Source organism: Ranitomeya imitator, chromosome 4 (genome assembly GCF_032444005.1).
Source record: "Ranitomeya imitator isolate aRanImi1 chromosome 4, aRanImi1.pri, whole genome shotgun sequence".
Taxonomy (NCBI): Eukaryota; Metazoa; Chordata; class Amphibia; order Anura; family Dendrobatidae; genus Ranitomeya; species Ranitomeya imitator.
The window spans coordinates 445,274,454-445,542,558 of NC_091285.1; the positions used below are offsets into that span (position 1 = coordinate 445,274,454).

At 45.1% G+C, this 268,105-nt stretch overlaps 4 protein-coding genes across 22 annotated transcripts; all 4 read left to right on the forward strand.

Annotated features, from left to right (window-relative positions):
* The first annotated feature begins 328 nt into the window (after positions 1-328).
* On the forward strand, positions 329-41,618 carry SNUPN (snurportin 1). 8 transcript variants are annotated; one of them, XM_069765671.1, is made up of 9 exons: positions 329-455; positions 21,528-21,704; positions 24,761-24,929; positions 25,654-25,758; positions 29,568-29,664; positions 30,909-31,006; positions 31,303-31,380; positions 39,050-39,130; positions 41,168-41,618. In XM_069765671.1, exons 2-9 carry the CDS (start codon positions 21,544-21,546, stop codon positions 41,417-41,419), a joined length of 1,041 nt encoding a protein of 346 aa, XP_069621772.1. In that variant the 5' UTR covers positions 329-455; positions 21,528-21,543; the 3' UTR covers positions 41,420-41,618. The 8 variants fall into 8 exon arrangements, 6 of the variants coding, with proteins under 6 accessions (XP_069621772.1, XP_069621773.1, XP_069621770.1 ...); XM_069765672.1 differs by having other exon boundaries at positions 344-455; positions 21,525-21,704; XM_069765669.1 differs by lacking the exon at positions 329-455 and adding an exon at positions 591-1,564 and having other exon boundaries at positions 21,525-21,704.
* Positions 41,619-54,648: 13,030 nt separating this feature from the next.
* Positions 54,649-82,709, forward strand: PTPN9 (protein tyrosine phosphatase non-receptor type 9). Its single transcript, XM_069765675.1, has 13 exons — positions 54,649-54,986; positions 57,537-57,680; positions 65,804-65,893; positions 65,991-66,127; positions 72,353-72,458; positions 73,325-73,435; positions 73,699-74,021; positions 74,413-74,503; positions 74,917-74,986; positions 75,709-75,787; positions 75,874-76,024; positions 77,019-77,226; positions 77,394-82,709. Exons 1-13 carry the CDS (start codon positions 54,954-54,956, stop codon positions 77,558-77,560), a joined length of 1,710 nt encoding a protein of 569 aa, XP_069621776.1. The 5' UTR covers positions 54,649-54,953; the 3' UTR covers positions 77,561-82,709.
* Positions 82,710-107,739: 25,030 nt separating this feature from the next.
* On the forward strand, positions 107,740-226,849 carry SIN3A (SIN3 transcription regulator family member A). Of its 11 annotated transcripts, none has more exons than XM_069765680.1 (21): positions 107,740-107,967; positions 143,778-143,992; positions 146,658-146,834; positions 146,977-147,083; positions 148,167-148,446; positions 149,241-149,510; positions 151,457-151,609; positions 151,817-151,975; positions 152,104-152,193; positions 152,477-152,595; positions 152,749-152,959; positions 161,324-161,440; positions 170,334-170,572; positions 170,706-170,889; positions 172,579-173,161; positions 173,557-173,726; positions 200,309-200,482; positions 204,511-204,603; positions 223,817-223,911; positions 224,220-224,418; positions 225,999-226,849. In XM_069765680.1, exons 2-21 carry the CDS (start codon positions 143,810-143,812, stop codon positions 226,227-226,229), a joined length of 3,834 nt encoding a protein of 1,277 aa, XP_069621781.1. In that variant the 5' UTR covers positions 107,740-107,967; positions 143,778-143,809; the 3' UTR covers positions 226,230-226,849. The 11 variants fall into 11 exon arrangements, with proteins under 11 accessions (XP_069621781.1, XP_069621783.1, XP_069621788.1 ...); XM_069765682.1 differs by having other exon boundaries at positions 107,810-107,967; positions 224,220-224,355; XM_069765681.1 differs by lacking the exon at positions 107,740-107,967 and adding an exon at positions 108,945-109,003.
* Positions 185,709-190,452, forward strand: LOC138676413 (uncharacterized). 2 transcript variants are annotated; one of them, XM_069765676.1, is made up of 4 exons: positions 185,709-185,902; positions 187,670-187,790; positions 187,914-188,024; positions 188,472-190,452. In XM_069765676.1, the coding sequence occupies exons 1-4, from the start codon at positions 185,744-185,746 to the stop codon at positions 190,118-190,120; spliced, it is 2,040 nt and encodes a 679-aa protein (XP_069621777.1). In that variant the 5' UTR covers positions 185,709-185,743; the 3' UTR covers positions 190,121-190,452. The 2 variants fall into 2 exon arrangements, with proteins under 2 accessions (XP_069621777.1, XP_069621778.1); XM_069765677.1 differs by having other exon boundaries at positions 185,809-187,172.
* Positions 226,850-268,105: the final 41,256 nt, after the last annotated feature.

The following is a 268,105-nucleotide window of genomic DNA, read 5'->3' on the forward strand; positions in this document are numbered from 1 at the left end:
ATGATCAAAACATATTATATTCCCCAAATTAAAAACCAATAAAACCCACAGGTCACAGCGCAAAAAAAACACAGAACTTCACAATCGACTGAAAAATAACAAAAAGTTATCAGTCTCGGAAGATGGAGACACAAACACGACACATTTATTGTTTTTACAAAGTTCACAGGAACACACACTCCTCCCTGTAAGTGGCCGGCGACATCCCCGCTGGGAGCGTCACCTCTGGCTGCACCTAGCGCTGCGGCCGCCCAGCACTCAGTACTACACAGCGCCCCCAGTGGTGCCTGCTATAAAACACACCACGTACATCTCCTCCGCTCGTGACCTGTCACATGGCGCAATCATGTGACCGTGACGTCATGAAGGTCCTTCTGAAGAAAGGTCCTGAATAGTTGGTGCAGCTGTGACTGGTCACCGGCGGACACTGTGCAGCCTCCTATCAGGCACCAGAGGTGAGTGCGCTGCTGGGCATCTTGTTACTATGTGAATGGCATGTCAGGGGCACCTGTGGGAGTGACTGCTGACGGGCGCTGTAGGGTGGGCACCTGTGGTAGGGACTGCTGATTGGCGCTGTAGCGTGGTCACCTGTGGGAGTGATTGCTGACGAGCGCTGTAGCGTGGGCACCGGGCGTGAATGCTGTAGGGTGGGCACCTGTGGTAGGGACTGCTGATTGGCGCTGTAGCGTGGTCACCTGTGGGAGTGATTGCTGACGTGCGCTGTAGCGTGGGCACCGGGCGTGAATGCTGACGGGCGCTGTAGGGTGGGCACCTGTGGTAGGGACTGCTGATGGGTGCTGTAGGGGGAGCATCTGTGATAGGGACTGCTGATGGGCGTTGTAGGATGGGCACCTGTGGTAGTGACTGCTGATGGGCGTTGTAGGATGGGCACCTGTGGTAGTGACTGCTGATGGGCGCTGTAGGATGGGCACCTGTGGTAGTGACTGCTGATGGGCGTTGTAGGATGGGCACCTGTGGTAGTGACTGCTGATGGGCGCTGTAGGATGGGCACCTGTGGTAGTGACTGCTGATGGGCGCTGTAGGATGGGCACCTGTGGTAGTGACTGCTGATGGGTGCTGTAGGGGGAGCATCTGTGATAGGGACTGCTGATGGGCGCTGTAGGATGGGCACCTGTGGTAGCGACTGCTGATGGGCGCTGTAGGGGGGGCATCTGTGTTAGGGACTGCTGATGGGTGTTGTCGGGTGGGCACCTGTGGGAGTGACTGCTGATGGGTGCTGTCTGGGGGTTCCTGTGGTAGTGACTGCTGATGGGCGCTGTAGGGTGGGCACCTGTGGGAGTGATTGCTGACGGACGCTGTTGGGTGGGCACCTGTGGTAGTGACTGCTGGTGGGCACCTGTGGTAGTGACTGCTGACGGGCGCTGTATGGGGGTTCCTGTGGGAGTGACTACTGATGGAAGCTGTAGGATGCGCACCTGTGATAGGGACTGCTGATGGATGTTGTAGGGTGGGCACCTGTGAGAGTGATTGCTGACGGCGCTGTAGCGTGCAGCTGTGACTGGTCACCGGCGGCCACTGTGCAGCCTCCTATCAGGCACCAGAGGTGAGTGTGCTGCTGGGCACCTTGTTACTATGTGAATGGCATGTCAGGCGCACCTGTGGGAGTGACTGCTGACGGGCGCTGTAGGGTGGGCACCTGTGGTAGGGACTGCTGACGGGCGCTGTAGGGTGGGCACCTGTGCCACCTTCGTCTTGGCAACATGGAAGCTAAACTTTCTATTACAATTCTAAATGCAGTTTTCATTGCAGTTTCCTATAATACAGCTCATGCTGTTCCATATTCTGTGCAAAGTGCATATATACACTGCGTGCAGAATTAGGCAAGCTGTATTTTGATCACATGATACTTTTTATACATGTTGTCCTACTCCAAGCTGTTCAGGCTTGAGAGCCAACTACCAATTAAGTAAATCAGGTGATGTGCATCTCTGTAATGAGGAGGGGTGCTGTCTAATGACATCAAAACTCTATATAAGGTGTCCTTAAAGGGCCACTGTTACCCCCTCCAGCCGTTATAAACTAAAAGAGCCACCTTGTGCAGCAGTAATGCTGCATTCTAATAAGGTGGCTCTTTTAGTTTTAGGTTCAAGTATACCCCAAATAAAGCGTTTTTATACTTAGCCACAATTCCTGTCTCTAGCCAGGGAGGCAGGTCCTCACTCCCCAGCTCTAACCGCTCCTCTGCCGTCACTCCAATCTTCCTGCGCTTTCGGTGCCGCCCCTCAGCGCTGTGTACATTTCAAAACCGGCGCCTGCGCAGTGTACTGCTGTGCTGTGCAGACACAGTAAGCTCTGGCCGTCTGACGGCCCAGCCAGGCTTGCAGACTGCGCCTGTGCGAGCATTGCGGCCAGCCACCTTTGGAATCCCCACCCCGCACTGTGTTATGCATTATTAATTATTAATTTTGCAATTTTCCAACTTTGAATTTTTATGCCCTTAAATCACAGAGATATGTCATGTAAAATAATTAAGTAACATTTCCCACATGTCTACTTTACATCAGCACAATTTTGGAACCAAAACATGAAACACGAAAATTGAACTGCATTACTGCACTAGAAATATGAAAAAATGAGAGCATTTAGCACATAAAAATGGCCAATTTTATGTGTACCTGGTAGCCACTTTACGGCATCTCTCTTATACCAGGTCCTAAACTTTCCTTTCCTCGCTGAGAATAAATGTCTCCATCTGAATGGGTACCTGTGAAACCTCTTCTTAGACTAAAATTCTCTCTCTCTGTGGAGGGGTAATGGACTTACTGCGATTAAAACACCTGTGGCTAGGAGGCGGAGTACGCTAAACTCTCTCATTTTTCATATTTCTAGTGCAGTAATGCAGTTCAATTTTCGTGTTTCATGTTTGCATGTTTCAGCGCTGCAGTGTGCTGCCTTATTTACTTGACCCATCACATTTGAAGTCATTTTGAGGGGTCTATATAATAGAAAATAACCAAGTGTGACACCATTCTAAAAACTGCACCCCTCAAGGTGCTCAAAACCACATTCAAGAAGTTTATTAACCCTTCAGGTGTTTTACAGGGATTTTTGGAATGTTTAAAAAAATAAATAACTTTTTTTCACAAAAAATTTACTTCAGCTCCAATTTGTTTTATTTTCCCAAGGGTAAGAGAAGAAATTGGACCCCATAAGTTTTGTGCCATTTGTTCTGAGTGCGCCGATACCCCACCTGTGGGGGTAAACCACTGTTTGGGCGCATGGCAGAGCTCGGAAGGGAAGGGGCACCGTCTGACTTTTCAATGCAAAATTGACTGTAATTGAGATGGGACACCATGTTGCGTTTGGAGAGCCACTGATGTGCCTAAACATTGAACCCCCCCCCTCCACAAGTGACACCATTTTGGAAAGTAGACCCCCTAAGGAACTTATCTAGCTGTGTTTTGACAGCTTTGAACCCCCTAGTGTTCACTACAGTTTATAATGCAGTCGTGAAAATAAAAATTAATTTTTTTTCCCCACAAAAATGTTTTTTTTGACCCCCAAATTTTTATTTTTCGAAGAGAAATTGGACCCCAATAGTTGTTGTCTAATTTGTCCTGAGTACGCTGATACCCCATATGTTGGGGTAAACTCCTGTTTGGGCGCACGGGAGAGCTCGGAAGGGAAGGAGCACTGTTTTACTTTTTTCAACGCAGAATTGGCTGAAATTGAGATCAGACGCCATGTCGCGTTTGGAGAGCCCCTGATGTGTCTAAACAGTGGAAACCCCCAATTCTAACTGAAACCCTAATCCAAACACACCCCTAACCCTAATCCCAACCATAACCCTAATCTCAACCGTAAATGTAACCCTAACCCTAACTTTGGCCCTAATGGGAAAATGGAAATAAATACATTTTTTAAATTTTTTTTGTTTCCCTAACTAAGGGGGTGATGAAGGGGGGTTTGATATACTTTTATAGTGGGTTTTCTAGTGGATTTTTATGATTGGCAGCCGTCGCACACTAAAAGACGTTTTTTTTTATTGCAAAAAAATATTTTTTTGCGTTACACATTTTGAGATCTATAATTTTTTCATATTTTGGTCCAGAGTCATGTGAGGTCTTGTTTTTTGCGGGACGAGTTGACGTTTTTATTGGTAACCTTTTCGGGCACATGACATTTTTTGATCGCTTTTTATTTCGGTTTTTGTGAGGCAGAATGACCAAAAACCAGCTATTCATGAATTTCTTTGGGGGGGGGGGGGGGGGAGTTTATACCGTTATGCGTTTGGTAAAATTGATAAAGCAGTTTTTTTCTTGGGGTCAGTACAATTACAGCGACACCTCATTTATATCATTTTTTTATGTTTTGCCGCTTTTTATACGATAAAAACTATTGCATCGCTTTATTCTGAGGACTGTAACTTTTTAATTTTTTCACTGATGATGCTGTATGGCGGCTCATACATATTTTTACACATCTAAAAATTTTTTTTTTTACTTTGTCACAGGGGGACATCACTGTTTAGTGACAGATCGCTGATCTAACACTTTGCAGAGCACTGTCAGATCAGCGATCTGGCGTGACCTGCTGCTTAGTTACCAGAGCTTGCTCTGGACCCGGAAGTACTCCCTGCAGGACCCGGAAGTAGCCCCGCAATGGGGGAGTATATTAAGGAGAGGCCTCGCCTTAATATACTCCCCCATTGTGGGAACATGATGCACTAATCATACGCATGAGACCTTTCACCCAGATCACACTATAGGTGTGTGCCCTTCTTGTCAGTGTACTGGTTGATTCCCTCTTTTCCCCACATGTTGGGATTATTTTATACCATTATTTATTGTATTTTTTTGGGTTATCTTTGTTTGGTATTGTCTGTATTTATATGTTAATAAAATTTCTATACTTTTTATAAAAATCTGCAGTGTCTAGACTCCCTTTTCCGCTAGTATGATATGATCATGTTTGATCGCAGTGTGCTGGAGGTTAACGTGCCAGGAGCGGTCCATGACCGCTCCTGGCACATAGTGCCGGATGTCAGCTGCGATAGTCAGCTGACACTCGGCCGCGCTCCCCCCGTGAGCGCGGCCGATCGCGCTGGACGTACTATTCCATCCTTGGGAATTAGGGCCCACCCCACATGGACGGAATAGTATGTCCAATGTCAGAAAGGGGTTAAGGAGGCCACTGTGCTCTTAGGAACCTTGAATACTACAAAAATTCTGCTGTAACTTTGACCAGATCTGTGCCTTGCCATAGTTCTGTCTCTCACCTCCTTGGCCAGATCCTTTGACCTCATGATTCTCCTTTGGTCTGACATGCACTGTGAGCTGTGAGGTCTTATACAGGGGGTCCAAAAGTAGGTGGACAGTATGTGTAATAGGGTTATGAAGGGGGAGATTTATCAAACATGGTGTAAAGTGAAACTGACTCCGTTGCCCTTAGCAACCAATTAGATTCCACCTTTCATTTTCCAAAGAGTCTGAAGAATGAAAAGTGGAATCTGATTGGTTGCTAAGGGCAACTGAGTCAGTTTCACTTTACACCATGTTTAATAAATGTCCGCCACCTTAACCCTATTACACGTACTGTCCACCTAGTTTTGGACCACCCTGTATAGACAGGTGTGTGTGCCTTTCCAAATCCAGTCCTATCAGTCTAATTAACCCTTAACTCCCGGAGCGCTTTTCGGTTTTTCGTTTTCTGCTCCCCTTCTTCCCAGAGCCATAACTTTTTTTTTAATTTTTCCATCAATATGGTCATGTGAGGGCTTGTTTTTTGTGGGACGAGTTGTACTTTTGAATTACACCATTGGTTTTACCATGTCGTACTAGAAAACAGGAAAAAAAATTCCAAGTGAGGTGAAATTACAAAAGTGCAATCCCACACTTGTTTTTTTGTTTGGCTTTTTGCTAGGTTTATTAAATGCTAAAACTGACCGGCCATTATGATTCTCCAGGTTATTGCAAGTTTAACCCCTTCCCGACCCATGACGCCACGTAGGCATCATGAAAGTCGGTGCCAATCCGACCCATGACGCCTATGTGGCGTCATGGAAAGATCGCGTCCCTGCAGATCGGGTGAAAGGGTTAACTCCCATTTCACCCGATCTGCAGGGACAGGGGGAGTGGTAGTTTAGCCCAGGGGGGGTGGCTTCACCCCCCACCGTGGCTACGATCGCTCTGATTGGCAGTTTCACTTTCAACAGCCAATCAGAGCGACTTGTAATATTTCACCTATTATAACTGGTGAAATATTACAATCCAGCCACGGCCGATGCTGCAATATCATCGGCCATGGCTGGAAACACTTATGTGCCCCCACCCCACCCCACCGATCGCCCCCCCCCCCCCCAAGCCACCGATCTGTCAGGTACACTGCTTCGGCTCCCCTCCGTCCTGTGCTCCGCTCCCCCCGTGCTCTTGTCCGCTCACCCCCGTGCTCCAATCACCCCCCCCCCCCGTGCTCCAATCACCCCCCCCGTGCTCCGTTCCACCCCCCCGTGCTCCGTTCCACCCCCCCCGTGCTCCGTTCCACCCCCCCATGCTCCGTTCCACCCCCCCCCCCGCGCTCCGATCCACCCCCCCCATGCTCCGATTTCCCCCCCCCCCCCCACCCCTTCATCATACTTACATAGATCGTGTGAGCTTTCTAGGAAAGTTCCCACGATCTAGGAACAGCCAGCAGAGGGCGCCTCACCGCAAATGAAGCTAAATATAGATCATTGATCTATATTTAGCCTCATTCCCCGGGGTTTTGCAGTGAGGAGCAGCCTGCATTAGCGGAACTCCTTGCTGCAAAATGTTTTAACCCCTTCAGAAGGATTTACATCGTTGGACGTTACAGATCTGCGGAGGGTAAGGGTATTGTTGGTTTATTATGTTTTTTTACTTACAGAACGAGGGTCTTCAGTGACTGGATTGGGCGTAGAATAAAATACTCCAACAACCATTGTTTTTATTTCATTAAAATAATTTTAAATGTGTGTGTTTTATTTAACCCTTTACTACAATTGGATTAATAATGGATAGGTGTCATAATTGACGCCTCTCCATTAATAATTAGGCTTAATGTCACCTTACAATAGCAAGGTGGCATTAACCCTTCATTACCCCATATCTCACCGCTACACGGGAATGGGAAGAGAGTGGCCAAGTGCCAGAATAGGCGCATCTTCCAGATGTGCCTTTTCTGGGGTGGCTGGGGGCAGGTGTTTTTAGCCAGGGGGGGGCCCAATAACCGTGGACCCTCTCCAGGCTATTAATATCTGCCCTCAGTCACTGGCTTTACTACTCTGGCGGAGAAAATTGCGCGGGAGCCCACGCCAATTTTTTCCGCCATTTAACCCTTTATTTTAAGAGCTAGAACGGCCAAATTTTGCATAGACACGCTACTGACATTAGTAGTGTGGAATCTGCAAAAAAAATGGAGAGAAGACATGGTTTACTGTATGTAAATCATGTCTCAAATCATGTCGGGTTTTAAGAAGGAGAAAGAAAAAGCCGGTAATTCAATTACCGGCTTTCAAGCTGTATAGCGCTGGAAAAAAAAAAAAAAAATATATATATATATATATATATATATATATATATATATATATATATATATATATATATATATATATATATATATATATTTTTATTTATTTATTTTTTTTCTTTTTGGGACACATGGATCACTTCTATAGCGGTATGTTGGTTTTACAAGCCTGCGAGAAAACCACGCAGTACGGATGCCATACGGAGGGTGCCATGCGCAAAAAACGCTGACACACCCTGCCTACGGAGGAGCTACGGCCCACTATTTTCGGGACTTTTCAGCGTATTACGGCCGTAATATACGGACCGTATTTTTCTATTCGCCACGACAGCACCCACTAGAGAGAGGGGATCCGCCCCTAGGAACAGGAAACCTACAGAGAGATAAAAGGGGCGGCCCCCCCCTCGCTCCTCAGTTGGTTTCCTGTTCCTAGATGGAGACCCACAGAGAAGACTCTATGGATAGGAAGAGGAAGACCTGCCTGGACTACCGCCTGTACGACTCTGCTGAGCGGCAGGGGTTCCAGAAGCATGTAGACAGTCGGGGGAATGATCCTGCGGGCTCCCCCCTCATCTGGTGCGGCTGACAGGCAGCCTGAAGTTATCCAACGGTCTCCCTGCTGGGACACCGTTGTGGAGACGCCGACAGTGCGGGTACCTGGTGTGACGTCCTCCGGTGTGCGTCTGAGCAGCGGTGAGACGGTTCCACGATACGAGGCCCTCCTGTCCCTCCAAGGTAAGAGGTGACATGGTGGGATGCAGCAGGCAGCAGCGTCTCCCGGCATACAGGACGCGGGCGCATGCGCAGTAGCGTCGGCGTCCCGGAAATGGAGAGGAACTTCCGGGGCACGGTGTTGGAGGTCATTTCCAGGGGAACCGCCATATTGGATTCCCCCATGCGGTGCCATTACTCTAAACGCCGGATCTGTAAGTAAAAAAAAAAAAAAGTGGAGACAAAGCAAGGGGTGTGTACATTACTACACTATAAAGTGTAGTCAGTTAAGGCAGTCAGTGTGCCATTATGTCGTCCCAAGAGGAGGTCAGGGTGCACCCTATGGAAGAGCCATTAGTCCCTAGTGGTGAAGCCAGGAAAAGGAATAGTGGACACTCTAAAATAAGTGACTCCACTGATAAATCAGGAAGAAAATCCTCCCGTTCCACACCCCAAGCTAAGGCATCTCCGCAGCCGGTATAAATATTACGCTGGGTGAGTGCGTATATAGCTTCACTGAAGCTTATATTGATTCCTTTGCTTATATTATTTCTAGGCAAAGAGGACGGGGAAGAGTAAGCACAAACAATGTGCCATATGTACCGAACCCCTGCCTGACTCCTATCTTAAAAGTCTGTGTCAGGCATGTATAGACAACACCTTACGGCAGGAGGAATCGGTTAAAATGAATGAGATACGTCTCATAATTCGGGAAGAACTCCAGTCGTTGGGAGGTGGTTCTACTTCTTCAATAAATATGGAGAAACGAAGGAGGAAAACATCCTCTCCTAGAGCTGACACATCAGCAGAGAGTGGGGAGGTCGACTCTGATATTTCTCAGCAATCTAATTCCTCAGAGGAAGAGGACTTCGTCTGTTTTCCAACTGAGGGCATAAACAACCTAGTAAAATCAGTGAGAAATACGATGGGGGTGTCTGAATCAAAAGAACCCCAGACGCCACAAGAAGTTATGTTCGCTGGTCTTTCTCAGAAGAAAGGCCACGTATTTCCAATAAATCAGGCCATAAAAGATCTCGTTAAAAAAGAATGGAGTAGAGGTCAAAAGGGGTTGGTCCCAATATCCTGTAAGAGGCGCTACCCCTTTGATGATGAGGATTTGAATACCTGGGCCAAGATACCAAAAGTCGATGCGGCAGTTGCGTCTACATCTCGCCGTTTCTCCTTACCAGTAGAGGATGCAGGTTCCTTATCAGATCCTATGGACCGGAAATCAGACGCACTCCTTAAAAAATCGTGGGAGGCCTGTGTCACGGCATTCAAGCCGGCTATTTCAGCCACATGTACTGGCAGATCAATGCTAGTCTGGCTGGATCAGCTGGATCAGAAGATTAAAAGTGGCGTATCTAGAGAAAAATTAAGGGCATCTATCCCTTTGATTAAAGGTGCTGCGGCTTTTATTTCAGATGCCTCAATTGATTCCCTCCGCCTGGCGGCCAGAACAGCTAATCTCGCTAATACGGCTCGACGGGCTTTATGGTTAAAAAACTGGAAGGGGGATGCCCAGTCAAGATCCAAATTATGTTCCATACCCTGTCAGGGTGAGTACCTGTTTGGCACAGTCCTTGATGATATTCTCACTAAGGCGGGCGAGAGGAAGAAAGGATTCCCTAATCCCTTTATTCCGTCTTACAGAAGGGCGTTCAGGAAGCCACCATTCGGAAGAAAGGGAGGCTTCAGAGACAGGTGGAATAATAAGGATTTCAAACAAAAAAGGAAATCTGTTTAATAAACGCCCCTTCAAGCCAACCGATAAATTCCATCAGTGATATTTCTCCGGTGGGGGGAAGACTAAAACAATTCAGTCATCAATGGAAAGAAATAACAACTAATCAATGGGCTATTAAATTAACATCCTCAGGCCTCACACTAGACTTTATTAAAACTCCTCCGGATTCTTTCCTTCTTACCACCTTAAGATCCAAGCCTCAGCAAGAGGCACTTGAAACCGAGGTTAAAACCCTCCTACGCAAACATGTCCTAGTAGAGGTTCCATCTTCCCAGATAGGGAGAGGTTTTTACTCTCCCTTGTTCCTGATTAGTAAGCCGGATGGCTCTTTCAGAACTATAATCAATTTGAGGAAGCTGAATTCCTTTATAAAACCTAAAACATTCAAAATGAAATCCATTCGTTCAGCTATAAAAAATCTATTTCCAAATTGTTACATGGTAGTATTGGATCTAAAAGATGCTTACTACCATATTCCCATTCATAATTCACACCAACAATTTCTTCGGGTAGCAGTTTGTATAGAGGGGCAAATTCGTCATTTACAATATAGAGCAATGCCCTTCGGGTTATCTATGGCCCCAAGGATTTTTACTAAGTTACTATCAGAAGTAATGTCCTTTTTACGGGTAAAGGATACTTTGGTCATTCCATTTCTAGATGACCTGTTGATTGTAGGAAAGAGCCCCCTACAGTGTGAGCAGAGATTACGGGAAGTAGTCATATCCTTACAATCCCTGGGTTGGCTAGTTAATTGGGAAAAATCTAGACTTCAGCCTGTAACGTGTCAAAGATTCCTTGGGCTCCTTCTGGATTCCGTTGACCAGATTTGTAAACTGCCTGAGGATAAGAAATTCTCCATAGTTGATAAGGTGTCCTCAGCTATAAAAAGACGTAGTATGTCACTAAGACAGGTCATGTCATTGCTAGGCTCTCTAACATCGTGCATTCCTGCGGTACAGTGGGCACAGTTCCATACTAGGTAGCTACAAAAATTTGTATTGGAGGAGGACATTAAGAATAGGGGATGTCTGGATAGAACAGTTTTTCTAACATCGGAAGTATTACACTCCCTTAGGTGGTGGTTGGATCAGAATAATCTTTCAAAGGGGGTTCTATGGGTAATCACTCCTTCTAGTGTTGTGACCACAGATGCTAGTCCTGAAGGCTGGGGGGCACATTTTCAGGATCAATGGGTTCAGGATCTTTGGTCCAGCTCAGATCTTAATAATTCCTCGAATGTCAAGGAGTTGAGGGCGGTATATTACTCCCTTCTCCACTTTCTTCCCCAGCTCAGCGGCTCTCATACAAGAGTATTCTCCGACAACACCACTGCGGTGGCGTATCTGAACCATCAGGGAGGTACAAGGTCGGACAAACTCAGGGAGGTGGCATCAGACATCATGGAATTAGCCGAAGGTCATCTACTATCACTATCGGCAGTACACATCAGAGGCACAGACAACTTTCGTGCCGATTTCCTGAGCCGTCATACTCTTCATCAAGGGGAATGGATGCTGAGCAGGAAGATTTTCAAGGCAATAACAGCTCGATGGGGTGTTCCTCAAATAGACTTGTTTGCCACAAGAGCCAACCGTCAAGTCAAGATGTTTGCCTCTCTAAACAGGGAGGACAAGCCAGACATACTCGATGCCCTCCAGACGCCATGGACATTCGATCTGGCCTATGCTTTCCCTCCATGGAATCTATTACCTATAGTAATAAGAAAAATAAGGGAGGAGGGCGCAAAAGTTCTGTTGATAGCCCCATTTTGGCCCAAGAGGCCATGGTTCTCATGGCTGAGGGCGATGTCGGTGTCAGATCCATGGATTCTGCCTCAGTCCAAGGACCTGCTCTCTCAGGGTCCATTCCTCCATCCTCAGGCAAAGGGCATGAACTTAACTGCCTGGAGTTTGAGAGGCGGTTACTAAATCTCAGGGGGTTTTCTAATGGGTTAATCGATACTCTTATGAAGAGCAGAAAACCTTCAACTACCAGGATTTATGTTAGAATTTGGTGGAAATTCCTTCAATTTCATACTACACAATTTTCCTCTGAGATTCCTATATTTCAAATATTAGAATTGCTACAAAAAGGGCTGGAATTGGGGCTCTCCGTGAGCACTCTGAAGGTGCAGTTTTCAGCATTAGGAGCTCTTTTTAATCATGACATTGCAGGAAATAAATGGATATCCCGGTTTATATCCGCTTGTGAAAGATCAAAACCAATTAACATTCCTCGGGTTCCTCAGTGGGATCTTTCGATAGTTTTGAATGCATTAACACAACCACCTTTTGAGCCTCTCCATACAGCCTCACTAAAGAACATTTCTTTGAAGACTGTTTTGCTATTGGCATTAGTCTCTGCCAGAAGAGTGAGCGATCTCCATGCATTATCTATAGATCCTCCCTTTTTAACGGTAACATCAGATAGGATACTTTTAAAAACAGATCCTTGTTATCTCCCTAAGGTGGCTTCTACCTTTCATAGATCCCAGGAGATCTTGTTACCCACCTTTTATGAGAACCACTCAACTCCAGAAGAAGAAAGACTTCACACCCTAGTTGTAAAAAGGTCTGTCCTAGCCTATTTAGAGAGAACTAGGGACTGGAGGAAGAGTAGGGCTCTCTTTGTGTCTTTCCAGGGTAAAACCAAGGGTGCCGGAGTCACAAAGAACACATTATCTCGCTGGATCAGAGAGGCCATAATCTTGGCGTATAAAGCTGGAGGGAAAGATCCTCCAATGCATGTGGGAGCGCACTCTACAAGAGCCTTGTCGACTTCCTGGGCAGAAAGGGCGAATGTGCCAATAGACCTTATATGTAAGGCTGCAACTTGGTCTTCACCAAATACCTTCTATAAGCATTATAGATTAGATCTATCCTCTGCTTCTGATCTAACTTTTGGTGTATCGGTCCTTGACTCAGTAAACCCACCCAGTCTATAGTCTCTGCAATTCTCTCTAGTGGGTGCTGTCGTGGCGAATAGAAAATACCGGATTACGTACCGGTAATGCTCTTTTATAGAGCCCACGACAGCACCCGTTCACATCCCTCCCTTTTCTGTATATAGTTGCACATGGTGCTTGTTTGGTGAGGTGTAAATATTAGAAAGATATAATATGAGGTTGTAAATATGTGTATATATGTATATACCTGAACCTGTTAACTAAAACTTGGCGGCGGTTCCTCCTATTCTCTGTAAAACAACTGAGGAGCGAGGGGGGGCCGCCCCTTTTATCTCTCTGTAGGTTTCCTGTTCCTAGGGGCGGATCCCCTCTCTCTAGTGGGTGCTGTCGTGGGCTCTATAAAAGAGCATTACCGGTACGTAATCCGGTATTTCATACACTGAGTGTGAAGCCGGCCTTAGGGTTAGGGTTGGAATTAGGGTTAGGGGTGTGTTGGGGTTAGGGTTGGAATTAGGGTTGTGGCTACAGTTGGGATTAGGGTTAGGGGTGTGTTGGGGTTAGTGTTGGAGGTAGAATTGAGGGGTTACCACTGTTTAGGCACATCAGGGGTCTCCAAACGCAACATGGCGCCACCATTGATTCCAGCCAATCTTGTATTCAAAAAGTCAAATGGTGCTCCCTCAATTCCGAGCCCCGACGTGTGCCCAAACAGTAGTTTACCCCCACATATGGGGTATCACCGTACTCAGGAGAAACTGGACAACAAATATTGGGGTCAAATTTCTCCTGTTACCCTTGGGAAAATTAAAAAATTCTGGGCTAAATAATTATTTTTGAGGAAAGAAAACGTATTTATTATTTTCACGGCTCTGCATTATAAACTTCTGTGAAGCACTTGGGGGTTCAAAGTGCTCACCTTACATCTAGATAAGTTCCTTTCGGGGTCTAGTTTCCAAAATGGGGTCACTTGTGGGGGGTTTCTACTGTTTAGCCACATCAGGGGCTCTGCAAACGCAACGTGATGCCCACAGAGCACTCCATCAAAGTCTGCATTTCAAAACGTCACTACTTCACTTCCGAGCCCCGGCATGTGCCCAAACAGTGGTTTACCCCCACATATGGGGTATCAGCGTACTCAGGAGAAACTCGACAACAACTTTTGGGGTGAAATTTCTCCTGTTACCCTTGGGAAAATAAAAAATTGCAGGCTAAAAGATAATTTTTGAGAAAATAATTTTTTTTTTTTAATTTTCATGGCTCTGCGTTATAAACTTCTGTGAAGCACTTGGGGGTTCAAAGTCCTCACCACACATCTAGATTAGTTCCTTTGGGGGTCTAGTTTCCAAAATGGGGTCATTTGTGGGGGATCTCCAATGTTTAGGCACACAGGGGCTCTCCAAACGTGACATGGTGTCCGCTAATGATTGGAGCTAATTTTCCATTTAAAAAGCCAAATGGCGTGCCTTCCCTTCCGAGCCCTGCCGTGCGCCCAAACAGTGGTTTACCCCCACATATGGGGTATCAGCGTACTCAGGACAAACAGGACAACAGTATTTGGGGTCCAATTTCTCCTATTATCCTTGGCAAAATAGGAAATTCCAGGCTAAAAAATCATTTTTGAGGAAAGAAAAATTATTTTTTATTTTCATGGCTCTGCGTTATAAACTTCTGTGAAGCACCTGGGGGTTTAAAGTGCTCAATATGCATCTAGATAAGTTCCTTGGGGGGGGTCTAGTTTCCAAAATGGGTTCACTTGTGGGGGAGCTCCAAAGTTTAGGCACACAGGGGCTCTCCAAACGCGACATGGTGTCCGCTAACGATGGAGATAATTTTTCATTCAAAAAGTCAAATGGTGCTCCTTCCCTTTCGAGCTTTACCATGTGCCCAAACAGTGGTTTACCCCCACATGTGAGGTATTAGTGTACTCAGGAGAAATTGCCCAACAAATTTTACGATCCATTTTATCCTGTTGCCCATGTGAAAATGAAAAAATTGAGGCTAAAAGAATTTTTTTGTGAAAAAAAAAAAAAGTACTTTTTCATTTTTACAGATCAATTTGTGAAGCACCTGGGGGTTTAAAGGGCTCACTATGCATCTAGATAAGTTCCTTGGGGCGTCTAGTTTCCAAAATGGGGTCACTTGTGGGGGAGCTCCAATTTTTAGGCACGCGGGGGCTCTCCAAACGTGACATGGTGTCCGCTAAAGAGTGGAGCCAATTTTTCATTCAAAAAGTCAAAAGGCGCTCCTTCCCTTCCAAGCCCTGCCGTGCGCCCAAACAGTGGTTTACCCCCACATATGAGGTGTCAGCGTACTCAGGACAAATTGGACAACAACTTTCGTGGTTCAGTTTCTCCTTTTACCATTGGGAAAATAAAAAAATTGTTGCTAAAAGATAATTTTTGTGACTAAAAAGTTAAATGTTCATTTTTTCCTTCCATGTTGCTTCTGCTGCTGTGAAGTACCTGAAGGGTTAATAAACTTCTTGAATGTGGTTTTGTGCACCTTGAGGGGTGCATTTTTTTAGAATGGTGTCACTTTTAGGTATTTTCAGCCATATAGACCCCTCAAACTGACTTCAAATGTGAGGTGGTCCCTAAAAAAACAAATGGTTTTGTAAATTTCGTTGTAAAAATGAGAAATCGCTGGTGAAATTTTAACCCTTATAACTTCCTAGCAAAAAAAATTTTGTTTCCAAAATTGTGCTGATGTAAAGTATACATGTGGGAAATGTTATTTATTAACTATTTTGTGTCACATAACTCTCTGGTTTAACAGAATAAAAATTCCAAATGTGAAATTTTCAAAATTTTTGCCAAATTTCCGTTTTTATCACAAATAAACGCAGAATTTATTGACCTAAATTTACCACCAACATGAAGCCCAATATGTCACGAAAAAACAGTCTCAGAACCGCTAGGATCCGTTGTAGCGTTCCTGAGTTATTACCTCATAAAGGGACACTGGTCAGAATTGCAAAAAAACGGCAAGGTCTTTAAGGTCAAAATAGGCTGGGTCATGAAGGGGTTAAAGACACTAAACATGTCTAGGTTCTTTTTTATCTAAGGCCTCTTTCACATTTTCGTCGGTACGGGCCCGTCGCAATGCGTCGGGCCGACAGACGTTGTGAAATAACTGCACGACGTGGTCAGCGGATGCAGTTTTTCAACGCATCCGCTGCCCATTCTGCAGTCCGAGGAGGAGGGGGCGGAGTTTCAACATGACGCACAAAAAAACGTTACATTGAACTTTTTTTGTGCGTCGCATCCGCCAAAACACGATGGATCCGTCGCACGACGGATGCGACGTGTGCCCATCCGTCGCTAATACAAGTCTATGGGCAAAAAACACATCCTGCAAGCACATTTGCAGGATCCATTTTTTGCCTATAATGACGAATTGCGACGGAGGACAAAAGATGGATGAGTGAAAGAGGCCTAAGTGGTGAAAAAAAATTCCAAACTTTAATTTAAAAAAAATTGCGCAATTTTACGATACCTTTTAAAAAGAAAACATATGCATCAAAAAGAAGGGGATCACCAAAATATCAAGTGTTATACAAGAATGCTTTTAATGAAAACCACCACATACAAAACCATTAAACACTTAAAAAGTCACAATTTGGATTACAATCCAAAGAGTATGGGTCATACAATAATGTGTACAATACACCAGAACCCTTCATGCCATAATACTTCATAATAAATGTCCCTATAGACAATAATAGCCAAATGCAAAGAGTTACAAGTATGAATAAATAAATGCAGGCTAATGAAAAATATAAGATGTATACCTGCTGCTATCATAAAAGTAACATGGTAACCATACAAAACATCCTCATGTGAGGGGATTATACAATACTAGCTATTGAACCCGTTCTACACCCGGGTGGCGAGCATTTATATTGGTATATGGTCTCCATCCTGTCATGTGCTGCTCCATCCTGCGTCCCCATCCTGTCATGTGCTGCTCCCATCCTGCGCCCCCGTTCTGTCATGTGCTGCTCCCATCCTGCGCCACTGTTCTTTAATTTGCTGCTCCCATCCATACGCTGCTCCATAAAGGTTTCTGGCCCCCATAAAATGCTCCATAGTATATGCCCCCGTACACTGCTCCATTATGTTTTATGGCCCCATAAGATGCTCCATTGTATATTCCCCGTATGCTGCTGCAATATATAAAAAAAAAAAAAAAAATACCATACTCGCCTATGGTCGCTGGGCCCCGAGTGCTGGGGGGGCCTGAGCAGGCGGGGACACCGGCGCGCTGTGGGGGTCAGGTGCCTGTATCACCGCCAGCTCAGGCCCCCCAGCACTTACTATATTCACCTGGCCCCGTTCCACCGCTGCGCGCCGCCATCTTCCCGGTCCTCTGGCTGTGACTGTTCAGTCAGAGGGCGGCGCTGGCGCGCATTAAGCGCGTCATCGCGCCCTCTGAGCTGAAGATCACAGGCCGAGGACCGGGAAGATGGCAGCGCGCAGCGGTGGAACGGGGTCAGGTGAATATAGCTCATACTTACCCTCCTGGCGGTCCCTGCTTCTCTGTTGGAGATCGCGGTGTGCGTTCAGTGTTTACGCATACCGCGATCTTCTGGGAGCATCACTCTGTGAGGCCCAGACTGCGCCGGCGCTTGCGCAGTCTATAAAGGCTTCGGACAGAGTGACTCTTCCAGCGTTGTATTATAGATTGACCAACCGCAAGAACACAATATGATACAAATTAATAAAGATTAGAAATTCTGTGCATGCATATTTTCCAATACCCGTAGCGTCTCCATTTTTTTCGTGATCTCTGGAGGGGTCAGGGCTTATTTTTTGCGTACCGAGCTGACGTTTTTAATTATACCATTTTGGTGCAAATACAACCTTTAGATCACCTGTTATTGCATTTTAATGCAATGTCGCAGCCACCAAAAAAATTAATTTTGACTTTTTTCTCATTACGCCGTTTAGCGATCAGGTTAAATTATTTTTTTCTATTGATTGGGCGACTCTGAACTCGGAGATACCAAATATGTGTAGTTTGATTTTATTTTTGTTTTATTTTGAATGGGGCGAAAGGGGGGTGATTTGAAAATATATATATATTTTATTTTTTTATATTTTTAAAAACTTTTTTTTACTTTGGCATGCTTTAATAGTCTCCATGGGAGACTAGAAGCTGCCATAACCCAATCGTCTCTGCTACACACAGATGATGATGATCAGCTTGCCTGTATGTAGCAGAATTCATGACTTGCTATGAGCACCGACCACCGACTGATTGTGGATGCTTCACACTATATCTTAGAAATCAATGTCCCAGAGTCTGGAGGAAGAGTGGAGAGGCCACAATCCAAGCTGCTTGAGGTCTAGTGTCAGGGCCGGCTCCAGGTTTTTGAGGGCCCCGGGGCGAAAGAGTCTCAGTGGGCCCCCCCCCCTTTAACACATACCCCGATTTATGATGCACAGATACGGCAGAGAAATGTATAGTACAATGCCAGATTTCACTTCTTACATGAGTGACAGCTATTGTAAATTCTGCAGTGTATATATACAGGACAGGAGGAGTGGTACTGTGCAGTGTATATATACAGGAGGAAAGGTGCTGTGCAGTGTATATATACAGGAGAGGTGCTGTGCAATGTATACATACAGGAGGAAAGGTGCTGTGCAGTGTATATATACAGGGGGAAAGGTGCTGTGCAGTGTATATATACAGGAGAGGTGCTGTGCAGTGTCGTGAGCAGGGCGTTGTTGTATCAGAAAATCTTTTCTGTTTTGAGTTTTTCTATGAAACAAAGACTTTTCTACATAAACAACGTTGTTTGGTTTTGCGGCCCTAACAGATCTGTGCTACAAAGTAACATCGCTCGGGCATTAATGAGGGACCTGATGCTGAATCCTTTCCACAAACCCTAATGACCCAATTAGTGCCCCGTCATTAGAAGCTCATTAAACGCCTCCCTGTCCCGAGCAATCATGTACAGTATGGGGGGATCCTGCAGCCCACCCCCTGACTGCTCCATACCATACACTGCCCTCTGTCACGCTCACTATTATCCTGTGCATTTCTCCTTCATCGTTACCCCATGTTACACTTGTCACCCCCCACTACAGAGTAGCAGGGCAGCCAATGTCACCCCCTCCCGGACCCTAATGGCAGCAGGAAATGTCTGCTCCTCTATTGGGTTGGAACCTGATTTAATCAAGGAATAATGTGGATTTGTTGCCGGTGGCTGCAGGGGAAGGGTTAAGTGATGCCATGTTCTTGGTGGGAGCAGTGGCAGCTGCTGGGACCTGGACAGAGACAGCCAATGTTGCTGTGACTGCACAGTGTGACCTGGAGGAGAGAAGCTGAGACTCCGGAGCAGAAATCACCCACATGCCAGCACTGGGCAGAGTCCCTCCAGTCACCAGCCTGGGGCCACGGGGCCCCAACGTACAGCCCACATGGCAGCAGCTCCCCTTCCTCCTGGCATCTGGTTAACCCCATTTATACGGGTCAGATTGTTATCTTTAAGGTTTAGCAATAACCTTCATACAGATGGGAAGGGGTTAAGCTTCTTCCTACCCACTGGTGCAGGTTTGGTGCAGCATGCATGTATTCTGGGGTTCTGGGAGAGCTGGGTGGCTGCAGGCTGCACCCCACCAGCTGCTCCTCCAGACATCACCCACATTTTTAGGCAGCAGAGACAGACAGCAGCAGACTGAGCCACAGGACCAACTGCAATTATTGCTGGATACCTTTGCACTCTGGTAGGAGCTCCTCCAGAATCTTCCTGATAAGTTCAGCTCAGCAGCACTGTCTGCAGCCAGCCAGGGGCCAGAGCAGAGAACGTGCTCTCTCCGCCCACAAACAGTCACACTGGCTGCCTTCTCTTAACCCCTATGTGTGCCTGCCTGGATGCACTGACTGAGTGAGAAGATGCTTGAGTCAGAGCTGGCACATAGGGGTTAAGAGAACGCAGCCAGCAGTGACTTTGTGGGCGGAGAGAGCACCTGCTCTGCTCTCCCAGCTGCTAGTGGGCCCCCCTTTCTTCCCAAGGCCCCGGCATTTGCCCGCTGTGCCGGGTGCTGACGCCGGCCCTGTCTAGTGTGAAGGTTCCACAATCAGTGATGGTTTGGGGAGCCATGTCATCTGCTAGTGTAGGTCCACTGTGTTTTATCAAGACCAAAGTCAGCTCAGCCGTATACCAGGAAATTTTAGGGCACTTCATGCTTCCCTCTGCCAACAAGCTTTATGGAGATGGACATTTAATTCTCCCACAGGACTTGGCACCTTTCCACACTGCCAAAAGTACCAAGACCTGGTTTAAAAACAACAGTATCAGGGTATGTGTCGACGGTCCATAATCACGGCGCTTGGACGGAGCTGTAAACCCGCTCTGCTCAAAGCGCCACCCCCTTCTGTCCGCGCGGACACATACATAGGACCCTGTGATTTACCTTGCAGCAACGGAGCGTCGCAACTTGCTATAGCCCAATTGGCTCTGGTACATTGAGGCGATGTTCAGATCACCTCTATATGGCCGCGGTCACACTAGCGTAGAATATGGATGAGTGCTATGTGAGGAAAACCTTGCATTGCACTCGGACAATTGTTAATCTATGGGGCAGCTCCCATCACGGAAGGTTGTTTTTGCGGTGCGCCGTGACTTCTGGTTGTGCGGACCACCGGTTGTTTATTTTTTTTTTTTCCCCCTAATACATTTGCTATAGTATTGGGAACCTGAAAAACGGCAATCCGCAAGTCGTTGAAAATTGCGGCAATACGGCCCGCAATAACGGGCCGCAAATAATACTGTGTAAAAGTAGCCTTAGTGTGACCCCGACCTGTAGTAGATTACGGACTTGCTATGAGTGTTGACCACTGGGTGGCGCTCACAGCAAGCTGGCACTGATAACCATAGAGGTCTCTAGGAGACCTCAGGTTGTCATGCCAACACACCAGTGAACCGCGATCACGTTATGGGGGTCACCTGTGTGCGTATTTCCGACCGATGGCCGGAAGCGTGATTTTAAATGCCACTGTCAGTTTAAGTGCCACAGTCATTTAACTGGTTAATATCCGCGGGTGGATCGCAATAGCTGCAGGTGGAATCGCGAGCACCTGTCAGCTGTTCAAAACAGCCGATAACCCTCTGCCAGACATGAGTTTCTCATAGAGCTCACAGGAGCACAAAGCCAAGTGTGCCCTTCTGTGTATGAGGGAGATGGCTGCTGGTCTGTCACCCTCCATCTGTGTGTACGGCCGGCTGTAGTCTCTGCTTTGTGGTGGGCACGTATTGCAGTCTTGCAGCCAGGACAACTGTTGTTTCAGGCCGTTTGGCTGTGGCAGATTGTTTGTGAAGACTTATCCTACCAAGATGCTATTTACACATAATGTCTGTCGGGCAATCCACCAACTATGTGAAGTTTCCAGATATGAAAAATGCCTCAGTCTGTGGATCCTTCCTGCAGTATGACTTGGTGAATGGGTATTTCAGTACATGCAGTGAAATCTGGGGACGTGGATTATGTGAAAGAAAAAGCTTCTCTTAACATGCGTTCTACTCTGCACATGTTGTTCGCCTTCTGTGAATGGGTTTTGTGTATATATACCTGTGTATCTGCAGGTTCATTGGTATGTCTCCATACATGTGTTTTTTAATTCGTCATTGTATTTTCTGTCCAGCAGAGTACATGAACAGCAGATGATGGACGCCCTCACAGAGGCCCTTGCAGGGAGCTTCGCTGTTTCTTCCCACCTCAACAGTACTTCAGCTCCTCATCCAAGATTAGCGCAGTATAAAGGCAAATACAGCTCTCTGGAGCAGAGCGAGCGCAGGAGGAAACTGCTGGAACTACAGAAACTGTATGTGATGGGCACTGCTGATTATTACTTTCCATTACTTGTCTGACTGCTGATTTCATCAGGTCACATTAGAGCATTAGTATGAGGCCACTCACACACTCAGTATTTTACCTCAGTATTTGTAAGCCAAAATCAGGAGTGGAACAATCAGAGGAAAAGTATAATAAAAACATATGCACCACTTCTGTATTTATCACCCACTCCTGGTTTTGGCTTACAAATACTGATGTAAAATACTGAGCGTGTGAATGTGGCCCACAATACAGTGCATTGTTTTTTCTTCATGGGCAGCACGGTGACAGAGGGATTAGCGCAGGGGTCTTGGGTTCAAATACCACCAAGGACAACATCTGCAAGGCGTTTGTATGTTATCTCCTTAGTGACCAAACATGCCATCTTTTTACTGACTTGAGGTATAAGTGAATAGCATCCCCATACAGATGAAAACTGCCACAGCTGTCCACTATAGCTCACACCCTGCTGCATCAGCCACTATCGGTGTTGGCACCGACCATGACCATTTTACCCCATAGATGCTGCTGTCAATAGTGACGACGGCATCTAGATGATTAAGGCTAAGTTCACACTTGCGTGTGGCTGGTCTGCGGATGGCTGCGTACATCCTCCCTTAAGCTTCGCCTACTTCCGCATGCGTCCTGCGTACCTATCTTTAACATTGGGTACACATTGACATGCGTTGTATGCGGATAAGCTGTTTTGACGTGCCCGCCAACCGCACAGGAACGCAACTTTTTGCAGGACCCCCAGAGTCACCTCAAAACTGAATTGGTGCTTTAAAAAAAAAAAAAAAAAAAAGTTTTGCAAATTGCTTTAAAAAAATGAAAAATGACTGCTACATTTTAAAACCTTATAGCATAAAAAAAAAAAAATAGAAGAACATTTTATAAATGATGCCGCTGTAAAGCATACATGAGGGAAATGTTATTCATTGACCATTTTGTGAGGTGTGATTCTGGATTAAAGGGATAATCATTCAGAGTTTGAACATTGCTAAGTTTTTAAAATATTTGTCAAATTTCTGATATGTTTTAGCTTTATTTCTAAAGAAAAGAAAAATATCATCCTAAATTTACCATTGGCATAAAATATAGTGCATCACGAAGAAACATTCTCAAAATCAATGGGATATGTTCAAACATTCCAGAGTTATTGCCACATAAAGTGACACATGGCAGATTAGAAAAAATTGGCCCGGTCACTAAGGGGTTATGTTGAGGACCTAAAATTATATATGACCGTATCCTATGCATAACTTTTCATTCATCCTGTTAGGTGTAATGTAAAATGAAATGCTAATGTTCGTTTACATGTTATGGGACTGTTTAGCTCCAGTTTTGTTAGATATAGGCTCTAACCGCAGACATTTGTGGGTTATTTAGCAATCCCAAGAGCAGGGGCCCTTCCTGAGCCTTCCATTCCTCCACACTTCACGGTCTCGGTAAGGAGTGGTATCTGAGTATGTGTCCTGCCGCTTCATTCATTTTCAATGGAGACTGGCTGTCTTGTCAGTCTATAGAATTTGATTAGAGCAGCACCGTGCATATAAAGGGATTCTGATATATGTTACGTGAGAATGCTGGTGCGCTGTCCGATCAAGGAAGGTGATAACTGAGCAGCTATAAGAAGATACCTTTATTCGAGATCTTCAAAAGCATAAACCTGTTTTCAGCATCGGTTGCTCATCTGATTGAGACTCTGTTCTGGAGCTGAATACCGGTGCTTTGGAATATATTGAATAAAGGTATCTTTAATCTTAGAATGTTAGAGATGGAAGCGACCTCCTGGGTCATCATGTCCAACCCCCTGCACTAAACCATCTCAGACAGATGTCTGTCCAGCCTCTGTTTGAAGACTTCCATTGAAGGAGACCTCACCACCTCTTGTGGCAGCCTGTTCCACTCATTGATCACCCTAACCTTCCTTGATCAGATGGTGCACCAGCATTCTCTTGCAACAAATATCACTTGTAATTTGCTCAGCTCTAGAATGGGTAAGAACTTGGTGCTGCTTCCCTCTCCATAGGTGATAGGCTATATTCCCTCACACCACCATAGTGCCACCATAACCACCTCAGCGTTTTTTTTGCAGTCATGTGTAAGCTGATGTGGATAACAAACGCTGGGTAAACATGCCTTTTGGCATGTGTTTGCGTATGCAGATAATACGCTACGCAAATGTGAACTTAGCCTTACTGGGCTGCTTGCTGTAGTTTTAATAAAATCAGAGTTTTATCAGCAGATTATTCCTAGAGGACTACCTGTTGCCAAGTAGTCCTCAGTAGTTTTGAGATCTGTGTAATGCCGCCCCCATCACTGATTGGCAGCTTTCTGCTTTTGCGCAGTGAGCACAGAAAGCTGCCAATCGGTGCTGTGGGTGGGATTGTACAGAGCTCAGCATTCAGAGAACTGGACAATCTACAGCAGATAAAGCACTGATTTTATCACAACTGCTGTAAGCAGCCCAGTAAGTGGTACATCGCTGGAATCGGTGTTTTTGCCCCTACTTCATGCTACTCTCGGATGGGGTAGCAAAAACCTGGTAACAGATTCATTTAACGTTCTCCCCAATATAGTCTGGCAGTGAGAAGGAAAAGGGAATTGGGGACTGGAGTTGGCGGGCTGTCAGCAATCAGATGCTTATCCTGTGGATAGGTGATAAATATCTAAATAGAAAACCACTTAAGTGTTGGTGGTATGGTAAAACTAAAAGTTGCAAATGACCTTGCAAATATGATATACCGGTAATTAAATCCCGACTATCGCTCTCATAGATGGCAAATGAAAGTGATTTTTATACCAATTCACCCTGCCATGGTTTATTAGCCTTAATAATTAGTAATTTTGGTCCAAGGCAGATCACAAATCTGTACATTAAGTGCGTCTGTGCATGAATAATATTAAGCATCCCTCTTGTGCGGACATGTTTTGTGTAGATATACATGAGCGCTTGTACCCATGTTCTGTACGATGTGCTCATACAATAGGCACTCATGTAAGAATTCTACAATTTCAGCTCTTATAACTATTCATTGACAGAAAGCGCTTGGACTATATCAACCATGCTCGCCGACTCGCATCTGGGGATTGGTCAGACCAAGATGAAGAGAAGGATGAGGATGGAAAGCAAACAGAAGAGGTAGATGAAGACGCAGAGGACATGGATGTGGAGCCTTGCAAAAAGTTACCCAGACATTATGCTAACCAGGTACTAACTTTTTACATTAAGGTTTTACCTTCTCCTTTACATTGACTTTCTATGTTGACTGGTTAAAAAAAAACATCCGCCTAAGCAGCATTCCACAATAGCAGGATGGAGTAGGCAGGCAAACGCCGGTGATGTCACTAACTATTCGCACCAATTCCAGTCGCTAAATGTGCGTGTATATCTCTTCTTTCTTAGCCCCCTTTGAGGGATTGAACTTGTGATTATTTGACCATTCATACTATCTATGCCACAGTGTTGCAGTATAAAACAATAAAAAATGGTTTCCTATGAATGCCAGCCACTAACATGACAGACAGGAGGGTCTTTAGCAGACCTCTAGCTTTCATGGCAACCCGTCGGCACCTTGCGATTATGAAGCTGATGGACGTTTGGGAGAGCTCGCTGTAAATACCACTGTGAGAGAATGACAGCAGCATCTACGTTGTTAACCACAGGGGGCAGAGCTCGGCTCCATCTGCTGCTGTTAGAGGCAGATGATGGCTCAATAACACAGCCATCATCTGCAGGGAATGGTGCAGGCTTATCTTGTAAGCCTGATCGAAAGACCTGGTCGAGACAAATATCAGGAAAGGGATACAGTGACTGTCTCAGTGGACCATTTCTATAAATTGTCATCACTAATATTTTAATTAATCTATTTCTCTTTTTAATGGCTATGTCATTTTTATATTGTCTTGTTTGTGTTTTGTGTTTATCTCTCCAGATTATGCTTTCTGAGTGGCTAATAGAAATTCCTCCAGATCTGGCTGCTCTTTGGATTCTTGTCGTCTGCCCCACTGGAAAGCGTTCTTTAGTTGTGGCTTCACGGGTGAGATATATTTTGTTCTCTGTAATTATAACTTTGTCTTTTATGAATTGTATATTGGATATGTTTTCAAATATTCCTTTGCTGGTTGCGAGCTAGCAGTTCTTCTGTACAGATGCATGTAGTCCATATGGCTCACACGTGATTGCATATTGTTTAGTTATTGCACCAGACCTGCCAGTGTTCAGTGACTTCTCTTTCGATTTTTGTATTGCCATTGTGTGTTTTATGTGCAGTTATCTGGTTTTTATTTTGCTGTTTTCATCTATTCAATCAATCCTTTTTTTTTCCACTAGTAGTAATATAAGATGCAAAACGAAGTAAAGAAAAGAAAATGTGCAAAGCCTTTTTCATTCTGTAACTTTTTACATCTGGACTGCATTTGTAACAAATGATAAAAATTGTGAACGGAGCCAAGAAGGCTTTTTACATGACAATTTGGCACAGTTTTTGACACAAACAGGAGTGGAGTACTAGGATGTGCCACCAATGTTAACACTTGTGAAGAGACTGAAGCCGCAATAAACATTAAGGCTGGGTTCACATTGCGTTAATGGCATCCGTTAGACTGACTACGTTACACCGCGTTATGCCGCGGTGTAACGTAGTCCCTAACGCCTCCATTAACTCCAATGTCGGACGCAACGCTAGCGCACAGCCACAATGGGCGTGCATTAGCGATGTGCCGTCATTGAGTGACGGACCCCGAGACGTGGGCTGCAGCGTTTCCGGGTCCGTCACTGCTGGCGGAGATAGAGCTAGCAGATGCTCTGTCTGCGCTAGTGCGGTGCCAATACCGGCACTTACGTTAATAGCAGCCCGTTAACGTATGTGTTGAACGGGCTGCTATTAACGCAATGTGAACCCAGCCTTAAGGTGCAAAGGGCCCATACTACCAATGGCTGAGGCCTCCTCATTGACAGATTTAGGGTCCCTGTTACATTTTATAGAGAAAACACATATGTTCAACTTGATTGGACCTTTCTCCACTAGTTATACATAATAATAATTACTATATAATTGTCTAAACGTCACTTCCGTCTATCCATCTGTCTGTCACGGATATTCATTGGTCGTGGCCTCTGTCTGTCAAGGAAATCAAAGCCACTGATTTGGCCGCAGAAAAAAAGCCACGGCCAATCAGCGCCGGGCACCGTTTGGAAGAAAATGGCCGCTCCTTACTCCCCGCAGTCACTGCCCGGCGCCCGCATACTCCCCTCCAGCCACCGCTAACACAGGGTTAATGCCGGCGGTAACGGACCGCGTTATGCCACGGGTAACGCACTCCGTTACCGCCGCTATTAACCCTGTGTGTCCTCAACTTTTTACTATTGATGCTGCCTATGCGGCATCAATAGTAAAAAAATCTAATGTTAAAAATAATAAAAAAACAAAAAACCTGGTATACTCACCCTCCGTTGTCCGCCGAGCCGCTCGCGACGGCCGCCATCTTCCGTTCCCGGCGATGCATTGCGAAATTACCCAAAAGACTTAGCGGCATCGCGGGACTGCTAAGTCATCTGGGTAATTTCGCAGTGCATCCTTGGAACGGAAGATGGCGGCAGCCGCGCGCTCATTGCCTGCGCCAGATCCGAAGGTAAGTATGTTACAACTACAATGGGCCCTCGGATCCGAAGGTGAGTATGTTTATTTTTTAACCTGTGACATACGTGGCTGGGCTATATACTACGTGACTGGGCAATATACTACGTGACTGGGCAATATACTAAATCACTGTGCAATATACTACGTGGCTCTGTGCTGTATACTACGTCGCTGTGAAATATACTACGTGGCTCTGTGCTGTATACTATGTCGCTGTGAAATATACTACGTGGCTCTGTGCTGTATACTACGTGGCTCTGTGCAGTATACTACGTGGCCTGGGCAATATACTACGTGGCTCTGTGCTGTATACTATGTCGCTGTGAAATATACTACGTGGCTCTGTGCTGTATACTACGTGGCTGTGTGCAGTATACTACGTGGCTGGGCAATATACTACGTGGCCTGGGCAATATACTACGTAACTGGGCAATATCTAATATATAATTGCCTAGAATACTACTTCCTGCAATTTGTGCCAACTTCCTGTCCGGAGATAATGTCCGGAGATAATGTCCGGAGATAATGTCCGGAGATAAGTGACGTCAACAGTGTCCAGTGTCTGATTGGTCGCTCGCAGCAGGCGGCAACCAATCAGAAACGTGCCGTACTGTGACACACTCCGCCCGCCATTTTGGTGTGATTTTTGAATTTTTTACCTCACAGCAAGTTTCTACTGCGTGGATGCGGGCCCAGTGACGTTGCACTTCAAGCTCCTGCCGAATTTCGTCAAAAAAATGATAATACCATTTACCAAAACTATATATATTTAGTTGTGAAGTGGTTCAGTGACCTTTTCACACCAATTTTGAACTTTTGTTTGGTGTTTTCTCCATATACTGCCTATTATTCACTGACTGTTATACTGAGAGACTGCCGTTTATTAACCTCTTCTTTGCCACATTGGGTATATTGCTCTATTATTTGCCACATAAGGACATTGTCCATTATTGCCCAGCAATTTCTCTGCAATATAAACTGCCTATTTATTAATATCTGCATTCCTGCAAAGAACTATTGCCTATTATTAACTGGCTATTTTCCTACTACCTGACATTGTTCTTAAGCAAAGAACCGTTGTTGTGGCATTTGCCACAACACGCAAAGTTGTCGTCTGATGTCTTTCATCCCTCCCCTCATAAGCATGTTCATGGATCCTGTGTAACTGTACCTTAAATAACAAGAATTGTCAAGAGCTGGTGAGTGCAGCCATTTTTTGTTCTTTCTTACTATTATTTATTAATTGTATTATTTTTACATTTGAATAAATAAAGTATATATGGATTCTAGACTCCCGATTCTTTAGAATCGGGCTGCCATCTAGTACTACATAACTGGGCAATATAAAACATAACTGCAATATACTACGTGGCTCTGTGCTGTATACTACGTGGCTCTGTGCAGTATACTACGTCGCTGGGCAATATACTACGTGGCTGGGCAATATACTACGTGGACATGCATATTCTAGAATACCTGATGCGTTAGAATCGGGCCACCATCTAGTCTTTTTATATAGCACTAACATATTCCGCAGCGCTTTACAGTTTTGCACACGTTATCATCGCTGTCCTCATTGAGGCTCACAATCTAAATTCCCTATCAGTATGTCTTTGGAATGTGGGAGGAAACCGGAGAACCTGAACGAAACCCACGCAAACACGGGGAGAACATACAAACCCCTTGCAGATGTTGTCCAAGGTGGGATTTGAACACAGGACTACAGTGCTGCAAGGCTACTGTGCTAACCACTGAGCCATTCTCTTTTAACCTCTCATTACAGGAGAGACCTTCCATCCCATGTATTCATCTAGCTGCCGCCTTCTGAAATAGCTGTAATTTTCATATATACATTTTTTTTAAATACGGGGTCAAAACTGCATCCTATATTCTAGCTGTTGCCTTACAAGTGACAGTTTATGTATAAAATAAGTCATAAATGACATGAAGTCAAGAAATGACATTTCTTTGAATGTTTGGGTTCTCAGTCAGACTATGACTGATCACACACTAATGGTATATAAGCTAGGGGTGCACTATAATTAAGGCCTATAAACTCTCTTTAGGATATATATATATATATATATATATATATATATATATATATATATATATAATAAAAAAAATTATATATATATATACACTTCTATTTTTCCTGGTTGGATGCCTCCATATTAATTTATTTTTCTTTTATCCACCCTACATAGGGTTCTACTGCAGCTTACACTAAAAGTGGGTACTGCGTGAACAGGTTTCCATCATTACTACCAGGTGGAAATCGGAATAACAGTGCTACTGGTAAAGGTAAGTCTGGTTGTTAGTTTAGAAAATGTGCCCGGAAAGGTGCAGGCTCAGCGCCGGAGCCCGCACCAAACGGGGGGAGTCCAACATTTGCGTACAATTATCCCCGATGTCGGAAAGGGGTTAAAACCTCTTTTTTTTTTTTTTAACACTTTTTACTTGCTTTAATGACCTTCATGGGAGACTACGAGCTACGATCATCCGATCGCTTGTGCTACACTGAGCAGGGTTACAACCCTGCTCTATGTAGCAGAAATGCTCACTAGCTATGAGTGCTGGGCAGTGCTCATAGCGATCCTGCAATGACCACAGGGGTCTCCTGCAGACCCCAAGTTGTCATGCCAACCCGTCGGTGATCCGCAGTCATATGACATGGGAGCCAATGGGTGGGGTTTGCAACTTTCTTCTGGCGCATGCATGTTAAATGCCGCTGTCAGAGAACACCGTGCATGTTAAACAGCCATCTAATAATTTTTATTGAAAAACTCCCAATACAAATTTTCCATCTTTCAAATAACATAACTTGCATAATTCCATAGTATAAAATGTAGACAAGATATCTCCACTTCAGTTCCCTAACAAAACCCAAATCCCGACATTCCAGAGACAATCATTTTCAGAGGAGTTCTGGAATAACAGAGTATAAAGTGTGAAGAAGGAAGAGAAAAAGGAAAAAAGAGGACTAACAATTAAAGGATAGCATCGTAAATATTCTATCTCTAATTAGAAGATTTGTGGGCAGCCCTGGCGTATCCACCCGAGGTCTCCATATCTTTTCTGATTTGCGAATAGAATTACATTTAAGACAGACTTCTCTTTCCAACCAGATTATATTGATCTTGTGTTGTAGGTCTTCCATGAATGGAAGGTTTGTGTCTAACCAATGAAATGCAAGAAGTTTCCATGCTTGAAATAAGATCCGATAGAGGCCTATGAATAGGGGCAAGTCGGCATCCACTCCATCTTCGAATAATCCCAATATACCAAAACTGTGATTTGTTGACCAAAGCTTTTTCCCAGGTTTTAGCAATGATTTGCTTGAAGGGTAAAGATACATAGGAAAGAGGTTTGAATTGGTAAGGTATAATTTTAGCTGTTTCCACATTTTTGGGAGTGGGGGGCTTCCTTAAGAAGATCAATATAGAAGAGAGAAAAAATTAGACTAGACCCGGCTCAGTATTGGACATGACTATATCTCTTTTTTTTTTCTGGCAGATGATGACCATGTTGCATGTTATCTGTTACAGACTACACTATTCTAGACTGCATATATAACGAGGAGTCTCGCACATATTACGTGTTAGATGTCATGTGTTGGAGGGGCCACCCGGTGTACGACTGCCAGGTAAGTCATGAATATGATCCAGATATGAACAAGGCTTCTGTGATTCTTGTTAGTCCAGAAGAGTTTGTGTGCCTGTTTTTCCCATAATGACGGTCACTCAATAGGTGAAATATTTGTTTTCTAAAACTGACTTTCTAGCTTTGGGACATAAATGGTTTAATGAGTGACCCGGACAATTTTTCTTGTGTGTCGTCTTTGCAGCAGTTGTATAGATATTGTACAGCAATTGACGTACAGACAATGTAATCCTCCTCCATTCCATTTGCTCAGTCATATTGGCCCGTTTTCTTTCACAGACTGACTTTCGCTTTTACTGGCTCCAATCAAAGCTGCAGGAAGAAGATGGCTTGTGTAATATTTCCAAGATCAACCCTGTAAGTCAAGCATTAGATGGAATTAGAGATACCAGTAAGTAGAGCAGTAGTCACCAGCCAAGGGCTAGTAGCCACACAGGCTTCGCATTGGAGGCGCTGACTGGCAGCATGCTATAAGATTCTTTCCTTCTACAATAATTGCAGGAGAGATGACGATCTGCCATTGTGTGCTGTCATTGTGCACCGTGTCTTCATGTCCATTCCTGTATGATTGTAGAAACACAGGGTTGCAGATGTTAACGCATCCTGATTGCATGTCCCAGCCATACTACACAGCAGCATAATATGGCATGACACAATATCCTAGAAATAGGCATTCGTGCCACATCTACAGCAAAAATATGTATACTTGATCCATGTAATGTTACAGCACTGACTGGCCTAAAAAAACCTTTGTATGTAAAAGTGAAGTTAGATGCTGGAAATAGGACTTTTCGTTTTTTTTTTTTTTTTTTTTTTTTTCAGTAAGTGGGTGAGATGCTAAAATGAGAGTGTAGTGTCTGTTTAACCCCTTAGTGACGGAGCCAATTTTTTTTTAAATCTGACCAGTGTCCCTTTATGTGGTAATAACTCTGCAACACTTCAACAAATCCCAGTGATTTTGAGATTATTTTTTTCGTGACACATTATACTTTATGATAATGGTAAATTTAGGTCAATATGTTTTGTGTTTATTTATAAAAAAATATCAAACATTTAGGAAAAATGTTAAATTAGCAATTTTCAAAGTTTGAATGATTATCCCTTTAATCCAGATGGTCATACCACAGCAAACCATTAATAAATAACATGTCGGCTTTACATCAGAACCATTTGTAAAATGTTCTTTTATTTTGTTAGCATTTGAGGAGGTTTAAAAATGTAGCAGCAATTTTCCGTTTTTTTTTTTTTTTTTCAAGGAAATTTACAACATTTATTATTTTAGGGAACTATCGATGTTTGAATTGACTTTAGGGGTCTCACATATTGGGAAACCCCCAAACGTGATATCATTTTAAAAACCGCACCCCCTGACATACTGAAAACTGCTGTCAGGTAGTTTATTAACCCTTCAGGTGCTTTACAGGAATTAATGCAAAGTGGTATGACAGAAATGAAAATGTGTATTTTTACCACCTAAATGTCTCTAACTTCTGAACAGATTACTACAGCCGCCAGACTCTAAGGCCGCTATTTGGTCGTGAATTGCCATCGCAAACCTCAGGACCACACAATCATGATCTGAGGGCACCAATTGGGATAAAGAGGGAGCCTTCACAGTCTGTTAACCATTTATAGTGATGTAGTCACTATTGACAGCAGCATCTATGGGGTTAAACAGATATGTACGGTGCCAACACTGATCGTGGCTGATACAGCAAGTTGTCAGTTATAGTGTACAGCCGACAGCTGCTGGACTGTCACCTGTGTGGGGAGGCTATTCTCCTATATCTCAGGTCAGTTAAAAGACGTATTGGCTGTCATTAAGGGGTTAAAATGACGTGTGTGTCTCATATATGTGGAGTGATTGGTCATGAATACATGGCTATGATACATGCACTCCTTGTATCACTAGTTCTCAAATCTGGAGTTCAAAGTACAAAAGTACAGGATTTCTCTTTTTTCTGGGTTGGGGGTAATTTTATTAAAATTCTGTCCCATTCCTTCACTTGTCCAGTGTTGAGATGTCCTCTTTAACCACCGGCTTTTACGCCAACTATGTCCATTTTCGATACCTAGCCTATTGCCCAAAAAAGCCAATGTGCAATGTAGCATTAACAAAAACATATCCTACCCCTCTATTTTTTTTTTTTTTTTTAATGTAGAAAAATGCTCCTCATATGTCATAGTTGTATATGACTCAAGCCAGTTCCACACAACCATATAGAATATCGCCTATATTATCCAGACAACTTAAACGATTTTTTTTTTTTGTTCTCGCCTTCTATTTGTGTATAGTCTGTATACAATCCGTTTTGTACAACAGCAACAATTAACCATTTACAAGACCATTTTCAGTTTCCCATATAACAGAATTGCAGTGTTTCCATTAAAAAATGGAAAAAGCAAGTCTGCACTGCCTTACTGAATAACATTGATCTGAGGGTGATCTGTTTTTTTTGTTTTTTGTTTTTTTCTATTGGTACTTAACCCCTTAGCGACCGCCGATACGCCTTTTAACGGCGGCCGCTAAGGGTACTTAAACCACAGCGCCATTAATTAACGGCGCTGTGGAAAAAGTAAATAGCGCCCCCCAGAGTCGGATTTTCTCCGGGGTCTCGGCTGCCGGGGGTAGCCGAGACCCCAGAGAACATGATTCGTGGTTTTTTTTGTTTTTTTTACCCACCCCGCATTTGCGATCGCCGGTAATTAACCGTTTACCGGCGATCGCAAAAAAAAAACGCAATCTCTTTTTAATTTCTCTGTCCTCCGATGTGATCGCACATCGGAGGACAGAGAAAAGGGGTCCAAGGTAGCCCCCCGGTGCTCCTCGTGGCTTCCGGTGGGCGCCGCCATCTTCAAAATGGCAGGCGCATGCGCAGTGCGCCCGCCGGCCGGCCCCGCGAGAATCTTTGGGGTCTCGGCTGCCGGGGGTAGCCGAGACCCCCAAAGAGCATGATCGAGGTCGGTTTTACTGACCCCTGTTTTGCGATCGCCGGTAATTAACTGTTTACCGGCGACCGCAAAAAAAAAAAAAGTAAAGTGTAATTCTCTGTCCTCTGATGTGATCGCACATCAGAGGACAGAGAAATAGGGCGATTCGGGGACCCTATCATACTTACCGGTGTCCCTGGATCCTCCTGCTGCTCCTCCTGGCCGCCGGCAAAAGAAAATGGCGGGCGCATGCGCAGTGCGCCCGCCATCTGTCTCCATCTGCTGACCGGCAGGAGAACATCAGTTGGGGCTAAAATTAGGGTTAGGGCTAGGGTTGGGGCTAAATTTAGGGTTAGGCTTCTTTCACACTTACATCGGTACGGGGCCGTCGCAATGCGTCGGCCCGACATACCGACGCACGTTGTGAAAATTGTGCACAACGTGGGCAGCGGCTGTAGTTTTTTAACGCATCCGCTGCCCAATCTATGTCCTGGGGAGGAGGGGGCGGAGTTACGGCCACGCATGCGCGTTCAGAAATGGCGGATGCGACGTACAAAAAAAAGTTTCATTGAATGTTTTTTTTTTTTTTTTTGCCGACGGTCCGCCAAAACACAACTGATCCAGTGCACGACGGATGCGACGTGTGGCCATCCGTCACGATCCGTCGGCAATACAAGTCTATGGGCAAAAAACGCATCCTGCGGGCACATTTGCAGGATCCGTTTCTTGTCCAAAACGACGGATTGCGACGGAATGCCAAACGACGCAAGTGTGAAAGTAGCCTTAGGGCTAGGGTTGGGGCTAAAGTTAGGGTTAGAGTTGGGATTAGGGTTAGGGTTTGGATTAGGGTTGGTATTAGGGTTAGGGTTGGCATTAGGGTTAGGTTTGGGATTAGGGTTAAGGTTAGGGTTGTGATTAGGGGTGTATTGGGATTAGAGTTAGGTTTGAGGTTAGGGTTGAGATTAGGATTAGGGGTGTGTTGGATTTAGGGTTTTGATTAGGGTTATGGTTAGGGTTGACATTAGGGTTGTTTTGGGGTAAGGGTTGTGATTATGGTTAGGGTTAGTAATTAGGATTATGGATCAGGTTGGGATTAGGGTTAGGGGTGTGTTAGGGTTGGAGCTAGAATTGGGGGGGGGTTTCCACTGTTTAGGTACATCAGGGGGTCTCCAAACACGACAGCCAATTTTGCGCTCAAAAAGTCAAATGGTGCTCCCTCCCTTCTGAGCTCTGCCGTGCGCCCAAACAGTGGGTTACCCCCACATATGGGGCATCAGCGTACTCGGGATAAATTGGACAACAACTTCTGGGGTCCAATTTCTCTTGTTACCCTTGTGAAAATAAAAACTTGGGGGCTACAAAATCCTCTTTGTGGAAATATATATATATATATATATATATATATATATATTTATGACTCTGCATTCTAAACTTCTGTGAAGCACTTGGGCATTCAAAGTTCTCACCACACATCTAGATAAGTTCCTTGGGGGGTCTAGTTTCCAAAACGGGGTCACTTGTGGGGGGTTACTACTGTTTAGGTGCATCAGGGGCTCTGCAAACACAACATAACGCCCACAGACCATTCTATCGAAGTCTGCATTCCAAAACGGCGCTCCTTCCCTTCCGAGCTCTGCCGTGCGCCCAAACAGTGGTTTACCCCCACATATGGGGGATCAGCATACTCAGGATAAATTGGACAACAACTTTAGTGGTCCAATTTCTCCTGTTACCCTTGTGAAAATAAAAACTTGGGGGCTAAAATATCTTTTTAGTGAAAATTTTTTATTTTTATTTTCACGACTCTGCATTCTAAACTTCTGTGAAGCACTTGGGCATTCAAAGTTCTCACCACACATCTAGATAAGTTCCTTAAGGGGTCTAGTTTCCAAAATGGTCACTTGTGGGGGGTTTCCACTGTTTAGGCACATCAGGGGCTCTCCAAACGCGACATGGCATTCAATCTCAATTCCAGCCAATTCTACATTGAAAAAGTAAAACGGCACTCCTTTTCTTCCAAGCTCTGCGGTGCGCCCTAACAGTGGTTTACCCCCACATATGGGGTATCGACGTATTCAGGATAAATCGCACAACAACTTTTGTGGTCTAATTTCTCCTGTTACCCTTGTGAAAATAAGAATTTGTGGGCGAAAAGATCATTTTTGTGTAAACAAATGCGATTTTTTTTTTTTTTTTTTCCCCACCGCTCTACGTTATAAACTTCTGTGAAGCACTTGGGGGTTCAAAGTGCTCACCACACATCTAGATAAGTTCCTTAAGGGGTCTAGTTTCCAAAATGGTGTCACTTGTGGGGAGTTTCCACTGTTTAGGTACATCAGGGGCTCTCTAAACGTGACATGGCGTCCGATCTCAATTCCAGCCAATTCTGCATTGAAAAAGTCAAACGGCGCTCCTTCACTTCTAAGTTCTGCGGTGCGCCCAAAAAGTGGTTTACCCCCACATATGGGGTATTGGCGTATTCAGGAGAAATTGTATAACAAAATTTATGGTTACATTTCTGTTTTTACACTTGTGAAAATAAAAAAAATGGTTCTGAATTAAGATGTTTGCAAAAAAAGTTAAATGTTCATTTTTTCCTTCCACATTGTTTCAGTTCCTGTGAAGCACGTAAAGGGTTAATAAACTTCTTGAATGTGGTTTTGAGAACCTTGAGGGGTGTAGTTTTTAGAATGGTGTCACACTTCATTATTTTCTATCATATAGACCCCTCAAAATGACTTCAAATGAGATGTGGTCCCTAAAAAAATAAAATAAATGGTTTTGTAAGGCCGGCTTCACACTTGCGAGTTTTACGGACGTAAGAGCGCAGAAACTACGTCCGTAAAACTCACAAAAAATACGGCACAATTATTCTCTATGCCCCTGCTCCTATCTGCCGTATTTTACTGATCAGTATTATACGGCTTTCTACGGCCGTACAAAATCGCAGCATGCTGCGTTTGTCACCGTACTGCGCAAGAAATACGCCAATGAAAGTCTATGGAAGCGTGAAAAATACGGATTACACACGGACAAGCAGTGTGACTTGCGAGAAATACGCAGCGCTGTTAGAGAGAAAAGCCGGTAATTCCGTGCGGTGTACAATAAAATCACACTGACAGCTTACAGTAGAATAGGTAGAATAAATGTGTACACATAGAATAGGGAGATATATATATATATTTTAATATTTTTTCCAGCGCTATACAGCTTGAAAGCCGGTAATTCAATTACCGGCTTTTTCTTTCTCCTTCCTAAGCCCGACATGATTTGAGACATGGTTTACATACAGTAAACCATGTCTTCTCTCCATTTTTTTTTTTTTTGCAGATTCCACACTACTAATGTCAGTAGTGTGTATCTGCAAAATTTGGCCGTTCTAGCTCTTAAAATAAAGGGTTAAATGGCGGAAAAAATTGGCGTGGGCTCCCGCGCAATTTTCTCCGCCAGAGTAGTAAAGCCAGTGACTGAGGGCAGATATTAATAGCCTGGAGAGGGTCCACGGTTATTGGCCCCCCCCTGGCTAAAAATATCTGCCCCCAGCCACCCCAGAAAAGGCACATCTGGAAGATGCGCCTATTCTGGCACTTGGCCACTCTCTTCCCATTCCCGTGTAGCGGTGGGATATGGGGTAATGAAGGGTTAATGCCACCTTGCTATTGTAAGGTGATATTAAGCCTAATTAATAATGGAGAGGCGTCAATTATGACACCTATCCATTATTAATCCAATTGTAGTAAAGGGTTAAATAAAACACAAACACATTATTTGTTTTTATTTCATTAAAATAATTTTAAATGTGTCACTGGCTTTACTACTCTGGCGGAGAAAATTGCGCGGGAGCCCACGCCAATTTTTTCCGCCATTTAACCCTTTATTTTAAGAGCTAGAACGGCCAAATTTTGCAGATACACTCTACTGACATTAGTAGTGTGGAATCTGCAAAAAAAAAGGAGAGAAGACATGGTTTACTGTATGTAAACCATGTCTCAAATCATGTCTGGTTTTAGGAAGGAGAAAGGAAAAAGCCGGAGATAGATATATATATATATATATATATATATATATATTTTGCAAGCCTGCGAGAAAACCACGCAGTACGGATGCCATACGGATTACATACGGAGGATGCCATGCGCAAAAAACGCTGACACACCCTGCCTACGGAGGAGCTACGGACCACTATTTTCGGGACTTTTCAGCGTATTACGGCCGTAATATACGGACCGTATTTTCATACGCTGAGTGTGAAGCCGGCCTAAAAATGAGAAATTGCTGATCAACTTTTAACCCTTATAACTCCCTAACAAAAAAAATTTTGTTTCCAAAATTGTGCTGATGTAAAGTAGACATGTGGGAAATGTTATTTATTAACTATTTTTCATGACATATCTCTCTGATTTAAGGGCATACAAATACAAAGTTTGAAAATTGCAAAATGTTAAAAATTTTCGCCATATTTCCGTTTTTTTCATAAATAATCGCAAGTAATATCGAAGAAATGTTACCACTAACATGAAGTACAATATGTGACGAAAAAACAATCTCAGAATCAGCGGGATCCGTTGAAGCGTTCCAGAGTTATAACCTCATAAAGTGACAGTGGTCAGAATTGCAAAAATTGGCTCGGTCATTAAGTACCAAATTGGCTCTGTCACTAAGGGGTTAAATATTTTTAGAGGGGAAGAGATAATCAATGGGGGAAGATCAAAATAATGGGGAAGAAGGGGCGTACAGGTAATCTGGGATGGGAAGGGGAAACCCAAGAAAAAACGGATAGGTCAACTAAGCATATTGCACAAACAGTATTTTAAGTAAAATTACTGATGGAAAAACTAACTGTGACATGGATAATAATCGTATAAATTGAGAAATTATTTTCTGGCATTTTAAGTTTGTGTACTTAAAAAGTAGAGCCAGTAGCATTGGAAGGAAATTCCTTATTCCACAAAAGCCAGCGATCACTTTTTTTTTTTTTTTTACGAACAGCACTTGGATTGAAAGTACAATTGTGTGAACGTGCCCTTACACAGGAATTCCAGAGCATAGAAAATATCCATTCCTGTTTATATTTTATATTCTTTTTTTCATGAAGTTCAAGTTCATTGGTCTGCCGAATTTCCCCTGTTCGTTGGATTCCATTCAGAGTGTCCTCACACAGTCCTATCCCTACAAGGTATAGTATTGATTATACATTCGTCTATATATTAAATTACTTTCACAGTTCCCTTTTAACCAGTATCTGTTAGTATGCCATAATACACCTGAACATTGCAGAGCTAATTGGCCTCCTATTTTAATAAATGGGCACTTGTGTTACTAGCATTATATATTTGGAATAAAGAGCACTAAAATAAGAGCTAGAAAAAAGAAAGAAAGAAAGAAAGTAGAGGTGATGTCTTCTTATTAGTGACTAGCTGAAGAGCCCGGCGTTGCCTGGGCATAGTAAATATCTGTGGTTAGTTATAGCACCTCACTTCTCTTATTTTCCCATCATGCCTCTCATTTTCCAAATCACATCTTTCATTTTCTCCCTCACTCCTCTCATTCCCCCTAACACTTGTCATTTCGACCTCACATCTGTCATTTTCCGATCGCTCCACTATTTTCCCTCACTCCTCTCATTTTGCACTCACACCTTTTCATTTTCACCTCACACCCCTCATTTTCACCTCACTATATACATGTGTGTCATCTCCCTTATATATAGTATACACCTGTATGTCATATCCTGTATATAGTATATACCTGTATGCCATCTCCCCTGTATATAGTATATACCTGTGTGTCATCTCCTCCTGTATTAGACCTCGTTCACACGTTATTTGCTCAGTATTTTTACCTCAGTATTTGACAGCTAAATTGGCAGCCTGATAAATCCCCAGCCAACAGGAAGCCCTCCCCCTGGCAGTATATATTAGCTCACACATTTGTTGCTCTTGTAGTTTGTCTGCTTATTAATCAGATTTTTATTTTTGAAGGATAATACCAGACTTGTGTGTGTTTTAGGGCGGGTTTCGTTTGTCAAGTTGTGTGTGTTGACTTGCGTGTGGCAACATGCATGTAGCAACTTTTTGTGTGTCGAGTTGCATGTGACAGGTTAGTGTAGCAAGTTGTGTGCAGCAAAGTTTTGCGCATGGCGAGTTTTGCGTGTGGTGAGTTTTGTGTGGTGCCTTTTGAGTATGTGCAAGTTTTGTGTGAGGCAACTTTTGCATGTGTTGCAACTTATGTGCATGTGGCAATTTTTCCGCGTGTGCAAGTTTTGCGTGTGGCGAGTTTTCCATGAGGTGAGTTTTGCACTTGTGGCGAGTTTTGCATGAGCCTAGTTCTTGCATGTGGCGAGTTTTGAGCAGTGACTTTTGTGTTTCGACTTATGTGGCGAGGTCGGTGTATGTGTGGTGAAATGTGTGCTGAGGGTGGTATATGTGTTCAAGCACGTGGTAGTGTGTGGCGCATTTTGTGTGTGTGTTCATATCCCCGTGTGTGGTGAGTATCCCATGTCGGGGCCCCACCTTAGCAACTGTATGGTATATACTCTTTGGCGCCATCTCTCTCATTCTTTAAGTCCCCCTTGTTCACATCTGGCAGTTGTCAATTTGCCTCCAACACTTTTCCTTTCACTTTTTCCCATTATGTAGATAGGGGCAAAATTGTGTGGTGAATTGGAATGCGCGGGGTTAAAATTTTGCCTCACAACATAGCCTATGACGCTCTCGGGGTCCAGACATGTGACTGTGCAAAATTTTGTGGCTGTAGCTGCGACGGTGCAGGTGCCAATCCCAGACACACACACACACACACACACACACACACACACACACACACACACACACACACACACACACACACACACACACACACACACACCACACCCCCCCCATCCATCCATCCATCCATCCATCCATCCATCTTTATATATTAGATAAGGGACCGTGGTTGGATAAGGTGTTATTGGTGCATGCTCGGGTGCTAACTGAGTGACTTCAGCGTGCTCAAATAGTATGTTCTGGTCCTTGCGCTGGATTTCTTGCGGATGTCGAACAGCCTCGAGACATGCAGGTGCGGTGACTCGAACATACTTTTCTAGCACACTCGGATAACACCATATCCGAGCACGTTCGCTCATCACTACTGCTGATCATTTATAAAGCTGCACTCTGCTCTCCGCAGGAGGATGGACACTTATTGGTTTGTGTTCTTGCTTCTTTACTAGGTGGACGGCCTGTTATTCTACCACATGCAAACACACTATACTCCAGGTAGTACTCCGCTGGTTGGGTGGCTCCGTCCATACATGGCACCTGAAATTCTAGGATTTCCTACCCCACCAGGACCCCTTTCAGAAAAGCCAGCATATGCTCAAGAGCAAATGCGACAGATTCTTGAACACAAGAAGGATGGGAAAGGAGCAGCGGAGGGTGGACATTATGAACTGGAACATCTGTCAACAATCCCTGCATCCTAAGAAAAGACTGCTGGCACATGCTCTCCAGGATGGTGCGCACATTCATTGCTGCCGTTCAGATAACACCACCTGTGCTTTGACCCTACTATTGTTCTGGACCTGATATGGAGTTAATGTACAGCGGTGCACTAGTTATAAACCTTCAGAATACATTTTATAGCTTTTTTTTTTTTTTTTAATAAAAATACATTTTCAGAAATGTTCGTGTGAATTTTGCTGATCAGTAACTGCACTTTGCTTTGTAGTAAAGATGCCTGGATATTTCTAGCTTTATCATCTTCATCACAACAGAGACCTAAAATATCTTGTAACCGTCTCGTATTGAATTATTGTTAGGGTAGGACCATGCATTGCAGATAGTTTGCACAGCGGACTGTAGGTTATTGTGACGTACCCATCACGCATACCTGTCAAATTATGAGGCTGTTGCAGGTCACGAGTACAAGGTGGATCTTACCCTATGCAGTGCAAAGGGTGAAAATCTGTTTCAGGATTGATGAGCTGTGGATTTAAAAATTAATTTCACTTAGTGTACGTTATAGACATCTGTGCAAAAGTGACATTGATGAAGTGTGTGATATTTTAAAAGCTTATTCAGAAATGATAGAAGCTGAAATATCTGATCTGTGCCAATTATATATTCAGCTCTTCTTTTTTTTTTTTTTTTTTTAAATTCTGGAATTCTGTTTATCATATGAAGTCACAGATCTATGATTATTTTGGTATTTATAGTGATGATTAATTAGTGATGCGCGAACATGGTTGGATAAGGCCGCCCCACAGCACGAGCATATCATCAACTCAAAACTGAAAATAAAGATTAAACAAGAACCACAATACGGATTTCATCAACCAAGGTATCATTTTAATCAGTATAACGGTGCCAACCTGACACTGTCTATAGGTTACTGTGCACAATCCTGCTGACAGGTTCCCTTTAAGAAAATCTCTGAGGCTGCATTCATTTATCCATGTCATTGTCTGTGATTCACAGACCAGCCGTGGGTCTCCCGATCTGAACTCAACAACTTCTTCATAGGATTGCATGAGGCTGCCAACTTCAGGTCAGAAGACTCACATCTGATCCTTCCACGTACTAGGACTGCGACACCTAGATGCGCGAATCTGGCTTTGGGCAAAATTCATATGCCCGTAAAACACTGGCTGTGGTCAGATCGCACAGCCTGGCCCAACTGGCAGGTTTCCTGACCTGAGATAATTGACTCCATTAGCATATATGATGCAGTGAGCTCTGGTTAGAAGACCTACCAGTCAGGAGTATTTCCAACCAAGCAGTATCCATGGTTCATGGACGTGAATCCAGTCAAAGACAAGAAAGTGCAGAAAAGTACCAAGAAAGCCCCAGTGAATCAGGCCTGTTGTGATGTATGTGTAAATGACCTCTTCGGGCAACCACATCAGTATTTGTAAGCCAAAACCAGGAGTGGAACAATCAGAGGAAAAGTGTAATAGAAACATGTCACCACTAGAGTTGAGCGACCTTGACCTTTTTAGAGTCGAGCCGGGTTTCGCGAAACCCGACTATCTCAAAAGTCGGGTCGAGTGAAATCGGCCGATTATGGCGAAAAGTCGGAATCGACCGAAACACGAAACCCAATGCAAGTCAATGGGGCAGCATAGTCGGCAGTGAGTGGGGGCCAGGAAAACACCTAGAGTGCCCATTTTAATGTCAAAACCATCCATTCTTCTTAATGAAGCTTGTCAAGCGTAATTTACCTTATAATAATTGGAAGGCATTTGAAATTGGGGGTCATTTGGCTAAAGTTGTGTGGGGTAGGGCTGGTTCAAGTAATTAGTGGGCCCAGGAAATCTGGACCACGTCACGGCAGTGGAGCAGGGAGAGGTAAGTATTTCAACTTTGCAAGTGCTGTGATCCTGAGCAAGCAGGGGGGGCCCGCTTGTTGGCACTGGCACAGGGCCCCTCAAAGTACAGCAGTGTGTTTGCACGGCGGGGGCGCCTCCCACCGGCAGCAACACTTTTGCGTACTATGAGAGGCCCTGTGCCAGTGACGTCGCCAACTAGTATTCCTCCCCCCACCTGATGAAGGAACCTGCACTTTCATCTGCACCTTCCTCTTTGTCCCCGTGTAAGGTGGTATGGTATGCGGGAAGAGCAACCTGACTTTCAGCAGGGTCACAATGTTGTTGTGTAGCATGCACAGGGAATGTTGCGTTATGGGTCAATGTACCAGCAGACTCATCTATCACTGGCTGGGCAATGGGCACGATGAAGTGGAAACACAGATATAGGCCCAAAGAATAAAGTGGGCTAAATGCAGTTCAAAATTGGTAACACAGGAATAACCAGGGGGCATTGCAGTGGAGGACAACTGGAATGAGAGGCTGACACAGAGAGTAGGGCCAAATCAGTAAGTAGTCGAAATGCAGTTCAAAATTGGCAACCGTAGTAAACAGGCGGCACAGCTTTGTTCAGTGGAGGAGAACAGCAAGGAGTGGCAGACACCGATAGTAGGCCCCAACCCAACTAGTAGGCCAAATGCAGTCTAACATTAACAACTACTTAACGAGAGCCTGAAAATGGAATTTCAGGACAGGAAACCAGGAGAACAGCAAGGAGTGGCAGAAACCGATAGTAGGCCCCAAACCAACTAGTACGCCAAATGCAGTTGTTCCATTTAACCACAATTTAATGAGAGCCTGAAGATAGAAGCTCAGGAAAGGCAACCTGGGGAACACCTTGGAGTGTAACACACCATCTCTCTCCACCCCATACCCATTTTGTAGGCCTAATGCAGTGTACTTTTCTACAACTACTAAACGAGAGTCGGAAGACCGAAGCAATGGCAAGGAAACCTGGGGAACACCTTGGAGTGTAACACACTCTCTCTCCACCCCATACCCAATTTGTAGGCCTAATGCAGTGTAGTTTCCAAGAACTACTAAACGAGAGCCGGAAGATCGAAGCTCAGGAAAGGCAACCTGGGGAACACCTTGGAGTGTAACACACCCTCTCTCTACACCCCATACCCAATTTGAAGGCCTAATGCAGTGTAGTTTCCAAGAACTACTAAACGAGAGCCGGAAGATCGAAGCTCAGGAAAGGCAACCTGGGGAACACCTTGGAGTGTAACACACCCTCTCTCTACACCCCATACCCAATTTGAAGGCCTAATGCAGCGTAGTTTCCAACAACTACTAAACGAGAGCCAGAAGATCGAAGCTCAGGAAAGGCAACCTGGGGAACACCTTGAAGTGTAACACAACGTCTCTCTACACCACGGAAGGGCTGATTCTTAGGAAGGAAGGCTGTTGGAAATAAGCATTGCGCGTCCGAGGGTGATTATATTCTTATTAGGTATATACTCACCCTCGGACGCGCCCTGCTTCTTTATTTGGAATGAATGTTTATTTGCAATGTGGTGTTGACTTTCTCTATTATTTTGGTAATTAATGATTTTATTATTTTCATTGTTTTGCATCTTCTCGGCAATAATATAAAGAAGACGCGACAGGACAACACTCGGTGGATGCCATATCTGTGTTTAAAATTGAAAAAACCTTTCAGTTAAATACTTGCAGGATAAAGTAATTGTAGCTGGTGGCCATTTTTAGTACTGTACCAGATTTTAGTTGTGTGTTTTTAATGTTAAAATGTCTGCATTTGATATCTCACCAGTATTTTCTTTTTTATAAGCAAAATACTTTTTTTTTTATTTTATGATGTTGGTTCAAGGGGTACACGGGCAGCAGTAGACAGGTCAGTGGAGGCCTAGTGGAAGGAGGGACCGCAGACAGGCTTCGAAGCCCTAACATAATAAATTGGGCTGCCTGTAGGCAATTTAAAATTGGTTCCAGGGGAACACGGGCAGCAGTAGACAGGTAAGTGGAGGCCTAGTGGAAGGAGGGACCGCAGACAGGCTTCGAAGGCCTAACATAATAAAATGGGCTGGCTGTAGGCAATTTAAAATTGGTTCCAGGGGAACACAGGCAGCAGTAGACGGGTCAGTGGAGGCCTAGTGGAAGGAGGGACCGCAGACAGGCTTCGAAGGCCTAACATAATAAAATGGGCTGGCTGTAGGCAATTTAAAATTGGTTCCAGGGGAACACGGGCAGCAGTAGACAGGTCAGTGGAGGCCTAGTGGAAGGAGGGACCGCAGACAGGCTTCGAAGGCCTAACATAATAAAATGGGCTGGCTGTAGGCAATTTAAAATTGGTTCCAGGGGAACACGGGCAGCAGTAGACAGGTAAGTGGAGGCCTAGTGGAAGGAGGGACCGCAGACAGGCTTCGAAGGCCTAACATAATAAATTGGGCTGCCTGTAGGCAGTTTAAAATTAGTTCCAGGGGAACACGGGCAGCAGTAGACAGGTCAGTGGAGGCCTAGTGGAAGGAGGGACCGCAGACAGGCTTCGAAGCCCTAACATAATAAATTGGGCTGCCTGTAGGCAATTTAAAATTGGTTCCAGGGGAACACGGGCAGCAGTAGACAGGTAAGTGGAGGCCTAGTGGAAGGAGGGACCGCAGACAGGCTTCGAAGGCCTAACATAATAAATTGGGCTGCCTGTAGGCAATTTAAAATTGGTTCCAGGGGAACACGGGCAGCAGTAGACAGGTAAGTGGAGGCCTAGTGGAAGGAGGGACCGCAGACAGGCTTTGAAGGCCTAACGTAATAAAATGGGCTGGCTGTAGGCAATTTACAATTGGTTCCATGGGAACACGGGCAGCAGTAGACAGGTCAGTGGAGGCCTAGTGGAAGGAGTGACGGCAGACAGGCATCAAAGGCCTAACATCATAACATTGGGCTGTTGGCAATTTAAAATTGGTTCCAGCGGTACACTGGCAACAGTGGTCTGGTCAGTGGAAGTCTAGTGGAAGGAGTGACGGCAGACAGGCATCAAAGGCCTAACATAATAACATTTGGCTGTTGGCAATTTAAAATTGGTTCCAGGGGTACACGGGCAACAGTGGTCTGGTCAGTGGAAGTCTAGTGGAAGGAGTGACGGCAGACAGGCTAAGAAGGCCTAACATAACAAAATTGGGCTGGCTCTAGGCAAGTTTAAATTGGTTCCAGGGGAACACGGCCAGCAGTGGCCTGGTCAGTGTAGTAGTTGTAGAAAGAACGGACCGCAGACAGGCTTCGAAGGCCTAACATAACAAAAATGTCAAAACAATGGTATTGTCAGTGCCAGGCATTGAAGGATGTCAGCGCATAGACTAAACATTGGTGAAGCTGTGAGAGATAATTTTGCTAGTGGTAGAGCACTGTTTGAGCTGGGGGGGGGGAACTGTCTTGTGGCCGGCGGTACAGGCCCAGGGCCCCTCATATTACAATGGTGTGTCTGACGTTGGGTGCGCACCACCACCGCCAGAGACACTTTATTGTACTATGAGGGACCCAGTGGCAGTGCCGTCGACCAAAAGCGGGCACACCCACCTCTTCAGACAAACAGCACTCTCACGGGTGCTGGCGCAAAGTGGCGATACCACGGCCCCGTGTGGGGAGTTTGGCCATTTTGTTAGGAGTAAACATGTCGTATGCTGGACAATCAGGTGCAGAAAATTACGAGATTGGAAAAGTCATTCAGAAGAGTCCACAGGCAAGACCTTTTCATAGGAAAGTTAGGTGTCAGCCGGGCAAGGTGGGGCAAAAGATTTCGAAATCCAGTTGTGGTTCATTTTAATGAAGGTTAGATCATCTACATTTTGGGTAGCCAGACGAGTCCTTTTTTCAGTTAGTATTGAACCTGCAGCACTGAATACTCTTTCTGATAGGACACTAGCTGCCGGGCAAGCAAGCTCCTGCAATGCATATTCTGCCAATTCTGGCCAGGTGTCTAATTTGGATGCCCAGTAATCAAATGGGAATGACGGTTGAGGGAGAACGTCGATAAGGGATGAAAAATAGTTTGTAACCATACTGGACAAATGTTGTCTCCTGTCACTTTGAATTGATGCTGCAGTACCTGTCCTGTCTGCGGTCATAGCAAAATCACTCCACAACCTGGTCAGAAAACCCCTCTGGCCAACGCCACTTCTGATTTCTGCCCCTCTAACACCTCTGGTCTGCTGGTCCCTGGAGCTCGTGTGAGAACGATCACGGGCGCTGTGTGCAGGGAATTCCAGAAGCAAACGGTCAACAAGAGTTGATTGTTTTGTTGCTAATATTAGTTCCCAGTTCTCATGTGGCATAATATTTTGCAATTTGCCTTTATAGCGAGGATCAAGGAGGCAGGCCAACCAGTAATCGTCATCGTTCATCATTTTTGTAATGCGTGTGTCCCTTTTGAGGATAGGCAAGGCATAATCCGCCATGTGGCCCAAAGTTCCAGTTGTCAAATCTGCGGTTGTGCTTGGTTGAGGGGCAGTTGCAGGCAAATCTACGTCACTTGTGTCCCTCAAAAAACCAGAACCCGCCCTTGCCACGCCACCAATTTCCAATGACCCCGGGAAAGCTTCCTCATTAAAAATATACTCATCCCCATCATCCTCCTCATCCTCCACCTCCTCTTCACCCGCTACCTCGTCCTGTACACTGCCCTGACCAGACAATGGCTGACTGTCATCAAGGCTTTCCTCTTCCTCTGGTGCAGACGCCTGATCCTTTATGTGCGTCAAACTTTGCATCAGCAGACACATTAGGGGGATGCTCATGCTTATTATGGCGTTGTCTGCACTAACCAGCCGTGTGCATTCCTCAAAACACTGAAGGACTTGACACATGTCTTGAATCTTCGACCACTGCACACCTGACAACTCCATGTCTGCCATCCTACTGCCTGCCCGTGTATGTGTATCCTCCCACAAAAACATAACAGCCCGCCTCTGTTCGCACAGTCTCTGAAGCATGTGCAGTGTTGAGTTCCACCTTGTAACAACGTCTATGATTAGGCGATGCTGGGGAAGGTTCAAAGAACGCTGATAGGTCTGCATACGGCTGGAGTGTACAGGCGAACGGCGGATATGTGCGCAAAGTCCACGCACTTTGAGGAGCAGGTCGGATAACCCCGGATAACTTTTCAGGAAGCACTGCACCACCAGGTTTAAGGTGTGAGCCAGGCAAGGAATGTGTTTCAGTTGGGAAAGGGAGATGGCAGCCATGAAATTCCTTCCGTTATCACTCACTACCTTGCCTGCCTCAAGATCTACAGTGCCCAGCCACGACTGCGTTTCTTGCTGCAAGAACTCGGACAGAACTTCCGCGGTGTGTCTGTTGTCGCCCAAACACTTCATAGCCAATACAGCCTGCTGACGTTTGCCAGTAGCTGCCCCATAATGGGAGACCTGGTGTGCAACAGTGGCAGCTGCGGATGGAGTGGTTGTGCGACTGCGGTCTGTGGACGAGCTCTCGCTTCTGCAGGAGGACGAAGAGGAGGAGGAGGAGGGGGTGCGAACGGCTACAGCCAACTGTTTCCTAGACCGTGGGCTAGGCAGAACTGTCCCAAACTTGCTGTCCCCTGTGGACCCTGAATCCACCACATTTACCCAGTGTGCCGTGATGGACACGTAACGTCCCTGGCCATGCCTACTGGTCCATGCATCTGTTGTCAGGTGCACCTTTGTGCTCACAGATTGCCTGAGTGCATGGACGATGCGCTCTTTAACATGCTGGTGGAGGGCTGGGATGGCTTTTCTGGAAAAAAAGTGTCGACTGGGTAGCTCGTAGCGTGGTACAGCGTAGTCCATCAGGTCTTTGAAAGCTTCGCTTTCAACTAACCGGTAGGGCATCATCTCTAACGAGATTAGTCTAGCTATGTGGGCGTTCAAACCCTGTGTACGCGGATGCGAGGCTAAGTACTTCCTTTTTCTAACCATAGTCTCATGTAGGGTGAGCTGGACTGGAGAGCTGGAGATCGTGGAACTAGCGGGGGTGCCGGTGGACATGGCAGACTGAGAGACGGTGGGAGATGGTATTGTTGCCGCCGGTGCCCTAGATGCAGTGTTTCCTACTACGAAACTGGAGATTCCCTGACCCTGACTGCTTTGGCCTGGCAAAGAAACCTGCACAGATACTGCAGGTGGTGCAGAAAATGGTGGCCCTACACTGCCGGAAGGGATGTTGCGTTGATGAGTAGCTTCATTGGCCGAGGGTGCTACAACCTTAAGGGACGTTTGGTAGTTAGTCCAAGCTTGCAAATGCATGGTGGTTAAATGTCTATGCATGCAACTTGTATTGAGACTTTTCAGATTCTGCCCTCTGCTTAAGGTAGTTGAACATTTTTGACAGATTACTTTGTGCTGATCAATTGGATGTTGTTTAAAAAAATGCCAGACTGCACTCTTTCTAGCATCGGATACCTTTTCAGGCATTGCAGACTGAGCTTTAACCGGATGGCCACGCTGTCCTCCAACAGGTTTTGACTTTGCCACGCGTTTTGGCCAAGATACGGGCCCGGCAGATGGAACCTGTTGCGATGTTGATGCCTGCTGCGGCCCCTCCTCCTCCGCTTCAGAACTGCTGCCGCCTGCACCCTGTTCCCCCAATGGCTGCCAATCGGGGTCAAGAACTGGGTCATCTATTACCTCTTCTTGTAGCTCGTGTGCAACTTCGTCTGTGTCACCGTGTCGGTCGGTGGTATAGCGTTCGTGATGGGGCAACATAGTCTCATCAGGGTCTGATTCTTGATCAGCACCCTGCGAGGGCAATGTTGTGGTCTGAGTCAAAGGACCAGCATAGTAGTGTGGCTGTGCATCAGTGCACTCCATGTCAGATTCAACTTGTAATGGGCATGGACTGTTAACTGCTTCACTTTCTAAGCCAGGGACGGTATGTGTAAAGAGCTCCATGGAGTAACCCGTTGTGTCGCCTGCTGCATTCTTCTCTGTTGTTGTTTTTGCTGAAGAGGACAAGGAAGCGACTTGTCCCTGACCGTGAACATCCACTAACGACGCGCTGCTTTTACTTTTACCAGTTTCACGAGAGGAGGCAAAAGAGCTAGAGGCTGAGTCAGCAAGATAAGCCAAAACTTGCTCTTGCTGCTCCGGCTTTAAAAGCGGTTTTCCTACTCCCAGAAAAGGGAGGGTTCGAGGCCTTGTGTAGCCAGACGACGAACCTGGCTCCACAGCTCCAGACTTAGGTGCAATATTTTTTTTCCCACGACCACCTGATGCTCCACCACTACCACTACCCTCATTACCAGCTGACAATGAACGCCCCCGGCCACGACCTCTTCCACCAGACTTCCTCATTGTTTTAAAAACGTTACCAAACGAACGGTATTTGTTGCTGTCACACAACTTACACGGTGAGCTATAACTTCAGTATGATTTAGCTACCCCTTTACAGGTGGGTGAGACCACAACGAAAATCAGCCACAATGTTACACACGCTGTTGTTGTTGGCAACAAATGAGATGGCACACACACAGGACTGTCACTGAAGCGCAAATGTAAATATTTATCTCCCACTGATTTGTGTTTGTTTTTTTTAAAAGGGAGACTTCAGAAAAAAAAAAAATTAAAAAAAAATTATTTTTTACAGAAGAATTTATAAAACAAATAAAATGAAATGATTGTTTCAGGGAGAATTTAGGAAAAAAAAAAAAAGGCTTTGTAGGGCCCACTGAGTGAGAGAGGACGCACACAGGAGTCAGGAGTGGCACACAAGCCCAGAGGCCAATATTAATCTCCCACCGATTGATTTAGTTATTTTTTTTGGTAGATTTTGGAACCCAAATCAAGCAAAAAAATTAATAGGCTTTCTATGGCCCACAATTGGGGAGAGAGAGAGAGATGGCACACCCAGGAGTCAAGACTGGCACACAAGCAGAAGGGGCAATATGAATCTCCCACAGATTTTTTTTTTTTTTTTTTCAGGGAGACTTTAGAGAAAAAAAAATACAAAAAAAATGATTTTTTTCAGGAATAATTTAGAAACCAAAGAAAATAAAATGATTTTTTCAGGGAGAATTTAGAAAACAAATAAAACAAAAAATAGGCTTTCTAGGGCCCACTGAGTGACAGATGACGCTCACAGGAGTCAGGAGTGGCACACAAGCCCAGAGGCCAATATTAATCTCCCACTGATTGATTTAGTGATTTTTTTTGGTAGATTTTGGAACCCAAATCAAGCAAAAAAATTAATAGGCTTTCTATGGCCCACTATTTGTGAGAGAGATGGCATGCTCAGGACTGACACACAAGCCCAGAGGCCAATATTAATCTCCCATTTTTTTTTTTTCCAGGGAAAATTTATAAACCCAATAAAAAAAATAATAATAAATAGGCTTTCTATGGCCCACTATCTGAGAGAGAGAGATGGCACGCTTAGGACTGGCACACAAGCCCAAAGGCCAATATTAATCTCCCACTGATTGATTGATTGATTTTTTCAGGTAGAATTATGAACCCAAATCAACCGAAAAAATAAATAGGCTTTCTATGGCCCACTATTTGTGAGAGAGATGGCACGCTCAGGACTGGCACACAAGCCCAGAGGCCAATATTAATCTCCCACTTTTTTTTTTTTCCAGGGAAAATATATAAACCCAATAAAATAATAAAAAAATAGGCTTTCTATGGCCCACTATCTGAGAGAGAGAGAGATGGCACGCTTAGGACTGGCACACAAGCCCAAAGGCCAATATTAATCTCCCACTGATTGATTTATTGATTTTTTCAGGTAGAATTTAGAACCCAAATCAAGCAAAAAAATTAATAGGCTTTCTATGGCCCACTGAGTGAGAGATGGCACACACAGGAGTAAGGAGTGGCACACAAGCCCTGAGGCCAATATTTTTCTCCCACTGATTGATGTTGTGATTTTTTCTGGTAGATTTTGGAACCCAAATCAAGCAAAAAAATAAATAGGCTTTCTATGGCCCACTGAGTGAGAGATGACACAGACAGAGATGGCACTCTAGCAGAAATGTCAATCTTAATCTCCCACTAAAAAAAAAAAAAAAGGAACTGTCCTTCAATTACTATCTCCCTGCAGTAATCTCAGCCAGGTATGGCAGGCAGCAATAAGGAGTGGACTGATGCACAAATTAAATAAAAAGTGTGGACAAACAAACAAGATAGCTGTGCAGAAAGGAAGGAACAAGAGGATTTGTGCTTTGAAAAAAGCAGTTGGTTTGCACAGCGGCGTACACACAGCAATGCAGCTATCAGGGAGCCTTCTAGGGCAGCCCAATGAGCTACAGCGCTGAGGAAAAAAAAAAAAAAAAGGAGCTTCCACTGTCCCTGCACACCGAAGGTGGTGTTGGGCAGTGGAAATCGCTACAGCACAAGCGGTTTTGTGGTTAATGGACCCTGCCTAACGCTATCCCTGCTTCTGACGAAGCGGCAGCAACCTCTCCCTAAGCTCAGATCAGCAGCAGTAACATGGCGGTCGGCGGGAACTCCCCTTTATAGCCCCTGTGACGCCGCAGACAGCAAGCCAATCACTGCAATGCCCTTCTCTAAGATGGTGGGGACCAGGACCTATGTCATCACGCTGCCCACACTCTGCGTTTACCTTCATTGGCTGAGAAATGGCGCTTTTCGCGTCATTGAAACGTGACTTTGGCGCGAAAGTCGCGTACCGCATGGCCGACCACGCACAGGGGTCGGATCGGGTTTCATGAAACTCGACTTCGCCAAAAGTCGGCGACTTTTGAAAATGTTCGACCCGTTTCGCTCAACCCTAGTCACCACTTCTGTATTTATCACCCACTCCTGGTTTTGGCTTACAAATACTGATGGAAAATACTGAACGTGTGACCGTGGCCTAATTGGGATAATCGCAACATATTGCATTTTCTTGCGTTCAGGCACGTCAAAACGACGCACAAGGACACATCCGCATACAACGCATGTCCCTGCGTACCCAATGTTAAAGATAGGAATGCAGGACGCATGCGAAAGTAGGCGGAGCTTAAGGAAAGAAGTCCGCAGCACCATGCTGCAGGCTTAAACGCTAATGTGAACTTAGCCTAAGGGCAGAATAGTTGCAAGAATAGTTACTTTTGGTGCAGATTTCCCTTTGTGTGATAGGATTAGGCTCCTTTTATATGTTCAGTCTGATCTCCATGATCATAAAGTGGGCGATTTGGAATATACTCTTTACATGTCCATGGTGTATATTATGAGAATATGGTAATAAGCAGTATCCTACTGGCCAAGACTAGAAATCTGCTGACACCAATGTTGATGTGTAGCCCTAGTCTTGTGGGATAAGCAGTAGTCATGTGTTTGTTTTTATTTTTGTTTTTTTTATGACAAGCATTTGGCAATTTTAACCATAGAACCCCTTCAGACCACCCTTTGAAGGAGTCTTTTCAGAAAGGCCCACGGCCACGATTCATTAAGGTGTTTTTTCCTGAATTCTGGCATTTAAACAACATAAGTGGCAATATTTTTGCATGATGTGAAAGTTGCACAGAAATATTGCAACATTTGGCATTTACACACCAGTCTTGGCCAGCTATGGCTATATGGGTGTAACATGGAACGGATGTGGTTGCAACCGAACGTCAGATTCTTGAAAAATGATGCCCCTTTTAGTGTCATATACGCCGTAAATGTAGTGACTGGAGTACCGTTCTGGCAGTGACGCGTGACGGTTAATAGCTACTTTGTACTCCAACACCCCCTTCATTAAGGCTATGCCGAGCCATAATGTTCATACCAAGCGTGGTTAACCAGTTCAGTACATCGTCACACCTACTTGTTTTGCGTCTATCTCCGTTCCTTTCTTCATTGATTTACAGCTCTGGCTATAGATTACAGTCCTCAATTTTATTTGTGTAGGTGTGTACTTGTGCTCTGGTGTCTGCCAGCACTATATGTGCTGGCATTTTCTTTTCCTGGCTTGTCTTCAAGATAGTGAGCATCATGTTACACAGCCTTTAGGTTATGGAGATGGAGGTAGAAAGATTTCACAGAACCGAATAATGTAATAAACTGTTATCATCCCATAGATTGCAGTTTACTAGATATTTCAGTTATTCTGCATGTAGCTCATTCACATGGTCAATATTTGGTCAGTATTTTCCCTCAATATTACCTCAAATATTTACCTCAGTATTTTTAAGCCAAAACCAGGATAAATAAATGCAGAAGTGGTGCATATGTTTCTATTATTCTTTTCCTCTGATTGTTCCACTCCTGGTTTTGGTTTACAAATACTGAGGTAAAAAACTCACCAAATACTGAATGTGTGAACATGGCCTAAAAGAGATCCCATTACTGTACACATATGAAGAGGAGGCTATTTGTTTTGGGGCGGTGGTGATGAAGGGGTTACGCATGGAGCTCTTCCTTTCTTGCAGAGTTAATGGGTGCCACTAGAGGGTGCCTGTGGATCTTTTCTGGATGTCTCACTGTTTTTTATGACTGCTTCCTTTTCTCCCCTCACCCTGTAAAAAAATGTCCCGTCCATATGAAATCTTGGGCAGGAGCCTTCCTGTAGTGGTTTGTGAAGCAGGGGGGCAGCCATAGCCCACCCATAGATCCTCTGCTTCGTCTCTGGGCCTCCAGCGTGAAGCTTTGTAGGAGAGGCCTGGCCATTACATAGGCCTCTCAGAAGCCCCAGCCTGTAGTAGGAATTGGGAAGTGGAGGGAAGATTGCAGGCATGGCCCAAGCCCTGACACCAGAGGAGGAACAGGTAATTTTCACTGTGTATAGTCTATGTTATTGGCTTATTAGCGGAGCTGAGTTTGTCAGTAAACTGGGTTAAAAAAGGGCAGTTGTGTGCAAAACACATCTGTATTGACCGTAAGTATCTGCAAAGCATGTGCAAATGTGTGTTCTGGAGCAGCCGGTGGAAGAAGGCAAGATATTCTGCGCTTTAGTAATGTTATATATATATATATATATATATATATATATATATATATATACTGGGATTTCAGAGCCATTTTAAGAAGTAAAATATGCTTTTCTATTTACAAAAAAAATAGCTTGTCAATTGTATAGTATATCCAGTCCTCAGCAGACCACATGCACAGGAAGGTTTGCAGAAACTTCCATCCACCATACTGCTACAGCAAGAAGCAAGCTGCAGGCACAAACTAGATATCCTGCAACAGAAACAAGGGGATGTCTAATTGTGTGGACTACTAGAACCAGAACTGCATGTTCCTTCCCCCACTGCACTGAGGAGGAGTATGAATGGAGAGGTTGTCAAATGTGTCGCCTCCATTGCAAGAACATGGGACTGACAGTGACAGCTGGGTTGTCACTTTCAGCTGTCCGCGCCAGCTACACAGCTCTACTGCCAATCCAAGCAGCGAGACAGCTCAGTACACCCATTGTAGTGACTGGTGGGGATCACTGAGGGCCCCCCGTAGTGAGCAGACTATATCCTTTGGATAGGTGATAAATGCCACTTGTTGGAAAACCCATTTAATATACAGAATTTTTTTTTCGGCATTAAAATACTTGCTACGGGCAGCACAATGGTTGGCACTCGGGTCATAAATCTGAATCTATCTGGTAGTAAAATCATCCTGCGCTCAAGTGGGCTTTATCCCAAATTCCGTAAATGTCTTCTGAAATGTGCCCTAAAAAAAAGAGTATTGCAAGATGGAAAAAATGAAATGTGCGCTCAACTGGGGGCACGCAGAGATGAGAATGATTACAGTCCCTGTACAGCACTCCAGAATATGTAAGCAACCGTAAGTAGTTCTTTATGTTGTAAGCAGAAGTGAAATAATTGTTTTGCCTGATTTTCCACATATTTTAGCCAGTCCATATAATAATAAATTGACTTTTACCCTGTTTCATTAGGCACATATGTAGCATTAAAAGGGTATTCCATTATCCTATCCCAATATGTAGTAGGTATAATAGTCATAATATCAGAAAATGATAACATTTGATAAAAATCAGACTTTTTTGTCACACAGTCAGTAGTAATGAGCGAGCGTGCTCAGATAAGGTTTTATGGGAGTACGCTCGTGTGCTAATAGAGGATCTTCGGGGTGCTTGAATACTATGTTCCAGTCCCCGCCGCTGCATGTCTCGTGGCTGTTCAACAGCCGCAACACTTGCAGGGATTAGATTGCTTGTTAGACCTTCCCTGCGTGTGTTACGGCTGTCGATCATCCGCAAGACATGCAGCCGCAGGGACTGGAACATAGTATTCGAGCACAGCTCCATAGACTATAACAGGTACCCGATCTATCGGTCAAAACCATTTGTATGAGGTCTTAAAATAAGTGAAAAAATACAAAACCTACACACTGCAAGTCGTTTTATCATTGCTCTGCACATGTACATTATATTTTAAAGTTTATTGTGCACTTTTTCCAGCGGCTCCAGGCAAAATCCACCTGTAAAAGATGTTGTGTGGACATAACATGAAGCGTTGTCCCATGCAGTATAGTTGTAATGTCATCGCTGCAGCCTTGTCATCAAAGACCAGGGACAGCAGCGGGTGAATAAAGAGCTCTTTTTTTTCTTTTCCTTTTTTTAAACGTGGCAAGTCTATGAATAAATATAAAAAAGGCATGGCAAACCGCTGTTAGTTTTCTGACTTATTTTTGAAAATATTAACCAAACTTCAGCTTTTATATTAAGTTGCAAATGATTTTTTGGAATAAATTTGCCACTTTTCTCAATCAAGTTTGAAAAGTGGTCTCCAATGAGATGTAGTTTGTCATATTTATTAAGAAAAAAGATGAAAATGGCTCCAGTTTTAAAATCTACGTCTACAGATAGCAGATACAGCATTGATGCTGCAGGCTTAGCATATCGGGGCCTTATATTCGTAGTAAAGTTACAGCAGATTCCTATTACTTTTTCTAACTTATCTGCCTGTACATAACAATATCTTATCTGGTTGACATACTGTATATTAGCACGTTCCTGGTAAAACGACTGTGTAAATATTGTTTTTCTCATTTATGGGTTAATACTGCCTCTTCCGTACCTCTGCCATCTGTTGTCTGTCAATCTTCAACCATAAAACGTAACGTATCCTACTCCGCTAACATTACTTGGCTCGTCTGGACAAAACATCTTTGTTCCAGTCCATGCTGTCTAAAATGCCCGCTGAAGTGCCACATGCCATCAACCAGTTGTTGTATAAGCGCCACACTGTGTTTCTCACTATTTCTGCGCCATGATTTCCCAGCATTGTGTACTTTGCGCTGTGTCACTCCCTGGCATTCCCAGTCTGGGATATTTTTACATACCCATGCTTTTTTCCCAGGCCACGCAGCGGTTCCTGCAGGAGATGAATTCCTGGACTTCCTTTCACTCAGTGCCCCCTCTCTCCTGGGATGTCGCCGTAAAGTTTCTAATGGCGAGAAAATTTGACGTTTTCCGAGCAATTGAACTGTTCCACTCATACAGGGTAAGGGATGAGCTGCACAGAATCTATCGGTTATATACACTTAAGTATAGTCATCCCATATGTACATTTCAAGAGGAATGGTAGGATAATCCTTTCATATAGAAAAGTAGTTGTGCCCAATGCATATTCCGTGTATCTATAAGCTATATAGAAAATAAACCGAATGAAAACATTGCACCACTCATCTCCAGCTCCATTATAGGAGGTGGATGTGCAGTATCCTGCGGCGGCCACTATCAGAAGATGGAGCACCTCCCCAAGTGAGAACTTTGTGGCTGGCGGCGGCCACCGGTAAGGCTACATTCACATTAGCGTTGTGCGGCGCAGCGTCGGGCACAGCCGTGGCGATGCATGCGTCATGCGCCCCTATATTTAACATGGGGGGCGCATGGACATGCGTTGTCTTGCGTTTTGTGATGCATGCGTCATTTTGGCGCAAATGTCGGCGCAGAGGACGCTGCATGATGCAGTTTTTTCTGCGCCAAAAATCATGCAAAAAATGAACGCATGCGTCACAAAACGCTGCGTTGTGCATGCGTTTTACATGCGTTGTGCGTTGCGTCGCCGACGCTGCGCTGCACAACGCAAATGTGAACGTAGCCTAACAGCTGATCAGCGGAGGTGTTGGACACTGACTGATCAGACATTAGTAACCTATCCTAAGGATAGGAACATAAAAAAGAAAAAGTAAACTGTTAGGTGTATAAAGGGCATCAGAACCCATAGGGAATGAAATAACACGTGAGGGTTAGGTCATCAATGTAAAAGTAGTGGGCAATTTCTTTAAGGTCTCACGATGAGTACTTGGTTAATTTTTGACGTTGCATATTTTTTGTCCAGAGTGGATGGGATTTACAGAAATCTCCTGCTCACTGTGCTTTTTTTTTTTTTTTTAATGCAATGTAAACTAACCTGCAATTCATTTTTTAAATCTGCAACATGTCAACTCCTGGAGCAAATATGCATTTTTTGTGGATTTTCCCCATAGACTTGAATTAGATGAGGAAAATCTGCATGTGAAAAAATGCATATGCTTTTTGAATGCATTTCCGTAGCAAAAAACACTGAAAAAATGCTTGTTACTCGCACATGACTATCAATACAGTTTCATCAAAGCTAAGTACCAGGATGTATCCAAAACAAACGATTTATTGAAAATATGACATCCTAAAAGGAGACAAACACCACAGCTTATAGCAACATGTGTTTCAGCTCATTTCTTTGGTTTTGTTTTAGTTTTTTGTACTTTGTTCGTGCAGGGGTGTGGTTCACACTTTTTGGGCTATGCATCTTGTCTGTACAGGTGCAAAACAGTCAGGTGTTGGGCAGGGCTGCCACTAGAAATTTCGGGGCCCCATACTGGCAAAATTTTCGGGGCCCCCTTGAGACTCCGCCCAGGCTCCACCCCAGCCCCGCCTCCAGGCTCCACCCCTCGAACTGTCCACAGTCCCACCGCTCTCTCTTGGAAAAACTCCACTTCTCACCAATCACACATTAACAGTTCCCATCACCAGATCACATACATAGCAGGCAGCTTTTGTTTTGGCCAAAAGATTTTTTAAGCCGCCACCATAACACGGTAGACACTTTTGGCCAGGCCCTACTCTACTGTAACCTATTAAATATTTGTTAAAATATGCAATACAATTTAGGTATATTTTTATTTATTTTTCAATTTTTAAAATGACCAATAATATCACATAGAAGGAACAAATACCACAACACCATGACCAGATTACATATTACCACCACAGTGATCGAACAATATCACATACAAGGAACAAATACCACAACATCATGTCCAGACCACATATTACCACCACATAGTGACTGAATACTACAATTCTGATCAGTAATTTAAAAAAAAGCACCATACTATCACCATAAGTGCCATTATACACAGGAGATCTGTATTTAGTATGCAGTGTCTGTGTACAGATAATATAGTGATCACTAGTGAAATTATACACAGGAGCTCTGTATACAGTGTATAGTGTCAGTGTATAGGTAACACACTGACTCACCAGTGACGTCTCTAGGTGAAGTCCTTCATCTTTCATCCAGCAGAGACCGCCATCATTTCATCCAGCCAGGACTTCTCTCTGCAGGAAATAACAGTTATCTCGAGCTCCGCTTGCAGAACACATTACTTAATTTTTCACAACTTCTACATTACACCACATGAAGAAGGCGACATAGTATCACTCTATACAGTAACAGGACCGCCCCCCATTTAAAACAGTATACTCAAAAAATAAAATAAATACATCACTGCAGTAATAATATCCCTAAATTAGCCCCTATGGTATTAATAATATCCCCCAGCCTGGCCCCGTGTGTCTCATTCCTGGCGTCAGCCAGATGTTCTCCCATCCTGCCCTCATGGGTATCCATTCTGCCCCATATGATCTCCCCATCCTGCCCCATATGATCGCCCCATGTGATCTCTCCATCCTGCCCCATCTGTCTCCATCGTATCCATCCTGCCCCATGATCCTGCACGATCTGTCTCCAATTCTGCCCCCAGTGTCTCCAATCATGCCCCATGTCTCCATTCTGCCCCCTATGTCTCCAACCATGCCCCCATGTCTGCAATCCTGACACTTGTCTCCAATCATGCCCCCTGTGTCTCCATTCTGCCCCATCTGTCTCCAATCCTGCCCCATCTGTCTCCAGTCATGCCCCCATGTCTTTCATCCTGCGCCGTGTCTCCAATCATGCCCCGTATCTCCATTCTGCCCCGTGTCTCGCATTCTGCCCCAATGTCCAGCATTCTGCCCCTGGGTCTCACAGTCTGCCCCTGTCTCCAGCATTCTGCCCCTGTCTCCAGCATTCTGCCCCTGTCACTGTGTCCAGCATTCTGCCCCTGTCACTGTGTCCAGCATTCTGCCCCTGTCACTGTGTCCAGCATTCTGCCCCTGTCACTGTGTCCAGCATTCTGCCCCTGTCGCTGTGTGTCCAGCATTCTGCCCCTGTCGCTGTGTGTCCAGCATTCTGCCCCTGTCGCTGTGTGTCCAGCATTCTGCCCCTGTCGCTGTGTGTCCAGCATTCTGCCCCTGTCGCTGTGTGTCCAGCATTCTGCCCCTGTCGCTGTGTGTCCAGCATTCTGCCCCTGTCGCTGTGTGTCCAGCATTCTGCCCCTGTCGCTGTGTGTCCAGCATTCTGCCCCTGTCGCTGTGTGTCCAGCATTCTGCCCCTGTCGCTGTGTGTCCAGCATTCTGCCCCTGTCGCTGTGTGTCCAGCATTCTGCCCCTGTCGCTGTGTGTCCAGCATTCTGCCCCTGTCGCTGTGTGTCCAGCATTCTGCCCCTGTCGCTGTGTGTCCAGCATTCTGCCCCTGTCGCTGTGTGTCCAGCATTCTGCCCCTGTCGCTGTGTGTCCAGCATTCTGCCCCTGTCGCTGTGTGTCCAGCATTCTGCCCCTGTCGCTGTGTGTCCAGCATTCTGCCCCTGTCGCTGTGTGTCCAGCATTCTGCCCCTGTCGCTGTGTGTCCAGCATTCTGCCCCTGTCGCTGTGTGTCCAGCATTCTGCCCCTGTCGCTGTGTGTCCAGCATTCTGCCCCTGTCGCTGTGTGTCCAGCATTCTGCCCCTGTCGCTGTGTGTCCAGCATTCTGCCCCTGTCGCTGTGTGTCCAGCATTCTGCCCCTGTCGCTGTGTGTCCAGCATTCTGCCCCTGTCGCTGTGTGTCCAGCATTCTGCCCCTGTCGCTGTGTGTCCAGCATTCTGCCCCTGTCGCTGTGTGTCCAGCATTCTGCCCCTGTCGCTGTGTGTCCAGCATTCTGCCCCTGTCGCTGTGTGTCCAGCATTCTGCCCCTGTCGCTGTGTGTCCAGCATTCTGCCCCTGTCGCTGTGTGTCCAGCATTCTGCCCCTGTCGCTGTGTGTCCAGCATTCTGCCCCTGTCGCTGTGTGTCCAGCATTCTGCCCCTGTCGCTGTGTGTCCAGCATTCTGCCCCTGTCGCTGTGTGTCCAGCATTCTGCCCCTGTCGCTGTGTGTCCAGCATTCTGCCCCTGTCGCTGTGTGTCCAGCATTCTGCCCCTGTCGCTGTGTGTCCAGCATTCTGCCCCTGTCGCTGTGTGTCCAGCATTCTGCCCCTGTCGCTGTGTGTCCAGCATTCTGCCCCTGTCGCTGTGTGTCCAGCATTCTGCCCCTGTCGCTGTGTGTCCAGCATTCTGCCCCTGTCGCTGTGTGTCCAGCATTCTGCCCCTGTCGCTGTGTGTCCAGCATTCTGCCCCTGTCGCTGTGTGTCCAGCATTCTGCCCCTGTCGCTGTGTGTCCAGCATTCTGCCCCTGTCGCTGTGTGTCCAGCATTCTGCCCCTGTCGCTGTGTGTCCAGCATTCTGCCCCTGTCGCTGTGTGTCCAGCATTCTGCCCCTGTCGCTGTGTGTCCAGCATTCTGCCCCTGTCGCTGTGTGTCCAGCATTCTGCCCCTGTCGCTGTGTGTCCAGCATTCTGCCCCTGTCGCTGTGTGTCCAGCATTCTGCCCCTGTCGCTGTGTGTCCAGCATTCTGCCCCTGTCGCTGTGTGTCCAGCATTCTGCCCCTGTCGCTGTGTGTCCAGCATTCTGCCCCTGTCGCTGTGTGTCCAGCATTCTGCCCCTGTCGCTGTGTGTCCAGCATTCTGCCCCTGTCGCTGTGTGTCCAGCATTCTGCCCCTGTCGCTGTGTGTCCAGCATTCTGCCCCTGTCGCTGTGTGTCCAGCATTCTGCCCCTGTCGCTGTGTGTCCAGCATTCTGCCCCTGTCGCTGTGTGTCCAGCATTCTGCCCCTGTCGCTGTGTGTCCAGCATTCTGCCCCTGTCGCTGTGTGTCCAGCATTCTGCCCCTGTCGCTGTGTGTCCAGCATTCTGCCCCTGTCGCTGTGTGTCCAGCATTCTGCCCCTGTCGCTGTGTGTCCAGCATTCTGCCCCTGTCGCTGTGTGTCCAGCATTCTGCCCCTGTCGCTGTGTGTCCAGCATTCTGCCCCTGTCGCTGTGTGTCCAGCATTCTGCCCCTGTCGCTGTGTGTCCAGCATTCTGCCCCTGTCGCTGTGTGTCCAGCATTCTGCCCCTGTCGCTGTGTGTCCAGCATTCTGCCCCTGTCGCTGTGTGTCCAGCATTCTGCCCCTGTCGCTGTGTGTCCAGCATTCTGCCCCTGTCGCTGTGTGTCCAGCATTCTGCCCCTGTCGCTGTGTGTCCAGCATTCTGCCCCTGTCGCTGTGTGTCCAGCATTCTGCCCCTGTCGCTGTGTGTCCAGCATTCTGCCCCTGTCGCTGTGTGTCCAGCATTCTGCCCCTGTCGCTGTGTGTCCAGCATTCTGCCCCTGTCGCTGTGTGTCCAGCATTCTGCCCCTGTCGCTGTGTGTCCAGCATTCTGCCCCTGTCGCTGTGTGTCCAGCATTCTGCCCCTGTCGCTGTGTGTCCAGCATTCTGCCCCTGTCGCTGTGTGTCCAGCATTCTGCCCCTGTCGCTGTGTGTCCAGCATTCTGCCCCTGTCGCTGTGTGTCCAGCATTCTGCCCCTGTCGCTGTGTGTCCAGCATTCTGCCCCTGTCGCTGTGTGTCCAGCATTCTGCCCCTGTCGCTGTGTGTCCAGCATTCTGCCCCTGTCGCTGTGTGTCCAGCATTCTGCCCCTGTCGCTGTGTGTCCAGCATTCTGCCCCTGTCGCTGTGTGTCCAGCATTCTGCCCCTGTCGCTGTGTGTCCAGCATTCTGCCCCTGTCGCTGTGTGTCCAGCATTCTGCCCCTGTCGCTGTGTGTCCAGCATTCTGCCCCTGTCGCTGTGTGTCCAGCATTCTGCCCCTGTCGCTGTGTGTCCAGCATTCTGCCCCTGTCGCTGTGTGTCCAGCATTCTGCCCCTGTCGCTGTGTGTCCAGCATTCTGCCCCTGTCGCTGTGTGTCCAGCATTCTGCCCCTGTCGCTGTGTGTCCAGCATTCTGCCCCTGTCACTGTGTGTCCAGCATTCTGCCCCTGTCACTGTGTGTCCAGCATTTCTGCCCCACTGTGTCCACCATTTCTGCCCCTGTCACTGTGTGTCCAGCATTTCTGCCCCTGTGTGTCCATCATCCTGCCCCCCGGGCCCCCCTGGATCGCAGCTCTCAAAGAAAAAAAAAAAAAACACGACTTCTTACCTGGCCATGCTCCTGCGCCGGGCGAAGATCCCCCCCAGGCTCCACACAGACGCACTCGCCGGGCCCGGCGGCTGACAATGACGTCAGACGCCGGCGAGTGCGCACTGCGGCCCTATTCAGCTGCCAGCCTCAGACTGGCTGGCGGCTGTTAACTATTGACGTGCGGGCGCGGGCCCGCACGTCAATAGTGTGCAGCTGCCGCAGCGCCTGCAGGGGGGGCCCGGTGACCAGATGAGACGGGGCCCGATGCGGGCCACCTCTGCTCACCGGGCCCCATACGCCAGTCACGGCTGTCATGCCCTGATGGCGGCCCTGGTGTTGGGTACTGCTCTGCCCTGTCTATTTTGAGGTTTGCTGGCATGTACGGAGATGAACTACAAGAGTTGGGGTCCATCCTGATCGGGTACACCTTGTCGCGTGGGATGACTTTTGCGCTCTTTTGATCAAAATAGTGTTAACGAAGTACTGATTTATTGACACACACTATTTATTTATTCATTTACTTGCTGCAGGGTATTTGCTCATTTTGTTTTTATCCTTGGTTTTGCTAATTTAAGACATGGCATACCAAAATGAGACACAAACTGCAGGTGGAAAATGCAAAAAGTGCAAGCAACCTAATATAGCTAATTGGTGTAGAGATGCTTCGGAAATCCTGCAACATCAAAAACGCACCAAATACTTATTGTGTAAACTCAGCCGTTAGGGTATGTTTCCACATTCAGGAAACGCTGCATGTTTGACGCTGCATAGAGACGCAGCGTCAAACACGCAGCGTCCAGATGTTACCACATAGTGGAGGGGATTTAATGAAATCCCGTCTCCACTATGCGTGGTAACACGCATCCGGCGGCCCTGCGATTCCGGACACGCGGCACGTCTTTTTAGATCGCAGCATGTCCGTTTACCTTGCGGCGCTGCTGCAAGGTATAACACAGGGCCCTATGTGTGGGGTATGATGATTCCGGATGTGTGCAATGAACACATCTGGCATCATCGCGTCTCCAGAAGGGGGCGGAGCTTTGGGCGGAGCTAGTTTGCCGCTCCGTCAAAACTGCCGGCCATCCTGAAGTGGACACGTACCCTAAGAGTCAGAGGCAAAGTACCAGACACAAAGACTGGTTAATCAAGATGGACGTTTTATATGCCAGTCATAATGAAAAATGCACTGCTGTGTGGGGTGCCCAATTCATGCACCCCTAAAGAACTTGGTGCATCGTTCAGCTGAATTTGTCGACTTCAACCCTCCCTGCTAAACTCCGCTCGCTTTTCAAAAAGTGGACAGATCTGGCCTAAAAATGGCAAGTCACAAAAAGTTTTAGACATTTCACGGAGTGTTATTTAAGGACATTGGCCAAAACTGCTTGATAAGCTTCAGCGTGGTGATGTTCCTAGAAGAAAGCAGCCATGTATTGTGTTTTTTTTTTTTTTTTTAACATCTCGACTGTCCCTTTAAAAGTCACCTAGTTGTTCGCTCTGTTTCCATTTCTTGACAGCAAGCAATGATCAAGATATATCAGGACTGAATAGCATTATTATCATTGGACAGTGTTTCTCATCTCCGGTTCTCAAGCCCCCCAACAGGACATGATTTGAGGCTATCCTATAGAGAGAACCTGTGGCCATTTCTATGCCTTGTTAATAATTCCATTACATGTGCAACACTAAGGAAATCCTGAAAATATGACCATGTTTAGGGGCTGCGAGGACTGGAGTGGAGAAACGCTGGCGTAGAAGGAATGACATGAGTATTTTGATTGTTCCTTGAACATTGGCATCAGTGGAGATCGCGGCCTCCTATTATTGGCTCACAGCACCATGGTTGCTGGTTTTCACATTTACTTTGCTGCTAAAATCTAGTCCTATTTTGTTGTCTTAAAAATAAAAATCCCACAAATGACGTTAAATCACTACTCTGTGTATGGGTATCTGTATATCTCACCGAGCAGACAGACACATAGCCACAGCATTATTCATATCAGTGGTTGTAAAGTGCATTTTTTTTCTATATTTCTATACCAGGAAACACGTCAGAGAGAAGGGATCGTCAGACTAAACCCTTTGCAGGAACCATTGCTGTCTGAATTGCTGAGTGGCAAGTTTACTGTGCTGGTGAGAATTTATTTTCAGAAGTTGTGATATATATGTGTTAAAAAGTATTACAAAATGTTAAGGTCTGTATTATCATGACATTTTTATCTCCTAATAGAGTGTACGAGCACCTACTGGAGCCTCCATAGCCATCTTTACTGCTAAACTTCACCACCCTGCAAGAAAGAACAGTAGAGAGATGCAGCACACGGTGCTCCAGGCCCTCTTCTACCTGCTGGACCGTACAGTGGAGAGGTGAGAGAAGTACGGGAACTAATGATGTCAGCAGCTAGTACATTGGTTCTACTCCAGACACATCAAAAACTGCAGACGTGTGGAAGGTGTAAAATACAACTTTAGAGTATATGTTTTATGATAGGAGTGTATGTAGTCAGAGGCAGGAGACCTTCAGTGCTGGGGTTCTGCAGTCTGGCTAAAGGAGGTGACCCACTCCAGAAGGTCACTGTGCCTTCTTAACATGGAATATGGATGGAGGTATATTAGGTTAATGAATTAGAATGCCATGGCCACGGTCACATAAGATACAGTTCAAGAGAAGAGGAATTTTCAAAACCCAATTCACATGCTGGGATAAAAAATTCTGTACTTATTTCAGGTCATGCTATGGAAAGTCAAGTCAGTATTTTCCTGTATTCTGCTGCAAATTGCCCACAGAAATGCCATGGATCTCAACCACTGTGTTGCAATGTGCGTGTAAATCTGTTAACACCCAAGGGCTCTTTTCCAGGTTATTTTGCCTAAAAAGCTTCATACAATTTCCATACAATTTAATGTTACAGAAGATGCATGAATTTACTAAAGCAAAAGCTATGTAGACCATGCATTTCTTTCTCCTGTACTACAATGTCTACAGTGTCAAAAAAAAAAAAAAACACATGGGCTACTTGCACAGTGAACAAGTCTGTAGAAACCTGTTCACACCACCAAGAAACTTGAAGACACAAAAAGAGCACAGCGCGGTCAAAAAATACTCTGTTGTAAAGAAGTCACAGTAAATGAGCAAGTGCTAGTCAAAAAATGAAAAAAATACAGGGTATTTAGTTAATACGTTTTTTTGCAAAAAAATGTATATTAAGCTGCTCCACCAATCGTCAAGGTATACCCATAATGGAGCAGTCCTATCTAATGTATATAATCCCTATCTGATGTATTAAAAACCTGATCATCTGTATAGTACCTGTATAAGCAGGGTTCAGAGAGAAAATATCCATGTAGACATGCAGGATGGAACAGCTTTAGTGCAAATGGCCCACAGGGGAGTGGTGGACTCCCCAGTCTTGTAGAAACAAGAGAACAATTATAGAACCAAAAAACACAATGTCTACAGTGTGTAGGACAGTAAAAATTATATTATGTGAACATTACAGATATAAAGAGCTTTTCTCCTTCGCCTCATAGGCACTTTTTATTTTTTAATTAACGGAGTGAAGGGGGCGATGGATCCTTTCAAGGTTCTGAAGGCATTGGCACTGTGTTATGCATTATGCACAGTGCGGGGCTGGGATTCCTGGGCATGCGCACTGCGCTTGTCAGACGCTCCCCCAGGTTACCCGCCTTCCAGCGTCGGTCTGTGCAAGAATCTGCCCAGGAATCCCAGCCCCACACTGTGCATAATGCATAACACAGTGCGGGGCGGGGATTCGGTAACAGGGTGGCCGCACTGCCCGCACAGGCGCAGTCAGGAACCCGGCATCTGAGCTATGACTGCCAATTCTCAATGCGCCTGCCCCAGGCAGGCACGCACAGCGCAGGCGCCGGATTTAAGAAGAACAGCGCGCAGGGGGCGGCGACAATCGCCCCAGAAGAGATGAGTGACGGCAGTTGGGCGCTTCACAGAGGAGGCTTCAGACCCGCCTCTGTGGACAAAGATAGGTATTTTTGAAAAGTTTCAATGCGCTTTATTTTAATAATACATGAACACAAAACTAAAAGAGCCACCTTATTAGAATGCAGCATTACTGCTGCACAAGGTGGGTCTTTTAATTTATAACGGCTGCAGTGGCCCTTTAAATAAGGAAGTGCTGGGATATATATTAATTTATTCGTGCATTATTTAGTGTTCATTTAATATATTATTAATATTTTAATGACAATATTCTGTCTGTCATGAAATTACCTTTAACAGGTCTAAATGTGTAATTCTAATAAAAAAAAAAACACTAAGTATGCACATACACACGTGGTCAAAATTGTTGGTACCCCTCATTTAATGACAGAAAAACCCACAATGATCACAGAAATAACTTGAATCTGACAAAAGTAATAATAAATAAAAGGTCTATGAAAATGAACACATAAAAGTCAGACATTGCTTTTCAATCATGCTTCCACAGAATTTTAAAAAATAAAACTCATGAAATAGGCCTGGAGAGAAATAATGGTACCCTTAACTTAATATTTTGTTGCACAACTTTTGAGGCAGTCACTGCAATCAAAGGATTTCTGTAACTGTCAATGAGACTTCTGCACCTCTCGACAGGTATTTTGTCCCACTCCTCAAGAGCAAACGGCTCCAGTTGTCTCGTGTTTGAAGGTTGCCTTTTCCAGACGGCATGCTTCAGCTCTTTCCAAAGATGCTCAATAGGATTTAGGATAGGGCTCATAGAAGGAAACTTCAGAATAGTCCAGTGTTTTCCTCTTAGCCATTATTGGGTGTTTTAGCTGTGTGTTTTGGGTCATTATCCTGTTGCAAGACCCATGACCTGCAACTGAGACCAAGCTTTCTGACACTGGGCAGCACATTTCGATCTAGAATCCCTTGACACTCTTGAGATTTCCTTGTACCCTGCACAGATTCTATACACCCTGTGCCAGATGCAGCAAAGTTGCCCTAGAACATATCGGAGCCTCCTCCATGTTTCACAGTAGGGACGGTGTTCTTTTCTTGATATGCTTCATTTTTCCATCTGTGAACATAGAGCTGATGTGCCTTGCCAAAAAGTTCCATTGTTCTCTCGTCTGTCCATAGGACATTCTCCCAGAAGCGTGGTGGCTTGTCAACATATAGTTTGGCAAATTCCAGTCTGGCTTTATGATTTTTTTTCAACAATGGTGTCCTCCTTGGTCGTCTCCCATGAAGTCCACTTTGGCTCATACAAAGACAGATGCACCGTGCGATTTGACACTGATGTTCCTTGAGCTTGAAGTTCACCTTTAAACTGTTTAGAAGTTTTTCTGGGCTCTTTTGTTACCATTCGTATTATCTGTCTCTTTGATTTGTCATCAATTTTCTTCCTGTAGCCACATCCAGGGAGGTTGGCTACAGTCCCATCGATCTTAAATTTATGAATAATATGTGCAACTGTAGTCACAGGAACATCAAGCTGCTTGGAGATGGTCTTATAACTTTTACCTTTAACATGTTTGTCTATAATTTTTCTTTCTAATCTCCTGAGACAACTCTTGATTTAACATGTCCCTTTTGTCACATTATTTTCAGGGGTACCATCATTTTTCTCCAGGTCTATTTCATGAGTTTTATTTAAAAAACAATTCTGTGGAAGCATGGTTGAAAAGCAATGTCTGACTCATTTTTTAATTTTCTTAGATTTTTTATTTATTATTACTTTTAAAGTAATCATATAAAACCCAAAATATATTTATTATAAGTATCTTTAAAATGCCACCAACCTCTGGCTGCACCATAAACTAAACAACAAAACACACCGTGAAAAAAGCTAGTGTTGGGGGAAAGAATAATCCCTAGATAGTATCTATACTGATGGCTGCCTATCAGCGGGGGTTGGCGCCCTAGGGGGAACGTTGTGGCGCCCCCGCTCAACGATGGCTTGCCCTGGGGTCCCTAAGAAGCCCTAGTATTGCCAATGGGTCCCTCTACCCACACAGTAATGATAAACTAAAGGTACCCCTCATTTGCTAGACATATATCACACCCATGTATAGGGAATCCTAATCCCCAACACCGTGAATATAAAAACAAAATGAGAACATGTGATAGGCTTATGACGGACAAAGATGATGTAAATTGAATGCCTAGTCAATCTAACTTAGACCAGGAGTTTTTTAGCATTTGATAGCTACAATTCAAAAGCACCTACACAGTGGGTCACAGACAGCATCATGTCCTATGGACTAATTGATAAATCTCAAAATGGGCACTCTGCCCGATAGATAATGACTTTCAGTACACATATAAATGCCAATGCTGTAAGTAAAAAGACCCCTGTCCCAATCAAACCATCAGATGCAAATCTGCACGATTGGTACTCATCGTAAGGTGCTGCGCCATCAGCCTACTGAGGCGATTCATGACAGTAGGCTGACGGCGAGGCACTTTACGATGAGTACCAATCGTGCAGATTTGCATATGATGGTTTGATTGGGACAGGGGTCTTTTTGCTTACAGCATTGGCATTTATATGTGTACTGAAAGTCATTATAGGGGCAGATTGCCCATTTTGAGATTTATCAATTAGTCCATAGGACATGATGTTGTCTGTGACCCACTGTGTAGGTGCTTTTGATTTTTAGCTATCAAATGCTAAAAAACTCCTGGTCTAAGTTAGATTGACTAGGCGTTCAATTTACATTATCTTTGTCCGTCATAAGCCTATCACATGTTCTCATTTTGTTTTTATATTCTCGGTGTTGGGGGTTTAGGATTCCCTATACATAGGTGTGATCTATGTCTAGCAAATGAGGAGTACCTTTAGTTTATCATTACTGTGTGGTTAGAGGGCCCCATTGGCAATACTAAGGCTTCTTAGGGACCCCAGGGCAAGCCATCGTTGAGCGAGGGCGCCACAACGTTGCCCCTAGGGCGCCAACTCCCGCTGATAGGCAGCCATCAGTATAGATACTATCTAGGGATTATTCTTTCCCCCCAACACTAGCTTTTTTCATGGTGTGTTTTGTTGTTTAGTTTATGGTGCAGCCACAGGTTGGTGGCATTTTAAAGATACTTATAATAAATATATTTGGGGTTTTATATGATTACTTTATTCAGTTATCCCAATCTAGATTGATATACGTAAGAATTATTATTACTTTTGTCAGATTCAAGTTGTTTCTGTGGCCATTGTGGGTTTTTAAGTCATTAAACGAAGGGTACCAACAATTTTGACCACGTGTGTAGGTGTATGTCTACTACTATTTCTTTTGTCAAGACTAAATGTATTTTTCTTGAAGCCTTGGAATTCAAGTGAACCTGATAGCGAGTGCATGTTGCCCGATCCATAGCCTCTGAGGACTGAACAACGCTGGAGACTAGATGGATAGGCGGCACCCTAGCGGCTTCTCCCTGCCCTGGATAGACAGTTCTCTGCCTTTTATGCGTTTTATAGGGAGAGACCTGTCAATCTAGGGCAGTGGAGCATGGAGAAGACACCGGGGACACTGATGTCCAACCAGTCTCCAGCGTGGCTTGGTCCCTGGCAGCTAGTAAAGTATGTTTTTCTCTAAAAGTAGTCAAACATACCTGGCTGAGATAATAGGGCCAGTGCCTGGTACATGCTGCCCATGGATCGGGCAACACATATCAGCCGTCAAGCTCACTTTAAGTTCAAGTGTATGTTGTACATAATAAAAGTAGAAAATAGCCTGTTATGTAACTACCAAACTAAAGGAAACACTAATGTAAACTAATAAACATAGGGCTTTCCACAACTTTCCTCTGTAAGGCTATGTACCCACAGAGGTATTTGACCAGTTTTTCAAGTGGAAAACACTTGGGGGAAATGCTCAATTTTTGGAGGAGTTTGTCCCTGAAGCATTCTTTGCAGCCTTTTCATTGAACAGTGACTAGTTTGAAGAAGTTTATTTCAGTATTTCTTCCAGACAGTGCCATGCATTTATTTTTTCAAACCACCTGTTTTTCAAAACATCTCCAGGAAACTAAAAAAAAGCATCCAAAAGCTCCTCGTATGAGCAGCAAAGTGGATTGCCCATAGAAATAAATAGGAAGAGTTCTTTTTTTACGTAATGGTCAAGGAGTAAATTGGTGAGGATTTGCTCGAAAAAGAACTCTGTGTGAACATAGCCCAACAATATGGTGGCTTGCGTAGATTCCATACATGCATTTTATTAGGGAACATTCTATCCTACATCATTCTGACAAGGTGATTTGTTCCTGAACTCAGAAAGATCTCTGAAGTTGAATTCCACCATTCTTTAGGCGTATCACGTTTTGATATTTTACGTCTGTTAACCCCTTTATCAAATCTTGAGATATATATAGTGCAGACCAACAGACGTAAAAAAACGTAAAAAGCATTTTCTACATGATCGTGAGATGGTAACTGCCAAGGATACACCAATTTTACTTACGGTAAGTGTTTCCTTCATTTTGATGGTTAAAAGAGCAACATTGTCTTGCCAGCATTCAGCTCGCTCTCTCCCCATTAGCACTTACAGTTTGGGGATCAGAGCGATTAGTATTACATTATCCGAGTGCTACATGTTTGTTCAGTTGTAGACTAGCATAGTGCACTCTCTCTGCAGTGTCGACACACAGAGAAATGGCCTGGTGTTTATCTATGATATGGGGGGCAGTCAGTACAGCAACTTTGAGCTGGAATTAAGCAAGAAGATCTTGAGCCTGCTGAGGGTGAGTGTATTTTCCATTCATCCATTTGCCCTGCTATACTTAACCATTATTCCAATCTTTGCTAGGGCTTTCATTCATCCAAGTTTTCCATAAACATTCATAGCTTTTACCAGTTTGGGCATCTGGTCCATCTGTAATATTAGAAATGTTTCCTTTGGGTTACATTGTCTATGAAAACCCCATATAGTAAACCCCTGAACTGGAAAAGTTGCAGTCATCACTAGCACAGCTCACCTATACTAAAGGGAAATTTTATTTTTTATTAAATGTATTACAAAAATTGCTATAAAAAAACTTGCAATTCTCACACTGATCACTTTTGAATTTTTTAACTCTAACTTCCTGTTGTTTCAGGAAACAACACATGTACAAAGCCACAGTGGTTAAATCCCAATCCTGTCTTTTTTATTGAAGTGACTAATGAACCTATGCAAAGGCGAAGGAGCAGGGTCAACTATGATCTGACCTATTGTGATTGGTGGATCCTGTGTTATCACCCAGGTATAGAGGTTTTACCTGTTATTATAATCCTGCCTCTGATGATAAGGAGCCTGGTAAAAACTCTTCTTTTAAAGACAGGAAGGATGAGTCTAAAAAAGTCGCAGTGGCCAATGTGAGAATTGTAAGATTACGAATTTCGTTTCTTAATTTTTAAATAAATTGTAATAAGAAAAAAAACTGGCAATTTATTTTAAGAACAATGTCATTTTCTGATAGCTTCCCTTTAAACATTTTTCTCCACTGACAAAAATCCTAAGTCTACTTACAAAGTTCTTAATATAATCCCATTGTACTCCCCCTGCCAAAGCACAATGAAGAAGCAAACCGTTACCTGTATGTGAGCAGTATCTGTGTTCTTATGTCAGGGTGCATTTCCCGCTCGTCTAAAGAAAGTCCTGATCGTTTCACCTCCAGTCTGGTTCAGAGTTCCATACTCTATCATCAGTCTACTTCTTAAGGAAAAGTTGAGAGAGAGGGTAAGTCCGGATTACTACTACATTGTCCTATACGGTACTCCCGTACGTTATAAAAGGGAACCTGTCAGGTGATTCACGCTGCCCAAACCATGAGGAAACCCTAATTTACCAATATTTCACAGTATAAATCTATAATTTAGTAACTTCTCAAATATTTTTCTTTATGGTCTTGGTTCCAATTTTTAGATATTTTTGGAAATAAGTGCTTGAACTAAAAGCAGTGTGTTCCATATGTTTAATTGGCAATTTTATCCATCCTTTAGGTGCACATGGTGAGCATGAGTGAACTTCTTGAGCACTTGCCTGCACAGTGTCTTCCTGAATCTCTAGGTGGTTTACTACCATGGGATCCTGGTTCATGGAACTGCCTTCTCCTCCCTGCCCGTGCCGGTAAACCAGATCCTCTAGATGAGGTGGTACTGGTACTGGCAGACGGGCAAAGAGGGAGTGTACATAAACCAATGGTGGGAAGCATGACCTTGTCTCAGCTGAAGGAGCATACCAACTCATTGGGAAGGCGAGGAATCTATGACGAATATGAAGCGATAAGGAATGAACAACCGGAGGGCACTTTCTTAGCTTCACTGTAAGTGTTAATTGGGTCCAAAATGTACAGGAACAATCAAAATTACTCAACCACCATTGCAAATTAGGTTTATTAGCAACATTTACAAACTTTCTGCGATTTTCAATAAATCAGTGAAACAAGAACAATGAAAATAGCGTAACACAACTAATATAAGTGATTTCTCCAATTTATTCCCAAAACGCCACAGTTAATGACTACTTCTATCTCAGAATGATTCAACAATCGTCTTTAGTCATTTTGATTGCAACTGTATATATAGTATACAAACTAGTCAAATATTTTAATTAAAATTATTCTATGTAAGTGAAAATAGTTATTACATTTCTCAGGAGTGATAGGTTTGCATTTCATTTAACAACTCTCACTGTTCTGTTTTTTTTATTTTTAGGGCTGTCGTGAACCGTGATCGGAATCGTTACGGGGACGTTCCATGTTTAGACCAAACAAGAGTCAAATTAAAACGTGTCAACTGGCATGATGTAATTATCATTTTATTATTATTATTATTAGGCTACTGATGATTGGGACTAAATATACAATAAAGAACATTGCACCAAATAGTCCATGTTCTTTTATATATTTTGTAATAGTGTAGTATTTGCTGCTGATAGATCATTTTAATTATAAAAATTGAAATTAGTGATGAAAGGTAAATTATACATTTTATATAAAGGCATGTAATAAACAGCATTAATAACTATTGCTTATAGTGGGTGCCCAATAAAAGGGTTGTATAAGTATTGTCTAAAATTAACACTATAGTTAATTGCTAATATATATAGTGTGTCTATAGAGTAAGGAGAATAACCATACACTGAAGCTAAACCAAAACTTATATGAGCAATACTAAAATACAGAATTATGCTGCTCACCTGTTTACTTTATCTTTTAGCGCTCGGACTACATAAATGCCAGTTTTATGGATGGATACTTACAGAAGAATATGTTCATTGGAACCCAAGGTACTGAATAAAGTTTCTATGTTTGTGGATGGTAGTAGGAGATGGTTGCAGTGATGTGACACTGTTTCAGTAATATTATGTTTATATCCCCAATCTCAAAGTCGTCATCTCCATGTGATAAAAATGGTGCCCACTAACGTAAATGCCTTCATATTTGGAGCTGCTCTTTACTCTGGCTATTAGAGAGGGTCAGATAAAAATGCATTGGTATACCCTATTTGGTAATTAAATGGTAACTTGTTGTACAGTGATGGGATGTCGGATGACTGTTCTTTGGTATTAAAGTAAAATAATGGGAGTTGTAGTATTTACATTAGTTTACTTAATCTGTAGCATACGTAGAAAGGTTGCAATTATGGTATGTGATAAGTGACATATGGAATATAGAATAAAGCCAATCACTGACTGCAGTGGTGACCAGCATATCACCGCCATAGCCAGTGATTGGCTGCAGCGGTCATATGTCTGTCCAGACGGAACAGGACGTAAAGAGACCAGCAGTGGACCTGGGATACCTCAGAATGAGAGCAGCAGGGGAATGGTGAGGTATTAATGCTTTCATTATATCACGCAACTATTAGTTTTTTTTTTTTAAATCTAAGTGGTCAGACAACCCCCGTAAGGACTCCAGCATATAGAAAATATTGTGAATATGTGTCTGGACTGGTAAATTAGTTAGAATTATATGTATCAGTGCTACATAAATGTAAGTGTTCCTTCAGGACCTATGGAAAATACATTCCAGGATTTTTGGCAAATGATCTGGGAGCAGAATGTGCTGGTGATTGTCATGACTACACGGTGAGTTAATTCAGATGATGTTTGGGAACATTGTGAATATTTGTACCTTCATTTTTTTTTTTCCTACTCCTTCTTTTACGGAATAGCGTTGAGGAGGGTGGTCATCGCAAGTGTGGTCAGTATTGGCCGCTTTCCCAAGGATCTATAGCCTCATATGGAGCGATGATGGTCACAAACAAAGCTGCTGAGAACCACCAACATTACCGAAGGACTACTCTGGACATTGGCACTCGCCAGGTATTGCTGTCCTCATCTGAGGTTATTGGAGGCACTGTGGTTTGGTTCATGGTCTTATTCTGTTGTTACAGATCTGATGTCACACAAATTAGATTGTTTTTTTTATACAATTGTTAGTCCAAAAATGTAAGAGAAGTGGAGCACGTTCCCTGATACATGATGAGGACCTACGAGAATAGATTATCCTACAAATTATTGTAAAGCAAAAAATACTGTAACTGTTGGTCACTATAGCTATATACTTGTTCAAAATTACAAACTTTATTGATACAGAAAAAAAATAGTTGCTAAAAAAGGCTATTAAAACGTCCCATTGAAAACCCATTAAGGCAATATGGTCATATTTAGAGATCCAACAATAGCATGATTTATCATCAATCGCAATAAATGCAGAAATATATCTGTGTATCCAAAATAGGAACTACAAAAAATATTACACATTAGTATTCACAATGTAGAAATACTTGAGTATACTCCCACAAAGGATCATGAGATCGTTAGAAATAACAGCAAAAAAATAATTGCACAAAACTATAAAAAAAAAGTACGTAATTGTTCTACCATACAAAAGTGTATGTGTAATGGCTCACTATAATAGAAGGACCAAGTGACACACACTACCAGTACCCTACAAAAACAAGTGTTTTAATCAGCAGCCCCAAACATTCCCATATATTGTGCTTTGATTGGAGTGGCATCCCATATTTTTCACAACTGTTCAATTCTGCTGGGGGATTCAGGACCCCGCATTGTAGTGATTGGTGGAGGTTTCAGCCACTAGAAACCCAGGAATTTCTCACTTATTCAGGGGATAGGTTTACATGTCTTTGGTAGGAAATCCCTTTTAGTTATTTTAGATTTGTAGTATTTTTTCATTACTAATTAATTGATTAACCTTAGTGTTCCATCATTAAAACAAAATGATATCAACGCCATTGATACATCTTCATTCTTTGTCTTTCACTTGGTAACATCAATATGTCTCATGCTTTAGGGTCGAGAAAGGAGGCAGATCAGTCACCTGCAGTTCCTAAGCTGGCCAGACTTTGGGGTTCCCAGCTCTGCTGCCGCTCTTATTAATTTTAGAGACGCTGTAAAGAAGGAACAGAGAAGACTGGTCAATGAGCTCGGAAACCAGTGGAAAAGTCCAGCAGGCGGCCCTCCAATTGTGGTACATTGCAGTGCAGGAATCGGAAGGACAGGTACTGGGCCAGACACCAGTACCACTCGATGGTGGCACCATTGGAAATAAATGTTAAAAGGATGTATTGTTTAGAATTAGTAAAGCTTCCGACCCAGATACATGGCAAAAACCACAACAATTATGACAAAATAAAACCTAATGTTAAATCTTTTCTCCTTCCCCCAGGCACATTCTGTACATTGGATATCTGCTTGTCCCAAATAGAAGACGTGGGCACCTTGAACATTCAGCAGACGGTGAGAAGAATGCGGAAACAAAGAGCACTGAGTATACAGACTCCAGAGCAGTACTTCTTCTGTCACATGGCCATTTTAGAACATTTTGGGAGCTGACACAAGAACCTTGCCATACCCACCGGTGCCGCTTCCAATGTCAAAGAATGGGGGACCAACGTTAGGGGCTGAAGGCCTTAATTACCTATAGGTGCTGCGAAGGCAGATAAGGAATCCAAGTTGATGGCTCCTTTGTAAAGCAATAACGCTATGCTATTTGTAACCGAGAATCACACAGTATAAAACTCCAGGCACATTTCCTTGTTACATGTGCACCATACAAGTATCTAAAACTGATTCCAAATAGCGCCATTACATAATCGTTACTGTAATCAGTTCAAGAATAGACAGTTTATTAAAATATATGCATGTAGACACCTGAACTTTCCTACAAATACTGTACACAAATCCACACCGACACGGGTTTTAATGTAATGTTGAACCACCCATGTACACATTATTATTACTCCAGTTATTATATTTTAGTCATATACATAAGAAAGCCAGTTGCATTCCAAAAAATATAAAGCATACTGTAAAAGTCTGGATCTGTGTTCTCCACAATGGAATCCTGCTTGTTTTCCTTACTCCCTCTTTTGCATAGATTTCGGTATATCTGGGATTTTTCGATTATAAGCTATGACTTCGATCTCCATTCCTTCTGCAGAACAATGCAATAATGTAGAGAGAGAGAGAGAAAGAATATATATCATTCAAGGCATTCAAAAAACGGAGTCCGGCGTTGGATTCCTGCTTTTGACAGTCAGCGACGTGTCCTGCGTCCATAGGCTTCCATTATAGCCTACGACGGACATTGCATGATCTGTCGCTGAGCGTTTTTCAGACGTTCACAAGAAACGTTTCAAGCTGCGTTGCCTCCGCCCGACGGACAGAGAAATTACAACGGATCCGTCATATAACGGATGAAACGTGTGGCCATCCGTCACAATCCGTCGCTAATACATACAAGTCTATGAGAAAAAACGGATCCAGCACCAACATTTGCTGGATCCGTTTTTTTCACAAATTGACTGATTGTGACGGAAGCAAAAAGACTGTAGTGTGAAAGAGGCCTAAAGCGCCATCAAGCACTGTGTGAATTATCTCGGCTGCAAATGTATCACAGACCTGAAACTAGACTATTTGTACATGTCTTTTACTTCTGTGTTGTAATCCAATGGGACCAATCGAATACACAAGGCTATGAGATGTGAAAGCTATGGCTGATATCAAGTGGTGAGGCAGATGGAGACAGGATTTTAGGAATGCAGTGACATGTAATTTCTGGCAAAATGACCTGTACTGTCCTGGTTGCAGTTTAGGATGAGCAGTAGAGTAGAGGTGATACATGTGTATATATGTACAGACATTTAATCTTGCTTCTGATTCTAAATATGTAAATGTGGATGGATACACAATGCACATGACTATTCTTAACTGGAAATGGATAACGATGTGACACAACAATCACTTTCATTATTGTCACCCCAAAATTAGGACTCTAAAATATGAGAGACATGCCAAAATTAGACTAAATGCACCAAGTAAATTGGAGTGGTTCATTCTTGATAATTTGGCGCCTCTTTAGACATATTTTTGTATACATTTATTGATTTGGCTTACTTTTATGCCAAATTCCTCTGCCAGACTATTAACACGTGATGTTGCATCTCAAGTCACACCACCTTGCAAATAATACCAAACCCTTTACAATTAAACCATGCCCCTAGTAAAGCAAGGTGCAAAAAGGTTAAAACCATAAGGCATGTATGACAGTGATACGGTGCAAAATTTGTCAGATTTCTGGCTAAATTCCACATTAATAATGTGATTATGCTATGAAAGGCAAAGTTCTGAAAACTGGTGGTCCAGAATGATTTTATTATTTGCTTAAAGGGAGCTTTTGCCACTTAATTTGAGAGCTGTATAATGTAGAGACGGAAACCTTTGATTTTCAATTACTGAGCTGCTTGCTGTAGCTTTGATAATCTCCTGCTGATAAAATTGATATTATCATTAGAGGACTAGTAGACCTGCTGCCAGGTAGTCCTCTATATTTAGAACTCCGCCTCCACCACTGATTGGCAGCTTTCTGCTTATGCACAATGTACACAGAAAGCTGTCACTCAGTGGTGTAGGTGAGGTTATACGTAGTTCAGAGAACTGCTTGATCTGCAACAGCGAAAATAGGGATTTTATCATTCTATCAAAACGATATTAAGCAGCTCAGTAGGTGACACAACGCTGGAATCAGAGTTTCTGCCCCTACATTATGCTGCACTCAGATGGGGGTGTCAATACCTGGTGACAGATTTCCTTTGAAGAGACAAGTCAAGAGAGCTGATGAATTTTTTAAGATGTGCACTGTTGTTTTGAATGTGCAGCATGAGCAACTATGATTCTAATTTTTGCATGCTCACCGATGTGTGCACGGTGCTGTTATGAACATATCACTATATTGCTGTGCAAACATCACGTCTGACTGCAGCCTACAGTGGAGAAGGTGCTGAGTAATATGTGCCAACATAATCAGCACTAAAGTAAAAAGTCACCACTCTCCCTTAAAGGGAATCTGTCACCACATTTGACCTATCTAAACTATTAATATGGACATACAGGTTATAGAATGCTGAAAACAGTCCTCCCTATATGTCTCATATCAGATGCCTTGTGCATAAATCATCTTTTATCAGTTTATATAAATGACATCTTCCAGGCTATGGTGAGGATGCTGCCTAGAAGATAACTCTGCTACTAGAGATTATTTTACATGAAGCGGGAGTTACAAGTGCAATATGTAATGGTTACCAGTGTCATATGTAATGGCTGCGCTATGCTTTCCTGATCTCACTGCAGAGCTGTGTGAGGTAGACGGTTGCAATATTGTTGCAACACATCAGCACTCACAGAGAAACAAAAATGTGTTTACAAGAGGACAAATTTAATGTCTCTTGTTCTGTGTTAGTTACTTTCATCACACTGGTAACTCCCCCTTCATGTAAAATAAGCTCTGGAGGCAGAGTTATCTCCAGGCACCGTCCACCTCATAGCCTGGAAGAGGTCACTTGCCGTATATGAAGTGAAAATCGATGATTTCTCAACAAGGCATATGTTATGAGACCTACAGGTTTGACTTTTTTCAGCAGTCTATAACATGTATGCCCATAATAATAGTTTACATAGGTCACATATTGTGACAGATTCCCTTTAAACAAATGTCTCAGCATTTTTCTTCCCTAAATCCTACGAATTGGGTATAAAATCTAGTGTAAGTGTAAGTAACTGGAAATCGGGAAAGATTGTGATCGGTACGTATTTTAATATTTATGCTACTTAAATACATAATTAAGATGGATTAGAGGGAACAAAATTGCCAATGTTATATGATAAGATTCCACAGTTTTAGGTACAATGAATGTGTTAATAAGGGTCTCTGTGCTTCTAAACCATGTATTTGGACCAATTATGGTCCTCAAAATTGCATAATTAACTGAGAGAACTTGGGAGCATCTGCATAGGATGGATCTATAGGACCCAGGGGTAATCTTTGATATAATACTGTATATGCTTTCCTTGCCAGATAATCTATTTAGTGTTGGGAACAAGGGGTGAGTGGACCCTTGGATGTTTGGGTTTGAGCAAACTTTAGTCCAAAGTTCGGTCCGGGTACCAGAACTCTACCCAAACTTGAAGCCGAACCTCATAGAATTCAATGAGAACCCTAACTTTGGTGCCGTAAAATGGTCGTAGTTAGGGCTAGGGGGCTGCAAAAGTCTCTCTCTCAAAAGGACTTCCGGGAGAAGTCCGTGTTTGCAGTTCAGCACCTGACACTAGATGTCCGGAATGAAACCTCAAACTCTACACTGATCTCAACCTCAAAATATAAGAACCTCATCAGAAAGCATTGTACTATCAGGCCCCTTTATCTCTAGAGCAGCAGTATTCATATATCTACCTTTTGTGGGGCCTGCATCGGGTCATTTGTTAGGAAACAATGGACAGAAGATGTTGCTCCAGTGCCTGTATAACTGCATCCCTGGATGCTTATTGCACATACTCCACACTATGGCTTGCTCAGTACATGGCCATACTGCTCCTGCCGTGTACTGTGCTTGGTTGTTTGAGCTCCACTCCAGATAATAGCACTGGTCCAGACCCGCCTGTCCCTATATGATTCACTAATGAAATTTTCACTAGTAGTATCGTGAGCACTGACCCATGGACCCATAAGGATGCAGATGTAAGTTCAAGATCAGCTTCCAGATCCAATTGGAGATACAATTATTAATCCATTAAAAAGATATACACATTGAAAAAATAAAATAAATGAAGGGGGTCACCTCGGCGGAACGTATGTGTTTTGAATGTCAAATGTTCTTAATCCAGTTATGAATGCTGATTTCACACTCCTGTGTACAGAACGACCTAGTGGTCTGATATTGAGATGTACTGGTCCTTGCTCCAAGGTTTACCAGTAGATCAGAATATACTGTTGGGCCAACATTGGCCTAGAAGGAAATTAATAACGTGCTATATAAATAGAATAGCTATGTAAATAATGCCATTATTTTATATACCTTATACATCTTTAGATTTTCGTTTTCTCATGAACCATTCCACAAGAAAAAATCTGTATGTTTTATCATGTAGTTATATCAGTTTTTTGTAAAATAATATGACTGCTAAACAAAAATATTGATGATGTTTTTAGCAGAACGCACTCCAAGACGAAAATCATTGAAGGCGAACCTGTTAGTGCTACTGTTCACAACTTCCATATTTTACTATTGGCAGGACAGAATGAATCTCCAGTACATTACTTTTATCAGTATTATGAGATCTTGTATAATCACGGTTTGTATATTTTTATGCTGGAAAAACTGACTGCAGCCTTTCTGGTGGATTGGCTGCTGTGTTGTATTGCAAGACATTTAGTATCACATACTGCATGTAATTGTGTAAAATTACCTGTAAATCAGGCTCTGAAAATTCCCTTAATTTTGTTTCTGCAAGTTACACCACAATCTCTTGGAATTCTCTTGGTCTTTTTTTTTTTTTTTTTTTACTCTTTGCAAAAAATTGTTTCCTTGGAAAAGAAAAATATTTGATAATGTGACTATATTGTCTTCATTCAAGCTAATTTTCCAGTTGTTTGATAAGAAGTGCTTGAGTCATCATAATAAAAGTGTACCTTGCCGGTGTTTTCAAATAGGTTTTATTATGGGATTATTGTGTCAGTGACTGATATACTTTATATTACACGGTTAGGCCCCCTTAACATGTCCGCTTAAAAAAAAAAAATGTATGCGTATGACGGCCTGTTTTTACTATCTGTACGGATTTATATCATCCATGTGTAAGTGTGTGACACGAGCCGGAATAGAATGTAGAATAGATATTACAGATTTTTAGGTGTTAAAAGATGTGCAAAGATACATAAATAGATATCCGTGAGATATAAGTGCCTTGCGTGTGTACTTTACTGTACATGTATTAACTAAATAAATGAAAAAAAATGACTGGGTCCCTCCCAGTTTTGGTAACCGGCAAAGGTAAAGCAGACAACTGTGAGCTGATATTATCAGACTGGGAAAGTCCATGGTTATTGGGCCCTTCCCAGCCTAAAAATGCCAGCCAGCAGCCGCCCCACAACAGGAGTGTCACTTGAGATGCTGGTGCTTTACCTTCGCTCTTCCAGATTGCCCTGGGGTGGTGGCAATAGGGGTAATGGGGCTTTGGGTTAATGTCAGCTGTGAATTGTCCAAAAACACAGCTGGCATCAGGCCCTGGTGCCTGTAATGGAGCCGTGTCTATCAGACATTACTAACCCAGTAATAAACCCCCCCACAAAAATACTTTATTTAACAAAAACACTAACATTTTCCCTGGTTTACCAATTTATAAAAAATCCCAAGCAGATCTGACATAGTCCACGAATAGAAACCTGAAAAACATAAAGGAGATAAATAAAAACAAGACACTGTCCCTTGTTTACTAATTCAACAGAGGCGATCCAGGGAAAAAAATTGCAGCATGCCCAAGTTTGATGAGATATTCATATCGCACTCGACCATTCAAGTCAATGAGTCTGAGGAAAACACTTTACTGTACTCAGACGTCATCTGAGTGTAGTCCGATTCCATGGACTGACAAAAAGCAGCCAAGAGAATCGGATCACACTATGATCACACTCTGATCAGAATTTTATCAGAGTGTGATTTGCATAATTGACTTGATTCTCTCGAATTAGAGGGTATACGGTCGTGTGACCCTAGCATTAGAGGCATGGACTTGCAAGAGAAACCTCACAACCGGCTTTCAAACTCTTACGCACATGTGCGACTTTCTGCCTTTACTGGCAATGCATAATGAGTCCATTGTGTGCTTCACCCACTCACTGCTATGCCCAGGGAGGCAGCAGTGACGCAGCACTCGGCCACCGAAGAGGTCTTATAGACCAATAACCAGTGGGTTGTGTATTTCATTGGTGCAATATGGGGCAGCAAGACCAGCCTTACATTGTTTTGGCTGCACTGAGTGGAGTTTCTCTGTAGCTGACTGAATCTGGCATTATGCCTGTCTTTCCGGGCATGTGCAGTACACCATGAAGCCAGAGTGTACACCCAGCTTCACTGCACCTTGCCAGACAGGCACAAAGTCGTGCTCATGCTCGAGATTTGCAAGGAACTGGCCATCACACGACCAAAGTTTGCTTTGTGATGCACTGCGTTTTACATGCAGATTACCCGCGGATTTAGTGTGTTTTTTGTGCGGATTTCATCTGCGGTTTTACACCTGCGGATTCCTATTGAGCAGGTGTAAACCGCTTCGGAATCCGCACAAAGAATTGACATGCTGCAGAGAATACAACACAGTGTTTCTGCGTGGTATTTTCCGCAGCATGTGTATTGCGGATTTGGTTTTCCATAGGTTTACATGGTACTGTAAACCTGATGGAAAACTGCTGCGAATCCGCAGCGGCCAATCCGCAACGTGTGCATATACCCTAAGATGTCTGGTGACATCCTGGGCAGAGAGGTCGGAGGTGTCGATTGAGGATAATCAATCGACATATTTGTAATTTGTAAAGCGCTGCGGAATATGTTGGCGCTATATAAATACAATTATTATTATTATATTATTATTATTGAGGACATATGTAAGTCCTCTCCGTCCACTTTCTTTAAACATTATAGGCTGGATCTGGGTGGCTCCTCCGATCTCACGTTTGGGAGAAGGGTGCTTGAGGCAGTGGTCCCTCCCTAGACTCTTTTCATCTCTGTAATTCTCTCGTGGTGCTGACATGGGAGACTGAATAAATGCTTAGGTACTTGCCGGTAGCGGTGTTTTTCAGGAGCCCATGACAGCACCCTTATATTCCCTCCCTTTTTCATGTGTGGGTTAGCACCTTTTTCAGGCTTTAGGTTTAGTCATGTGTGTGGAGTATACTTAGTTTAGATTAATGATGGGCTACTAACCAGGGAGGTCCTCTCATGCTCTGTAATCCAACTGATGCAGGAGAGAGGTGCTGCCCTTTTATGTCTGTAGGTTTTCTGTCCCCGAAGGGCGGGTCCCCTCTCGTGGTGCTGTCATGGGTTCCTGAAAAACACAGCTACCGGTAAGTAGCTAAGCATTTCTCATGTAGATGCTTACATAAACTAGGACATTTTAAGATAAGACTCACGTTTTTGGTTGAGAGGCTACCAGTTCTGACTTTCTTTAAAACCCAATCACTTATGCTTAGGTACATCCCGTCACATGTAGTAAAATGGGTATTGATGTGTAGATCCAAAAGAGAATAGCTCTTGTAAAAACAAGTACTTTTGCAATTCCCAGGCTTTTTCAGTTTTTTATGTAAATTAAAAGGGTTTTTTCCCTGACCGAATTGAAAATTTGCAGTGTTTTTTAAATGTGCAGCATGTCAATTCTTTTCAGCATTTTTCACCCATGGAACGTAATGAGTGCAAAAACACGACTAAGAATTTTTTCTGCATTTTTGGTGAATAAAACTAATTTTATTAAACATTTACTGTAAACAAGTCACAAGTAATCTAACCAATAAACGCAGCTAAAAACGCCGTACTAATGATGAAAAATGGGTGTTTTGAAAGCAACATTTTTACTGCCCAAAACTGCAACGTGTGAACTCAGACAACGAAAACGAAAGAAACGCGTTAGTCTAGGAGACCGGCTACCGCTGTTGTCAGACCGAAGATGGCCCGGATAAGGAGGTAACGCATGCGCTCCTGTGATTATGACCAGCTTCAAAACCGGGCTTACAAGCTCAACAGAAAAGAGTCTGTAAGCACTGCGCATGTTCTCTCTAGCAGCGGTGATTGGTCTCAAGACAATGAGCTGCAAATAAAAGTATTAATATCTTGAGCAGCTGAAAATTTTAATAAGCCGTAAAATGCTAAATTGCTTAAAACAAACACTGACAATATCCATCTATGAAGATGCGAAAAATTTGTTAACCCCTTCCCGACATCCAACGGCACGATGATGAAGCCGGCTCGCAAGCAGTGGGTATCAGTTGTATATTATAGCACTGATCATGGCCGTTTAACCCAGTAGATGCTGCTGTCAATCTAGATGGTTATTTGAGGAACAGGGCTCTTAAACCCTATCGGCATGCTGTAATCACAGGGTGCAAACGCCGTACAAGTAACTATCTCTTGTGGCCAGCCAGATATGGTCGTATGTGAGAGCCTGTAAAATTGACAGGTCTAATACCCTGCAATACTTTTTATTTTGTTTTTTGCCACCAGAAATGTATCGGGGCTTGGCATTAGCGTGACACGATAATTTTTTCTGTAATTTTATTTTCTCCAATTATACGACTTTTTTATTTTTGTGTCTGATGAAAAACTATATTTTTTGTTTGTTTTTGTGACAAAGTTTTTCTTTGGGAATTAACTAAAGGCATTGTTATATAGCTTGGGTTGTTCTGGACATGGCAATAGCAATTATGTGTATATTTTTTGTTTAAAAACAAACTGCATTTTTAGTGGAAAAACCTTTTTCTATACTTTATATTTTGTATTTTTTTTATACATACATATATAGTTTGGGATTTTTTTTTTAATTAACTTGGTCCCTTTATGTGACCTGACCTTTGACCAATCTGATCACTTATCTAGTACCCTGTACTAATCATGTATTGTAAAATAATTTATGAATTGCTGATTTTTGTTCACTCTGCCACCCAAAAATCGGAAAAAATAAGCAATTAAAAAATGTTATGTAGTTGAAAATGGTGCCAATAAAAACTTAAAGGGAACCTGTAACCAGGTCTTTCCCATATAGAGTAGGGCTAGCACCTGTAAGTCCTCATATTCAGCATTCTAGAATGCTGTATGTATGCCCCCAATGTGCTCTGCATAACACAAAAAAGCATAACACAAAAAAGAGCTTTTATTATTCTCTCCTATGGGAAGGTCCGGTCCAATGGAGTTGTTCTTGGTCCAGCGTATCCTCTCTTCTTACTTCATGTGGATGATGCATTCAAAGTCATCCACAGTGTCTTCAGCACTACACTCCTGCGCAGGCGCACTTCTCTGCGCTGCCGAGGGAAGAGTGAGGTACTGTAGTGCGCATGCATGGGGAAAGGTGAAAGAGCGCCGGCGCATGCGCACTACAATACTTTGCACTACCTTCGGCTGGACAGAGAGAAGTGCACCTTTGCTGGAGAGCAGTGCGGAGAACAAGGTTTAGTGCCGTAGGACACTTCATCCACATGAAGCAAGGAGAAGAAGGGCAATCGTAAGAAGGGAGGAGGAGCAGCCAGAACAAGGCCAGCGATGCCCATCACACCGGACAGCCCCACAGAGAAGTATAATATAAGCTGTATTTTCTTTTATGGAGAGTGCATTGGGGACAAACATACAGCATTCTAGAATGCTGTATATAAGGCCTTACAGGTGCTGACCTACTTTAAATGGGAAAAAAATCTGGTGACAGGTTAACTTTAAACTCATCCCATGAAAAAAAAAGTCCTCATTCAGCTTTTTTAGTGGAAAAATAAGTTGTAAATATCAGAATAAGTAATGCAAAAAATAAGTACATTTTTGTAAAAAATGTTTTAATGTGAGAAATAGCAAGATATATCAAAAATACTATAACGCTAGTGGATAATCATACCGGCCAGCACAATAAATTTGTCCTATCATTTTTACTACATGGTGAACAGCATTTAAAAAAAAATAATTAAAGACAATTGCAGAATTGCTGTTTATTTGTTAACTAGATGGTGGCCCGATTCTAACGCATCGGGTATTCTAAAATATGCATGTCCACGTGGTATATTGGCCAGCCACGTAGTATATTGGCCAGTGATGTAGTATATAGCCCAGCCACGTAGTATATTGCCCAGACACGTAGTATATTGCCCAGACACGTAGTATATTGCCCAGACACGTATATTGGCCAGCCACGTAGTATATTGGCCAGTGATGTAGTATATAGCCCAGCCACGTAGTATATTGCCTAGCTACATAGTATATTGACCAATGACATAGTATATTGCCCAGCCACGTAGTATATTGCCCTGCGACGTAGTATATTGCCCAGTTGCACAGTATATTGCCCAGCCACATAGTATATTGCCCAGCGACGTAGTATATTGCCCAGCCACATAGTATATTGCCCAGTGACATACTCACCATTCTTGTCGCTGCTCATCAGCGTCCTGTCTCTCCGCCTCCTGGGATCCAACGGCGCTGTGCCGATGGGCGCGCGGCTGCCGCCATCTTGCGTTCCCAGGATGCATTGCGAAATTACCCAGATGACTTAGCGGTCTCGCGAGACCGCTAGGTCTTCTGGGTAATTTCGCAATGCATCTCTGGGAAAGGAAGATGGCGGCAAGCGCGAGCGGCTCAGCGTATAACGGAGGGTGAGTATAGCAGGTTTTTTTTTTTTTTAAATTATTTTTCACATCACTTTTTTTTACTATTGATGCCGCATAGGCAGCATCAATAGTAAAAGGTTAGGGACACACAAGGTTAATAGCGGCGGTAACTGAGTGCATTACCCACGGCATAACGCGGTCCGTTACCACACGCATTAACCCTGTGTTAGCAGTGACCAGAGGGGAGTATGCGGGCGACAGGCACTGACTGTGGGGAGTAAGGAGCGGCCATTTTCTTCCGGACTGTGCCCGTCGCTGATTGGTCGAGGCAGCCATGACAGGCAGCTGGCGAGACCAATCGGCGAATGAATAACCGTGACAGAAAGAAAGAAGGGCAGACGGAAGTGACCCTTAGACAATTATGTAGTAGATTCTAACTCGTAAAAATTTGAATAAAGGCTCATACAGACATCTGTATAAATCAGACGACAATGCACCCTAGACTGGCTACGGGTCTCCTGACCCAAGCGTTACCGCTTCATAAAAATATGTGACACTGTCAATCTGGGCCGGGAGAGGTGCGGCCAGTCTGCATTAGCACTTCGCGCTTGTGTAAGGGTGTGGACTGTAGTGTTGTGTTTCTGTCCTTGAAGACAACAATCACATCATGTGCACAGAAACGGCAGAGAAATATAGGTATAGTACAATGCCAGATTTCACTTCTTACATGAGTGATAGCTATTGTAAATTCTACAATACCATACAGCAGAGGGGCTTTGTATAAGTCAACCCCTTATATGCCAATTTTTGTGACCTACTCCCTCTTCCTCAGTTAACAGTAGGCATTTTATTGTTAGTTGAACTTGCTGCAAAGAAAAAACTGCATACATTGAATATGACAATTTTTTAATGGAAAACTTTTTAAAGTAAACATTAGAAAGTATTAACATAGAACATTTGTAAAAGTGCAAAATGGGTAGTATATAGCACAGCCCACATAGTGTATAGCGCAGCCATGTAGTATATAACACAGCCACACAGCATATAACACAGCCCACATAGTATATAGCACAGTCCACGTAGTATATAGCACTGTCCATGTATCATATAGCACAGCCATGTAGTATATAACAGCCCATGTAGCATATAGCACAGCCATGTAGTATATAGCACAGCCACATAGTATATAATACAGCCATGTACAAAAATAAAATAATAAAGGTATTAAACAACAGCATTACAAAGTATCACTAGTATAATAACTCTGTTGTCAAACTATAGGATAAGTCTGCACCCAGTCGTGAAACAACTAAATCGGAGAGGGGTGTGTGGAAACCACACAGAAAAACGACCAATAAGGGTATATAGTAGATATGAAAAAATCTTTATTAATACAAAAATGCATAAATATAAAAACAGTAAAAGGGAAAATAGATACAGATCCCTGGACTACAGTGGAACAAACAGAGGGAGTGGTGGCGACCGCTGCAACTAATCGCCACTGTACAGAACAGGACGCGCACACCGGAAAACCAGACACAAAAATAGCAACATATGCTGGTAACTATACACATATATACTGACTCCACATAGTGATGGTAAATCTATGACGCACCTGTCCAACAGTGGACAAATAAATTGTAGCAAAAAAGATCATATATGAAACTGTATACCACAATGGGTTCCTAAACAAGCTACATAGAATAGTGCATTCATGCAGCACCTGCATACAGAAGGGATGCTCATATAACATATGAATACAGTCCTAAGACTAAAAAACCACCTTGGGTAACAGTAATCCAATCTGGATATAAGCAGGGCCACAACAATAAAGTGTTCGAACACACCAGCAGAGCCAAATATGGGAAAAGTCACCCTAGACAAAACATAATATGGGCACCCTAAACAGACATGAGTATGCGGCTGATAGCTGCATAGCAAAGGTGTAGCCAGGCAAAATTGCCATAGGCACACCTGATAATTACCTCAGCGTGGGAGCCACCGATGTGTCAGGGTCCTGTGTGCACGTCCGCCCGACGCGCGTTTCGGAGCGGAAGCTCCTTCGTCAGGGGGCGTGCCGGCTGGTGTGGATGACGGGGTTTATATAACGGCGAGGTTAGTGACCGCTCGAGCGGAAGCCGGAAGTGACGCAGGCGCTACCATGGTAATCGGGGACGCCAGGCGGCGGCGGCGTCATGCATGGAAGTCACCATGGTGACCCACCATGCATAATGACGCCGCAAGCCGCCGGGAGGCGCCGACCCAGGCACGCATGCGTACGGGCAACGCTCCAGCGATCAGACCAGGCGCAGTATGGATGGTAGTAGATGTTACTGAAGCATAGAGAAATGTGTAGCCATCAAGGGGACTTCGAAGAGGAGAGCAAAAAACAAATCAAGGAGAGACAAAGAGAATAAAGGGGGAGGAAAAAGAAAGGGAAGGCAGAAGGGGAGCTAAATAGCATGTGAATATCCCCCAAACACCGTACGCGGGGTGAGACCCATTACGTCCGTATACATAACTCCCGCACATATGGAAACAGCAGTATGTGATCTCGGAAACATTTTACGGGTCACACAGACCAAAACTACATCACATTTCCAACCAATTATCCATATGACAGGCCTAACGCCACCGGTAATACTATACCCCACATACAGAAAACTGAAAAATAAAAAAATTTACAAATAGAGCACCAAGGATGAACAAAACCCTGACACATCGGTGGCTCCCACGCTGAGGTAATTATCAGGTGTGCCTATGGCAATTTTGCCTGGCTACACCTTTGCTATGCAGCTATCAGCCGCATACTCATGTCTGTTTAGGGTGCCCATATTATGTTTTGTCTAGGGTGACTTTTCCCATATTTGGCTCTGCTGGTGTGTTCGAACACTTTATTGTTGTGGCCCTGCTTATATCCAGATTGGATTACTGTTACCCAAGGTGGTTTTTTAGTCTTAGGACTGTATTCATATGTTATATGAGCATCCCTTCTGTATGCAGGTGCTGCATGAATGCACTATTCTATGTAGCTTGTTTAGGAACCCATTGTGGTATACAGTTTCATATATGATCTTTTTTGCTACAATTTATTTGTCCACTGTTGGACAGGTGCGTCATAGATTTACCATCACTATGTGGAGTCAGTATATATGTGTATAGTTACCAGCATATGTTGCTATTTTTGTGTCTGGTTTTCCGGTGTGCGCGTCCCGTTCTGTACAGTGGCGATTAGTTGCAGCGGTCGCCACCACTCCCTCTGTTTGTTCCACTGTAGTCCAGGGATCTGTATCTATTTTCCCTTTTACTGTTTTTATATTTATGCATTTTTGTATTAATAAAGATTTTTTCATATCTACTATATACCCTTATTGGTCGTTTTTCTGTGTGGTTTCCACACACCCCTCTCCAATACAGCCATGTAGTATATAGCACAGCCATGTAGTATATAGCACAGCCATGTAGCATATAACACAGCCCACGCAGCATATAACAGCCCACGTAGTATATAGCACAGCCATGTAGTATATAACATAGCCCACATAGCAAATAGCACAGCCATGTAGTATATAGCACAACCACGTAGTATATAATACAGCCCACGTAGTATATAGCACAGCCATGTAGTATACAGCACAGCCCCCCCCCCCCCCCCCGAGAATGGCCCCACAGTCCAGTACTCGCTGTTATAGTAAAAGAAACACTCCTCACGCTTGCGCCGCGCTACTCCCTGCTCCTGTCTAGGAGGCTGCCGCTGCACTGCCTGGCACACAGTGAGTGCGTGATGACATCATCGTGCACCCTCAGTGTCAGGCAGAGCGGGGAATGATGTGAGAGGGAGCGTCAGTTGACATTCTCTCCTCCATCATTGCTTTGAACTGTACTGGCAGACGCCGGTATAGTTCAATGCGGTGGTGGGGGAGTCGGTGCTGGCGGCAGGCGGGCTCCCCTGCCTCACAGGGGCCCCATAGCGGCTGCATGATGTGCCTCTAGCTGAGGGCCCCTGGGGAAGCAGGGGCCCTAGGCAGCTGCCTGCCCCTAACGCTGGCCCTGAATGGGGCCCCCCGTCTCCCCAGGGCCCTGGCCCGGGTGCTGACGCTGGCCCTGGGTTAGGGCCAGTAAAAAGACTGCTTCCTGTTACTAGTTAGAGCTTGTTTGCTAGACAGATAAAGACAAGTTCAAGGTGCAGTGCGCTTATAGCAAAGGCGCATACATATTGTTCTGGGTGGTATATTAAGCCTTACAAAATGCACTATGAAGATTCCTCCAACGTCCGGAGCTCAAGCCTTGATAGTGGTACTAAGGAGAGCACCTTAACCTCTTCCGTACAGAGAAAGATGGAAATTAAACTGTGTGTGGGAAAGGTAACGGACTGGACGGGAAATCCCTGGGGTTGACAGGAACAGTGAACATAGGGATAGTCAAGGCAGAGCAGAATGGAAATCTGCAAGTGTACTGTGCTATTGACATTAAAAATGGAAAATGTTATGCCCGATACTGGGTGTTGCAGTATGATGTAGATGGACTGTTTTAAAGCTAAACTGTCAGCAGGATTTTGCGAAGTAAACTAAAGGCATTGTCAGGTTAGCAATGATAAACGGATTAAAATGATACCCGGGGTGAAGAAATCCATCTTGTGGTTCTTATGTAATCAGTGTTAGAAATTTTCAGTTGGGCTAGGTTCACATTGCTTTAAAGCAGCCCGTTCAACACATGCGTTAAACGGGCTGCGTTAATGCAAGTGCCGACATGTCATCGCTAGCGTAGATAGAGCTAGCAGATGCTCTATCTGCGCTAGCGGTGACGGACCTGGAAACGCTGCAGCCCGCGTCCCAAGGTCCGTCATTCAATGACTGCACATCGCTAGTGATGCGCCCGAAATAGAGCTTAATGGCAGCATTAACGGACTGCATTACACCGCGTTATGCCGCGGTGTAACGCAGTCCGTCTAATGGACTTTTAAAATGTAATGTGAACCCAGCCTTAATGAGATGCCAGTGCCCCGGGGCAGGACTGTACACAGTCTTATCTTCCTGCTCTAAAGGTACCTTCACACATAACGATATTGTTAACGATATTGTTGCTTTTTGTGACGTAGCAACGATATCGTTAAGGAAATCGTTATGTGTGACAGCGACCAACGATCAGGCCCCTGCTGGGAGATCGTTGGTCGCTGAACAAAGTCCAGAACTTTATTTCGTCGCTGGATCTCCCGTGAACATCGCTGGATCGGCGTGTGTGACACCGATCCAGCGATGTCTTCACTGGTAACCAGGGTAAACATCGGGTAACTAAGCGCAGGGCCGCGCTTAGTAACCCGATGTTTACCCTGGTTACCAGCGTAAAAGTAAAAAAAAACAAACACTACATACTTACCTACCGCTGTCTGTTCCCGGCGCTCTGCTCTGCACTCCTCCTGTACTGGCTGTGAGCGTCGGTCAGCCGGAAAGCAGAGCGGTGACGTCACCGCTCTGCTCTCCGGCCGCTGTGCTCACAGACAGTACAGGAGGAGTGCAGAGAAACAGAGCGCCGGGGACAGACAGCGGTAGGTAAGTATGTAGTGTTTGTTTTTTTTTTACTTTTAGGATGGTAACCAGGGTAAACATCGGGTTACTAAGCGCGGCCCTGCGCTTAGTTACCCGATGTTTACCCTGGTTACCGGCATCGTTGGTCGCTGGAGAGCTGTCTGTGTGACAGCTCTCCAGCGACCAAACAGCGACGCTGCAGCGATCCGGATCGTTGTCGGTATCGCTGCAGCGTCGCTTTAATGTGAAGGGGCCTTAAGCCAGAGACATCAAGGAAAGACCTGCCACAGGCCACCCTGAAGCACATACAGTCTGTCTCTCTCTCTGACTATATGACCAGGAACATGTTTGTGCTTCTTGGCAGCCTGTGGGCAGGTCTTTCCTTGTTTTTTCTGGCCTAGAGCACCAAGATGAGACTGTGTACAGTCCCGCCCCAGAGCAAGTGCCTATCATTAACTGAAAACTTCTAGCACTAATTACACAAGAACCGCATGACAGATTTCTTCATCCCAGGTATCAGTACCTGACAATGCCTGTACTTTTCTACCAAAATCCTGCTGACAGGTTCGCTTTAAGTAAACTTCTTTGTTACGAAACAAACTGGGTGTCTCATATTCTGTGTGCGGCTGTTCCTGACTACAGAGAAGTGAAGACAGCTGCAGCTTACAAGTGAGTGTAACGCACCCTACACCAAACAGCACACTGGGACACGATTTTCCTGTAAATAAAGCAGCAGCTCAACCACAGCTACCAGCCTCTGGCACCTTACGCTTGGACTGATTGGCTTGGACGCCTGAGTAAGGCTATATTCACACTTTGCGGATTTTGCTGCGGATCCGCAGCGGATTTGACCGCTGCGGATCCGCAGCAGTTTCCCATGAGTTTACATTTCAATGTAAACCTATGGGAAACAAAAAACGCTGTGCACATGCTGCAGAAAAATCCGCGCGGAAACGCTGCGGATTACATTCCGCAGCATGTCACTTCTTTTCTGCGGATTTTCAGCTGCTCCAATAGAAAACTGCAGTTGAAAATCCGCAGAAGAAAACGCAGTAAAAACCGCGATAAATCCGCAGTAAAAACCGCGATGGGTTTTCACTGCGGATTTTGCAATTCCGCTGCGGAAAAATCCGCAGTGGAATCTGCAAAGTGTGCACATAGCCTAAGACTTTAGGCCATATGTGTAAAACTCTGGCCCTCAGAGTGGCTTTATTTGGCCCGCGACATCAGAACCACCACTCCTATATCGGAATATTATTCTGTATGGAGGACTAAATGGGGCCATTATTCTGTTTGGAGGACTATGTGGGGCCCATTATTCTGTTTGGAGGACTATGTGGGGCCCATTATTCTGTTTGGAGGACTATGTGGGGCCATTATTCTGTTTGGAGGACTATGTGGGGCCCATTATTCTGTTTGGAGGACTATGTGGGGCCCATTATTCTGTTTGGAGGACTATGTGGGGCCATTATTCTTTTTGGAGGACTATGTGGGGCCCATTATTCTGTATGGAGGACTGTGCGGGGTCCATTATACTGGTTGGCCCACGACTATTTCCAAGTTTTTCATTTTGGCCCTCTGTGGGTTTGAATTTGACATCCCTGCTTTAGGCAGTGTTATCCCAACCCAATGCGCATTTTTGAGGCTCTACGTTTGGGTTGTAAATCCTGCGGTCAGTCTGTGCAGGGCAACCATATATGGACATTGAAATAATCAGTTTGAACCTTGCCTGAAAGCAAATAAAAAAAAATCTCTACTCTGAAAGGATATAGGCTTATAAGAGGTCACTGATTTTATGTACTAAGCAGCTTGAGGTGCTTGTTCCATGGTACCACTACTCTCAATGTTGATTAAAAAAAATCAACATTGAGAGTAGTGGTACCATGGAACAAGCACCTCAAGCTGCTTAGTACATAAAATCAGTGACCTCTCATAAGCCCATAAAGATGCATGTATAAGCACAGCACCACATGAAGATCCCCCCCCCCCCCACAGGCCTCCCCGGAGCACGAGCATATCTAACTAATAAAGATTATACAACAACCACAAGACAGATTTCATCAACCAAGGTATCACTGTAATCAGTATAACGGCGCCGACCTGACACTGTCATTAAGTTACTGAGCACAATCCTGCTGACAGGTTCACGTTAAAGGTACCGTCACATTTAGCGACGCTGCAGCGATATAGACAACGATGCCGATCGCTGCAGCGTCGCTGTGTGGTCGCTGGAGAGCTGTCACACAGACAGCTCTCCAGCAACCAACGATGCCGAAGTCCCCGGGTAACCAGGGTAAACATCGGGTTACTAAGCGCAGGGCCGCGCTTAGTAACCCGATAATTTACCCTGGTTACCATTGTAAATGTAAAAAAAAAAAAACAGTACATACTTACATTCCGGTGTCTGTCGCGTCCCCCGGCGTTCTGCTTCCCTGCACTGTGTGAGCTCCGCTCCGTACACCTCGCACACACGCGGCTCCGCTCCGTACACCTCGCACACACGCGGCTCCGCTCCGTACACCTCGCACACACGTGGCTCCGCTCCGTACACCTCGCACACCCGCGGCTCCGCTCCGTACACCTCGCACACACGCGGCTCCGCTCCGTACACCTCATACACATGGCTCCGCACCGTACACCTCGCACACACGCGGCTGCCCTCCGTACACCTCGCGCACACACCCGGCTCCGCTCCATACACCTCGCACACACGCGGCTCCACTCCATACACCTCACACACACGCGGCTGCCCTCCGTACACCTCACGCACACACACGGCTCCACTCCATACACCTCGCACACACGCGGCTCCACTCCATACACCTCACACACACGCGGCTCAGCTCCGTACACCTCGTACACATGGCTCCGCTCCGTACACCTCGCACACACACGGCTCCGCTCCGTACACCTCGCACACACACGGCTCCACTCCATACACCTCGTACACACACGGCTCCGCTCCGTACACCTCGCACACACGCGGCTCCGCTCCGTACACCTCGCACACACGCGGCTCCGCTCCGTACACATGGCTCCGCTCCGTACACCTCGCACACACGCGGCTCCGCTCCGTACACATGGCTCCGCTCCGTACACCTCGCACACACACGGCTCCGCTCCGTACACATGGCTCCGCTCCATACACCTCGCACACACGCGGCTCCGCTCCGTACACCTTGTACACATGGCTCTGCTCCGTACACCTCGCACACACACGGCTCTGCTACATCCACACTGTACACCTCCTGACCCCACACAAGGCAGCATACTTACCTCATCCTGCAGCTGCAGCACCATGTTGGCAATCAGCACAGGCAGCCGAGTCCTGCAATCCACAGAGGTCCCGATCATGTGACCGCTGACTCCTCCCCTCCTGTGACTTTATCACAGGTCCTGTGCACAGAAAGCAGGCAGCCATAGGGAAGGGTAAGGGCCCGGGGCATGGCTTACACAAGGGGGCGTGTCGATTCTGCTGTCTGCGGGTGCGGGATCGGAGCATCCCGTGCAGGACAGCAGGGCAAAGGTTCAAAACCGGGACAATCCCGCACAATGAGGGACGGTTGGGAGCTATGTGGTTGTCATGGTGCTGGACGAGGGTAAGCTTTTGTGTGGGGTCAGGAGTGGTTTGTGTGGATGTAGAGGAGCCGTGTGTGTACGAGGTGTACGGAGAGGAAGCCGTGTGTGCAAAGTGTATGGAGCGGAGCCGTTTGTGTACAAGGTGTCCGGAGCGGAACTACGTGTGCAAGGTGTGCAGAGCGGAGCCGTGTGTGTATGAGGTGTACGGAGCGGAACTGGGTGTGTGCAAGGTGTACAGAGCGGGGCCGTCTGTGTATGAGGTGTACGCAACGGAACTGGGTGTGTGCAAGGTGTATGGAGCGGAGCCGTGTGTGTACGAGGTGCACGGAGCGGAACTGGGTGTGTGGAAGGTGTATGGAGCAGAGCCATGTGTGTACGAGGTGTATGGAGCGGAACTGGGTGTGTGCAAGGTGTACGGAGCGGAGCCGTGTGTGTACGAGGTGCACGGAGCGGAACTGGGTGTGTGGAAGGTGTATGGAGCAGAGCCATGTGTGTACGAGGTGTATGGAGCGGAACTGGGTGTGTGCAAGGTGTACGGAGCGGAGACGTGTGTATGAGGTGTACGGAGCGGAACTGGGTGTGTGCAATGTGTACAGAGCGGAGCCGTGTGTGTGCAAGGTGTACAGAGCGGAGCCGTGTGTGTGCAAGGTGTACAGAGGGGAGCCGTGTGTGTACGAGGTGTACAGAGTGGAGCCGTGTGTGTACGAGGTGTACAGAGTGGAGCCGTGTGTGTACGAGGTGTACAGAGTGGAGCCGTGTGTGTACGAGGTGTACAGAGTGGAGACGTGTATGCAAGGTGTATGGAGCGGAGTCGTGTGTGTCTACGAGGTGTATGAAGAGGAGCCGCGTGTGTACAAGGTGTATGAAGCAGAGCCGCGTGTGTACGAGGTATATGAAGCGGAGCCGCATGTGTACGAGGTGTAAGAAGCGGAGCCGGGTGTGTACGAGGTGTATGAAGCGGAGCCGCATGTGTACGAGGTGTACGAAGCGGAGCCGCGTGTGTACGAGGTGTACGAAGCGGAGCCGCATGTGTACAAGCTGTACAGAGCGGAGCCGCGTGTGCAAGGTGTACGGAGCTCAGCTGCGTGTGTAGAACTAGGTGTGGCCATTATACTGTACGCAATATGTGTGTTTGTGCGTGCATGCGTAGCGCTGCGGGTGAATGTGCAGAGACATAAATGGTTTTGTGTGTGTGTGTACGCGGGGTGGGGAGAGGGGAGGGCAATGATGGGGCTGACAGGGAGAGTGCAATAATTGGGATGGAGGGGGAGGAGGAAATGATGGATGTGGTGGAATGGGCAATGATGGAGGTGGAATGGGCAATGATGGAAGTGGTGGAATGGGCAATGATGGGGGTGGGGGGAAGCAATGATGGAGGTGGAAATTGGAATGGGCAATAATGAAGGGGGGAAGAAATGAAGGAGGCGGTAGAATGGACAAGTATGGTGGTGGTGGAAAGCACACTGATGATTTTGGAGGGGGAGAAAATGATGGAGGTGGTGGAATGGGCAAGTATGGTGATGGCGGCAGAAAGGACAATGATGATGGTGGTGGAAAGGGCAATGATGGGGATGGTGGGGGAAGAGAAAATGATGGATATGGTGGAAAAGGCAAAGGAGGAAATGATGGAGGTGGTGGAATGGGAAATTATGGGGTGGTGGGGGAGAAAGCAATGATAGTGGTGGTGGAGAAGGCAAAGATGGAGGTGGTGAAGAGAGCATTGATGGGGTGGGGTAGAGGAAAATAATGGGCATATATGAGGAAACGGTACAGGACAATGGGGGGCATATCTGAGGAAACAGTATGGGGGATGGGTGCAGACAGTATGAGGAGCGAACGGGGGACTGTATGTGGACACATTATGAGTAGCGATGTGAAAAATGTATGTGGACAGAGTACGGGGAGTGAGGGTGATGGGATGTGTGCACAGTATGGGGAGTCAGGTGAGCAGGCAGTATAGAAAGTGAGGGGGTAAATATATGAGGAGACAGTATGGTGAACAGGAGGGATGTGAGAGGAGACAGTATGAGGAGGGAGGAGAATAGTGTGAGACAGTATGGGGGAGAAAAGTGAGTGGGCACAGAATAGAAACTGAGTAGTGGGGGCGTAGCATGGGGGGACAGTGTAAGGGCACAGCCAGGAGGGGGCAGTATACTAAGGAGGGGGAGTGTGATGAGTACAGTATAAATACTGGGCCCTATAGGAGGACACAGTGTGAGAGGACAGTGTGAAGAGGGGGCCTTTATGGAAAGGAGATGTCAGTGTGAAGAGCATGTACCATAAGAGGGACAATGTGGGGGTCATATTCTGTGCAGACAATAGTGAGGGGCAATTTTTTATTCAGGAGCATTATAATGACACTTGTATCTTTAAGGGCATCATGTGGAGATTTTCTGCAAAAGAACGGAGAAGATGGAAGTATGCAGAGACGGCTGTGGATGAGAAAACTCACCATGGCGTCTGGACAAGATGAAGAAAAGATGGAGAATGACTCCAGAGACGACGTCATCTATAAGGTACCTGGATGTAAATGTTATTTGTGATACTGACTAATTCTGTTTTTATTTATGTTCGGAGCATTAACCCCTCTGTGACCTTAGACGTACTATCCCGTCGAGGTGCCCTGGGCTTATCTGACCCTGGACGGGATAGTACGTCATAGCCGATCGGCCGCGCTCACGGGGGGAGCGCGGCCGATCGCGGCCGGGTGTCAGCTGCTTATCGCAGCTGACATCCGGCACTATGTGCCAGGAGCGGTCACGGACCGCCCCCGGCACATTAACCCCTGGCACACCGCGATCAAAGATGATCGCGATGTGCCGGCGGTGCAGGGAAGCACCGCGCAGGGAGGGGGCTCCCTGCGGGCTTCCCTGAGACCCCCGGAGCAACGCGATGTGATCGCGTTGCTGCGAGGGTCTCACCTCCCTCCCTGCTCCCTCCAGCCCCGGATCCAAGATGGCCGCGGATCCGGGTCCTGCAGGGAGGGAGGTGGCTTCACAGAGCCTGCTCAGAGCAGGCACTGTGAAGGCTGCAGCGCTGCATGTCAGATCAGTGATCTGACAGAGTGCTGTGCAAACTGTCAGATCACTGATCTGTGATGTCCCCCCCTGGGACAAAGTAAAAAAGTTAAAAAAAAAAATTTCCAAATGTGTAAAAAAAATGAAAAAAAATATTCCAAAATAATGAAAAAAAAAAAAAATATATTATTCCCATAAATACATTTCTTCATCTAAATAAAAAAAAAAAAACAAAAGTACACATATTTAGTATCGCCGCGTCCGTAACGACCCGACCTATAAAACTGTCCCACTAGTTAACCCCTTCAGTAAACACAGTAAGAAATAAAAAAAAAAAACGAGGCAAAAAACAACGCTTTATTATCATACCGCCGAACAAAAAGTGGAATAACACGCGATCAAAAGGACAGATATAAATAACCATGGTACCGCTGAAAGCGTCATATTGTCCCGCAAAAAAAGAGCCGCCATACAGCATCATCAGCAAAAAAATAAAAAAGTTATAGTCCTGAGAATAAAGCGATGCAAAAATAATTATTTTTTCTGTAAAATAGTTTTTATCGTATAAAAGCGCCAAACCATAAAAAAATGATATAAATGAGGTATCGCTGTAATCGTACTGACCCGAAGAATAAAACTGATTTATCAATTTTACCAAACGCGGAACGGTATAAACGCCTCCCCCAATAGAAATTCATGAATAGCTGGCTTTTGGTCATTCTTCCTCACAAAAATCGGAATAAAAAGCGATCAAAAAATGTCACGTGCCCAAAAATGTTTTCAATAAAAACGTCAACTCGTCCCGCAAAAAACAAGACCTCACATGACTCTGTGGACCAAAATATGGAAAAATTATAGCTCTCAAAATGTGGTATTGCAAAAAATATTTTTTGCAATAAAAAGGGTCTTTCAGTGTGTGACGGCTGCCAATCATAAAAATCCGCTAAAAAAACTCGCTATAAAAGTAAATCAAACCCCCCTTCATCACCCCCTTAGTTAGGGAAAAATAAAAAAAAAATGTATTTATTTCCATTTTCCCATTAGGGCTAGGGTTAGGGCTAGGGTTAGGGCTAGGGTTAGGGTTGGGGCTACAGTTAGGGTTGGGGCTAAAGTTAGGGTTTAGATTACATTTACAGTTGGGAATAGGGTTGGGATTAGGGTTAGGGGTGTGTCAGGGTTAGAGGTGTGGTTAGGGTTACCGTTGGAATTAGGGTTAGGGGTGTGTTTAGATTAGGGTTTCAGTTATAATTGGGGGGTTTCCACTGTTTCGGCACATCAGGGGCTCTCCAAACACGACATGGCGTCCGATCTCAATTCCAGCCAATTCTGCGTTGAAAAAGTAAAACAGTGCTCCTTCCCTTCCGAGCTCTCCTGTGTTCCCAAACAGGGGTTTACCCCAACATATGGGGTATCAGCGTACTCAGGACAAATTGGACAACAACTTTTGTGGACCAATTTCTCCTGTTACCCTTGGGAAAATACAAAACTGGGGGCTAAAAAATAATTTTTGTGGGAAAACAAAAAGATTTTTTATTTTCACGGCTCTGCGTTATAAACTGTAGTGAAACACTTGGGGGTTCAAAGTTCTCACAACACATCTAGATAAGTTCATTGAGGGGTCTAGTTTCCAATATGGGGTCACTTGTGGGGGGTTTCTACTGTTTAGGTACATTAGGGGCTCTGCAAACGCAATGTGACGCCTGCAGACCAATCCATCCAAGTCTGCATTCCAAATGATGCTCCTTCCCTTCCGAGCCCTCCTATGCGCCCAAACGGTGGTTCCCCCCCACATATCGGGTATCAGCGTACTCAGGACAAATTGGACAACAACATTTAGGGTCCAATTTCTCCTGCTAACCTTGGAAAAATACAAAACTGGGGGCTAAAATATAATTTTTGTGGAAAAAAAAATATTTTTTATTTGCATGGCTCTGCGTTATAAACTGTAGTGAAATACTTGGGGGTTCAAAGCTCTCACAACACATCAAGATGAGTTCCTTAGGGGTCTACTTTCCAAAATGGTGTCACTTGTGGGGGGTTTCTACTGTTTAGGTACATTAGGGGCTCTGCAAACGCAATGTGAAGCCTGCAGACCATTCCATCTAAGTCTGCATTCCAAATGGCGCTCCTTCCCTTCCGAACCCTCCCATGCGCCCAAACGGTGGTTCCCCCCCCACATATGGGGTATCAGCGTACTCAGGACAAATTGGACAACAACTATTGGGGTCCAATTTCTCCTGTTACCCTAGGGAAAATACAAAACTGGGGGCTAAAAAATAATTTTTGTGGGAAAAAAATTTTGTTTTATTTTTATGGCTCTGCATTATAAACTTCTGTGAAGCCCTTGGTGGGTCAAAGTGCTCACCACACATCCAGATAAGTTCCTTAGGGGGTCTACTTTCCAAAATGGTGTCACTTGTGGGGGGTTTCAATGTTTAGGCACATCAGTGGCTCTCCAAACGCAACATGGCGTCCCATCTCAATTCCTGTCAATTTTGCATTGAAAAGTCAAATAGCGCTCCTTCCCTTCCGAGCTCTCCCATGCGCCCAAACAGTGGTTTACTGCCACATATGGGGTATCAGCGTACTCGGGACAAATTGGACAACAACTTTTGAGGTCCAATTTCTTCTCTTACCCTTGGAAAAATAAAAAATTGGGGGCAAAAATATAATTTTTGTGAAAAAATGATTTTTTATTTTTACGGTTCTGCATTATAAACTTCTGTGAAGCACTTGGTGGGTCAAAGTGCTCACCACACATCCAGATAAGTTCCTTAGGGGGTCTACTTTCCAAAATGGTGTCACTTGTGGGGGGTTTCAATGTTTAGGCACATCAGTGGCTCTCCAAACGCAACATGGCGTCCCATCTCAATTCCTGTCAATTTTGCATTGAAAAGTCAAATAGCGCTCCTTCCCTTCCGAGCTCTCCCATGCGCCCAAACAGTGGTTTACTGCCACATATGGGGTATCAGCGTACTCAGGACAAATTGGACAACAACTTTTTGGGTCCAATTTCTCCTGTTACCCTTGGTAAAATAAAACAAATTGGAGCTGAAGTAAATTTTGTGTAAAAAAGTTAAATGTTCATTTTTATTTAAACATTCCAAAAATTCCTATTAAACACCTGAAGGGTTAATAAACTTCTTGAATGTGGTTTTGAGCACCTTGAGGGGTGCAGTTTTTAGAATGGTGTCACACTTGGGCATTTTCTATCATATAGACCCCTCAAAATGACTTCAAATGAGACGTGGTCCCTAAAAAAAAATGGTGTTGTAAAAATGAGAAATTGCTGGTCAACTTTTAACCCTTATAACTCCCTAACAAAAAAAAAATTGGTTCCAAAATTATGCTGATGTAAAGGAGACATGTGGGAAATGTTACTTATTAAGTATTTTGTGTGACATATCTCTGTGATTTAATTGCATAAAAATTCAAAGTTTGAAAATTGCGAAATTTTCAAAATTTTCGCCAAATTTCCGTTTTTTTCACAAATAAACGCAGGTACCATCAAAGAAATTTTACCACTATCACGAAGTACAATATGTCACGAGAAAACAATGTCAGAATCACCAGGATCCGTTTAAGCGTTTCGGAGTTATAACCTCATAAAGGGACAGTGGTCAGAATTGTAAAAATTGGCCTGGTCATTGACGTGCAAACCACCCTTGGGGGTAAAGGGGTTAAAGGGGTTGTCCAGGTTTCTAATGAGTCTGCAGTCATTCTTTGTGACTGCAGACTTCTGACTTCTCACAGTGCGCACTGCACTCTGTCAGGATTCTCTCGTGCTGGCGATTTACATTAATGCGGTCACGTGCTGACTAGACATGTGTGACCTCAGTCAATGAAAATGAACTGAGAGAATCTAGTCGGAATGTGGGCCGACGTATACAAATTACATACTTGTGATGACATGACTGTCCACCGACAAGGGAGAATCCTAAAAGTGTGCAGTGCATTAGTTGTGAGAATTCAGAAGCTGCGATGTCAGGATTCAGCTCTGCAGGTTCCAGTAGTCGTCACATGGACACTTCACTCATATGCGACTTTCATACTTATGGTCCTGTGACATCTGCTCTTCTCAGTTTTTCACTGAATATTGAGAGCATTAGGGAGAGGAGCTCGTGGGTACATGACTAAGTGTGAAAATCAGATATGTCCTAGGGGGGGGGGGGGGGGGGGGCAAAATGTATTCTTGCTCCGGGTGCCAGAAACCCTAGATATGCCTCTGCGTACAGTGGGTACATTAGGCACTGCTGGGATGGTGGTGTGACGTAGGTGCATTATGCACTGCTGGTATAGCAGAGTTTGTACTGGGCACTGATCTAAAGCACACAGCTGGCTGGATTATCTAATGACATCTTGGGAAGCACAGCCACGCTATTAAACCAGGTCTGTATTTACAGCTCACTCTGCCCTTAGCCCCCCCATCACTGAATACCCCCATTTATTTTGGGAGCTGCTGGCTCTCCTAATTAATTTGTTTGGGTGAATCCTTTTTTCAGAACGCTGTTGCACCATTCTTCTGTTACTCTAGAAATGTCTGAATAAACTGACATCTGGGTGTTCTTAGTTGCAAAAGAGGCAAAAATAGAAATTGTGCGCCTCATAACAAACGCATAGCTTCCAACTTTTAAACAAAAGGAGGGGGACATACAGGGGCTTGCGAAAGTATTCACCCTCCATGGCTTTTTACTAGGGATGAGTGAATAGCTGCATCGTGAACCCAGATGCCCTGAGCGCTCCTGATAATCAGCTGTTTGGCAAGGAGAGCCTGTTGGAGTCACCTAGCCAAATCAGTTCTCATACTTTGTATAAACAGAATATACGGCAAAAGCCAGCTCACCGATCATTGCAAGAAGCCCGGAACTTCGTCCTGACAAGACGCAGTAGGATTCCATAAACGAAAAGAGAATGGTTCCAGCTTCAGTAAAATCATAAAAATTTATTCCAACTTTTAAAATGGAGAAACAACTCCTGGGACAGCACCATAGCACATGCGAGGTAGGCTACGCGTTTCGACCGACACAGCGGTCTTTATCACAGCTCTCATACTTTGCACTGACGAGGGCCTACAACCCGAAACACCGTGTCTGCAAATTGAGATTCTGATTTTGCTTTTCTCATAAGTCATATTGCAAAACTCGTTACAGGGTTGAGTGTGACTTGTAGGATCGCTACTTCCAACTGGTGGTGTTATAGAGTTCAATTTCTAGATTGTGAGCCCCATCAGGGACAGTGACGATAATGTGTGCAAAACTGTAAGGGTATGTGTCCACGTTCAGGATTGCATCAGGATTTGGTCAGGATTTTACATCAGTATTTGTAAGCCAAAACCAGGAGTGGAACAATTAGCGGAAAAGTATAATAGAAACATATGCACCACTTCTGTATTTATCACCCACTCCTGGTTTTGGCTTACAAATACTGAGGTAAAATACTGACCAAATCCTGATGCAATCCTGAACGTGGACACATACCCTTAAGCGCTGCAGAATATGTTAGCACTATATCAAAATAAAGATTATTATTATTATTAATTCCTCGCCAGTGCCTTGTTACTACACAGGCCTGCATGAACATCAAGGCAGAACTGAGAAAGCTGTTGCCCATGAATCCTTGGAGACACAGCGCTGGCGGGGCAGGGATGGCTCCGGGAGACACGGCGCTGGCGGGGCAGGGACGGCTCCGGGAGACACGGCGCTGGCGGGGCAGGGATGGCTCCGGGAGACACGGCGCTGACAAAGCAGGGACGGCTCCGGGAGACAGGGCGCTGGCGGGGCAGGGACGGCTCCGGGAGACACGGCGCTGACAAAGCAGGGACGGCTCCGGGAGACAGGGCGCTGGCGGGGCAGGGACGGCTCCGGGAGACACGGCGCTGACAAAGCAGGGACGGCTCCGGGAGACAGGGCGCTGGCGGGGCAGGGACGGCTCCGGGAGACACGGCGTTGGCGGGGCAGGGATGGCTCCGGGAGACACGGCGCTGACAAAGCAGGGACGGCTCCGGGAGACAGGGCGCTGGCGGGGCAGGGACGGCTCCGGGAGACAGGGCGCTGGCGGGGCAGGGACGGCTCCGGGAGACAGGGCGCTGGCGGGGCAGGGACGGCTCCGGGAGACACGGTGCTGACAAAGCAGGGACGGCTCCGGGAGACAGGGCGCTGGCGGGGCAGGGACGGCTCCGGGAGACAGGGCGCTGGCGGGGCAGGGACGGCTCCGGGAGACAGGGCGCTGGCGGGGCAGGGACGGCTCCGGGAGACACGGCGCTGACAAAGCAGGGACGGCTCCGGGAGACACGGCGCTGGCGGGGCAGGGATGGCTCCGGGAGACACGGCGCTGGCGGGGCAGGGATGGCTCCGGGAGACACGGCGCTGGCGGGGCAGGGACGGCTCCGGGAGACACGGCGCTGGCGGGGCAGGGACGGCTCCGGGAGACACGGCGCTGACAAAGCAGGGACGGCTCCGGGAGACAGGGCGCTGGCGGGGCAGGGACGGCTCCGGGAGACACGGCGCTGGCGGGGCAGGGATGGCTCCGGGAGACACGGCGCTGACAAAGCAGGGACGGCTCCGGGAGACAGGGCGCTGGCGGGGCAGGGACGGCTCCGGTAGACACGGCGCTGGCGGGGCAGGGACGGCTCCGGGAGACACGGCGCCATCGCAGCATTTATATAGGGAAATGTAGTATTTAAGGGGATGCACAGTGGGCCACCACTTTAATGGCCGCGGAACAATGTCCAGTGCTTACACCAGCAGGAGCCAGAACTCTGGCCACAAACCCCTGTGACCTAGGCAGAGTCGGAGACAGAAGACCCCAGTGCAGGAGCGCTATGCCGGCCCCCTTCAGCCCATTAGGTCACCACACTGCACAGGCCCTGCTACTGGATGTGGCCCCGCGCTCTGCGGCCGTGTGTGCACCAATGCTATGCCTGCCTTGGCCCTAGGACTGCACGGCCTCCATAACCAGCCGTCTTCCTACAGATGCTCTGTGCGCCGCCAGCCAGCGCGCAGCCTCTCCCTCCGCTGCCGCCACAACCCTTCTCCAATCTCCGGCGCGCACTCCTTTCTTACAGCAGGTAAACACCACCCGGAGGCGTGTCTATGTAAAAGAGGTGTGGTCATCACATTCCTCTTCTTGGTAAGAAACCACGCCCAGCTCCCGGGACGGCAACCACTGGCGATTGAAGGGGACGGGTCCAGTGTGCCCGATAACGTTGACCGATGGGCGGGGCTTTACGTTTCATTCCATTGACGGCCATTTTCCGCCTGCTTAGCACAGCCCGTGCTCGGGGGGGCGGAGCTGGTAGCCACGCCCACTCCCTCGGTCGCTGAGCTCTTTGTCTCGATAACTTATTGGTTTCTGCTTCTGATTGGCATTTGTACTCCACCAATCAGCTGTCGCGCACGGTGGCGCCCTGTGCTGGGTGTCGGAGGCGGGATTTCCCCCGTGACAGAGAATCGGGTGGACATTAACCGGAGACCGGAACCGAGCGGACGGTGATAGTGTGAGGTGAGAGGCACGGTGTTTGGAGGGCAGAATAGACGGAGGGCGGGCTCCGTGCAGCGGCCGGGCACACAGTGACCGGCTGGTAGTGGCGGCCCCGTGGGCAGGAGCTCCGGGATCCGGGGGACACGTCCTGGAGGGGCGGGCAGCGGAGGCCGGCACAGCTGCTCGGCTGCAGCCTGGTGATGGAGCCGCCGTATGGTGCCCACGGTCCTGGAGGACGGCGGGAGCCGGAGCGGCCACTGCTCGTTCCGTGCCAGGATGGGAGCCCGCGGTGTGGCCGGTCCCGGCGCCACATGTCCGTCCTGCTCTGGCCGCCTGTCCGGTCCCGCTGACCCTCCCCCATAGTACACGCAGCTGGACTGTGCATACGGCCACATCCGGGCTCCGGTGCTGCCTCCGTCGCTGTGTATAGACCCCGGCAGTACACGGTGGGGCTGGGTGTGCAGCGCTGAGCACGGGGAACGACTCCTGGCCCAGAACGTGTGAGACTCTCCAGGCAAACCGCAGATGTAGCTATAGCACAAGCAGCCACACAAACACTTGTCCGCGCCGACCCGCCACCACGGCCAGCTAAGCAGCCACTGCCGCTCTCCGGCCTGGCCTCCCTTTTTTACCATGTAAACACGAAATGAATGGGGCGTGTCTTCAGAAGGGGGCGTGGTTCGCAGTCGTTCACTCGTACACAGTTGCGGTCCACGCCCCGCTCTGTACATGGCAACCAATAGCTATAGAGAGGGGCGTGGACAGTGATGGTGAGTGACGTAATATGATGGGCGGGATCTTCCTTTTCATTCCATTGACGGCCATTTTCCGTTCGCGCATGCTCGTTTGAGTATTGCTTCGTGGGGCGTGGCTTGTGCCTCCGCCCCTGTTACCTCCCAAGTGGTTTGGCCCATGCTGGCCATTGGTTGTCTCGTGTAATGGACATGTTTGGCTGTCCAATCAGCTGGCGCGTCCAGTACGAGGTGTGGGAGGCGGGATTTCCCCCCTGTGACAGAGAAGAACGGCTGGACGCGCACCGGAGACCGGAACAGAGCGGGTAATGCGGGGTAGCGCGGGCAGAGGCTTCAGAGAGCGGCGCTGGATGTGCGAACACGTGGGGCGGCTCTGAGCAGGGCTCTGGTGTGGATCGGGCGGCGTGCCGGGCTCGTGTGTGAGATGGCCAGATCAGTGGGGTCCCACGCTGGGGGTGAGCGCGGAGGGTCTGCCGGAGGCGCTGACTACAGGTGCGGCGAGGACCGGCCACGGTGGGGAGGGCCCTGGTGCTGCCCCCCTTACAGGGCCCCGGTAATGTCCGCCTATGGCTGCCCGGCCAGCCCCCTTTCCCTCCAGGGTCCTGTCCAGCGTGTACCGGGCCCGGCTCTCACGTCTGCCGGCTGCTGGGCTTCAGGTATGAGTTGTAATACCTGTGCAGTAAATGTGCATGGAGTAGGTGCCCAGACCTGTAACTGTGGTATAAGTGTTTAATACATACAGTAATGAGCTGTAATACCTGGCACAGCCACTTGCGGAGGTGTGGCGCTGTGGTGGTAAACAGCCTGTGGAAGGTTGGGTTCTGGTACCGGCCCATGTAATGGCTCCATGGTGGGCTCTGCAGGCTGGCCTTTCACAGGCTCATGTACTCCCCCTGTAAATCCTGTTACAGTCTCAGCAGACCTGTCCCCAGCACTGTGCACTTATGTAATTCCTGCTGTTCTCCTGAGTATATTAGTGTTCTATGTTATGGTTTTTGCTCATGGGGGTGTGTGGCTCTCAGGATTATCTGTAGATAAGATAAGCCACACCTCCATGGTGCTTCAACATAAGAATTGGCTCTAACTAAAAAGCCCTAGATCTGTTGAGCCAGATGGCAGATTTAGGAGAAAACCCTAAAAAGCCATGTACTCAGGGCAGCGGGAGTGCAAGGAGGTAAGACTGTCCGTTTTAGTCCCGGGACAGGTAGACTGCTTCTTCTCTGCAGCTCCTGTTGGTAATCCACCGCGCTCTGTTGGAATTTCTTGCTACCCGTGGTGGGAGCAGCAGGACGCTGATGACGAGGGTCTTCCAGGTAGCGGCTGTTGCCCTGTTACACATGGGTAGCCATCACCTCCGTTGCCCCCCTGACTGCACAGCAGCAGGACCAGGCTTACTATTGTTGGAATATTCTGACTTCTCACCTGGAATCCTTCATACATTATGGCCGTCTTCTCCATGGTGGACACGGCTTGTCGGAGTAACAGAGGATGACCTGCTCATTACAGCCTCTGCACATGCAGCAGTTTTTGTTTGCTGTAAATTGGCGTCCGGTTTCGCGGCATGTGATACATTGCTGATTTTACCATTAATTTAGTGGTGAAATTGCTGCAGACTTTCTGAATGCCTTTCAGAAGCGAAGTCTGTGGTAAATTCCACAAAAAGAATTGCCATTACTCGATCTTTGTTCAAGTACACACAGAAGGATTTCCAGCTTCTAGAAGATGCACAATATTTCCCAGTTTAGCACATTCACTTGTCTTGACTGTCATTACAGGGTTGATACACATCATTCTCAGACACCTTTATGGCAACTCGTTCCTGACCCATGTATAGTTGGTAAAAAACAAAGCTTTTTAGCCACCACTAGGGGGAGCATGGAACTCTGTATATCGTGTTATGGCGTTCATCGTGTAACAGTATGGATTGTGCAAATGTGCGCCCTCTAGAGGCTGCTGGAAGCACAGCCATAGAGCGCATGTTCTATAAACCATTTGTCAGTTGGCTGTTTCCCAAACTATGATGAGTGCAAGTGATCGCTACTTGAGTTTGCATCAGGTGCTCAAATGACATGTCCCAGTCCCCCCTGCATGTTTCACAGCTGTTAGACAAAAAATAAATGCGGGGATAGCCTGCCATACATGGGCAATCCCCACATGGATTGTGGCTGTCTAGCAGTCGTGAAACATGCTTGTTGGCGACTCGAGCATGTCAGTTCAGCACCCGCCATACTCTGTGTATACCGGAGCACCCTAGACAAACACAAGTATGGTATGGAGCAATTGTGCTCATCACTAAGCGTCATATATTGTGTGTCGGTGTATGGAGCGGGCTCAGGAACCAGAGCCTGCATTTGTAACAGCAGGGACCAGAGTTTGCTCCAGTGTGTGTCTATTTAATTAAATGATGCTGTCGGTCAGTGACAGCAGCATTAAAGAGATGCAATTACTGGTGCACGATTTCAGCAGTGCAATTGTCGGGGGCCAATGAACTTGCGGCATCCGAGGACTGCTGAGACCTCTTGGGTTGCCATCTTCTTCTTTCTGTTGTAGGGATTAATAGGAGAACTCCATTGTAACTATATATTGCAGCAGTGTATAGTATATGGGATCAAATGATCACATGTTCAAGTCCCCGAAGATTAAAAAGTAAAGATTAAATTGAAATTGTGGCCCCTAAATAAGTAACAAATTTAAAAAAAAATCTAACATTTTTTGGTGTTGTCCGTAAAAGTCTATAAAATTAAGTTCTGACCCTTGCCTAAAATTGGAGGCTAAAACGAAAAGCAAAAAAATGGAAGGGAAAAAAAAATCACCAGGTTCTGACTGGGTTAATATTGTCAGTTGCACTATTGCAGGGGTAGCACCTGTAGGACGCTGACCCCTATGGCCACGTGCACACGTTGAATATTTTATGTCACTATATATGAGCCAAAACCAGGAGTAAGAGAATCTGTCACCAGACTTCACCACACGTTAACTCCTTCCATGACGTAGTACTAGCCCATGGTGTGGGTATGTGGAGTGGACTTCATGGTGCGGGTATGTGGAGTGGACTTCATGGTACAGGTCCTCTAGGGAGACAAAATAATTAAGGGAAAATTTAAGTCTTTCTTTAACTATTAAAAGTAAGATTAAATAACTTTATTTAAGCTTTAATATGAGGAAAAAAGAGCTTTTGGAACTTGGAATCACATCCAAAAGTGACTTACCAAAATATGAAACTCAACCCTTAGGCCGGGTGTCCATGATCCAGAACTGGCAGCGCTTTTGGGTGCAGAGTATGTTCTGTGTCTATTGAACGCAGGTAAATCCGTGAAACCGTGCACATTTACTGCATTCAATACATTCTATTGTGGACATTTCTTGAAAGACGCGCCGCCTGTCAGTCTCTGAAGGTGATTAGACGCACAGTGGACATGAGATTTCTAGAAATTCCATCCACTATGCTGTAACATCTGGCTGCTGTGGGTTTGTCGCTGCATAAATACACAGCGTCCACCCCCAGCAATTACTGCTGTAACATTGTAGTTCCAGTATTTGTCTTCTTAAGCTGCTCCACTGTCAAGAAATGTTCTGCAAAGTGGTAGTAAGAAAAGCCACCGGCGGACACAGAAAATGGCCTCTGTGCAAGAACAATATATGGCCCTTTGCAACCCAAGAGCTCCTAAAATGCAAAACTGCACCTGCTTTGGAGGTAGAAATGGTCCCTCTTACCTCTTGGGGCTGTGTGTGGCCACACAGGTTGCTCCAATGATATATCTGCCCCTGGTAGAAGCTGCAGCTTGCCATACGAAGAACTAGTCCTCACAGCTCTATCAATGGAAATATAAGTTATAATTTTTTTTTTCTATTTGCATAGTTCAGATTTTTTTTTTTTTAAAGGGTGTTCTCTCAGGGTATGTTTCCACGGTCAGGAAATTTGGCGGATTGGACGCTGCATACATCCACAGCATCCAGATGTTACAGCATAGTGGATGGGATTTTATGAAATCCCATCTCCACTATGCGTTCAAAGGCGCAGGTGGAAAGCCTGCGTATATGCACATGCGGCGCGTCTTTGTAGACTGCAGCATGTCTAGTTATCTTGCGGAGACGCTCGGACTCCACAAGATAAATAGCACCGTTCTATGTATAGGATGCGGGTAATGCCACACGGTTCAATGAACACAGACGGAGTCACAAAAGCCGCGTCCAAAGTGCTGCCAATCCATTCTGTGGAAACATAGCCTAGTTCATGTTTCCTTCTGCAGCACATCCCTCCTATGTATCCTGCTTGCTAGGGTATGGTGGAGCTGCTGGTCTGAACTGTGCGCTCTCCCATGCTGTAAGCAAAGGAGGAGCGCAGACACTGAAGCTGAAGCTTTAGGCTGGTTTCACATTTGCAGATGGAGGGCTGCATACGTCCTCCATGAAGCTCCCCCCCCCCCCTTCCCCCACCGTCGCACCTCCTCTGGTCAGCTCAAACTGTCGGCATGCGTCGTGCGTACCCTATCTTTACCAATGGGTACGCAGGCCATGCCGATGTATGTGGATGCCTCCGCATGCGTTGTTTTGACGGTGCGGCGACCGCACCAAAATGCAACTCGTTGTGTTCGGCGCAGGTCGCCGCACTGTCAAAGTGTGGCCTGCATACCCAATGGTAAAGATAGGGTACGCATGCTGACGTAGGCGGAGCTGACCAGAGGAGGTGCGGTGGTGGGCGGAGCTTCACGGAGGACGTACGCAGCCCTCCGCAGCACCTCCATCCGCAAATGTGAAACCAGCCCTAGACTAAGTTCACACAGGGCGTTTTTGCTGTTTTTTTTTTTGTTTTTGTTTTTTTTTTACCTTACATAATTTTCAGCTGCTTTTTACAGTACCGGCAAAGTCTGAGACTTCAGGAATCTCACGCACACATGACTTTTTTTTTTTTTTTTTGTCATCAGGATTTTGTGCTGAAAAAACACTGAAAAATGCAGGTATCGGGTTTTGCTGCGGTTTTTGTGCCTAAACCTGATTCTATAGAATAGGACTTTTTTTTTTTCAACACTAAACTTTATCAGCATGCACAAGAGAGAACTCTAGCATGCCAAAAACACTGCGAAAACCGCAATAAAAACAGGGAAAACATGCTTTTTTTCTGCAGCTTCTTTCCTGCCAAGAGAACAGGTTTTGCTGCAGAAAAATACACTGAAAAAACTGTGTGAACTTGCCCTTAATGTGAATGCTAGCGTGCACTCTGTGCCTAGGAGACCAGCCGCTGTCATAGACAGCAGAGGTGGCCGGTCACCTTGACAACAAGCAGTACATAATTGCTGATTTTTAATAACAAGTAAATTGCAAAGTTGCTTGATTTTACAAGATTCATTTTACCCAGGTAACATGTTGGAAAGCTTCTTTTGGCTGCTAATAGTACATAAGTTTTGCTGTAATCACTGACCTGAATGTTAAATTTTCCAGATTTCCTTTGCCACACACAGAATCCTGTAAGCGAAATCTAAAAATAGTGGTGCAGGGTTTTCACCATTTCATCCCCTTGAAATTTTTTTTTCTCCCGGGTTTTTCAGTACATTTGGGAAATTAATGGTGTCATTCAAAATACAATACATGTTGCCAAAAACAGGCCCTCATATGGCTATGTTGACGATCAAACAAAAAAGCTGTTGTCCTTAAAGCGGATGTTCCTTTTTCAACAACGTCTGTCCCAGCTGCTGTTTGTGAAAACCTAGTAAACCGCACTCCTCGCCTTCCCCGTGTACACTGGCTGTGACACTGACATCAGTGGGCTCAGCGGCTGCGCTCCTGTAGAGGGAACGCCTCCCCCAGTGCTGCTCTGCTTACTGATTGGCTGTCATAGTGATGCTGCCACACAGCGGGAGCAGTGGTGGAGACTTGCCCATGGACTCGGGGAAGGTGAGTACAGAGCGGTTTACATATCAGCAGACTGCAGTTGGGGCAGAGCAGTAGCTGCCAGGGGCCAATCTGTTTGAGTTAAATCTTTTAGACTTGAAGAGGCTGGTATACTTACAATTTCATGTGACCGATCTGGTTTATTTAATGGACTAAAACGTTATTGCGCCTCAAGCGGCTGAGGAGAAGTCCAGAGCTCGTCTGCAGCATGTCTAGACTGACGGCTCCTGTATCTAGGGTTTGGATTGTCATGCCGCGGCTTTAGACCACAGCAGTCACAATGCCTCTGCAGTCTTTCCAACATTTCCCTACACAATCGCTTATCTTTCATGGAAACAACGGTTTCACCTGCAAAACTGCTTGGCATTTTCAATCATCCATGCAGTCATGTGGCTGAAAAAGCAGTTTCCTTGCAAGATTAAGGCTATGTGCACACGTAGGAAGGGGGCTGCGGGTTCTCCCGCTGCGGATTTGATAAATCTGCAGGGCAAACCCGCTGCGGTTATCCCTGCAGATTGATCGCGGTTTGTGTTGCGGGTTCTGCTGCGGGTTTAATCCTGCACTGCATATGCAGCATCAATAGTAATGTTAAAAATAATGATATACTCACCCTCTGATGTCCCGATCTCCTCGGCGCTGCAGGCAGCGGTCCGGTTCCAAAGATGCTGTGCGAGAAGGACCTTCGTGACGTCATGGTCATGTGACCGCGACGTCACCGCAGGCCCTGCTCGCACAGCAAACCTGAGACCGGACGGCCGCGTACAGCGCTGGGAGGTGAGTATATCATTATTTTTTATTTTAATCCCTTTTTTTTTTTTTTTTTTTTTTTTTTTTTTTTACACAAATATGGTTCCTGGGGCCTGGAGGAGAGTCTCCTCTCCTCCACCCCGGGTACCACCCGCACATTATCCGCTTGCTTCCCGCATGGTGGGCACAGCCCCATGCGGGAAGTAAGCGGATCAATGCATTTCTATGAGTGCAGAACCGCCACGATTCTCCACAAAGAAGTGACATGCTGTGTGTTGTAAACCGCTGCGTTCTCGCGCGGTTTTTCCCACAGCATGTGCACAGCGGTTTGCGGTTTCCCATTGGTTTACATGTTACTGTAAACGCAATGGAAACTGCAGCGGACCCACAGCGGCAAAATCGCCGCGGTTCCGCGGTAAAGACCGCAAATTGTGAACATGGCCTTAGTGCTTGTGCAGGGAGACTGTGGAAACTGAATGGCACAGCATGACCACTGTGTGGACACAGCCTTAGGGGCCCTCAGCTCAGGCCTTACAGGGAGCACACTGACCCAATTATAATGTGTGTGTGCTTCCCCCCCATATGTCCATGGGCTGTAAGCCTGCGATCAGGACCCTCACTCATCCTGGTGTCTGAGTTGTTACTCTGTAGTGTCTGTACAAGTCTCCTGTAATGTAAGTGCTGCGGAATATGTTGGCGCCATAGAAATAGAATATGTTTGTGTAGCACACACCAGTCTGGTATCGTGTGCTGCCAGGTTTCTGGTGCACTTCTGTAGTAAATGTCATTTGGTTGCTGAGCAGGCCTCTTTGTTACGCACCATTCACTCCAGTAAGTTCCAGGCGAGCACAAAGGACAAAAGTGACCATTTCTTTGCACAAATGACATGTGCCATATTTTGTGGTGTTTTGTTTTTGTCAATGCCAGAAACTTTGCATGGCTGGACTGCTAAATCCCCCACTTCAGTATTTCGTTCTCCAGACATTTGCGAGCTTTTGGCACCCACCAAGTCTGACATTTATCATTGTATTTGTGCCAAAATTGTTTGTGCAGATTAAGTGTCATGAATGAATACGCCCAATTTTTTTTTCCTACCTATGCCTAAACTTAACCTCCGCCCCTTTTCTTGTCATTTTAACATCTTTCTGATTGCATTTCTACATAAGTGACATAATCTACAAAAGTGATATCTGTTTTAATAAACCTAAAAAATGTTAACATGCAAAGTGTAGCCAAGCAGGAGGAGGAGGAAATTGGGGAAAATAGTCTAAGGCCATGTTCACACTATGCTGTTTTTACTGCGGAACTGCGGCGATTTTGCCGCTGCGGGTCCGCAGCTGTTTTCCATGCAGGGTACAGTACAATGTTACCCTATGGAAAACAAAAACCGCAGTGCACATGATGCGGAAAAACCCGAAAAAAAAACCGCGCTGAATTCCTGCGGAAAAAAAGGACCATGTCACTTCTTTGTGCAGAATCGCAGCGATTCTGCACCCATAGAAATGCATTGATCCGCTTACTTCCCGCATGGGGCTGTGCCCGCCATGCGGGAAGTAATGCGGATAATGTGCGGGTTATACCCGGGGTGGAGGAGAGGAGAGTCTCCTCCAGGCCCCGGGAACCATATTTGTATTAAAAAAAAAAGTATTAAAATAAAAAATAATGTTATACTCACCTCTGAAGTCTCAGCGCTGCACGCGGCCGTCCGGTCTCAGGTTTGCTATGCGACCAGGACCTTCGGTGACGTCACGGTCACATGACCGTGACGTCACCGAAGGTCCTGGTCGCACAGCATCTTTGGAACCGGACCGCCGCCTGCAGCGCCCAGGAGATCGGGACGTCAGAGGGTGAGTATATATCAGTATTTTATTATTTTTAACACTACTATTGATGCTGCAAATGCAGCATCAATAGTAGGGGTAAAATCCTGCAGCGGAACCCGCAGGACAAACCGCGATAAATCTGCAGGGATAACCGCAGCGGGTTTGCCCTGCAGATTTATCAAATCCGCTGCGGGAAAACCCGCAGGACAGGACGCAACATGTGAATGTGGCCTAAAGATGCACTGACTGTCTCGCCCAGCTAGCACCACGGATGCGGTTTCGGGCTCTGATTTTTCTGTGTATATATCAGACATGTTAGCAGCTGAGCGCCCTGCACCACTCTTATAATTCCGCACTTGTTTGGGATGACTTTTCACCAAACTGCCAACAAATCCAACAAATGTATCCAAGCCACCTGCATTAGACCTCAGATTCCTTCATTAACATGAATGCAAGGTTTTGTCTGTACACCGGCCTTTGACGAGCCCGAGTAACAATCGACCACCGTTAGTATAATCTGACTTGACAAAGGCCGTTGAGCAATGAAAACGTTGCTGTTTTTTTGCCTTTATGTTGTTGAAATAAAGAATTAGACTGAGGGAAATTTCTGGTGTCTTAGTTGCATATATTTTATAAGTCATAATTTTACCATAATTATCTATTCTACCCTTCTCAATGTTGAAGTTGCAACGGCAAGAAGGAATAGTCGTGAAATTATGGAAATCGCAGGGTGGATAGATATGCAAATCATGAGAAAATGGAAACCACTTTTTCAAAACATCTCAATTTATTCAATGTCCAATACGAGCAATATCTGCATAAATCCCTACACTTGCACACCTTGGCATGATATCACTTTGGTTATTAGTGGTTGTCTGAGGAATGTTCTGCGACCCTGAATTCACAAATCATCAAGATCCACTGCTGGCAACGATGCCTAATGATGTCCTAGATGTGGAAATGGGAGATAAGTCCAGAGAGGCTCTGCTGGCCGTGGTAGAATGTGTAGGTCACACAAACTGTGAACAGTGGCACAAGTAACATGTGGTCTGGCATTGTGGTGTTGAAAAACGTCTCCTGGACCACTTTGGAGACATGACATGCCTCTCTGTCCAAGATTGTGCCATTCTGTACAGCAAGTAAAGCTGGACAATTCATAGCAAGCAAGGCATCAGTGTCTACACCAATCATCAGAAGGCTATCCTGCTGCGGAGCAAAACTAATGGAGGTCCATCTTCAGCTATGAGTTCCACTATTGTCTTGGATGCAATGATAGCTGGATTAATTTGGAGACTACATGGTTAAGACCATGAAGAGTCTTTCACAAGGAACCCTCTTACTCCCAGGGTTATGGTGTGGGGAGGCATACTGTATGGTAGCTGTAGCTCTAGTCTTCATTCCAGGTACACTCAGGCTATGTGTACACGTTCAGGATTTCTTGCAGAAATTTCCTGTGCAAAACTGGACATTTTCTGCAAGAAATCCAAATGCGTTTTTTTTGCGGATTTTTCCGGAGGTTCCCAATGCAATAATATAGTGTGAAATCCGCAAAAAATCCACAAAATTAATGAACATGCTGCCTTTTTTACCGCAATGTGTTTTGCATCATGTGCAGAAAAATTGCGGAATGCATTCTAAATGATGGGATGCATAATGTATGCGTTTTTATAGCGAAAAATCTGCAACGAGTGCACACAGCCTAACAGTTCGGCGTTGCATTAATTTAGTGGTGTGGTCATTGGTGTAATGTCCCAAGAGCTGCTTTTCAACATCAGGACGCCTGTTGCTGTGCTACTGTGAGCAGCCTGGGACATCATTTAGTTGAAAATTACAAACATGTCTATCCATTCTATTACTACCTGAATTCCACAACTTTAGTTTTTTTGTGTTGCGATTTCAATACTGAGGAGTGTATTTTTATTCCACAATCTCCCCTCCCCCTATCTTCTCAGGTTCCCGCTGCTGCGCCAGTCCTTTTTTACATCACATAGCGTACACTGTGTAATTGGGAAGGAATGAAGTCCGAATAATAAAAATTAACAAATCTTTATTAAGAAATATATAAAACACGGTGAAAAAAGGGTGAGAAAAGAAGGGCAAAATGGGCAGAGAAACCTGTGCAATGGCAATATCCACTTATAAGCGGTAGCAAAGATAAATTTTACCTTTAATTTCATGAAAACAGTAGTCCCAATAAGCGCATGTGCCATGGGGTGTAAGCGACACCTAGTGGTCAAGTACTATTATTTTAGTCAAGAACAGGAAGTACGAGATCAATAAAGTGTAAGTGCAATCAAATACACTGGAGCTTGTCCATAGAATAGATGGATGCTATATCAAGCATCAGCTGTTAAGGCAAGGAAAATGCATAAGGGGCCAGTGCATTGAAAAAAATAGAATATATCAGTATAACCTGCATTCAGCGAGATTGCTTGTGTAGATTGGAGGAATATATACACATAAGGTAGAAACAAGGGGATTTTTACTTGGAAATGTTGCTACGTCATTCATCTAAACAGATAAGTAGCAGAAAATCAAATGAGCCATGTGTATTTGATCTGTACCTTACTGGGATTGATGCATAGGGTAGGAAACCCCAACTTTATTGATCTTGCAGTTCCTGTATGCATTTGGACTGTATTTCATTGTAATTGGCTACTAGGGCTCGCTTGCACATTAAAGGGTGTTTCTGGGACTTTACAAAAAAATTTATCTAAGCACTGATGGGCAGGTAATTGCAGCTTACCTGCCTGTTGTGTGGCACCGCTCCCCCTGGCACAGAGCTCCTGCTGGGGATTCAGAAGCCTCTGCTGACGTCACGTCTACAGAGCGGTGGCTTCTTTTCGCTCCATGCTGCCGATTGGGCAGGACTTCTGAGGCCATTCTGATGGATAGCTGAATCCCTGCTGCCTAACTGGGGGAGCCAGCTGTCACTCATAACGCTGGAAGTCCCGCCCCATCATGTCAGCCAAATCCCCGGCAGGAGCAGTCTGTGACCACTCAGGGAAGAATGGCGCCGTGCACAACACGTGGGTAATCTGCCGTTACCTGCCTGTTGGTGCTTAGGTGCATTTAGTTTTTTGTAAAGTCTCAGATACATTTCACCATTAAAAGGGGGTATCTTTGATACGTCTTACGTGTATGTTTGGCAATTATTATTGCACATATTTCTCTGCCCATTTTGCCTTTCCTTTCTCCCCCTTTGTTTTTCACAGTTTTGTATATATTTCTCCAATAAAGATTTAACCCCTTAATGACCGCCAATACATCTTTTAACTGACCTGAGATATAAGAGAATAGCCTCCCCATACAGGTGACAATCCAGCAGCTGTTGGTTGTGCACTATAGCTGACAACTTGCTGTATCAGCCACGATCAGTATTTGCACCTTCTAAATCTGTTTAACCCCTTAGATGCTGCTGTCAATAGTGACTACATCATTATAAATGGTTAAGAGTGTGGGGGCTTCTTCTTTATCCCAATTGGTGCCCTCAGATCATGATTTTGTGGTCCTGATGTTTGCGATGGCAATTCATGACCAAATAGCGGCCTTAAGGTACCGTCACACTTAGCGACGCTGCAGCGATACCGACAACGATCCGGATCGCTGCAGCGTCGCTGTTTGGTCGCTGGAGAGCTGTCACACAGACAGCTCTCCAGCGACCAACGATGCCGAAGTCCCCGGTAACCAGGGAAAACATCGGGTAACTAAGCGCAGGGCCGCGCTTAGTAACCCGATGTTTACCCTGGTTACCAGCGTAAAAAAACAAACAGTACATACTTACATTCAGCTGTCTGTCCCTTGCCGTCTGGTCCCTGCACTGACTGCTGGCCGTAAAGTGAAAGTGAAAGCACAGCACAGCGGTGAGTCACACAGCGGTGACTCACCGCTGTGGCTGTGCTCTGCTTTCACTACGGCCAGCAGTCAAGGCAGGAACCAGACGGCAAGGGACAGACAGCTGAATGTAAGTATGTACTGTTTGTTTTTTTTACGCTGGTAACCAGGGTAAACAGCGGGTTACTAAGCGCGGCCCTGCGCTTAGTTACCCGATGTTTACCCTGGTTACCAGTGAAGACATCGCTGAATCGGTGTCACACACGCCGATTCAGCGATGTCTGCGGGGAGTCCAGCGACGAAATAAAGTTCTGGACTTTCTTCCCCGACCAGCGATCTCCCAGCAGGGGCCTGATCGCTGCTGCCTGTCACACTGGACGATATCGCTAGCGAGGACGCTGCAACGTCACGGATCGCTAGCGATATCGTCTAGTGTGACAGTACCTTTAGAGTCTGACGGCTGTAGTAATCTGTTTAGAAGTTAGAGACATTTAGGTGGTAAAAGTACACATTTTCATTTCTGTCATGCCACTTTGCATTAATAACTGTAAAGCACCTGAAGGGTTAATAAACTACCTGACAGCAGTTTTTGATATGTCAGGGGGTGCTGTTTTTAAAATGGTATCACGTTTGGGGGTTTCCCAATATATGGGACCCCTAAAGTCACTTCAAACATGGATAAGTCCCTAAAAAAATAAATGTGGTAAATTTCTTTGAAAAATTGCTGCTACATTTTTAAACCTAAAATGCTAAGAAAATAAAATAACATTTTACAAATGGTGCTGATGTAAAGCAGACATGTGGGAAATGTTATTTATTAATGGTTTGCTGTTGTATGACTATCTGGATTAAAGGGATAATCATTCAAATTTAGAAAATTGCTAATTTTTTAACATTTTTCTCAAATTTTTTATATTTTTTATAAAGAAACACAAAAAATGTTGAACTAAATTTACCATTATCATAAAGTATAATGTGTCACGAAAAAACAGTCTCAAAATCACTGGGATTTGTTGAAGCGTTGCAGAGTTATTACCACATAAAGTGACACTGGTCAGATTTCAAAAATTTGGCTCGGTCACTAAGGGGTTAATGTTTATTATCTGGACTTCATTCCTTTCCGTTTTTGGGATTATTAGTCTACATCCGGGGCATTCTCAATCACTACTTCCTATACAGAGGATCACAATATGAGACCGTGGCATCATGGGAAATGTAGTCCGCATTAGGGGAGCAGCATCAAAGGGAAGGTAGGAATCCAGATGATAGCCCATACATGGCACAGCAATTAAACTGGCAATATACAAGGCATACACAATCAATTCTACATTAGTCTTTAATGCTAACCTATGCTGCAGTGTATAGGCCAAAAAAAATTGTTTCTTTAAGGCTACTTTCACACATCAGGCTTTTTGTGTCAGGCTAAATCCGGCTAATGTTGTAAAAAAAACGGATCCGACGTTTTTTGTGAAAAACTGATGCGCTCGATCTGTTTTTTAGCCGGATCCGGTCTTCGTTAATGCACATATATTTTTTGTGTTCCTGGTTCAGAGAGAGAGAGACCGACCAGAACGGAAAATCTCAATGATTTGCATAGAAAATACTGTGAAAACCTGATCAGGCCGCCGGATTCTTCTTTCACACCTCCGTTTCATCTGTTTTTGGCCGATTCAGTCACTGTGCGGTTTTTTTTTTCCGCCGGACAAAAAAACGTTGCAGTGGACGTTTTGTCCGTAGCCGGAAAAGACTATTTTGACGGATCCTGCTAAAAAACAGATGAAACGTGTGGCCATCAGGCACAATCTGGCACTAATACAACTCTATGGGGGAAAAAACGGATCCGGCGTAAAAAAAGCGGATCCGTTTTTTAAAAAATTGCCGGATTGTGCCTGAAACCAAAAACCTGATGTATGAAAGTGGCCTAAAAGGATTTTTGTTAATTGCATACAGACAAGCCGTGTTCAGTGTTCCTCCGAACACCTACCTGCCTCAGCCTTCCTCATGACTACACGTGTGCTGCTTTCTGTGACTCTTCTGCTCCCTTCATTTCTTAGGCCATGTTCACACATTCACTTGTTTACCTCAGTATTTGTAAGCCTAAACCAGGAGTGGGTGATAAATACAGAAGTGGTGCATATGTTTCTATTAGACTTTTCCTCTGATTGTTCCACTCCTGGTTTTGGCTTACAAATACTGAGGTAAAATACCGACCAAATACGGAACGTGGCCTTATGTTCGTTCTGCGTGCAATCTGACAAAATATTGGATCCTGCTCGGACCAATGTTATTTTATAGGGTCGCTCACATGTCTGGTTTTTGTTTTTCCGGATCGCACTCTGCCATGCTTGTCGATGATGGTTTCCACGGACTCAGACTGCACTTAGGACTATATGATCATTCTCTGATCAGGGGGTCACTTGCATAATCTGCTCGATTTCTCTCAGATGAAGCTATACATTTGTGTGACCCTCGCCTTATACTAATGGGGTGAATACCTGCAGGAACAACAATATTGCAGATGTTTAGTTTTAAATAAGTTCTTAATGGGCAAAGCTAGGACATCCTCTGCATGGACCAGAGACTTTGAGGTGACTCTGATGTCTAGATGTGCAACAAGCTGTGCTCTTTAGGCTATGTGCACACGTTGCGGATTGGTGTGCAGATTACCCATGGTTTTTGTGCGGATTCCACCTGCGGTTTTACACCTGCGGATTCCTATTGAGAAGCAGGTGTAAACCACTGCGGAATCCGCACAAAGAATGGACATGCTGCGGAAAAAACACCGCTGCGTTTCCACACTTTTTTTTTCACAGCATGTACACTGCAGATTTTGTTTTCCATACGTTTACATGGTACTGTACAACGCATGGAAAACTGCTGCAGATCCGCAGCGGCTAAATCCGCTGCAGATATGCAGCTGCCAATCCGCTGCAGGTCCGCAGCTAAATCCGCAACTTGTGCACATACCCTTAGTATCCTGCCTATGCATAAGGCTGCCGTCACACTAGCTGTATTTGGTCAGTATTTTACCTCAGTGTGTAAGGCAAAACCAGGAGTGGGTGATAAATGCAGAAGTGGTGCATATGTTTCTGTTATACTTTTCCTCTATTTGTTCCACTCCTGGTTTTGGCTTACAAATACTGAGGCAAAATACTGACCAAATACTGCTAGTGTGACGGCACCCTAAGCTGCATAGTGTAAAAAGTTCTAATTATCCACATGCTGCAGGAACGTTGCCAGGCATGAGATTTCGGGAGGAATAGCCACCCAGTCTGTGCCAAAGCCATGTATCCGGGCCTTGCACAGAGGAAACCTTGGGCTTTTCCTCGGCGTCACCTGCACTTGGTGATTCAGCGCATGTCCAGCTACTGAAGGCGGACAGTGGATAAAGTCTCGCACAGCGTCACACCTTCTGACATTTCTGAAGTCCTCAATACAACTAGCTGAGAAATTTTCCTACTGTCCCCTAAAGTTGGAATTATTGAATTACCCTTATCCCTGTATTAAAGGGGTTATCTCATCTTATTAACCCCTTAGTGACGGAGCCAAATTTTTGAAATCTGACCAGTGTCACTTTATGTGGTAATAACTCTGCAACGCTTCAACATATCCCAGTGATTTTGAGATTGTTTTTTCGTGACACATTATACTTTATGATAATGGTAAGTTTAGGTCAATATGTTTTGTGTTTATTTATAAAAAAATATAAAAAAAAATTTGAGAAAAATGTTAAAAAATTAGCAATTTTCAAACTTTGAATGATTATCCCTTTAATCCAGATAGTCATACCTCAGCAAACCATTAATAAATAACATTTCCCTCATGTCGGTTTTACATCAGCACCATTTGTAAAATGTTATTTTATTTTGTTAGCATTTTAGGAGGATTAAAAATGTAGCAGCAATTTTTCATTTTTTCAAGGAAATTTACAAAATTTATTTCTTTAGGGACTTATCCATGTTTAAGTGACTTTAGGGATCTCGTATATTGGGAAACCCCCAAACGTGATAACATTTTAAAAACAGCACCCCCTGACATATTGAAAACTGCAGTCAGGTAGTTTATTAACTCTTCAGGTGCTTTACAGGAATTAACGCAAAGTGGCATGATAGGAATGAAAATGTGCATTTTTCCCACCTAAATGTCTCTAACTTCTAAACAGATTACTACAGCAATCAGACTCTAAGGCCGTGATTTGGTCATGAATTGCCATGGCAAACATCGGGACCACAAAATCAAGATCTGAGGGCACCAATTTGGTTAAATAGGAAGCCCCCACACTCTGTTAACCATTTATAATGATGTAGTCACTATTGACAGCAGCATCTAAGGGGTTAAACAGAGTTGGATGGTGCAAACACTGACCGTGGCTGATGCAGCAAGTTGTCAGCTATAGTGGACAGGGGACAGCTGCTCGATTGTCACCTGTATGGGGAGGCTATTCTCTAATATCTCAGGTCAGTTAAAAGACGTATTGGCTGTCATTAAGGGGTTAAATAGGTAAAATTTCAAAGTACTTGTAAAAATCAGCAATTTGCTATTAATTGCTATTAATCTGTTATTGAAGAAGTTAATTCTATAGTGGCACTGCACATTGCCAGAGTCACTGGCCACTTCAGAGATTTGCTATACAGCTTTTCAAGTGCTGCCCTGAAGCTGGCTGGATCCGGGTATTGGGCGTGAGCAGGAGTGGCGTGCCCTGCACTGGCCCGCTGGATAGATCCTGAACCTGTGCATTGATTGAGGCTGAGGAGTTTACACCCCGACTCATTGCACATGATAAAGGCGTGCTGAGCCTGGGCCATAAGGCTACGTTCACATTTGCGTTGTGCGCCGCTGCGTCGGCGACGCAACACACAACGCAAATAAAAACGCACGTAAAAACGCTGCGTTTTGCGACGCATGCATCCATTTTTGCCGAAATTTGGACGCAAAAAAAATACAACTTGTTGCGTTTTCTGCGCCCAACGCTTGCGGCAAAAAAAATGCATGCGTTGCACAACGCAGCACAACGCATGTCCATGCGCCCCCCCTTGTTAAATATAGGGGCGCATGACGCATGTTCCTGACGCTGCGTCGGGAAACGCTAATGTGAACGTAGCCTAAGGGTACCGTCACACTATACGATACCTACGATCACGACCAGCGATATGACCTGGCCGTGATCGTAGGTAAATCGTAGTGTGGTCGCTGGGGAGCTGTCACACAGACAGCTCTCCAGCGACCAACGATGCCAAGGTCCCTGTGCTCTGCTTTCACTTTACGGCCGGCAGTCACAGTGCGGGAAGCAGACGGCAAGGGACCTGACGGACACCAGAATGTAAGTATGTGCTGTTTGTTTTTTTTTAGTTTAACGCTTGTAACCAGGGTAAACATCGGGTTACTAAGCGCGGTCCTGCGCTTAGTTACCCGATGTTTACCCTGGTTACAAGCGAACGCATCGCTGGATCGCATCGCTAGATCGGTGTCACACACACCGATCTAGCGATGACAGCGGGAGATCCAGCGATGAAAGAAAGTTCTAAACGATCTGCTACGACGTACGATTATCAGCAGGATCCCTGATCGCTGCTGCGTGTCAGACACAGCGATATCGTAACGATATCGCTGGAACGTCACGAATCGTACCGTCGTAGCGATCGAAATGGTATAGTGTGACGATACCCTAAGAGAGCATGTGTGGGATTTCAGAAACCTCTGCTCTGACATCACCATACCGTGGAGCAATCAATCTAAAGAGAATGGGGATGTTTACAAGGATGACGGCAGGAGGCTGCACCGCCCTGGTGACAGAGAGGAACAGATTTTTACACAAGTTGGCACACTTTTATTCTATAACTATGCCGCAACAACTGATTGTACAGCTTAGCTACAATTTGTTGATGACAGGTTCCCATTAAGGGTTTATTCAAATTTATTTCTGCGGCTGATCTATTGTGATATCATTCAGATTTTAGCTTTCATGCCGTCTTATGCACAAGGCCTTTATACATGTGAATGTTCTTTACGTTTTGAAGACTGTGGAAGATGTAGATGGAAAATCTCAGTCCACCCTTTCGTTCTTCAATGTATGTGTAACACCCGAGGAGTTACAGTGATGTTGCCTTCCTTTCGGGGAGGGCGATATCATGCTTGGAGGCAAAGAGGATTCCCTTTACCAGGTAACGCACCTACGTACAACACATTCTGAATCCAGGCCAGAAGGGGGAGCTCTGAACCCGGATTCAGGGGAGCTTCCCCAGCTTTAAGTATTCTGGTCTGGAGGAGGAGTTAGTGCAGTCTGGAGCAGGGAGAGGAGTGGCAAGCAAACAGCGGAGCCGTGCAGCCACGTGTGAGCTGCAACTCCAGGAACGGAAGATAACCTGAAGGGTTGAATTGCAGTGAGCATCTGAGGAAAGAAGCACAGGAGCAGAAAAGGGCTTGGAGGGGAACTGTGACCGGGCACCCTCTGAGCCGAATCGCAGGAACCAGGCATTGGGAGTCCGAGGCTGTGTTGTACTCCAGGTCACACGGCAGAACCGGAGGACATAGGACTTTATGTAATTTGCCCACACCTGAAGGTGCAGCAGTACGCTAAGAGCCCGAGTTGTGATGGAGACCCTATAAAAAAAAGCTCACACTGCCCACCATACGGGTAACTGTCCCAGGACAGGAGAGGGAGGACTTTGTAAGGAAGCCACAAGCAGCAAGGATCTCGCATACGAGCACGAGTAGGAAGGCTTACAGACCTCACCTGGTAGGGGAGAGGGATCTACCTTTGCCTCCAGGCCGGCCGGACTATATCACCACCTGCTGCTGGTACCCTGGACTGCAGCTGCTCACAACCAGTAAACCAGGTAAAGACATTACTACTCTGTATCCTCCATTTATTTGCCGGCATACACCATCTCTGCCCAGCACACAGGGAGCCCTGGGACCCCGCTTCACCTGTGGGAAGCGTCACCATCTTTTCTGCAGTAACATCACCCCAGAGGACCCCTTTAAGCAGCGTCTCCTCTGACCGAGAACCACAGGTGGCGTCACAAACACAAACTTTACAAATCCCCTTAACCCCTTTCTGACCTCGGACGGGATAGTACGTCCGAGGTCAGATCCCCTGCTTTGATGCAGGGCTCCGCGGTGAGCCCACATCAAAGCCGGGACATGTCAGCTGTTTTGAACAGCTGACATGTGCCCGTAATGGGCGCGGGCAGAATCGCGATCTGCCCGCACCTATTAACTAGTTAAATGCCGCTGTCAAACGCAGACAGCGGCATTTAACTACCGCTTCCGGCCTGGCGGCTGGAAATGACGTCATCGCCGACCTCCGTCACATGATCGGGGGTCGGCGATGCGTCAGGATGGTAACCATAGAGGTCCTAGAGACCTCTATGGTTACTGATCACCGGTGGCTGTGAGCGCCACCCTGTGGTCGGCGCTCACAGCACACCTCCATTTCTGCTACTTAGCAGCGATCAGCAGATCGCTGCTATGTAGCAGAGGCGATCGAGTTGTGCCTGCTTCTAGCCTTCCCTAGAGGCTATTGAAGCATGGCAAAAGTTAAAAAAAAAAAGTTAAAAAAAATGTGAAAAAAATATAAAAATTTAAATCACCCCCCTTTCGCCCCAATCAAAATAAATCAATTAAAAAAAATCAAATCTACATATATTTGGTATCGCCGCGCTCAGAATCGCCCGATCTATCAATTAAAAAAAAGCATTAACCTGATCGCTAAACGGCGTAGCGAGAAAAAAAATTTGAAACGCCAGAATTACGTTTTTTAGGTCGCCGCGACATTGCATTAAAATGCAATAATGGGCGATCAAAAGAACGTATCTGCACCAAAATGCTATCATTAAAAACGTCATCTCGGCACGCAAAAAATAAGCCCTCAACCGACCCCAGATCACTAAAAATGGAGACGCTACAAGTATCGGAAAATGGCGCAATTTTTTTATTTTTTTTTTTATTTTTTTTTAAGCAAAGTTTGGAATTTTTTTTCACCACTTAGATAAAAAATAACCTAGTCATGTTAGGTGTCTATGAACTCGTACTGACCTGGAGAATCATAATGGCAGGTCAGTTTTAGCATTTAGTGAACCTAGCAAAAAAGCCAAAAAAAAAGTGTGGGATTGCACTTTTTTTGCAATTTCACCGCACTTGGAATTTTTTTCCCGTTTTCTAGTACACGACATGCTAAAACCAATGATGTCGTTCAAAAGTACAACTCGTCCCGCAAAAAATAAGCCCTCACATGGCCAAATTGACGGAAAAAAAAAAAAGTTATGGCTCTGGGAAGAAGGGGAGTGAAAAACGAACACGGAAAAACGAAAAATCCCAAGGTCATGAAGGGGTTAAAAAAGACCTTTCCCTTTACTTGGGCGCCCAGGGCCACGGACAGGGTCGCAGCCACCGTGACCACCCCTTTAATTGTGGCCCTGGTGGGCGACTCATCTGTATACACATATAACCCTTATTCTGCTGGGACTGAATAAAATAAAAATCACATTGCACCCCACACCTACATAATTCTGTCTCTGGGTGCCCGCCGGTTGCTGGCCGTTGCTGCGGGTGTCTCAGGGTGAAATCTCATGTCTCGAGATCTTGATCCCGAGATCACCATCAGCGCATGTGCCGCCCCCGGCGGCCATATTCCCGGAGACCAGCGCATGTGGGACCCTGGAAGTGCCGGGGCTCTTTTCTGTCTCGAAATGCCGGCAGAGCCGGACACCCACGCAGCACCGCTGGGCATCGGAGACACCCACCTCAATGGCCAACAACTGCCAGGCACCCGGAGACATCCGGCAGCAGCACAAGATCCCCGCAGCGGCGCGCCACACATTAGTAGCACAACCAATTTATTAAAAGATATTTCTTATTTTTCTCCTCAAAATTTAGGGTGTGTCTTATAATCCCAAAAATACGGTGGGTGGTGTGTGTGTGTATATATGTGTGTGTGTGTATATGTATATATATATATATATATATATATATATATATATATATATATATATATATATATATATATATATATTATCTCTATCACACACACACACACACACTCACTCATCTTTTTGCCCTTTTAGTGTAAAGCACATGACCACCAATGAGAGAGGGCACATATCCTTTGACTGGTAAAAGAGGGTGATACTATGAAGAAAAGCTGCTTTTTTTCCATGTGGTCACTAAAGGTTGTACAGGTGGATAGATGACCATGACCGGGTTCGATGTCACTTGGAGCCTCGACTCCTCTATTACACACAGGGCTGCAGAACTTCTTGTGCTGTTCACTGATTCCAGTCGACTGTTGTGTCCTGAACATTCATGCCAGTATGTTGAGCCAGTTATTGGAATACGAAGATTCAGAGCCTTAATATGATTCTGAGATCCCAGTAGGCCAGCTGCAGCAAGCTTTGAGTCCTGACGTGTTGCATGTTTCCTTCGTAGTGAAATTGTTAATCGGGCATCTGATTGTACAGCAGAGCTTGCCCTTTTTATTGATTGCATGGATGACAGCGGAGCCTATACTCCGTGAGCGTCCCTACATGGCTAGTGTGAATACTGGCATCTGTGGGTTTGCATAGCTTGATCTCTACATCAACCGAAAAAAAGAGATGATCAGAGAGTCCAAATATTATATGCAAAAATATAAAGGAACTTTATTTAAATTAGATACAAACAGGTAGCAAGGTGGATACAACCACGGTGCAAAATAGACAACTTTATAGAAACGGGACGTGGAGAAGCTGGCTACCATAATACATGTATATCATAGTCAATAAGTAGTAGACTAAAATAATATATAGTCTAGCCCCCCAGGCGGGTATAAATAAACCCAATGTCAAAACTGGATCCCCCGGAAATCAGATTAAGTCACTCATAGGCGTATATATATATATATATATAAGGGGTAACAATCAAGTAAAAGCCCAATAAAGTGCAATGTAAGAGGTATACCTGTACAAGTCCAGAGGGTCACCCAGAAAATAGAGAGGGGGGGGGTGCAGGTAATGCCAGTCGTCCCCACGTCACCCCTGATTTCCGGGGGATCCAGTAGTTGTCTATTTTGCACTGTGGTTGTATCCACCTCGCTACCTGTTGTTTGAATCTAATTTAAATAAAGTTCCTTTATATTTTTGCATATACGGTAATATTTGGCCTCTCTGATCATCTCTTTTTTTTGGTTGATGTATATATGTAATGGATGATTGGCCGGCATTTACAGTCCAATATCTGAGACATTATTATGACTATTCTTGAATCCAATATGTATTTTTAAATACTGAAAATGTCGTCAGGATATTTGTTGAGGTATTCTTATAGCTTGATCTCTGCAAACCCCGGTCATTTTTCTGTCAAAAGTTCTAGACCCTTGTGAGCGTCATATTGAGCCATGGAGGTGGGACAGCGGTCACTTTTCTGTCCAGCTGGGCTTTATTGTTGTTATTTATTTATATAGCCCCATTAATTCCATGGTGCTGTATATCAGAAAGGGGTAGCATACAGTTACAGATATCGTTTACAGTAAAGAAATTTATAATGACAGACTGGTACAGAGGGGAAAGGACCGTGTCCTTGCGGACTTACATTCTGCGGGATAATGGGGAAGAGACAGAAGGTCGGGAGTTCAGCAGCTCTGGTGGTGGTGAGGCGGTAGAATGGTTATTGCAGGCTGTAGGCTTTCCTGAAGAGATGGGTTTCCAAAGTTCTGTCTGAAGGATCCGAGGGTGGTGGATAATCGGAAGTGTTGAGGTGTAGAATTCCAGAAGATGGGGAATATTTGGGAGAAATCTTGGAGGCGGGTGTGTGATTAACAAATAAGTGTAAAGGAGAGTAGGAGGTCTTGGGAGGATCAAAGATTACGTGAGTGAAGATATTGGGAGATTAGTTCAGAGATATAGGGAGGGGACAGGTTGTGGATGGCTTTGATCAGTGTTAGTAGTTTGAACTGGATTCGTTGGGGAAGTGGGAGCCAGTAGAGGGATTTGCAGAGGAGGAGATGGGTGGATTAGCCGGGCAGCAGAGTTGAGGACAGACTGGAGTGGTGCAAGAGACTTAGCGGGGAGGCCACAGAGGAGGGTGTTGCAGTAATCAAGGCAGGAGATGATGAGGGCATGCACAAGACTTTTAGTAGATTGAGGGCTGAGGAAGGGATGGATTCTGGCAATATTTTTGAGTTGGAGGTGACAAGAGTTTGGATGTGCAGTTTGATGGACAGGACAGAGTCGAGAGTTACTCCGAGGCAGCGGATTTCAGGTGCGCGAGAGAGCGTGATACCGTTTACCATAATAGATCAGGTAGGGGAGATACGCCAGATGGAGGAAAGATGATTAGTTCGGTTTTGTCTACATCGAGTTTGAGGTAGCGAGGGGTGAAGGAGGATATGGCTGACAGACACTACGGGATTCTGGACAGCAGAGAGGTGACATCTGGCCCAGAGAGGTAGATCGGAGTGTCGTCCGCATACAGGTGGTTCTGGAAGCCATGGGACTTTGAGTTGTCCTAGGCTAAGGATATAGATGCAAAAAAATAGGGGCCCCAGGACAGAGCCTTGGGATGAGGAAGTAGTGTGGGAGTGGGAAACGCTAAATGTGCGGTCGGAAAGGTATGAGGAGATCCAGGATAGGGCAAGGCTTTTGATGCCAAGGGAAGAAAGAATCTGTAGCAGTAGGCAGTGGTCAACTGTGTCGAAGGCAGAGAACAGGTCAAGAAGGAGGAGGATGGAGAACTGTCTGTTAGCTTTGGCTGTGAGTAGGGTTGAGCGAAACGGGTCGTTCATTTTCAAAAGTCGCCGACTTTTGGCAAAGTCGGGTTTCATGAAACCCGATCCGACCCCTGTGCGGGGTCGGCCATGCGGTACGCGACTTTCGCGCCAAAGTCGCGTTTCAATTACGCGAAAAGCGCCATTTCTCAGCCAATGAAGGTAAACGCAGAGTGTGGGCAGCGTGATGACATAGGTCCTGGTCCCCACCATCTTAGAGAAGGGCATTGCAGTGATTGGCTTGCTGTCTGCGGCGTCACAGGGGCTATAAAGGGGCGTTCCCGCCGACCGCCATGTTACTGCTGCTGATCTGAGCTTAGGGAGAGGTTGCTGCCGCTTCGTCAGAAGCAGGGATAGCGTTAGGCAGGGTCCATTAACCACCAAACCGCTTGTGCTGTAGCGATTTCCACTGCCCAACACCACCTTCGGTGTGCAGGGACAGTGGAAGCTACATTTTTTTTTTTTCCCCCTCAGCGCTGTAGCTCATTGGGCTGCCCTAGAAGGCTCCCTGATAGCTGCATTGCTGTGTGTACGCCGCTGTTCAAACCAACTGCTTTTTTCAAAGCACAAATCCTCTTGTTCCTTCCTTTCTGCACAGCTATCTTTTTGGTTTGTACACACTTTTTATTTAATTTGTGCATCAGTCCACTCCTTATTGCTGCCTGCCATACCTGGCTGAGATTACTGCAGGGAGATAGTAATTGAAGGACACTCCCTGTTTTGTTTTTTTTTTTTTTTTGTGGGAGATTAAGGTTGACATTTTTGCTAGAGTGCCATCCCTGTCTGTGTCATCTCTCACTCAGTGGGCCATAGAAAGCCTATTTATTTTTTTGCTTGATTTGGGTTATAAAATCTACCTGAAAAAATCACTACATCAATCAGTGGGAGAAAAATATTGGCCTCAGGGCTTGTGTGCCACTCCTGACTCCTGTGTGCATCATCACTCACTCAGTGGGCCATAGAAAGCCCTTTTTTTTTTTTTTTTTTTTTTTTTTGCTTTATTTGGGTTCTAAATTCTACCTGAAAAAATCAATAAATCAATCAGTGGGAGATTAATATTGGCCTCTGGGCTTGTGTGCCAGTCCTGAGCGTGCCATCTCTCTCACAAATAGTGGGCCATAGAAAGCCTATTTATTTTTATTTTTTTTGTTTTATAAATTCTCCCTTAAAAAAAAAAAGGGAGATTAATATTGGCCTTTGGGCTTGTGTGCCAGTCCTAAGCGTGCCATCTCTCTCTGTCTCTCAGATAGTGGGCCATAGAAAGCCTATTTATTATTTTTTTTTATTGGGTTTATAAATTTTCCCTGGAGCAAAAAAAAAAAAGTGGGAGATAAATATTGGCCTCTGGGCTTGTGTGCCACTCCTGACTCCTGTGTGCGTCATCTCTCACTCAGTGGGCCATAGAAAGCCTTTTTTTGGTTTCTAAATTCTTCCTGAAAAAATCATTTTATTCTATTATTTTTTTTTTCCTAAAGTCTCCCTGAAAAAAAAAAAAAAAATCAAATCAGTGGGAGATTAATATTTACATTTGTGCTTCAGTGACAGTCCTGCGTGTGTGGCATCTCTCTCATTTGTTGCCACCAACAGCAGAGTGTGTAACATTGTGCCTGATTTTCGTTGTGGTCTCACTCACCTGTAAAGGGGTAGCTAAATCATACTGAAGTTATAGCTCACCGTGTAATTTGTGTGACAGCAACAAATACCGTTAGTTTGTTTACGTTTTTAAAACAATGAGGAAGTATGGTGGAAGAGGTCGTGGCCGGGGGCGTTCATTGTCAGCTGGTAATGAGGGTAGTGGTAGTGGTGGAGCATCAGCTGGTCGTGGGAAAAAAAATATTGCACCTAAGTCTGGAGCTGTGGAGCCAGGTTCGTCGTCTGGCTACACAAGGCCTCGAGCGCTCCCTTTTCTGGGAGTAGGAAAACCGCTTTTAAAGCCGGAGCAGCAAGAGCAAGTTTTGGCTTATCTTGCTGACTCAGCCTCTAGCTCTTTTGCCTCCTCTCGTGAAACTGGTAAATTTCAAAGCAGCGCGTCGTTAGTGGATGTTCACGGTCAGGGACAAGTCGCTTCCTTGTCCTCTTCAGCAAAAACAACAACAGAGAAGAATGCAGCAGGCGACACAACGGGTTACTCCATGGAGCTCTTTACACATACCGTCCCTGGCTTAGAAAGTGAAGCAGTTAACAGTCCATGCCCATTACAAGTTGAATCTGACATGGAGTGCACTGATGCACAGCCACAGCCAGACTACTATGCTGGTCCTTTGACTCAGACCACAACATTGCCTTCGCAGGGTGCTGATCAAGAATCAGACCCTGATGAGACTATGTTGCCCCATCATGAACGCTATACCACCGACCGACACGGTGACACAGACGAAGTTGCACACGAGCTACAAGAAGAGGTAATAGATGACCCCGATTGGCAGCCATTGGGGGAACAGGGTGCAGGCGGCAGCAGTTCTGAAGCGGAGGAGATGGGGCCGCAGCAGGCATCAACATCGCAACAGGTTCCATCTGCCGGGCCCGTATCTTGCCCAAAACGCGTGGCAAAGCCAAAACCTGTTGGAGGACAGCGTGGCCATCCGGTTAAAGCTCAGTCTGCATTGCCTGAAAAGGTATCCGATGCTAGAAAGAGTGCAGTCTGGCATTTTTTTTAAACAACATCCAATTGATCAGCGCAAAGTCATCTGTCAAAAATGTTCAACTACCTTAAGCAGAGGACAGAATCTGAAAAGTCTCAATACAAGTTGCATGCATAGACATTTAACCACCATGCATTTGCAAGCCTGGACTAACTACCAAACGTCCCTTAAGGTTGTAGCACCCTCGGCCAATGAAGCTAGTCAGCAACGCAACATCCCTTCCGGCAGTGTAGGGCCACCATTTTCCGCACCACCTGCAGTATCTGTGCAGGTTTCTTTGCCAGGCCAAAGCAGTCAGGGTCAGGGAATCACCAGTTTCGTAGTAGGAAACACTGCATCTAGGGCACCGGCGGCAACAATACCATCTCCCACCGTCTCTCAGTCTGCCATGTCCACCGGCACCCCCGCTAGTTCCACGATCTCCAGCTCTCCAGTCCAGCTCACCCTACATGAGACTATGGTTAGAAAAAGGAAGTACTTAGCCCCGCATCCGCGTACACAGGGTTTGAACGCACACATAGCTAGACTAATCTCGTTAGAGATGATGCCCTACCGGTTAGTTGAAAGCGAAGCTTTCAAAGCCCTGATGGACTACGCTGTACCACGCTACGAGCTACCCAGTCGACACTTTTTTTTCCAGAAAAGCCATCCCAGCCCTCCACCAGCATGTTAAAGAGCGCATCGTCCATGCACTCAGGCAATCTGTGAGCACAAAGGTGCACCTGACAACAGATGCATGGACCAGTAGGCATGGCCAGGGACGTTACGTGTCCATCACGGCACACTGGGTAAATGTGGTGGATGCAGGGTCCACAGGGGACAGCAAGTTTGGGACAGTTCTGCCTAGCCCACGGTCTAGGAAACAATTGGCTGTAGCCGTTCGCACCCCCTCCTCCTCCTCTTCGTCCTCCTGCAGAAGCGAGAGCTCGTCCACAGACCGCAGTCGCACAACCACTCCATCCGCAGCTGCCACTGTTGCACACCAGGTCTCCCATTATGGGGCAGCTACTGGCAAACGTCAGCAGGCTGTATTGGCTATGAAGTGTTTGGGCAACAACAGACACACCGCGGAAGTTCTGTCCGAGTTCTTGCAGAAAGAAACGCAGTTGTGGCTGGGCACTGTAGATCTTGAGGCAGGCAAGGTAGTGAGTGATAACGGAAGGAATTTCATGGCTGCCATCTCCCTTTCCCAACTGAAACACATTCCTTGCCTGGCTCACACCTTAAACCTGGTGGTGCAGTGCTTCCTGAAAAGTTATCCAGGGTTATCCGACCTGCTCCTCAAAGTGCGTGGACTTTGCTCACATATCCGCCGTTCGCCCGTACACTCCAGCCGTATGCAGACCTATCAGCGTTCTTTGAACCTTCCCCAGCATCGCCTAATCATAGACGTTGCAACAAGGTGGAACTCAACACTGCACATGCTTCAGAGACTGTGTGAACAGAGGCGGGCTGTTATGTTTTTGTGGGAGGATACACATACACGGGCAGGCAGTAGGATGGCAGACATGGAGTTGTCAGGTGTGCAGTGGTCGAAGATTCAAGACATGTGTCAAGTCCTTCAGTGTTTTGAGGAATGCACACGGCTGGTTAGTGCAGACAACGCCATAATAAGCATGAGCATCCCCCTAATGCGTCTGCTGATGCAAAGTTTGACGCACATAAAGGATCAGGCGTCTGCAGCTGAGGAAGAGGAAAGCCTTGATGACAGTCAGCCATTGTCTGGCTAGGGCAGTGTACAGGACGAGGTAGCGGGCGAAGAGGACGAGGAGGATGATGGGGATGATTATATTTTTAATGAGGAAGCTTTTCCGGGGCCACTGGAAATTGGTGGCGCGGCAAGGCCGGGTTCTGGTTTTTTGAGGGACACAAGTGACGTGGATTTGCCTGAAACTGCCCCTCAACCAAGCACAACCGCAGATTTGAGAACTGGAACTTTGGCCCACATGGCGGATTATGCCTTACGTATCCTCAAAAGGGACACACGCATAACTAAAATGATGAATGATGACGATTACTGGTTGGCCTGCCTCCTTGATCCTCGCTATAAAGGCAAATTGCAAAATATAATGCCACATGAGAACTTGGAACTAATATTAGCAACCAAACAATCAACTCTTGTTGACCGTTTGCTTCTGGCATTCCCTGCACACAGCGCCCGTGATCGTTCTCACACGAGCTGCAGGGGCCAGCAGACCAGAGGAGTTAGAGGGGCAGAAATCAGAAGTGGCGTTGGCCAGAGGGGTTTTCTGACCAGGTTGTGGAGTGATTTTGCTATGACCGCAGACAGGACAGGTACTGCAGCATCAATTCAAAGTGACAGGAGACAACATTTGTCCAGTATGGTTACAAACTATTTTTCATCCCTTATCGATGTTCTCCCTCAACCGTCATTCCCATTTGATTACTGGGCATCAAAATTAGACACCTGGCCAGAATTGGCAGAATATGCATTGCAGGAGCTTGCTTGCCCGGCAGCTAGTGTCCTATCAGAAAGAGTATTCAGTGCTGCAGGTTCAATACTAACAGAAAAAAGGACTCGTCTGGCTACCCAAAATGTAGATGATCTAACCTTCATTAAAATTAACCACAACTGGATTTCGAAATCTTTTGCCCCACCTTGCCCGGCTGACACCTAGCTTTCCTATGAAAAGGTCTTGCCTGTGGACTATTCTGAATGCCTTTTCCAATCTCGTAATTTTCTGCACCTGATTGTCCAGCATACGACATGTTTACACCTCACTAAATGGCCAAACTCCCCACACGGGGCCGTGGTATCGACACTTGGCGACAGCACCCGTGAGAGTGCAGTTTGTCTGAAGAGGTGGGTGAGCCCGCTTTTGGTCGACGGCACTGCCACTGGGTCCCTCCTAGTACAATAAAGTGTCTCTGGCGGTGGTGGTGCGCACCCAACGTCAGACACACCGTTGTAATATGAGGGGCCCTGGGCCTGTACCGCCGGCCACAAGACAGTTTCCCCCCACCCCAGCTCAAACAGTGCTCTACCACTTGCAAAATTATCTCACAGCTCCACCAATGTTTAGTCTATGCGCTGACATCCTTCAATGCCTGCCACTGACAATACCATTGTATTGACATTTTTGTTATGTTAGGCCTTCGATGCCTGTCTGCGGTCACTCCTTCCACTAGGCCTCCACTGACCACACCACTGCTGCCCGTGTACCCCTGGAACCAATTTAAAATTGCCTACAGCCATGTGTTATTATTTTAGGCCTTCGATGCCTGTCTGCGGTCACTCCTTCCACTAGGCCTCCACTGACCACACCACTGCTGCCCGTGTACCCCTGTAACCAATTTAAAATTGCCTACAGCCATGTTATTATTTTAGACCTTCGATGCCTGTCTGCGGTGACTCCTTCCACTAGGCCTCCACTGACCACACCACTGCTGCCCGTGTACCCCTGTAACCAATTTAAAATTGCCTACAGCCATGTGTTATTATTTTAGGCCTTCGATGCCTGTCTGCGGTCACTCCTTCCACTAGGCCTCCACTGACCACACCACTGCTGCCCGTGTACCCCTGTAACCAATTTAAAATTGCCTACAGCCATGTGTTATTATTTTAGGCCTTCGATGCCTGTCTGCGGTCACTCCTTCCACTAGGCCTCCACTGACCACACCACTGCTGCCCGTGTACCCCTGGAACCAATTTAAAATTGCCTACAGCCATGTGTTATTATTTTAGGCCTTCGATGCCTGTCTGCGGTCACTCCACTAGGCCTCCACTGACTACACCACTGCTGCCCGTGTACCCCTGGAACCAACATCAGAAAATATAAAAATAAGTATTTTGCTTATAAAAAAGAAAATACTGGAGAGATATCAAATGCAGACATTTTAACATTAAAAACAAACACATACAACAAAAATCTGGTACAGTACTAAAAATGGCCACCAGCTACAATAACTTTCTCCTGCAAGTAGTTAACTGAAAGGTTTTTTCAATTTTAAACACAGATATGGCATCCACCGAGTGTTGTCCTGTCGCGTCTTCTTTATATTATTGCCAAGAAGATGCAAAACAATGAAAATAATAAAATCATTATTTACCAAAAAAAGAGTAAGTCAAAACCACATTGCAAATAAATATTCATTACAAATAAAGAAGCAGGGCGCGTCCGAGGGTGAGTATATACCTAATAAGAATATAATCACCCTCGGACGCGCCCTGCTTCTTTCCGACAGCCTTCCTTCCTAAGAATCAGCCCTTCCGTGGTGTAGAGAGAGGGTTTGTTACACTCCAAGGTGTTCCCCAGGTTGCCTTTCCTGAGCTTCGATCTTCCGGCTCTCGTTTAGTAGTTGTTGGAAACTACGCTGCATTAGGCCTACAAATTGGGTATGGGGTGTAGAGAGATGGTGTGTTCCACTCCAAGGTGTTCCCCAGGTTTCCTCGCCAATGCTTCGATCATCATGCTCTCGTTTAGTAGTTGTTGGAAACTACGCTGCATTGGGCCTACAAATTGGGTATGGGGTGTAGAGAGATGGTGTGTTCCACTCCAAGGTGTTCCCCAGGTTTCCTCTCCATTGCTTCGATCTTCCGGCTCTCGTTTAGTAGTTGTTGGAAACTACGCTGCATTAGGCCTACAAATTGGGTATGGGGTGTATTGAGATGGTGTGTTACACTCCAAGGTGTTCCCCAGGTTTCCTCTCCATTGCTTCGATCTTCCGGCTCTCGTTTAGTAGTTGTTGGAAACTACGCTGCATTGGGCCTACAAATTGGTTATGGGGTGTAGAGAGATGGTGTGTTCCACTCCAAGGTGTTCTCCAGGTTGCCTTTCCTGAGCTTCGATCTTCCGGCTCTCGTTTAGTAGTTGTTGGAAACTACGCTGCATTAGGCCTACAAATTGGGTATGGGGTGTAGAGAGATGGTGTGTTCCACTCCAAGGTGTTCCCCAGGTTGCCTTTCCTGAGCTTCGATCTTCCGGCTCTCGTTTAGTAGTTGTTGGAAACTACGCTGCATTAGGCCTACAAATTGGGTATGGGGTGTAGAGAGATGGTGTGTTCCACTGTAGAGAGATGGTGTGTTCCACTCCAAGGTGTTCCCCAGGTTTCCTCGCCAATGCTTCGATCATCATGCTCTCGTTTCGTAGTTGTTGGAAACTACGCTGCATTAGACCTACAAATTGGGTATGGGGTGTAGAGAGATGGTGTGTTCCACTCCAAGGTGTTCCCCAGGTTTCCTCGCCAATGCTTCGATCATCATGCTCTCGTTTAGTAGTTGTTGGAAACTACGCTGCATTAGACCTACAAATTGGGTATGGGGTGTAGAGAGATGGTGTGTTCCACTCCAAGGTGTTCTCCAGGTTGCCTTTCCTGAACTTCTATCTTCAGGCTCTCATTAAATTGTGGTTAAACGGAACAACTGCATTTGGCGTACTAGTTGGTTTGGGGCCTACTATCGGTGTCTGCCGCTCCTTGCTGTTCTCCTGGTTTCCTGTCCTGAAATTCCGTTTTCAGGCGCTCGTTAAGTAGTTGTTAATGTTAGACTGCATTTGGCCTACTAGTTGGGTTGGGGCCTACTATCGGTGTCTGCCACTCCTTGCTGTTCTCCTCCACTGAACAAAGCTGTGCCGCCTGTTTACTACTGTTGCCAATTTTGAACTGCATTTCGACTACTTACTGATTTGGGCCTACTCTCTGTGTCAGCGTCTCATTCCAGTTGTCCTCCACTGCAATGCCCCCTGATTAGTCCTGTGTTACCAATTTTGAACTGCATTTAGCCCACTTTATTCTTTGGGCCTATATCTGTGTTTCCTCCTCATCCTGCCCATTGCCCAGCCAGTGATAGATGAGTCTGCTGGTACATTGACCCATAACGCAACATTTCCTGTGCACGCTACACTGCAAGATTGTGACCCTGCTGAAAGTCAGGTCCCCCTTCCCGCGTACCATACCACCTTACACGGGGACAAAGAGGAAGGTGCAGATGAAAGTGCAGGTTCCTTCATCAGGTGGGGGGAGGAATACTAGTTGGCGACGTCACTGGCACAGGGCCTCTCATGGTACGCAAAAGTGTTGCTGCCGGTGGGAGGCGCCCCCGCCGTGCAAACACACTGCTGTACTTTGAGGGGCCCTGTGCCAGTGCCAATGCCAACGAGTGGGCCCCCCCTGCTTGATCAGGTTCACAGCACTTGCAAAGTTGAAATACTTACCTCTCCCTGCTCCACTGCCGTGACGTGGTCCAGATTTCCTGGGCCCACTAATTACTTGAACCAGCCCTACCCACCACAACTTTAGCCAAATGACCCCCAATTTCAAATGCCTTCCAATTATTATACACATGGGAAGGTTATACACATGGGAAGAGGGAATCAATATCACCATTACACACTGAACGGGAAACCACTGGGTAAATCTGACAGGGAGAAGGACTTGGGGATCCTAGTTAATGATAAACTTACCTGGAGCAGCCAGTGCCAGGCAGCAGCTGCCAAGGCAAACAGGATCATGGGGTGCATTAAAAGAGGTCTGGATACACATGATGAGAGCATTATACTGCCTCTGTACAAATCCCTAGTTAGACCGCACATGGAGTACTGTGTCCAGTTTTGGGCACCGGTGCTCAGGAAGGATATAATGGAACTAGAGAGAGTACAAAGGAGGGCAACAAAATTAATAAAGGGGATGGGAGAACTACAATACCCAGATAGATTAGCGAAATTAGGAGTATTTAGTCTAGAAAAAAGACGACTGAGGGGCGATCTAATAACCATGTATAAGTATATAAGGGGACAATACAAATATCTCGCTGAGGATCTGTTTATACCAAGGAAGGTGACGGGCACAAGGGGGCATTCTTTGCGTCTGGAGGAGAGAAGGTTTTTCCACCAACATAGAAGAGGATTCTTTACTGTTAGGGCAGTGAGAATCTGGAATTGCTTGCCTGAGGAGGTGGTGATGGCGAACTCAGTCGAGGGGTTCAAGAGAGGCCTGGATGTCTTCCTGGAGCAGAACAATATTGTATCATACAATTATTAGGTTCTGTAGAAGGACGTAGATCTGGGTATTTATTATGATGGAATATAGGCTGAACTGGATGGACAAATGTCTTTTTTCGGCCTTACTAACTATGTTACTATGTTACTATGTTACTATGTATTATAAGGTAAATTACGCTTGACAAGCTTCATTAAGAAGAATGGATGGTTTTGACATTAAATTGGGCACTCTAGGTGTTTTCCTGGCCCCCACTCACTGCCGACTATGCTGCCCCATTGACTTGCATTGGGTTTCGTGTTTCGGTCGATCCCGACTTTACGTCGTAATCGGCCGATTTCACTCGACCCGACTTTTGAGATAGTCGGGTTTCGCGAAACCCGGCTCGACTCTAAAAAGGTCAAGGTCGCTCAACTCTAGCTGTGAGTAAGTCCTTAGTAATTTTTGTCAGGGCAGTTTCGGTGGAGTGGTGGGTGCGGAAGCCAGATTGGAGGTTGTCAAGGAGAGAGTTAAGGTACCATCACATTAAGCGACGCTGCAGCGATCTAGACAACGATCCCGATTGCTGCAGCGTCGCTGTGTGGTCGCTGGAGAGCTGTCACACAGACAGCTCTCCAGCGACCAACGATCCCGAAGTCCCCTGGTAACCAGGGTAAACATCGGGTTACTAAGCGCAGGGCCGCGCTTAGTAACCCGATGTTTACCCTGGTTACCAGCGTAAACGTAAAAACAAACAAACACTACATACTTACATTCCGTTGTCTGTCCTCCCCGGCACTCTGCTTCTCTGCACTAAGCGCCGGCCGGAAAGCAGAGCACAGCGGTGACGTCACCGCTGTGCTTTCCGTCCGCAGCGCTTACACAGTGCAGAGAAGCAGAGCGCCGGAGAGGACAGACACCGGAATGTAAGTATGTAGTGTTTTTTTTTTTTTTTTTTTTACATTTACACTGGTAACCAGGGTAAATATCGGGTTACTAAGCGCGGCCCTGCGCTTAGTAACCCAATATTTACCCTGGTTACCAGTGAAGATATCGCTGAATCGGCGTCACACACACCGATTCAGCGATGTCTGCGGGAGATCCAGCGACGAAATAAAGTTCTGGACTTTCTGCGCCGACCAACGATGGCACAGCAGGATCCTGATCGCTGCTGCGTGTCAAACTCAACGATATCGCTAGCCAGGACACTGCAACGTCACGGATCGCTAGCGATATCGTTCAGTGTGAAGGTACCTTTAGATGAGAGGTGGGAGGAAAGTTGAGCATGGACATGATGCTCAAGGAGTTTTGAAGCAAACGAGAGCAGTGATATGGGGCGATAGCTGGGCATAGCAGTTGGGTCAAGATAGCGATAGGTTGAAGAGATGGGTTAGGGCTGGAATGAGCGTTTTGGCTTTAGTTTTAAGCTGTGCACCTATAGGTTGATGACACTCTCTCTTTTCTGCAGGGACATTACTGGCTCCCGACTATGTTTTCAGGATGAAGCGGAGACTGGATGACCCAGAGCCAGCACCCTACCCCCCACCCCAGCCACGGCGAATCACTGAACCATTTGCCCATCAACATCGCGTCCTTGCTCCAGCCCCTCCTGCTTATGAATCACAGTCTGATGCCATGCAGCCCGCTACGGGCATCCAATACTCTGTGACTCCTGGATATCAGGTAAAACTTTCCTACATTCTGTAGAGAGTCTTTGCATTGTTCATTGTGTGCTGTTGTCTGTTGTTTTTTTTTTTTTTTTTTTTATTACATGTTCATTTTTGTTTTATAAAAATAAACTCTCCCAACAAAAGTGTGAGAACAAACTAGCATCAAACCAGTTCAAATATCTCTGTGCATTTCACATACCGACTCCTTTCTATGCAGAGATTGGAAGCTTTTGCCACTCACACTTAAAAATGGAAAGTATCATAAGAAAATGACCTATTGTTTGACACCTTAATGACCAAGCCAATTTTTACAATTCTGACCACTGTCAATTTATGAAGTTATATCTCTGGATCGCTTGTTTTTTTTTTTCTTAACATATTGTACTTCATGTTGGTGGTAAAATTTATTTAATATAACTTGCGGTTATTTATGAAAAAACATGTAGAATTGAGAGTCCTAAGTGAGGACTCTCAATTCAACATATTTTTGTATCCACTGGCTAACACGGTACCAAGATATAGATCTTTGTATGAAAAAACACGGAAATTTGGCAAAAATTTTGAACATTTTCAAACTTTTAATTTTTGTGCCCTTAAATAAGAGACTCATCTGAAAATAGTTAATAAATAACATTTCCCACATGTCTACTTTACATCAGCACAATTTTGGAAACCATTTTTATTTTTTTGTTAGGATGTTATAAGGGTTAAAAGTCAACCAACGATTTCTAATTTTTCCAACAAAATTGACCTTTTTTTTTTTTTTAACGGGACCACCTCATATTTGAAGTGACTGGCGTGTCATTATGCCAGAAAATAGCCAAAAGTGACACTATTCTAAAAACTGCACCCCTCAAGGTGCGCAAAACCACATTCAAGAAGTTTATTAACCCTTCAGGTACTTCATGAGAACTAAAGCAGCGTAGAAGGAAAAAGTTAACATTTAAATTTTTTCACAAAATATTTACTTTAGACCCAAATCGTTTTTATTTTCACAACGGTAACAGGAGAAACTAGACCAATTTTATTATTTTTACCTAACTAAGTGGGTGAGATTTATTTTTTTAATTTTAATCAGTGTGATAGGGTCTATCACAGTGATCAAAATTAGCCAATTGGAAACATTTCCTATTGTTAATGGGTACCGGCCCGCAGATTTCGGCTGGCGCACTGCGCATGCACCCGCCATTTTTTTTTCAGGAACAGAGCAGGAGGGTCGGGGTGGGGGGGGGGGGGGAAATGGGCCTCGGGGCCCATTTTTCTCTCCTCTGGTATGCTAGATCATATCAGAAGAGAGAAAAGTGAATGGAAAATCTGATTTTTTTTTTTATTATTTTTTTTTTTTTTTTGCGGTTATTCACCAAATAACGGCGATTATTAGACTGGGGACATTAAAACCTGACCTGAATCGTTTTCTCCGGGGTCCGAGATTCTAGAGATTTTCTGAAGCTGAGGGACGCTTTACCCTTATTTCTCAGCGCCGATAAAAAGCAGCGCTGAGGAATAAGGCCCCTTAAATGCCGCTGTTAAGAGGTGGTCGTTAAAGGTATTTTTGGTAAATAGTTTTGTGTATTTCACCGTCTGCATTTAAAAAATTGAAATCTGGAGCTTTTTAGGACTGTATTTGAGGAAACGACACAATGAACAGACCCCAACCCTTTTTGTACTGAAGTATCTAATGAGCATGTGCAAAAAGTCATTGTGAAGGGAGGGGGAGCAGGTCAGCTGTGATATCGCCTGTTGTGTATGGTGGATCCTGTGTTATCTGCCGTGTATATAGGATTGACCTGTCTCTATAATCCTAACCCTCATAATGAGACTTCCTAAAACTCTGACAGGACAGGAACTATGAGGCTAAATAGAAAAATTTCGGTGGCCAGTATCAAAACTGCAAGACTACAGATATTGGCCAGTATCAAAACTGCAAGACTACAGATAGATAGATAGATATAGATAGATATAGACAGATAGATATAGATAGATAGATAGATAGAGATATATATATATAGATAGATAGATAGATAGATAGATAGATAGAGATATATATATATAGATATATATATATATAGAGATATATATATATATATATATATAGAGATATATATATAGAGATATATATATATAGATATATATATATATATATATATATATATATATATATATATATATATATATATATATATATAGAGATATAGAGATATAGAGATATAGAGATATAGAGATATAGAGATATATAGATAGAGATATATAGATAGAGATATATAGATAGAGATATATAGATATATAGATAGATATATAGATATATAGATAGATATATAGATATATAGATAGATATATAGATATAGATAGATATATAGATATAGATAGATATATAGATATAGATAGATATATAGATATAGATAGATATAGATAGATATAGATATCGATATAGATAGATATAGATATCGATATAGATAGATAGATGGATCATGATCTGAATAACAAATTACCAATTTTTAAAAACCTATATTTAACATACATCATAATATGAAGCTCATGTAAACAATTTCATTTTCTGATGATACACTCCCTTTTAAGCTGCAACAAAGTTTATTAAAAATGGAGGCATTTTTGGTCTTGTTTGCCGGTCTGTTTTTGATCATTATGTATTTAAATGGATGATCTCCATATCCTCTCAGGTTTCAGCAGTGCCTCAAAGTTCTAGCAGCCATGGACAAGCCGGTCTGGCAGCAGTACATGGGGCTCATCATCACAGCAACCAGGTGCCAGGCCATGGTGGTCCTGGGGTACAAAGTCATCCCCATTCTACCCCGCCAGCTGCACCCGCCCAGGGACAACAGTTCCAGAGACTAAAGGTACAAGGCGTGAACCTAGTGGTGTCCCCCGCCTCCTCACCATCTTTTTTTTATATTCTATGGATGTAGTGAATTCCCCGTCTTATTCGCTATTTGCACCATCAATAATAACGTCTAGATTACAAATCTTATTTTCTTTTAGGTGGAAGATGCACTTTCTTACTTGGATCAGGTGAAGCTGCAGTTTGGAAACCAGCCCCAGGTGTACAATGACTTTCTCGATATTATGAAGGAGTTTAAATCTCAGAGGTAAATGGGTCCTGGCACAGCTCCGTTCACCTGCATCATATCTGGAAGCCATAGTTCATGTCTGCTAAATACCGGTTACTTCTACTGCTATATATATATATATATATATATATATATATATATATATATATATATATATATATATATATATATATATATATATATATATATATATATATATATTATATAGACAGACACACATACATTTCCTGGTGTCTAAGACGACCCCCAACTTTTCCATATAAGATTTTGGAGTTTGGGATATGCTCGCCGTATTTAGTTTTTTGACTCAGATGCATGATTTATGGCTGCTAGCCAGCCTGAGTACATGTGGGGGTTGCCTGGCTGCTAGGAAATCCCCCACATGTATTCAAGCTGTCTATCAGCTGTAACTCATTCAGCTGCGGCAACAAAAACTAAATCTCTGAGCAGTTACAAATACTCGGAGATCACCCGAGCAATAAGTACACTCGCTCATCACTAGTGGACAGCAGTGAGCAGCCTCTTTCCTGAGCATCCATGGTGTTTCCAGTAATAGATCAGAAGGACGGAGTGGAGAGCAGTGTGAGCAGCCTCTTCTTACCTCAGTACCCCCAATATCTCCAGTATTGGATCAGAAGGACAGGGTGGACAGCAGTGTGAGCTCACATGTACCTGTCCTATCAGTTTAACTAGACTGCAGACATTTTAATTTCACACTGATGGTCTCCCTAGACAGCCCCTTGTTAATATCTCCCCTTCCGCCCAGTGGTCATGTGACTTGGCGATAAGCAGCTACTCATTGTGTGCATCTGTTCAGTATACCATCTGATGTGGAAGTTAAGTAGTGGATTTAAAGGAATTGAAAAGTTATTTATAGGAAATGTCATCATAGAAAACAAACCTACTTTATTTTCTTTTGTTACTGGAGATCCACTTTAATGTTGCTTTAAGCAAGCATCTGTAATACCATATTAAATGAAATATCTGTTAAAGTTCTAGGTCTATAAATTGCTTAACAGCATGTTTATAATGTAACTTTTATTGATAGTTGTACAAAAAAATGCATTCATAAATGTTTTCTTTTTGTTGCATTCTTACCAGTATTGACACTCCAGGGGTCATCAGTCGGGTTTCCCAGCTGTTCAAAGGCCATCCGGACCTCATAATGGGATTTAATACATTTTTGCCACCTGGGTATAAAATAGAGGTGCAGACGAATGACTTGGTCAATGTCACAACACCTGGACAGGTCCATCAAATCACAACCCATGGTCTTCAGCCCCCCGTCCCACCAGTTCCTCCACCATCACAACCGTCCACACAGCCTGCCCCTCCTCCAGTGCATTCAACACCTCCACCAGCCCCAGCAAAAGTTAATAAGGTAAGTGGAACATGAATCCTACTGTAGGGGTTGGACATGTCTGACCTTAGTGACCCCTAGACTATAATGCTGTTATGTGACCAATGTATGACCATGTATGTTCAAGATGGCAAAATGCAAATGTCTTCTAAACTATAATTGATCAGTCACTTTAGTGCCCTGACTCTGCTGGGTAATGCGCAGGTGAATACTTTGTGAATATCAGATAATGTTGCTCCTCTTCCTCTCTATATTATGTTGTGTTTTTTGTATCATTTGAAATGAGTACATATATATCATTTATGCTAGCCACTATAGGGAGAGACCCAAGTTGGGCTAAATGTAGCGGGACGAAAGAGACCGAAAAGCCCTCTACTTAAAGGAAATACATAGTGGATGCTTTCCTGAAACGGAAAGTACTTGCAAGCAGCATAATACAAAGAATAGCAGGTTTACCCAGAATCCTTTGCAGTAGGCGGAGCTATGCAAATCATCTCTTTCCACCCCTGTCTAATCCACAGCGCTTGGAACCGCCAAGCGTGCAATGCTGCGGATTAGTTTCTAAATTTACACAGCCAACCAATTCCTACCTGTGGACACGTGTTTCGGGCTTTAGGCCCTCCTCAGCACAGGGCTGGAATTGGTTGGCTGTATGGAGTGGGGCTCGGTGAGCAAGCGATACATACATGCTAGCCACCTTAGGGAGAGACCCAAGTTGGGCTAAATGTAGCGGGACGAAAGAGACCGAAAAGCCCTCTACTTAAAGGAAATATATATATATATCATTTGACATTGATAATCCTTTCTATTCACAGCCGGTGCCATCACAGGTACACACACCTTCTTCAAACCAACCGAGCACACCAATCCAGTATCCATCTCCTCGTTCTCCACCAGCACAGCCACACACACCAGGACCGTTGGCACATGCCACCCCAACTGCTACGGCAGCTACGCCAGCCATGCAAAATAACCAGCCAGTGGAGTTCAACCATGCCATCAATTATGTGAACAAAATAAAAAACCGCTTCCAGGGCCAGCCTGACATTTACAAGGCCTTCCTCGAGATTCTGCACACGTACCAGGTTAGTATGGGGGTGATTGTGTTTCTTTACTCAGAAATGGTAATGGTAACACGCATGCTCAGATGAGAACAACGTGGAGAAACTATAAGTTTGGCAAAACTGCAATGTACAACACCAAACTATGGTGGCACAAGAAAAAATTCTCGTAACTTGCTGAGAAATGTATTAATCACTTTCTTGGAAAATCTCATCAAGTAAAAGATAACCAAAGAATGCATGTTTAAGAATGGTGGTGTTTTTTTTTTTATTAGAAAATTGGTGATACTTGCTTGTGGCCCTTTTAAAAGCTAGGTGACCTGAGCAGAAGTCTGCATTATATGCTACAGTCCAGCTGTCTGCATGTTTTGACTGCTCTGTGAGACTTCCTGCTTCTAAGCTGGGGAGACAGTGGTGCTTGTACAGTGGGCATCTCTGCTGCCACCTGCTCCTCATGCTGGGTGATGACATGCCAGCTGCAGTAGGAGGCTCCCCTTTGTGTTATGGGGCAGGATGGTGGTTGCTGCATAACATTAGGAGTCTCTTACTGGAAGCTGCAGTCTTAAGGAAGGTAAATCTGTGACCTCTTCCCTCCCACGTTCAGTGTGTGGCTGCTGCTGATCTTATGTGGGTGTAGTGAGAGACTCAGATTAACCCTTTGCACGCAGCTGGTATAGCAAATAGACCCTTTAGTAACATCTGTGTCCTCTAGGAGATAAACCTTTTACAAGCAGTTTCGTTCCCATGTAGCTTGGCTGCCTAATACAAATGGCACTCTTATTACATGACTGATAAAACAAATCGTAGTACAAATTTGTATGACCCTGTTCCACCGGTCATATCGGTAGTTTTTGTCCTCAGAATGGAAACCCCGCAAACCTCCTTTCGGCATGTCTTCTGATTAACAGGCCTGGTGCAATATCGGATTCGCATTTCCTTGACTTGATGTCCATTAGATTGCATTTGTAAAATAATGTAGCAGGTTGTTACTAGTTCTATGCAAGTTTATCATGGATCAGTGAACTAATTCATGAATTCTGTGGACCACTGAATTGACAACTGAAAGTTGAATTGCATTGGTCATCCCTAATCCTAGCTGAATTTGAGCTTTTGCCACTAATATATGTTTGCCACATGGAATCTGCTTCCTCCCAGAAAAGAGAGAATTTCACGGTACAGTCAGTGTCACAAAATGAAAGTAAAAAGGACAAAGCTGTCCCTGTAATACTGAATAGTGACTGCAGGTGTACGGAGCTGGCTCAGGAGCTGAGCCTGCACGATACCTAGCAGATGCTGGCTGGTTCATAAAGCTGACATCTGCCTGTATTATTAGTCATTGGTGCTGTTGCAATACTGTTGTATTGTAGCATCTAGGGCAAGTGATCATACTATCACCAGTTCAATCCCTTAAGGGAACCCTAAAAAACAAACAAAAGTAAAGTATATTAAAATGTGAAAAAAACTCAAAATGTACTCCAGCTTCCATAAAAATAAAGTTGAAATGCCAGATTTTCCATTTTTGGAAAAAATTAAAGTTGGCCCTGGCAGGGAAGGGGTTGGAGAGATAGAACTGTGTGCAACCTGATCTCCTGGGTTCCTCTTCTGGCAGGGGGGCATGACCGGCCTCTACAACCAATCATTGGTTGCTAATAGTGGACAATTACGTTCTCTTGTCAGTACAGCTTTCCTCACTTATACACTGGCATTTCTGTCCATAAGATGGCTGGTGATGGGGGACCATGTGACCAGACCACTCCATCAGCCTCCTCTGAGGTGTTTTACAGTTGAAGGGGGCTGATTGACAGGTCTGGTCACATGGTCCACCATCAACAGCCATCTTATGGGCAGAAATGGCAGTCAGTGTGTGAGGAAAGAGACAGTGGCCTACTTCAAGTATTTCTGCAAATGGTTTAATATTTGCTGTGGCCATATTTTTACCTGTAATATGCAAATTATTTTTCTTTTTGTAGAAGGAACAACGGAATGCCAAGGAGGCAGGAGGAAACTACACTCCTGCCCTGACCGAGCAAGAGGTCTATGCCCAAGTGGCTCGACTGTTCAAGAACCAGGAAGATCTTTTGTCAGAGTTTGGCCAGTTCCTTCCCGATGCCAACAGCTCAGTGGTAAGTTGATGGAAGTGGCCTTAATCCGGCTACAACATATTATCGGCAGGTTTCATGCATTGTCCATGCGGCTTTTGCTTAAAAAGCCATTTCAATAAAATTTCATGTCACAAACAGAAATGATTGAATGTGGAACATTACCAAAAATACAATATGAATGTTCAGGAATATGTTAATATTTTACCAGCGTTTTGTTTATCTTTTTAGCTTTTGAGTAAAACCACAGCAGAAAAGGTTGAGTCTGTGCGGAACGACCACGGGGGCACTGTGAAAAAGCCTCAGCTGAACAATAAACAGCAGAGGCCCAGCCAGAATGGTTGTCAGATACGCCGACATTCGGGACCCGGAGCCACCCCACCAATTAAGGTTCGTCTAAAGTGTGGCATGGTCCGACTAGATAAACCAATACTGGTTCACTGTGTACCAGATGGTAACACTTCTTCAGCAGTAGACCTTACTATTTATTATGCTTTTTTTTCCCCCCTTTATAATAGAAGAAGCCGAAAATACTGATTCCAAAGGACCAGTCCTTGGCTGATGCAAACAAACATGGAGCCGGGGCTGAATCTCAATTCTTTGATAAGGTAGCTATGGCTGATGTGCACTGTCCGTCGTCACAAATTTTCTTCCTTTCATGGTGGCTTGGAATAGTATTTTGCAAGCTGCAACAAATACAAGTGCCCAGGTCACATGGAACCTTTCATTTATTGTTTTTCCAGTGCTTTAGCCAATGCAATGCAAGACTGCTGAAATCCAATCATTGTGGGTTTTTTTCCAATACCTTTCATTTTTGCAACCTTATTGTCAACCTATGTATTAAGCTTTTTAGGAGAGTTTCATTCCCATTCTCCGCTTTCTTTTTTATAGGTCCGTAAAGCTCTGAGAAGTACGGAGGCATATGACAACTTCTTACGATGTCTGGTCATCTTTAATCAGGAGGTCATCTCTCGCTCTGAACTAGTACAGTTGGTGTCTCCTTTCCTTGCGTGAGTCACTTGTTTCCAAGTCCTGTTTAAAATGTGTTTTGTCTCCTTAAAAGGCTAAAATATTAACACCCATTTAGTATCAAGGTGCGTTAATAACTTGCGATAAACTTGTCCTTAATTCTCCAAACCTTATTGATTTATTTTTTTAAACAGCAAGTTTCCTGAGTTGTTTACTTGGTTCAAGAACTTTTTGGGTTACAAGGAGTCTTCACACATGGAAAGCTTCCCAAAAGAAAGGAATACGGAAGGAATTGCCATGGAAATCGATTATGCGTCATGTAAGCGCTTAGGCTCAAGTTACAGAGCCCTACCCAAAAGCTTCCAGCAGCCCAAATGTACAGGGCGAACCCCGCTTTGCAAAGAGGTAAATGGACACGCTTAACAATTCTGTTTTAGGCCATTGGAAGCATTAGTTACCTTGGGGTACACATTACGTTTGAGGGCATTGTCTGATGCACCCGTCCGCCATAGGGACCCATTGTAAAGAAATGTTTACCACTGTAGCCTCTGTGTAGGAAATCGCAGTCTGCATCAACTTCCTATACAGCGAAATGGTATAAAAGCTCCTGACGTGTTCTGTAGCCTATATCCACAGCGGCAGTGTGAACCTAGCCTTAGTTTTCAGATGCGATCTGTGAGGATTTTGCACAGTGGCAGTGCTTTACCAGGGCTGGGTGATGGTGTTTGGAAGACCAATGGAAGAACATTGAGATTTCTGTTCCTTTTTCAGAGGCCAACAGCAAAATCCGAGCAGTCCCTGCACTGAAGGAAGGTGTAACCTTCTATCTTTATTACATCACACTGACAGGTCCCTGATCCTTCAGTGACCTGCGTCCTATTTTAAATATTGCCGTTTATAGTGATGAAATCTGTCTTGTGGTTGTAGTTTAATCTGTATGTTCAGTTTTCATTTAATGAGATTCTTGTGCTTTGGGGCAGCCTGTGGGGGGGTCTTTATGTGGGGCTCTGCTTACATAGTCATCTGTATGGGGCTATGACAGGTCAGTGACCCTTCAGCGACCTGCTTCCTATTTTCTGGCGCAGTTCATATTGTAGTCTTTAAAAAATAATTAAAATATACAAACAACTAAGGGCGCTGCACAAAGGGTTACGCTAGAATTTCTCCCTTGCTGCAAATAAAAGGACACAACTACCAAAAAGTGTCCAAGGTAAAATGTAAAAAACACAAAAACTAAAATATATATATATTTGCGCTAGGGAACCCCAAAAGCTGAGAAACAATTAGTAACAAAACTATTAGTAACAAAACTATATACCCAAGATGGTATAACTCATAACATGTACCGAAAAGATGACCTATTTGGCATAATATTTCCTTCATCCATATAATCTACACAATGTGACAGGCGTCCACGTGTGTGCTGCACTTTCCCGAATAGCAGTGACTCTCCAAAAACAAGTGAGGAAAAGGGTGTGAAAAACTGTCCCGGCCGGTGACAGTCACCCCCTACCTCACAGGCGATCTTCCTGGATCTTCAGCGGTGGGACCGCACTTACTCGGGCGAATACCCGGCGATAATCCCAGATCTTCAGCTGCAAAAAGCCGCGCTTCTGTAAACAAGTTTGCCGGCGAGGTGCAGAGAAGCTGCCCTGAAGAAGGAGTCTGCCGACTCCGAAACGCGTTGGATAAGTCTTTTGGTCCTAGGTGCATCTCGTCAGCCGATCACGTGTATCATCACGTGCATGTGACGTCACGCGAGGTCCTGCAGCTTCTCTGCACCTCGCCGGCAAACTTGTTTACAGAAGCGCGGCTTTTTGCAGCTGAAGATCTGGGATTATCGCCGGGTATTCGCCCGAGTAAGTGCGGTCCCACCGCTGAAGATCCAGGAAGATCGCCTGTGAGGTAGGGGGTGACTGTCACCGGCCGGGACAGTTTTTCACACCCTTTTCCTCACTTGTTTTTGGAGAGTCACTGCTATTCGGGAAAGTGCAGCACACACGTGGACGCCTGTCACATTGTGTAGATTGTATGGATGAAGGAAATATTATGCCAAATAGGTAATCTTTTCGGTACATGTTATGAGTTATACCATCTTGGGTATATAGTTTTGTTACTAATAGTTTTGTTACTAATTGTTTCTCAGCTTTTGGGGTTCCCTAGCGCAAATATATATATATATTTTAAAAAATAATTACCTACAGCATAATGGTGCTATTTTGCTGCAGGCAATTATTTTTTCCACCAAAAAAAGGCGCCGCTTTAGGCTATGTGCACACGTTCAGGATTTCTTGCAGAAATTTCCTGAGCAAAACAGGACATTTTCTGCAAGAAATCCACATGTGTTTTTCTCGCGTTTTTGGTGTTTTTTTTTTTTTTTTTTTGCGGATTTTTCCGGAGGTTCCCAATGCAATAATATAGTGGGAAATCCGCAAAAAATCTGTAAAAATTAATGAACATGCTGCGTTTTTTACGGAATTGCGGAATGCATTCTAAATGATGGGATGGATAATGTATGTGTTTTTATAGCGAAAGAAACACGAAAAATCGCCAATGTGTACACACAGCCTTACAGTAGCATCTATGAGCAAGCGATGAATGCTACTGCACATGCGACAGTGCCATTTTGCTATAGTTACATTTTTTTTTTATTTATTTATTTATTTTTTTAACCCCTTCCCGACCTTTGACGCCACGTAGGCGTCATGAAAGTCGGTGCCAATCCGACCCATGACGCCTATGCGGCGTCATGGAAAGATCGCGTCCCTGCAGATCGGGTGAAAGGGTTAACTCCCATTTCACCCGATCTGCAGGGACAGGGGGAGTGGTAGTTTAGCCCAGGGGGGGTGGCTTCACCCCCTCGTGGCTACGATCGCTCTGATTGGCTGTTGAAAGTGAAACTGCCAATCAGAGCGATTTGTAATATTTCACCCATTATAACGGGTGAAATATTACAATCCAGCCATGGCCGATGCTGAAATATCATCGGCCATGGCTGGAAATACTAGTGTGCCCCCACCCCACCCCTCCGATCGCCCCCCCACCCCCCCGATCTGGCCGGTACACTGCTCCGGCTCCCCTCCGCCCTGTGCTCCGCTCCCCCCCGTGCTCGTGTCCGCTCCCCCCGTGCTCCAATCACCCCCCCGTGCTCCAATCACCCCCCCTGCACTCCGATCCACCCCCCCCCCGTGCTCCGTTCCACCCCCCCGTGCTCCATTCCAGCCCCCCCGTGCTCCGTTCCACGCCCCCCGCGCTCCGTTCCACCCCTCCCGCGCTCGGATTCCCCCCCCCGTGCTCCGATCCCCCCCCCCGTGCTCCGATCCCCCCCCCCGTGGTCCCCCCCCACCCTATCATACTTACCGATCCAGCCGTGGTCCCGTCCGTCTTCTCCCGGGCGCCGCCATCTTCCAAAATGGCGGGCGCATGTGCAGTGCGCCCGCCGAATCTGCCGGCCGGCAGATTCGTTCCAAAGTGCATTTTGATCACTGAGATATAATCTATCTCAGTGATCAAAATAAAAAAAATAATAAATGACACCCCCCCTTTGTCACCCCCATAGGTAGGGACAATAAAAAAATAAAGAAATTTTTTTTTTTCCACTAATGTTAGAATAGGGTTAGGGTTAGGGGTAGGGTTAGGGTTAGGGGTAGGGTTAGGGGTAGGGTTAGGGGTAGGGGTAGGGTTAGGGGTAGGGGTAGGGTTAGGGGTAGGGTTAGGGTTAGGGCTAGGGTTAGGGGTAGGGTTAGGGGTAGGGTTAGGGTTAGGAATGTGCACACGTATTCTGGTCCTCTGCGGATTTTTCCGCTGCGGATTTGATAAATCCGCAGTGCTAAACCGCTGCGGATTTATGGCGGATTTACCGCGTTTTTTTCTGCGCATTTCACTGCGGTTTTACAATTGCGATTTTCTATTGGAGCAGTTGTAAAACCGCTGCGGAATCCGCACAAAGAAGTGACATGCTGCGGAATGTAAACCGCTGCGTTTCCGTGCAGTTTTTCCGCAGCATGTGTACAGCGATTTTTGTTTCCCATAGGTTTACATTGAACTGTACACTCATGGGAAACTGCTGCGGATCCGCAGCGTTTTCCGCAGCGTGTGCACATACCTTTAGAATTAGGCTATGTGCACACGGTGCGGATTTGGCTGCGGATTCGCAGCAGTGTTCCATCAGGTTTACAGTACCATGTAAACATATGAAAAACCAAATCCGCTGTGCCCGTGATGCGGAAAATACCGCGCGGGAACGCTGCGTTGTATTTTCCGCAGCATGTGAATTCTTTGTGCGGATTCCGCAGCGTTTTACACCTGTTCCTCAATAGGAATCCGCAGGTGAAATCCGCACAAAAAACACTGGAAATCCGCGGAAAATCCGCAGGTAAAACACAGTGCCTTTTACCCGCGGATTTTTCAAAAATGGTGCGGAAATATCTCACACGAATCCGCAACGTGGGCACATAGCCTTAGGGTTAGGGTTGGAATTAGTGTTGTGGTTAGGGGTGTGTTGGGGTTAGGGTTGTGATTAGGATTATGGCTACAGTTGGGATTAGGGTTAGGGGTGTGTTGGGGTTAGTGTTGGAGTTAGAATTGAGGGGTTACCACTGTTTAGGCACATCAGGGGTCTCCAAACGCAACATGGCGCCACCATTGATTCCAGCCAATCTCGTATTCAAAAAGTCAAATGGTGCTCCCTCACTTCCGAGCCCTGACGTGTGCCCAAACAGTGGTTTACCCCCACATATGGGGTACCAGCATACTCAGGACAAACTGCGCAACAATTACTGGGGTCCAATTTCTCCTGTTACCCTTGTGAATCTAAAAAAATGCTTGCTAAAACATAATTTTTGAGGAAAGAAAAATGATTTTTTATTTTCACGGATCTGTGTTGTAAACGTCTGTGAAGCACTTGGGGGTTCAAAGTGCTCACCACATATCTAGATAAGTTCCTTGGGGGGTCTAGTTTCTAAAATGGGGTCACTTGTGGGGGGTTTCTACTGTTTAGGCACACCAGGGGCTCTGCAAACGCAACGTGACACCCGCAGACCATTCCATCAAAGTCTGCATTTCAAAAGTCACTACTTCCCTTCTGAGCCCCGACGTGTGCCCAAACAGTGGTTTACCCCCACATATGGGGTATCAGCGTACTCAGGAGAAACTGGACAACAACTTTTGGGGTCCAATTTCTCCTGTAACCCTTGGGAAAATAAAAAATTCTGGGCTAAATAATTATTTTTGAGGAAAGAAAACGTATTTATTATTTTCACGGCTCTGCATTATAAACTTCTATGAAGCACTTGGGGGTTCAAAGTGCTCACCACACATCTAGATAAGTTCCTTTCAGGGTCTAGTTTCCAAAATGGGGTCACTTGTGGGGGGTTTCTACTGTTTAGGCACATCAGGGGCTCTGCAAACGCAACGTGACGCCCGCAGAGCATTCCATCAAAGTCTGCATTTCAAAACGTCACTACTTCAATTCCAAGCCCCGGCATGTGCCCAAACAGTAGTTTACCCCCACATATGGGGTATCACCGTACTCAGGAGAAACTGGACAACAAATATTGGGGTCAAATTTCTCCTGTTACCCTTGGGAAAAATAAAAAACTCTGGGCTAAATAATTATTTTTGAGGAAAGAAAACGTATTTATTATTTTCACGGCTCTGCATTATAAACTTCTATGAAGCACTTGGGGGTTCAAAGTGCTCACCACACATCTAGATAAGTTCCTTTGGGGGTCTAGTTTCCAAAATGGGGTCACTTGTGGGGGGTTTCTACTGTTAAGCCACATCAGGGGCTCTGCAAACGCAACGTGACGCCCACAGAGCATTCCATCAAAGTCTGCATTTCAAAACGTCACTACTTCACTTCCGAGCCCCGGCATGTGCCCAAACAGTGATTTACCCCCACATATGGGGTATCAGCGTACTCAGGAGAAACTGGACAACAACTTTTGGGGTCAAATTTCTCCTGTTACCCTTGGGAAAATAAAAAATTGCAGGCTAAAAGATCATTTTTGAGAAAATAATTTTTTTTTTTTTTTTCATGGCTCTGCGTTATAAACTTCTGTGAAGCACTTGGGGGTTCAAAGTCCTCACCACACATCTAGATTAGTTCCTTTGGGGGTCTAGTTTCTAAAATGGTGTCATTTCTGGGGGATCTCCAATGTTTAGGCACACAGGGGCTCTCCAAACGTGACATGGTGTCCGCTAATGATTGGAGCTAATTTTCCATTTAAAAAGCCAAATGGCGTGCCATCCCTTCCGAGCCCTGCCGTGCGCCCAAACAGTGGTTTACCCCCACATATGGGGTATCAGCGTACTCAGGACAAACTGGACAACAATATTTGGGGTCCAATTTCTCCTATTATCCTTGGCAAAATAGGAAATTCCAGGCTAAAAAATCATTTTTGAGGAAAGAAAAATTATTTTTTATTTTCATGGCTCTGCGTTATAAACTTCTGTGAAGCACCTGGGGGTTTAAAGTGCTCAATATGCATCTAGATAAGTTCCTTGGGGGGTCTAGTTTCCAAAATGGGGTCACTTGTGCGGGAGCTCCAATGTTTAGGCACACAGGGGCTCTCCAAACGCGACATGGTGTCCGCTAACAATTGGAGCTAATTTTCCATTCAAAAAGTCAAATGGCGCGCCTTCTCTTCCGAGCCCTGCCGAGTGCCCAAACAGTGGTTTACCCCCACATATGAGGTATCGGCGTACTCGGGAGAAATTGCCCAACAAATTTTATGATCCATTTTATCCTACTGCCCATGTGAAAATGAAAAAATTGAGGCGAAAAGAATTTTTTTGTGAAAAAAAAGTACTTTTTCATTTTTACAGATCAATTTGTGAAGCACCTGAGGGTTTAAAGTGCTCACTAGGCATCTAAATTAGTTCCTTGGGGGGTCTAGTTTCCAAAATGGGGTCACTTGTGGGGGAGCGCCAATGTTTAGGCACACAGGAGCTATCCAAACGCGACATGGTGTCCGCTAACGATGGAAATAATTTTTCATTCAAAAAGTCAAATGGCGCTCCTTCCCTTCCGAGCCTTACCATGTGCCCAAACAGTGGTTTACCTCCACATGTGAGGTATTGGTGTACTCAGGAGAAATTGCCCAACACATTTTAGGATCCATTTTATCCTGTTGCCCATGTGAAAATGAAAAAATTGAGGCTAAAAGAATTTTTTTGTGAAAAAAAAGTACTTTTTCATTTTTACGGATCAATTTGTGAAGCACCTGGGGGTTCAAAGTGCTCACTATGCATCTAGATAAGTTCCTTGGGGCGTCTAGTTTCCAAAATGGGGTCACTTGTGGGGGAGCTCCAATTTTTAGGCACACGGGGGCTCTCCAAACGTGACATGGTGTCCGCTAAAGAGTGGAGCCAATTTTTGATTCAAAAAGTCAAATGGCGCTCCTTCCCTTCCAAGCCCTGCCGTGCGCCAAAACAGTGGTTTACCCCCACATATGAGGTATCAGCGTACTCAGGACAAATTGGACAACAACTTTCGTGGTTCAGTTTCTCCTTTTACCATTGGGAAAATAAAAAAATTGTTGCTAAAAGATAATTTTTGTGACTAAAAAGTTAAATGTTCATTTTTTCCTTCCATGTTGCTTCTGCTGCTGTGAAGCACCTGAAGGGTTAATAAACTTCTTGAATGTGGTTTTGAGTACCTTGAGGGGTGCAGTTTTTAGAATGGTGTCACTTTTGGGTATTTTCAGCCATATAGACCCCTCAAACTGACTTCAAATGTGAGGTGGTCCCTAAAAAAAATGGTTTTGTAAATTTCGTTGTAAAAATGACAAATCGCTGGTCGAATTTTAACCCTTATAACTTCCTAACAAAAAAAAATTTTGTTTCCAAAATTGTGCTGATGTAAAGTAAACATGTGGGAAATGTTATTTATTAACTATTTTGTGTCACATATCTCTCTGGTTTAACAGAATAAAAATTCAAAATGTGAAAATTGCGAAATTTTCAAAATTTTCGCCAAATTTCCGTGTTTATCACAAATAAATGCAGAATTTATTGACCTAAATTTACCACTAACATGAAGCCCAATATGTCACGAAAAAACAATCTCAGAACCGCTAGGATCCGTTGAAGCGTTCCTGAGTTATTACCTCATAAAGGGACACTGGTCAGAATTGCAAAAAACGGCAAGGTCTTTAAGGTCAAAATAGGCTGGGTCTTGAAGGGGTTAAAGACCACAATATGAACTGTGCAAGTGCAGTATGTAAAATAGAATACAGGTCACTGAGGTATCATTTTAATCAGTATCACGGCGCTGACCTGACACTGTGTGTGGGTTACTGAGCACAATCCTGCTGACAGGTTCACTTTAAAGGGAACCTGTCACCCCCAAAATCGATGATGAGCTAAGCCCACCGGCATCAGGGGCTTATCTACAGCATTCTGTAATGCTGTAGATAAGCCCCTGATGCTGGAAGGCTTAGCTCATCGTCGATTTTGGGGGTGACAGGTTCCCTTTAAGAGACAATATGGGACCAGCATATTGTGCTTTAGGACCACCACATGCAGACACTGCATTGTATTTATGGATCCCCTCATCTGTCGCCAGTCTATGATATACTGTGTGATATCTTGATGCTTCTTTCTCCCCATGATAGGAAGGCAGGAAAAAAGGCTTTGTGTTGACAATGACTGTAGCCATGTTACATCATTGGTTCTATCTTGGTCAGATGTTATGTCACTGGACCTGGCTATCAGTATTCTGCTATCTGTTGTGTAGAGCTAACCTGTACCTGCCTTACTCCTCAGGTCCTGAATGACACCTGGGTTTCCTTTCCATCCTGGTCAGAAGACTCGACGTTTGTAAGTTCTAAGAAGACTCAATACGAGGAGCACATTTATCGTTGTGAAGATGAGCGGTTTGAGGTAAGTGCTACAAGGCTACATCAACTGTAATGAGAGTGCTCAGTGTCCGCTCCGTGCTACCCATCATTTATAGGTAAAGGCCCGCATCATACGGCTGACGTTCTACACTCCGTGATCCTAGTAAAGGTACGCATATCTGCTGAAGGAAGCCCTCCCATTACTTATTGCCTAAACCTGGGTAGTGTAATAGTGGTACTATACTTGCCGATTGCCGTAGCTTCCAGCGACACTTTAATACTCTGCACGTAATGGCCCTGATCCACGAAAGCCATTTATGCCAGGACTAGATGGGGGCCCGATGCTGTCACATCGGGAGGGCGGTAATGTCACGATGGGGGCAGGCATGCGGCGCTGTTGTTGCCTAATGGCATCCTGTGATAATCTAATGACTCTTGCATTAGGGGACTCATGTGCTTGACACCTACTCTTACATGCATTGTTTTTGTCCCATCGATGCTGTTGCTCTTCGAGTCTCATTTGCCCTTTGTTGTCTTCGACGTTGAGCCTTTGCTGCATTCATTGTCATTGGAGTACTTTTTATGAGGAGCCATTTTGGCATTGATATTTGCTTTTTAAAGGGGTTTTCCCACGAACAAAAGTTCATGTTAAAAATTGTCTGTTACTGTCTGTGTACTGAACATACCTCAGCTCCTGGGCAGGGGAGGAAGCAAAGACAATAAAATGAACTTTTGTTCGTGGGAAAACCCCTTTAATGTGAGCGGCTTCCTCTGCCTGTAGACATGTCGCGCATCTGCCGCTGGGATCAGACGAATGATTCACTGCACCTGCGTGTAATTCGTGCAGGTGCTGTAAATCAGACCGCCGCCATCTTTGTGCAGACAGATAGCGGCGGTCACATTAAAACTGCACATGTGCTCCTCCTGTACAAAGATGGCTGCAGTCAGTGAATCGTTCGGCTGATCCCAGCGGCAGCATGTTCGCGATGGTGTTCCACTGATTGTACCACGCAAGAGGCTGTGAGTGTGTGTGTGTGTGTGGTGCGTACGGCATATAGTGTGTGTGTGTTGCGACGGTGTTCCGCAGCAGCAGTTTCCTTATTGAGACGCCCATCACTTGGGTGTCCCAATATGGCGGTCGGTGAACTTCCTCCGCTTGGAATTCTGAGATACGGTGACATTTGGACAGAACAGGAAATTAAAATATTACAAGGCAATTATATAAATAGATCAACTCTTGCATTGCATAAAAATTGTGACTTATGGCATTTTCCCGCCAGTTTCGCCCAGCCATGTCAAAATGTGGGCGGGGTCTTCTATCGTGTGACATCAATTCTCCTCCCCTTTTGGGTGTCTACAGAAGGATAAGGGGGGAGGAAGGATAGGGGCACCGTGTGGAGCCATTTTAGATACAGACTATTACAAAGATTAATTGGATACACCGCTCAGCAGACTTGCACATGATGGGCTTAGATACACGGCTCAGCAGACTCACATGATGGGCTTAGATACACAGCTCAGCAGACTCACATGATGGGCTTAGATACACAGCTTGGCAGACTCACACATGATGTGCTTAGATACACAGCTCAGCAGACTCTCACACATGATGGGCTTAGATATACAGCTCAGCAGACTCACATGATGGGCTTAGATACATGACTCAGCAGACTCACATGATGGGCTTAGATACACGGCTCAGCACACTCTCACATGATGGGCTTAGGTACACAGCTCAGCAGACTCACATGATGGGCTTAGATACACGGCTCAGCACACTCACATGATGGGCTTAGATACACGACTCAGCACACTCTCACATGATGGGCTTAGATACACGGCTCAGCAGACTCACATGATGGGCTTAGATACACGACTCGGCACACTCTCACTTGATGGGCTTAGATACACCGCTCAGCACACTCTCACATGATGGGCTTAGATACACGGCTCAGCACACTCACATGATGGGCTTAGATACACCGCTCAGCACACTCTCACATGATGGGCTTAGATACACAGCTCAGCAGACTCACATGATGGGCTTAGATACACCGCTCAGCACACTCTCACATGATGGGCTTAGATACACGGCTCAGCACACTCACATGATGGGCTTAGATACACCGCTCAGCAGACTGCTTTGCGGGTGCAGTAGTAAAGCCTCACTCCGAATTCCTGGCATCATCCACATGTGAATGAGGCTTTCCACTAAGCAGAGCTCAATCAGTGCCCAGAGCAGGCCAGCATGATGATCACACTGCTGTGCGGTGGACGCTGCGGTGAGCCTGACGTACAATAGTACATGCTGCCGAGCTGTCCTCACTTCTGGAAGACGTTACCTCTAGACTCCTGGTCTGAGCGGTGAGAGGACAGCTGTGGCGGTGACTGCTTCCAGTGGTGACGGCAGCTTGGATGCCTGGCATTAGTAGTACAATGTCAGGCTGCCGACGTGCTCACCTGCTTCCCGGACCTCCTGTACCCGCTCTGATCAGACCACTATGTGAGCTGTGACATGGAAATTGTAGCTCCGCTCTAGACTACAATAATATGGCGCCTGCCTCACCCCGCAGCTGTTGTTTTTTTTTTTTTTTTATTTAAATAAATTATTACATAATTATTGATATAAAAATCATGACACATTCCCTTTAACCCCTTTGTGACCACGAATACGTCTTTGTGATTTGTCCACTATACCTGACTCCCTGCTGCATCAGCCACGATCAGTGTTGGCACCGACCATGGCCCTTAGATGCTGCTGTGAAGGGGCTGCGGCATCTATATGGTTAGCCAAGTGTGGCACCTCCCTCTTTAACCCTAGGGCACCCTGAGATTGAGTTTGTGGTCCTGATGATTGACATGACAATTCCCAGCCAAATCACAACCTTAATCTGCCGGCTATAGTGACCTGTTCAGAGGTTAGCAATTTTTTGACTGTACATACAATTTTTTTTTTTATTCCGGTCATGCCACTTTTCATTAACTTCTGAAAAGTACCTGATGGGTTAATAAACTACCTGACAGCAGATTTGAATAAGCAGAGAGGTGTGGTTTTTAAAATTGTATAATTTTGGGGGTTTCCCAATATATAGGACCCCCAAAGTCACTTTGAAACTGAACATGTCTCTAAAAAAAGTTTTGTAAACCTTTCTTGGTGGGGGGGAATTACTGCCAGAACTGTAAAGCTCCTAACAAAATAAAATTTTAGAAATCCTACTGATGTAAAGCACACATGAGGGACATGTTATTTAATAAATATTTTGTGTGATGAGACTCAGGATTAACATTCAAAAGTTTGTAAATTGCAATTGTTTTCACATTTTTATAAATAAACACATAAAAAGACCATCTTTATTGTGCCATTATCATAACCTATCACGAAAAATCAGTCTTAGAATCCCTGGGATATGTTGAAGTATTCTTGAGTTCTTACCACAAAGTGGCACCTGACAGATTTGAAACTTTTGGCCTGGCCTTTATTAACCCCTTCCCGACCTTTGACGCATACGCTGCGTCATGAAAGTCGGTGCCATTCCGACCCATGACGCAGCATATGCGTCATGGAAAGATCGCGTCCCTGCAGGCCGGGTGAAAGGGTTAACTCCCATTTCACCCGATCTGCAGGGACAGGGGGAGTGGTAGTTTAGCCCAGGGAGGGTGGCTTCACCCCCTCGTGGCTACGATCGCTCTGATTGGCAGTTTCACTTTCAACAGCCAATCAGAGCGATTTGTAATATTTCACCTAAAAAACTGGTGAAATATTACAATCCAGCCATGGCCGATGCTGCAATATCATCGGCCATGGCTGGAAATACTAATGTGCCCCCACCCCACCCCTCTGATCGCCCCCCCAGCCCCCCGATCTGTGGTCCGCTCCCCTCCGTCCTGTGCTCCGCTCCCCCGTCCTCCTGTCCGCTTCCCCCGTGCACCAATCACACCCCCCGCGCTCCAATCAAACCCCCCCGCACTCCGATCCCCACCCCCGCACACAGCGACCCCCCCCCCCCGTGCTCCGATCCACCCCCCCCCCGCACAGCGATCCCTCACCCCGTGCTCCAATCCTCCCCCGTGCTCCAATCCTCCCTCCCGTGTGCCGATCCACCCCCCCCCATGCTCCGATCCACCCCCCCCGTGCTCTGACGCCCCCCCCCCCCCCCCCCTTATACTTACCTGGCCGCCCGAGGTCCGTCCGTCTTCTTTCCTGGGCGCCGCCATCTTCCAAAATGGCGGGCGCATGTGCAGTGCGCCCGCCGAATCTGCCGGCCGGCAGATTCGTTCCAGAGTGAATTTTGATCACTGAGATATAACCTCTCTCAGTGATCAAAATAAAAAAAATAGTAAATGACCCCCCCCCCTTTGTCACCCCCATAGATAGGGACAATAAAAAAAATAAAGAATTTTTTTTTTTTTCACTAAGGTTGGGGTAAGAACTAGGGTTAGGGGTAGGGTTAGGGTTTCGGTATGTGCACACATATTCTGGTCCTATGCGGATTTTTCCGCAGCGGATTTGATAAATCCGCAGTGCTAAACTGCTGCCGATTTATCGCGGATTTACCGCGGTTTTTCTGCGCATTTCACTGCGGTTTTACAACTGCGATTTTCTATTGGAGCAGTTGTAAAACCGCTGCGGAATCCGCAGAAACAAGTGACATGCTGCAGAATGTAAACCGCTGCGTTTCCGTGCAGTTTTTCCGCAGCATGTGTACAGCGATTTTTGGTTCCCATAGGTTCACATTGAACTGTAAACTCATGGGAAACTGCTGCGGATCCGCAGCATTTTCTGCAGCGTGTGCACATACCTTTAGAATTAGGCTATGTGCACACGGTGCGGATTTGGCTGAGGATCCGCAGCAGTGTTCCATCAGGTTTACAGTACCATGTAAACATATGGAAAACCAAATCCGCTGTGCCCATGGTGCGGAAAATACCGCGCGGGAACGCTGCGTTGTATTTTCCGCAGCATGCCAATTCTTTGTGCGGATTCCGCAGCGTTTTACACCTGTTCCTCAATAGGAATCCGCAGGTGAAATCCGCACAAAAAACACTGGAAATCCGCGGAAAATCCGCAGGTAAAACGTAGTGCCATTTACCCGCGGATTTTTCAAAAATGGTGCTGAAAAATCTCATACGAATCCGCAACGTTGGCACATAGCCTTAGGGTTGGGTTGGAATTAGGGGTGTGTTGGGGTTAGGGTTGTGGTTAGGGGTGTGTTGGGGTTAGGGTTGTGATTAGGGTTATGGCTACAGTTGGGATTAGGGTTAGGGGTGTGTTGGGGTTAGTGTTGGAGGTAGAATTGAGGGGTTTCCACTGTTTAGGCACTTCAGGGGGTCTCCAAACGCAACATGGCGCCACCATTGATTCCAGCCAATCTTGTATTCAAAAATTCAAATGGTGCTCCCTCACTTCCGAACCCCGATGTGTGCCCAAACAGTGGTTTACCCCCACATATGGGGTACCAGCATACTCAGGACAAACTGCGCAACAATTACTGGGGTCCAATTTCTCCTGTAACCCTTGGGAAAATAAAAAATTCTGGGCTAAAAAATTATTTTTGAGGAAAAAAAACGTATTTATTATTTTCACGGCTCTGCGTTATAAACTTCTGTAAAGCACTTGGGGGTTGAAAGTGCTCACCACACATCTAGATAAGTTCCTTTGGGGGTCTAGTTTCCAAAATGGGGTCACTTGTGGGGGGTTTCTACTGTTTAGGCACACCAGGGGCTCTGCAAACGCAACGTGACGCCCGCAGACCATTCCATCAAAGTCTGCATTTCAAAAGTCACTACTTCCCTTCTGAGCCCCCACGTGTGCCCAAACAGTGGTTTACCCCCACACATGGGGTATCAGCGTACTCAGGAGAAACTGGACAACAACTTTTGTGGTCCAATTTCTCCTGTAACCCTTGGGAAAATAAAAAATTCTGGGCTAAAAAATTATTTTGAGGAAAGAAAACGTATTTATTATTTTCACTGCTCTGTGTTATGAACTTCTGTGAAGCACTTGGGGGTTCAAAGTGCTCACCTCACATCTAGATAAGTTCCTTTCGGGGTCTAGTTTCCAAAATGGGGACACTTGTGGGGGGTTTCTACTGTTTAGCCACATCAGGGGCTCTGCAAACGCAATGTGACGCCCACAGAGCATTCCATCAAAGTCTGCATTTCAAAACGTCACTACTTCACTTCCGAGCCCCAGCATGTGCCTAAACAGTGGTTTACCCCCACATATGGGGTATCAGCGTACTCAGGAGAAACTGGACAACAACTTTTGGGGTCAAATTTCTCCTGTTACCCTTGGGAAAATAAAAAATTGCGGGCTAAAATTCATTTTTGAGAAAATAATTTTTTTTTTTTTATTTTCATGGCTCTGCGTTATAAACTTCTGTGAAGCACTTGAGGGTTCAAAGTGCTCACTACACATCTAGATTAGTTCCTTTGGGGGTCTAGTTTCCAAAATGGGGTAATTTGTGGGGGATCTCCAATGTTTAGGCACACAGGGGCTCTCCAAACGCGACATGGTGTCCGCTAATGATTGGAGATAATTTTCCATTTAAAAAGCCAAATGGCGTGCCTTCCCTTCTGAGCCCTGCCGTGCGCCCAAACAGTGGTTTACCCCCACATATGGGGTATCTGCATACTCAGGACAAACTGGACAACAACATTTGTGGTCCAATTTCTCCTATTACCATTGGCAAAATAGGAAATTCCAGGCTAAAAAATCATTTTTGAGAAAAGAAAAATTATTTTTTATTTTCATGGCTCTGCATTATAAACTTCTGTGAAGCACCTGGGGGTTTAAAGTGCTCAGTATGCATCTAGATAAGTTCCTTGGGGGGTCTAGTTTCCAAAATGGGGTCACTTGTGGGGGAGCTCCATTGCATAGGCACACAGGGGCTCTCCAAATGCGACATGGTGTCCGCTAACAATTGGAGCTAATTTTCCATTCAAAAAGTTAAAAGGCGCGCCTTCCCTTCCGAGCCCTGCCGTGTGCCCAAACAGTGGTTTACCCCCACATATGAGGTATCGGCGTACTCGGGAGAAATTGCTCAACAAATTTTAGGATCCATTTTATCCTGTTGCCCATGTGAAAATGAAAAAATTGAGGCGAAAATAAATTTTTTGTGAAAAAAAAAAGTACTTTTTCATTTTTACGGATCAATTTGTGAAGCACCTGAGGGTTTAAAGTGCTCACTAGGCATCTAGATAAGTTCCTTGGGGGGTCCAGTTTCCAAAATGGGGTCACTTGTGGGGGAGCTCCAATGTTTAAGCACACAGGGTCTCTCCAAACGCGACATGGTGTCCGCTAACGATGGAGATAATTTTTCATTCACAAAGTCAAATGGCGCTCCTTCCCTTCCGAGCCTTACCATGTACCCAAACAGTGGTTTACCCCCACATGTGAAGTATCTGTGTACTCAGGAGAAATTGCCAAACAAATTTTAGGATCCATTTTATCCTGTTGTCCATGTGAAAATGAAAAAATTGAGGCTAAAAAACTTTTTTTGTGAAAAAAAAAGTACTTTTTCATTTTTACGGATCAATTTGTGAAGCACCTGGGGGTTTAAAGGGCTCACTATGCATCTAGATAAGTTCCTTGGGGCGTCTAGTTTCCAAAATGGGGTCACTTGTGGGGGAGCTCCAATTTTTAGGCACACGGGGGCTCTCCAAATGTGACATGGTGTCCGCTAAAGAGTGCAGCCAATTTTTCATTCAAAAAGTCAAATGGCGCTCCTTCCCTTCCAAGCCCTGCCGTGCGCCCAAACAGTGGTTTACCCCCACATATGAGGTATCAGCGTACTCAGGACAAATTGGACAACAACTTACGTGGTTCAGTTTCTCCTTTTACCATTGGGAAAATAAAAAAATTGTTGCTGAAAAATCATTTTTGTGACTAAAAAGTTAAATGTTCATTTTTTCCTTCCATGTTGCTTCTGCTGCTGTGAAGCACCTGAAGGGTTAATAAACTTCTTGAATGTGGTTTTGAGTACCTTGAGGGGTGCAGTTTTTAGAATGGTGTCACTTTTGGGTATTTTCAGCCATATAGACCCCTCAAACTGACTTCAAATGTGAGGTGGTCCCTAAAAAAAATGGTTTTGTAAATTTCGTTGTAAAAATGAGAAATCGCTGGTCAAATTTTAACCCTTATAACTTCCTAGCAAAAAAAAATTTTGTTTCCAAAATTGTGCTGATGTAAAGTAGACGTGTGGGAAATGTTATTTATTAACTATTTTGTGTCACATAACTCTCTGGTTTAACAGAATAAAAATTCAAAATGTGAAAATTGCGAAATTTTCAAAATTTTCGCCAAATTTCCGTTTTTATCACAAATAAACACAGAATTTATTGACCTAAATTTACCACTAACATGAAGCCCAATATGTCACGAAAAAACAATCTCAGAACCGCTAGGATCCATTGAAGCGTTCCTGAGTTATTACCTCATGAAGGGACACTGGTCAGAATTGCAAAAAACGGCAAGGTCTTTAAGGTCAAAATAGGCTGGGTCATGAAGGGGTTAAAGGGGTCGGCCACTTTCTTTCATTAGTGCCGCTTTCCTCACAAACTGACCAGCACTTATTATTTTTTTTACATTTTTGCACTTATCTGTTTCTGGCTTACAGTGGCCAACATGATGTTGAAAGACCTGGCCGTCCTAGGTCTAGCACTTGTTCTCCACTGCTGCAGCCAGTCACTGAGCTCGGCGGCTCTGCCTGTGTAGAAGTTCCAAGCTGCTGAGCTCAGTGATGGCCTTTTTTTGTTTTGTTTTGTCTTCTCACCACCCCTCGTGCAGCTGGGCACTGGTTTACTCCCTAGTATCGGGATATTCCACCAATGTCCTTCTTTCAGGAGTTCGGGTTATCCCTTACTTGTAACCATGTTATCGTTTCTCTAGAGCCATAGACCTGCTCTTACTGATATTTGTGTTTGATCTGCTATAGCTTGATGTTGTGCTGGAGACCAATCTGGCTACCATCCGTGTCCTGGAGGCAATTCAGAAGAAACTGTCACGATTATCTGCTGAGGATCAGGCAAAGTTTCGTTTGGACAACACTTTAGGGGGAACATCAGAAGTCATCCACCGCAAGGCCCTGCAAAGGATATATGCTGACAAGGCTGCCGACATAATAGATGGCCTGAAGAAAAACCCAGCTGTTGCCGTCCCAATAGTGTTGAAAAGGTTTGTAGTAGTAGATTACGAGTCACACAACTATAGATCCTGTGTACTCCACGTATTGAGTGTACTATTACGTGCCATACACCTGCTCGTTGCTAATGCATCCATGTTTACCTTGTTTTATTCTGTTATCCAGGTTGAAAATGAAGGAAGAGGAATGGAGGGAAGCCCAGCGAGGCTTCAATAAGATTTGGAGAGAACAGAATGAAAAGTACTACCTGAAATCACTAGACCACCAGGGTATAAATTATAAGCAAATCGACACAAAGGTCCTTCGCTCGAAGAGTCTTCTGAATGAAATTGAGAGCATCTATGATGAGGTTAGTATCCTGTATTCACAGGTACCAAGAGCTGCTACTAGCGGTGGATATACTGCCTGGTAAGCACAAGCTGGCCTTGTCACCAGCACTGTGGAGCTGGTAAGCAAAACCACTGACTCCTTAATTTCCCTGCCCCCACAGCACTGGTCACTACTGAGCATGTGCATAAAGTGCAGCACATATTAATTTCCACTAAAAGCCGAGATCCTTTTGTAGGACATTTCATAACTTTCCAAAATTATTAGGAAAACATTTACATCAGATCCTGCCCTGAACTACTGTACCCAATTTATTATATATTTTCCGAGTCAGCCCATTTTATACAGACTCCCAACTGACTCCACTAAAATGAACTCCTACTCTACAGCCCTGGTTGTCACCCTACTAACTAATCTGTGAGCTAGGTCTTCTACTTGGAAAGACTGAACTGACCGCAGTGACTTAAAGGGGTTATTAGTCTCCACGTCAGGAGGGGAGTAGGGCTGGTGACGTCATGTGTACAGATGTCTACCAGGGTACGTGCACAGTACCCACTGCTCTAACAATTGGCATGGCTGACTTCTGTGGAGAGGACACCGGCCCCACTCAGCTCTTGATGAAGGTGTGGAGCTGGACTGTCTCTTGGATTTCTTGATGTACTCCTCATTAAAAGATATAGACCACTTTGGAGGCTTTTTTTTTTAAATACAGTTAGGTCCATATATATTTGGACAGAGACCACATTTTTCTAATTTTGGTTATAGACATTACCACAATGAATTTTAAGCAAAACAATTCAGATGCAGTTGAAGTTCAGACTTTCAGCTTTCATTTGAGGGTATCCACATTAAAATTGGATGAAGGGTTTAGGAGTTTCAGCTCCTTAACATGTGTCACCCTGTCTATAACCAAAATTAGAAAAATGTTGTCTCTGTCCAAATATATATGGACCTAACTGTATATGTACCTTTTTGCCTGGCCAGTTTTTGTTCTTTTTATTCCCGCTGCTCACAAAATTATCTATTGCGTTTTTTTTTTTTTTGTTTTTTTTTATCCCTTCCAATTCGCTATATGGTTTCGGAAATGTAGACCATTTTTTTTTTTTTTTTTTTCTTTTGTACAAATTTTTATGGTCTTCACCAAGTGAGCAATTCTCAGGGTAGTAAAGCTCTAGAGACAGTATAACACAGGAAATAAAAAAGGCAAATTGCACATTTTTGGTGAAATACCTTGCAAAAACGAGCTTCAGCCAAAAAACATATGCATTAAAGTAAAAATAAAAACGTGTCCAAACATTTCCATATCCTTAAAGCTTATTTTAATGCATGTGTCAATAATGTTATCACTATTTCAAAGTGCGAGTTATAGCATTAAACTGATAATTAAAGAATATCCGTGACTGAGAAAATATTAAAAAATCCACCGCAGATGGCGACTGACCTGCTGCAGATTTACCATCCATGCTGTGGTCAGTTTCCATAGGTTTCTTGTAGGTTTTTGCTTTCTAATTCGGACAGATGATTGGCAGCGTGTGTACTACTGTGTATTAACATATCTCCAAACAATCTTGTCCGCTTGGTGAGTATCAAGTTACCACTGGATTAGGGGTTTTGGCAAGTATATTACGTTAAACTTCCTGCACTTTAATTTTGTAACTTTAGTTTTGTGTTTTTTTGGGGGTAGACGTTAATGTCTGTATGTTTCTCACAGCGACAAGAGCAAGCATCGGAGGACAATTCTGGCGTCCCCACAGGACCTCATCTCTCACTGACTTACGAGGACAAACAAATTCTGGAGGATGCCGCCTCGCTCATTATCCATCATGTGAAGCGACAGACTGGTATACAGAAAGAGGACAAATACAAGATCAAACAAATCATTTACCATTTCATCCCTGATCTGCTCTTCTCCCAGCGAGGGGAGTTGTCTGATGTGGAGGAGGAAGAGGAGGAGGAGACTGCCGAAACAGAAGATGGGGTTACCAAGAAACACAATGGGGTGGTGGGTGCTGGGGCTAGTAGCCCACCAAAAACTAAGTTAATGTTTGCAAACACTGCAGCACAGAAGTTCAGAAGCATGGAGGACACTTACAACCTATTCTATGTTAACAATAACTGGTACATTTTCTTGAGATTGCACCAGATTCTCTGCTCTCGCCTCTTACGCATTTACAACCAAGCCGAAAAACAAGTAGAGGAGGAGGTGAGAGAGAGAGATTGGGAGAGAGAGGTGCTGGGACTAAAGAGAGATAAGAATGACAGTCCTGCCATCCAGCTTCGGCTCAAAGAGCCAAGTAAGTGCAACATAATATTTCTCTCCAGGGGCGGGAAATATATACTATCATATATAACTCGTCTTTTCTACCTCCCTCTCTTTTTATTACCCTTCCTTTTACTAAATGTAAGACAAGAACATTTATCTTCCTTGCCTTACATGCTTTTCCCCAACATCCTTCTTGCCATAAGCTCAGGGGTTAGCACAGATTACCTGTAATGGTTTAGTTTCCAAATTGTTACATTAACCATTATATTGTCCGTTTGTTTCATTGTTGGTCTGTGTACAGGTTTGTGGGTGTGTTGTTGTTTTTTTTTTTTGTTGTTGTTTTTTTTTTTCTTTAAGACCTGTATACGGCTTGATTTAGTTGTCATATATGCTGCTACTTACATATTTGCTTTCTCTGTGCCGCAGTGGATATAGAGGCTGTGGATTATTATCCGGCATTCCTAGACATGGTCCGTAACCTGCTGGACGGGAATATGGACTCGAATCAGTATGAAGACTCCCTGCGGGAGATGTTCACCATCCATGCCTTTATTGCTTTTACTATGGACAAGCTGATACAGAGCATAGTCAGGCAGGTGAGTTTGTCAGCTCAATACATAGATAAAAGAAGAAAATCTGTCTGCCTTCCAGAGCATTAATGCTTCAATAATTATTCATTCTAGCACACTTTAAGCTAAGGAGCCAGACTGACGAGTCCTTATCTTTTTATAATGGCACTAAAGACCATTTGATTGGATATTGACGAAGACCACAACGTGTTTTTTTTTTTTCTATATTTGGTTCTTTGTTTTTTCTTTTAATTTTCATATATACTCGCATTTATGTGTGTATGTTTAGGAAGGAAACCTTCAGTGAGCAGAAACCACAGTGTGTGCTGTGGTTTGTACAAGGGGTAACTAGGTCTGTTCATCCAGTACACTTCTCCATTACCGTCACCACTATATATGGCTCTGGACAATGGAATAGATTGCAGCTTTACCCACTAATTTATTTCAATTTCCATTTTTAAATTTGGCTCTTGCACTTTGTCTATTTTTCCAAAAATTGTTTAAACTCACTCAAGAATGTGCGTCAGTGTAAAAACAAACATCTGTTGTATGTCCCATTTGCATAACAGCAGAAGAAATTGGTTCACAATCGGTGTTGCTTCATAACTGGACAGGTTGATTTCACAGACGTGTGATTGACATGGAGTCACATTGTGTTGTTCAAGTGTTCCCTGACGATTTTGCAAGTTTTCCACCTACAAAGAATGGAGAGGTCTGTAATTTTTATTGCAGGTACACTTCACCTGTGAGAGACAGAATCTAAAAATAAAAAACAGAAAATCAGATCTTATGATTAAATAATACATAATTATTGCATGAAATAAGTTTTTGCTAGAAATAGAAAAACAGAACTTAGTATTTGACACAGAAACCTTTCTTTACAAATACAGAGGTGAGATGTTTCCTGTAGTTCTTGACCAAGTTTGCACACACGGCAGCAGGGATTTTGGCCCACTACTCCATACAGATCTTCTATAGATCTTTCAGGTTTTGGGTCTGTCCCTGCGCAACATAGAGTTTCAGCTGACTCCAAAGATTTTCTATTGGATTCAAGTCTGGAGACTGGCTAGGCCACTCCAGGATATTGAAATGCTTCTTACACAGCCACCTTATTTGCCCTGGCTGCGTGTTTCGGGTCATCGTCATGCTGGAAGCCCCTGCCATGACCCATCTTCAGTGCTCTTACTAAGGAAAGGAGGTTGTTGGCCAAATCTCTCAATGCATGACTCAATCCATTCTCCCTTGAATATACCGTATATACTCGAGTATAAGCTGAGATTTTCAGCCTATTTTTTGGGGCTGAAAATCCCCCTCTCAGCTTATACTCGAGTCATACCCAGGGGTCGGCAGGGGAAGGGGAGCGGCAGCTGTCTAATAATACTCACCTGCTTCCGGCGCGGTCCCTGGACGTCCCTGGTTCTCCCGGCGCCGCAGCTTCTTCCTGTAGTGAGCGGTCACATGGTACCGCTCATTACCGTAATGAATATGGACCCGACTCCACTCCCATAGGGGTGGAGCCGCATATTCATTACTGTAATGATCGGTAACGGTGACCGCTCAGTACAGGAAGAAGCTGCGGCGCCGGGAGACCGGAGATGCAGGGATCGCTCCAGGAGTAGGTGAGTATAATAGGGAGGGGGAGCGCTGCGCGATATTCACCTCTCCTCGTTCCGGGACTATGTTCTTGGTGTTTTACTTGTCCTTCTTCTTCCTCCAAACAAGGCGAGTGGAGTTTATATCAAGAAGTTCTATTTTGGCCTCCTCTGACCACATGACCACCTTCCATGCCTCCTCTGGATCATCCAGATGGTCATTGGCAAACTTTGAACGGGCCTAGACATGTGCTAGCATGACCGAGGGGACCTTGCATTCCCTGCAGCATTATAATCCATGATGGCTTACTAGTGGTAATGTTTGAAACTGTTGACCCAGCTCTCTTCAGGTCATTGACCAGGTCCTCCTGTAGAATTCTGGGCTGATTCCTGACTTTTCTCAAATTCATCCTTACCTCACAAGCTGAGATCTTGAATGAAGGCCCAGACCAAGAAATATTGAGTCATCTTGTGTTTCTTCCATTTTCTAATAGTTGTGCCAACAGTTGTTGCCTTCTCACCAAGCTGCTTGTCTATTGTCCTGTAGCCCATCCCAATAATTTTTCTCTCACGCCCATGACGGCACCACGGAGAGAGGGGGATCCGCCTACCAAGGACAGGAAACCTACAGATAAAAAGGCGGTACCTCTCTCCCACATCAGTTGGTTTCCTATCCTTGATGGGAGACCTACAGACTTACCGTCTTGGGAATCCGGGGCCAATCAGTCCGACTCAGGCAGTGGGGGTCCCCCTGCCTCGGCTGGTGTGGTGACCCGAGGCGCCACCGCTGGGGCTAGTGGGCCTTTAGCGTGTGCGGGGGAGGTGGCATGGAGTTTGCGGCCACCTCCCCAGGTAAGATGCCTGCAGCAGCGACAACATCCTGGGGGGTTCCTCTGTGGTTGGGGGGAGTGGCGCGGCTCTCCCTCCTGAGCATCAGCCTGCTCACTGCAAAAGCTGGGGGTTCCGGTGTGCAGCGTCCCTCGCGTCATGCGCAGAGCCATTTTGGAACTGGGTGCGCGGGATTTGGCCGCGATTCTCGCGAAAACGGGCCATCGCGCATGCGGCGGCAGAGCGTTACTGCGCAGTTGTAGATTTAAATTCACAGTGGGAATCACCACCACATAAAGGGGAGAAGTTGCCCAGATCAGGCGCTTCTGTGGGCTCAACGAGGCAACATGAGCCACCTAGAGGCATCACCCCCTATCAAAATCACCAGCATCGCTGCAGCAAAAGCGCCGGCCGCAAAAAGGACACCACGATGTTACCGGTAAAGGGCACCAAAGGTCCCTGCATAGCAAGGAGTCCAGTCCGGCACAAGGATGTCGCAACCGACCTCAAAACCCTGATAAAAAAATCAGGTGGAAGACACCTTTAGATCCCTAAAGGGTGGTAAAAAGCGGAGGAAGACTAGACACAGGTCCCCATCTCCTGGGTCTAATATTACGGATAGTGATAATGTGGACTCAAATACATCTGACTCCTCTTCTTCTTCTGCATCATCCTCTTCTTCCTCTGGGGGTCACAGCTGTTTTCCTTTCGAAAACACAGATGTCCTCGTTAAAGCTGTTAGAAGCAGGGGGGCGTGGCTATGTAGTGGAAGAAGAAGGACGCACTTAGAGAGAGCTCCGCACATCCTGAACCCATCCTGCCATTAGTACCTTGCCGCCGCAGGCGGTACCGACGGAGACCGGGATCCTATGATCGTGGGAGCCTTGCGGACCCTGTGGGCGGCAGCTGCGGTGATCTGATGTGCCGGGAGCTGCGAGGGCTGAGGCGGCCAGGAGACTGCACGTGTGGCGGCGGCCATCTTTAGGGCGTGCGCTCCGAGACACAGAGCGCGGCGCCAGCCTCTGTGGGAGCCGGACTTACTCCTCCCTGGAGCCGGAGATAACCGGACAACAGCGGTGAGAGCCGCGCTGGTGTGCAGTAACTGTGGGGCTTGAGGGGGACGGCGGTGCCTGTGGGGAGCGGCGGCCATTAATATAGCGCGCACCCTGGCAGTAGGGGAAGCAGCGCTCCTTATTACACCTGCGGTGCTGCTGGAAAGGAGAGCGCACATCTGAGAACATAAAGGGGTGGTGTAGTGTGTGTGCCCTGAGAAATTGGGCCCTGCACCCCCCCCTATCAGACAGATACTTTAAATACCAGCACCACAATACTAGGAGGATTAACCCCTCTCCCTGCTGCTCCCCTTCCCCCCCCCCCCCCCCCCCGAGGTGAAGATTACCAGAACTGCTTCTATAAACCGCATTATCTGCAAAACCAGTGGCCTCTTTGGAGCACAGTCCAGTGCCTCATTATACGGGACCTGGAACCAGGGCTCTGTTTATCCATAACTGCAATTGTGACTATTTGTGGGGCCCTTTTAACTGTCTACCATGCAGCACTCTAAGGGAGCAGGAGCTGCTGATAGGCTAAAGAAATATGCAAGGGACGATCCCCCTGATAACGTGCGCTCTCTCAGAAATAACTCTGCACCGACCCAACGCAAGGGCCGTCCTTCTGATAGTAATGAAGAGGGAGACCAAGATGAACTGACCCTTTAAACAGGCATCCGAGCAGCTAATGCAGGCTATTACCCTCACTAGATCATCTCTCACGGAAAAAATAGAGGATGTGCACACAGAGGTGGGTCGTTTGCGACACGACATGCAAGCTATGAGAGGGCGTATTTCGGAAGTCGTAACCAGAGTGTCTCATATAGAAGATACCATCATTCCTATGGAGGCAAAAATAACAAAAGCTGCTGGCTCCGTAAACGCTTGGAAGCAAAAGGCAGATGATTTGGAAAACAGACTACGCCGCAACAATATTCGGATTATTGGTCTCCCAGAGCGCTCGGAGGGTCAGCAACCCGAACAATTCCTGGAAGAATGGCTTAAGACCTCCCTGGGGGATGGATTCTCCTCGACATTCTCGGTGGAGAGGGCCCATAGAGTCCCAACGAGACCTCTTCCCCCTGGAACTCCACCTCGACCTTTCCTGGCACGCCTCCTCAACTGCCGAGATAGAGATACTACTCTTCGCCTGGCGCGACAGAAGGGCCCCATCATATTTAATAATGCTACTATATCAATTTTTCCGGACTTCTCCATGGAACTCCAAAAGCAGCGAGCACGATTCATAGATATCAAGAAACTACTCAGGGATAAGAATATCATCTATTCCATGCTGTATCCAGCTCGGCTCCGCATTGTCCATGAGGGCTCCACCTTGTTCTTTACAGATCCGGCAGAGGCAGCAGAATGGCAGTGGTCGCACGGAGCGTCTAATGTGAAAGACTCCTAATCTAAGTTCTTTATCTAATGGCAATATACGTAGAGCTCTTCGAATGGGTGCGAAAGGTGGCGACAATACCGGACACTGAATTCAGTGAGGGTATCCCCTTCTTTATTTGACTGTAGGAGTATGGGAACATGCTCCTCTACTGTTCCAGTTGCCGCCAATATTAACTTTTTGCTCTGTGTGATGTCTCTGGGCTAGGCCCAAATAAAGAAGTATGATATATATATATAGATAGATAGATAGATAGATAGAGATATATATATATATATATATATATATATATATATATATATATATATATATATATATATATATATATATATATATATATATATATATATATATATATATATATATATATATATATATATATAGATATATATATATAGATATATATATATATAGATATATATATATATATAGATATATATATATATAGATATATAGATATATAGATATATAGATATATAGATATATAGATATATAGATATATAGATATATAGATATATAGATATATAGATATATAGATATATATATATATATATATATATATAGATATATATATAGAGTCTGAAATTGTATGCATGACCTGGAACATACGGGGTATTAAGACTCCTAAGAAGAAAGTCAAGGTATTCTCGCGGATCAAAAGACATCATCCCCATGTTGTGGCATTAGTGGAGACACACCTGACTAGAGAATACGGTTCGATGTATGCAAAAGCCGTGGGTGCAATGGTCCCTCCATGCATTTCATACCAGTTATTCAAGAGGGGTCTCTCTGTTGATACACAAGGAGGTTAAATGGGAGGCCAGAGAAGCACGGCGGGATCCTGAAGGCCGTTTTGTCTTTGTGCATGCATTTCTTAATTCACGTGAATATGTGATATTGTGTATTTATAACCCTCCCCCCGCTAACATGTCGGTTCTCCGTATGGCATTGGGCTTCTCCCTAAAATACCCGGATGCTAGTGTTGTTTGTGTGGGTGACTTTAATCTGGTCATGGATCACTCCATAGACAGATTGAGATTGGATGACACAGTGTCCGGGGAGTCTGTGTCTCAGTCTCCTTCCCAACTGGCATTGTTTATGGAAGGCAGCGGTTGGCTCGATTTGTGGAGAATGAGTCACCCAGGGGTTAAGGGGTATACTTGCCACTCATCTACTAAGCGAACTTTATCTCGTATAGACTATATATTTGGATCTAGTGGCTTGGCATTATGGGTGGATAATGTTGAACATGGCAATAGGGGGATTTCGGACCACAGTCCGATAACTCTTAAACTTAAATATGGGCAGCCCAATAACAATAGATCCTGGAAATTAAATCCCTTCTGGTTGAAATTAATAGATTCTAGTGATAGGACGATTGAACAGTTAGATTGTTTTATTTTAACACACCCAGAACCCCAGAATCTTGGTTTATTTTGGGATGCCCTAAAGGCATATTTGAGGGGGTGCTTATCCTCTACAATTTCCTATATTAAAAGGGTGACGGCGAGGGAGGATGATGAGATGGAGCAGCGATTAAAAGATTTGGAGGCCACATATATAGCAAATCAGACCAGCAGTAACAGGGCTGAATGGCTTACTTCTCAGAGGATGTATACTCAACATTTAGACGTTAAATCGAAACGCAAACTATTTTTTACCCGCCAGTCCTACTTTGAACTAGGGAACCAGGCCAGCACACTCTTGGCTTTCTTAGTGCGCCAACATAACACCGCTAATACAATATTGCAGATCCGCGCACTCGATGGCTCATTAGTTTCATCCACTGATGACATACTTCAATGTTTTTGTGACTACTATAAATCATTATATAAATCCAGTAGCGGTTTTGGTGTTGGTGACTGTCTAGATTACTTATCAGATATAACATTCCCCACACTGAGCCCATCCCAACAAGCCTTCATGGAGGCCGAGTTTACTTTGGAGGAAGTGGAACACGCTATAGCGGACATGGCTACTGGGAAGGCCCCGGGACCAGATGGGTTTCCCATTGAGCTATACAGGAAATACTGGGATAAGTTTGCACCACTTCTATTGAAGGTACTTAGGGGAATATGGGAAGGAGAGTCTGTGCCTGAAACGTTCTATGATGCCAACATTATTGTGCTCAAGAAGGAGGGGAAGGATCCTCTGGATTGTGGATCATACCGACCAATTTCTTTGGTGAACGTAGATTATAAAATCTTTACTAAAATTCTGGCTACCAGACTGAACACAATTATATTAGATCTTATACATCCAGACCAAACTGGCTTCATGCCTGGGAAAAGTACTTCCATCAATATTAGGCGTGTTCAGTCGATCATCCAATATAGCTCTCTAGAGGCAGATAATAGGCTTCACTGGACACAGCTAAAGCTTTTGATTCCCTTGAGTGGTCCTTCCTCTCTGCATGTTTGCGAAGGTACGGTTTTGGGGACAAATTTCTGAGAGGGATAGGTACAATATATGCGAAGCCTAGAGCACGTATGGTTGTGAACGGCCTGATGTCTGAGTCTTTTTTGTTACATAGGGGAACTCGCCAGGGGTGCCCTCTCTCTCCTGCTCTATTTGCCTTGGCGATTGAGGCTGTGGCAATACGAATGAGGTCTTCCATTGACATTAGGGGGATACATATAGCGGATCGGGTTGACATTATTGGCCTCTATGCAGATGATATGGTAGTGTTTATGGATCAAACAGAGGATACGTTACCAAAAGTAATAGCGATTATAGACAAATTTAGCAAATTCTCCGGTCTTTATATAAACTGGGATAAGTCTGCCCTGATGCCTCTCTCTCATACCCCAATGCCGCGTCTCGAAACTCTCTCGCCGTTGCCCATAGTCTCCAACTTCAAGTATCTGGGAATCTATATGTCTCAACATAGTCAATTTGATTTACAATTTAATATCTACCCATTATTGGATCTGGTTAAATCCAAATTTGCTACTTGGGATAAACTCCCGCTCTCCGTGGCTGGTCGTATTAATCTGATCAAAATGATACTGCTCCCCAAGTTAAGTTACTGCTTCCAACACAGTGCTGTCCCAATACCTAAATTCCTCTTTGCGACTCTAAATTCCCTAACAACATCTTTCATATGGGGGAAGACTAGGCCTAAACTTAGATTATCTGCTCTGCAGAGACCGAAACAGGGGGGAGGGGCGGCCTTGCCGGACTTTTACCTATATTATCTTGCTGGGCAGGCAAAAATGATAAATAAATGGATGCCCAATAACTCTCTTCCTAATTCTGAGAACCATCTGCTCCACTCCGCCCAAATCGAATGTCCATTGGGGTTTCTGGAGCTGGAGAGGGTTGGTGTCCCTCGTCTGTTGCCTATGCTCCGGTTGGCACGATCAATATGGAGACAAATTAAAAAAATAACTAAATCTGTTGATATAGCAACGGAAATGCCATTGTGGAATAACAGTTATTTTCCGGGACTATTGGGCCACCCATCCACGGAATTTTGGATATCGTATGGTGTTCTCTCAGTAGGTCATATTCATAACCAGGGGATTTTCATTTCCTTTGAACAATTACAAAATTCTCACAATATCCCAAGGTCTCAATTTTTCCGCTATTTACAATTAAGGTCAGCTTTTCAATCACACATGCGGAATATGGGTACAGGTCGAGCTATTTCATCTCTACCTTTAATAGGAATTCTTAATTCGCAAGGTCCTCAAGGACTTATTTCCTCTTTATATACCTATTTGTTATCTACAGGAGGGGGGTCTATTATAGACTCTATTAAGGGGAAATGGGAGGGGCTTCTTCCAGATACACTAGGGGAAGAATGGGAAGATATTTTGGAATCTTCAACTAGGGTTTCCCCATCGATTAATAATAAGATGATTCAATTATACATTATATACCAATCCTATTTGACCCCGATCCGCCTTTTTAAGATGGGTCGTCTCCAGTCATCAGATTGTCTAAGATGTCATTCCAGTGATGCGGACTTTATTCATATGATTTGGAGATGTCCTGTTATTTTTCATTACTGGAAAGAGGTGACAACATTGTTGACATCCTTGTTATCGATTCCTGTCCCGCTTGAACCATTGACCTGTCTATTTGGGGTGTGGGATACGGAAGCCTGGGATCACTACACTGGGATACTTCTGCGTGAGACACTATTTATGGCGCGAAAGGTACTGGCGCTACGATGGATGGGTGGTCCTTGCCCATCTCTTAGAGCTTGGGTTGATCTAGTAAACTCAATTATTCCGTATGAACGGACATTATATCAGAATAGAGGGTGTCCAGATAAATTTGAGAAAATATGGGGCAGATGGAACTCCTGCCATCACACTCTATAATTTAATAATAATTTAGAATACATGTGAGAAGTGGGGTTCGTGGTTTTGGGGACATTGCTTACAGAGTGAAATTTATACGAAATTTTATTTTGGCGGCGTTTTCTTTCTTTTTTTTTCTTTCTCTATTAGTAGTTAGTTTAGTTAAGGTTATACAACAAGATACCAGTGATCGACATACACCATTTGTTACCCTTGTAATACTCTAGAAGTGATAATGTAATGAGAGTAATTGCATTTCATGATATAATGGAAAATGATGGATACAAGTGCAAATGTGTGTATTGTATGATTTATTTTGCAACTAATAAACGAATTTAAAAAAAAAAAAAAAAGCTGTTAGAAGCACTATGGGCTAGTGGACCCTCACCCAAAAAGATCGGTACAGGACATCATGTTCGGAGGTCTTGAGCAAAAAAAAGAGGAGAGCATTTCCCCTTAACGAGACAATATCCGCACTAATCAAAAAAGAGTGGAAAAAAACCCATAAGGAAAGCGTTACGAACGCCAAAAAGAAAGTACCCTTTTGAGGATGAATCTTGCTCCTTCTGGGAAAAAGGCCCTAAACTAGATGTCGCCATAGCTAAGGCATCAAAGAAATTTGCCCTCCCTCTTGAGGACATGGGGGTCTTGAAAGATCCCATGGACAAAAAGGCGGACACCTTTCTCAAAAGTTTCTGGGAAGCAGCTGGGGGAGGTCTAAAACCAGCAGTTGTCGCCACATGTACATCCCGTTCATTAATGGTATGGTTAGACCAACTGGAAGGCCTGTTAAAAGGGAAATCATTCTGGGACTCCATATTAAACACCTTGCCGGTGATGAGGGGGGCGGCCGCTTTCTTGGCAGATGCCTCCGCCGATTCAATCAGGCTAGCTGCTAGGTCGGCAATTTTCTCTAACGCGGCTAGGCGCGCCCTCTGGCTTAAGTGTTGGCCAGGGGACCTACAGACAAAATCCAAATTGTGTACCATCCCCTGTGAGGGCAAATTCTTATTTGGCCCCACCTTAAATGACATCTTAGAAAAGGCGGGGGATAAAAAGAAATCTTTCCCCTCCCTGGGTTTCCCTTCCTACAGAAGGCCCTTTCGGAGCAAGAGGTTTTTTCGAAGGAAGCCGGGGAAAAAAGACAAGTGGGAGGATAAGAGAAACAAGAATAAGGGTATGTTCACACGTTCCTGATTTCCATCCTTTTTTTTTTCAGGACTGTTTTTTAAAAAACTGCAGCTCTTGGCAGAAAACGCAGGTCCTTTTTTTGGTCCTTTTTTGATGCGTTTTTTGATGTGTTTTTTGATCCCTTTTTTTATGCAGTTTTCTATGCAGAGTCTGTGTGTTTTCTAGGAAGTTTTTTAGGGTTAAAATGGCTGAAAATACCCTACCCCTAACCCTATTCTAACCTTAGTGGAAAAAAAAAAAATTCTTAATTTTTTTTTATTGTCCCTACCTATGGGGGTGACAAAGGGGGGGGGGGGTGTCATTTACTATTTTTTTTTATTTTGATCACTGAGATTATATCTCAGTGATCAAAATGCACTTTGGAACGAATCGGCCGGCAGATTCGGCGGGCGCACTGCCATTTTGCAAGATGGCGGCGCCCAGGGAGAAGACGGCCGGACGGACACCGGGACGCCGGGTAAGTATAAGGGGGGGAGATTAGGGCACGGGGGGGGGGGGGCATCGGAGCACGGGGCGGTGGGATTGGAGCACGGGGGGGGGCGGGATCGGAGCACGGGGGGGCAGCCACACTCCGCCCACGCACTTCCGCCCGCTTCCCCGCACTTCCTGCTGCAGCGGTTCTGCACCACAAACCGCAGTAAAACCCGCAGATATTTTTTTCATCTGCGGGTTTTACTGCGGGTTTGACCTCACAATGGAGGTCAATGGGTGCAGAACCGCTGCGGCTCCGAAAAAAGAAGTGACATGGTACTTCTTTTTTCCCGCAGCTATTCAGCGCGGCTTTTTTTTTTTTTTTTTTTTCCGCATTGTGGGCACAGCAGTTCCTGTTTTCCATAGGGTACAATGTAATGTACCCTGCATGGAAAACAGCTGCGGACCCGCAGCGGGAAAATCGCGGCAATTCCGCATGAAAAAAAGGATCGTGTGAACATGGCCTAAAGGGTTTTTGTTCAATAAGAGCCCCAGTGACAACAAAAAACCTTCCCAATGAATGTTTGCCCCAGGTGGGGGGGAAGACTGTCCCTTTTTCTCTCGGCCTGGGAGAAAATTACCAGCAGTCTATGGATCCTGAGCATAATAAAATCAGGACTAAAACTGACATTTTCCCTTTCGCCACGACAGCACCCCACTGGAGAGAGGGATCCGCCCCGCAGGAACAGGAAACCTACCGAGAAATAAAAGGGAGCGGTCCGCCTCTCCTCCTCAGTTTAGGTTTCCTGTTCCTGCGGGAACAATCCAGGAACGACAGGACTACAGGACATACCTGGGCTAGCATGCCGCCTGCGCGGTATCCTTGAGAACGGCAGGGGCTGCAGCTCAGAAGCAGCGTCGGGGGAGTTCCGTTAGACGGCTCCCTCCTCAGCTGGTGGATGGAGCAGACGGCCGGGTCCGGGGAGGGCCGCCCGGCGTCTTCTCCGGCGTGCGGTGCGGCAAGGAGCCGGGTAAGAGAACCTCCATTGCGGTCCGGCGCTGAATCCCGGACCGCGCATGCGCCGACCGCCGCAATACTGGCTACCCCGGAACTGAAGGAGTCACTTCCGGGGCGCCTAGGCCAGGATCTGGGGCGGGGGAGCCAGCGGCAACCCGCGCATGCGCATTGCGCAGCGGGGGAAAAAAAAAAAAAAGAGGAAAAAGGGCACACTATTTAAAAACGCCCAAAAACAATAATGCGGCGATGCAGAGATGTCATCCCCAGGTGCCATGGACCCCACAGCTGGAGATCCAGTGCCCCCCACCAAAGATCACACCAAAGGATCCTCGGAGTCCGTTCATAAGAGTGACGGTTCCAGAACAGGATCTCGGCCTTCTGATCCGGTACTATTCGCTTCACTGGGTGAGTGTTTAAACTCTGCCTATTAAGCTGACGCTGTCTCCCTATTTCTCTCTCTTTTCTCTCTCTCTCGCTACTTATTACGCCCAGTCTAAAAAACGACAAAAGTCCAAGCATAAGGAATGTGCCTTGTGTAGCCAGCCCCTTCCGGACTCATACCCCAAAAAACTGTGCAAAGACTGTTTCAAGGAAACAACTCAGGGAGCGACAGTGTCCGTTACGGACTTACGGGCCATTATTAGAGAGGAGCTTAAAAATATGACCCAGGAAAAACCGCGTAAAGCTAAGTCCAAAACACCAACACTTATGTCAGACTCCGAAAGTGACCAGACGGTACTGTCAGAAGCCTCCCTATCATCATCATTATCATCATCATCATCTTCCTCAGAAATCGAGGGGCGTTCATGTTTCCCCTTAGACAGTGTGGACAACTTGGTAAAATCAATCCGCAATACCATGGGGTGTGAGGAGGTAAAGGGTGCGCAAACCACGCAGGAAATTATGTTTGCGGGTTTGGCAGAGAGAAAGAGGAGATGTTTTCCGGTTATACCAGCGGTGAAAGCATTAATTAAAAGAGAGTGGGAGAAGCAGGATCAAAGAAGCTTTTTGCCCTCCGCGTCTAAACGTAAATATCCGTTTAGTGATGAGGAGCTCCTTACATGGACCAAAGTGCCTAAGGTCGATGCAGCCGTAGCTTCTACCTCCAAGCAATCCACTCTGCCTGTGGAGGATGCGGGACTTCTGGTCGATCCATTAGATCGCAAAGCTGAATCATCCCTTAAGCGATCTTGGGAGGCGGCTACAGGAATTTTTAAACCTGCAGTAGCCAGCACCTGCGCTGCCCGGTCAATGATCATTTGGATTGATCAGTTGGACCAGCAGATCGAAAATAAAGTTTCGAGAGAGAAACTTAGAGCGGCCATCCCCTTAATACGTGGAGCAGCAGCTTTTATGGCGGACGCATCTGCCGACTCGCTTCGGTTAGCAGCGAGATCCGCAGGTCTTGTGAACAATGCAAGACGCGCACTTTGGATGAAAAGTTGGAAAGGGGACGCGCAGTCTAAATCCAAAATATGCGCGATCCCATGCGAGGGTGAGTACCTCTTTGGCAAGACCTTAGATGAGATACTCAAAAAGGCAAAGGACAGGAAGAAAGCTTTCCCTGATTCCTCTATTCCCTTTTACAGGAGAGCCTTTAAGAGGAGACCGTTTGGTAAAAGGAGGCAAACGGATAGGTCTACAACATGGACTGCTAAAGAGGACAGGCAAAGAGGTACCATGTTTAGAAGACCCAACCCCCCAAAAGACAATAAATTCTGAGGATATACCAGTAGGGGGCAGACTGAAATTTTTCGCAACACAATGGGAAAAAGTAACATCTAGCTCGTGGGTTTTAAACATCATCCGAGATGGAATTAAACTACAATTCTCTCGTGTTCCCCACGAGTCATATATTATAACATCCCTCAGCTCGCCCGCACAACAGCAGGCTCTTGACCTAGAAATTCAAACCCTATTATCAAAGCGGGTTTTAGTCCAAGTCCCCGAGGGACAGGAAGGCAGAGGATTCTACTCTCCCTTATTCCTGATTTCTAAACCCGACGGTTCTTTCAGGACCATCATAAACCTTAAAAAGCTCAATTCATTTGTTAAAAACCATACATTTAAGATGGAATCCATTAGATCCACTATAAAATTCCTCTTTCCAAACTGTATGATGGGGGGCATTGATTTGAAAGATGCTTATTATCATCTCCCTATCCATGACAGATACCAAAAGTACCTCAGAGTAGCAGTGACAATCAACGGCGAGATTCATCATTTCCAATATACAGCCATGCCCTTCGGCCTTTCAACAGCACCGAGGATCTTTACCAAGATAATGCTAGAGGTGATGGCCTACCTTCGCCAAAAAGAAACCTTAATTGTTCCCTATCTGGATGACTTTTTGGTCATTGGAAATTCAGTTACTCAATGTGCTGATCGTTTGGCTCATGCAATTTCCTCTCTACAGGATTTAGGCTGGATAATCAATACCAACAAATCCAGACTCACTCCGCTATCCTGCCAGGCGTTCTTGGGGTTCCATCTAGACTCCGTATCTCAAAAGTGTCTCCTGCCTCAGGTAAAAATACTACTGATCAAACACAAAGTCCTAGCTGCGATAAACAATCCACGTATATCCCTAAGACAAGCTATGTCCTTACTAGGATCTCTTATCTCTTGTATACCTGCGGTAAAATGGGCTCAACATCATACCCGTACACTGCAACACCAGATTTTACAAGAAGATAGACGGTTATCTGGTCACCTAAATGTGAAAATAACCTTATCTCAGGAAGTTTTAACTTCCTTAACGTGGTGGCTGAATTCAGACCATTTAATGAGTGGTGTTCCATGGATAATAACACCATCTCATACCATAACCACGGACGCCAGTCCTCATGGATGGGGCGCTCATATGGGGAATGATTTTTGCCAAGGGCTTTGGAACATGGAGGAAAGCTGCTATTCCTCTGATGTTAAAGAATTAAATGCAGTAAAATACGCCTTATGCCATTTTCTCCCACAGCTACGAGGGAAAGACGTCAGAATCCTTTCCGACAACACCACCACAGTGGCGTATCTAAACAGGCAAGGAGGCACGCGATCAGAGACTCTGATGTCTTCTGCTACAGAAATCCTGAATCTAGCAGAAAGTCACCTAACATCCCTTACTGCACTGCACATAAGAGGGGAAAACAACCAGCAGGCAGACTTCTTAAGTCGACACACCTTGAAACAAGGGGAGTGGTGCCTAAACCAGCAGATTTTTCGGGATATAGTATCCCTATGGGGTCAACCTCAAGTAGATCTCTTCGCCACAAGAAGAAACAAAAAAGTCCGGAAATTTGCCTCCCTATCTCTAGCGGATCATCCGGACATTCTGGACGCTCTTCAAGCCCCTTGGCAGTTCAGTCTAGCATATGCTTTTCCGCCGATCATACTGCTGCCCCAAGTCATTCGCAAAATCAGAACCGAAGGAGCGAGGGTGATACTAATAGCTCCATTCTGGCCCAAGAGACCATGGTTCTCGTGGCTGCAAACCATGTCGGTCTCAGATCCTTGGGTCCTCCCCTCAACACCCAATCTTCTCTTCCAGGGTCCGTTTTTCCACCCTCAAGTGGACAGTCTACATCTCACGGCCTGGAATTTGAGAGGCAGATGCTAAAATCAAGGGGGTTCTCGGAGGGATTGATAAACACGCTCCTCCAGAGTAGAAAACCTTCCACTACAAAAATTTACACAAAAATATGGAAGAAATTCCTACAATTCCATACATCTTCAAACACCTCAGAAATTCCGATACAGTCTATCCTGGAATTTCTCCAAAAAGGGAGAGAACTAGGTTTAACTGCAAACACCTTAAAAGTTCATGTTTCAGCACTAGGAGCTCTCTATGGCCATAACATTGCGGGGAATAGATGGGTATCCCGATTTATTACAGCCTGTGAACGGATAAATCCAGTTAATATACCTAGAGTTCCTCCCTGGGATCTAAACTTAGTTTTACAAGCCCTAACAGACTCTCCATTCGAACCAATAGATTCAATACCAATCAAGATCCTATCACTAAAAACGGCCCTCTTGGTAGCACTGACTTCAGCCAGGAGAATCAGTGACAGCCAAGCACTCTCTATAGATCCACCTTTCCTGCTAACTTTTCAGGATAAGTTGGTCCTTAAACCAGACCCTTCCTACCTTCCCAAAGTAGCTAAGACATTCCATAGGTCTCAGGAAATAATCTTGCCCACTTTCTTCAGTAATCCTTCCACTCCTGAAGAACAAAAGTACCACACTCTAGATGTTAAAAGAGTAGTGTTAAAGTACATTGAAAGAACCTGTAGCTGGCGACAGTGTAGGGCTCTGTTTATTTCCTTCCAGGGTCACAAGAAGGGTCATGGAATAACGAAAAGCACGTTATCCCGGTGGATCAGAGAGTCTATCAGACTGGCCTATTCCGTGAGTAAAGAAAACCCTCCGGAAGGCATAACAGCGCACTCTACCAGAGCTATGGCATCCTCCTGGGCAGAAAGGGGAGAGGTCCCAATTGAGACTATATGTAAGGCGGCAACTTGGTCAAATCCCTCTACATTCTATAATCACTATAGGCTTGACCTATCGTCAACTTCTGACCTAGACTTTGGCAGGACTGTCCTCAGCACGGTGGTCCCCCCCTAGGTGATGGTCTCTGTAAGATCTCCAGTGGGGTGCTGTCGTGGCGAAAGGGAAAAAGCCGGATTACTCACCGGTAATACTCTTTTAGTGAGTCCACGACAGCACCCTCTTATATCCCTCCCTATATTAATATAGTACTTACTATTGAGTAAAATTCTTTTAATCATATATGAGCAAATAAGTTTGAAAATGAAATAAATTATATTTGCCTAATACTGGCGGTCCTCCGGGTACTCTGAAATCAAAACTGAGGAGGAGAGGCGGACCGCCCCCTTTTATTTCTCGGTAGGGTTCCTGTTCCTGCGGGGCGGATCCCTCTCTCCAGTGGGGTGCTGTCGTGGACTCAATAAAAGAGTATTACCGGTGAGTAATCCGGCTTTTCTCAAACCCCCTCATCCTTCCTTTATGGTGAAATCGCCAAGGTCTTCAGGGGAGGAGCAACTGGCATTAGAAAACGAGGTAATTGGACTTGTGAACAAGGGGGTTCTCCTAGAAGTTCCCCCTCAAGAAAAAGGGCAAGGATATTATTCCCCTCTGTTCCTGAGGAAAAAGCTGGATGGGTCATACAGGACTATCATAAACTTGAAAAATCTAAACAAATACCTAGAGGTCCAAGCGTTCAAGATGGAAACAATAAAGACATCTATAAAAATGCTGTTTTCTCAGTGTTTCATGGTAGCCCTGGACCTGAGATCACCAAAAGTTTCTTAGGATAGCAGTTCACATCAGGGGGGTGTTACACCACTTTCAATTTTCAGCTCTCCCCTTCGGGCCAGCCATAGCTCCAAGAGTATTCACCAAGTTAGTCGCAGAGGTAATGGCTCACCTGAGGGAACAGGACACCCCCGATTGTGCCATACCTAGACGATCTTTTGGTAATCGGCTCCTCTCCCCAACACTGCAGCAAAAAAATAGAAGCAATAATGCACTCTAGAAAAGCTGGGCTTGTTGATAAACTTAAAAAGAATCCAGGTTATTACCATCCCAAATCCAAGAATATCTAGGTCTTACTCTGGACTCCGTAAAACAGGAATGTTCGCCTTCCAGCGGAAAAAATAAAAAAAATATCGGGTCTGGTGTCCAAAATGCAAGATCTCTCCTCCATAACCCTCCGCCAAGCCATGTCCCTCTTGGGATCCATGACATCATGCATCCCTGCAGTCCAATGGGCTCAACTCCATGTGAGGGACCTTCAATGGCAAATCTTGTCAGAAGTAGTCTCTCTAAAGGGGAATTTAGAAGGTCAGTTCAGTTTATCTCCGCACACAGCTCGGTCACTAAACTGGTGGACATAGCGAAACAATCTTTACCAAGGGGTCCCGTGGGTAACTTCGATTTCAAAAGTAGTAACCACGGACGCAATCCCCAGCGGGTGGGGCGCTCATCTGAACGACCTATTAGCCCAAGGTACTTGGCCTCCGACTCTAGCAAAAGCATCTTCCAACATGAAAGAACTACTAGCAGTCAAGTTTGCACTACTGAAGTTCTTAGGCCCCCTTCACTCCCACCATGTCAGGATTATGTCAGACAACAGGGTAGTGATAGCGTACCTGAATCATCAAGGGGGTTCTCGCTCTCAAAAACTGATCGAAGTAGCCAAATCAATATTCCACATAGCCGAAAGCAACCTTCTATCCCTGTCAGGCCTTCACGTAAAAGGGGTGGACAATTACAGAGCGGACTTTCTGAGTCGTTCCCATCTAAAGCAAGGGGAATGGGAGCTAAATCAAACAGTGTTCACCCAGATTACAGAAAAATGGGGGGTACAGAGCATAGACTTCTTCGCAAACAACCTGAACAAAAAAGTGAACACTTTTTGCTCCATAACCCCATTGGGGAACCCAGTATCATTAGATGCGTTCCTGATTCCATGGTTCCATCAACTAGCGTATGCATTTCCCCCAATCGCTCTGATTCCGGCAGTGCTGAGGAAGAGTCGGGAGGACGGGGCTCATGTGATCTTAAAGGGACACTGTCACCTGAATTTGGAGGGAACAATCTTCAGCCATGGAGGCGGGGTTTTTGATTCACCCTTTCCTTACCCACTAGCTGCATGCTGGCTGCAATATTGGATTGAAGTTCATTATCTGTCCTCCGTAGTACATGCCTGCACAAGGCAATCTTGCCTTGCGCAGGCGTGTACTATGGAGGACAGAGAATGAACTTCAATCCAATATTGCAGCCAGCATGCAGCTAGCGGGTAAGGAAAGGGTGAATCAAAAACCCCGCCTCCATGGCTGAAGATTGTTCCCTCCAAATTCAGGTGACAGTGTCCCTTTAATAGCCCAGTTCTGGCCGAAGAGGAGTTGGTTCTCTTGGATGATGAGAATGTTAATATCCAACCCGTGGGTACTTCCGGACCTTCCAAACCTCCTCTCCCAGGGCCCAGTTTATCATCCACAAGTTGCAAGCTTACACTTGACAGCCTGGCATTTGAGAGGCAGCTACTAGAAAGCAGAGGATTCTCTGCGGGGCTGTTAACTACCCTACTACAAAGTAGGAAACCAATCACGACCAAACAATATGGGAAAATATGGAAAAAATTCCTTTCATCCTCGAGCGCTAAAATAGATGGAGTCCCTCTTAAATCCATATTAGAGTTCCTACAAAATGGGTTGAAAATCGGTCTAGCCGCAAGTACTCTGAAAGTCCCTGTGGCAGCATTAGGAGCCCTATTTAACTGATTTGGCGGGGAATCGGTGGGTTTCCAGGTTAATCAGGGCAGCAGGTAGATCGAGACCTCTTCCTATAAGGGTTACCCTCAATGGGATTTAAATTTGGTCCTTAAGGCCCTGACTAAACCTCCCTTTGAACCCTTAGCGGATATCCCATTGAAAATCCTATCCCTCAAAACATCCCTGCTAGTCGCCATCACCTCTGCACGTAGAGTTAGTGACATACAGGCTCCATCTGCTAACCTTCCTTACACCCAGTTTTTGGAGGATAGGGTTGTTCTCAAAACAGACCCAGCATACCTCCTGAAGGTAGCATCCCGTTTCCATAGAACTCAAGAGATATCTCTCCCCTTCTTTTGTCCCAACCCTAAAAACAAGGCGGAAGAATCCTTACATACATTAGATGTCAGATGCCTCATGCATTACTTAGAAGCCACCAGATAGAGTAGGGAGGACGCCTCTCTTTTTGTGTTTTCAGGGTCCCTGGAAAGGGAAAAAAGCCTCCAAAGCCACTTTGGCGAGATAGGCTGATGGCGTCCGTGATCCATCATACTCATCATGTGGGATGCCCGTCCAGGGAGATGTCAAGGCTCACTCAACGAGAGCAGTAGCAACCTCTTGGGCAGAGAAGGCCGGAGCTTCAATTGACCAGATATGTAGAGCTGCTACCTGGACCTCACCATCTACATTCTATAAGCACTATAGATTGGACCTTATCTCCTCTTTAGACCTTACCTTTGGTAAAAGGGTTCTGGAAGCGGTGGTCCCTCCCTGAATGTACAATCTCTGCAAATCTCTCCGTGGTGCCGTCATGGGCATCAGAGAAAAATATAGTTCTTACCGATAACAGTATTTCTCTGAGCCCATGACGGCACCCGTACATTCCCTCCCTTCACTTATGGGTGTGCACACTAATATAGTGCCATATGCTAATTACCTGAATAGTCACACGGTATCTCAATTAACCCCTTTCTGACATTAGACGTATTATCCCATCGAGGTGGGTGGGCCCGTATGCCCACAGGTGGGGTAGTACGTCATAGCGATCGGCCGCGCTCACGGGGGGAGCACGGACGATCGCCGCCGGGTGATTATATCAGCTGACATCTGGCACTGTGACAGGAGGGGTCACGGACCGCTCCCGGCACACTGCGATCAAACACGATCGCAGCGTTCCGACAGCATAGGGAAGCATCGCGCAGGGAGGGGGCTCACTGCGTGCTCTCCTGAGACCCTCAGAACAACGCGATGCGATTTAGTTCCGAGTGTCTCCTCCCTGCAGGCCCCAGATCCAAAATGGCCGCGGGGCTCCTTCTGGGTCCTGTAGGTAGGTGGCTTTCAAACGCCTGCTCAGAGCAGGCATCGGCAAGCCTCCTGCACTGCCTGTCAGATCAGCGATCTGACACTATATAGCATGATGTCCCATCTTGGGACAAAGTAAAAAAGTTAAAAAAATATATATATTTACATGTGTAAAAAAAAAATATATATATATATATATATATATATATATATATATATATATACATACATACACACACACACACACACACACACACACACACACACACACACACACACACACACACACACACACACACATACACACACACAGATACAGTTTTATAGGTCGGGTCGTTACGAACGCGGCGATGCTAAATATGTGTACCTTTATTGTTTTTTTTTATTTTTTTTATTTAGATAAAGAAATGTATTTATTGGAACAATATATTATAATATATATAATAATAATAATAATAATAATTTTATTTATATAGCGCCAACATATTCCGCAGCGCTTTACAAATTATAGAGGGGACTTGTACAGACAATAGACATTACAGCATAACAGAAATACAGTTCAAAACAGATATCAGGAGGAGTGAGGGCCCTGCTCGCAAGCTTACAAACTATGGGGAAAAGGGGAGACACGAGAGGTGGATGGTAACAATTGCTTTAGTTATTCGGACTAGCTATAGTGTAAGGCTCAGGTGTTCATGTAAAGCTGCATGAACCAGTTACCTGCCTAAGTATGTAGCAGTACAGACACAGAGGGCTAATACTGCATAAAGTGTATGAGAACATGATGCGAGGAACCTTTTTTTTTTTTTTTTTATTATTATAAATAGGCCACACAGGGATCGTTAGGTTAATGCATTGAGGCGGTAGGCCAGTCTGAACAAATGAGTTTTTAGGGCACGCTTAAAACTGTGGGGATTGGGGATTAATCGTATTAACCTAGGTAGTGCATTCCAAAGAATCGGCGCAGCACGTGTAAAGTCTTGGAGACGGGAGTGGGAGGTTCTGATTATTGAGGATGCTAACCTGAGGTCATTAGCGGAGCGGAGGGCACGGGTAGGGTGGTAGACTGATACCAGGGAGGAGATGTAGGGTGGTGCTGAGCCATGGAGTGCTTTTTGGATGAGGGTAGTAGTTTTGTACTGGATTCTGGAGTGGATGGGTAGCCAGTGTAATGACTGGCACAGGGTAGAGGCATCGGTGTAACGGTTGGTGAGGAATATGATCCTGGCTGCAGCATTCAGGACAGATTGGAGCGGGGAGAGTTTTGCAAGAGGGAGACCGATTAGTAGAGAGTTACAATAGTCCAGACGAGAATGAATAAGTGAAACAGTCAGAGTTTTTGCAGAGTCGAAAGTAAGAAAAGGGCGAATTCTAGAAATGTTTTTGAGATGCAGGTAAGAAGAGCGAGCCAGTGATCGGATGTAGGGGGTGAATGAAAGGTCAGAATCAAGGATGACCCCAAGGCAGCGGGCATGTTGCTTTGGAGTAATGGTGGAACCGCACACGGAGATGGCAATGTCAGGCAAAGGTAGGTTAGTAGAGGGAGAGAACACGAGGAGTTCAGTTTTTGACAGGTTTAGTTTCAGATAGAGGGAGGACATGATGTTAGAGACAGCGGTAAGACAATCACTGGTGTTTTCTAAAAAGGTCGGTGTGATATCGGGAGCAGAAGTGTATAATTGGGTGTCGTCAGCATAGAGATGGTACTGGAAACCAAATCTACTGATTGTTTGTCCAATAGGGGCAGTATACAACGAGAAGAGTAGGGGGCCTAGGACTGATCCTTGAGGAACCCCAACAGTAAGGGGAAGGTGAGAGGAGGAGGAACCAGCAAAACATTATATATATATATATATATATATATATATATATATATATATATATATATATATATATATATATATATATATATAATATATATATAATTCTCACACACACACACACACACACACACACTTTATTGTTCCAATAAATACATTTCTTTATCTAAATAAAAAAACAATAAAGGTGCACATATTTAGTATCGCCGCGTTCGTACCGACCCGACCTATAAAACTGTCGCACTAGTTAACCCCTTCAGTGAACACCGTAAAAAAAGGCTAAAAACACAACGCTTTATTATACCGCCGAACAAAAAGTGGAATAACACACGATCAAAAAGGCAGATATAAATAAACATGGTATCGCTGAAAACGTTTTGTCCTGCAAAAACGAGCCGCCATACAGCATCATCAACGAAAAAATAAAATCGTTATAGTCCTCAGAATAAAGCGATGCAAAAATAATTATTTTTTCATAGAAAAGTTTTTATCGTGTAAAAGCCCCAAAACATAAAAAAATGACATAAATTGAGGTATCGCTGTAATCGTACTATCCCGAAGAATAAAAGGCTTTATCAATTTCACCAAACGCGGAACGGTATAAACACCCCCCCTCCTCCCCCCTCCAAAAAAAGAAATTCATGAATAGCTGGTTTTTGGTCATTCTGCCTCACAAAAAGCGATCAAAAAATGTCACGTGCCCGAAAATGATACACATACAGACTTATTAATTATAGCTCTCAAAATGTGGAGACGCAAAAACTATTTTTTGCATTAAAAAGTGTCTTTTAGTGTGTGACAGCTGCCAATCATAAAAATCCGCTAAAAAAAACCCCGCTATAAATGGTAAATCAAACCCCCCCCCCCCCCCCCCTTCATCACCCCCTTAGTTAGGGGAAAAATAATAAAATTAAAAAAAGTATTTATTTCCATTTTCCCGTAAGGGTTGGGGTTACAGTTAGGGTTGGGGCTACAGTTAGGGTTGGGGCTACAGTTAGGGTTGGGGCTACAGTTAGGGTTGGGGCTACAGTCAGGGTTGGGGCTAATGTTATTGTTAGGGTTTGGATTTCATTTACGGTTGGGATTAGAGTTGGGATTAGGGTTAGGGTTATGGTTAGGGTTATGGTTAGGGGTGTGGTTAGGGTTATGGTTAGGGTTTGGGTTAGGGGTGTGTTCGTGTTAGGGTTGGAGTTAGAATTGGGGGGGTTTCCACTGTTTAGGCACATCAGGGGGTCTCCAAACGCGACATGGCGTCCTATCTCAATTCTAGTCAATTTTGTATTGAAAAGTCAAACGCACTCTTTCCCTTCCGAGCTCTGCCATGCGCCCAAACAGTGGTTTACTCCCAGATATGGGGTATCAGCGTACTCAGGACAAATTGCACAACAACTTTTGGGGTCCAATTTCTTCTGTTACCCTTGGGAAAATAAAAAACTGGGGGCGAAAAGATCATTTTTGTGAAAAAAAAATTTTTTTCTTTTTTACGGCTCTACATTATAAACTTCTGTGAAGCGCTTGGTGGGTCAAAGTGCTCACGACACATCTAGAGAAGTTCCTTAGGGGGTCTACTTTCCAAAATGGTGTCATTTGTGCAGGGGTTTCAATGTTTAGGCACATCAGTGGCTCTCCAAACGCAACATGGCGTCCCATCTCAATTTCAGTCAATTTTGCATTGAAAAGTCAAACGGCGCTCCTTCCCTTCCGAGCTCTCCCATGCGCCCAAACAGTGATTTACCCCCACATATGGGGTTTCTGCGTACTCAGGATAAATTGTACAACAACTCTTGGGGTCCAGTTTCTCCTGTTACTCTTGGTAAAATAAAACAAATTGTAGCTGAAGTAAATTTTTTGTGAAAAAAAAGTTAAATGTTAATTTTTTTTTTATTTTTTTTTCTTTACTGCATTCCAAAAATTCCTGTGAAACACCTAAAGGGTTAATAAACTTCTTGAATGTGGTTTTGAGCACCTTGAGGGGTGCAGTTTTTAGAATGTCACACTTGGATATTTTCTATCATATAGGCCCTTCAAATGTGATGTGGTTCCAAAAAAAAAAAAATGGTTTTGTAAAAATGAGAAATTGCTGGTCAACTTTTTTTTAACCCTTATAACTCCAAAAAAAAAAATTTTGGTTCCAAAATTGTGCTGATGTAAAGTAGACATTTGCGAAATGTTACTTAAGTTTTTGTGTGACATATCTCTGTGATTTAAGGGCATAAAAATTCAAAGTTGTGAAATTGTAAAAATTTTCGCCAAATTTCCGTGTTTTTTTTCTTTCACAAATAAATGCAGGTAATATCAAAGAAATTTGACCGCTATCATTAAGTACAATATGTCATGAGAAAACAATGTCAGAATCATCAGGATCCGTTGAAGCATTCCAGAGTTATAACCTCATAAAGGGACAGTGATCAGAATTGTAAAAATTGGCCTGGTCATTAACGTGCAAACAACCCTTGGGGGTTAAGGGGTTAAATTACATTTCTCACATGTCTACTTTACATCAGCACAATTTTGAAACAGTTTTTTTGTAGGAAATTAGGGTTAAAAGTTGATGAGCGATTTATTAACCCTTAGTTGCTTCACAGGAACTGAAGCAATGTGGAAGGAAAAAATGAACATTTAATTTTTTTCACAGCAAATTTACTTTAGACCCTAACTTTTTTTATTTTCCCCAGGGTGAAAGGATAAAGTGGACCCCAAAATTTGTAGTGCAATTTATCCTGAGCATGCCAATACCTTATTTGTGGGGAAAATCTGCATAATTTCTCTCTCCACTGACATATATCTCCTGTCCGAAGAAAGAGAAAACATTGCAACAGCAGGCACACTTTTTTTATTCACAAAGGCGATCGGGGACCAGAATATCCGTCTCTGATCATGTTCTCCGTGGCCTCAGCTATTCCGACTCTGGGGGAACTACAACCGTATTCAGTTTTAAAATGGCACTGAGTGAATAAGTACATTTAGCGGCTGCTGTTTTTAATGTGTATCAGCGGTTGTTAAGTGGTTAAAGGAAAAAACAAAACAAAAAAAAAACACTAAAATGTAACTTTTAAAAAGGGAGAGTTCACTGCACCCCCCTAGTTTATATTTTTTATTATAGATAAGACTGTGTTGTTCTGATTATCTTGACCCTAACTTATGGGTAATTTTACCTTAATTAAATAAAAGGTGCATTTTAGGTTTTTTTTTATAGTGATGAGCGAATATACTCGTTACTCAAGGTTTCTCAAGCATGCTCGGGGGTCCTCCGAGTTTTTTTTTTTTTTTTTTTTTTTTTTTTTTTTTTTGTGCTCAGAAATTTAGTTTTTATTGCCGCAGCTGAATGATTTACATCTGTTAGCCAGCATAAGTACATGTGGCGGTTGCCTGGTTGCTATGGAAGATGTAATGTTACAAATAATAATAATAATAATTAAAAGGTTATTCTCACCCTCCGACGTGCGCCCTCTCCTCGGCAGTACTAGCGGCAGGCTCCGGTGCCAAGGATGCTATGCGAGAAGGACCTTCCATGACGTCACGGTCATGTGACCGCGACATCATCACAGGTCCTGCGCTCATACCAACCCTGGGACCAGAAGCTGCCGCGTGCACTGCACACAAGCGCCAGGACTACAATGGTCCCTCGGAACGTGAGTATATGTTTATTTTTTATTTTAAGTCTTTTTTAACTTGTTACATATGTGGCTGGGCAATATACTACGTGACTGGGCAGTATACTACGTGGCTCTGTGCTGTATGCTACTTCGCTGTGCAATATACTACATGACTGGGCAATATACTACGTGGCTCTGTGCTGTATACTACGTGGCTCTGTGCTGTATACTACGTGGCTCTGTGCTGTATACTACATGGGCTGTACAATATACTACGTGGACATGCATATTCTAGAATAGCCGATGCGTTAGAATCGGGTCACCATCTAGTATATAATAAATTGGGTATAGTAGCTCAGAGCAGGATGTGCTGTAACTGTTTCCATAAGAATTTGGGAAGGTTCTAAAACGTCCAATAAATGTCTGTTTTGTTTCTGATCTAAGGATTTTAGTGGAGATGAATCTGTGCTGCACTTTATGCACATGCTCAGTAGTCACCAGTGCTGTGGGGGTCAGGAGTCATGGAGTCGGAGGTTTTGCTTACCGACTCCACAGCCCTGGTTGCATAGGTGTCAACCTCTGGTACATAGTAGAGCAAGAAAAGTTGGCAGCACTCAATATCCAATTTCAAAGTTTTCATTATTGGCACATATCAACAAGTGGCAACGTTTCAGCTCAAGAGCAAGTGAACCTTTGTTGAGCTTGATGTGAGGTGTACGTAGGGATTCATGTTCTGCCAATCTCTAGCTTTTCACTGTAGTATCAAACTTTTTTCTTTTTTCCCTTTTACATCTGTAGCTCCAGCACATAGTCAGTGATGAAATCTGTGTGCAAGTCACTGATCTCTACCTCTCCGAGAGTAGCTGCAATGCTACAGGGGGTCTTCTGGCTACCCAAGCATCCCGCACCTTGAGTGAGGCCAACTACCAGCGAAAAGCTGAGCAGCTAATGGCTGATGAGAACTGTTTCAAGGTGAGTCGCTTGTATCCCTGTCATTAACTCGCAGGTCCCTGACCGAGCTCTTGCTTTGATTAAATGCTGGACAAGTAATGGCTTTCAGTGTTGGGAGTGACTGTTCAGTTTGTACAATAAGCTGATGGTAAAAGCACAAAAAAGAGTAATATAGTGTTAGAAATATTGTCATTGTGTGTGTCTTTAATGAACAGTACCTTGCTATTTAAATGGGCTGTCCTGTTAAATGAGCTATCAGCTGTTCACAGGATAGGTAATTTGTGATGAGCAAACAAGCTCACATAAGGTGTTATCAGAACGTGCTCGAGTGCTAACTGAGTGTCCTCAGCGTGCTCAAATATGTTCGAGTCCCCGCACCTGCATGACTCGCAACTATTCGACAGCCACAACACATGCAGGGATTGCTTAACCCCTTAATGACAGCCAATACGCCTTTTAACTGACCTGAGATATAAGAGAATATCCTCCCCATACAGGTAACAATCCAGCATCTGTCGGCTGTACGCTATAGCTGACAACTTTCTGCATCAGCCACGATCAGTGTTTGCACAGTCCATATCTGTTTAACCCCTTAGATGCTGCTGTAAATAGTGACTACTGCATTATAAATGGTTAACAGAGTGTGGGGGCTCCCTCTTTATCCAAACTTGTGCCCTCAGATCAGGATTTTGTGGTCCTGATGTTTGCGGTGGCAATTCATGACCAAATAATGGCCTTTAGAGTCTGACGGCTGTAGTAATCTGTTCAGAAGTTAGCGGCATTTAGGTGGTAAAAGTACACACTTTCATTTCTGTCATACCACTTTGCATTAATTCCTGTAAAGCACCTGAAGGGTTAATAAACTACCTGACAGCAGTTTTTGATATGTCAGGGGGTGCTGTTTTTAAAATGGTATCACGTTTGGGGGTTTCCCAATATAGGAGACCCCTAAAGTCACTTCAAACATGGATAAGTCCCTAAAAAAATAAATTTTGTAAATTTCCTTGAAAAAATGAAAAATTGCTGCTACAATTTTAAACCTCCTAAAAAAAATAACATTTTACAAATGATGCTGATGTAAAGCAGACACGAGGGAAATGTTATTTATTAATATTTTGCTGTATTATGACTATCTGCATTAAAGGGATAATCATTCAAATTTTGAAAATTGCTAATTTTTTTACATTTTTCTCAAATTGTTGATATTTTTTATAAGTAAACACAAAACATATTGACCTAAATTTACCATTATCATAAAGTATAATATGTCACGAAAAAACATTCTGGGATTTGTTGAAGCGTTGCAGAGTTATTACCACATAAAGTGACACTGGTCAGATTTCAAAAATTTGGCTCCGTCACTAAGGGGTTAAAGGTAATCGGTCACCCCATTTTAGGCCTATAAGCTGCGGCCACCGCCATCAGGGGCTTATCTACAGCTTTCTGTAATGCTGTAGATAAGCCCCTGATGTAACCTGAAAGAGGAGAAAAACAAGTTGGATTATACTCACCCAGGGGCGGTCCTCGTGCGGTCCGGCGCCTCCGATCTTCATACGATGATGTCCTCTTCTTTGCTTCCTGTCGCGGCTCCTGTGCAGGCGTACTTTGTTGAGGGCAGAGCAAAGTACTGCAGTGCGCAGGCGCCGGGCCTCTGACCTTTCCTGGCGCCTGCAGATTTCCTTTAACAAAATGGGCAATCTAATCTCTGCGTATGTTGTGGCTGCCGAGAAATGCAGGCACGGGGACTCGAACATATTTGAGCACACCGAAGACACTTGGATAACACTTTATCGGAGCACGTTGGCTCATCACTTGTGATGAGTTTTGGTTCCCCATCGAGGATTCGAAATAAATCTCAATCTGTCGATTTGTGCAGAACTCAGTAGTGGAACACTCGCTAATCATCAAGTCATCACCTATGCTCTGGAGAAGTGATTACTTGCGTTACCTAGACAATTTTTTTTTATGTCTATCCGAAAATAAATAGTTAGCAATATGCAAAGTATAAGAATGCCTTTGTCGTGCCGCGCATCAGGATTCTTCAGTAGAATGCCAGGTTAGTTGAACAAGAATAATCTGAATAACTTGGCATAAAATATATACATTAAAGCATAACTGTCGTTTTAATTACGATTTCAGAAATCAATAGTACACATGAACATCAGCAACTTTGTAACATATCTTCTCAGGGAAATCTGCTTCTTTCTCTGCAAAGTATCTCAATTCTTGGGTAAAATCATTATTCGGTGAAAACAGACTTTCCCATTAATGGTAGTTGGTGATCATAAAGTTCGATAAAACATTTGTAACTGTGAATTCAGGAGCACTTATAGTAGAATGCTTAAAACAATTTATATCTGCGCTAGAAAACACTCCTTACTTTATTGTATGGGCCAAGGGAGAAAAAAATATGATACCGCTATTAGATAAAAGAAAAATGAAAAATGTTTCTGTATTAGGAAATGCAGAAGCGATACCCCCTAGTATATTATATAATCTTGAAATTAACAGGTATATGTAATAGGACAACAGCTCGAGATGTAGATACAGTGTTTACCTGATGTACTCAGTTGTATCCCATGATGAAATGCTCTTGAAGGCTGTTTGTCCATAAGGATTATCCTGTAGTTAGAGGTCCGGTGTGGGTCCCTCAGGGAATGGCACTGGAGAACTGCCCCGGCCGGTGGCAGGGTGCCACTGAAGTTATGTCCGCATGTGAAAGAAAGATTGTAGTAGAATGTCTGTCTGCCTCCAGCTCCTTCTCCAATGACAGTGGGTGCTTTTAAAATTCTATGTCAGTAACGCGAGAATCTGTCATCACTGGATACTGATTTCACCCAGAAGCGTGATAGATCCATAAAGGATATGTATTCTCTCTATTACAAAGTGGTTGTTCTTTTCATGTGTGTTGTTGGTTTAGGAAATGTAAATTATTGCAACGGTAAGGCTATGTGCACACGATGCGGATTTTGCTGCGGATCCGCAGCAGTTTCTCCTGCGTTTACAGTTCAATGTAAACGTATTGGGGGAAAAAAACGCTGTGCACATGCTGCGGAAAAAAACGCGCGGAAACGCAGCGGTTTACAATCCGCAGCATGTCACTTCTTTTGTGCGGATTTACAACTGCCCTTATGGAAAACCGCAGTTGTAAATCCGAAGTGGAAACTGCAGGAAAACCGTGATAAATCCGCAGCGGATTTATCAAATCTGCTGGAATCCGCTGCGGAAAAATCCGCAGTGGACCCAGACTACGTGTGCACATAGCCTTACTCTTTAAAATCTGTCCAGTACAGTAGCAGGTCCCATTGGTGTCATATACCGATCTGTCCATATTGTCACAACATCCTGGGAAAGTTAGTGGTAGTAATCCTGCATAATGGCTGTTAAGAAAAAAAAAATAAAGTCTCCATCTAGTAGCCTTAAAGGGGTTTTCCCAAACAAAGCTAATCTTAATTAACATATCAATCACTAGATGTTGGAATAATAATAATTTCCACAGTTGGATGTGTTTAAATAAAATGTTCCTGTGCTGAGATAATCTTATAAATGTGCCCCTGCTGTGTAGTGTCTGTCTCCGACTGTGCAGGGACATGGTCTGATCATACCACAGCTCCTGGGCAGGAAAGGGTTTAAAAGAGAGTATACAGACAGGACAGCACGGGATCATAGCTGATCTTCCTGTGATGTAAAACATTGCTTAAAAACGGGCAGGAAAATGTTTTACCTCTCAATAATTTGCGAACCCCTGCTGTCCTGTCTGTATACTCTTTAGCTTCATCCCCTCCGTTCAAGAAGTAGACTAACAATTACGAATGAACACTTTAATAGTGTGCCACCGGAGCCACGACATGAATGATGGCTAACATCCAGTGGGTTTCCGACATGATGTCCGGGATTTTGATGGCAGAATGGCTTGTCCTGTACTTTTGGCCACATCTGTCGTAGAGCTTGGTCTCTGCTTTTATAGCAAACCTGCAGGTTGTTCGATACAAGTCAACTTTTCAAGTCATAAAGTGTTTGACCCCTTTTCCTTTTTTCTTTTTGTACAGTTGATGTTTTCCCAGAGTTGTGGACAGGTCCAATTAACAATTGAACTGCTGGACACTGAGGAAGAAAACTCAGATGACCCAGCGGAGACCGAGGTAAGCCCTACTCGTTCCTGAGGGGCTCTCGGTTACCGCCACCATAGGCAGGACCCCGACCTCCAGGACCTATTGGGGAAAGGGTCAAGGGGGGGATGTGTGAAAACACCTATTAAATCGCCTTCTGGGATCAAATCACAGCCCACCCCGGTCAAACAAAACCTGCAGTGTGTGTACGATCTGATTTTTTTTCGATACCTGTACAGAATGTTACCAATCTGTGCTTTGTTACAGAATCCAGACAATACTTTAAATTTAAAAACAGAGAAAAAAAAAAACAAGAAAAAAACAAACAATTTTGGAGCAAGTCTCAAATTGTAATATAATAAACATGTTTTAACGATCCAGGGTGACGTAGTGATTTGTTCTGTTTGTTTTTTTTCCGCTCTCCTTCTCCCATTGAATCTTACATAAAACTAGCACTCTTCATCTTCACCACCCTCCAGAGTCACTAACCTCTACGCCACTCTCCGTGTCTCTCCTGCTATTATACTATTCATGTGGCCTCTGACGAAGCTTTATATGGAAGGACTAAATCTTTCCTAGAGGAGGCCAGATCTGTAACATCCCCCAATGGTCAGATGTGCCTGGTATACTGCGTCACATATTATATTACTGCTTACGCATAGACTTGGGGTCCGATTTATTATTCCATTTGCATCTATTTGTCTAGGTTTTTCCTGGTTTTCTACTTTGTTTTCATTTGTGCCTTTATTTTAAATCCATGTTGTGTTTTTTTTTATTATTATTGCCCTTGAGGATAGGTTTTGGGGATTTCAGATATTATTGGCTGATTTTCATAAACTGTGAATATTTTAAAAAGTCACATTTTGAGCGAACGTGAACACACGGACTCATACACAGTGATTTCATGTACGCCTGAAAAGGTTATGCAAATTCTGAGACCTTTTAGAAGAACATATGACTCTGGGTTACAACGGACAAGCATTTTTCAGTCTGCGCAAAATTCATGAAGAACTTGTGCTATTTTGAAGAATTAAATGGGAAAAAAATGAGCTAATACCACAGGACAAACAGGTACTTAAAATAAAAGCAGGATTGATGAATCCGGGCCCTAAGGCTACATGGAGCATTGAATAACTAAATACTTTGCATTACTCATGATGTTGGATCGATCTGAAGTAGCAGGCAATTTTCTACTCCGAGAGCTGCCATTACAGAGACTTTGTGGGATTCATTAGTCTGATTGGGGACACAGGTTTGTTCCACTTTTTCAGCACTGTATTCTAGGAAAGATGTTTTCCTTTTTTTCCATACAAGCATTCTAGTTTCCATTTCCTGGGAAAAAAAAAGTGAATCCTGTAGGAATCAGGGTATGTGCACACGTCAGGATTTCTTGCAGAAATTTCCTGAAGAAAACCGGAAATTTTCTGCAAGAAATCCGCATTTATTTATTTTTTTGCGTTTTTTTTTTCCCTTTTTTTTTTTTAGCATTTTGCAAGCGAAATTAGCTTGCAGAATGCTAAAGTTTTCCAAGCGATCTGTAGCATCGCTTGGAAAACTGACTGACAGGTTGGTCACACTTGTCAAACAGTGTTTGACAAGTGTGACCAACTTTTTACTATAGATGTTGCCTATGCAGCATCAATAGTAAAAAATAGAATGTTTAAAAATAATTAAAAAAATGGTTATACTTGCCTGCAGACAGCCGATCTCCTCAGCGGCGTCCGTTCCTATAGATGGTGTGTGTGTGTGCAGGACCTTCGATGACGTCGCGGTCACGTGAGCGGTCACATGAGCGGTTACGCGACCAATCACAAGACGGCGACGTCATCGCAGGTCCTTCACACAGAGCATCTATAGGAACGGCAGCGTGCACCGATGAGAGGCGGGAAGACTCCGGGGCCATCAGAGGGTGAGTATATGACTATTTTTTTATTTTAATTCTTTTTTTTTTTTTACCAATTATATGGTGCCTAGTCCGTGGAGGAGAGTCTCCTCTCCTCCACCCTGGGTACCAACTGCACATAATCTGCTTACTTCCCGCATGGTGTGCACAGCCCCATGCGGAAAGTAAGCAGATCAATGCATTCCTAGGTGTGCGGAATCCCCGCAATTCCGCAAATTTAATGAACATGTTGCTTTTTTTTTCCCGCAATGCGAAAAAAAAAAGCAACATTTGCACAAGAAATGCGGAATACACTTTAAATAATAGGAGGCATATGTAAGCATTTTTTTCTCGTTTTTATCGCGAAAAAACACGAACAAATGCGAAAAATATGGAACGTGTGCACATGGCCTCAGGGCTGTGGAGTCTGAGTCATGGAAATTCAGGAGTCGGCGGTTTGGCTTACCAACTCCACAGCCCTGGTAGGAATGCAAGCTTCTACTCAACTAAAAAGTAAAGAACATCTTTCATAAAACTGAATGTCTGGTCTCTAAACCAGGATGTTATTAACTTACACATAAAATTGCCTTTGGTTTCTCAGCCCCCGTAACTTCTAAAAACTTGCCCAGAGAAGCCCAAAACCAAGACCTGATGGTTTGACTCCGTGCAATCCTAATACCATGAGACTCCACTTTCTTCCGCTAAGTGCATCTACATGACAGGTGGAGAGTTTGATGGATCACGGAGAAGAAATTCACTGAAATATCTTATTGCAAAAAGATCTTCCTTGGCCTGGAAAACGATATAGTCCTTGTAAGGAGCTTTTCTCATACTCTCATATATGTATATGATTCTGGAGGTTCTTACACTAGGAGATGAAAGATAAAGTAGTGATCGTGGTGAAGAACACTGCAGTCATTGCTGATGACATGGTACAACTCGTTCTCAGACTTGGGGCTTATTCATAGGTCCGTATTTGGTGAATATTTTTAATTTGTGTTTTTATGCCAAAAGCGGGAATGGAACTAATAGTGGAAAAACTGTAAGTGAAAGCTTGATGCCTGTTCTGTGATTTGGAGACAATCCTGGCTTTCTATACAAATACTGATCAGTAAGGCTGATGGATGAATAACGCCTTACAACTAACTTAGCATCTCTTTTAAAAGTTTTGTCCACTACTGAGAACCCCTTTTCATTTGCTATATTCCCCTGTGTAACCGTACAAAAGCCTATACTCAAAGCCAGTAACGTCTGTACCTGGCCTTCCAGGGCTCACATGATGTTTTCACACGAGCACTGCAGCCAATCAGCGGCCGCTTCAGTCTCACTTTTTTTTCAGTCTGCTGCCGCTCTCTTGACTTCCTCCAAATGTCAGGGGAGTGTGAAGCAGCTGCTGATTGGCTGCATGGCTCACATGACATATTGTCAAGGGAGATAAGGCACCGACCTCGATGGAACGGTGCTGACAGCTAAGGTGAGTATAGTAGTGGACTACTCACACCTGGGGCCAAGAATCTGCATCTCCAGTGTGACTATGACTTGATCTGGTTTTGAAATGCTCCTTTAAAGCCACAGACTGGTGCAATTTTTGCCTGCAGCTCGGTCAGATTGTTACTGCTACTTGTGAACTTGATCTGAGACAATATTCACACTTTGGTTTCTGATAAACGACATAGAAAATGTAATGAAAAAACACTGAAGCTACCAGGGCTGTGGAGTCGGTAAGTCAAACCACCGACTCCTCAATTTCCCTGACCCCGACCCCACAGCTCTGGTCACTACTGAGCATGTGCATAAAGTGCAGCACAGAGTCATCTCCACTAAAAGCCCAGGTCCTTAGATCAGGAATAGAACAGACATTTATAGGACATTTCATAACTTTCCCAAATTCTTATGAGAACATTTACAGAACATCCTGCACTAAACTACCGGATCCAATTTATTATATACTAGCTGAAGAACCCGGCGTTGCCTGGGCATAGTAAATATCTGTGTTTAGTTATAGCACCTCACTTCTCTTATTTTCCCATCACGCCTCTCATTTTCCCCATCACATCATTCATTTTCCCTCTCACATCTCTCATTTTCTCCCCCACACCTCTTATTTTCCCCCTCACTCCTCTCATTCCCCCTAACACTTGTCATTTCGACCTCACATCTGTCATTTTCCGATCACTCCACTATTTTACCTCACTCTTCTCATTTTGCACTCGCACCTTTTCATTTTCACCTCGCACCTCTCATTTTCACCTCCGTATATACATGTTTGTCATCTCCCTTATATATATGATACACCTGTATGTCATCTCCTGTATATACCTGTATGTAATCTCCCCTGTTTATAGTATATACCTGCTGTGTCATCTCCCCTGTATATAGTATATACCTGTATGTCATCTCCTCCTATATATAGTATATATCTGTATGTCATCTCCTATATATAGCATATACCTGTAGGTAATCTGCTCCTGTATATAGTATATACCTGTGTCATCTCCTGTGTATAGTATGTACCTGTATGTCATCTCCTCTATATAGTATATACCTGTGTCATCTCTCCTGTATATAGTATATACCTGTGTGTTATCTCCCCTGTAAATAGTATATATCTGTATGTCATCTCCTCCTGTATTAGACCTCGTTCACACGTTATTTGGTCAGTATTTTTACCTCAGTATTTGTAAGCTAAATTGGCAGCCTGATAAATCCCCAGCCAACAGAAAGCCCTCCCCCTGGCAGTATATATTAGCTCACACATACACATAATAGACAGGTCATGTGACTGACAGCTGGCGTATTTCCTGTATGGTACATTTGTTGCTCTTGTAGTTTGTCTGCTTATTAATCAGATTTTTATTTTTGAAGGATAATACCATACTTGTGTGTGCACGAGGGCGAGTTTCGTGTGTCAAGTTGTGTGTGTTGAGTTGCGTGTGGCGACATGCATGTAGCGACTTTTGTGAGATGAGTTTTGTGTGGCGACATGCGTGTAGCAACTTTTTGTGTGTCGAGTTGCATGTGACAGGTTAGTGTAGCAAGTTGTGTGCAGCAAGTTTTGCGCATGGCGAGTTTTGCGCGTGGCGAGTTTTATGTGTGGTGCCTTTTGAGTATGTGCAAGTTTTGTGTGAGGCAACTTTTGCATGTGTTGCAACTTTTGTGCATGTGGCAATTTTTCCGCGGGTGCAAGTTTTGCGTGTGACGAGTTTTCCCATGAGGTGAGTTTTGCACGTGTGGTGAGTTTTGCATGTGGTGAGTTTTGCGCGTGGCGAGTTTTGAGCGGCGACTTTTGTGTTTCGACTTTTATGTGGCGAGGTTGGTGTATGTGTGGTGAAATGTGCTGAGGGAGGTATATGTGTTCAAGCACGTGGTAGTGTATGGCGCATTTTGTGTGTGTGTGTTTATATCCCCGTGTGTGGTGAGTATCCCATGTCGGGGCCCCACCTTAGCAACTGTACGGTATATACTCTTTGGCGCCATCGCTCTCACTCTTTAAGTCCCCCTTGTTCACATCTGGCAGCTGTCAATTTGCCTCCAACACTTTTCCTTTCACTTTTCCCCATTATGTAGATAGGGGCAAAATTGTTTGGTGAATTGGAAAGCGCGGGGTTAAAATTTCACCTCACAACATAGCCTATGACGCTCTCGGGGTCCAGACGTGCGACTGTGCAAAATTTTGTGGCTGTAGCTGCGACGGTTCAGATGCCAATCCCGGACACACACACACACACACACACACACACACACACACACACACACACACACACACACACACCTTTATATATTAGATTGTTGTTCCATTTTATACCAACTCTACCAAAATGGATTCCAACCCCACAGCCCTTGAAACAAGAAACGTATGATGCGTCTCTAGATCAGTGCTAGCTCCATCAGCATTAGGCTTCCTGCACATAGTTTTACATGAGCTATAAAGGGTTCTTCCTGCTAAAGGTACCGTCACACTCAGCAACTTTCCAACGATCACGACCAGCGATACGACCTGGCCGTGATCGTTGGAAAGTCCTTGTGTGGTCGCTGGAGAGCTGTCACACAGACAGCTCTCCAGCGACCAACGATGCCGAAGTCCCCGGGTAACCAGGGTAAACATCGGGTTACTAAGCGCAGGGCCACGCTTAGTAACCCGATGTTTACCCTGGTTACCATTGTAAATGTTAAAAAAAAAAAACACTACATACATTCCGGTGTCTGTCACGTCCCTCGCCGTCAGCTTCCCGCACTGACTGTGAGCGCTGGCCGGCCGTAAAGCAGAGCACAGCGGTGACTTCACCGCTGTGCTTTACGGCCGGCGCTCAGTCAGTGCAGGAAGCTGATTGCGAGGGACGTGACAGACACCGGAATGTAAGTATGTAGTGTTTTTTTTTGTTTGTTTGTTTTTTTTTTACATTTACAATGGTAACCAGGGTAAACATCGGGTTACTAAGCGCGGTCCTGCGCTTAGTAACCCAATATTTACCCTCGTTACCAGTGAACACCGCTGGATCGGCGTCACACACGCCGATCCAGCGATGTCAGCGGGTGATCCAGCGACGAAATAAAGTTCTGGCCTTCTAGCTCCGACCAGCGATGTCACAGCAGGATCCTGATCGCTGCTGCGTGTCAAACACAACGATATCGCTATCCAGGACGCTGCAACGTCACGGATCGCTATCGTTATCGTTGTAATGTTGTTCAGTGTGAAGGTACCTTAACCCTAATGTGTGGCAGGTATCGGCAGACATGAAGAAAAAGAACAGTGATAACCATCTAACTTTAAGTAAGGTTATGTTCACATGCAGCATTTTTTTTTTCTTACATTTTTTTTTTTTTAGGCAATGAAAAGCTTCTTTTTACAGTACCAGCAAAATCAAGGAGATTTCAGAAATCTCATGCACATTTTTTGTTTAGTCCATGACTGAATTTAAGAACTGTGGCATTTTTTTTATACCTGTAGCATGTCATTGCTATCAGCATTTTTGTCACCCTTAGAAATCAAAGGGAAAGTGGAAAAAAACAGCAGCAAAAGCTTTTGGTGAATAAACTTTTATTAAGCTTGCTCTGTAGACAAAGCACACATGTAGTAATCCATACCCCAAAACTACGGAACAACGCTTTTGGATGCAGTTTTTTCGCCGCCAAGAGAAAGTTTTGGTTGCAGAATAAAAAGACAGCAAAAATGCAACTTCTGAACATGGCCTAAAGAGAGATTAAGATCTCCCTATTAACACAGCGCTTTGTTGGCCTAGAAAGTGAGCAAACCAGTGACTTATGACACTTTAGATACATTATGTCTTGTCTACATCAGTGTTTGGCCAACCTTCTGCTTCCCTTGAAATCCACTGCTGGCTACAAGTGTCATCTCGGTGCTTCGTAGCTCGGTTTGGTAGAGCATCACCTGAATGACTTTTTACGTCCATGAAGCTGCATACACATGCTAACGCCGGATTAATTAGGTTGCATCGTTCTATAAAGATGACTAATCGTGTACACTAAAGAAACTTTCCTCTCCAGCCCTATGAATGCAATGGATCAATGTTTCCCAAACTCCAGTCCTCAGGGCCCCCCACAGCCCATGTTTCTCCAGTCACCTTCCACGACAGCAGTATCGGAGGATGTCTCCCCGCCCTAATAGGGGACAGAAAACAAAGAGGTTAAATACCCCTCCCCTTCCTGCAACCACCAGTGTTTTTCCTGTCCCCTATGGGGCATGAAGAGGTTCTCTGATAGTGCTGCTGTGGCCGGCGATCGGGAGCGCTGTTACCTTAAAGCCGGGCAGTCGAGGTCGGGGGCTCCTGCTCTCCTCCCTTAGACTGCTCCCATCTCTGTGTCCACCACGCGACTTGGGACCTTCACCCGCCCTACCCGCGCCTTTTTTGGAAGGCAAAGCAGGGCGGTGCAGTGCTCCGGGGTCCTCATGCAGCTCCTCAGCTTCCTCCACGCTGCGGCTGCTGGTGGTGGTGGTGGCGCGCGCGCACCAGAAGTGATGCGCACCCGAACTTCCTGTTTCCTTGGCTCCATACGCTGCAGCGCGCGCCGGCCGGCGTCCCTGCCCCTGGAACATCCAGCGGCAGCCAGGACAGGCATCTCTGACCCCCCACCCCCCACCCCCCACGGACGAGGAGGAGGAGCACCAAATTCGCTGGGAGCCTCGGTAAAATTATTTATTCCTGGCTGGGGAAGCCTCCAGGTAAGACCTTCTGTCTCTGACCCTCTCTAATCTGGACCACTGACCATATGGACGGCGACAAACCCCTACACTCCTGCGGAGCCCAGCATTCACCCCCCTGCTGTAAGTAGTGGGATGATGTCCCTTGCTTTCCATATAAAATTAAGTGACTTAGTCCGACTTTCTCATTTTAGGGAGACAAGGTCCCTGCCCCTAGGAAGGATAAGATGCCCAGCCGCAAGTGGTGTGCTGCATGTGCGTCCAAGCTTCCCTCCGCATATAAAAGCTCTGTCAACCATGCACAGACTAAGTTCTGCGTAGTGAACAGCCCTCACTCATGGACAGCATCAGAACCCTCATCAGACAAGAGGTTCAGTCCTCCATGGGGGGCCTTTTCTCAAACCCCAACACCGCAGCCTCCCCCTCCTAAGAAAAGGAAGATGGCCACGATAGTTTCGGACTCGGGAGAGTTACATACCTCGGGTTCAGAGGACATTTGGGAGAATGAGGGTTCTACTTCTGCTCCCAAATCGGACAATAAAAAATATCTCTTCTCCTCCGAGGATATGGAAGAGTTAGTGTCCATGGTGAGGGGCACCATGGGGGTAGAAGAGGAGGTAGAGGGCTATTCTGTACAGGACGACATGTTTGGGGGTTTGAAACCTTAGTCTGTGAATGGATTCCCCATACACAAAAATATTGAAAGCCTTATCCTCCATGAGTGGAGCCTACCGGAAAAGGGGTTAAACGTCCCATCGGAGTTTAAGAATAGTTTCCCCCTTGAGGGAGACTGTTCTCTATTGGAAATGCCCAAAGTAGATGTTCAAGTGTCAAGGGTAACCAAAAAAACGGCCCTACCCTTTGAAGATTCCTCTCAGCTGGAAGATCCCATGGATCGGAAAACTGAGAGCTTATTGAGGAAATCTTGGAACACATCAACTAATTTACTGAGATCTAACTTGGCCTCAACATGTGTAGCCAGATCCTTGTTTCTCTGGCTGCGTACCTTGGGCAATCACCTTGTACAGGGTACTTCTAGGGAAGAGATTCTTAATTCTCTCCCTCTGCTCCAGAAGGCGACTGGATTCCTCGCGGACGCCTCCGCGGAATCAGTACGAGTAGCCGCTAGATCAGCTTTCCTCACGAATTCATCTAGGAGGGCCTTGTGGCTTAAATCCTGGGGAGGCGATATTACCTCAGAGTCCAAGCTTTGTGGTATTCCCTTCCAAGGTCATTATGTATTTGGGCCAGTCTTGGACGAAATCTTGGACAAAGCCTCAGATAAGAAGAAAGTCCTTCCGGAACAAAAAAACCCCTAGAAAGCGTTTATTTTTTTCATTCCCCCCTTCCCCGTGACCAAGCTCCCCAGCAAAATTACAGGGACAAGGGCAAATCGGGACGGTGGAGTTACCCCAAGGGAGGGAAAACCAGAAATATCCTGGTCCCCCAACCTCAACAGACCTCTGCGAAGCAATGACGGCTCTCCGGTCGGAGAACAGGGGGTCTGTGTCATTCCATACTTGGACGACTTCCTCATCATCGCCCCATCCGCTTCGCGCCTCAATCAGGATGTGACGAAGGTCCTCGATATCCTAGGGTCGCTTGGGTGGATCCCGAATCTGACAAAATCAGACCTCCGGCCATCTCCACAGAAGAAATTCCTAGGAGTTCTTCTGGACTCGGAGAAGAGGATGTCCTTTCTACCCAAGGACCATCAGACCGATCTTGTCCACAGGATCTCCAGGTTCAGAAACCAAAAAACCCTGACTCTAAGAGACTCTGTCAATCCTGGGTTCATTAACATCATGCATCCAGGCAGTCTCCTGGGCCCAAGCCCATACAAGAACGCTTCAATCTCACATCCTGATGTACTCAAGAGGACGCCAGATGGCTTTAACCAGGAAGATTCCCCTTCCCTCTCGTGTGAGATCCTCCCTCTCATGGTGGCTGAACTCCCAAAACCTACATCGGGGGAGTCAGCTGGGATCAGACTCCTCTCAGAGTACTCACAACAGACGCAAGCCAGAGAGGTTGGGGGGGCCGTGATAGAAGGCTCCCACTTTCAGGGGTTGTGGCCCCCAGATGTAAGACACAGTTCCTCAAATCTGAGGGAATTGAAAGCAGTGGAGGAGGCGCTAAGAGCCGCATCTGTCCTCATCCAAGGTCACCATGTACGGGTGATGTCCGACAATATGACCACTGTGGCCTATCTCCGGCACCAAGGGGGCACAGGACACTCGAGCCTAAAGTCAACTGCTGGAAGGATTTTTTTTCCTGGGCGGACAATCGCCTTCTGTCCATCTCTGCAGTACATATAAAGGGATTGGACAATTCCCAGGCGGATTACCTCAGCAGGAGGGACCTCCATCCGGGAGAGTGGTCTCTAAACCAGGATGTATTCCTATCCTTAGTCCGGAGGTGGGGAACTCCCGATGTGGACCTGTTCGCCAACAATTGGAATACAAAATCAAACACCTTCTTCTCCCTGACCTCCTCAAACGAGGCGCAGGGACTGGACGCTTTCTCCCACCCCTCGGAGTTTACCCTGGCATATGCCTTCCTGCCAATACCATTGCTACCCAGAACATTACAGAACATCTGGATAGATCAAGTTACAATGATTCTGGTAGCCCCATTGTGGCCAGAAAGAAGCTGGTTCAGCGCATTAACAGGCATGTGTCTAGAAGGCCCGATTCTGCTTCCCCAAAGATGCGACCTTCTTCAACAGGGTCCCCTGCCCCATACGGACCTACACAAGCTAAAGCTGGCAGCCTGGTTACTGAAGCCGAGATCCTAAAAGCCAGAGGACTCTCGCAGGAAGTGATTAGAAACCCTACAAAAGAGTAGGAAGCCAATAACTAGCGCCATTTATGGCAAAATATGGAAAAAGTTCTCGTCATGGTGTTCCCCGAACAGACCAGATCCTTTCAACCCAAATATTGCACAGATTCTTCAATTTCTCCAGAAGAGCTTGGAACAGGGGCTTTCACCTAGTACCCTAAAGGTTCAGGTGTCAGCTCTTGGGTCTTTCTTCGACCCAAGATCTAGCAAACCACTGGTGGGTCAAACAATTCAGAACATCGGCAACTAGAATCCGTCCGAGACTCCACATCCACACCCCTCCTTGGGACTTGAACCTTGTTTTGAAAAGGTCTGACCAGTGACCCCTTTGAACCCCTATCAGCCTCCAGCTTAAAAATCCTGACCCTTAAAACCGTCTTCCTGGTAGCTATCAACTACCGCCAGGCGTATAGGGGAACTACAGGCCTTATCAGTCCAGGAGCCATTCCTGACCATAACCATGGATAGTATAATCCTCAAATTAGACCCACCCTTTATGCCTAAGGTAGTTTGACTTCCACAGAAATCAAGACATCATTTTACCCTCATTCTGTCGAAATCCCTCTAATCCAAAAGAGGCCTTTCACACCCTGGACGTCCGCAGAGTGGTCCACAGAAAGTTGGAGGTTGGACCAAATCCTGTTCGTCCAGTGGTCAGAACAAAATAAGGGCAAGAAAGCTGCCAAAAGCACGATCACTAATTGGATTAAGCAAGCCATTAGTCTTGCATACTCATCCTCGAAGCTTGCACCTCCAGCTTCACTAAAAGCCCACTCCACCTGTTCAGTCTCGACTTCCTGGGCAGAAAGGGGAATCTCATCATCGGAGCAGATATGCAGAGCCACCACATGGTCGTCAGTCCATACATTCACCAGACACTATAGGCTCAACTTCAATAGGGACCTATCGTTTGGCAGACGCGTTCTCCAAGTGGTTGTCCCCCCCCTAAAGAAATTAGCGGTTGGTATCACTCCGATACTGCTCTCGTGGAAGGTGACTGGAGAAAGTAGAATTGGTCTTACCGGTAATTCGGTTTCTAGGAACCTTCCACGACAGCACTAATTTCCCTCCCTATCTGATGTATTTATTAGATGATTCCTGCACTTAAGTGGTAACTATACATGCTACTGTATCCAGAAAAAGACACTGGTGGTTGCAGGAAGGGGAGGGATTTTAACCTCTTTGTTTCCTGTCCCCTATTAGGGCGGGGAGACATCCTCCGATACTGCTGTCGTGGAATGTTCCTAGAAACCGAATTACCGGTAAGACCAATTCTACTTTTCAGGGTTTCCTTAATACAGTTGTGGCCAAAAGTATTGACACCCCTGCAATTCTGTCAGATAATGCTCAGTTTCTTCCTGAAAATGATTGCAAACACAAATTCTTTATTATCTTCATTTAATTTGTCTTCAATTAAAAAACACAAAAAGAATTGTCCTAAAGCCAAATTGGATATAATTCCATACCAAACATAAAAAGGGGGTGGCCAAAGGTATTGGCACTGTTAGAAAAATCATGTGATGCTTCTCTAATTTGTGTAATTACCAGCATCTGTAACTTACCTGTGGCACCTAACAGGTGTTGGCAATAAATAAATCACACTTGCATCCAGTTGACATGAATTAAAGTTGACTCAACCTCTGTCCTGTGTCCTTGTGTGTACCACAGTGAGCATGGAGAAAAGAAAGACCAAAGCACTGTCTGAGGACTTGAGAAACCAAATTGTGAGGAAGCATGAGCAATCTCAAGGCTACAAGTCCATCTCCAAAGACCTGAATGTTCCTGTGTCTACTGTGCGCAGTGTCATCAAGAAGTTTAAAGCCCATGGCACTGTGGCTAACCTCCCTAGATGTTGACGGAAAAGAAAAATTGACAAGAGATTTCAATGCAAGATTGTGCGGATGTTGGATAAAGAACCTCGACTAACATCCAAACAAGTTCAAGCTGCCCTGCAGTCCGAGGGTACAACAGTGTCAACCCGTACTATCAGTCGGCGTCTGAATGAAAAGGGACTGTATGGTAGGAGACCCAGGAAGACCCCACTTCTTACCCCGAGACATAAAAAAGCCAGGCTGGAGTTTGCCAAAACTTACCTGAAAAAGCCTAAAACGTTTTGGAAGAATGTTCTCTGGCCAGATGAGACAAAAGTAGAGCTTTTTGGGCAAAGGCATCAACATAGAGTTTACAGGAGATAAAAAGAGGCATTCAAAGAAAAGAACACGGTCCCTACAGTCAAACATGGCGGAGGTTCCCTGATGTTTTGGGGTTGCTTTGCTGCCTCTGGCACTGGACTGCTTGACCGTGTGCATGGCGTTATGAAGTCTGAAGACTACCAACAAATTTTGCAGCATAATGTAGGGCCCAGTGTGAGAAAGCTGGGTCTCCCTCAGAGGTCATGGGTCTTCCAGCAGGACAATGACCCAAAACACACTTCAAAAAGCACTAGAAAATGGTTTGAGAGAAAGCACTGGAGACTTCTAAGGTGGCCAGCAATGAGTCCAGACCTGAATCCCATAGAACACCTGTGGAGAGATCTAAAAATGGCAGTTTGGAGAAGGCATCCTTCAAATATCAGGGACCTGGAGCAGTTTGCCAAAGAAGAAGGGTCTAAAATTCCAGCAGAGCATTGTAAGAAACTCATTGATGGTTACCGGAAGCGGTTGGTCGCAGTTATTTTGGCTAAAGGTTGTGCAACCAAGTATTAGGCTGAGGGTGCCAATACTTTTGTCTGGCCCATTTTTGGAGTTTTTTGTGAAATGATCAATGTTTTGCTTTTTGCTTCATTCTCTTTTGTGTCTTTTCATTTAAGACAGACTAAATGAAGATAATAATACCAAAGCATTTGTGATAATACTCAGTTTCTTCCTGAAAATGATTGCAATCTGACAGAATTGCAGGGGTGTCAATACTTTTGGCCACAACTGTATTCCACAGGTGGAATCATGAAATCATCATAAATTGCCATACGTTCTCAGCTGTGCAATACTAAGGGAATCATGAAACCTGATCTGTGGGGGGCCATGAGGATGGGGTTTGGGAAACGCTGCAATAGATAATGCTTCTGGGACTTGTAGGGAACGTATTCCACTACATCAGATACTCATTTAATATAGCAGTACATTGTAACATTTAATAAGCAGAAATTTTTGTCTTTTGTACAATAAGTTTCTAGGAAAAAGGGAAGCTTAATATTCTTTCAGAGTTCATCATTACTAATATCTGTCAATAGGTCACCTATTGTGATAGCAGTAGGCTGATCCTTGAGCATACTCTTACCTCGCTCCCGTCATTTTAACATAAACTTTGGGGGTACCTCAAACTGTAAATGATGTGTGTAATCAAGCTAGTGGATGCCGAAGAGGGCCCCTTATACAGTATACCTCCCCCAGCCGTCTAGATGTATTGGTTATGTTACTTCTCATCCAGTAATTTTTCATGCTATATCTGAGGTATGGTTTCTTTTTTTTTCCACGTACTATTCTGTGACTGGTATAAATCACTTTAATATGTTTAATATGAGGCATTTTTGCTGTAGAAATGTGTGCCCGAGGCTCATAATAACCTGCAGCACTTCAAGATCACTTTCTCCCCTTAATGGCATTTTTTGCAATTTTCCTGTGTATAGATTGATTTCCCCTCTAAATCTTTACAGCTCACTTATATACGGCATAGTAAAGCTGTTTATATAGAAAATGTAGGTCTGAGGAACGTAAATGTGTAGCAACATTGTTGGCTATAATAAATAAGGGACCTGATTGTTTCAAACAGGGAAACTGATAGTAATAAAGTTCTGCCATAACAAGCGGTCACTGCCGTCTCATGATAACAAGCCTTTTACTACCATTGTTATAACCCGATACACCTAACTGGATGTAGCCGTACATTGTTTTTCATTGTGAGCACTTTTTTTCCCCTGTTATCTATGCTCCTACCCCCCGCTTTCTACATATGATATGCACCACAGCTACTTGGACTTTCTGCTGTAGCCTCACTAAACAGCTGGAGATGATGTCTGGGCTCCACCAGCTGTTAATGAAGTCTGTTCTAACATCGCCATTTTAACTTTTTTGTCTCATGAACCTAATAAAAAATCACAGTAAGAGATAAGTCAATCACAATACATAACTAAATATTGCTGCATGCATAGAGAGGATTCTGACTTATCACTTCTGTGAAATATTCCTCCTTGCTACACTGCAACATGCTGGTAATAAAATCTGCCTCCCTGCTGCACCGCACCATGCCGGTAATAAAATCTGCTTCCCTGCTGCACCGCACCATGCCCATAGTAAAATCTGCCTCCCTGCTGCACCGCACCATGCCCATAATAAAATCTGCCTCCCTGCTGCACCGCACCAGGCCGGTAATAAAATCTGCCTCGCTGCTGCACCGCGCCATGCTGGTAATAAAATCTGCCTCCCTGCTGCACCGCACCATGCTTGTAATAAAATCTGCCTCCCTGCTGCACCGCACCAGGCCGGTAATAAAATCTGCCTCCATGCTGCACCGCACCAGGCCGGTAATAAAATCTGCCTCGCTGCTGCACCGCGCCATGCTTGTAATAAAATCTGCCTCCCTGCTGCACCGCGCCATGCTTGTAATAAAATCTGCCTCCCTGCTGCACCGCACCATGCTTGTAATAAAATCTGCCTCCCTGCTGCACCGCACCAGGCCGGTAATAAAATCTGCCTCCATGCTGCACCGCACCAGGCCGGTAATAAAATCTGCCTCGCTGCTGCACCGCGCCATGCTGGTAATAAAATCTGCCTCCCTGCTGCACCGCACCATGCCGGTAATAAAATCTGCTTCCCTGCTGCACCGCACCATGCCCATAATAAAATCTGCCTCCCTGCTGCACCGCACCATGCCCATAATAAAATCTGCCTCCCTGCTGCACCGCACCAGGCCGGTAATAAAATCTGCCTCGCTGCTGCACCGCGCCATGCTGGTAATAAAATCTGCCTCCATGCTGCACCGCACCATGCCGGTAATAAAATCTGCTTCCCTGCTGCACCGCACTATGCCCATAATAAAATCTGCCTCCCTGCTGCACCGCACCATGCCCATAATAAAATCTGCCTCCCTGCTGCACCGCACCAGGCCGGTAATAAAATCTGCCTCGCTGCTGCACCGCGCCATGCTGGTAATAAAATCTGCCTCCCTGCTGCACCGCACCAGGCCGGTAATAAAATCTGCCTCCATGCTGCACCGCACCAGGCCGGTAATAAAATCTGCCTCCCTGCTGCACCGCACCATGCTTGTAATAAAATCTGCCTCCCTGCTGCACCGCACCAGGCCGGTAATAAAATCTGCCTCCATGCTGCACCGCACCAGGCCGGTAATAAAATCTGCCTCCCTGCTGCACCGCACCATGCCGGTAATAAAATCTGCTTCCCTGCTGCACCGCACCATGCCCATAATAAAATCTGCCTCCCTGCTGCACCGCACCATGCTTGTAATAAAATCTGCCTCCCTGCTGCACCGCACCAGGCCGGTAATAAAATCTGCCTCCATGCTGCACCGCACCAGGCCGGTAATAAAATCTGCCTCCCTGCTGCACCGCACCAGGCCGGTAATAAAATCTGCCTCCATGCTGCACTGCACCAGTCCGGTAATACAGATGCCGTTTTGCCTCAACCAACCACCAGTCTAATGACACTTAAGAGCTTCAAGACCCAGCCTGATCATGTTTCGTGATCTGATCCTGTTCATGTATGTGTTTTGTGCTTTTTGTTTTAGAAGTGTTGTCATTTATTAGCTCTCAGTAATGTATGTTCAGTGTGTATTACCTACTCCTTGCTGCCTTCTCCAGTTTCCAGCACTCTCTGGTCCTCTCCTGTTTCATGTGATAGCCGCTGTCACAACAACAAACAGCCGCTTTCTCAATTTAAGACTGAGAATCAGAACGATGCTCTCATAGACTTGCATTAGGAAAAGCGATCCCATTCTGCTGTGTAAGCTGGCAAGAAGGATTTGCTATCCCATGATGCAGGAGAGGGGCAGAAAAGCACTGTAAACCGCAGAAGACAGCAACTGGTAAGGCTATGTTCACATATTATTTTTATTACAGTACCAGCAAAGGCTTTAAGATTTCCAAAATCTTATGCACATGCTTGCTTTTTTTTCATGACTGAAATGGGAAATATTCTGCGTTTTTTTTTTAATCTGCAGCATTTCTATTCTTTCAGCGTTTTTGCAGCGTTTTGGATGGCTAAAACGAAGTTTAGTAAACATATGGTTTGGCAAAAATTAAGAGACCACTGCAAAATCTTCAATTTGTGTATATTTTTGAGTAAAATGTAAATTGTTCTTTTATTCTATAAACTACTGACAACATGTCTCCAAGCAATAAGCTTTGTATTTATTTTCTGAAAATGAGAAATGGTCAAAATAACCAAAAAAAATGCATTGCTTGCAGACCACTAATAATGCAAAATAAAAAAGTTCATACTCATATAGAAACAACAATACTAATGTTTTAACTAAGAATTCAGAGATCAATATTTTGTGGAATAACCATGATTTTTAATCACAGCTTTCATGGCATGCTTTCCACCAGTCTTTCACACTGCTTTTGGGTGACCTTATGTCACTCCTGGTACAAAAATGTAAGCAGTTCTTCTTTGTTTGTTTGCTTGTGACTATCCATCTTCCTCTTGATTACATTCCAGAGGTTTCCAATGGGGTTCAGGTCTGGAGATTGGGCCGCCCATGACAGGGATTTGATGCGGTGGTCCTTCATCCACACCTTGATTGACCGCATACAAGGTTATCCTGGAAAAACAGTTGATACCTTCTGCTCAGGCAATGTTCCCCAGCTCTGAGGACTGGTTTTTCCAGCAGGACAATGCACCATGCCACACAGCTAGGTCAATCAAGGTGTGAATGAAGGACCACCACATCAAATCCCTGTCATGGCCCGCCCAATCTCCAAACCTGAAAACTTCTGGAATGTAATCAAGAGGAAGATGGATAATAATAATAATCTTTATTTTTATATAGCGCTAACATATTCCGCAGCGCTTTACATACATTGTGAGCCCCATCGGGGACAGAGATGATAATCTAAATTCCCTGGAATGTGGGAGGAAACTGGGGTGCCCAGAGGAAACCCACACAAACACAGGGAGAACATACAAACTCCTTGCAGATGTTGTCCTTGGTGGGATTTGAGCCCAGGTCCTCAGTGCTGCAAGACTGCAGAGCTAACCACTGAGCCACCGTGCTGCCCAGATAGTCACAAGCCATCCAACAAAGAAGAACTGCTTACATTTTTGTACCAGGAGTGGCAAAAGGTCACCCAGAAGCAGTGTGAAAGACTGGTGGAAAGCATGCCAAGACGCATGAAAGCTGTGATTAAAAATCATGGTTATTCCACAAAATATTGATTTCTGAACTCTTCCTGAGTTAAAACATAAGTATTGTTGTTCCTAAATGATTATGAACTTGGTTTTTTTTCTTTTTTTGCATTATTTGAGGTCTGCAAGCAATTAAATTTTTTGTTATTTTGACCATTTTTTTTTTCCAGAAAATAAATACTAAATTTATTGCTTGGAACTTCGGAGACATGTTGTCATCGTTAATATAATAAAAGAACAATTTAATTACATTTTACTCAAAAAATATACCTATATAGAGAAAAATCAGACAAACTGAAAATTTTGCAGTGGTCTTTTAATTTTTGCCAGAGCTGTATTCTAGAAAATTGACACACACAAACACAGCAAAAGCTAATTTTTGTAAGCTGCTTCTTTACTGCCCAGAGAGAGAACACAACGTGTGAACCTAGCCTCCTTATTTTAATGTGCACGCTATTCGCTATCAAATAGGGGGCAGTTTAAAAAAAAAATTAAGTTGGAGTAATCGTCTTGTCTCGGACAAGAATGAGCCCGTATTATACTGCGCACATGCATTACTGGCTTTACTGTGTAACATCTAATAAAGCCAAATTTAATCTTTGGGCTCTTCATAGACACACCAAAAACAGGAGTTATACAAGCAGTTTCATGACAAACAAGGTTGTCGAAGGGGAAAAAACACAAGAAAGCACGTACAAAGAAAACCCAGAGCAAACAGGTTTTGCAGTGGTTTTGGTGACTAAAACTAACAAGTATTTATAGTAGACCAATCACACAAGTAAAACGCAGCAAAGCCCGCATTTTTAATGCAGTATTTTAACTGCCAAGAGAGCAGGTATTAGCTGCAAAAACGCTGCATGTGAACACAGCCCAAGGGTGCGCCTCTTGGCCCTCCTGCTGCGGCTCCGCTGTGCAGTTCTACCCTTATTGTCTGCTTGCCTGTAATGGGTCTTGGCATTCTGGGCTCTGGGACTAATTCTGCACAAATTGTCTTCTTTCTTTAAGCGCTGGTCGGACTATGTGGAAAGATACATGAACTGTGACTCTACTTCCCCAGAGCTGAGAGAGCATCTCGCACAGAAACCTGTTTTCTTACCCAGGTGAGCTCATCATCTGATACCTGTGCCAACGACACTATCCCTGGTTCTAGTCAATAACCACACTTGCCTTTTTTCCTGTAGGGTTTTTCCTTGTTTTAGTCTCTACCACCTCTGTTGGGAAGCTATTCCAGTATTCTTATCTTCACATTTAGTCTGACCACTCCACTATTAAGCTTCTTTTTTTTTTTTCCTTGTATAAACTGTTTTCACCTAACTTTTTTTGGTACTTTTTTCCTCCCCCTACAGATCGTAAAGGATTTAAAAGCTTCTAACTTTATAGATGTTACCAGTCATTTATTGTTACGCAGGAACCTGCGCAGAATCCGGAAGTGCCAGCGAGGCCGCGAACAACAGGAGAAGGAAGGCAATGGAAAGCGGACGTTGGAGAATCTAGAGAGTCTGGACAAGCTGCAGTGCAAATTCAAGCTGAACTCTTACAAGATGGTATACGTCATCAAATCTGAGGACTACATGTACCGTCGCACTGCCTTACTTAGGGCACAGCAGGTGTGTGTGTATGTACGTGTATAACAGCGGGCCTTGGAGGACTGTGTCCTGCTCCGTAGTAGAGCCGCTCATATAAGTCTGCCAACATACCGGTGGCTTGTGTGTAACGCTGAAAATGCAGGTAAATGATACATATCTGATATTTGGCTGCTGAGATTCCATCTAATTGCCAAAATTAAGGGGATATGTGTTACCCCGCTTTACACTACACCTGTTCAGTCCTTTTTGTGGCATTTGGCTCTTCAGATGTGTAGATGCCGTGTCTGTAGTTGCTTGCAGGTGTCTCTCGGCCACTCGCGCTTAGGCTGGTTTCACACTTGCGTTTTAAAACGCATGCGTTTATTTAAAAAAAAAAAAAGGCATGGTGAAAAAACGCATGTAAACGTGTGCAAACGCTGCGTTTTTTTTTACGCATGTGTTTTTGCATGTGGTGAAAAAAATGCGGTGTTTTGACGCGTTTCCATGCGTTTTTTCATGCGTTTGCGTTTTTTAAACGCATGCTGAGAAATGTGTGACAGCTGCCAATCATCAAAATAAAGTAAAAAACCCACTATAAACAGAAATAGTTAGGGGTAGGGATCATAACCCTAAAGGGATCCTAAGCCTAAAGGGATCCTAACCCTTAAGGGATTAGGGGTAGGGTTAGGATCCCTTTAGGGTTAGGATCCCTTTAGGGATAGGGTTAGGATCCCTTTAGGGTTAGGATCCCTTTATCACCTTTATGGTGGGGGGTGGCATATCAGTGTGTTTTCTGTTTTTGTTTTTTATAAAAACGCATGTGTTTTTAACGCAAACAAACGCATGTGCTTAAAAACGCATGCGTTTACATAGACATCAATAAAAAAAAAAGCCGCAAAAATTACTACATGTTGCTTTTCTGCAACACAACGCATGCAGAGAAAAACGCATGCGTTGTCAAAACGCATGCAAAAAAGCATGCGTTTTTAATGTTAAATATAGGGAAAAAACGCATGCGTTTTTTTGTGTGTTTTTTACCGCAAAAATGCAAATGTGAAACCAGCCTTACTGATTGTATAGCTATAGCGTATCCTAGTTTTTGGGTAGAAAATCCCCATTATTCTTGGATATGGAGGGTGGTCACTTGGTGTAAGCTCTATGATAAACTATGGCATTATTGTCGCAATGTTAAAACTGGTTTATGGGTAAAATTTACATAAACTGAAACTGACCTCTTTGGTTTTATGTAGAGGGACTTGGGGTCCATGTACGGTCAGTGAGATCTGTAGACCCCAGGGAGAAGGAACCGCACTCTAAAAATGGATACATTATTTCTATAAGTTAATCGGGTCATCAGGGTATCATAAACTTGGGTATACCATGTAGCAATGTTTTGGACAGAATCCTTCAGGCCACTAAAATGGAGATGAGCCTCCTCAAACAGAAACCCATGGTTAGTCTCCGACAGTCAATGGGATCTGCTCTTGTTTTTTTTTTTTTTTTTAGTTTTGGTGTCATTAAAAATAACAAGGAGGTGTTAAAATATTTAATGTTTTGGGTTTTATTTAGCCTTCATTTAACAACGTTTAACCATTACCCTGTTTCCATTATGTTTCCTTTAGTCCCATGAGCGAGTCAGCAAACGACTGCACCAGCGCTTCCAAACATGGCTGAGCAAGTGGAATCTGGAACATGTGAGCCGGGAGATGGCAGCTGATACCAGAAAGTGGCTGATGGGAGAGGGGGTGGAGGGTATGGTGCCCTGCGTCACTACCCGGGACTTGGAGAGTCTACATTTTGTGGATATAAACAAGTACCGAGTAAAATATGGACAAACCTTTAAAAGCCCTTAAAAAAAAAAGATTCAAAGAGACCAGCGGCACTTCCTTTCTAGAGTGACTCATTTGAAAGTTAGTCTTTTGTCTAAACCAGCAGGATCACTTACAGAAACGTGCGGTGGACCCTTCACCCTCATTTGGAGGGTTATTTGAGCTGCCCAGTTGCTAGATGCGTTGCTGCAAGCCCCTCTGACAGAAATCGGGGGTTTGGTGTTCCCAAGGATCTCCTGCCAATCTCCCTACCCCTAGTCTTAGCAGACCTAATCTCACCCATGGTATGTAAATACAAGTGTGTAAATACCAGTAACAAGAGTTCTCCCGTTCATCTTCTGTCCCCTCCATTATTTTATAGCAAGCACCGTCTTAGTTTAACCTTCTGTTACCCATCTTTGTAACATAGTGATTGGGGGGAACATCCGGAAGCCACAACCTCCTTTATTACTGTTTCTACCAAAGGGAGTCTATTGAGAGTGTGGTTTCTATATAGACCTACAGTATACCTGTCAGAAAACTGCCCCAATTTCCTCTCTGCTGTATCTCGTCAGTGTGAGTGTTATATTTTATCTTTTACTCTTCTGTCCTTTATTCTGCCCCTTTTTTTTTTTAAACACTGTAAATAAAGAAAAGGTTTGGTATGACTATGTTTTTCATGAAAGAAGGCACAATAATTAAGGGGTTTTCTATCTTTTTACTTGTTTGTACTTGCAAGACAGGTGAAGAACCATACTCGACCATTGTTTCATTGGAATGCTAAGGCCACGGTCACACTCTCAGTATTTGGTCACTAGTTTACCTCAGTATTTGTAAGCCAAAACCAGGAGTGGGTGATAAATGCAGAAGTGGTGACGTGTTTCTATTAGACTTTTCTTCTGACTGTTGCACTCCTGGTCTTGGCTTACACATACTGAGGTAAAATACTGACCAAATACTGAAAGTGTAAACGTGGCCTTGACATAAAAAAGATGCATATTTTTAAGAAGAAAAAAAATGTCATTTATTTTTGTCTTGACTGTTACTATAAAGTGGATCATAAAATATTCGTTTTTCTGTTGCCCATAAGTGGTAATGGTCATGTAAAGGAGTTTTCTGAGATTATTAAAATATTTAGGGCAAAATGCTGTAATACTGGGGTTTTGCATGGCAATCTTAATGAAGATCAACAGAGTAAGGGCGCAGACAGACCGCAGTATTTCTTGTGAGAATCGCATTGTAATCCTCGGACTGACCCATCGCCTCTCCCGCATTCAGCTGTCTGTCACGCTAAGGTCAGGAGAGGTGCTGGGCCAGTCCGAGGATTCTGATGCGATCCTTGCACAAGAAATATGGTCGTCTGTCTGCGCCTCATATGCCTCTTAATGAATTGGGTGCATCAGACAACCTGTGTGCATCTCCTCCAAAAATGTCACTCCGGTCAGGAAGTGGAGTAATTTATGCCTCTATAAGGTATTGTAAACTTTGATGAATTTGTTGGGCGGGCTGTGCTATGCTCCAATTCACTCATTTTGGTTAAGTTGACCAGCTCTGGCATAAGCTCGCCTAAAGTCTCAGATTTTTTTTGTGCAGTGTCACAGATAGGCTATGTGCACACGTTGCGGATTAGGCTTAGGAATTTCTGGTGCGGATTCTGCCTCTCCTGGCAGAAAACACACCTGTGGATTTGTTGTGTTTTTTGTGCGGTTCCGCAGCGTTTTTTGTGTGTTTTTGCTGCAGTTTTCTTGCAGATTTGCTGCGTTTTTTTACCCCTGCGGTTTTCTATAATGGAATGGGTACAAAAACGCTGCAGATTCAACAAAAAGAAGCGACATGCTACTTCTTTTAAACCACAGCTGATTTTCCACAAAGTTTCTCATTGATTAACATTGTACTGTAAATCAATTGCGGATCTGCAGCATTTCTGCACCTCAAAAAACGCAGACAATCCGCAACGTGTGCACATACCCATATTCTCTGATCAGCTGAGTGAGGTAAGAATGTTCGGAGAACTGGATGTCACACACGAAGGGGCTAAACAGGTTGTGTCTTTGTGTGCCACTAGCTTAATAATAATCTTTATTTTTATATAGCGCTAACATATTCTGCAGCGCTTTACAGTTTGCACACATTATCATCGCTGTCCCCGATGGGGCTCACAATCTAGATTCCCTATTAGTATGTCTTTGGAATGTGGGAGGAAACCAGAGAACTCCGAGGAAATCCACTCAAACAAGGAGAGAACATACAAACTCTTTGCAGATGTTGTCCAGGGTGGGGCTTGAACCCATTACTCCAGCGCTACAGTGCTAACCACTGAGCCACTGTGCTGCCCTAATAATGTGCTGTCTATAGCTGGTAGAACTCTGTAATCTTGCTACATGTCAACTATTTGAACATCATATTTTTTTTAGAGGCTGGAAAACCCCTTTAATGTTTGAGTGTACACAATTTTAGCTCATTTTTACTGGTAGGCAGAAAGTAGAAGATTGGCATATCTCTGCTCAGACAGCACCACACACCTTTCACTATGGACGGTGCCCATAACGAATATCACAAAGCTGGAGTGGCCGACCATCTAATGTTTATTGGGGTTGCTCAAAGCTCTGGCCAGCGGAGCGCAGACGCACAGAGAATAGGGAATGTTGGACTTTAAGCATTTGTCGTCTCAATGCTGTCATTATTTTGTTTCTTCTGATTAGTTTCTTTAATGTTAGAGCTAAACACTGTCGATGTTTACGGCGCCTTACGGCGCGCGAATTTTTGCCTGTAGGACATTATTGCAAGAGAGCTTGGCTGAGTAGATTACACAAGAAGGAAAACACACAGCAAGTCAGCAGGATCTAGGAGCAACATGGCAGATGTGACAACCTACATGGTGAGCTGCAGCATGTGCTACATGTTCACAGATCGACCAGAAGAAGAATCCAATTTCACCTGTCAGAAGTGTAGACTAGTGGCCCTTTTAGAAGAAAAGGTGCGGGGTCTGGAAGAAAGAATAGCAACTTTGAAACTCATCAAAGAGAATGAAGACTTTCTAGACAGAACAGAAGCATCTCTACTGGTCACAGAAGGTGCAAAAAGTGTCAGAGAACCTCCAAAAGCAGATGAGTGGAAGCATGTGACCAAAAGAAGCAAGAAGACCATGGAGAAATCACCAACCACACAACTGAAGAACCGATATCAAATCTTTGTAGAGGATGAAGATGGCACACCTAAGAATGAAGCAATACCAGCAAGCAAAAAAGAAAAGGGCACACAGCAACAAGTGACAGCAAAAAGTACAGCCAAGAAGCAACGAAGAGTGGTGGTGGTGGGAGACTCACTACTGAGAGGCACCGAAGCAGCCATCTGCAGACCGGACATAACTGCAAGAGAAGTATGCTGCCTTCCAGGTGCGATGATCAAGGATGTGACCGATAGGATACCAAAGCTCTTCAGCTCCAAGGACGTCCACCCATTTCTTCTGATACATGTTGGCACCAATGACACAGCAAGGAAGGACCTACCGACAATCTGCAAGGACTTTGAAGAGTTGGGGAAGAAAGTAAAGGAACTGGATGCACAGGTAGTTTTTTCTTCTATCCTTCCAGTAGACGGGCATGGCACCAGGAGATGGAACAGGATCCTTGATGCAAACAACTGGCTAAGACGATGGTGCAGACAACAAGGATTTGGATTCCTGGACCACGGTGTGAATTACTGGTATGATGGACTGCTCGCCAGAGACGGACTACACCTCAACAAACCTGGGAAACACACATTCGCCAGAAGACTCGCTACACTCATCAGGAGGGCGTTAAACTAGAAGAAGAGGGGACGGGAAGAAAAACATTAGACTCGAACAAAGACGACCCAGGAAAACATGCTCAGAAGGGAGGTAAGAACATTTCTAAAACAATCCACAGTGAGGAGATTGGAACAAAACAAAATCCTCTAAACTGCATGCTCGCAAACGCCAGAAGCCTGACAAACAAGATGGAAGAACTAGAAGCAGAAATATCTACAGGTAACTTTGACATAGTGGGAATAACCGAGACATGGTTAGATGAAAGCTATGACTGGGCAGTTAACTTACAGGGTTACAGTCTGTTTAGAAAGGATCGTAAAAATCGGAGAGGAGGAGGGGTTTGTCTCTATGTAAAGTCTTGTCTAAAGTCCACTTTAAGGGAGGATATTAGCGAAGGGAATGAGGATGTCGAGTCCATATGGGTTGAAATTCATGGAGGGAAAAATGGTAACAAAATTCTCATTGGGGTCTGTTACAAACCCCCAAATATAACAGAAAGCATGGAAAGTCTACTTCTAAAGCAGATAGATGAAGCTGCAACCCATAATGAGGTCCTGGTTATGGGGGACTTTAACTACCCGGATATTAACTGGGAAACAGAAACCTGTGAAACCCATAAAGGCAACAGGTTTCTGCTAATAACCAAGAAAAATTATCTTTCACAATTGGTGCAGAATCCAACCAGAGGAGCAGCACTTTTAGACCTAATACTATCTAATAGACCTGACAGAATAACAAATCTGCAGGTGGTTGGGCATTTAGGAAATAGCGACCACAATATTGTGCAGTTTCACCTGTCTTTCACTAGGGGGACTTGTCAGGGAGTCACAAAAACATTGAACTTTAGGAAGGCAAAGTTTGAACAGCTTAGAGATGCCCTTAATCTGGTAGACTGGGACAATATCCTCAGAAATGAGAATACAGATAATAAATGGGAAATGTTTAAGAACATCCTAAATAGGCAGTGTAAGCGGTTTATACCTTGTGGGAATAAAAGGACTAGAAATAGGAAAAACCCAATGTGGCTAAACAAAGAAGTAAGACAGGCAATTAACAGTAAAAAGAAAGCATTTGCACTACTAAAGCAGGATGGCACCATTGAAGCTCTAAAAAACTGTAGGGAGAAAAATACTTTATCTAAAAAACTAATTAAAGCTGCCAAAAAGGAAACAGAGAAGCACATTGCTAAGGAGAGTAAAACTAATCCCAAACTGTTCTTCAACTATATCAATAGTAAAAGAATAAAAACTGAAAATGTAGGCCCCTTAAAAAATAGTGAGGAAAGAATGGTTGTAGATGACGAGGAAAAAGCTAACATATTAAACACCTTCTTCTCCACGGTATTCACGGTGGAAAATGAAATGCTAGGTGAAATCCCAAGAAACAATGAAAACCCTATATTAAGGGTCACCAATCTAACCCAAGAAGAGGTGCGAAACCGGCTAAATAAGATTAAAATAGATAAATCTCCGGGTCCGGATGGCATACACCCACGAGTACTAAGAGAACTAAGTAATGTAATAGATAAACCATTATTTCTTATTTTTAGTGACTCTATAGCGACAGGGTCTGTTCCGCAGGACTGGCGCATAGCAAATGTGGTGCCAATATTCAAAAAGGGCTCTAAAAGTGAACCTGGAAATTATAGGCCAGTAAGTCTAACCTCTATTGTTGGTAAAATATTTGAAGGGTTTCTGAGGGATGTTATTCTGGATTATCTCAATGAGAATAACTGTTTAACTCCATATCAGCATGGGTTTATGAGAAATCGCTCCTGTCAAACCAATCTAATCAGTTTTTATGAAGAGGTAAGCTATAGACTGGACCACGGTGAGTCATTGGACGTGGTATATCTCGATTTTTCCAAAGCGTTTGATACCGTGCCGCACAAGAGGTTGGTACACAAAATGAGAATGCTTGGTCTGGGGGAAAATGTGTGTAAATGGGTTAGTAACTGGCTTAGTGATAGAAAGCAGAGGGTGGTTATAAATGGTATAGTCTCTAACTGGGTCGCTGTGACCAGTGGGGTACCGCAGGGGTCAGTATTGGGACCTGTTCTCTTCAACATATTCATTAATGATCTGGTAGAAGGTTTACACAGTAAAATATCGATATTTGCAGATGATACAAAACTATGTAAAGCAGTTAATACAAGAGAAGATAGTATTCTGCTACAGATGGATCTGGATAAGTTGGAAACTTGGGCTGAAAGGTGGCAGATGAGGTTTAACAATGATAAATGTAAGGTTATACACATGGGAAGAGGGAATCAATATCACCATTACACACTGAACGGGAAACCACTGGGTAAATCTGACAGGGAGAAGGACTTGGGGATCCTAGTTAATGATAAACTTACCTGGAGCAGCCAGTGCCAGGCAGCAGCTGCCAAGGCAAACAGGATCATGGGGTGCATTAAAAGAGGTCTGGATACACATGATGAGAGCATTATACTGCCTCTGTACAAATCCCTAGTTAGACCGCACATGGAGTACTGTGTCCAGTTTTGGGCACCGGTGCTCAGGAAGGATATAATGGAACTAGAGAGAGTACAAAGGAGGGCAACAAAATTAATAAAGGGGATGGGAGAACTACAATACCCAGATAGATTAGCGAAATTAGGATTATTTAGTCTAGAAAAAAGACGACTGAGGGGCGATCTAATAACCATGTATAAGTATATAAGGGGACAATACAAATATCTCGCTGAGGATCTGTTTATACCAAGGAAGGTGACGGGCACAAGGGGGCATTCTTTGCGTCTGGAGGAGAGAAGGTTTTTCCACCAACATAGAAGAGGATTCTTTACTGTTAGGGCAGTGAGAATCTGGAATTGCTTGCCTGAGGAGGTGGTTATGGCGAACTCAGTCGAGGGGTTCAAGAGAGGCCTGGATGTCTTCCTGGAGCAGAACAATATTGTATCATACAATTATTAGGTTCTGTAGAAGGACGTAGATCTGGGGATTTATTATGATGGAATATAGGCTGAACTGGATGGACAAATGTCTTTTTTCGGCATTACTAACTATGTTACTATGTTACTATGATGGCGCCTGAGGCAAGAAAATAATTGTACGATCCAAGAGTGACTGCAGACATTCACCTCGTATGACTTCAGACTTCTGAATCTTTACAGTGTGCACACCCCATGCTGTCAGGAGCAAGAGCGGGAGATCATATGGCTGCTTGTATGCAATATGCATACTTCAGGCACTTTTAATCAAAACATGACCACGTGTATGCAGATCACATCTTTGCGATCACATGACCACCTGTTCTCTGTAGCAATAGCAGAGAATCCAAACCGTGAAGTGTGCACACTGTAAGGATTCAGAAGTCTGCAGTCACATAGGGGATGGAGACAGGTAGGAGGCGCTTTGCAATGCTCCTGTCCAGCATTTAAAGAATTTTAACCTATAAAGAAAATCGTAGTGGGAAAATATAGAACTTAAAACAAACATGTATATCAAAAAGATGGTGAAAGCGTGTCTACAGTAAATACAAATATCTTTGTCACATAATACAACAACAATTATTAAAATACTTTCTCCTTCGCCACATTGGGGGACACAGGACCATGGGTGTTATGCTGCTGTCACTAGGAGGCTGACACTAAGCTGAGACAAAAAACGGTTAGCTCCTCCCCTGCAGTATACACCCTCATGCTGGCTTACAGAGACCCAGTTCAAGCTTAGTGTCCGTAGGAGGCACACTAGATTTAATTCTTTCCCTTTTTCTATCGGACAAAGGGGCGACAGAACCTTTCAAGGCTCCGATCTCCCCGAACCAACAACAGGCGAGCACGGGATTTCTCCTCTCCGTACCCTCTCCTGCGACGTGGGAAGCCACTGCCTGAGCTGATTTTTGGGGGCGACGGGCCTTTTCTAGGGACCGATCTCCCCCACCCCCCTTACAGACTAGCACATGGAGGTCCTCTACGTATCCTCTTCTGCAGCCAGGTCTTTTTTGTCAGACATCTGCCCTGCCCACCAGGTTTTTTCCTCGGCTGATCAGTGGCACTCTACGTTGTGGCGTCCGTGCAGCCCCCACTGCATCACCACTAAATATGCGGCTGATGGAAGGTGGAGAACGGTTCTTCTCCACCCCCCTTTCAGGGGATGGTGGATGGAGGCTCCCCAACCCCTGCACCGTCCTAATCGCCCCAGGCACTCCTCACCAGGATCCTGTGTGCAGCAGTTTTCTGCCCCCCTGCGTGGCTCGGTTCCACCCTCTGTCGGGGTAAGTGCCTCGGGGGGGGGAGGGGTCGGCTGTTTGGCGGTCCGGAGGTCTCCCTCTTAGTAGCGGCACGGTTTTCCCTGGGCCCCATAGCTTCCGGTACTCAGCGGCTGCGCGCCAGGCCGAAGCTGCAAATTCAGTCCCTGGCTTCGGCCTGGCCGCATCCCGATAGGCTCCGCCCCCTTTTCGCATCATCCTGTGGCGCCGCCCCCTATCCTGGCGCTTCTCGTTGGCTGCGAGATCTCTCCCCCTGATCTTGGCGGCCATCTTGGATTCTTTCACTGCACGCCGTAGCTCCAGCTCTCCAGCCGCAGCTTCCCCCACGTGCAGCGCTTTAAACGCCGGCTGTCGCCTACTCCATCCGCCGTCTCTTCCTCTGCGGGACACAGGACCACGGGTAAGGAGACCACGTCAGGTTCTCCCCTGCAGCGTCGCCCTCGCTTCCTTAGTTTATAGCCCCTGAGGTCTATTTTACATTAGCGTACACCATGTCCCAGTCAAAGACTAAAAAATCATCTAAGGTCCATACGACCTTTTTTTCTGCGTGTACCACCTGCCAGGCTCCACTTCCTCGGCCTCAAATTTCCCCCATCTGCTCAGCCTGCGATGCCCCATGTGCCCAGGAGCCCTCCACCGCCACCGACCCCGGCGTTTCTAGTCCCCCTGCATGGGTCGCTTCGCTGTTGCAGTCCGTGGATTTTTTAGCCAATGCCATCAAATCCATTCAGAACCCGCCTGGGGAGCGGGGCAATCCTTTTCATGGATTAAGAGATCCCTCCGTAACAGGGGAATCGTCGGCCAGCAGGGGCCGTTCTCTCCGGAAAGAGGTTCGGGCATCCAGAAAATGGATCCGCACTACCTCTCCTGAGCCCTCACCACGCCAGTCAGCTTCTGGAAGTTCCACCTCTCGCTCACCCTAGTGTTCACGACTCTGAATATGAGTCTGATGTATCCTTAGACCCGGATGCTCCGGAGTTTAGATCTACTGTTGACTCCCTCATTGAGGCAGTCAATCACGCACTTAGTGGACGATGACCCTAATTCTGCTCCGGACCACTCAGTCTCCTTTACTAGAGCCAAGCGTTCTCATAAGACTTTCGCCTCTCACCCAGATTTCCTGGATATAGTCAGGCGACACAGGGAGCGTCCGGATAAGCGTTTCACGGGCAAGAAGGCCCTGGAATCGAAGTATCCTTTTTCTGCAGATCTCGTGAAGGACTGGACGGAATCCCCACTAGTAGATCCTCCGGTTTCGCGCCTAGCTTCCAAAACTCTTATCCGTTCCGGATGGCGCTTCGATTAGGAATCCCACTGAACGCCAGCTAGATTCTCTAGCTCGCTCGGTGTACGAAGCCTCGAGTTCTTCCCTATTTTCCTCATTCGCCGCGGCTTGGGTGGCCAAGGCAATGGTATCCTGGGCAGATGCTCTAGCGAAATCCGTTCAGGAACAGGATCTCCCGTCTCAGGTGGCGGACCTTGCTAAACAGATTGCCATGGCTGGTGATTTACGTGATGTACGCATCTCTCGATGCAGTGAATTGCGCAGCAACGGCGGCTTCAAACGCCATCACCATCAGAAGAGCTATTTGGCTCAGAGAATGGCGCGCAGATTCCTCCTCTAAAAAGTCTGATTTCTCTCCCTTTTCAGAGCGGGCGTCTTTTTGGGGAAAAGCTAGACCTGCTTATTTCTGATGCTACAGGGGGAAAGAGCAAGTTCCTTCCCCAACAGAGGCCCAAGGCGGCCTTCCAGCACCAGCCATATTTCGTTTTCGGCCCTTTCTTAACAGTCCAGCCTGGTCCAATCCTGCCGCCTCTTCCAGATCGGACCAATCCGCTCGTTCAGACAGAGACGTTCGTCCCTCTTTCAGGCCGAATCAGTCCTGGTGAGGAAAGCCTAGACAACCCAGAACCAGAGGCTCCAGGCCTGCCAGATTCCCTTCACAATGACTCGGGAACGGCTCCAGTCGATACCACCAAAGTAGGCGGACGTCTACTTCTTTTTCAGCAAGTCTGGCTCTCCATCATCCACGACGAATGGGTCAGGGATCTGGTGTCGTCTGGCTACAAAATAGAGTTCTCTGCCTCCCCTCCAACTTGTTTTTTTTCCCTCTCGTCTCCCCAGTTCGGGGGCTCAGTCTCGTGCCCTTCTTTGCGCCATTCATTCCCTCCGCCAGAGCGGGGTCATTGTTCCGGAACACGAGAGGTTCAGAGGTTTTTACTCAAACCTGTTCGTCGTGCCAAAAAAGGACGGGAAAGTGCGCCCGATTTTGGATCTGAAGCTCCTGAACAAGTGCGTAAAAGTACGGCACTTCAGGATGGAATCGTTCCGGTCGGTCATCTCCTCGATAGACAGAGGGGAATACCTGGCATCGATGGACATCAAGGATGCCTATCTTCACATTCCAATATTCCTGCCACATCAAAGGTTCCTCCGCTTTGCCATCCTAGAGGACCATTTCCAATTCACGGCCTTACCCTTCGGTCTTGCCACGGCACCCAGGGTATTCACGAAGGTCATGGCGGCCATCGTGGCCATTCTTCATTCTCGAGGAGTGGTCGTGTTGCCCTACTTAGACGACCTCATAAAGGGTCCGTCTTATCAGGCCTGCGAGTCAAGCGTCCACATTATCTTGGATTCTCTTTCGCGCCTGGGCTGGTTGATCAACTTGGACAAGTCCTCCACCGTTCCTGCCCAACGGATCTCCTTTCTGGACATGATCCTGGACACTTCAAGGGGACTGGTCTTGCTTCCTCGGTCCAAGGCCCAAGAGCTTCAGCATGGGGCTCGGACGCTCTGCCATCCTCGCCCGCGACCCATTCGGTTCGCCATGAAGATCCTGGGCAAAATGGTAGCAGTAATCGAAGCGGTTCCTTTCGCTCAACTCCATCTCCGCCCCATGCAACAGGCTCTGCTGGACAACTGGGACAGGAGTCCCTTATCCCTCGATCGTCCTTGCCCTTTGTCTCCACGGATCAGACAATCTTTTGTATGGTGGACCCTGGGTCCATCTCTCCTCCAGGGGAAGTCTTTTCTCCCGATCCGCTGGTTAGTGGTAACTACCGACGCCAGTCTCCTCGGCTGGGGTGTGGTGTTTCTTCACCACTCTGCCCAGGGTCGTTGGACAGTCCGGGAGTCGAGGCTCCCTATAAACATCCTGGAGATTCATGCGATCAGACTCGCCCTGAGACTCTTTCACTCCCTGCTCGCGGGTCACCCAATCCGAGTCCAATCGGACAATGTCACAGCCGTGACATACATAAATCTCCAACGGGGTACCCGCAGCAGGGCGGCGATGCAGGAAGTCTCCCACATTCTTCGTTGGGCGAAGCCAACCATTCCACCATTTCCTCGGTGCACATTTCGGGCGTCGAGAACTGGGCGACGGAACTCCATCCAGAGGTTTTTCGGCAGATCTGCCTTCGCTGGGGAACCCTGGACGTGGATCTGATGGCATCCAGATTGAACGCTAAGGTTCACAATATCATCGCACGTTCTCGGGATCCCCAGGCTATCTGAGTGGACGCGCTGATATCCCCTTGGCATCAATTCCAACTCCTGTATGTGTTTCCTCCGCTTCCATTACTGCCGAAGGTGATCCGGAAGATCAAGACGGAGGGGGTTCCGGTCATTCTGGTTGCACCGGATTGGCCACGTCGCGCTTGGTACGCGGAGCTCGTTCAGCTCGTAGCCGACGTCCCCTGGCGGTTACCAGACCGCCCAGATCTGCTTCGCCAAGGGCCGATCTGCCACCAGAGCTCAGGGGCCCTACGTTTAACGGCATGGCTGTTGAAACCTGGATTCTAGCTCGAGCTGGTTTCTCTCAGCAGGTCATTCCCACCATGATAAGCGCTCGTAAGGCGTCTTCCGCTTCCATCTACCACCGCACCTGGAAAACCTCGTGGTGCAGGCTCCAAGGTCGCCCTCCGCTCGTTTTCTCTATCCCTCACATTTTGGATTTCCTTCAGTCCGGTTTGGATTCCGGCTTGGCGTTGAGTTCCCTCAAAGGTCAGATCTCGGCATTATACGTGTAATTCCAACGCAGGATCGCTGCCAACCTTCAAGTCAAGACTTTCATTCAGGGGGTCTCCCATGTGGTACCCCCCTACAGAATGCCGTTAGAGACCTGGGATCTCAACTTGGTCCTGGGGGTTCTTCAGGAACCTCCGTTCGAGCCCCTTCAGGACGTTCCACTTTCTGTCCTCTCCTGGAAGGTTGCCTTCCTTACAGCCGTGACGTCTATCAGACGGGTCTCAGAATTGGCCGCTTTATCCTGCTGGGCTCCTTTTCTTGCCTTCCATCAGGACAAGGTAGTCCTACGCCCTTCTCCGGCCTTTCTCCCTAAGGTGGTCTCTTCTTTTCACCTTAACGAGGACATCATTCTTCCCTCTTTTTGCCCGCAGCCAAAACACAGGGTTAAAAAAGCCCTTCATACCATGGACGTGGTACGGGCCCTTAGGAGGTACATTTCCAGAACGGCTCATTTCAGAAAATCGGACGCCCTTTTCGTGCTCCCGGAGGGTCACAGAAAGGGTTTGGCTGCGTCTAAAGCCACGATAGCCAGATGGATTCGATCTGCTATCCATGAATCCTATCGGGTCGGGGGCAGACCTATCCCGGCGGAGATTAGAGCACACTCCACTCGGTCGATGGGTGCTTCCTGGGCCATCTGGCACCAGGCCACAGCGGAGCAGGTTTGCAAGGCTGCAACGTGGTCCAGCCTGCATACTTTCACAAAGCACTACAATGTCCACATTCATTCCTCTGCGGACGCGGCCCTTGTCAGACGTATTCTGCAAGCGGCCGTCGCGCATTTGTAATCAGATGGTACACGGAGTTGTTTGGTTGTATTGTTCCCCTCCCAGGGACTGCTTTGGGACGTCCCATGGTCCTGTGTCCCCCAATGTGGCGAAGGAGAAATAGGGATTTTTGTGTGTACTCACCGTAAAATCCTTTTCTCCGAGCCACTCATTGGGGGACACAGCACCCACCCTGTTAGCCTGTTTGGCTCTTTACCTTTTCAGTTTTTGACTGTTTTTTGACATGTTATACTCTAATGTTGCTTGATATATTGTTATTATTCTCCTACTGCTTTTGCACTGAACTGGGTCTCTGTAAAGCTACTTTCACACTAGCGTTAACTGCAATCCGTCACAATGCGTCGTTTTGTAGAAAAAACGCATCCTGCAAAAGTGCTTGCAGGATGCGTTTTTTCCCCATAGACTTGTATTGAATACGCATTGCGACGGATTGCCACACGTCGCATCCGTCGTGCGACGGATGCGTCGTGCTTTGGCGGACCGTCGGGAGCAAAAAACGCTTAAGCCAGTATGAGGGTGTATACTGCAGGGGAGGAGCTAACCTTTTTTTGTCTCAGCTTAGTGTCAGCCTCCTAGTGACAGCAGCATAACACCCATGGTCCTGTGTCCCCCAATGAGTGGCTCGGAGAAAAGGATTTTACGGTGAGTACACACAAAAATCCCTATTTTCAACCAAAATTAATAGTAATACAAGGGGCGATCATGAAAGACTCGAGTAAAGCGAGTCTGAGAGTCAGCGCATAGCACTATAGTGTAAGGATCAGGGGGGGATCATGTTCCTGAAAGAGTATTCCTCAGATTAATAGTTATGTTAATATCCCATTAAAAGGTCAAGATTAAAATAACTGGTTCAGGAGTGGTTCTTACTAGTGATGGGCGAGTATACTCGTTGCTTGGGTTTCCCTGAGCACGCTCGGGTGGCCTCCGAGTATTTTGGCATCTTCGGAGATTTCGTTTTCGTCGCCTCAGCTTCATGATTTGCAGCTGCTAGACAGGATGAATACATGTGGGGGTTGCCGGTTTGTTAGGGAATCCCCACATGTATTCAGCCTGTCTAGCAGTCGCAAATCATGCAGCTGAGGCAACGAAAACGAAATCTTCGAGCACTAACAAATACTCATGGAAAACCCGAGCAGCAAGTATACTCGCTCATCACTAGTTCTTGCCCATGTGGATCCCTCTGTGACTCCAGACTCTGAGCCCCGACCCACGTTTCGCGTGCATGTCCGCTGAGAGGAGGCATGACAGGATTACATTAAGGTATAAGTGGACATCAGTCCTATATAGATTGCTATACACTATTTAATGTAATGGATCAGACGGTAAACGATCCAAGGTGAAGTAGAAAGAAGGACAACAGTGACAGGTGCTTACAAAGGGAGCAAGTGAAGAAACATTTAAAGGCTAATAGACATTATACAGATCAAATATGGCCATCAGCGCACCCAAACTAAATATGTAAGTAACATACTCCCATTATAAACCTATAAGATACAAATATTACAATAAATAAAGAAGTGAATATCAGAAATGCACATAGTGACTGCAGACTTTCATGTTTAAGATGGGATAACCCATTCAATGATTTTCCATGTGGCTCTGGGCAGAAGAGGTGAAAACCGAGAAGTTGAATCCAGGCCAAAGGTACAATATCAGTAGGCACAATATTTAATGGCATAGTATATTTTCCTAAGATTGTATAATACAGCCCCAAATCCCTCAAATTATGAGCTGTGGAGTCCTAGCCACAAGAGAAGGTCCAGTGGCCATGTAATTAGTCTGTGGATGGCCTTCTACCATTCCTGGTCCCTGAATAGCGGACTAGGGCAATGTCATTGTTGCGGTGTGACACACACTACATAGCGCCAGGCCAGCTAACCAGAAGTAGACCTGGGGATGGAGACGGGTAGGAGGCGCTTTGCAATGCATTTAAAGAATATTAACCTATAAAGAAAATCCTTGTGGGAAAATACAGCACCTAAAACAAACATGGATATCAGATAGATGAAAACCATATGTAAATACGGGGTTATGCCAAAAGGAGACCCAATGTCACTAGGATTAATGAAGCAATATCAAATTTGTTAGCAAAATTATACCAATATATGACAGACCTATAAATAGGTTCTAGATTTAAAGAACACTGATATGGCCCCTCGACCAGGGTTTTGCAAACTTGTTCTCACTCATCTCTACTAACTGTTTTAACAAAAAATGATCAGAGTTCATAGTCTGAAATGGTAATATGTCATTTCTATGAGGGGAGCAGGGCTGGAGACACAGAAACGTATATCATGCACCTGTTCTGAAACAAATGAGCAGAACCGGATTAGCCCTTAAAGTGGCCATATGTGTTAGGCTATTGGCTGAACATTGCTTCTACCAACTCTTCCATAAGTTTGTGGTGGTAGCTTATCAGCCATGGAAACAAAAGTAGTTGTCTGGTTTCTTCATATCGCCCCAACATTTGCTATCTGGGAACAGATGGGAGACCCTATACACATTAGATCATTGGTAGGTTTGGTTTTGTTCTACTATTGGACAACCTCAGCTAAATCCTGGACCCTATATAAAATCAAAACGGCAGTGGCCAGCCAGCGATGATGGAGCCTCTGTTCCCAGCGGTGATGTGACATTGTATCACGTGCCTGCTGTCGGGGCCTTCCTTTACTATTTCTATTGGAGTGAACATCTGATCTGATGGGACTATTGCTTAGCTGCAGGAAACAACCACAACAATGTCCCAGCGCAGGTGAGTATATGCTGCTTTTTTTTTTTTTTTTTTTATGTAGTTTTGAATTTATTAAGCTGGTAGCTCTGGTCAGCTGTGAACTCTGCCTTCTGGACTTTCCTTATAGATAGCGCTTACCTAACTTAGTGTCTAAATTCCTCAAAGTGTTGACAATGGAATGACTCTATAATTAGTGCCCTATTAAAGGCGTCTCAAAAAATATCTTTTATGGCATATTCCACGTTCTGGCTGGTATTTGTCCATCCTTGGCCATGCAAGTGGCCAGCTATCCCCCATTATTACTATGGGATTGCCATATAAAGCTGAGCAAATGCTTCTTTTCAGTATTCAGAACCAGAGTTGAGCGAATTTGATCGAGTCCTTGCTTATCCCCTTCACGCTGCGACCCTTTTTCGTTTTTCGCTCCCCTCCTTCCCAGAGCCATAACTTTTTTTTTTTTTTCCGTTCATATCGTCATGTGAGGGCTTATTTTGTGCGGGACGAGATGAACTTTTGAACAACACCATTTGGTTTTACCATGTCTTGTACTAGAAAATGGGGGGGAAAAAATCCAAGTGTGGTGAAATTGCAAAAAAAAGTGCAATCCCACACTTGTTTTTGTTTGGCTTTTTTGCTAGGTTCACTAAATGCTACAACTGACCTGATATTATGATTCTCCAGGTCATTACGAGTTCATAGACACCTAACATGTCTAGGCTATTTTTTATCGAAGTGGTGAAAAAAAATTCAAAACTTGGCTAAAAAAAAAAAAAGCGCCATTTTCCGATACCCGTAGCATCTCCATTTTTCGTGATGTGGGGTCGGGTGAGGGCTTTTTTTTTGCGTGCCAAGCTGACGTTTTTAATGTTACCACTTTTGTGCAGATTCGTTCTTTTGATCGCCCGTTATTGCATTTTAATGCAATGTCGCGGCAACCAAAAAAAAGTAATTCTGGCGGTTTTAATTTTTTTCTCACTACGCCGTTTAGCGATCTGGTTAATTCCTTTTTTTTTTATTGATCGGGCGATTCTGAACGCGGCGATACCAAATATGTGTAGGGGGTTTTTTTTTGGGGGGGGGGATGGGGCGAAAGGGGGGTGGCTTAACCTTTTTTTTTATTTTTTTTTTTTCATATTTTTAAAAACTTTTTTTTTCCTTTTGCCATGTTTCAATAGCCTCCATGGAAGGCTAGAAGCTAGCATAACTCTATCGGCTCTGCTACATAGCGGCGATCATCAGATCGCTGCTGTGTAGCTGAAATGCAGGCTTGCTATGAGCGCCGACCACAGGGTGGCGCTCACAGCAGGCTGGCATCAGTAACCATAGAGGTCCCAGGGAACTCTATGGTTACCATCCTGATGCATCGCCGACCCCGATCATGTGACAGGGGTCGGCGATGCTCTCATTTCTGGCCACGCGGCCAGAAGCGGTAGCTACATGCTGCTGTCAGCGTTTGACGGCGGCATTTAACAGGTTAATAGTGGCGGGTGATCAGCTGTCCGGCTCCGCAGCTGCATGTGTCAGGGCTGTTTCACAGCACATGCATGGAGAGCCTGTGTGTTGTGCTCGCCATATGTGTGCTGTGACATGGCCGTGACATGGCCGCGACACATGCAGCTGTGGCTCCGGACAGCTGATCAGCCAACGCGTGCCATATATCCAGCTTCCCGCTGTAGTCCGTCAAATTCTATAGCTCAAATTCCCTCAACTCTATTCAAAACTTGTATGAATGAATGGTGAGATCTGGCACCTGCGCAGCCAAGCCTACACTCACTGCTGGTTGGAAGCATTTTTCAGGGTACGGTGCTTTTATGGGCAATAAAAGAGAAGATTAAATTTATTTAAAGAAACTGAAATCTGTGTATGTAGATGTTGTGACAGTCACCGGGGAGATTTGTATTACAGAATCATCCAGCACACTAAGTGATGAGTGTAGTTAATCAGCCATGTTTAGTGCTAGAATGATTGTTCGCTGTAGAATGGCTCAGGTCCAGAGGATAAGTACCCAGGTTTCTGGAGTATTTGAGTGTGGGGTGGGCCTGGAGGTGCCAGCTCTGGAGATGCTTTTGTGTTAAGGAAAGCCGGACAGATGGAGATTGAATGTACTTTACTAAAGGCCATAGAAGCTGGAATCTAAGCCAGGTAGGCTATCCAACACTATTGTATGGACTTCTTACTTTTCTATAGTGACTGGCAGATGTGATTACATGTAGAGCTGCTGGGTCCTTTTACGAACTGGTATTTCTTTAGTTACATATTGGTATATGATGACACTCGCTAGTAATCATTTTCTTTTGATAAAACTGGCTTCTGTGCCAAGAACATTATTTAGAAAGGCAATGTGAATATTGCAAATTTACAAGTACTTCTCACAAAATTAGAATATCATCAAACAGTTAACTTATTTCAGTTCTTCAATAAAAAAAGTGAAACTCAATATATTATCTAGTCATTACAAACATGATCTATTTCAGTGATTACTGTATATACTCGAGTATAAGCCGACCCCCTAATTTTGCCACACAAAACTGGGAAAACTTAATGACTCGAGTATAAGCCTAGGGTGGAAAATGCAGCAGCTATCGGTAAATGTCAAAAATACAAATAGATACCAATAAAAGTAAAATTAATTGAGACATCAGTAGGTTAAGTGTTTTTGAATATCCATATTGAATCAGGAGCCCCATATAATGCTCCATAAAGTTTATGATGGGCCCCATAAGATGCTCCATACAAAATACGCCCCATATACAGTTGTGGCCAAAAGTATTGACACCCCTGCAATTCTGTCAGATAATACTCAGTTTCTTCCTGAAAATGATTGCAATCACAAATTCTTTGGTACTATAATCTTCATTTTCTTTTGTGTTTTTTCATTTAAGACAAATTAAATGAAGCTAAAAGCAAAACATTGATCATTTCACACAAAACTCCAAAAATGGGCCAGACAAAAGTATTGGCACCCTCCGCCTAATACTTGGTTGCACAACCTTTAACCAAAATAACATGCGACCAACCGCTTCTGGTAACCATCAGAGTTTCTTACAATGCTCTGCTGGAATTTTAGACCATTCTTCTTTGGCAAACTACTCCAGGTCCCTGATATTTGAAGGGTGCCTTCTCCAAACTGCCATTTTTAGATCTCTCCACAGGTGTTCTATGGGATTCAGGTCTGGACTCATTGCTGGCCACCTTAGAAGTCTCCAGTGCTTTCTCTCAAACCATTTTCTAGTGCTTTTTGAAGTGTGTTTTGGGTCATTGTCCTGCTGGAAGACCCATGACCTCTGAGGGAGACCCAGCTTTCTCACACTGGACCCTACATTATGCTGCAAAATTTGTTGGTAGTCTTCAGACTTCATAACGCCATGCACACGGTCAAGCAGTCCAGTGCCAGAGGCAGCAAAGCAACCCCAAAACATCAGGGAACCTCCGCCATGTTTGACTGTAGGGACCGTGTTCTTTTGTTTGAATGCCTCTTTTTTTTTCTCCTGTAAACTCTATGTTGATGCCTTTGCCCAAAAAGCTCTAATTTTGTCTCATCTGATCAGAGAACATTCTTCCAAAACGTTTTAGGCTTTTTCAGGTAAGTTTTGGCAAACTCCAGCCTGGCTTTTTTATGTCTCGGGGTAAGAAGTGGGGTTTTCCTGGGTCTCCTACCATACAGTCCCTTTTCATTCAGACGCCGACGGATAGTACAGGTTGATACTGTTATACCCTCAGGCTGCAGGGCAGCTTGAACTTGTTTGGATGTTAGTCGAGGTTCTTTATCCAACATCCGCACAACCTTGTGTTGAAATCTCTTGTCAATTTTTCTTTTCCGTCCACATCTAGGGAGGTTAGCCACAGTGCCATGGGCTTTAAACGTCTTGATGACACTGCGCACGGTAGACACAAGAACATTCAGGTCTTTGGAGATGGACTTGTAGCCTTGAGATTGCTCATGCTTCCTCACAATTTGGTTTCTCAAGTCCTCAAACAGTTCTTTGGTCTTCTTTCTTTGTCCTGTGTCCTTGTGTGTATCACATTGAGCATGGAGAAGAGGTTGAGTCCACTTTAATCCATGTCAACTGGCTGCAAGTGTGATTTAGTTATTGCCAACACCTATTAGGTGCCACAGGTAAGTTACAGGTGCTGATAATTACACAAATTAGAGAAGCATCACATGATTTTTCGAACAGTGCCAATACTTTTGTCCACCCCATTTTTTATGTTTGGTGTGGAATTATATCCAATTTGGCTTTAGGACAACTCTTTTTGTGTTTTTTCATTTAAGGTGGTGGTGTTTTTTTTATTATTATTATAATGGTAGTCACCAAAATCTGACTTTTGCCTAGCAGTGACTCCAGCTTTGTTGGACTTGTGCCACCATTCAATTACATAAAAGGTAATTCTCTGCCTTATTGTAATGCTTCATGTTCCTTGGCTGGTCACTGCATCCTGTAGCAAGAGTTGTAGCAGGGTTTTTATAAACCAGGCCAAAGTGACCATTTGCAGACAATAGAAATTTTTTTAAATCAGCCTCAACCACCTCAATAGCTATCAGCAAGCTAAATAACAAAAGGATTGTTATTACAATAGTGCACAGTGACAAAGTGGGCACTACATTGTAATGTAAGAGCTATTACACATCCAATGTTTACAAAAACATTTTGGCATTTTAAAACATTTAAGAAAAATAAAGCATGGGAAGGGTGGATTGTGATGTTTTCAAAATGAAAAGTTCAAGCTATCTTACTTAAAGTGCTCTAACACCATCCTAACACCTTTTAGGCTATGTGCACACGTTCAGGAAAGTGTGCAGAATTTTCCTGAACAAAACCGGAGTTTTTCTGGAGGAAGTCCGCATGTATTTTTTGTATGTTTTTTTTGTGGATTTTTTCCGGTGCTTCTCAATGCAATAAATGGCGGCAAAAATCTGCAAAATTAATGAACATGCTGCTCTTTTTACTGCAATGAGCTTTTTTCACAGAAAAAAACGCAGCATGTGCACAACAATTGTGGAATGCATTAAAAATGATCGGATGCTTAAGTGTCTTTTTAGCGTTTTTTCCACAGAAAACAGACGAAAAAACGTGAAAAATCTCGAACGTGTGCACATAGCCTAAAGGTAAGTGCACATTCAGTGCTTTAAAATCATGTGACCTGAAATGTTTTTCAGGAAGGCAAGTGTTTGGCCCTGAAGTGTCTTTTGTGTCCTCTTGGTAGTTTTCTCTTTTTTTTTTTTTTTTCTTTCCTGGATTTTTTTTTTTCCCATAAACCAAAAGCATGCCTTTCAAGCAGATTCAGCCTTAAAAATTGTCAGGTCTTCTTTTAACCACTTCAGGTTTCTAAAGTCGTGAAGCCACTAAACTGATCAAAAGACTAAATACAGTGGGGAAAATAAGTATTTGATTGACTCCAGATTTTGCAAGTTTTCCCTCCTACAAAGAAGGGAGAGGTCTATAGTTTTAATCGTAGATACCCTGACTGTGAGAGACAATATAAAAACTAGAAAATCACAATGTGTGATTTTTAAATAAATTGCATTTTATTGTATGAAATAAGTATATGATCACCTACCAACCAACAAGAATTCTGTTAGCTCCACATGAAGCCCATCATTAGCACACACCGGAATTACATCTTCGGCCGCGGCCCAATGCGTTCCACTGTGGAACGCAAGCCTAAACTATCAGCATGGTTATTAACCCCTTCAAGACCTTGCCCTTTTCCATTTTTACGTTCTCGTTTTTCGCTCCCCTCCTTCCCAGAGCCATAACTTTTTTATTTTTCCGTAAATATGGCCATGTGAAGGCTTATTTGCGGGACAAGTTGCACTTTTGAACGACATCATTGGTTTTAGCATGTCGTGTACTAGAAAACGGGAAAAAAATTCCAAGTGCGGTGAAATTGCAACCCCACACTTGTTTTTTGTTTGGAATTTTTGCTACGTTCACTAAATGCTAAAACTGACCTGATATTATGATTCTCCTGGTCACTACGAGTTCATAGATAAAACGTAACCTAGACATTTTTCATGTCTAAGTGGTGAAAAAAAATTCCAAACTTTGCTAAAAAAAAGTTGCGCCATTTTCCGATACTCACAGCGTCTCCATTTTTTTGTGATCTGGGGTTCGGTGAGGGCTTATTTCTTGTGCGCCGAGCTGACTTTTTTATGATACCATTTTGGTGCTGATACTTTCTTTTGATCTCCCGTAATTGATTTTAATGCAATGTCGCGGCGACCCAAAAAAACGTAATTCTGGGGTTTCAAATTTTTTTCTCGCTACACTGTTTAGCGATCAGGTTAATGCTTTTTTTTGTTTTATTGATCGGGCGATTCTGAACGTGACGATATTAAATATGTGTAGGTTTTAATTTTTTTTTACTCTTATTTTGAATGGGACGAAAGGAAGGTGATTTAAACTTTTATATTTTTTTTATTTTTTTTTTTCATTTTTTTTTTAATTTTTACTTTCGACATGCTTCAATGGCCTCCATGGGAGGCTAGAAACTAGCACAACTCTATCGGCTCAGCTACGTAGCCGCGATCTTCAGATCGCTGCTATGTAGCTGAATTGCAGGCTTGCTATGAGCGCCGACCACAGGGTGGCGCTCACAGCAAGCCGGCATCAGCAACCTTAGAGGTCTCAAGGAGACCTCTGGTTATTATGCCGACACATCGCTGACCCCCGATCATGTGACGGGGGTCGGCGATGAGCTCATTTCCGGCCCGAGGGCTGGAAGTGACGGTTAAATGCCGCTGTCAGCATTTGACAGCGGCATTTAACTAGTTAATAGTGGCGGGTGAATCGCGATTCCACCTGTTGCTATTGCGGGAACATGTCAGCTGTACAAAACAGCTGACATGTCCCAGCTTTGAAGCGGGCTCACCGCCGGAGCCCGCATCGAAGCGGGGGTACCGACCTCTGCAATAATAGTACGTCGGAGGTCGGGAAGGGGTTAACCATGCAGAATATATTAACCCACCACAACCATAGTGGGACTTCACCATGCTTAAAAATAGATGTGCTAATATATCTCACGGAGCCAGAAAAAAAATGTATGAAGGAAAGTAGATGTTTAAGAACCCCTCCTACTCTGCACTCGTTACCTGTATTAATTGTTTGAACTCGTTACCTGTATAAACAACATCTGTCCACATACTCAATCACACTCCAACCTCGCCACCATGGCCAGGACTAAACAACTGGCTAAGGATACCAGGGACAAAATTGTAGACCTGCACAAGGCTGGGATCGGCTACAGGACAATAGGCAAGCAACTTGGTGAGAAGGCATGTTAACACAATTATTAGAAAATGGAAGAAACCCAAGATGACTGTCAACCTTCCTCGGTCTGGGGCTCTATGCAAGATCTCACCTTATGCGGTAAGGATGATTCTGAGAAAGATCAGGAATCCACCCAGAACTACACGGGAGGACCTGGTCAATAAGAGAGAGAGCTGGGAACCACAGTCTCAAACATTAACATTAGTAACACACTATGCTGTCATTGATTAAAAGCCTGCAGGGCACACAAGGTCACCTGCTCACGCTACCACATCCCCAGACCCATTTTATATTTGCCAATGACCATTTGGATGATTCAGAGGAGGCATGGGAGAAGGTCATGTGGTCAGATGAAACCAAAATAGAACTTAATGGTATCAACTCCACTCGCCGTGTTTGGAGGAAGAAGGATGAGTACAACCACAAGAACACTGTCCCAACCATGAAGCATGGAGGGGAAAACATACTTTGGGGGGGGGGGGGGGTGCTTTTCTTCAAATGGAACAGGATGGATGGGGTCATATATCATGAGATTTTGGCCAACAAGCTCCTCACAGTGAGAGCATTGAAAATGGGTTGTGGCTTTGTCTTCCAACATAATGATCCAAAACAAGTAAAATAAACCTGGCTCTCAAATGGATGCTTTGGGATCATTTTAACCACATCCTGACATGAGCCGTACTAGTATGGCGTTGCAGGAACTGCATTTCTGCCCCGAGCAGTACTAGTACGGCGGCACGGTCTCACGGTGAGCGCCGCGGCGATTGCGTGCAGATGTCAGCTGCATGTGACAGCTGACACCCCACAGCAATGCCCACGATCGGTGCAGTAGTGACAGCAGCATAGAGAACAATTGGCAGGGAGGGGGCTCCCTGCACGCTCCCACTGAAACAACGTGATGCGATCATGTTCCTGTGGTCTCCATGGAGACCCCTGGCTCCAAGATAGCTGCGGGGTCCTTCAGTGAGGTGGCTTGTCAACGCCGGCAAGCCTCGTACACTGCCTGTCAGATTGCTCATCTGACACTGCTATGCAAAGTGTCAGATCAGCGATCTGACATGATATAGTGATGTCCCAACCTGGGACAATGTTATAAAGTTATAAATAAGTCAATAGATAAATCTGTTGAAGTTCAAGGCGGACCCAGATTTCAATAGAAGGGAGGGCCTCTTACAGACATCTGTTGAGAAATATCAGTCCTTTATAAAGGAAAGGCAACAACTGCAGTTCCAGAGAGATTTTAAAGGGAACCTGTCACCCCAAAAATCAAAGATGAGCTGCGGCCATTCTGTAATGCTGTAGATAATTCCCCGATGTAACCTGAAAGGTGAGAAAGGTTATATTATACTCACCCAGGGGCGGTCCCGCTACGGTCTGGGTCCGATAGGAGGCTCCAGACTGCGACGCCCATCTTCTTACGATGATGTCCTCTTCTTGTCTTCATGCTGCAGCTCCGGCGCAGGCGTACTTTGCCCTGTTGAGAGCAGAGCAAAGTATTGCAGTGCGCTGGGAAAAGTCAGAGAGGCCCGGCGCCTGCGCACTGCAGAACTTTGCTCTGCCTCAACAGGGCAGACAAAGTGCACCGCAGCTGCCACGTGAAGACAAGAGGAGGACGTCATCTGATGAAGATAGGCGCTGGACCTGACCGCAACGCCCATCGGATCCGGAACGCAGCAGGGCCACCACTGGGTGAGTATAATATAATCTCTCATCTTTCAGAATACATCGGGGGGCTTATCTACAGCATTACAGAATTCTGTAGATAAGCCCCTGATGCCGGTGGCCGCAGCTCATCTTCGATTTTTGGGGTGACAGGGTCCCTTTTAAGACCTTCGGGGACAATCAGGCATATAGATTTCATCAAAAGAGTATATCTGATATTTCATCAGATATTGAAACATCTGACACTGAACGCTCTAATCCAGTTATGGGAAGGGAGACAATATAGACAAGGATGGAGGGGCAAAGGAAGACAAATATAAGAGGAGCTCACAGGGGTGGTCAGTCACAACAAGCTATGAGAGGACCCACCACTGGGAACAATTCCTCATATTCAGCCTCCTCTTTTGTAGAGGAATGCCCGGACCGGTTATTACCTAAGACCCACAGCAGTTTAAATCCGGGTCAAGCAATTAACCTGTCGACTGGCACACTCATCTGAGGACTATAGTGTCCTTAAAAAAGGCCTTAATTTTGTTCCCACCAATAAATATGATTGTTTCAGCTGGACAAAAGATATCTATTTATTCTGTGGAAAGCTGAAGAGGAAAAAGTTTTTAGCACATAATGATGTGATTGAATGTGAGCGATTGGGGCTACAAGACGACGATTTAAAGGGCTATAGAGCATTGGTGGGTTTGCTGGAGGAAAACCGCAATGGGGAAGGACAGGGTCCCTACACGAACCTGAGGAATAAGAGCACCAAAATGCCACCACATGGTGACATCACTAGCATTGATATCTTACTCAGACTAGTGGAAAGGGATTACGTAAAATTCCATCAGGTATTTCAGACTCTAACACAAGGTGAACAAGAGGCATTAGCAAGATTAATGAAAGTTAATGGATTGATAATCAAACCCTCTGATAAAGGGGGAAATCTGGTAATAAAGGAAGAATCTGATTATTTAAAGATGTGTTACTATACTTAGCAACACTTCATAGGTATCAGAATCTCTATCTGATCCTTCTGTAATTTTTAAAACTGAATTGAAACACCTACTTGAGAGACAGCTAGAACTAAGGGTCTGAGCTCTAAAAATGAGTTTGAGTTCCTTTTTCCATTGCAACCTTTTACTGCCACATTTTACTCCTTACCAAAGGTGCACAAGGGACCCTATAGTCTAAAGCAGAGGTCCCCAACTCCAGTCCTCAAGGCCCACCAACAGGTCATGTTTTCAGGATTTCCTTAGTCTTGCCCAGGTAATAATTGCATCACCTGTGCAATGCAAAGGAAATCCTGAAAACATGACATGTTGGTGGGCCTTGAGGACTGGAGTTGGGGACCTCTGGTCTAAAGGTACCGTTACACTAAACGACTTACCAACGATCACGACCAGCGATACGGCCTGGCCGTGATCGTTGGTAAGTCGCTGGGGAGCTGTCACACAGACGGCTCTCTCCAGCGACCAACGATTAGGGGAACGACTTCGGCATCGTTGAAACTGTCTTCCACGATGCCGAAGTCCCCGGGTAACCAGGGTAAACATCGGGTTACTAAGTGCAGGGCCGCGCTTAGTAACCCGATATTTACCCTTGTTACCATTGTAAAAGTAAAAAGAAAAGTACATACTTACATTCCGATGTCTGTCACGTCCCCCGCCGTCAGCTTCCCGCACTGACTGTGTCAGAGCCGGCCATAAAGCAGAGCACAGCGGTGACGTCACCGTTGTGCTCTGCTTTACGGCCGGCGCTGACAGTCAGTGCAGGGAAGCTGACGGCGGGGCACGTCATAGACATCGGAATGTAAGTATGTACTGGTGTTTTTTTTTTTACTTTTACAATGGTAACCAGGGTAAATATCGGGTTACTAAGCGCGGCCCTGCACTTAGTAACCCGATGTTTACCCTGGTTACAAGTGAACACATCGCTGGATCGGCGTCACACACGCCGATCTAGCGATGACAGCGGGTTATCAGCGACCAAAAAAAGGTCCTGATCATTCCCCAGCGACCAAAGATCTCCCAGCAGGGGCCTGATCGTTGGTCACTGTCACACACAACGAGATCGTTAGCGGGATCGTTGCTACGTCACAAAAAGCGTGACGTTGCAACGATATCGTTAACAATATCGTTATGTGTGAAGGTACCTTAAGGGTCTGATTGATTGATTCAAATCTGTGGTGTCTATATCGATGAGATACTCTGATCCTTTGTGCTCGCCCTTCCCTCCTATATAAGAGATACCTCTGATCTCAAATTGGAGGGCATCCATGTCATTGAGGGTTCCTTCTTGGCCTCCATTGATGTTGAGGCCTTGTACAGTTATTTACCACATAATTTGGTCCTAACAGCTGTTGAACATTTTTTGAAATCTAGGGCCTTTCAATGTAGGGTCCACAGTCAATTTGTATTGGACCTGCTACAATTCACGCTTACAAAAAATTTTTTCATCTTTGACAGAAAGTACTTCCACCAGCTCAGGGGCACGGCGATGGGCAGTCCCTGCGCCCCATTTTATGCCAACCTGTTCCTGGGCTGGTGAGAGGAAACCAGTCTTTCCGGATGAACCAAGATGGTGGCATCAATATGTGGGGGTTTGGCACAGATCTATTGATGACGTGTTTATCTGGCAGGGTACTGAAACCAGCTTTCTGGAGTTTGTAAAGGAGTTGAACAATAACTCCATTAATATGAGGTTTACATTTGAATTGAATAAAACTACCCTGCCATCCCTTGATGTTCAGATCTAAAAACACAGGGATGGCTCTTTAAAAACCCAGATCTACTATATAAAGCTGAATGTGTGTGTGTGTGTGTGTGTGTGTGTGTGTATGTATGTATGTGTGTGTATGTCCAGGATTCGCATCTGCACCGTCGCAGCTACAGCCACAAAATTTTGCACAGTCACACGTCTGGACCCCGAGAGCGTCATAGGCTATATTGTGAGACGAAATTTTAACCCCGCGCGTTCCAATTCACCAAACAATTTTGCCCCTATCTACGTAATGGGGAAAAAAGTGAAAGGAAAAGTGTTGGAAGCGTCGCAGCTACAGCAACAAAATTTTGCACAGTCACACGTCTGGACCCTGAGAGCGTCATAGACTACGTTGTGAGGTGAAATTTTAACCCCGCGCTTTCCAATTCACCAAACAATTTTGCCCCTTTCTACATAATGGGGAAAAAAGTGAAAGGAAAAGTGTTGGAGGCGTCCCAGCTACAGAAACAAAATTTTACACAGTCACACGTCTGGACCCTGAGAGCGTCATAGGCTATGTTGTGAGGTGAAATTTTAACTCCGCACTTTCCAATTCACCAAACTATTTTTCCCCTATCTACATAATGGGGAAAAGTGAAAGGAAAAGTGTTGGAGGCAAATTGACAGCTGCCAGATGTGAACAAGGGGGACTTAAAGAATGAGCGCGATGGCGCAAAAGAGTATATACCGATCAGTTGCTAAGGTGGGGCCCCGACATGAGATACTCACCACACATGGGGATATGAACACACACAAAATGCGCCACACACTACCACGTGCTTGAACACATATACCACCCTCAGCACACATTTCACCACACATACACCAACCTCGCCACATAAAAGTCGAAACACAAAAGTCGCCGCTCAAAACTCGCCACGTGCAAAACTCGCCACATGCAAAAACTAGGCTCACGCAAAACTCGCCACAAGTGCAAAACTCACCTCATGGAAAACTCGCCACACGCAAAACTTGCACACGCGGAAAAATTGCCACATGCACAAAATTTGCAACACATGCAAAAGTTGCCTCACACAAAACTTGCACATACTCAAAAGGCACCAGACATAAAACTCACCACGCGCAAAACTCGCCATGCGCAAAACTTGCTGCACACAACTTGCTACACTAACCTGTTACATGCAACTCGACACACAAAAAGTTGCTACACGCATGTTGCCACACAAAACTCATCTCACAAAAGTCGCTACATGCATGTCGCCACACACAACTTAACACACACAACTTGACAAACGAAACTCGCCCTAAAACACACACAAGTCTGGTATTAGCCTTCAAAAATAAAAATCTGATTAATAAGCAGACAAACTACAAGAGCAACAAATGTACCATATAGGAAATACAGCAGCTGTCAGTCACATGACCTGTCTATTATGTGTATGTGTGAGCTAATATATACTGCCAGGGGAAGGGCTTCCTGTTGGCTGGGGATTTATCAGGCTGCCAATTTATCTTACAAATACTGAGGTAAAAATACTGAGCAAATAACGTGTTAACGAGGTCTAATACAGGAGATCACACAGGTACATACTATATACAGGAGGAGATGACACACCGGTATATACTATATACAGGAGCAGATTACCTACAGGTATATACTATATACAGGAGGAGATGACATACAGGTATATGCTATATATAGAAGATGACATACAGGTATATACTATATACAGGAGGAGATGACACACAGATATATACTATATACAGGGGAGATGACACACAGGTATATACTATATACATGCGGAGATGACATACAGGTATATACTATATATAGGAGATGACATACAGGTATATACTATATATAGGAGGAGATGACATACAGGTATATACTATATATAGGAGGAGATGACACACAGCAGGTATATACTATATACAGGGGAGATGACATACAGGTATATACTATATACAGGAGATGACATACAGGTGTATACTATATATAAGGGAGATGACAAACATGTATATACTGAGGTGAAAATGAGAGGTGTGAGGTACTTGCTCTGACATGGATGGTTTTCTGCAACAATCAGCGGATATGAAGAGGAGATTCTTTGAAAAAGGGTATCCTAGGGGGACCGTCAAGATGGTATTCAACCATGCCTTACCTCGAGAGAGATTTTATTACAAAGCCATATGAGACGCCTCACTGAGAATTTAGATGTCACCAGGATCATTGGTACCTTTGTCAAAATAAGAGAGTTATGGGGATCCTTAATAAATATTGGGACAAGTTAACAGCTGATCCTGAGTTGGCTGGTAGTATTGGACCACGACCAATGGTCACTTTCAGGAAGGGACGATCCCTTAAAGACAATTTTGTACATAGTCTATTCAAGAGATCGGGGTTGGAGGGTACCTGGTTGGACCGGAAAACCTGTGGTTTCTTCAAATGTGGTAGCTGTGTCAATTGCAGGTTTATGAAACCTTGCAAATATGTGGTCAGGTCATCTACTAGAAAGAAATTTTATGGGGGCGTGGCCTAGCAGGCGAAGTGAACAGACGTGCAACAGAGCTCTCCCGCTTCATTATCTCTGTATTAACCCCTTAGAGGCGCCGCCGAACGCAAATCATACTCTCAGGAGTGCACATAGTCCCGGGGAGCGAGGTGTGACCCGTAGGAACGGAATCTTATCTGAGGATGACACGCAGGAGACAGAAGGAGCCGGCAGCTGTGGGAAGCTCACAGGCCCAAGATGGCGCCGAGGCTGCAGAGGAGGCGGCGAGGGCAAGCGCTGCTTATCAGAGGAAGATGGATGTGATCGCTAAGTTGGAGCGATTTGGCAGGTCAGAGGAGGCTGTAAATCTGCAGTCAGAGGCTGGAAGTGTGAAGTCTGGAGCAGCTGGTGCCCCCGGAGAACAGCAGGAAGGAGGGGCTCAGCTACAGTGCAGTGGGTCAGACCAGGGATCTCCTACCAGGGCCGCAGGAGCTGTTCTGTCTGCACAGTCTGACATGCCAGAAATGGAGGAGCCGACTCTGAAGGACATATTTTCAGTGGTGATGTACTGTAAGTCTGCCCTGGGGGCTCTAAACCTACGAGCGGATGAATTAAAGGGAGAGATGGTCGCTTTAAACTCTGCTATGCGTAAAGTGGAAGTGGTGGAAGAAAGGGTTGGGAGCGCAGAAGATCGGATTGGTGAATTGTTAAACAGGGAAAAAAAGTATATTCAACGTATTGCTGATCTGGAGTTTAAGACTGATGACCTTGAAAACCGATCCCGCAGGAACAACCTAAGGATTGTGGGGGTCCCAGAAAAGGCGGAAGGGAGCAACCCCACGGCTTATATTGAGGCATGGCTAAAAAACGCTGTGGGTGGAGATGGCCTTACTAAGATGTTTGCCGTTGAAAGAGCGCACCGTGCGCCCACCAGACCCCTCCCCCCCGGCTCGGCCCCAAGAGTTATCTTGGCTAAAATTCTGAACTATCAGGACCGAGACATTTTGTTGAGGAAAGCCAGGAATTGTGATGAGCTGACCATTGATGGTAATCGGGTCTCCCTTTATCCGGATTACTCTGCGGCGGTCCAAAAGCTTCGGATGAAGTTTGGAGAGGTCAAGAGGAGGTTGCGAGACTTAGATGTCCGTTATTCAATGATTTACCCAGCTAAATTAAGGGTGGTGGCTCTGGATCAGGTGCATTTTTTCCAAAATCCAGAGGAGGCGTCACAATGGCTGGATCTCAATACTAAGCATGTCAGAACGGGGCAGACCCGCTGAAACTGATTTAAGTGCTACTGAGGCAATTGTTAACCCTTCACTGTTATGTTTGGTTTGATAGTTAACTGGTACTTATACTGTGACTTTATGGTATATTGATATCATCAGGTTGTGTTCGGCGGCGCAACGAAATTTGCATTTTGGCTATGGTGGGCGGGAGAGCTGAAGGAACGCAGAGTTTTTATCGTTAGGCTGTGAAACAGCGTTCCCAGATCTCAAATTGAGAGGGAGAGTTTATTTTGATATTCTAAGAGTAGAGAGGAGTTGGTTGGGCTTAAGAGAGGGGAGAGATAGAGAGTTATTTCAGTTGGGAATTGAGGGAGGGGGTGGGAGTTGGGGTTGAGACCTTAGGGAGCTTGAACTCATTCATTGTTTCTATAAGCTACAATGGGTGGGGAGGTTAAAATCCTAAGTTGGAATGTTAGGGGCCTTGCAAATGCTACTAAACGAACAGCTATTTTCCAATATGTACTGAAACAGAGGCCTTCAGTGATATGTCTGCAGGAAACTCACCTAGTGAAGGAAAAGGTTGCTATTCTACAGAAGAGATGGGTGAGAAAGGCGTATCACTCAACGTTCTCAAATTATGCCAGAGGTGTGTCAATTTTGATACACGTTAGTGTTCCGTTTGAAGAGATTGAGGTAACCACCGATAAAGACGGCCAATTTGTGTTTTTAGTATGCAAGATATTTAACAGGTTAATTTGTATTGTGTCAATTTATATTCCACCACCATATTCCAAGAAAAAGATACAGGAGATTCTGGAAATTACGGGTAGGTGGGATGGGGTGCCCCTCCTTTATAGTGGGGGATGTGAACAATATATCTAATGATCACTGGGAGAAGGGTAGACATGCGGAGTTGAGAAGTGAAGGGAACTCTACTCCTTTTGGAAATTATCTAAGAGAAATAGGATGGATAGATTTGTGGCAGGTGCGTAATCCTAGGACATATGCCTACTCATGTTATTCAGCAACATACGGATCTTTATCTCACATTGATGTGGTTTTGGGAAATGGGGGGGGGGGTGAATAATCTAATACATGAGGTGGAGTATAGGCCTAGAGTAATATCGGACCATAGCCCAGTACTGGTCTCGGTACAAATGACAGGGAAGAGTGGTCTGACGGGGTTGGGATGGAAATTTCACCTCTCCTGGCTACAGTATTTGGATATGGAACAGGTGGGAACTGAACTCGGGGAGTTTTTCAGGATTAATGAAGGGAGTGCGGGGAATCTTGTAGTGTGGGACACCATGAAGGCATACCTGAGAGGAATTTTATTCCGGGACATCTCGAGACATAAAACTAAGTCTAAGATTCAAGACAATGCAGTGATGGAGGAGCTGAGGGTGGCGGAAGAGACACTGGCCTCTCAGAATTCAAGAGAAGCACAACTTCGTATGAGGGCGGCTCAGGTAGCGGTCGATGAACTCCATATGCGTAGGGCAGATAGGTTGAGAGCCTTTCAAAAAGAAACATTTTATTCTGAGGGAGAGAAGGTGGGACATTTGCTCTCGGTGGTTGTTTCTGCGCAGCGGGATTCTTCACATGTATACTCCATAAGAACAGAGGAAGGTAAAACGGTTACTCAGGGGGGGGGGAATTTTAGATGTTTTTCGGAGATTTTATAGTAAAATTATATTCCTCTAGGGTGGATAAAAGTCCTGAGGAAATGAATAGTTATTTGAAAGAGGTTGACTTACCCAGACTAGGTAGAGAGGAAAGGGAGTGGATGGATAGACCGCTTGGGGAGGAAGAATTGAAGGCAGCTTTGGCGGATATGGCGGGGGGCAAGGCTCCGGGGACAGACGGTATCCCAGTAGAGGTTTATAAAATTCTTAATGCAGAGTTAATGCCCAAATTGGAGCGAGTGTTCTCTGAGTCGTTGGAGAGGGGAGTGCTGCCCCCATCAATGAGAGAGGCCATTGTGGTGGTTATTCCTAAAGCTGATAAAGATCCTCAACAGCCGGAGTCGTATAGACCAATTTCACTTCTAACGGCTGACATAAAGATTTTGGTGAAGGCCCTGGCGAACAGGCTGTCCCAAGTGATCGATAAATTGATTCACCCAGACCAGTCTGGCTTTATGCCCAATAAATCCACAGCAATTAACTTGAGAAGGCTATTTTTAAATATGCAAATTCCTGCAGACAATGCCGGAAAAAGAGTTGTGGTGTCTTTAGATGCCCACAAGGCCTATGATTGTGTGGAGTGGAGTTACTTGTGGTCTGTACTGGATCGCCTGGGGTTTGGTCCAAAATCAATCTCCTGGGTTAAGTTGCTGTACTCGTTCCCAACGGCAAAAATTAGAGTTAATAATAATTTGTCAGAGAGTTTCCCGCTGTTTAGGGGTACCAGCAGGGGTGGATTAAGGGTAGCCAGGGCCCTGGGCTGTTCAGACACTGTGGCCCCCCCCCCCTGGTCATGTGACGGGGGTCATGATATACCCGAACCAGATTATTCCAGAAAAATGGCCGGGCCCTACTCTACTGTAACCTATTAAATATTTGTTAGAATCTGCAATACAATTTAGGTATATTTTGACCAATAATATCACATACAAGGAACAAATACCACCGCGCCATGACCAGACCACAAATTACAACCACAGTGATCGAATAATATCACATACAAGGAACAAATACCACCGCACCATGTCAAGACCACATATTACCACCACTTGGTGACCAAATATCACATACAAGGGACAAATACCACAACACCATTTCCAGACCACATATTGCCACCACATAGTGACTGAATACTACAATACTGATCAGTAAAAAACAACAACACAATACTATCACCATAAGTGCCAGTATTCACAGGAGATCTGTACTTAGTATGCAGTGTCTGTGTAGAGGTAATACAGAGATCACTGGTGGTATTATACACAGGAGCTCTATATAGTATACAGTGTATAGTGTCAGTGTATAGGTAACACTGACTCACCAGTGTCGTCTCTAGGTGAAGTCCTTCATCTTTCAGCCAGCACAGACCGCCATCATTTCTTCCAGCCAGGACTTGTTTCTGCTTGAAATAACAGTTATCTCGAGCTCCGCTTGCAGAACACATTACTTAATTTTTCACAACTTCTACATTACACCACATGAAGAAATAAAGGCGATATAGTGTCACTCTGCACAGTAACAGGACCGACCCCCATTTAAAACAGTATACTCAAAAAATAAAATAAATACATCACTGCAGTAATAATATCCCTTAATTAGCCCCTATGGTAATAATATTCCACATCCTGGCCCCGTGTGTCTCATTCCTGGCTCCAGCCATATGTTCTCGCATCCTGCCCTCATGAGTATCCATTCTACCCCATATGATCTCCACATCCTGCCCCATATGTCTCCATCGTATCCATCCTGCCCCATGATCCAATCCTGCCCCATGTCTCCAATCATGCCCCGTGTCTACATTCTGCCCATGCCTCCAGTCCTGCCCCCATTGTGTCCAGCAATCTGCCCCAGTATGTCCAGCATATTGCCACAGTGTCCAGCAATCTGCCCCAGTGTCTCCAGCATATTGCCCCCAGTGTGTCCAGCATTGCCCCCAGACAGTGTGTCCAGCAATCTGCCCCAGTGTGTCCAGCAATCTGCCCCAGTGTGTCCAGCATATTACCCCCAGTGTGTCCAGCATATTGCCCCCAGACAGTGTGTCCAGCAATCTGCCCCAGTGCGTCCAGCATTGCCCCCAGACAGTGTGTCCAGAATATTACCACCAGTGTGTCCAGCAATCTGCCCCAGTATGTCCAGCATTTCCCCCAGTATGTCCAGCATTTCCCCCAGTGTCTCCAGCATTGCCCCAGTGTCCTCCAGCAATCTGCCCCAGTGTCCTCCAGCATTTACCCAGTGTCCTCCAGCATTGCCCCAGTGTCCTCCAGCAATCTGCCCCAGTGTCATCCAGCAATCTGCCCCAGTGTCCTCCAGCATTGCCCCAGTGTCTCCAGCAATCTGCCTCAGTGTCCTCCAGCCATCTGCCCCAGTGTCCTCCAGCCATCTGCCCCAGTGTCCTCCAGCCATCTGCCCCAGTGTCCTCCAGCCATCTGCCCCAGTGTCCTCCAGCCATCTGCCCCAGTGTCCTCCAGCCATCTGCCCCAGTGTCCTCCAGCCATCTGCCCCAGTGTCCTCCAGCCATCTGCCCCAGTGTCCTCCAGCCATCTGCCCTAGTGTCCTCCAGCCATCTGCCCCAGTGTCCTCCAGCCATCTGCCCGTGTCCTCCAGCATTGCCCCAGTGTCCTCCAGCCATCTGCCCCAGTGTCCTCCAGCCATCTGCCCCAGTGTCCTCCAGCCATCTGCCCCAGTGTCCTCCAGCCATCTGCCCTAGTGTCCTCCAGCCATCTGCCCTAGTGTCCTCCAGCCATCTGCCCCAGTGTCCTCCAGCCATCTGCCCGTGTCCTCCAGCATTGCCCCAGTGTCCTCCAGCCATCTGCCCCAGTGTCCTCCAGCCATCTGCCCCAGTGTCCTCCAGCCATCTGCCCCAGTGTCCTCCAGCCATCTGCCCTAGTGTCCTCCAGCCATCTGCCCTAGTGTCCTCCAGCCATCTGCCCTAGTGTCCTCCAGCCATCTGCCCCAGTGTCCTCCAGCCATCTGCCCGTGTCCTCCAGCATTGCCCCAGTGTCCTCCAGCCATCTGCCCCAGTGTCCTCCAGCCATCTGCCCGTGTCCTCCAGCATTGCCCCAGTGTCCTCCAGCAATCTGCCCCAGTGTCCTCCAGCCATCTGCCCCAGTGTCCTCCAGCCATCTGCCCCAGTGTCCTCCAGCCATCTGCCCCAGTGTCCTCCAGCCATCTGCCCTAGTGTCCTCCAGCCATCTGCCCCAGTGTCCTCCAGCCATCTGCCCGTGTCCTCCAGCATTGCCCCAGTGTCCTCCAGCCATCTGCCCCAGTGTCCTCCAGCCATCTGCCCCAGTGTCCTCCAGCCATCTGCCCCAGTGTCCTCCAGCCATCTGCCCTAGTGTCCTCCAGCCATCTGCCCTAGTGTCCTCCAGCCATCTGCCCCAGTGTCCTCCAGCCATCTGCCCCAGTGTCCTCCAGCCATCTGCCCCAGTGTCCTCCAGCCATCTGCCCCAGTGTCCTCCAGCCATCTGCCCCAGTGTCCTCCAGCCATCTGCCCTAGTGTCCTCCAGCCATCTGCCCCAGTGTCCTCCAGCCATCTGCCCGTGTCCTCCAGCATTGCCCCAGTGTCCTCCAGCAATCTGCCCCAGTGTCCTCCAGCCATCTGCCCCAGTGTCCTCCAGCCATCTGCCCCAGTGTCCTCCAGCCATCTGCCCCAGTGTCCTCCAGCCATCTGCCCCAGTGTCCTCCAGCCATCTGCCCCAGTGTCCTCCAGCCATCTGCCCCAGTGTCCTCCAGCCATCTGCCCCAGTGTCCTCCAGCCATCTGCCCCAGTGTCCTCCAGCCATCTGCCCCAGTGTCCTCCAGCCATCTGCCCCAGTGTCCTCCAGCATTGCCCCAGTGTCCTCCAGCATTGCCCCAGTGTCATTGCCCCAGTGTCCTCCAGCATTGCCCCAGTGTCCTCCAGCATTGCCCGTGTCCTCCAGCATTGCCCCAGTGTCCTCCAGCAATCTGCCCCAGTGTCCTCCAGTAATCTGCCCCAGTGTCCTCCAGCATTGCCCGTGTCCTCCAGCATTGTCCGTGTCCTCCAGCATTGTCCCAGTGTCCTCCAGCATTGTCCCAGTGTCCTCCAGCAATCTGCCCCAGTGTCCTCCAGCAATCTGCCCCAGTGTCCTCCAGCAATCTGCCCCAGTGTCCTCCAGCAATCTGCCCCAGTGTCCTCCAGCAATCTGCCCCAGTGTCCTCCAGCAATCTGCCCCAGTGTCCTCCAGCATTGCCCCAGTGTCCTCCAGCATTGCCCCAGTGTCCTCCAGCAATCTGCCCCAGTGTCCTCCAGCAATCTGCCCCAGTGTCCTCCAGCAATCTGCCCCAGTGTCCTCCAGCAATCTGCCCCAGTGTCCTCCAGCATTGCCCTCAGTGTGTCCACCGTTATAAAAAAACAAAAAAAAAACAAAGTCTCCTCACCTGTCCTCGCTCCAGCGACGAGCTCCCTCCAACAGAGCACACTCGCCGGCGACTGACAATGACGTCAGACGCCGGCGACGTGTGCGCCTGCGGCCGACATCAGCCGCCAGCCTCCAATTCGCTGGCGGCTGTTGTTAACTATTGACGTGCGGGCGCGTGCCCGCACATCAATAGGAAACCGCCGCAGCGCCGGAAGGGGCCCGGTGAGCAGATGAGAAGGGGCCCGATGCGGGCCCCCTCTCTCTGCCCACCGGTTACGGCAGGGGCACATAAATGCCGGCGGCGGCGGCCGCCGGCAGCGGCATTCACAGATGATCATCAGAGGGTCAATCTGTGCGGTAGCCCAGGGCCCCCCCAGACCACTGGGCCCTGGGCTACTGCCCATATTGACCCTCTGATAATCCGCCCCTGGGTACCAGACAGGGGTGTCCGCTGTCCCCGTTGCTCTTTGCTCTGGCCGTGGAGCCGTTAGCAGCTAAAATAAGAGGTGCTCAGGAAGTTAGAGGTTTCATCTATGGTAGGAGGGAAGACAAAATTGCATTATATGCTGACGATATTTTGTTGTTCCTGGAGGATTCTGAAAGGTCCCTGTGCAATGCGGTTGCTTTGATTGAGGAGTTTGGTCGGTTTTCGGGTCTCACAATAAACTGGGATAAGTCTTGTATGTTGTTGATTGAGGGGGACAGTATGGGCAGTGGAGAGAGGGCGATAACCACAAAATTAAAGGTTGTTCAAAAATTCAAATATTTGGGTATTCAGATTGCTCTTCCTCTAACTACCTTTGAGGAACTGAATTTAAATCCGTTAATGCAGAAAATTTGTACCAAGATTGCGACATGGAACAAATTACATTTATCGGTGGTTGGTAGGGTGAACCTCTTAAAGATGATTGTAATGCCACAGTTGTTGTACGTGCTACATAACTCTCCCATTTGGATTACACAGTGCAGATTCTGTAAGATTAGGTCTTTGTTTGGGAAATTAATATGGGGAGGAAAGAGTCCTAGGTTTAAACAGGAGATACTTCAGAGGGCCAAAGCAGAGGGGGGTTTTGCACTTCCTAATCCATGGCTATACTTCTTAGCAGCACAGTGTCAACATCTCAAAGGATGGGGGGGGGAGGCAGGGAGTGTGCAAATACCTAATAGCTTGAGGTTCTTACTACAGGCAGACGTTTTGAGTGACAGTTTGGAGGGAGGACAAATCAAAAAAATGGGTTCACAGGGGTGCACTATCTGACTTTTTCCCATACTCTGTGAATTAATCTAACTCATTAGGGAAGTGAGTGGGTTCACCAGATTCTCGCCTATTTGGGACAACATTTATCTACCGGAATTTAGGCAGAGGGAGGGTTTTCACTTTTGGTCTGCAGCAGGTATTAAACGGCTGGGGCAGCTGATAAGTCAGGGCAGACTTAAAACATTTGAGGAGTTGCAGGAAGAATTTCAGTTGCCACGGTCTGAATTGTTCCAGTATAGTCGTATCTCTCATGCTTATCAGGCACAGAATAAAAGGGGAGCCATAGTGGTACAGATTGATCTCATGCTCGACTATATCCTTAAGAATAGCTGCACGAAGGGGGCGATTTCAGAAATATATGGGTTTCTACTTTTTTCTTTCCTGGAAAAATATCCCATCCAAGCCAAAGGGAAATGGGAAGCTGAATTGGGAATAATTGACAATGATAGATGGGAGTCGGTCCTAGAATATGTGCCCAATATATCAATGAGTGAACCAGGCAGGCTATCACAGTTATTCGTAATCCATAGGGCCTATAGAACCCCTGACAGGTTGTTCAAGGCTGGGCTTAGGCAGAACTCGGAATGCCCTCGGTGCTCACAATCCCAGGCGGGGATATTGCATATGATGTGGCAGTGCCCTAGACTGTCCTCCTTCTGGATAGTTGTTTTAAATCGTATTGAACTGGTGTATGGATGTTCTGTCCCTAGGGTTCCACTGACTTGCATATTGGGATATGTGGAGGAAATTGTTACGGACAACATGTTTAAAATAGCTATTGCACGATTGTTATTCATTGCTAGGAAATTGATCGCCAAATTTTGGATTAGAGAGGAACCTCCAACAAGAAGAGACTTTCTTAAGCAAACGGAGCATATACTTACTTTGGAGAAAAGTATCTACACCAAAAGGAATAAGCTGGACATCTTCCACAAGCTGTGGCAACCGTGGATGGACTTGAATTAGGATGATAAATGAAAATATAGGGAGCCTAGTATTCAATGGAAATATAACGGATGCTTATTCAAATGTTTGTATGATGATGGGAAGTGGGGTGGCTCTGGCTGAGGTCTCTGGGGTTGGGCGGGGTGGGGGGGGCTCTGGGTCGGGGGGAAAAAGTTATCTGTAAATGTTTAATGAAACATTGTCATGAGAAATATTCTGATTGTTTATTCTTTGCGGATAATAAAAATTTATCTGATTAAAAAAAAAAGAAAGAAATTTTATCTTCATGATTTCTCTAATTGTAAGACTACTGGACTTATATATATGGCAACCTGTATTTGTGCCAAAGACTGTCGGTAAAACAATAAGAGAATTTAGAAGAGTGGGCGAGCACATTGGTGACATAAGGCACAAACGTGACACACCTATAGCCAGACATATTAATGAGATACACCAAGGCAACATTGGTGAGATTTTATTTAGTGTCATTGATGTTATAAATCAAAACCTTCGAGGAGGTAACTATGATAGACTGTTAGGTTGCTGTCACACTAGCAGTATTTGGTCAGTATTTTACATCAGTATTTGTAAGCCAAAACCAGGAGTGGAACAATTAGAGGAAAAGTATAATAGAAACATATGCATCACTTCTGCATTTATCACCCACTCCTGGTTTTGGCTTACAAATACTGATGTAAAATACTGACCAAATACTGCTAGTGTGACGGCAGCCTCACTCCAAAAAAATGCATGGTCCAGCTGCACCGTCGGGTCTCAATGAAAGTCTCTCATTTGCGTGCTTCTTTTTATAAAAGAAGTCATTTACAGGGGTTCACAAATCATTGTGATAATCAATATAATCAGTCGCAAACAATTATCTTTATAAGGTTTATTTTAAACATCTACTTTCCTTCATACATCTTTTTTCTGGCTCCGTGAGATATATTAGCAAACAATCTGCTCTGTTTATAAGTGTGGTGAAGTCCCACTATGTTAGTGAGGGGTTAATATATTCTGCATGGCTAATTACCATGCTGATAGTTTAGGCTTGCGTACCTCAGTGGAACGCATTGGGCTGCGGCCGATGATGTAATTCTGGCGTGTGCTGATGGGCTTCGTGCGGAGTGCTTCACAACTTCCGGACATGCGCGGTTGGCGTGCAGGAGCTGCTTGGGCGTTCCAGGTGGACCGCAGAAAGGTGCAGGAGCGCCGCTGATTCACACTGCAAACAAGGTCCACAGCCACAATAGGCACCCTATACCACAACCGATTTTCTGGGATTATTAGCCCCTGGATACTACAGGGACATCCCTTCCATTTTCTTGAGTTCTGCTCCCTTTCTGCACCTGGATTCAGCGACCTATGAGTAAGACCTTTGCTGGTAGGTAGGCTTTGAGACAGTGTTCGCTGTGCAGGGTGTAAGTAGCAAGCACGGTTGGCTGTATGGTGATTGTTTTTATATGTTTTGTCTGTTTTAGAGATACATATTAATTTTTCATACATATCATTTTTCCAGTGTACATATGCTATCTGATTTTGTGCATAGTGAATAAATTGTTAATTTCTGAAAGATATTCCACTAAGGGTGTGCGGTGAATCTTAGTCTACGGATATTGGACGTTTGGTCCATTACACTAGCACCCCGCATTACTACAGAGTGCAGGCCAATTTATTTTATATGACCAGGTGGACTGCACGCGGTGAGAACATATGAGGAGCGTCCAGCTCTGCGATGACCCAAGGTAAACACATGCCACTTTTCCACCTATGAGTATCGGCGATCCTCAATGGCGCCATTTTCAAATAATCTAGGGGACAAACTTCACTGTTACTGGCAATTGAATAATGATGCTTAGACTCCATTTTGGGAGGCATTAATGTTTCACCTCTAGTGAGTGGAGGAAGTACAAATCCCTTTTTTTTTCCAAGCAATGGGGATATCTATATTTAGTCCACCTGCGTCATCAATCCGCCAGGCAATAGAAAAAGTGCACAGTACATTAAAAACAAATGCATAATACTGACATATAGAAGAGACATATGTATATAATCCTACAATCAATATGAGATGTTAATATATAATGTCACAACTATGACATTTACTTACAAGTGCCCGCAATATCCATAGCGGGAATGACACCATAAACACACCTATCAATATTGGTTATTAAAAAAAACTTGAAAAAACGGTATAACATTTTCAAGTTTTTTTAATAACCAATATTGATAGGTGTGTTTATGGTGTCATTCCCGCTATGGATATTGCGGGCATTTGTTGTAAGTAAATGTCATAGTTGTGACATTATATATTAACATCTCATATTGATTGTAGGATTATATACATATGTCTCTTCTATATGTCAGTATTATGCATTTGTTTTTAATGTACTGTGCACTTTTTCTATTGCCTGGCGGGTTGATGACGCAGGTGGAGTTCGTATCCTTTTGCCTACTTAGCCTAGCGTCACTTCCCGTCTGGCTATGGACCTGTAGAAGCGCTCTTAGGTACCGCGAAATGGCCGTCGTCTCACCTGTCGCACTCTTCTTGTTCACTTTCCTCTCCCCCGTGCCGTGAAGTATGTACCGGTTGGTACTGAAATAAAGGACGCTTGAAACTGCATTTGGTGAGTGCATCTGCTTTTTTCTTTTTTTGTTGGATTTCTCTTGGACTGTTTTCCTGTGGATTGCACCTCCACTCCTATCCCTCAGA

Bases quoted from the DNA above. Each gene is read 5' to 3' on its own strand.
- SNUPN (XM_069765669.1), top strand. From the start codon at position 1,455: ATGGATGTTGTAGGGTGGGCACCTGTGAGAGTGATTGCTGACGGCGCT. The intron at 29,665-30,908 runs GTAAGTCTGGTT...TATCTGTTACAG, and splicing joins TAACAGTGCTACTGGTAAAG to ACTACACTATTCTAGACTGC. The intron at 31,007-31,302 runs GTAAGTCATGAA...TTTCTTTCACAG, and splicing joins ACCCGGTGTACGACTGCCAG to ACTGACTTTCGCTTTTACTG.
- PTPN9 (XM_069765675.1), top strand. From the start codon at position 54,954: ATGGCCCAAGCCCTGACACCAGAGGAGGAACAG. The intron at 74,022-74,412 runs GTAAGTGTTAAT...TTTTATTTTTAG, and splicing joins GGCACTTTCTTAGCTTCACT to GGCTGTCGTGAACCGTGATC. The intron at 74,987-75,708 runs GTACTGAATAAA...GTGTTCCTTCAG, and splicing joins TATGTTCATTGGAACCCAAG to GACCTATGGAAAATACATTC.
- SIN3A (XM_069765686.1), top strand. From the start codon at position 109,255: ATGTCCGCCTATGGCTGCCCGGCCAGCCCCCTTTCCCTCCAGGGTCCT. The intron at 152,596-152,748 runs GTGAGTCACTTG...TTTTTTAAACAG, and splicing joins TTGGTGTCTCCTTTCCTTGC to CAAGTTTCCTGAGTTGTTTA. The intron at 170,573-170,705 runs GTTTGTAGTAGT...TCTGTTATCCAG, and splicing joins GTCCCAATAGTGTTGAAAAG to GTTGAAAATGAAGGAAGAGG.
- LOC138676413 (XM_069765676.1), top strand. From the start codon at position 185,744: ATGCAGAGATGTCATCCCCAGGTGCCATGGACCCCACAGCTGGAGATC. The intron at 187,791-187,913 runs GTGATGGCCTAC...TCCTCTCTACAG, and splicing joins TTACCAAGATAATGCTAGAG to GATTTAGGCTGGATAATCAA. The intron at 188,025-188,471 runs GTAAAAATACTA...TTTCTCCCACAG, and splicing joins AAAAGTGTCTCCTGCCTCAG to CTACGAGGGAAAGACGTCAG.